At 46.3% G+C, this 288,358-nt stretch overlaps 2 protein-coding genes across 3 annotated transcripts; both read left to right on the plus strand.

The window, feature by feature from the left end:
• The first annotated feature begins 22,681 nt into the window (after window positions 1-22,681).
• Window positions 22,682-97,196, plus strand: LOC146822353 (uncharacterized). 2 transcript variants are annotated; one of them, XR_014963261.1, is made up of 3 exons: window positions 22,682-22,793; window positions 77,778-77,998; window positions 97,090-97,196. XR_014963261.1 is itself a non-coding variant. In XM_085613438.1 (2 exons), exon 2 carries the CDS (start codon window positions 62,791-62,793, stop codon window positions 65,446-65,448), a length of 2,658 nt encoding a protein of 885 aa, XP_085469564.1. In that variant the 5' UTR covers window positions 22,702-22,793; window positions 62,374-62,790; the 3' UTR covers window positions 65,449-67,051. The 2 variants fall into 2 exon arrangements, 1 of the variants encoding a protein (XP_085469564.1); XM_085613438.1 differs by lacking the exons at window positions 77,778-77,998; window positions 97,090-97,196 and adding an exon at window positions 62,374-67,051 and having other exon boundaries at window positions 22,702-22,793.
• LOC146822354 (uncharacterized) lies at window positions 77,864-238,165 on the plus strand. The gene is made up of 2 exons (XM_085613449.1): window positions 77,864-77,998; window positions 234,990-238,165. The coding sequence occupies exon 2, from the start codon at window positions 235,405-235,407 to the stop codon at window positions 236,977-236,979; it is 1,575 nt and encodes a 524-aa protein (XP_085469575.1). The 5' UTR covers window positions 77,864-77,998; window positions 234,990-235,404; the 3' UTR covers window positions 236,980-238,165.
• The last annotated feature ends 50,193 nt before the right edge of the window (window positions 238,166-288,358 follow it).

Raw genomic sequence — 288,358 nt, forward strand, 5'->3', positions numbered from 1 at the left:
GTGGGGACCTACTAGCCAACGGGCTAGCGATTGCGAAGAAGCCTCGAGCAGTCACACTGGAACCTGGCCCACGGGTCACTCGTGGAGTGGAGGCCACAGATCTTCAGTGCAGTCTGTGCTCAAGGCTGGGGCTATCCGGAGCCCAAAGCAGAACTTCAAGAATGAACAGGAAGTTGATGTACCAGCAATAGTACGCTGTGCCCATGGGTCACAGTTCCTCGTCACCCACGATAGCCACGGGCCTCAGCTTTGCTGTGGACTCAGGGTAGCCTCCGGGAAGTCAGGAAATCCACCTCTGGTGATGCAGAGACTTCAGCGTCCAGCGGGAGCTTCGGAATTGCAGACCGGACAGTTGCTTCTTTGGTGCCTGCCAAGCAGGGGAGTCCTTCTTGACCCCAAGGGAGATTTCTTCCATCTTCTAGTTGAAATAGAAAGTCGAAGGTCCAGGATATATTTTGCAGAGTTTTGTCCAGGGTAATCTAAAGTCTCAAGGACTGGGTTCCCATACTTATACTAAGTTTGGGGGTTGGACATACTCTAAGGACCCACCTATGGGATGGTTTGGAAAGAGGGGTGGTTACACCCAGTTCCTTTGTCCAGTTTTGCGCCAGAGCAGGGGCAGGTGGCCCCTGCAACCGGTTTGAACTGGACTATGCACAGGGACACCAAGTGTGCCCCCAGTGCAGGACTTCAAAGCACCAGAGAGTGCTCCCGCCCAGCCCCAATACACATCTGCCTGTCTGGGGAGGTGGTTACACCTCCCTTCGACAGGAAACCTATTGTCCAGACCTCCCCTGCCGGAGTTTCGGTCAGCAGCAGGAGGCCAGACCCGTGTCTGTAGCAGAGGCATCCATTTTGTTTCCGTGCAGCCACCCCAAAGTTAGCATGTACCTTAAGGTTATAATGCACTTAAGAGTGGTCAGGCTGCACCACAAACAGCATCAGAGGAGATACTCCAAACACTGCAGAGGGGCTCTGCTCATGCGGGGGCACCCTCTCACATAAAAACCAAGGACTCTGCCTTCAGGATTTTTAAGGCCTGCTATAGGAGCGACTTATAGGTTTTATATGTGTGTGCAATGGTAGTGATATAGGTAGCCTATACCACTGTAAGGGGTGCAAGTACACCCTTACCCAGGCTGCAGTAGCAGGCCTGTGGTGCCATTTTGGAGTGCTTCCCAGGGGTTGCATAATACATGCTTCAGCCCCTGGTAGGCTTCTGAGGTACCTATGACCTAGGTACATAGTATAGCATATACTAGGGGCGTATAAGGCACTCGAGAATCCAATTAGATATGTACCTAATGTACATGCAAACCATTTTAGAGAGGAAGCAGCTAGGCTGTGGTCCTGATTAGCAGGGCCACAGCCAGACTAAGGTCGAAAAACCATGAAACACCAGCAAAAAGTGGGGGTACCCATGTGAAGCAGATTCTACTCTCCTACACTCAAGAAAAAAATAGCCTTTGTATTCTCCTAACACATTAGAATAGTAATCACATAAATACATTTTGACACCTGGTACTAGGTACTAGGTCATATCTACAAGGGATTATATACACCTGACAGGGCCAACTGGACCACTGTCAGAACCATCACAATTTAACTTAGTAATTGTAGAACTTATCATAAACATAGAACACAACCAGTAATTACTGGCAACTTCAGCATCATGCTGTAACAGAAACCACATTATGCACAGTACCACATTAGGCGAGAATTACAATCTGTGCCAACCTCACCAGCATAAACACATTATGCAGTCCTCTCATAAGTCTGAACGCATTGCGCAAACAGGTACCACCCCAAAACATCATAGCATGACATTAGGCATTAGCACATTAGGCCCAAACCTCATTAGCATAAACCCAGTATGCATTAGGTATCACCAGTATAAACACATTAGCGTAGATACAATGGGCCCAAATCATTCTTTTGGCAACACTCCTAGTACTAGACACATGACGTAATTTGGTAGAGCCGGGCGCTCTATCAATGTCACTAAACTTGCCCAGGCCAACTGGCCTTCTCAAAGGGCTTTAATGCCCTATGTCCCAATGTCAGGGCCGGCTGCCAATGCAGCAAAAGAAAGTGCGTACAAGCCTAAACTTTGCAGCTGCCCACTATTTGCTGGGCAGCTGTAGAGCAGTACGTGGATCTGGGCCCTCACTGTGCCTCTCCTTAAAATGTCCCAAAGGAAAAGAATGAGGCTGGCACTACGGTGCCTCCTGAACCCCCACTGGGGCTCCTCAACAAAATCTGCCTCCATGTTGCAGTTGCCCACTGTCAAGCGGGGCAACTGTGAACATACTAACAGAGGCCTGGGCACCCCTGGGCCCCCACGAGGCCCTTGAAAACAAATGGGGCCACGTTGGAGCTGCCCTCTAGCAGGTGGGGCCGCTCAGGAGACCAGGGCACGGGTACAGAGGGTGGGCACCGACCATGTGCCCACCCACAACCCCCCAACCACCGTAGGACTCAGCCCTCACTCATCGGGCTGAACTCCGTCTCCTCCTCTGTTGCAGCAACACGCGGGACCGGCACTCCTCTGGTCTCCTCTTGCAGCGCGGCCAGCACGATGCGGGGCTCTCTCCTCACGCATGGGAGCCCCGCTTGGATGAAGATCGGCTCTTTGACTCCTCTTCAACCGGTCCCTCTCCTGGGACCGGGACTTCCGCATGGAGCTTGCGAGGCTCCCATCACCCAAGGCAGCCTGCGGGGCTCCTCCATCAACACGGGAGCCCCGCCCGGACCAGCCGCATCCATGCCGGCGGGGTGGGCTCCCGCCTGCCTACAGCTTCTCACTCCCTTCTCCTTCAGGTGGCATGCGGGGCTCTCTCCAAGCATGGGAGCCCGCCGACGATACCGCCTCTCCTCTTCACCCGGCACAGTCCAGTGTGGGGTGGGGTCCCGCCTGGAGTCTCCCCTCACTTCTCCTTCACCAGCGGCATGCGCAGGACTTCCCTCGAGAAACCGGAAGTCCCGCCCGCCGTCAGGCACTACATTGCCTGACTTCCTCCCGGCCGCGGCGGTGAGCTATTCTCCGGCACAGATGCGGGGTAGGCACCCGCAAAGGCATTAAAATGCGGGGTAGGCACCCGCAGTGGCAATAAGAGCAGAAGCGGGGTGGGCACCCGCTAAGTATCATGCAGTTACGGCATCCATGCGGGGTGGGCACCCGCTTCCCTCTCCTCCAGCAGGGGGAATCCCCACGTTGTGATTCCCTCAGGAAGATTTCAGCCCAGCGCTGCGAAGCCCTCGTGCTCCTGCTTGGGAGAATAATTAAAATAAAGCGCTCAAAATGCACTAGAAGCACAGTCCTGCAGAAAGAAGCATCAGCAGAACGTTCCTGTAGAGATTAAGGGCAATGCAGGGCCCAGGGAGGCAAGTCCTCCTGGCAGCCCCCCTGGGCCCCAGCAGCAGCATGCCCCAGCAGGAACAGCACCGAACAAAGCACTGAACAAACTTATGGGGTCACAGCCCCTTGTTTTATGCACCCTTTTCCTTTGTCTGTGCCAGCACAGGGCTTGGGGCACCATCAGAAACTGGTTCAGGGGGGAATTGGAGCACTCTGTGGACAGGGCTCCTCTTCCCCATTGTTAGGTGGGGGCTCACCATCAGACACACCACAGGGGGGTGGAGCCAGAATTCACTAGGGAAGACACCCTCCTATTCAGAGTCAGGGGATTACCCCTCCCACCACTCTTCCTCCAGGCGTCCCATTCAGCTCACCCTGACCCTCCTGGAGCCACCCACACCTCTCAGCTCCTGTCACTCACAAGCCAGACATGCAATTCACATCAGGCAGGCAGACACATAGCACACAGAAATGCCAACTTCTGAAAGTGATACCAATGGGGATGATGGACAGAGCGCTTGAGCAAATCAAACACTCACCCCCAGTCAATTGATCTGGGTTTAATCCATCATCATTCTTTAGCTCACTCCACCACCCCGGTTCAGACATGGCCATATGCAAATCAGTCTGATCCTCTGCCTCATGGGAACAGTGCAGCCCGAACTGCCAAGCCATGTCTTGCCTGGACCGGAAAAAAGCATCCTGGGACCGGTTTCGGGTTCATAACCCTCATCAGCCAGGCTATCTTGAATCCAGTGGCAAAGTGACCAAGGGACCCATGTCTGGGCATACCCTGCCAACTTAGGGCGAACGAAGCGATACCAAAGGGGATGATGCACGGAGCGTTCGAGCAAATCAAACACTCACCCCCAGTCAACTGATCTGGGTTTAATCCATCATCATTCTTTAGCTCACTCCACCACCCCAGTTCAGACATGGCCATATGCAAATCAGTCTAACCCTGTGCCTCATGGGAACAGTCCAGCCCGAACTGCCAAGTCATGTCTTCCCTGGACCGGAAACAAGCATCCTGGGACCGGTTTTTTGGTCTTTTCAGAGACAAAGATGAAGCTAATCGACTCAGAGGTGCAGGGCCTACTTTCCGAAGGAGTCATTTGGAGGTCGGTTCTGCACTCCTGGGGTTTCCTCAGCACCCTGTTTCTGGTAGAGAAGAAGGACAAAGGTTTCCTCCCAATAATAAACCTAAAGGGCTTCAACGAGTGACTTCAAAATGGTGGGCATACACCTCCTACCTACCTATTACTACAGGACGACTGGATGGTAAATCTAGATCTCAAGGACGCGTATCTGACGGTTCCCATCTTTCCTCCTCACTGCCGGTTTCTGCAATTTGCATGGAGGGTCCAGGTGTTCGAGTGTCAATCCCTTCCATTTGGCGTATCCTTAGCACCATGGTGCTTCACGGAGCTCCTAAAACCAGTGGTGAAGGTCCTGAGGACGAAGGGCATACGACTGATCATCTAACTCGACGACATCCTCCTGATGAACCAGTCGCGCAACCGATTAGTGACGCACCTGAACATGACCATTACACTTCTGCAGGAGTTGGGGTTTGTGATCAATGCCCAGAAGTCGGAGTTAACCCCGTCGCAGCGCATGGTTTTCCTGGGATTTCTCATAGATATCAGGTCAGCCACTCTCAGCCTTCCAGGGGGGAAGATAACGCAGATACAGAAAGAACTGATCAAGGTCTTGCGGAGAGAATGAATCTCTCTCAGGCAGCGAGCAAGAATAGTTGGATTATTATCATCTTCAATCCAAGCTATCTTCCCTGGGCCGATGAGAAGACTCAGAGGCAGAGCAAAAAACACAAGAGGGGGGCTCAGAGCTTCACGTGTGCCACAAGTCCAACACACACACACACATACAGAGCAGCAAATCACAAATGCACCTCTCTCTAGTCCAAATAGCTGAGTAGTGCTAGGCCTCAGGCACCAGTGAAACCTATCTCTGGTAACACTTTGATTTATGGGATTATCTCTTTTCTAAGGTTAGATTGACGCTGGGTATAAATGACATGAGGTCCTTTTACCATCACTACTTACTTGCATCAGTCTTACCTTTGGGCCATATTTGTTTGTCTAATTAATCTTTTCCAACTATTATGCTACTATTTTCTGATATATTATATTAGTTTAATAACATCTGTATATTTACAGACAATTCTCTTTCACCTCTTATGAATATAGGTGTGCTTTTTTCTATTCGGGTAATACATTAATATAATGGCTTATGATACCAGCACCACTGAGCCAGTTATCCAGATATAATTTTTTGATTGCGCGGATTGCTATACACATATCAGGTTACTATGGATTCTTTTGTATTGATACTTTATCTATGTGTGCATACCAGTGCTTTAAATGGGCCGGTACTCACCGGTACTGAGTACCTGCACTTCTTATTTTAATCCCTTCAAGTACCGGCACTTCTCCCCCGCCAAGGAGAGTACCGGTACTATAGTCTGATGCAGTGTTCATTGCTAATTCTGCGGCGGCATGGTGGCGCTGCCTCTATGATACTCCGACAGCCAAAGTGCCCCTTAGCCCAGTGTTGAGCCGCTGTGGAACCGAAACCGTTCATCAGCAGCTCAGTTGCATTATGTCTTTGACGTGTAGGTGTCGATAATTTCACCTTGACGCTGAGCTTGACAGAGCAGTGTCCATATCATTCAGACACTGCGCTGTCAATCACATTTACACTTTGGTGTGCATTGCGCGCACCCTGGAAACCAGGCGACCAACTGAGAGCGGCAATTAAAGGAACCACGGGAGGTAAGCAGGTAAGAACGTCCCTCATCCTGCGTGAGCCTTTTGTGTGAGTGTTTGCTTGGGAGCGTTTAACGGCTTGTTTATGCGTTGGTGTGTATGGGGAAGAGGAAGATATAGAATCTGGACAGTCTAAGAAAGTGTTTTAAAGAAAGTGTGCGGGATGCTTTGTATGTGCATGTGTGCTCGGGCCTGTGTGAGTGTGTCCGCACAAGAGAATTTGAGTACTAAGTCCAATGCCAATAAATATTAATAATCAGAGACACCGTAATTATGAGTCAGGGTTGATTAAAGTTTGCAGCAAGAAAAGGCAACTTATGCTGCGTAATGAAGAATAGTTCCTGATTGTATTACTTCATTATTATGTCATTTGTGTACTTGTTAACACTGTCTGGGCATAGGGTGCACTTCAGTTTAAACATAGCAATAAGCAACAGTAAGGTGTGAAGTCAGCCTTTGGAAAGGGCCTTCCACTGCGCAGAAGCACGTGTTGGTAGGATTGAACTAACTTTTGAACTGTTAGAGGTAGAGGATGTGGCAAATGCGGCAGATCCATAATTTATGTGAAAAGGAATCGCATAATTCCTCTTTCCTGACAATAACAGTGTGGCATCAAGAAGCTGCACTAGATAAACAAGTATCGGCAAAGCCATTAGCTGTGGCCTTGGTAAGGCTGGTGCAATTGTTAAGTCAAAAAAGATTGTTGCACGAATATGCCACAAAAAAAGAAAACATGCCTCCTATATGTGGTGAGCTTAAGCATCCAAAAATGTATTTAAATAAAAAAGGATTTTCCATTGCATAAAATGTAACAGTATTGGTGCGCCCTATCAGGCATGTGACTTAGAATCATTTTTTGATTAGGGAGGGGAGGGAGTTTTATACAGCGCAAACTAGACTCCAAGGTATTAGAGCACTTTACATGAGCACCAGTTGCGTTACAGATGGACACATTGATTCTTCTGCGAGGCACGGGGAGATTCACTGATTTGCCCAGAATCACAGGATGTTGAGCGTCCTTGTCGAGACTCGAACCCGGTTCTCCAGCTTCAAGGTCAACTGTTCTAGGTTTTCGGCACCATTCTCTCCTCAACTGGTTTAGAACCCCTTTTTAGTTTTAATACACAGCACGAAAGGAGTTGTCAGCAGGGAGGGTGGCCGTTCAGCAGCCCGCCCCTGGACCATTTCTTGGTGTCACCGCTGGGAGTGGTACCTAAAAAACAGCAGGGTGCCTATCGCTTAATCCACCACCTGTCGTACCCCGAGGGGAATTCTGTGAACCACTGGCTGGACGAGGGGATTTGTTCTGTGGCATACTGCTCCCTGGACATGGCCATTGACATGGTCCGGAGAGTAGGGAAGGGGGCGTGGCTGGCGAAGGCAGAATTGAGTCCGCATTCCGCCTGCTGCCAGTGCATCCAGCTAGTCAGCACCTGCTAGGCTTCAAGTGGGCGGGGCAGTTCTTCTATGATTGCTGCATGCCAATGGGTTGCGCAGTCTCCTGCGCCTACTTCGAAGCCTTCAGCTCGTTCCTTCAGTGGGCCTTGGGGGACCTTCACGGGATCACGCAGGTGACCCACTACCTGGATGACTTCTTGTTCTTTGGCCCGGAGGGGACAGACGAGTGTGCGGTAGGCCTGAGTCGCTTTGAGGAGCTGGCAGAGTTTCTAGGAGTTCCCCTTGCCCCAGGTAAGACCGAGGGGCCGGCACAGGTCTTGACCTTTTTAGGTGTGGAGCTAGACACGGTGAAAGGTGAATCGAGGCTCCCCGCTGAGAAGGTTCAGGGCTTGTTGCAGGACATCCAGGCGCTGCTGGGCAAGGACAAAGCGACCCTAGGGGCTGTCCAGAGCCTGGTTGGCAAATTGAACTTTGCAGCCAGGGTGATTCCAGCGGGCAGGGTATTCTCAAGGAGGCTGGCAGGGGCCACGGCAAATGTAATACAGAAGCACCATTTTGTACGATTGACCGCCGGCTTGAAGGCGGATCTAGCAATGTGGGCAGAATTCCTCATTGGTTTCAATGGAACTGTGATTTGGAGGGCCCCGTGGATAGCCAGCCAGGAGCTTTGCTTGTTCTCTGATGCGTCTGGAAGGGAAGGTTTTGGCGTGATCCTGGGCGAAGAGTGGTGCGCTATGAGGTGGCCCAATGTGTGGCGTAGAAAGAGGGTGACACAGAACATTGCAGTGTTGGAACTCTTTCCTATTCTGGTAGCGCTGCACCTATGGCGGGCCACCCTAAGCAACATGAAGGTAGTCTTCTGGTCAGACAATATGGCGGTGGTGCACGCCATCAACGGCCTTACTGCCTCGTGCCCGCTAGTCCTAAGTCTGCTGAGGGAGTTAGTGAAAGAGGGTCTGCGCAGCAACATTGAGTTTAGGGTGCGGCACATCGCGGGTGTACGGAATGTGGCAGCTGACGCTCTTTCTCGCTTTCAGTGGCTCCGGTTTCGAGAGGCCTGGCCGCGGGCAAGGGCGGAGATGACACCATTCCCAGACCACCTTTGGCGCCTGCTTCAGTGGGGGAAAGACTGAGGAGGATGGGGGAGAGGTCCCTGGCGCCGGCGACGCGGAGGAAGTACGGCTCCCAGTTAGCGACGTTCAGAGCAGTAGTGGAGGCGCAGGGTGGCTTAGCCTTGGGGAGCGAGGATCAGGTAGAGACCTTTGTGGTGTGGGCCAAGGAGAACGGCAGATCCCACTCATGGACATGTGGTCACCTGGCAGCCGTGCGCCATGACGCCAAGCTAGATGGGGGTGTCGACCCAACGGGGTAATCCAAGATTAGGGCGGCCCTGAAGGGCTGGGCCAGGGAGGAGGTTAGACTACCGGACACCAGGGCACCCATTGAATTCATGGACCTACAGCTCATCCTGGACACTGTACCCCTGATTACTTTCTCCCCGTTCGAAGCAAGGCTCTTTTCAACGGCATTCTGCCTGGCATTCTTTGGCGCTTTTAGGGTTAGCGAGCTGGTGGCAAAATCAAAGGTTGACCTGTCTGGCACAGCGCTGGGTATCGCGGATGTGGCCCTTAATGTATCCCTGGAGCTCCGCATTCGCAAATCCAAGACAGACCAGGCGGGGAGAGGGAAGACAGTTGTTCTACAAGCCTTGGGGGACAACAGGTACTGCCCGGTCCACACGGTCAGGGAATACCTGGCCTTACGCCCAGCGGCCCCGGGCCCCTTCCTGATTCATGCGGATGGGTCCCCCTCACCAGGTTTCAGTTTGACCGCATTCTGGGTGCCACCCTTGACAAGGCGGGCTTATCATGGAGTGGGCGCAGATTCTCCTCGCACTCCTTCCGAATTGGCGCTGCCACTTCAGCGGCCAAAGCCGGCCTGGGCCCAGAGGGTGTGAAGGGGGTGGGGCGCTGGGAGTCCGATTGTTTTAAGAGATATGTTCGACCTTGATGCTGCATGTGCAGTTCTGAGTTTTCCCACTCTAGTTTTCCTTTCGGATGAACATATCTGAGTGTTTTTTAAACTGTGTTCTGCAGCGGGTATCCCCCCCCCCCGCGTAATTTGGTGTCCAAATAAAGATACAACTACCTAAAAGAGGCTTCATCGTTTCATTGACAGGTCACCAGGTTTGGTTGATGGGACACTCCTACATCACGAGGTTGGAACGCTGGGCAGCACACAGGAACTGGTCGCAGAATTTTGCTAACACACAGTTCGTGTGGTTGGGCTCCCCGGGGATGAAATGGAGTGAAGCACGGGGCTCAATTGAACAGCATTTGGCTGCTGGGGGATACAGCCCTCGATCATCATCTTACACCTTGGGGGAAATGACCTTGTTTCTAGGGGAAGGAGGGCCCTGCTCATGTCCATGCAAACTGACCTGCCAGCCATTAGCCAGGTTGGGGGGTCATGCGAAGTGTGGTGGTCGGAGATTGTCCCCCGCAGGATTTGGAGGGGGGCCAGGTCCCCGGCAGCAGTTGAGCGGTCACGCAGAAGGGTCAGTAGGTCCATGCAAAAATTCATGGAGCGCAGGGGCATGGGCTTCATCAGACATGCATTGATCCAAGAGAAGGTGGAGGGGTACTATGAGACTGATGGGGTACACCTGTCCAGGGTAGGGATGGACATGTTCCTGCTGGACGTGCAAGAGGCGCTAGCAAGGGCAGGGCATCAGTAGCAGCTATGGAGGGAGGGGGGCTCTGGCAGCGTCGGTAGCCTCCCCAGAGCTGTGGCGGAGTTACAGGGCAATCTGGAGGCAGAAGGGTACAGTAAGGGTACATCTGCGACAGGCGGTACAGTAAGGGTACCCCTGTCCGGCACAGTAAGGGTGCCCGAGCCAAGGTCCAGGAGCCGAAGGGGGTTCTGGGAAGACCGCGACGGCGCCCCGTTAGTCCTTCGGGCGGTTGGGTGGCCTGACCAACCGGGGGTGTGCCACAACATGATCCGCCCCTGTCAAAAGGGGCGGGAGTAGGAGACAGATCACGTGACCCAGTGGATGATCTGAAAATAAATGTGCCGCACTGCCGGGCATCGACCCACCGTGCGTGCTGGCTCACCCGGCGGGCGGAGCAGCGAGGGGCTGCTTGCCCTGGATCGCCCGTAAGATAACCCATTTATCGTCATACTTATGTTGTATGAAATAAACCTGCAGCAGTTCTTCACCCACAATGAAAGTGTCAGTGTAATCCTTGGGTGACGTCTGTGCATGCGTGTTGAGTGGAGCGGATGACGGTGTGGTCACTATGCCGCTGCCCGCGTCCCACGCAGTGGGACATCAGCAGGGCAGCTTTCTAGTGGCCGCCCGTTGCAGCCTCCCCCCCCTGTTCCGCCTCGCGAGCGAGGCCGCGCCCAGGGAGGGGAGCTCCCAATGAGTGTACCTTTAGGAGGCGGGCCGATAGGGGGGCGAGGCTAGACCCCCCTACATAGGCATCTCTCTCTTCCAGTTCCTCCTCTGCTTCCTGCGCGCCGCTCCTGCCTGGCCACGCGTATTCCCACCCTTTCCGCTTACCCTGCGTGGTGGAGACAGCGCGTTATTGGAATGTTTTAATGTTTCTCTTTTGCGTTGCAGGCGGAGTTACAGGGCGATCTGGAGGCAGAAGGGTACAGTAAGGGTACCTCTGCGACAGGCGGTACAGTAAGGGTACCCCTGTCCGGCACAGTAAGGGTGCCTGTGCCAAGGTCCAGGAGCCGAAGGGGGTTCTGGGAAGACCGCTGTGGAAATTTAGCGTGCAAACTGAACATCATCTGCGCCATCTTGCCTCTCCCCAGCGTCACACACAGCGAATGCACGGCCGCCATTTTAGACACCCCACTCTCTCCCCACTCATTGTCAATCGTCAGCGCGGTCCCCTTGGCGCTGCGAGCATCCCCCGCGCGCTGGCCACCCCCGCTCTCTCATACAGGCCATAAACCCTCTCCTTCTGCGCGACCCTGCTACGGAACCACTTCCAACCGACAACCCATACATGGTCATGCCTCTCCTTTGATAACCCCCTTCCTCTGCGCCCCATTGTCTGAACTGGTCCCAGGCCATCACCTAGCCCTGCGGATGCAGTTTACTGCCCCTACTGTAAGGGAAACACCCCACATCAAAGGGATTACAGTAGATCAAAGCCCCTACCCCCTGAGACCCGGCCAGTTGCACACACCCCGGGAATTAGCGGAATTCCCTGCTGCGCGATAGCCATCTCCCACTGCGGGTAGGGTGGGAACTTCTACTGTATCTATGTGTGGGATCGGATCTGAACCGGGGCTCCAGGGGATATTCCCCCGTACTTCAAAAGAATCTCAAGAATGTACTATGTGTAATAAAGCAATAAACCAGTGTATAAGAGACCAGGTCTCAGAGATGCGGTTAGAGCACCTCGTGACGATACCTTGCTGTCTGATCTGATGTGTTCTGCTCCGACGGAATAAAACCTTGTTTCCTGCCTTCCAGTCTCCGGCGCCTGCCTCTTTTATTGGTAAATTATCGAGTGGTATGAGAGGCGATTATCGCCGGGCAAATACTTGGAAGGTTATCGACTGAAACTGCCGCTACCATTTAACAATTGGCGTCCCAAACGTGGGGCCCATCAGCGACACGTGGATCCAGTGGGAGAGGTCCCGACGACAGAGTGAACGACTGCAACGATCGGGAGAGCTCCTGCCCAATAGACCCTCGTCTGGCAGCCGATCATCCGAACTTCACTGGTTCCGAGCAGACCTCTCTCGAGTGATCTACGGTCCTGACTGGGAACCATCAGGAGTGCCGCGGCAAATACGGAGAATAGAGGACGATCGGGCGCTGGAGGCGGAAGACGAGAAACTGTCCATGCGGTCCGGGTAAGGTCGTGAAACACGACAAAAGTGCGAAATAATTGATTGATTGTTTGAATACTAGTATTGCTCATTGATTGTTCTTTTTGAGATATTCGCTGTCTACAAACGGGGAGGAGTAGAAATACTCTCTCTCTCTCCCTTTGCAGATAGTGAAGGGTAGGTAACGCAGACTTTTGTCCCCATTGAAACCCGTCGTGCCTATCTTTATCTCCCCATTGATTGATTGATTGATTGTCCGAACACTAGTTGTTCGATATTGGTTCTTTGGAGGTATTCTCTGCTTACAAATAACGAGGAATAGAGATATTCTGTCTAGTCTTTGCAAGCAGTGAAAAGATAGGTAGTGCTGACTTTTGTCCCCGTTGAAACCCGTCATGCCTATCTTCTCCCCACTGATTGGTAGTTGGTTCTGCCCGGACCGCTTATTAGAGGTGAACCACCCGGCTCCACTGGAAGGCACCCCTAATAAGGACATGTTCACTAAATATGGACTAGTCGCCGTGGCTTATAGCAAGCTGTGGCATAAATATACCAAGAAGGAGCCCGAAAGTCAGTGGCCACTGATGGGATCCTTCGACGACCATAAGATAGAAGCGCTAGAAATAGCTCTGCGTAGCAATAAGACGACGCCTACTATGCTTGACAGTATCGGCATGTGGCGCAAAGAAGCAACGCAACGGAAAAAGAGGGAAGAAGTAAAAGCAGAAAAGGAATTACGAAAGGCAGCTCACCTTGCCGCTAAAAAGTTAGAAGAAGACATAAAGGAGAGAAGGGAAACTAAACTAAGACAGGAGCCCGAAACCTCAGGCCAGTACGCTGTTAGGACCCCTTCTTTGCTCTACCCTGTGTTGCCCTCCAAGCAGCAAACGAATGACGAATTACTGTTAGGTCCCCCGACCATTTACATGCCCCCTCCGTATGCACCCTCCCAATCAGTAGTGCAACACCCACAACCCCCGAACACGAACGAAAGCAGTACAGGGGCCTCGGCCCTCACGGCCTCCGCGCCGGCTGAGCCTCTTGTACTGAACCCAACGTCGGCTACAACGCTAGATGACCATGAGATGAGAAAGAACGATTCCACCAGAATGAATCGATTAACTAAAGATGAACGAGCAGGAATTGACAAGATAGTAGGGACGCTGGTGGAGCGAAAAGAAAGTGAGGAGTATATAACGGACGTGTATAAATCGTATGCCGACAACCGCAGACGACACTTTGTCGTACGGCTCTGTTATCACGCCCTGAATGCATATGAGGATAGGTACCACGATAAAGGTCCCGAAGGCTTAGCGGCCCTATATAGAAAGATAGACATCGGGGAAGAAAGAGAGGGCGATGTAGCGAACCTCTTCACTCGTACACTCGAGGTCTACCGACATCTTAAAGAACATGGACAAACAACCGAAACAGAAACCCCCATAGCAACTAAACCCCAGGGAGGAAGGGCCGATGCCATGATGCCCATTAAAGAAGCTGCCCCCTACTGGGTCCCCCCACGGGGTCAGGGAACACACGACGACATCAACCACCAAGATGCGAAGGGAAGGGTTGTATATAACTGGGTCTACCAGCCGTGGGACCGGCAAGATATTTTGACCTTTAGAAAGACCCTACCCGACTTGAGAAAGAACCCGACTGCCTTCTACACTGAATTAGGTACAGCCTTAGGCTCAACGATAATGACGTTAGCAGATATCGACTTGTTCTTTGGGCTATGTCTGCCGGCTGATGTGTGGAAACAAATCCGGAAAGTTGACCACGCTGAGCCGTTCGGATATACCTGGGTACAACTCGATACCATAGATAAACAGCGAGAACCAGGACAGAAACCCCCGAAAGCCATCCTAGAGCTCCCAGATAAGATTGTACAAAAGCTGAAGACTCTAATCCCTGAAAGAAAGGTAGACTGGTCGATAGTGACGGCTTGCCGCCAGAAACCCCAGGAAGACGTGTCTGAATACTTCTCCCGATTCGAGACTGTGTTTTCCGACTACAGTGGCCAAGACATGACCACCGCAACCGGACACCACCTCTTTGTCCAGAATTATGTAAAGGGTCTGTCGCCAGAAGTTTCCCAGAAACTACAGACCAGTGAGAGTAGTTGGGCAGCCTCCAAACCCGCAGCAATTCTCCAGATGGCCCAATACTACGAAAACCAGAAAAACGAGAACGATAGGGCGTCAGAGAAGAAGAAAAAGGAATTAAAGGAGAGGGTGATGATAGCACAATTGCAAGGGGTGACAATAGGAAGGGAACCCCCGAAGGAGAACTACCAACCAACCGCCCCTAGAAAGCTACCCCCTAGAGACCATGCACCTACACCCTACAACGGACGGAGGGACTTAGATGGAAATCAATGTGCGTTCTGTAGAGGGTTCGGACACTGGAAATCCCAGTGCACGGTCCTTCTGGAAATGAACAAGAATAGGGGCCCCAGAGACGCAGCATATGACCCCAGAAATAGAGAACAGGGACGAGGGCACACGAACAACACCATCAACGACAGGCCAGGCAGACCAAACACCTTTGATCGCCCCCGACAAAACCAGTGTCAGCAGTCCGACTATGAAAGCACTCATGACTTCGCATAGGACCGCCAGGGGCAAGGGAGGGATCCAGTCGAACTCCGTGTTGACCAGCAAGGTCCTTACGTCACCGCTAAGGTCTTGGGCACAAAATCTCCATTCCTGGTAGATACTGGGGCGACACGTAGTGCGTTATCTAAACGACTGATTCCTAGGGCACCCTTGTCTGGCTCACACGTAACTTCAATAGGCTTTGACGGAACGCCCTCCACTAACCCCTTATCAGCACCAATCCCCTTTGACTTGGAAGATAACACCACTGACACGACCTTTCTGCTCTCCTCCAACACCCCCGATGCTATTATGGGACTTGATTTGCTAAAACATTTTCGAGCCACTATCAGATGCTCCCCAGACGGAGTTCGAGTCATCCTACACGATAACCCAGATCTGTTCAGACCCTGTCACACTCGGCGTATGCTCTCTATAACCGATGCTGATATGTCCCTACTCGACACATTACCTTCACATCTATGGGCTAAAACCGACTCAGATGTAGGGCGCATGGTGATCGACCCGGTACACATAACCGTCCGACCGGACGCAGTGCTCCCAAAGCTTCCTCAGTATCGGATATCCCCCGAAGGCGAGAAGGCATTGGTGGAAATCATCGAGTCCCTGGTCGAGGCAGGAGTGGTAGAAGAAGTAGTGAGTAATGTTTGCAACAGCCCTATCCTACCCATTGTAAAGAAGCAAGGCGAGGGGGATGAGAAAGCCTACCGTTTCATTGTTGACTTGCGAGAGGTTAACAAAGTAGTCATACCCCAGTACCCCGTAGTCTCAGACATCACCACCATCCTCACCCTGATTCCATCCACCGCCACCATCTTTACTGTTATTGACCTCAAGAACGCATTCTTTTCCATCCCCATCCACCCAGACAGCCGCTACCTGTTCGGCTTCACCTTAAAAGCCCGTTCGTACAGATTCTGTAGGGCACCCCAAGGCTATACTGAGAGTCCCAGTATTTACAGCCAAGCCCTCAAGAGGCAACTAGATGCAGTCCAACTACCCGATGGAGTGGCATTGATACAGTACGTCGATGACATTCTTTTGGCGGCCGACACCACCCCTCTTGCCGTCGCGGCCACCATTCACCTCCTTCGCTTCCTTGCGGAGAACGGTCACAAGGTCTCCAGAAAGAAATTGCAATTCTGCCAGCCCCAAGTAACGTATCTAGGCCACCTACTATCCAAAGATGGGAGGAAACTTACCCCTGACCGAATTCAAACCATCCTAGAAACCCCTGTTCCCAAAACTCAGAAGCAAGTGCGGTCCCTAGTGGGCCTCACCTCCTTTTGTCGTCAGTGGTTGCCAAATTTCAGTCTTATCGTAAAACCTCTGCTTTCCCTACTGGCTAAAGATACCCCCTTCCCCCTCCCCTGGACACCCGAATGCCAATCCTCCTTCAAGGAATTACGAGACGCCCTCTGCTCAGCCCCAGTCCTAGGAACCCCAGACTACACTAAACCTTTCTCCCTTTACACCCACGAAAGGGAGGGATGCGCATTGTCTGTCCTAACCCAGTCCATAGGCCCTAAACAACGCCCTTGTGCCTACTTCTCTGCCACTCTCGACCCCGTAGCCAGAGCCTTGCCCGCCTGCCTTCGAGCAGTAGCCGCCGCTGCTGTCTCTATCCGACAAAGTGAGGGGATCGTGCTCTCGAACCCCCTCACTGTATTGGTGCCCCATGCTGTTGATACCCTCCTGAACCAAACCAAAACTCAACACCTGACTAGCGCACGACTGACTGGGTACGAACTGACTCTGCTTGCACCCCACATCACATTGAAACGATGCACCACTCTGAATCCAGCCACTCTACTACCTCTCCCTGACACTGACCCCAATGCGTCCCCTATACATGACTGTGTGACCCTCACCGACGAACAGACCAAGAGTAGGGTTGACCTCCGGGATACTGCCTTCCCGAACCCTGACGGAGAACTGTGGGTGGATGGCTCATGTATCAAGCTCCCCGATGGCACCACCTCAGCTGCCTATGCAGTCACCACGGCCCGAACCGTTGTTGAGACAGCCCGCATCACCCAGCGATCCGCACAGGCGGCTGAACTAATTGCCCTCACACGAGCCTGCATCCTGGCAGCAGGGACAACCGCAAACATTTACACAGACAGTCAGTATGCCTTCGGGGTAGTTCACCACTTTGGGCTCTTATGGAAAGAGAGGGGATTCTTGACCTCGCATGGCACACCCATCCTGCATGGAGATCTAGTCTCTGCCCTGACCGAAGCAGTCCTCCTCCCCACACGGCTGGCTGTGATCAAATGCCAGGCACACAAGAAGGTGACAGACATTGTAGGACAGGGAAATGCACTAGCTGACATTACTGCCCGAACCACAGCCGAGAATAGGTCCACAACCCGCATGTACGTGACCAGGTCACAAACTGAGAATTGGAAGGATGCTAGGGAAACGATTAGGGATATCCAATTAGCCAGCACACCACACGAATTAACTGAATGGGCCCGGGTAGGATTGAAGGACGATGACGGTTGTTGGCGAACTAAAGACTCGAACAAATGGTTGCTACCCGACTCATACTTGATCCCCATGCTGACCATGGCACACTCCCCCGCACACATAGGGTCTGCCCCCATGATCGAACTCATCTCCAAAGTCTGGCACAACGACAGAATACCCGACTCAGCCAAACGACTGGTCCAACAATGCCTAGTATGCCTCCAACACAACCCTGGGAAAGGAACTGCTGTACCCCGGGGAGGGTTTGGGGTCCCCAATCACCCCTTTGAAGTCCTACAAATGGACTACGTCCAGCTAGAAAGGTGCCGAGGTTTAAAGTATGTGCTCGTCGTTGTGTGTGCCTTCAGCAAGTGGGTGGAAGCCTACCCAACCCACGACAACACCGCTATGACTACTGCAAAAGTACTACTGAAGGAATTCTTCCCCCGATACGGCCTTTGTCGAATTTTGTGGAGCGACAATGGCCCCCACTTCGTAGCCGAAGTTATCCAACTCATCTTAAAAGGGTTGGGTGTAAAACAGAAGTTCCACGCGGTCTTCCATCCCCAATCTGCAGGCTTGGTTGAGCGACACAATGCCACATTGAAGCTTAAGATAGCAAAAATAGTCGCCACCACAGGGCTAAGATGGCCAGACGCTCTCCCGCTAGCATTGCTATCAATGCGTTCCACCCCCACCAAACACCACTTAACCCCCTACGAGGTCGTCTTCGGGCGGCCCATGAACCTTTGGACTGCACCAAAACCATCGTCCATCCACGACGTCCCGGACGTCCTCATGTCTGACTATTTGTATAACCTAACTAAGACATTGTCTGTTATCCATCAGCAGGTGCTGCACGCCATTCCCGATGTTTCCAGGGGCCCGGGACACGACATCCAACCCGGCGACTTCGTCTTAGTGCGTAACTTCCAACGCACCAAGAGTCTGGAGCCCCGGTGGACGGGTCCCCTGCAAGTCCTGATCACCACCCGAACAGCTCTTCGAGTGGAGGGGAAACGCAATTGGCTGCATGCACACCACTGCAAGAAGGTATCACCGACCCTGACAACCACGGACAGCATCACCGCCCAAGAAGAACTCCTGGACAAAGATCGACCATCCCTGAGCCGCTGCCCAGATACAGAGACACTCGAGTTAGTAAGATATCCTGATCCCACTGTGCCATCCAAAGAAGGGTATAACTTGCGACGAAAGGAGAGAACTTCGGCTAAGCAGACCACAAGCTAAGTGAAAATCTCAAAGCGGTAGCCTAGTCACCCCAAAGGCCACCAGGAGAGAAACCAAACAAAGTCTGTGGTTCTGCCCGCTACCGAGTCTCTTGAAGGTGATGGAAGCGCCCAACATGAAGATGATGGAAGCAACCGGACGTCCGAAGATCCACCACAGAAACCCAAAGACTGACCGAATGCACAGCTTAAAGACTATTGCACTTTTCATTACCCTTCTCTTCTGCCTTCTCCTCATGGTCGCCTTCTGGATCATGGAGGAGAGCACACCCGCTCATAAGACATTACTGGCCACCGTTCAACCTACCACCACGAAAGAACATCATCTGATCTCGCTTTCACCCCAACTCCGAGAAAGGCGTAAGGAGTTCTGGAATAACTCCTTTGTACAGTTGCTCCACCAACACAATCTTGCTACCAACGCCACTAATTGCTGGATCTGTGGACTGCTACCACATGCCACTGGACACTCTATCCCTTTTATCCCTTCACCTTTTTCTGTCCATGGCTCCTGCCTCGCCTGGCTAATCCTCCTGCAAGAAAGCTACAAGGACAATGCCACTTCCGGCAGAACCATGTCACACTTCTACCATGGGTTCTGGCTGAACAAAACTGGAAGAACTTCTGCCCTCTTCTGCCCTCTGAGATCGAACACTTCCTTTCACATGGACATCCCTGCCAAAGAACGAGTTGAAATGCAAGTGTTCAACAATCCAGCCAGACCCACCTTCTCTTACCTCCGGAAACGAACGGCCGCCACCCTAACAGTGGCCCTGTCCGTCATCAACATCACTGGGTCTGTATGCCTCGAAGGCCTGGGGGCACAGCTGGTGGGCCACAGCTCCTGCCTCATCACCCGAACATTGGACTCAGTTGACCCACCCTCCTTTGTTGCCTCCCCGAATATGTACTTCATCTGCGGTACTAAGGCCTACACCTGGCTTCCGAAAGGTTGGGGAGGCACCTGCTACATCGCCTTTGTCCTTCCTCCGACGTATGTGGCTCCAGCAAACCAACACCGACAGAAACGGGCCAAAGACATTGTTCAGGCCGACTCCACCGGAGCACAGTTCATGGACGCAGTCAAAGGCCTTGTTCCTCTCTGGGGTCCAATGGCAAACAGCCGTGCCATCCGCCACTTAACCCAGGCAGTCGAAACGGCAATGAACATTACAGCTGGCGCCCTCGCCAACAACACCGCTGAGCTTCAGGCCGTCCGCCTGGTGGCTCTCCAGAACCGCCTTGTTCTAGACGTGGTTCTAGCAGATCGTGGAGGAGCATGCCGCATCATTGGGTCCAGCTGTTGTACCTACGTACCGGATAACTCACCCTCAGTCTACAAAGCAATTGAACACCTCCACAGACTGTCCGCAGAGGTCCATCAAGAACAAGAAGAATGGTCGCTGGGGAGTTGGTTTTGGGACACTATTAAAGGTTGGGGATGGAGGCTGTTTTCATTTATCCTGATACCAATTGTGATACTATGTGGATGTTGCTTGGGGATTCAGTGTCTGCCACCTTTATGTTCGCTTTTTATGAACTGCATCTGCCCTAAGACTTTGGACTTTGAAACCGAGCGGATGAAAGCTCTGAACGAGGTGGAGGTACGGGGTATCATGGGGATAGATCCAAACTAGGCAAGCTGGCGAGATATGTTAAAAGGGAGGACTGTGGAAATTTAGCGTGCAAACTGAACATCATCTGCGCCATCTTGCCTCTCCCCAGCGTCACACACAGCGAATGCACGGCCGCCATTTTAGACACCCCACTCTCTCCCCACTCATTGTCAATCGTCAGCGCGGTCCCCTTGGCGCTGCGAGCATCCCCCGCGCGCTGGCCACCCCCGCTCTCTCATACAGGCCATAAACCCTCTCCTTCTGCGCGACCCTGCTACGGAACCACTTCCAACCGACAACCCATACATGGTCATGCCTCTCCTTTGATAACCCCCTTCCTCTGCGCCCCATTGTCTGAACTGGTCCCAGGCCATCACCTAGCCCTGCGGATGCAGTTTACTGCCCCTACTGTAAGGGAAACACCCCACATCAAAGGGATTACAGTAGATCAAAGCCCCTACCCCCTGAGACCCGGCCAGTTGCACACACCCCGGGAATTAGCGGAATTCCCTGCTGCGCGATAGCCATCTCCCACTGCGGGTAGGGTGGGAACTTCTACTGTATCTATGTGTGGGATCGGATCTGAACCGGGGCTCCAGGGGATATTCCCCCGTACTTCAAAAGAATCTCAAGAATGTACTATGTGTAATAAAGCAATAAACCAGTGTATAAGAGACCAGGTCTCAGAGATGCGGTTAGAGCACCTCGTGACGATACCTTGCTGTCTGATCTGATGTGTTCTGCTCCGACGGAATAAAACCTTGTTTCCTGCCTTCCAGTCTCCGGCGCCTGCCTCTTTTATTGGTAAATTATCGAGTGGTATGAGAGGCGATTATCGCCGGGCAAATACTTGGAAGGTTATCGACTGAAACTGCCGCTACCATTTAACACCGCGACGGCGCCCCGTTAGTCCTTCGGGCGGTTGGGGGGCCTGACCAACCGGGGGTGTGCCACAACACGCTCCGCCCCTATCAAAAGGGGCGGGAGTAGGAGACAGATCACGTGACCCAGTGGATGATCTGAAAATAAATATGTGCCGCACTGCCGGGCATCGACCCACCGTGCGTGCTGGCTCACCAGGCGGGCGGAGCAGCGAGGGGCTGCTTGCCCTGGATCGCCCGTAAGATAACCCATTTATTGTCATACTTATGTTGTATGAAATAAACCTGCAGCAGTTCTTCACCCACAATGAAAGTGTCAGTGTAATCCTTGGGTGACGTCTGTGCATGCGTGTTGAGTGGAGCGGATGACGGTGTGGTCACTATGTTCCCCTGTATTTGAGGTGGGGGCATAAAAAGATGCATCACCTGGCGTGGGGTGTGAAAGAAAAGCTCCTTCTATGGCCCCCAGCACTTGCCTTGAGGGCAGGTTAGCGCCCCGAAGGCAGAAGCGTCACAGGTAGCGCTATAGCGCTCCGGGGCCCTGCGAACAGCGGAAGTGCACAGGAGATGTGTCTTCTCCCCCCCCCCCCCGCCCGCGTCCCCGACACTTGTCACCCGTGCCTCTCCCACTCCACAATCTGGGGGGGAGGAGAAACCCCCATACTTCCTGAACCCATGGCTGCCAGAATAGGAGAGCAGCTGCAGGGATCTCTTTTAATGTATTAATTTATTCGTAATCATATAGCGCTGACATGACCCGGAGGCGCTGCAGCGCTTTACAAGAGCAATATTTGTTTAGAGGAGAAGGAAGGGGGTTCAGGTCCGAGGGACGAGGCTGCGCGGATCTGGAGGTATCGAGAGCCAGAGCCTGGACTGTGCAAGAGGGGCGGGGAGGGAGGGGTGGCGGGATGGAGCTGGGGAAAGAAAAAGTATAACAGCCGCCCCCCGCCCTAGGAATGTGTGTGAGGGGAAGAGACGAGTCTGGACTGTGCAAAGGGCGAGGGGGGGGGGGGTAGAGGAGGAGATAAAGTATAACAGACCCCCCCCCCTCCCCCAGGAATGTGTGTGAGGGGGGAGAGTCTGCAGGGGGGGCAGGCCAGGGGCCTGGCAGGAGAAGAGCTCCAGGGGTGGAGGAAAGAGTCTACGCTGCACAGTCCAAGGGGTGCAGCCAGGACAGGGGGTGCAAGCACGAAAGGGGGGCGGGGGGATTTCAGGGCAGGAAGGTACATCACATAGTTATATAGGAGGCTGCACCTCAGTTCACAAGGGGTGGGTGGCACATCTATTATGTAACTAGGGAGATGAAGGGTAGGCTCCGCCCCTTATCCCTCCGTCCTGCAAAATCTCACCATCGCTTCTGGTGGGGATGATTAGAGGGGATTCTGGGGCTGCCCCCGGCTGACCACCCCCACTGAATGACGCACGTCTAACGTCACTGGTAATGGCAGGGCGACCACACATGCACTGGATTGCAGACATAGACACTCGAATTCGTTTAAATCCGAAGTGCTGCTGTGTGAAGTGAGCGCGCCGTGTGATCTGCTGCAGGTGAGTTTTCGGTGTGGGGGGCTCGAGCCGAGGTGAGGAGGTTTTGTTCCCTCTTTCTGTTTGCGGTGTAGTTGTGGGTAAGGGCCTCAGCTGCAGACTCTGGAGATGGGAAAACAGGTTCGAGTCTCGGCGTCTGTTATACATTCTGTGATTCTGGGCAAATCCCGTGCTCGCCCGTGCCTGCAACAACAAATGGATGTATCCAGGACACAAGTCCTAAAGAACGGTGTGGGTGAGGCCCGCACCAGCCGTTGTTGGCCAGGAGGGGGACTCGTAGTCTCAGGATGCATCTGCCCTCCCAGGAGGAGTGGCCCTGCTGCTGCGCATATAACGCTTGTACCCTTCGCGCGGACTTGGCCCGACCCGTCCACGCCTGGGGCTTGGAGGAGGACGGGCCGGGCCACCCCTCTTGGCTCCTTGCTTCATACATTCCACACAGAGGCAGTGTTTTATTATTTGTGTGTATTATCCTAGGACATTGCATTTGTTTTTGGGACAACTTGGCGCTATATTTTTCACATATATCTATTGCTAGTTCTCTGCTGAGGGCTCTACGTGCTACTGCTGCAAATGGCAAAGCCCAAGTTGGGCCCGAATCTGGAAGGGGCGGTGGCCAAGAACTGCCCCCCCTTGAGGGTGTAATGTTGGTTCGGTTCACCCAGTGAAGAGAAGTAGTCAGGATGAGGTTCCAACCTTCTTTTATTGATTAGATATATTATTACACAAGAGAGCGCCGGGCATACTGCTCCGATCGCTCTAATCCGCCTCGCGCGTTCTCGCGCATGCACAGTAGCGTCCAATATGGCCGCTACACGCATTTGCATGCCTACGTAGTGCGCGTCCACTAGACCGCGACACTACATATCTCCCCCTTTTGTACCACACAAAACTAATTACATAACTGTGAGTGTTATTCCAGTTCATAGTCTTTAAACTTGGATGGTCTCACCACCGCTCGACCAACTCGGGTGCATCTTACCGGGGTAGTGTGTCCTTCTCGACCCCCTTCTACGACTGGGCTCCCCCTTCTTCCTTCTTGGGTACCTTTTCCTTTTCTGTCTCCATTCTCGCCCACTTCCCTGGTCCTTTCCTCCGTTGTTGGTCCTTCTCGTACTTTCCTCTCGCTGTTAAGGTCTTCAGGAACACTCTCTTCATTCTCTCCATTAGGAGTTTCTATTTCGTTTCTCGGGTCCTCTGGCGATGTTGCTCCTTCCTTGTCCTCGCGGGGCCACTGTAGGATTTTGTTGCATTTGGCCATACGGTCCTGGGACCACACATTTCCATTGCTGAGCAACGCCGCTCGGTGGTACACCTCTTCCACTCTTAGAGGTGGAGAGTATTTGCTATCTCCCTTTCTTTTGAGTACTGCCAACTTTACTCTGACCCACTCCCCTTTTTCTAAGGCTGTCTCTCACGTTTTTTCTGCGGTTGTCTGTGTATATCCTCTGTGCTTTCTCCAGGTTGTGTTGCACCACTGCTGGAGACCATTTGCTCGTGATTGTCTTCTCTTTCCATGCGACATTGTCTTTGGTGAAGGGTTGCCTTCCTCGTAGAATTTGAAATGGGCTGTACCCCGTGCTAGTGGGGGTGATGCGGTAGGCCCATACCGTGCTTTGTACTTTCTTTGCCCCTGGAGATGGCTGCCTGTATGGAGCCAATTATCACCCTGTTGAACCTTTCTACTTGACCGTTGCTGGCAGGGTGATATACCGACGTGAGTTTGAGTAGAATGCCATTTCTCTCTGCAAATCTGGTCCATTTGTCCGAAGTAAATTGAGGTCCGTTGTCACTAATTATGGCTCTGGGGATGCCTTCCCTGAGGAATACCGTTGTGAGAAATCGGAGTATTGTGTCAGTGTCCATTTCTTCTTGAATGTGTACCTCTGGCCACTACGAGTATTTGTCCACTATAACACATATGTACTTGGGGATTCCCTGGTTTTCAAGTACTGGCACCAAGATGTCCACTGCCACTTCTTCCCAGGGATTACTGGGGTTCGTGAACCTTCCTAGAGCAGGTCTCATTGGTTTCAGGATTTTGTCAGCTTCTTGGCATTGCACACAGTCTCTTACATGTCTCTCCACCTGTAGATCCATTCCTGGCCACCAATACGTTTGTTTGGTTCTTTCTTTAGTCTTCACGATTCCCAGGTGCCCTTCATGTATTATAGTCAAAAGATATGGTATTACATTCGCTGGTGGGACCACTCTGTTTCCTCGGTATACAAACACTCCATTTCCCACCGACAACTCGTCCCTGACCTCGTAGAATTGTCGAAGTTGAGGCGTCTGTTGTTTCCTATCGGGCCACCCTTGAACTATGCATTTCTTGATTTCTTCCAGGTCTCTATCTGCTTCATACGCGTCCCTCCATTCTCGTCTGCTTATTGCCTGTTCCGGATCTTCTGTCAAGGCTACCATCACATCATCTTTTTCTGTGCCGTTGGTGGCACTTTCCATTGCTGATGCTCTGCTGAGATAATCTGCTATCTTGTTTCTTGAGCCTGGTATGGATTCCACATCATAACGATATTCCAAGAGTTTCAGTGTCATTTTCGCTATGTGGGGTGTCGCGCTGGCATGTCCGCTTGACGTTAGTACTTTCACTAATGGTTTGTGGTCCGTTTTCAGCAGGAATCTCGTGCCCCACAGGAACTGGCGATACTTCCCCATGGCCCATACTACGGCCAACATCTCTTTCTCTATCACGCTGAACTTTTGTTCTGAATTCGTTAGTGACCTGGACGCGAAGCTGATCGTCTCCTTCTTGCCGTCTTGTCTCTATTGCATGAGCACTGCTCCTAACCCTTTTTCGCTGGCGTCCGTCATCAATATCGATTTTCCTAGGGGATCGTACCCTTGTAGCGGGATAGCCTGGCAGATTTCTCGTTTAACTATGTCAAACTCTTCTTGTGTGTCTTCCGTCCATGCAAAAGCTGTTTTCTCCCTCGTGAGCTGCCTCCTGTGGTGCGTTTTCGTGGCAAAGTGCTGGACGAACTTGCTGTAGTATTCCACCATCTCTAGGAAGGATCTTACTTCTTCCTTGGTGGTGGGCGGAGGAGCATCGCAGATGGCTGTCACGTTCACTTTTTTTGGTGTTATTCCCTTGTCTCCGATTTCATGCCCCAGGTAGGTGACTGATGACATGCCAAAATGGCACTTCTCCCACTCTGCTGTTAGTCCGTTTTCCTCCAGGATCCTAAGTACCATATCCAGCTTCTCGTCGTGGTCTTCTTGTTCCTTCCCCATCACTAGGATGTCGTCTTGGAAGTATTGTACTCCCTCTATGTCTCTGAACAGACGGGCCATTAGCTTTTGAAAAACTGCTGCTGCTGATGCCAGACCAAAGGGCATGCGGCAGAACTGAGAGCACCCAAATGGAGTTATGAACGACGTCAGTTTCTTGCTTGTGGGGTGCAGGACTACCTGGTGATACGCCGACTTTAGATCGATGGTGGAGAACAATTTCACTCCTTTTGTTCGTGCCAGCATTTCCTCTATGCGTGGTAGTGGGAACTTCTCCACCACTATACATTTATTGAGTTCTCTGAGATCCACACATAAGCGCACCTTGCCCGTCGGTTTCATGGCCACCACCAATGGTGCCAACCATTCCGCGCTGTCGATGGGTTCAATAATTCCTTCTTCCTCCAGTCAGTGTAGCTCCTGTTGCATTGCCTCTCTCACTGCGATCGGTATGTTTCTCACTTTGTGTGTCACAGGGTGGGCATTCTCCTTGAGCACAATTTTGTGGGTAAATTTTCCCCAATTTCCCTATCTTGTCACCAATTATTTTCGGGTATTCGCTTCGCAGTCCCGCTGCCTTAGACCATTTTCCTTCCAACGTTACTAGCACTTGGGTGTCTCCTCCCGGATTCAGTTGCATTCCCAATTTTCCTTGGTCCATCCACCCTAGGACCGAGGGTCCTTTCTCTGCAACGTACAATTTGCACTGGGCGCTGCGTTCTTTGAATTGAAAGAGCAGTCTTCGGAATCCTACCATTGGGATAGGTTCCCCCGTGTATGTGACCGGTCGTATGTCGGGAGGTTCCAGATGTGGGCCTACTTTAGGTTCAAATTTCGCATTCCACACTGATCTTTGGACGATCGTGAAAGGGGACCCCGAATCCGCTACTATAGTGATTTCCACTCCTCCGATGTGAATGTCGCACTGGGGTTTGCGAGACCTTCTGCCGTCAATGCCTAGCACTTGGTCTTCCACGCAAAGGACGTCGTCGTCTTCCTCTTGACCCTCTTCTTCCTCTCCTAGGTCTTGTGCCACGTATTTCACTGCGCGCTGTTTCCACTTCCTTCGACACACCTTCTCATAGTGGCCTATCAGGCCGCAGAACACGCACTTTGCTCTGAAGGCGGGACATCGTTTGTCATGTGCTGGATGGTTCGGGCTCCCACACCTGTAGCACTTCGACGTTCCTTCTTTGTCTTGTTTCCACGTTTGTCCTGGTTTTCCTTTCCCTTTGTGCGTTCCCTTGTTTTCTCCTGGCGTCGGTTTTCCTCTTCCGTATTGGTCGGCGTCCTCCACCTTGTTTATCGTGGGTCTCGGGACTTGTTCTCTCTTCGCTGCGTCTGCGCAGCGCTTGGTTCGTTCTGCCCTTTTTACGATGGCTATCACGTCTTTTAGCGTCGCATCTCCACTTGCCCACAATTTATCCTGCACCGTCTTGCTTGTTGTGTGCATTACTATTTGGTCCTTTATAAATTCGTCGTGTAGAGCTCCGAATTTACACGTTATCGCTAGCTTCCTTAGTGCTGCGACGTAGTCGTCTATCGTTTCCCCCGCTTCTTGTTTCCTCATCTGGAAATTGTAGCGGTCGATAGATGTGCATACTGCGGGGCGATAGTGGTTGTCTAAGTCTTCGATGGCGTGTTTGAACACATCATCGTCTGCTGCTGGTCGGGTGACCGCTGTTAAGTTTTGGAATACTCGTATGCCTTCTGGTCCCAGATTATGTAAGAGTATCCTCTTCCTCCGGCTGCTGGAAAACGCCTCTTCATTCTCGTCTTCCAATGCTTCGAGGTAATTTTTGAAATATTCTCTCCAGTCTTCCCATTTCATTTGAGGCTCCCCTGGCCTTGGTAGGAATGGGACTGGTGTTAGTGCTGACGCCTGTGCGCACATTTTGGCTCGCTCCCTGTTCTCTCCTGCCTGTTTTCTAGGACTGCCTGGCGCTTCCGTCCCTTCTCCTCTTCTTCGGGTCGTCCGGGCCTCTTCAGTGCCTTCTGCGCTGTTCCTCCCTGATTCCGCCAGGGCCTCCTCTATGTCCTGCTCCGGTCTGCTTGCTTACGCTTCCTTGCGAGTGGTCGGCACCCTTGCTTTCCTCGTGCCTCCCTCTGGCTTCCGTCTGCCACTGCCGCTCTCTCTCGTGGTGTCCTATTGTCTCTCCTGTGACCACCTGGTGTACCTGCTTCAGTAGGGCGTCGTCCCCTCCGGCTCTCCTGCTGGTGGGGGTCTCTCCTCCTCTGGGTGTCCTGCAGGGTCGATTCATCCCACCCTCGTCGCCACTGTAATGTTGGTTTGGTTCCCCCAGTGAAGAGAAGTAGTCAGGATGAGGTTCCAACCTTCTTTTATTGATTCGATATATTATTACACAAGAGAGCGCCGGTCATACTGCTCCGATCGCTCTAACCCGCCTCGCGCGTTCTCGCGCATGCGCAGTAGCATCCAATATGGCCGCTACACGCATTTGCGTGCCTACGTAGTGCGCGTCCACTAGACCGCGACACTACAGAGGGGTACATGGAAAAGGCAGTGGCTGTTCCTGACAAAGAAACCCTCCTTGTAGAAGGACGTCTGTAGACCCCGGGTCTCCCGGTGGAAGAAGTATGCACCCTGCCCAAGTCGGGACCCCCATCCTAGTCAGGGTAGGTCACAGCACAACCCAAACTATCCTGCGCTCACCCCCTGGTAGCTTGGCACAGCCCAGGCAGGCTTGACTTAGAAGGCAGTGTATAAAGTATGTGTGCAATGTGTCATACAACAACACAGTAAATACACCACAAAAGCAGACCCCACACCAGGCTGGAAAAATAGAGAATCTTTATCTGTGCAAAATGAAACCAAATGACAGAAATCCAGGCAGGATATCACGAGGGATGCTTCTGTACCGGCAAGCGTCAAAAACAATACTCTAGCACCAATGATCTCCTCTTAGTGCGTCACAATCATCCTTTACTCCTGAGCAAAAATAGAACAAGTGTGCTTCGGGACTCGGTGCGTCCCTTCATTTCAGTACCTTCGGGGCGAGATAGGCAGGTTACACCCGGGACCCACGCTGTCGCAGGCGAGGGCACAGTCTCCCGGTCTGCCTGAAAGCTGGGCCGAGTTGCCCACGGTGGTAGGGGTCTCCAGGCCCACTGCAGGACGGTATGTGGAGGGAAGTGAAGCACCGCGCTCACTTCTCCCACTTGCCAGCACCACAGACACGCCTGGGCGGTGCAGGGGTTTAAGATGAAGCATGAGGTCTTTGATATCCCTGAGACCTCGAAGAGACCAGGGGGCAAGCCGACAACCCCTTGGAGATCACTTTTGGGGAGAAGGCACAGTCCAACACCCCTTAAACAGAGTCAGGGAGCAACAGGGCAACAAACAGGAGAGGGTCCCGTGGAGTCCTTTGGGCAGCACCGCAGTTCTTCTGACAGAATTTCAGTCCAAGATCCAGAAGTGCCTAATTTTGGTGGGGGATGGTCAGAGGCCCAGTACTTATACCACACTGTGCCTTTGATGTGGGGGAACTTCAAAGAGTGGTTTTGAAGTGCACCAGTATCTCTTTCAAACCAGTCCTGTCTGCTAGGCTATCTGTGGGGGTCATCAGCCCTTTGTGTGACGTCAGGACATTACTCTCTGATGTGCCACTGTGAGCCCCTTCCTCTTGGCTGCCAAGGCACGGCCATCAGAATGTAGATGGGATCTCAGCCACACCTGGCCTTCCTGTGTTTGAGGCTGTCTTGGGGAATGCACAAAGGGGAACTGTCACCCGGTCCAGACGTGTGTTAGCAACAGGCTACAGGACCACTGAGTAAAGTTAAGAGCAGAGAAATAACCACTTTCCAAAAAGGGAATTTCTACCAAAGTAGTGTTAAATATACCCAGACCAGCAAGGAGGATTCATGACTACTATTCCAACCACACCAAACATGAGAAAGCTACTCCTCTGGGATCAGGAACTATCACCTAACTGCACATCAGGGGATTCCCAATGCTAGTCTCAGTCGCCTCGCTGGACATTCCTCTGGTCTAGTAAAAGCAGCAGGGTCAGTCCCTGGTTGCACTTCTAGACGCAACCTTCCTCCAGCTGTGTGTCCCTACATTGCTATTCTTTCAGATGTTCCAGTGTTATGACCTAGTGCAAGTGAGTCCACCCTCACCTCTGTACACTGGATTAAGGAGATTACCAGACTCCGTGGATGCCTCTTCTCGGAAATCCTGATGGCCAGGAGGATGGGCTGGATTGGGAACATGCATAAGGAATTCAAGGGGGATTGTGTCATCGTCACCCCTAGGAATGACCAGGGAATTAATTGCGTGACCAAAGCTGGGCAATTCTCACAGAGGTAAAATAAAAGTCCTGCCCCTGGATTAACACCACGTGCCCCACCCCCTTGTCAACATCACAATTCTCTGTCCCTGTTTTTAACCGCTTTACTCTCCTGGGTGATTTATCTGAAAAGAACTGACTCAGTCCCCCAGTGTACATGACCCCTCATCTACCCTGGTGTCTAGTCGGGCCTGACCCTTCTCACGGCCCACTCCATCATACCTCCTACTTTGGACACCACCATTGTCCCTAAATTTATCCGGACGCCCCCCCCTCCTCCCTCCCCCCAATGTGCCAATTCTCTCTACACATGGGGAAATGATTTGGAACATTAGGGGCCTTGTAAGCATATCAGATTGTGAAGAATGGGGACACTACACATGATTACTGTATCATTTTTTTCCAGGAGGCTTGGGCCACGGAGGTCATTAATATGGATGGATGGATGATATTCCCACTCAGTCCCGGGAGGGCAGAGGCGGGTGTAACTTCGAGGTTGAAAGTCACCCTGGAGTCTAGCATTACCCCAGCCCCCACAGGCAGCCTCCTATTCCAAGCTTTTTTATCCTTGTAGTTTAATAGCATGAGTATTGGTTTAATTCATTTTTACAATGGCTACTTTGACCTAGACCAGGTTGCTAATCTAAACAAATTGTCAAGAGTGTATCTCGGGCCTGGAGGGCCAGTGCGCATCTTTGTACAATGGTTTTGATATTATATTAGGTGGCGATTTTAATGTTAAATTAGGGCCAACCCTGATGGAAAATGTCGAACCCATGTTTGAATGTTTTAGTATTGGGATTGACGGGCGACCCAGGGTGAAGGAGGGCCGGGCTCTTTTTTCAGCTTACCACAATATTCAGTCTCTCTGATATCACCAAACGTCAAGATGCACATTATACGGATTCGTGAGGGGGCGGAGATACTCAGTGATAGATTATATTTTTGTTAGTGAAGAGTTGTGTGCTTGGGTCTCTGGGGCCATAATTAACGGAAGCCTCCATAGCGATCATAACCCTCTGAGCTTTGGATTACGAACCCCCAGGAGAGGTGTGGGCTCTAAGATCTGGACTGCCCAAACCCCTGAAGTCAACATCCAGGGGTTACATTTGGCATGGAGAAATGTGGATATGGATTCCCTCTTAAGAAAAATGTGCTCTGATCACCTCCCTGCACTACTTACCTATCTGGTACAGCCCTAGAGTTACCACGTAGTGCTTACAACATCTGTTGAATTGGGATCAGTGGTTAGTAGCCTGCTGATGAAACCTGGCAAACTCAGGCCAGACGGGCCCCAGTGGTTTGATCACTCGTGCAGAAAGGCCTCTAAGCGACTCCAAACCAAGAGACGCACTTACAGTGCACCAATGCCGAAAGGATTGTAGGCTTGCACCAAGGGTTAGACGTGAACGTCTCCGAGATGAGTCCTGGCGTGAGATGGTGGTGGCACCGATGCCGAAAGGATTGTAGGCTTGCACCAAGGGTTAGACGTGAAGGTCTCCGAGATGAGTCCTGGTGTGAGATGCTGGTGGCACGCAGGCTGAAAGGCACCAGAGCCTCTTGGGCAGCAATAGGTAATATTAAAACTGTGGGGGTGAAGTCCAGTCCGGTCCTTACCATTATTAATCAGGAGGCGTGGGGCTGTCGTTTTCAAGCAGTCTATGGATCCTCAAATGAAATTCTGGTGGACGAGGGGGAGGTGGGTTTCCCTTTGTCAGTGGAGTTTTCTGTAGAAGAAGTAAGTGAGGCAATCATTAGAAGTCCGTGTAAGAAGACGTGGCCCAGATTGGGTCCCTATGGACTTATATAAATCTGCCCCAGGCCTCTGGGCCCCTCTACGGTTCAAAGCGCTCTGTAAGACACGTTTCCCTCAATCATGGCACTCTGCTGTAATTGTCCCGGTTTTCAAACATGTCAACCCTCAATCCCCAGAATGCTCTCATCCGAGATTGTTGCCGGATTCTGCTGTTAAGCTGGTGGGGAGAGTGGTCTTGACACACCTGTTGGACTGGGTGGGCGAGGCCGGCATCCTGTCGGGGCGCAGTGTGGTGTGGGGCGGGGCACAATGGAGCAATGTTTAAACTTACACCTGCAGGTTGTATAGTTGGCGGGCCCTAGGTCCACATACTAGCGTAAATGACCACGCTGATACAGTTGGGTATGGTGCAGAACTGGCCCAGGGCACGTGCGCCCTGCCCCTTTTATTAACAGGGTCCCCCGACTGGTGACGCCTGTGGTGGGTGGGTGTAGAGTGTGGGTTACATCACAGGCAGAATCAATCAATCAATCAATCAGTGACACTTATAGAGCGCGCTACATACCCGTAGGGTCTCAAGGCGCTGGGGGAGGGGGGGTGCCGCTACTGCTCGAACAGCCAGGTCTTCAGCTTCTTCCTGAAGGAGAGGTGGTCTTGGGTCAGGCGCAGGTCGGCCGGGAGGGAGTTCCAGGTCTTGGCGGCCAGGTAGGAGAAGGACCTTCCTCCTGTAGTCGCTCTTCGGATGCGGGGGACGGCGGCGAGGGCGTGGTTGGCTGATCGGAGGTGGCGTTTGGGAGCGTAGAAGTTGATCCGGCTGTTGAGGTAGCTCGGGCCTTGGTCGTGTAGGGCTTAGTGTGCGTGGGTGAGGAGGCGGAAGGTGATTCTTTTGTTGACGGGGAGCCAGTGAAGGTCTCTCAGATGTCCGGAGATGTGGCTGGTTCGTGGGATGTCGAGGATGAGTCTGGCTGAGGCGTTCTGGATCCGCTGGAGTCTCTTCTGGAGCTTGGCGGTGGTACCGGCGTAGAGGGCGTTGCCGTAGTCCAGTCGGCTGGTGACGAGGGCCTGGGTGACGGTCTTCCTGGTCTCGGTGGGGATCCACCAGAAGATCTTCCGTAGCATGCGTAGGATGTTGAAGCACGCCGAGGAGACGTTGTTGACTTGCCTGGTCATGGAGAGGGAGGAGTCCAGGATGAAGCCCAGGTTGCGTGCATGGTCTGTCGGTTTGGGTGCGGTGCCCAGGGCGGGAGGCCACCAGGAGTCGTCCCAGGCGGAGGGTGAAGAGCCCAGGATGAGGACCTCCATCTTGTCAGAGTTCAGTTTCAGGCGGCTGGTCGTCATCCACTCGGCTACCTCTTTCATCCCTTCGTGTAGGTTGGCTCTGGCGGTGGCGGGGTCGTTGGTCAGGGAGAGGATCAGCTGGGTGTCGTCGGCGTAGGAGATTATGCTGAGCTTGTGTTGGCGTGCGATGGCCGCGAGGGGGCTCATGTAGACGTTGAAGAGGGTGGGGCTCAGAGAGGATCCTTGAGGGACGCCGCAGATGACTTCGGAGGCCTCTGACTTGTACGGTGGTAGGCGGACTCTCTGAGTTCTTCCGTCGAGGAAGGAGATGATCCATTCCAGCGCCTTGTCCTGGATTCCGATGTTGCTGAGGCGCTGTACTAGGGTGCGGTGGCAGACAGTGTCGAATGCCGCGGAGAGGTCTAGGAGGATGAGGGCCGCTGTTTCTCCGTTGTCCATCAGGGCTCGGATGTCATCGGTGGCGGCGATGAGGGCGGTCTCGGTGCTGTGATTGGCTCGGAAGCCGGACTGTGAGGGGTCGAGGGATACATTCGTCTCGAGGAAGGCGGCCATCTGCCTGTTGACGGTCTTCTCGATGACTTTGGCTGGAAACGGGAGGAGCGAGATGGGGCGGTAGTTCTTGAGTTCGGTGGGGTCTGCTGTTGGTTTTTTGAGTAGAGCGCTGAGTTCGGCGTGCTTCCAGCTCTCAGGGAAGGTGGCGGTGTCGAAGGATGTGTTGATGATGTCTCGCAGGTGGGGTGCGATGACAGCGTCGGCCTTGTTGAAGACGTGGTGAGGGCAGGGGTCGGTTGGTGATCCGGAGTGGATGGAGTTCATCGTGCGGATGGTGTCTTCGGTGCTGATCGGGGTCCAGGCGTGGAGGGTGGTGGTGGGGGGTGGTTGTTCGGTCATGGTGTGCGTTGGTTGGTTGTTGAAGCTGTTGTGTATGTCCGCGATCTTGTTGTGGAAGTATGAAGCGAGGGAGTTGCAGAGGTCTTGCGATGGGGTGATGTCGTTGTTTCCTGCGCTGGGGTTGGATAGCTCTTTCACGATGTTGAAGAGTTCCTTGCTGTTGTGTGCGTTGTTGTCCAGCCGGTCCTTGAATGCAGTTTTCTTGGCGGCGCGGATCAGCTGGTGGTGCTTCCGAGTGGCCCGCTTGAGGGTGGTCCTGTTGTCCGGTGTAGGTTCCCTTCTCCAGACTTTCTCGAGGGCTCGGCAGTTCTTCTTGGAGCTCTTGAGTTCGTCGGTGAACCACGGGGCTTTCTTGCTGCCGGGTCTGCTGGGCGGGGTCCTCAGCGGGGCGAGCTCGTCCGCGCAGTTGCTGATCCACTTCGTGAGGTTGTCGGCGGCCTGGCTGGGGTTCGCTGAGCTGGCAGGAGGGTGCTGGCTCAGGGAGGTGGCGAGCTGGTCTGCTGTGATCTTGTTCCAGCTTCTGCGGGCGGCCTGTTGCTGGTGGTGGTGGGTCGTCGTTCTCTTGAAGGTGAAGTGGACGCAGCTGTGGTCCGTCCATTGAAGCTCTGTGGCGTGGCTGAAGTTGATGTCTGTGCAGGAGGAGAAGACTGCGTCGAGTGTGTGTCCGGCGAGGTGGGTGGGGGTGGACACCAGCTGCTTGAGTCCAAGATTGGCGAGGTTGTCGAGCAGGGTGCTGGTGTTGCGGTCGTTGTTGTTCTCCAGATGGAAGTTGAGGTCTCCCAGGAGGATGTAGTCAGCGGAGGGGAGGGCATGCAGGCTGACGAAGTCGGCGATGTCCTCGCTGAATGGGGTGCGTGGTCCCGGGGGTCGGTAGATCAGGGTGCCTCTGAGGGTGGTGTTCGGGTTGGTGTGGATCTGGAAATGCAGGTGTTCGGCGCTGGTCAGGGTGTCGTCGGTGCTGGTCGTGAGACGGATGGTGTTCCTGTGGATGATGGCGATGCCTCCTCCCATCTGGTTGGCGTTGCGGTCCCTCCGGACGATCTTGTAGCCCTCTGGGATGGCGATGGCGATGTCGGGAGCTGAAGAGGCGTTCATCCAGGTCTCCGTGAGGAAGGCAACGTCGGGGGCTGTGGCGTCTAGGAGGTTCCAGAGTTCGATGGCGTGTCTGTGGACGGAGCGGGTGTTGAGCAGGATGCACTTGAGGTGGGTGCTGCTGGTGTTTGACTTGGCGGGTGCTGGTGCGAGGCAGGTCCGGATGCAGGTGAATTTGCAGGCGTGGCAGCTGAAAGGTCCGTGGGTGCGTCGTGGTGTGGCTTGGTGGCATTCTGGGAGTCGGCTGGTGTTGAGTGCGATGAGGGTGGCGGCGGAGTACGTCAGGCGGGTAGGTCGCGGTCTTCGTGGGCCAGGGGTCCTGGCGCTGGGCGCGGTCCGGTCGCGGACGGGCGCAGACGGGCTTACCTTTGGCGCGCCTTCGGCGCACAATCGGCGCGCCCGCTGCGCGTGACTGCTGCGCGTGACTGCTGCGCGTGACCGCTGCGTGTTCGCACGGTCGCCATTTAAGGCGAAGTGCGCGGGTGGGCGGAGCAGCTGGGAGGCGGGAGCGGGGAGGGAACAGAAGAGAAAAGGGGCGGGGCAAATGGCGGTGGCGGGAAGCGGGAAGCGGGGAGGGAGAGCGGAGGGCGGCGAGGTAGGCGGGCAAACAGGAAGGAAACTGAAACACGGTACACAGATTACATTAAATGAAACAGGCACAAATGGAGGGCAAAATAAATGGCAAAAACAGGAAGGAAAACGATGTCACGGCACAAAAAATACAAGCACAAATGGGGGGCAAAACAATGGCGAAAACAGCAAGAGAAACGATCACACGGCACAAAAAATACAAGCACAAATGTAGGGCAAAACAAATGGCGAAAACCAATGGGGAGCGACCAAGGCGGCAGCGAGGCCGGCGGCGAGGCAGTAAGGCAGGCAATGGGGCACACGCAGCAGCTGGTGGCCGTGCGGCGCGGGGGTGTCCCACAAGTGGGTCACACTCACATGCGTCGCACGGTCACCATTTAAGGCCAAGTGCGTGGGTGGGCGGAGCAGCTGGGAGGCGGGAGCGGGGAGGGAACAGAAGAGAAAAGGGGCGGGGCAAATGGCGGGAAGCGGGAAGCGGGGAGGGAGAGCGGAGGGCGGCGAGGTAGGCGGGCAAACAGGAAGGAAACTGAAACACGGTACAGAGATTACATTAAATGAAACAGGCACAAATGGAGGGCAAAATAAATGGCAAAAACAGGAAGGAAAACGATGTCACGGCACAAAAAATACAAGCACAAATGGAGGGCAAAACAATGGCGAAAACAGCAAGAGAAACGATCACACGGCACAAAAAATACAAGCACAAATGTAGGGCAAAACAAATGGCGAAAACCAATGGGGAGCGACCAAGGCGGCAGCGAGGCCGGCGGCGAGGCAGTAAGGCAGGCAATGGGGCACACGCAGCAGCTGGTGGCCGTGCGGCGCGGGGGTGTCCCACAAGTGGGTCCAGAACAGTGATCAGCCGATCACTACATCCTCCAAAACTTTAATGAAAAGAAGCAAGCATAAGTCCAACCTGGAAGAAAACAAATAAACAACACACAGCATTAACTGAGTCTCTTCAGGCCGTCGGCCAGGCAGCACTGTGGGCTTTGGACCGCATGGTCAGGATGCTTTCATCCGGCATGGCGATGTTCCTTAGACCGGCCTGGTCTTGCTGTGTTAGTCTATGTACAGAATTTCAGTATCTGTGCATCTGGAGCTGTGGTGGAATCCACTCTGGAAGATCTCTGTGAGTGAGGCCTTTCCTTGGCAGTGTCGTGCTTGATGGTCTTCCTCGCTTCTGACTTCTGAGCAACATTGACGTGCTTCTCTCACCTGGACTCCTCTCTCACTGGAGCCTCCCGGAGGGCCTTCTGGCCAGGCCGCCATGGGACCATGTGGACTGTGCGGGCTTTGTGTAAGCCACGCGAAGGCGTTGCTGAGGAACGGCCAACAGGACTCACAGCCAAGTCGCTCGTGTAGCCGCTGAGGGTGGTGTCTCCGTCTAGATGTTCTCGCCGTCGGGTTCCGTGCCTTCCTCTGATGGTCTTCGGGTGACCAGTCTTCGACTGTGACCTCCATGCTTCCCAGGCCTGTCGTGGAGCTGCTGCCAATGGATCTCTCCCATTCGATTCCCTTCTCGCAGGAACTCCGACAAAGGCCCTTGCCCCTGGATTGCCACGTGACTGTGCGGGCCTTTGCGTAGGCCACGCTTAGGGGTCGCTGTGGTACTCGCAACAGGGCCACGGCCTAGCCTTGTGGAATCCCAATGGTGGATATTCCAATGGCCAGGTATTCTCGACTTCGGCAGGCTGTAGGTTGCTGGGGGCACACAGAAGGTTCCTGGGTGGCTCGCCTCGTTGAACTCCGGTTGTCTGGAGTGCAGGGGATTCGCTATGGTGGTGCGATGCTCCTTGGTGGTGATGTACCTGGATGATGACAAAATAGTGATTCTTTCTTCAGTTGGGCAACAGGAGGCGATCTATTGTTGGATCTGCAAAGCGTGGGGCCTGGATGCAGATCGCGCTTGCAAGCGGCTTACGCTTGGTCCTCCCGTGTAGTTGTCTCCAGTGATGTTTCTGCACCCCGGTGGCTGGCTTGTGCTGATGAACACCTTCCCCAGTGCTGGCACGAGTCTTCTGTCCTGTCGCTCTTCTCTGTTCCATCATGTGCGCCTGTGGTGGTTTTCCCTGTGGCGTTGCGCCACTGTTTCTTCTTCCTTTTCGGCGTGGCATCATGCCCCGCTCCTCTCCTCCTTCCGACCAGGTCTTTAATTGGATGTGGCATCCTTCCACCTGTCTCATGTTCGTGCCACATGGACATCTCGCTGGTCGTGTCGTTCTTGGGACGGTCTTACTTGCGCCTCGAGGCGGCGCCGTCGTGGCGCCTTCTTCATCCTTCTTTCCAGTGTGCTTGTCTGGACTGGTCACTTGTGTGATGGGCTCCTTGCCTGCTGTGCGACATGACGTCCGGTCAATATTATCAGACTTATCCTTGGTCCTAATCACGGACCTCTTCATTCTTCTTGTCGGACCTCTTGTCATGTCCCTTCTCTCTGACCTCTTCACTGGTCATTTCGCTCTCTGACCTCTGGGAGGTCGCTTCCTTCGTGACCCTCTGGTGGGTCGACTTCTTCCTTGCGACCGTCTTGCAGGTCGGCTTATTCCTTGCAACCATGCGGCAGGTCGGCTTCTTCCTTGCGACCGTCTGGCAGGTCGGCTTCTTCCTTGCGACCGTCTGGCAGGTCGGCTTCTTCCTTGCGACCGTCTGGCAGGTCGGCTTCTTCCTTGCGACCGTCTGGCAGGTCGGCTTCTTCCTTGCGACCGTCTGGCAGGTCGGCTTCATCCTTGCGACTGTCTGGCAGGTCGGCTTCATCCTTGCGACCGTCTGGCAGGTCGGCTTCATCCTTGCGACTGTCTGACTGCTCGGCTTCTTTGCGACCTTCTGGCAGGTCGGCTTGACAGGATGGGTCACACCGTGTGACCACCTGGGCCCTCTTCCTCTCAGGGCACTGGTTCTCGGGCTCTAGTCCGTACCGTCCTTGGTACCTCTTCGGCGCAGCCTTTACCCTTGCGCTCTTTCTTCTTCTGGTTGCGGTGGCGACCCTTCGCCGCTGGGCATGCATGCTGCGCACTTTCTCCGGTCCCTTCGGATATTTGCTGCTTGGGGTACAAGTCTCTCTCGCCCTGGTTCACTTGCTGATGGGTACTTGCTTACTGCCTTCTTGTATTAGCACGACAAAGTCTTGGGGGTTGTTGGTCACAGCACCGAAAACTTTTGTGCTCTCCTCTCATCACTTGTTGGGCTGCAGCAGCTGTCCTGGTGCTGCATTCCTGTATTCCTGGTGCTTTCCTGCTCATTGTCTATTCATCCTCACATGCCGTGTGATGGCTTGACACCACTCTGGCATGGCAGTTTTCCTGCGCACTCCCCACGCACTTGGGAGTCTTCACTGTCCAGTTTTGCCTTTCTTTTCTGTCTGCTAGTGCTCTTCGTCCCTGCATCATGTTGTGCCGCAAACAGCCTGTCCTGTGTTGCTGCTGGTATTTCCTTGGCACTGTTGTATTTTCTATTCTCTCTCTTTTCCCATCAAACTGCCATGATCTGCTTCTCTCTCTGGCAGTCTTTGCTGTGTCCTAGTCGTGCTGCCGTCTGTTCGTTAGCGGGTGCAGTACCGCTAATTGGCCACTAGATGGCGGTGTATCCTCATTTCTTTGCTGCCACATGGCTGCCTCTCTCCTCCATGCTGCATGGCACCTCGACTCCCCAGGACACCACAGAGAGACTTCCTCCCCAGCAATTCCCTTTTGCTACAGTTTGTCCTGATTACAGGCCACGCTGGTGCGGCTACAGGTTTTCGTGCTTCCAGTGTTCAGGTCACTGTCTCTTTGTCTGTGGGTGGGGCACCACCTCCAACGGCGCCCTCCCAACACAAGCAGCGCAGGAGGCCCTCACATCGGTCACCCGCTCCTCCCCCTCCCGGTAAGTTTTACTTCTGGTGGCATTCATGGTCGGGAGGTAGGGTGTGCTCGCCTGACACCTTGCTGCTTTTACGGGCGTTTAACTTCGGGCTCTTGATCATGAGGCGGGCCACCTCGCTGCCTTCTCCCACACGCCTGCAGGTCTGTCTTTCACAGGTCTCGCCGGGCTGCCAGGGGTCAGCGAACCAGGCTCTCCTTTCTCTCTGCAGCTTCGCTCACTTCACGCGCTGTGCGTGGGGGCTGGAGCTGGCACAGAAGACTGCTGGCTCTCTTGCAGGTGATTTCACTTCCTCGCGGGGGCAGGGGAGCGGGCAGCTACTCTGCTCTCCCTCCTCATCACGGTAGGCTCACCTTCTTCCTCAGATGCGGGGTGGGCTCCCGCGGACCTCCGGCTGGTCGGGGTCACTCTTTGCTTGGCACGGCCACGCAATACCTCACATTCCACGGGTTCATCTCCTGCCCGTTGGGTCGTCACGACCAAGGCGGGTGGTCTCCGCTCAGTTCACTCCATGCCTGGGCTTTAGCAGGCTGGTAGCAAGGGCATGCCACCGGCTCCCGGACTCGCCACCAGGACTTATTATCCCGTGTGCCGCCATGCACTTGCAGGCACACCAGGTGCAGGGTTGGCTCCCGATCACCGTCTTCGCCTTGTGGCTCTTCTCATGCCCCGCAGGCCACCATGCATGTCCTGCGCTGGCTCCCAGGGGATGCCCTCGACGCGAGCAGCACTCTCCCCCTTTCTCCAACCGCTGGGCTGCTGCACGCATGAGCACTGCCCCCTGATCGCCAGTGTAGAGTTGGCAGGCCCTAGGCCCACATATTAGCATAAATGGCCCAGGGTACGTGCGCCCGGCCTTTTTTATTCACAGGGTCACCTGACTGGTGACGCCTGTGGTGGGTGGGTGTAGAGTGTGGGTTACATCATAGGGAGAACACTAGAACAGTGATCAGCCGATCACTACACAGGTGAGTAAATACACAATTGTCAAGCAGGGCTGCTTCTGCTGGGCCGTCATGGACCTGTCATACGCCTTCGACAGCGCGGTTGTTAAATGGTAGCGGCAGTTTCAGTCGATAACCTTTCAAGTATTTGCCCGGCGGTAATCGCCTCTCATACCATTCGATAATTTACCAATGAAAGAGGCAGGCGCCGGAGACTGGAAGGCAGGAAACAAAGTTTTATTCCGTCGGAGCAGAACACATCAGATCAGACAGCAAGGTATCGTCACGAGGTGCTCTAACTGCATCTCTGAGACCTGGTCTCTTATACACAGGTTTATTGCTTTATTACACATAGTACATTCTTGAGATTCCCTTGATGTATGAGAGAACATCCCCTGAAGCCCCGGCTCAGATCCGATCCCACACATAGCTACAGTAGAAGTCCCCGCCTTACCCGCAGTAGGAGATGGCTATCGCGCAGCAGGGTATTCCGCCAATTCCCGGGGGTGTGTGTGACCGATCGGGTCTCAGGGGGTAGGGGCTTTGATCTACTGTAATCCCTTTAATGTGGGGTGTTTCCCTTACAGTAGGGGCAATAAACTGCATCCGCAGGGCTAGGTGATGGCCTGGGACCAGTTCGGACAATGGGGCGCAGAGGAAGGGGGTTATTAAAGGAGAGGCATGACCATGTATGGGATGTCGGTCGGATGTTGTTCCGTAGCAGGGTCGCGCAGAAGGAGAGGGTTTATGGCCCGTGTATGAGAGAGCGGGGGCGGCCGGCGTGCGGGGGATGCTCGCAGCGCCAGGGGAAAGCGCTGGCGATCGAGAATGAGCGGGGAGAGAGTGGGGTGCCTAAAATGGCGGCCGTGCATTCGCTGTGCGTGGCGCTGGGGAGAGGCAAGATGGCGCAGATAATGTTCAGTTTGCAAGCTAAATTTCCACAGTCCTCCCTTTTAACATATCTCGCCAGCTTGCCTAGTTCGGATCTATCCCCATAATACTCCGAACTTCCACCTCATACAGAGCTTTCATTCGCTCTGTTTCAAAGTCCAAAGTCTTAGGGCAGATGCAGTTCATAAAAAGCGAACATAAAGGTGGCAGACACTGAATCCCCAAACAACATCCACATAGTATCACAATTGGTATGAGGATAAATGAAAACAGCCTCCATCCCCAACTTTTAATAGTGTCCCAAAACCAACTCCCCAGTGACCATTCTCCTTGCTCTTGATGGACCTCTGCGGACAGTCTGTGGAGGTGTTCAATTGCTTTGTAGACTGAGGGTGAGTTATCCGGTACGTAGGTACAACAGCTGGACCCAATGATGCGGCATGCTCCTCCACGATCAGCCAGAACCACATCTAGAACGAGGCGGTTCTGAAGGGCCACTAAGCGGACGGCCTGGAGCTCGGCGGTGTTGTTGGCGAGGGCGCCAGCCGTAATGTTCATCGCCGTTTCGACTGCCTGGGTTAAGTGGCGGATGGCACGGCTGTTTGCCATTGGACCCCAGAGCGGAACGAGGCCTTTCACTGCATCCATGAACTGTGCTCCGGCGGAGTCGACTTGCACAATGTCTTTGGCCTGCTTCTGTCGGTGATGGTTTGCTGGAGCCACATATGTCGGAGGAAGGACAAAGGCGATGTAGCAGGTGCCTCCGCAACCTTTCGGAAGCCAGGTGTAGGCCTTAGTACCACAGACGAAGTACATATTCGGGGAGGCAACAAAGGAGGGTGGGTCAACTGAGTCCAATGTTCGGGTGATGAGGCAGGAGCTGTGGCCCACCAGCTGTGCCCCCAGGCCTTCGAGGCACACAAATCCAGTGATTTTGATGACGGACAGGGCCACTGTTAGGGTGGCGGCCGTCCGTTTCCGGAGGTAAGAGAAGGTGGGTCTGGCTGGGTTGTTGAACACTTGCATTTCAACTCGTTCTTTGGCAGGGATGTCCATGTGAAAGGAAGTGTTCGATCTCAGAGGGCAGAAGAGGGCAGAAGTTCTTCCAGTTTTGTTCAGCCAGAACCCATGGTAGAAGTGTGACATGGTTCTGCCGGAAGTGGCATTGTCCTTGTAGCTTTCTTGCAGGAGGATTAGCCAGGCGAGGCAGGAACCATGGACAGAAAAAGGTGAAGGGATGAAAGGGATAGAGTGTCCAGTGGCATGTGGTAGCAGTCCACAGATCCAGCAATTAGTGGCGTTGGCAGCAAGATTGTGTTGGTGGAGCAACTGCACAAAAGAGTTATTCCAGAACTCCTTACGCCTTTCTCGGAGTTGGGGTGAAAGTGAGATCAGATGGTGTTCTTTCGTGGTGGTAGGTTGAACGGTGGTCAGCAATATCTTATGCTCCTCATGGAGGAGGGTGTGCCCTCCTCCATGATCCAGAAGGTGACCACGAGAAGAAGGCAAAAGAGAAGGGTAATGAAAAGTGCAATAGTCTTTAAGCTGTGCATTCGGTCAGTCTTTGGGTTTTTGTAGTGGATCTTCGGACGTCCGGTTGCTTCCATCATCTTCATGTCGGGCGCTTCCATCACCTTCAAGAGACTCGGTAGCGGGCAGAACCACAGACTTCGCTTAGTTTCTCTCCTGGTGGCCTTTGAGGTGACTAGGCTACCGCTCTGAGATTTCTACTTAGCCTGTGGTCTGCTTAGCCGAAGTTCTCTCCTTTCGTCGCAAGTTATACCCTTCCTTGGATGGCACGGTGGGATCAGGGTATCTTACTAACTCGAGTGTCTCTGTATCTGGGCAGCGGCTCAGGGATGGTCGGTCTTTGTCCAGAAGTTCTTCTTGGGCGGTGATGTTGTCCGTGGTTGTCAGGGTCGGTGATACCTTCTTGCAGTGGTGTGCATGCAGCCAATTGCGTTTCCCCTCCACTCGAAGAGCTGTTCGGGTGGTGATCAGGACTTGCAGGGGGGCCGTCCACCGGGGCTCCAGACTCTTGGTGCGCTGGAAGTTACGCACTAAGACGAAGTCACCGGGTTGGATGTCGTGTCCGGGGCCCCTGGAAACATCGGGAATGGCGTGCAGCACCTGCTGATGGATAACAGACAACGTTTTAGTTAGGTTATACAAATAGTCAGACATGAGGACGTCCGGGACGTCGTGGATGGATGTTGGTTTTGGTGCAGTCCAAAGGTTCATGGGCCGCCCGAAGACGACCTCGTAGGGGGTTAAGTGGTGTTTGGTGGGGGTGGAACGCATTGATAGCAATGCTAGTGGGAGAGCGTATGGCCATCTTAGTCCTGTGGTGGCGACTATTTTTGCTATCTTAAGCTTCAATGTGGCATTGTGTCGCTCAACCAGGCCTGCAGATTGGGGATGGAAGACCGCATGGAATTTCTGTTTTACACCCAACCCTTTTAAGATGAGTTGGATAACTTCGGCTACGAAGTGGGGGCCGTTGTCGCTCCACAAAATTCGACAAAGGCCATATCGGGGGAAGAATTCCTTCAGTAGTACTTTTGCAGTAGTCATAGCGGTGTTGTCGTGGGTTGGATAGGCTTCCACCCATTTGCTGAAGGCACACACAACGACAAGTACGTACTTCAAACCTTGGCACCTTTCTAACTGGACATAGTCCATTTGTAGGACTTCAAAAGGGTGATTGGGGACCCCAAACCCTCCCCGGGGTACAGCAGTTCCTTTCCCAGGGTTGTGTTGGAGGCATACTAGGCATTGTTGGACCAGACGTTTGGCTGAGTCTGGGATCTTGTCGTTGTGCCAGACTTTGGAGATGAGTTCGATCATGGGGGCAGACCCTATGTGTGCGGGGGAGTGTGCCATGGTCAGCATGGGGATCAAGTATGAGTCTGGTAGCAACCATTTGTTCGAGTCTTTAGTCCACCAGCAACCATCATCGTCCTTCAATCCCACCCGTGCCCATTCAGTTAACTCATGTGGTGTACTGGCTAATTGGATGTCCCTAATCGTTTCCTAGCATCCTTCCATTTCTCAGCTTGTGACCTGGTCACGTACATACGGGTCGTGGACCTATTCTCGGCTGTGGTTCGGGTAGTAATGTCAGCTAGTGCATTTCCCTGTCCTATAATGTCTGTCACTTTCTTGTGTGCTTGGCATTTGATCACAGCCAGCCGTGTGGGGAGGAGGACCGCTTCGGTCAGGGCAGAGACTAGATCTCCATGCAGGATGGGTGTGCCATGAGAAGTCAAGAATCCCCTCTCTTTCCATAAGAGCCCAAAGTGGTGAACTACCCCGAAGGCGTACTGACTGTCTGTGTAGATGTTTGCGGTTGTCCCTGCTGCCAGGATGCAGGCTCGTGTGAGAGCAATTAGTTCCGCCGCCTGTGCGGATCGCTGTGTGATGCGGGCTGTCTCAACAACTGTTCGGGCTGTGGTGACTGCATAGGCAGCTGAGGTGGTGCCATCGGGGAGCTTGATGCATGAGCCATCCACCCACAGTTCTCCGTCAGGGTCCGGGAAGGCAGTATCTCGGAGGTCGACCCTACTCTTGGTCTGTTCGTCGGTGAGGGTCACACAGTCGTGTATAGGGGACGCATTGGGATCAGTGTCAGGGAGAGGTAGTAGAGTAGCTGGATTCAGAGTGGTGCATCGTTTCAATGTGATGTGGGGTGCAAGCAGAGTCAGTTCGTAACCGGTCAGTCGTGCGCTAGTCAGGTGTTGAGTCTTGGTTTGGTTCAGGAGGGTGTCAACCGCATGGGGTACCAATACTGTGAGGGGGTTTGAGAGTACGATCCCCTCGCTTTGCCGGATAGAGATAGCCGCAGCGGCTACTGCTCGAAGGCAAGCGGGCAAAGCTCTGGCTACAGGGTCAAGAGTGGCAGAGAAGTAGGCACAAGGGCGTTGTTTAGGGCCTATGGACTGGGTTAGGACAGACAACGCACATCCCTCCCTTTCGTGGGTGTAGAGGGAGAAAGGTTTAGTGTAGTCTGGGGTTCCTAGGACTGGGGCCGAACAGAGGGCGTCTCGTAATTCTTTGAAGGAGGATTGACATTCGGGTGTCCAGGGGAGGGGGAAGGGGACATCTTTAGCCAGCAGGGAAAGCAGAGGTTTTACGATAAGACTGAAGTTTGGCAACCATTGTCGACAAAAAGAGGTGAGGCCTACTAGGGACCGCACTTGCTTCTGAGTTTTGGGAACAGGGGTTTCTAGGATGGTCTGAATTCGGTCAGGGGTAAGTTTCCTCCCGTCCTTGGATAGTAGGTGGCCTAGATACGTTACTTGGGGCTGGCAGAATTGCAATTTCTTTCTGGAGACCTTGTGACCGTTCTCCGCAAGGAAGCGGAGGAGGTGAATGGTGGCTGTGACGGCAAGTGGAGTGGTGTCGGCCGCCAAAAGAATGTCATCGACGTACTGTATCAACACCACTCCATCGGGTAGTTGGACTGCATCTAGCTGCCTCTTGAGGGCTTGGCTATAAATACTGGGACTCTCAGTGTAGCCTTGGGGTGCCCTGCAGAATCTGTACGAACGGGCTTTTAAAGTGAAGCCGAACAGGTAGCGGCTGTCTGGGTGGATGGGGATGGAAAAGAATGCGTTTTTGAGATCAATAACAGTAAAGGTGGTGGCAGTGGATGGAATCAGGGTGAGGGTGGTGGTGATGTCTGAGACCACGGGGTACTGGGGTATGACTACTTTGTTAACCTCTCGCAAATCAACAATGAAACGGTAGGCTTTCTCATCTCCCTCGCCTTGCTTCTTTACAATGGGTAGGATAGGGCTGTTACAAACATTACTGACTACTTCTTCTACCACTCCTGCCTCGACTAGGGACTCGATGATTTCCACCAATGCCTTCTCGCCTTCGGGTGATATCCGATACTGTGGAAGCTTTGGGAGCACTGCGTCCGGTCGGACGGTTATGTGTACCGGGTCGATCACCATGCGCCCTACATCTGAGTCGGTTTTAGCCCATAGATGTGAAGGTAATGTGTCGAGTAGGGACATGTCAGCATCGGTTATAGAGAGCATACGCCGTGTGTGACAGGGTCTGGACAGATCTGGGTTATCGTGTAGGATGACTCGGACTCCGTCTGGGGAGCATCTGATGGTAGCTCGAAAATGTTTTAGCAAATCAAGTCCCATAATAGCATCGGGGGTGTTGGAGGAGAGCAGAAAGGTCGTGTCAGTGGTGTTATCTTCTAAGTCAAAGGAGATTGGTGCTGATAAGGGGTTAGTGGAGGGCGTTCCATCGAAGCCTATTGAGGTTACATGTGAGCCAGACAAGGGTGCCCTAGGGATCAGTCGTTTGGATAACGCACTACGTGTCGCCCCAGTGTCTACCAGGAATGGAGATTTTGTGCCCAAGACCTTAGCAGTGACGTAAGGACCTTGCTGGTCAACACGGAGTTCGACTGGATCCCTCCCTTGCCCCTGGCGGTCCTATGCGAAGTCATGGGTGCTTTCGTAGTCGGACTGCTGACACTGGTTTTGTCGGGGGCGATCAAAGGTGTTTGGTCTGCCTGGCCTGACGTTGATTGCGTCGTTCGTGTGCCCTCGTCCCTGTCCTCTATTTCTGGGGTCATATGCTGTGTCTCTGGGATCCCTATTTTTGTTCAGTTCCAGAAGGACCGGGCACTGGGATTTCCAGTGTCCGAACCCTCTACAGAACGCACATTGGTTCCCATCTAAGTCTCTCCGTCCGTTGTAGGGTGCAGGTGTATGGTCTCTAGGGGGTAGCTTTCTAGGGGCGGTTGGTTGGTAATTCTCTTTCGGGGGTTCCCTTCCTATGGTCACCCCTTGCAACTGTGCTATCATTACCCTCTCCTTTAGTTCCTTTTTCTTCTTCTCTGACGCCCTATCGTTCTCGTTTTTCTGGTTTTCGTAGTATTGGGCCATCTGGAGAATTGCTGCGGGTTTGGAGGCTGCCCAACTACTCTCGCTGGTCTGTAGCTTCTGGGAAACTTCTTGTGACAGACCCTTCACATAATTCTGGACAAAGAGGTGATGTCCGGTTGCAGTGGTCATGTCCTGGCCACTATAATCGGAAAACACCGTCTCGAATCGGGAGAAGTATTCAGACACATCCTCCTGGGGTTTCTGGCGGCAAGCCGTCACTATTGACCAATCTACCTTTCTTTCCGGGATTAGAGTCTTCAACTTAAGTACAATCTTGTCTGGGAGCTCTAATATGGCTTTCGGGGGTTTCTGTCCCGGTTCTCGCTGTTTATCTATGGTATCGAGTTGTACCCAGGTATATCCGAACGGCTCAGCGTGGTCAACTTTCCGGATTTGCTTCCACACATCAGCCGGCAGACATAGCCCAAAGAACAAGTCGATATCTGCTAAAGTCATTATCGTAGAACCTAAGGCTGTACCCAGTTCAGTGTAGAAGGCAGTCGGGTTCTTTCTCAAGTCGGGTAGAGTTTTTCTAAAGGTCAAAATATCTTGCCGGTCCCACGGCTGGTAGACCCAGTTATATACAACCCTTCCCTTCGCATCTTGGTGGTTGATGTCGTCATGTGTTCCCTGACCTCGTGGGGGGACCCAGTAGGGGGCAGCTTCTTTGATGGGCATCATGGCATCAGCCCTACCTTCTTGGGGCTTAGTCGCTATGGGGGTTTCTGCTTTGGTGGTCTGCCTGTGTTCTCTAAGGTGTCGATAGACCTCGAGTGTACGAGTGAAAAGGTTCGTTAAATCGCCCTCTCCTTCTTCCCCAATGTCTACCTTCCTATATAGGGTCGCTAAGCCTTCGGGACCCTTATCGCGGTACCTATCCTCATATGCATTTAGGGCATGATAACAAAGTCGTACGACAAAGTGTCGTCTGCGGCTGTCTGCATACGAGTTATATACGTCTGTTATATACTCCTCACTTTCCTTACGCTCCACTAGAGTCTCTACTATTTTGTCGATTCCTGCTCGTTCATCCTTCGTTAGTCGATTCATTCTGGTGGAATCTTTCTTTCTCATCTCAGGGTCATCCAACGTGATTGCCGACGTTGTGTTCAGTACAGGAGGCTCGGCCGGCGCGGAGGCCGTGAGGACCGAGGCCCCTGTACTGCTTTCGCTCGTGTTCGGGGGTTGTGGGTGTTGCACTACTGATTGGGAGGGTGCGTATGGAGGGGGCATGTAAATGATCGGGGGACCTAATAGTAATTCATCATTCGTTCGCTGTTTAGAGGATAACTCAGGGTAGAGCAAAGAAGGGGTCCTAACAGCGTACTGGCCTGATGTTTCGGGCTCCTGTCTTAGTTTAGTTTCCCTTCTCTCCTTTATTTCTTCTTCTAACTTTCTAGCGGCAAGGTGAGCTGCTTTTCGTAATTCCTTTTCTGCTTTTACTTCTTCCCTCTTTTTCCGTTGCGTTGCTTCTTTGCGCCACATGCCGATACTGTCAAGCATAGTAGGCGTCGTCTTATTGCTACGCAGAGCTATTTCTAGCACTTCTATCTTATGGTCATCGAAGGATCCCATCAGTGGCCACTGACTCTCGGGGTCCTTCTTGGTATATTTATGCCACAGCTTGCTATAAGCTACGGCGACTAGTCCATATTTAGTGAACATGTCCTTATTAGGGGTGCCCTCCAGTGGAGCCGGATGGTTCACCTCTAATAAGCGGTCCGGGCAGAACCAACTACCAATCAGTGGGGAGAAGATAGGCATGACGGGTTTCAACGGGGACAAAAGTCTGCACTACCTATCTTTTCACTGCTTGCAAAGACTAGACAGAATATCTCTACTCCTCGTTATTTGTAAGCAGAGAATACCTCCAAAGAACCAATATCGAACAACTAGTGTTCGGACAATCAATCAATCAATCAATGGGGAGATAAAGATAGGCATGACGGGTTTCAACGGGGACAAAAGTCAGCATTACCTACCCTTCACTATTTGCAAAGACTAGACAGACTATTTCTATTCTACGTTATTTGCAAACAGAGAATATCTCAAAGAGCACTATTCTTCAAAACAATCAATGTTCGGACAATCAATCAGTGGGGAGATAAAGATAGGCACGACGGGTTTCAACGGGGACAAAAGTCTGCGTTACCTACCCTTCACTATCTGCAAAGGGAGAGAGAGGGAGTATTTCTACTCCTCCCCGTTTGTAGACAGCGAATATCTCAAAGAGAACAATCAATGAGCACAATCAATGAGCAATACTAGTATTCCAAAGCTTCAAACAATCAATCAATTATTTCGCAATTTGTCGTGTATCACGACCTTACCCGGACCGCGTGGACAGTTTCTCGTCTTCCGCCTCCAGCGCCCGATCGTCCTCTACTCTCCGTATTTGCCGCGGCACTCCTGATGGTTCCCAGTCAGGACCGTAGATCACTCGAGAGAGGTCTGCTCGGAACCAGTGAAGTTCGGATGATCGGCTGCCAGACGAGGGTCTATTGGGCAGGAGCTCTCCCGATCGTTGCAGTCGTTAACTCTGTCGTCGGGACCTCTCCCACTGGATCCACGTGTCGCTGATGGGCCCCACGTTTGGGACGCCAATTGTTAAATGGTAGCGGCAGTTTCAGTCGATAACCTTTCAAGTATTTGCCCGGCGGTAATCGCCTCTCATACCATTCGATAATTTACCAATGAAAGAGGCAGGCGCCGGAGACTGGAAGGCAGGAAACAAAGTTTTATTCCGTCGGAGCAGAACACATCAGATCAGACAGCAAGGTATCGTCACGAGGTGCTCTAACTGCATCTCTGAGACCTGGTCTCTTATACACAGGTTTATTGCTTTATTACACATAGTACATTCTTGAGATTCCCTTGATGTATGAGAGAACATCCCCTGAAGCCCCGGCTCAGATCCGATCCCACACATAGCTACAGTAGAAGTCCCCGCCTTACCCGCAGTAGGAGATGGCTATCGCGCAGCAGGGTATTCCGCCAATTCCTGGGGGTGTGTGTGACCGGTCGGGTCTCAGGGGGTAGGGGCTTTGATCTACTGTAATCCCTTTGATGTGGGGTGTTTCCCTTACAGTAGGGGCAATAAACTGCATCCGCAGGGCTAGGTGATGGCCTGGGACCAGTTCGGACAATGGGGCGCAGAGGAAGGGGGTTATCAAAGGAGAGGCATGACCATGTATGGGATGTCGGTCGGAGGTGGTTCCGTAGCAGGGTCGCGCAGAAGGAGAGGGTTTATGGCCCGTGTATGAGAGAGCGGGGGCGGCCGGCGCGCGGGGGATGCTCGCAGCGCCAGGGGAAAGCGCTGGCGATCGAGAATGAGCGGGGAGAGAGTGGGGTGCCTAAAATGGCGGCCGTGCATTCGCTGTGCGTGGCGCTGGGGAGAGGCAAGATGGCACAGATAATGTTCAGTTTGCAAGCTAAATTTCCACACGGTGAGGTCTAAACTCTGGGAAACAGTGACTGACGTGTGGGTGGCCTGGTTCAATTTCTGAGAGCCCTTCACTACGAGCTCTCTGCCTCTTTCAGGGTTGATCCCTCTGGAGACAGACAGACGGGTATAATATGGGGCTAGCGGTACATCAGGGGTCAAGTTTTAGCCTCCCCCTTCTGTTTCTGAAGTATATAAATGGTCTAGGTACAGCTCTGTTCACTAAAATCTCAGATGCTCCCTCCATAGGCAGCAAAAAGGTCCCCGTCATTTTATACGCGGACGGTGCCATCCTGCTGTCTAGGATCCCCAATGGTTTGCATTGCTTATTCCAAGAATTTGTCATCTTGATGGGCTCCATTGAACTAGTTACTAATCGTTTTAAAACCTTTATAATGACAAGTTAAAACAGACCAAGCGGTGGGGTATTACATTACAAGGTCCCCCCATGGCTCTCACCCAGGAGGTTTCTTACCAGGGTATTGTTTTTGATGCTAATTGTAATTGGGCCCCTCTGTGGCTAAACTCCGCCAGAAATACTTAGGCTCTCTTAAGTTTGTTGTTAATTTGGCCGGACGTATCAGGAAAAAACCTGTAGCCCCTTTTCTGGAAATATATAGCAGTGTCACCTTATTTTAACTTGCGGATCAGGCATCTGGAGCTATATTAACCCCAACATTTTTCAGGGCGTACAAAATGGAGAGTTAAGGAGACGTCTTGTTCCACCTTCATCTTGCACCAGGAGCTAGGAGTGGATTATGTGGAGGGTTCTGCTATCCTGGCTCCCCCCGTTATGGTGTTCGATCTGGAGCAACCCACGTGCTGCTTTTTTAGCAGGAAAATTGATCAGGGTTGCTTATCTTGTGACAGAGGTCTGGATATTCCCCGGACTAGAGACATTAAATCCGCCTTAATGGATTTGGGTTGCTACAGCTTTTTTGTAAGCCCAAATCATTGTCCAAACACAAGGCCTGTGTTAAAACCTTGATCGAAATGAAACGGCGCAATCTCAGAGAGGAGACTGAGCTATCTAAATCTACTGCGAGGGAGTATATGGCTACACTGAATACTCCCGGCGGGGCACCGTGTATGGAGGGGACAGACTCCTCCTGGGACAGATGCTACTCACGCCCTATCCTTTGGGCTCCGCGAGGCGGCGTTTGGGTATTCCTTTGTGACAGTTTGACCAATCCAAGATCTTGGTGTGTCCATGTGATGAATCGTCACCCAGAGCCTGCTATGTATTACTTCTTTTGTACATTTTATCATGATTCTAGTAAACAGCACTTACTTCCCATCCTTAGGGAACGGGCATTCGCGGTTTGGTGCTGTCACTTGAATATCTGCGATTGGTGATTTCCCCATCGAATTGTGTCCATGTATGCTCCTTCTTAAAATGTGCTGTTAATAAGAGAAATGTAATGCTTTTTAACCAGAGGGTTGTTTTTTCCTTGGAACAGTAGTAAGTGTACAAGATTGTTGTTACCTGGATGATCCTTAAAGTGTGACACATGGGGTCTCGAGCGGGCGCGTGCACTTTAGTAGGTCAATGCAGAGGTGGGACGTAGATTGTTTTAACTAGGGGGTTGACGCCACCTTATGTGATCTGTTGGACCCTATTTGATGCCTTCTTCCCTGAATATTTTAGTTTATTGAGGTTGTTTTTTAATGTATGGCCAATGTTATTTGATACTTGTTGTTTTTGATAATGTGCTCTATTTATATTTGCTGCGCTTTTATGGCTACTTTGGTGGCCGATTAAAATATCTTAATAATAATTAAACAAAAGTGGGGGACTGAGTAAGTTATGTAGGATGCAAGTGACATCATGGCACGTGACATCATGATGTGTTACATCGCACGTGGAGTCACAGGAAGTGGCATCACAACCCATGACCTCACAGGCAGTGACATCAGATCTTAAGACCTCACACATGTCAAGCAGGTCTATCATGAGTACATATGAGCGCATTACAATATTTAACAAATACGATTTTGCGTTAGGGTTGTCCCAAAAAAGTGACACAACCTTGACGCAAAATCCGGACCTCAAGTTTTACATTTATTTTTTAAAACTCTACCAAAAGAAAATGGCAACAACGAGAGGTGTGGCAGTAAATCTATTCTGCTTAATTGGTTGCAAAGTCTGCATCATAAAATGTCTTAGGGGCTTAAGGTATCTGCTGCAGAGATTTGTGTGCCAACTAAATCTCAGGGAATAATAATAATGGTAAGATAACTCTGCTGGTTAACATATATGTTTGAGAGATCTGTGTTTGGTCTAGTCCCAGATTTGAATCAAAGTAGCGTTGTGGGTTAATATGTCTCCCGCCAAGCACATTATGTAACACGCAGGTGACAGATTTTTATTTTCCGTAAATGGGTAAGTGGGTTACTGCTTTTAACACGGAGATCCTTTTGTTACTTGCAGTTTATGAAGTGTAATCCTTCTAATATAGCACAGTGGGGTGTTAAGGACATGTGGCTCCTACACCTCGTAACCCTCACTGTCTTAAGTAATACATCTTACACATTGATAATAAATCATATGTGTGTAAATCAATGCATAATGTGTACGTGTGATGTAAAGTGCTCTGCCACCATGTATTGGGATGAGTAGTGCTATAAAAGAAATAAAACAAAACAGTGGGATTTAAATAGTTATTTGCATAAATATTGGGACAGACCGACACATCTGCCATTCATACAGCTCATGCATGTGTCTTGTTTTCAGCGTCTAAACTAAGCCAAGAGCATGCCTCTCTCAACTACCTGTGAAGTGAAGCTGTGCACCTTTGTTTCCCCTCTATTGCATTAAGATGTGAGGCTCCGGATGGCTCACAGCCAGGATACTCCCAACTAAAGGAGGCCGTTTGCCCCTTAACTTTGGCCTTTGTTATGGGCCTCCCCGCCTGCACGTTGCTGCTCGGTAAGAAAAAAGACAATGTACAGGCGCTGCTGAATGTGTCCGGGTGTCTGAAAATGATACCAGGAGATGTTTAGCACATTTCTGTGGGTCCCAACCTCTTGGCAGTGTAGACAGCATCCACCCTGTGAAAAGAGTGGGTAGACGCAGTCTACCCTTGTGTACGCTCGACTTGTGCCCTGTATGTACTTGTATATGTGGTATTTGTACAGGGCAAACATAGCCAAAAGGCCCTGGAGCTCAGTGCAGTATCAAAGGCAAAGACACAATCAGTGAGTGATTAAAGGGAAACTGAGTTCTGAGAGAGGAGGTGGACTGGTACTTTGTTGTGATGTAGGGCTCTTTAAGGAGGTGTGTCTGCAGCACTTTCCAAAAGTGGAGCAGGGTTAGGACAGTCCCAGTGGATACAAAGATGTAGCTCCAGATCCTGGGTGCATAGATTGGAAAGGCCTTTTGCTTTGGTTTTTTTTTGTTCTTACATTTCTTTGTCGCCCGTCTCATGCTGGCATGGCTTAGGGTGATCCAAGAGCCACTGGAGGTGCTGAACTTGTCAAGCAGATGAGTGCAGGTGCTGGTTGTGTGACTTTGTAGATGATGGAGCTGGTTTGAAGATCGTGGGGCAGTTCTGTTGTGTATCCTGTGACTAGTTCAAAATATTTGGTTTGAATGCATGTATTTGGGATTCAGTGGTTCAAAAAAAAATGTGAGACAGCACATAGAAAGAGAAACAGGCTGAAAAAGCACAGCTGCTAGAAAACCTAAGCACAACAAGCATTGACAATGCCAGCAGGTCTAGTTTTACAAGAATGTTGTATGGCAATATAAAGCATTATAAGTAAATAGCATGGGAATTAATGTGTACATGTATGGAAGCAAAGAACTGCTGAATAATATTGGTGCAGGTTAAAAGGTCGGGTCACAGTTGCACTGTCATGCCAGGCCTAAAAATACATGTAGGTTAATGAAGTTCGCAGAAACGGAGACACACCGGTATACCTCTTTCTCTTCCCTCTGTCTCCCCCTCTCCCCTCTGCCTCCCTTTCTCCCCTCTCTGAAGCTGAAAGTGAAAGCGACACTCAGTCCAAGTAATGGGCATTGGAACGTAGACACTAAAAGTAAGTAACAGGCAGTGAATGGACTAACGAGAGAGGTGTGGGTGCGAGAAATGGGGGACACAAGAGAGGTGCAAGAGGTGGGACATGAGAGAGGCGCTAGACAGAAGTCACAGGCACCTCTGAGTACTCACCTGTAACAGATCCTGGGTCACTCGGACCCCAGAAGTAAATAAGGCATGGTATAATACACTGCATTTCAGAAAAGCTCTCTGCTGTGAAGGCATGGCTATAAAGAGTCCAGTTCTCGCATTTAATTGTGTCAAATTCCTAGTAGTACCTTGCCCCTAGTGTTTTTAAATAAAAGCACAACTCAGCCCCTTAATCTGATTTAATCTCTGAAATGACAAAACAAGGCCTGTAATTTGCAGCTAGAGTAGGCAATTTTACTTAGTGACTCAGAAGTTTGGATATATCGCTCCTCAGCCTAAGGACAGTCAATTTATTGATCAGGCCCACTTTACTCATCAATTACTAATAATGCTGAGCTTACTCTGCATTCTTGTTAATCAGTGTCTTGAGTAATCTCATTTCTGATGACATTTAGAATCACTCAGTTCATGAGAACACCAAGTTGATGTATTATTGTTAGCACCTAGACACCATATGGTGGGAATGGGATGCACAGCTTAATTGAACTGTTTTTTTAAACATATCATCTGTATTTCTCGGGTGGCGTGCAAACTGGTGCAGAGCCAGCCCATGTTGGCAATCGATCAAAGACAACATCTTGGAGAGGGCGTCATCTCGCTCCAAGCCAATTGCACAGCTCCATAAGCGCCATGTTGGCGTTCATTGTTACTTAACTTTCATCAATTTATTCCATCTCGTTTACTCATTTTCACATCTTTATGATCTTTATTCGCCCACATGTGGACTGATATGCATTTTTCAAGTTTCTAATGTTCAAAATGTGTCCATCCGGACCTCTATACATGAACACGACTGAAGCAATGGTTCGTCAAAAGCAGTTTTTATTCATAAAAACCCAATGCATTTCAGGCTGAAACTGCCCTTCATCAGGGGTCACGGTAAACAATAGAACAATAATCAGCTTTAATTTCATGGTTTTACATTTTACATTGTTCTTCATCGCATAATTATAACCAATAAATCACATTCCCACTTAACATTGTGTTATGCTGCAGTATTCCCCCTGTAAAGCACAGTTAAAAGCTATACATAGTCCCCCTCCATTCATTTTACAGGCCCATATTATCATCTTTTAACATAGTGCTTTACTGAGGGAATACTCTTCCCAGACTCACTCTGCTGTAGGTAGCGCCTAGACCCATTGTGCTCTTCATAGCCCCTGCACTTGCTCCGCAATAGGTTGTGCCTAGACTCGCTGCTCTAGATAGCATTTCCATCTATTCTGTTCTGTTGAGGGTCATACCTTATTGTGCTCTTAATATTCCTATATCCACTCCGCTATAGATAGGGCCTAGACTGACTGTGCTGTGCAAAGCACCTACACTTGCTGTGCTATAGTTTAGCGCCTAGACCCGTTCCTGAATAGCATCTACACCTGCTCTGGGTCCTACCTTATTGTACCTTTAATATTCCTGTTTGCTCTCTGCTATAGATGGCGCCTAGATCCACTTTGCTCTGCATAGGACCCTCGCCCGCTCTGCTCGGGGTCGTAACTTGCTGTGCTCTGGATAGTCATATTGTTGCTCTGCAAAAGATAGCGCCCAGACCCACGATGATTAAAATCGCACCTACACCCACCCTGCTTGGGTTATCTGTGGTGTTGCTCCGCTCTGCATAGTGCCTAGTCCCACTGTGTTCTTTGTAGGCCCTGCAATGGTTCTGCTATAGGTAGCGCGTAGACCTGCTTCTCTAGATCGCATCTACATGTGTTCTGGTCAGGCTTATACCTTATTGTGCCTTTAATATTCCTATTTCTGCTCTACCATACATAGTGCCTATACCAGCTGTGCATACCGCATACACTTTTGTGTATTAGCACCTATACCCACAGTGAATATAGCCCAGATTCATAAACTGTTCAAACACCGACCGCGGTCAAGGGTCAGTCGAGATACTTGACTTCAGAAAGATTGCAAAATAACTGCCGCAGTAATAATAGGCTCACGGTTGCTCTGCATCATATACTCTTTAGGGTAGTAGCTTTTATTTTAAAACTATTACAATTTAAATAACATTTTAGGTCATCCTGAGCTGCAGGAGCAAACTTCTAATAAAAACCTAAATCCAAATTTAAAAAAACAAAAAAATGCACCACTTGTTCCCCCGAGGTTTGGTGTGATTCTACTGAAACCGTACAAAGACATCGACATACCTGGCTAGGACCCCTGAGCCCCACTATTAACTACAGGATAATGTTATTAGGTTCTGGGACACCCCGCACTTCCCTAATGAAGATGCACTCCTGATAGGAACTTGTGGTTTCTTGCCATGGTTTTGGGTAGTCAGGTCTTTATTGCTTTTCTGAATTCTAGATCGGTATTGCCGGTCCATATTCTCTGTGGGAGTTTGCTTCACGGGTTGTATGTCTATACGGATAAAGACCTCCCAATAATACAACATTTTTACCAGGAGAGGAGACAGTCTTGAAATGAGGGTTCTCCTCTGAGTGCAGAGGTTCAGTTTAGATTGTGAGAAGGTTGGTCCATCCCACCGAAGGCTCAGTTTGAAATGCTCCGAATCACATAATCTTCCTACTGGTTGCCAGTGTAGAGCCCCAAGTGCAGGAGTAATTACTTCAACAAATCTGCACAAAACTTTCCTATAAAAGTTCAACCATGTTGCGTTCTGCATTGCAAGTTTTGTTCAGACCCTCCAAGCGGGGTACAAACGTTGGCTTTCCTATTTTAATTCCCACAGGAACCTTTGCTCTCCTATACAGAAACAAAACTCTGAAGGATTTACAAAACACGCGGCATCAATGTAGAACTTTACTCAAGGAACTGTCTTTTCTTGGATTGGTTTAAATTGATTTAGTAGCTTCCAAGAAATGAGTGTTTAAATAACATTTTTGTTGGGTTTGTAATTGTTCACACGCAACCTGTGTTGGCAGATTTCTGTGGACTCCCCATTAAAATAACTCAATCCTAATGGTTGAGGAAACAATTTTTTGTGTCGTCCATATCTGGTTCCTGATTGACTGGCTGCAACATCAACAAATCAGCCTTTGCACAGCACAGCACTGTCACCCCTAGGGGTATCGGGGCACTGTCGGTGGAAAGTCACCATCGAAAGGCAGACAACTGAGCAGAAACGGGCATAATAGAGTGCAGAAAATGAACAGATGCGGCACAAACAGAAGGCAGCAGAGGGTCAGGGACTGCGCATAAGCTGGACAGGAGAACTGTCGCAGGGGTAGCTGGCATGAGGACCTGCTCAATGGGGTCACACTGCTGCCTCTACTAAGGAAACCTGTATGGAAGGCGGGGTCCTGGGTGGTGGGAGGAGGGAGAAAGAAAGAGGAGGGAGATGGTGGGATGAGCAGAAAAAGGCAAAATGGAATGCAGAAAAGGAGTAGCCGACACAGAAAATACACCAATTTATGTAGGATTCACTCACAGCCAAAACCACACTACAGGGCAAAATGAATTCTGAGTAATTCATTTTAATTACATGTGTTCTGTAAATGCAATGGTTTTAATAAATCATGCATAAAATATTACCTTATCTTATCAATGGGGCCACGCAGCAGCCTCCATTTAATAAGTCCTGACAGAAGGAGGGAAACAGCGAGAAGTGGGAAGAAAAGAGCAGAAAAAGGCAAAATAGAGTGCAGAAAAGGAGCAGCAGAAAAACAAGAAGAAAAGGCAGAAAAACAAGCTAGGAGGCACAAACAGAAGGTAGCAGACTGTGGGCAAGCTGAATAGGAGAACTGTCACAGGGGCAGCTGGCACGAGGACCTGCTCAATGGGGTCACGCTGCTGCCTCCATTAAGCAGATTCTGGAGGGAGGGTGGGGTGCTGCGTGGTGGGAGGAGGAAGACGCCCAGAGGAGGAAGACAGCGGGAAGAAAAGAGCAGAAAAAGGCAATATAGAGTGCAGAAAAGGAGGAGCAGACGCAGAAAAAACCAGCAGAACAGGCAGGAAAAAATTAGCATTCAAGGTAGAAAAACTAGGAGAAAAAGAACAGAAAAAGGCAAATAGAGTGCGGAAAAATGAGCAGAGGAGGCACAAACAGAAGGCAGCAAAGGGTAGCAGACTGCAGGCAAGCTGGACAGGAGAACTGTCGTAGGGGGAGATGGCACAAGGACCCGCTCCAACATAAGAAAAATGTTGCTGCTGTCATTATAGGCCTCAGCCACTAACTCCCCAAATCCTATAAATGAAAGGCACACTAACTCCAGACCCCCAGGCCATGCTGAGGGACCCGAATGGTTCTACTTCAAAGAACTAACTCTTTAAAATGTATATTTTGTTGTGGAATTAGCAAACCCCTCTGCATTAATAGCACTCTTCAGCATGATTAATGAGTTATGCTAATGTGCAGCAAGAGGTCATTGACCTTTTCTGGACCTCCTTCTGGTTTGTGAACCCCATGGGAGGTTTGACAAGGGACCAAGACCCTGCAAGAGTTCCCAAATGGTTGACTACAGTCCACAAACCTCAGCAACATTTTAAAAGAACTCCAGGCATTCACTGAAAAAGAAAGTTTAAAGTGAAGTTATAATTTGCGTTTGGGTATAAGATCTTAACATATGCTTATAAAAAAATTGAAGTTGAAGGCTACCTTCTGTCTTGGTGGAGGACGACTAAATGCCTGAAACCCTGACAGACAGTAGCTCCACCTATATAGAGATGACAGCTGACCAGCGGGAAGCTCTCTATGTTGAAGGGAACCACCATCAACACGGTTTCCTTCACTATGCAAAAAGTTTCATAGTTTGCGGTCGTTGGTTTTGGCGGCTATCCACTAAACATATAATAATGTTTGTTTTTCAAAAACAAATTCCAGATGTAGTTATTGACTGACTGTCTCTCCTTTTTCATTTACATCGTCCCTCCCAATCGGACAAGCCTGAAGCCATGTTTCATTGTCACTCTAGTGGATGGCACAATAAATGCTGCAGTCCAGGCCTGAAGCCACGTTTCGTTGTCACTCTAGTAGATGACACTATAAATGCTGCAGTCCAAGCCAACAGATCTGGCGTTGGCCACCAGCCTTTTGACTTTGGCATTTTTTGATTTGTTCTGTCATGGTTTTTGCAAAACGTTATTGTTGGGGAAGCAGCTGGGCCCTCATCAATCTAAAAAACATTGAGTAAAGGAATAAATACTAAAAAGTGAATGACACAGCAGACTTATGGATGAAGCCTGTCTGAAAGAGACCAAACATAGCTATGTATTACACATACATTTGGTGAAATAAAAAAAATTACAAACGAACACCCAACCTAAAAAAGCCAATAGATTTGGCGTTTGCTGCCAGCCTCTTGCCTTTGCTAATGCTTTCTTTTTTTTAAACCTTAATTACAAATAGATATGGTTGAAAAATAGCTAAATGGTGACTTGCAAAATAGATAGAGCGGCTCACAAAGACAGGTGGACACGGTTGGATAGATAGATTAAAAGAGATAACCTTGCAGATAGAGATAGATAGATACACTTCAAAAGATAGATTTGCAAGGATAGATTTACAAAGATAGAGAGATTTGCAAAGATAGGAGTTGCATCGATAGAGGGACAAACAGGTAGATAGAGGGACAGTTGGTATGTTGATCGGCAGGTAGATAGATGGGTAGATTGACACACACAGAGGTAGATAGATAAGATTGCAAAGCGAGACCGGATAGTGCAGATTCAATTAGAAATATAATAGTTAAATATATAAGCACAGCAAACGAGTACTGAAAGCAAACTAGCAAGACAGACAAACAGAACACACATACAAAGTTGGTTTACAAGAATAGCTGTATTCCTCAATTAAAATACATACAGGAGGGCAGGTATAAATGCATTTATTTGCGTACATTCTAAAAAGTAAATTACTTTATAAAGAATAGATGCAAATGGACCACTCCTGGTATACTGTGACGTAGCATCAATCAAATAAACACAGACATCTACAAAAGAAATTTCAACATCATTAGCAGGAACTGATACACTGGAATGTGTCCTGTGATGTGAAGAGTTGGTAGAAAGCTTTAAACACTCAGGCAACACTAACATAATTAAGAACAAATGAAAACACTGGCACTGAAGGAAACTACTTCCTTGTAAAAGAGTAAAATCCAGTCACTCAAAGTGAAGTTAGCCAGTAACTGAAGTAGGAAGACCCACTGCCCGAAGCTGCATTCTTTAGTGGGCAGAATTAAAATGTGAATGGCACAACAACTGACCCATGGATGGAGAGCTGGAAGCCCCTTTAACCCCTTCAGCGCTGCGCGGATTTCCGCGCAGTGCTGAAGGTTCTGAGCGCGGGCGGGGCCATGACGGAACGGCTCCGTCATAAGCACAGCCCAACCGACGTGCATGACGGAACCGTTCCGTCATAAGCGTCGAAGGGGTTAAGTAAGCATGTTACGCATGTAATTTCTAATAAATAAAGAATTTGGTTAACACCAGACCAAAAACGGGAAATGGTGCATGTGTCATTCTTTAGGTGTGCAAATTTGTAGAGAAACATCTGCATGCCTACAGAATGATGCAACAGTAGCCACATCATTGCAACTTTTGTTTTTCTTTCTTGATGTGGTGTAGCATTGGGAAAGCCTTTATATCTAAAAGGTGACACTTATTGACTTTGCCAATGTGTGTTTGAAATGGTTGTAAACCTCCTGTTCCTTGTGTAGGTCTGGTCAGAGCCTTGGATCTCTGGAGTTACACTATGTAGAAGATGCTCAGATTACCTGGGTCCTATTCCCAGGCTCTCTGATAGTATAAAGGACTACCTTGCATCAGTTGCTTATGTTTCCCATTGTTCTTGTGATGCTCTCTGTTGCATGGTCCATTCACTGGAAAAGTCTCCATCTTTTGTTATTTTTTAGGCCATGATATTAGTAAGAATTCCCTAGATAAGAAGGGAGGCATCTGGTCACTATGGATTTAACAATGTAGTGTGTCATGGGGAGAGGGGCTCACTCACTGAACAGTAACCTTCTCTGGTGTCTTGGTCACTCCTTGAGTCCAAACTCTTCTATAATGGGATCACTGTGCCCTTACTCTGCCTACTGCATCTTTACCTTGAAAGTATAATCTCGAATTTCTTTAGCACATTTGTCTATATGGACAATTAAATGTCGCAATGAGTTCCAATAGATGTTTGTGAGTGACTCTGCAATTCAGCTTATTCATGACTTATTTTTCTTAATCTAACAGGTGAAATAAATGCAGTAATAAATGAAAAAGTTCAAGGCTTTAAACATCACTTGTGTAGGCAGCCATGTAAAAACAGTAGGTCTCGAAATCTCTTCCCTTGAAGGCTAAAGCCTCACCAAAGTCTTACTACAGCAGAAAAACCAAACTGCCCAATGAGGTCTGTACTTGGCTATTTGGTATCAGATAATTTACAAAGAAGACATAACACACTGACCTACTAAAGCAAGTCTGATGAGGTGCTTATTACGAAGAAGAGCTTACCTGGTATCAGAAAGAAGACACAAGTGAGAAATTGTATAAATATCTACAATTTGACAACACATTTATTAGACAGAGAAAGAACAAGTGTGACATCATCAGTGTCATACTGGAGAAAAACCATATAGATGGACTGACTGTGGAAAAGTGTTCTTTGCAATGCAAGACCTAATGCAGCATCAGAGTGTTCACATAGAGGAGAAACCACATAAATGTATAGAATGTAATAAAGTGTTCAGAACGAAGGGGAACCTAAAACAGCATCAAAAAATTCACAAGGGTGAGAAACCCTATAAATGTACAGAATGTGACAAAGCATTTATTAACAATGGACACCTAACTCAGCATCAGAAAGTCCATACCGGGGAGAAACGGTATAAATGCAATAAATGTGATAAAGTATTTAAAACAAATAGACAGCTAAAACGACATCAGAAAATCCACACTGGGGAGAAACCATATCAATGTACAGTGTGTGACAAAGCATTTATAACAAATTCAGAGCTGAAGCAACATCAAAAAGTCCACACTGAGGATAAACAATATAAATGTACTGAATGTGATAAAGTGTTCAGGTGGAAGAATAATCTAAAGCTCCATAGGCAAACCCACACTGGGGAGAACCCACATGAACGTACAGAATGTAATAAAGTATCACAAAGCAACACAAACCTAAAGCAGCATCAACAAATTTACACTGGGGAGAAACTGTATAAATGCACAGAATGTGAAAAAGCATTTATAACAAATGGAGTGTTAAAGCAACATCAAAAAGTCCACACTGGGGAGAAACCATATAAATGTACTGAATGTGACAAGGCATTTATTAGAAAGTCATATCTAATGCAACATCAAAAAGTCCACACCGGGAAGAAACCCTATGAATGTACAGTATGTGACAAAGCATTTATAACAAATGGAGAGCTAAAACGACATCAGAAAATCCACACTGGAGAGAGACCATATCAATGTACAGAATGTGACAAAGCATTTATAACAAATGGAGAGCTGAAGCAACATCAGAAAATCCACACTGGGGAGAAACCATATCAATGTACAGAATGTGACAAAGCATTTATTACAAATGGAGAGCTAAAACAACATCTGAAAGTCCACACTATAGAGAAACCATATCAATGTACAGAATGTAATAAAGTGTTCCGAAGGAAGAAGAATCTAAAACAGCATCAAAAATTCCACACTGGTGAGAAACCCTATAAATGTACTGGATGCAACAAGGCATATATTACCAACGCACACCTAGCGCAACATCAGAAAGTCCACGCAGGAGAGAAACCATTTCAATGTACTGAATGTGACAAGGCATTTATTACAAATGGTGGTCTGAAACGACATGAAAAAGTCCACACTGGAGAGAGACTATTCAACTGCACTGATTGCGAGAAGGCATTTATTAGAAAGTCACATCTAGCAGAACATCAGAAAGTCCACACAGGAGAGAAACCCTATGAATGTACAGAATGTGAGAAGTCATTTATTAGAAAGTCCCATCTAATGCGACATCAGAAAGTCCACACCAGGGAGAAACCGTATGAATGTACTGAATGTGACACGGCACTTATTACTCATGGACATCTAACAATACATCAGAAAATCCATGCTGGGGAGAAACCGTATAAATGTACTGAATGTGACAAGGGATTTATTGCAAAGTTAAGTTTAATACACCACCTGAAAATTCACACAGGAGAAAAACCGTATAAATGTACTGAATGTGAAAAGGGATTTATTACAAGGCAAAGGTTAATAGTACATCAGAGAGTCCATACAAGGGAGGAACTGTATAAATGTACAGAATGCACCATGGCATTTATTACAAGGAAGAGGTTAGTAGTACATCAGAAAGTTCATACCAGGGAGAAACCCTATGAATGTACAGAATGTAATAAAGTGTTCCAAAGGAAGAAGTATCTAAAACAGCATAAAAAAATCCACGCTGGTGTTAAACCGTATAAATGTACTGAATGCAACAAGGCATATTTTACCAATGGACAGCTAATGCTACATCAGAAAGTCCACACAGGAGAGAAACCATATCAATGTCCTGAATGTGACCAAGCATTCATAACAAATGGAAAGCTGAGGCGACATCAAAATGTCCACACTGGAGAGAGACCATTCAACTGCACTGATTGCGAGAAGGCATTTATTATAAAGTCACAGCTAACACAACATCGGAAAATCCACACTGGAGAGAAACCCTATGAATGTACAGAATGTGAGAAGGCATTTATTAGAAGGTCACATCTAATGCAACATCAGAAAGTCCACACCGGGGAGAAGCCATATGAATGCACTGAATGTGACAAGGCATTTATTACTCATGGAAACCTAATGCAGCATCAGAAAATCCACACTGGGGAGAAACCGTATAAATGCACTGAATGTGGTAAGGGATTTATTGAAAAGCAAAAATTAATACACCACCTGAAAGTTCACACAGGAGAGAAACCATATGAATGTTCGGAATGTGACAAGGCATTTATTACAAGGCAAAGGTTACTAGTACATCAGAGAGTCCACACAGGGGAGAAACCGTATGAATGTAGTGAATGCAACAAGGCATTCATCACAAGGCAAAGGTTAATAGTACATCAGATAGTCCACACTGGGGAAAAACCATATGAATGTAAAGAATGTGACAAAACATTTATTACAAAGCAAAATTTAACACGACATCTGAAAGCTCACACTGGGGAGAAACCATTCAACTGCACTGAATGTGAGAAGACTTTTATCAGAAAGTCACAATTAATGCAACATCAAAGTGTCCACATAGGGAGAGAAACCTTATGAATGTACAGAATGTGACATGGGAACTATTAAAAGGCCATTGTTAATGCTACATCGGAAAGTCCATACTGGGGAGAAACCCTATGAATGTCCTGAATGGAACTGAGCATGTATTGCAAAGGACAGTTTAATGCAACATCATTAAGTTCACAAAGGTGAGAAACCATATTGATATTAGAATGTAAGAAAGTGTTCAGAAGGAAGACTAGCCTAAAGCAGCATCAACAAATCCACCCTGGGGAGAAGCTGAATAAATGTACTGAATGTGACAATTCTTTTATTTGCAGGGTACAGCTGACACGGTAACAATAAATTAACACAGAGGAAAAAGTCATGATGTTAGAAAATGCATATCACTGCACTCAGTGTGGCAAACGCAAAGCTAATGCAACATCAGAAAGTCATTACTAGTAGGACACCTGTCCTATACACAGGAGCAACACCATAGTAGGTCTCAAAATTCACTCACCCACTCACTACTGCGAGTCATATTTTATCAGGTCAGGCTATTTTTAGTATCTAATGGTCCGTTCTGGTGAGTGAACTTAAGCTGAAAGGAACAGGTGTTCTGTTCCTTCAGAAAATGAATGAACAATAAAGATGCCTTTAAATCTTGTTTTTATCTTGAAAGATTTGCTGTCTGTTGAAGGACAGAGGTCAAATATTAGTTTGTCTTTTTACTAATGGCTGCTTATCTTGGAAAATGGTGTTTACTTTTCTTTCTCCTACTACAGTTGGAGTTTTTTAGTCAATGGAGCTGTTGATTAATCATTGGGAAACAAAAAGGCTGTAGTATGTCAGTTTTCTTTCTAACAAAATGTAAATAGCTTGCAAATTTATAGTTCAAAAATGTCAGGAACTATTATAGCAAATTTTATTAAAATTCTAAAGTGTGATGCAAACAAACATTTAATTGCAAAATAAATCAGAACACTTTACTTGGTGATGTGCAAGTTACAAATATTTGCAGAAACTCAATTTAAAAACATTGTTTGTACACTCTATAGTGATATGAGTAAAACCACATATCAGTGGGAAATTTTGTGGCCATTTCAATAGAAAATCGGCTTACTGTAAATGGCTGTGTGCTACCACTTCAGGCTTTCGTTATGTATTTATTAAAAGTGATAGTTTTTAAATATGATTTGAGAAACATTCCTGCCCATGCCATAATGACAATGCTGTTAATGAACAAAGAGGCAAATCAGGGGTCATGTATATCCTATATGTGGCTATATTTCTATTATATATGGAGCAAATGTTTAGTCTATTAAAACAAATAAAATAGTTTGTTGTACAACAGACATGCTGAACTCATATATTTGACTGTGCTCTCACATTTAACAATGAAGAAATTGGTGGCTCAGTGAATTAAAATATTTTCCTCGGATCACATAATTTGAAAGCAGTTTCTGGGTCAAGAGCATTACAATTATTTAAGTAGATTATTTAAGTCAACAGACCTGCAGGTCTGGTAAAATGTTTATGATTTTTCGAATGTGACAAATCCATCATTACTAAGGGAAAATTAATGCAGCATCTGAAAATCCACACTGGGAAGTAACTGAAGCAATAAATGTGACCAGTTGCTGATCAGATAATCTGTATTGGCAGAAACAACTTTTTCTTGTAAAATGTTTTTTCACAGGTTGAACCTAATGTGTCAACATGCATTCCTGGTAGAAAGTGTATTTGCCTTCAGTGTGACAAGACATTCATTACAAAGGAATAGCTAACACTTGATCAGAAATTATACACTGGGGAGAAGCCATGTGCATAATATAAATGTGAAGAGCATTTCCTACCACAAGCTCTCTGATGAGGCATCCAAATGGCCACCTGGCTTTAAAATGTACTGACTCTGAAGTCCTTTTGTGGAAACAGCCTGAGTTCCTATGTCACAAAATCGACAACTGCACACAGATATAAGGGGATAAAATACCTAAACAAAATGTGGAACAAAGGAACAGAAATAGTGTCAGTGATTGCAGGTGCTGAAGGATTGGTCAAGAAAATGTCCTAGGACAACTTAGATCTTTCCCACAGAAGTGACAATATGAAAATTCCAGAGAGCATCAAACTTCAACAGAATGCAAATGTTACAGAAAGCAACATCTGGATTTCTTTCCCTGTTCCCAGCCTACGGTGGCATAAGGACTAGTTTAGCTACCTTGTGATAAGACATGTCTCTGCCTATTTACGCAGTTTTGTCAAATTGTTCTGCACGGCCTTCTAGGGCTCAAGTCACAGTTTTGGGCACATTTGTGATAATAATATTCAGAGTTTGTTATCTAGGATGTTATGCTCATGCTGTTTATTATTGACATTTTGTTTCTTTCACTAATAGTAATGCCCAAGAGAGGACAAGTGGAGTTTTGGGTTCGGTTGGAAGTCAGATGCTACTGGCCTTATAGGTTTACAGCCCCCAAAGTACATATGCATCAGGTTTATGGTCTCATGCGGGACAGGAGCTGTCACAATTTGCACAGGCATTGCAGGACAGTTTGCTTGCAACCTTCGAATAAGAGGCTTCTACTTACAGCAGTGATTACAATCTCCTCTCTCATATATAGGCCACAATTTTATTCTTTCTACTTTTGTAGTGTATTTTTAACATGCTGATCTGTAATAAATAAATATCTACTGAAAGTGTCACGAACACTCACCGGACCTCTGCCCCCTCGACCTCCCTCATGGAAGACGCGGGCCGTTGGTATCGGTCCGCGAACCAGTTCCGCGAGATGCGGGTCAAATGGGGGACTACCGCAGCTGCCACGGAACTTCAAATCCTATCAGCCTATGGGCCGGCGACGCGCGCGCACAGGAAGTGACGCGGCGCAAGAGCCAGGAACCCATTTAGCCCGGTAAGCGAGGAGATACGCTCGCAGATTATCCTGGAGCCTGACCTGAACCTCGTCGCTGAATCGTGGTGTTCCCCGGGTGCGGTAAGGGTGTCAGTGACACCACCAAGAGTCCTTTCGTGCACACGTTCGTGCTTTCTTCGAACTGGTAAACTGTAACTGCCAAACCAAACTACTTGTTCGAGAGACTTTGTCAGGGAAATACTTATCCTACCTGAGTGAGTGCGTGGAGCGCTCGGAAACTAGTGACATTTACCAGGTGGTATGACTTAATACCACGCTGTGGATTTCATTGCTCAACATTGTTCTGCCTTATCAGATGTCAAAGCTCAACGCCTAATGTTATACGTGAAGCCTACCATGTACCGCTGATATGTGTGTGTGTGTTTGTGTTGTCTTCTAGCTGGGGGTTTGTAGAGTGGCCGCTAGGCTGCAGCATAAGACCTTCTTTCCCCAGTGAGGCCTACCAGCACACCCTTTCTGGTGGGTACATGTTTTATGCCCTATAAAAGAAACTAAGGTATATTCATCTGCTGTACAAACAAGGGGGGGTTTATGTGTTGTTTGTTTATCAACAGTTGTGCCCTTTGGGTAACGTATACAGACCTGAGGCATCCCTGAGCACCCTGCATCTAGCTGGCCTTGAAGAGGCTTTGACAAATCTTAATCGCCCTTCTTCTGGCAAAGCTAGCTTTGGTTCTTTTCCTTTACAGGTAGACCTAATCGTTTATGAGAGACAAGTGGGTGATATTGTTGTTTACGGTAAAGGCGGTATTGCTAACAGACCCTGTGCTTCCTTTACAGATCTCCCTCCCCGCTGTTCCCTTCCTTTCCTTCCCCCCGATTGATCCCCTTAAGCTTCTGTGCCTTTACGGCAACTCGGAATTAGGGTTGTCAATAGGGGGGCCCCCATTGAGCAACAAACCGATCCTGAGAGGCCTTCGCGGGACCTGACAGAAAGTGCTGACTGCAATCCTAGATGTTTGAACACAGTAAACGTTCTTATACTGTACATTGGATATAGGTATTTACGTTTCTAAAGTGCTCTCAAGTCCATTCAGGCTATGCCTGCGCAATAGAAAAAACACATAAATAAATTTGTTTGCCTGAATAGGGAAAGACAAACAAAGGTTTTATCTCCCCACAAGCCTTGTTTCAAAAGGATAAACTCTGTGGCCACCATTGGGCGGGAGGGAGGGGATGTTGATGAGAATCATACAGAGGATTTATGCTAGAGACCCCCTTGGTTTCTTCCAGTGTGAGTAAATGGCATAGTATCCCCCTTGGTGTCTTGCATTGATGTGGATGAAATTCATTCAATCCCGATCCTTTCTATAATTATTTATACATTTTTTTTCCGAGTGCTTTATAAAATGCAAACATGACCCGAAAAAATCCGAGCACAGTACATAGGAAAAGATAGTGCTGGTTACATATATAAGCTTAGTACAACTTATAGCACATCAACACAACCTGAGAGAGACATTGTATACATTTGATCAACTTTATGTCCCCATACCTAGATGGAGGTGGTCTATGATGTCATTGTTGATTATGTTGACGGGATAACACATCCAATGATGTGTCCTGTTTACAATCGTGACTCATGGTCACTAACTAGCTTGACAAAGCTCTTTCCTGTTCCAGAGCCTACTATAATGCACTGTCATGACAAATGCAACAGAGCTGTACCACACTTTCACTGTCCTGGTCTCCGACTGGACTCCCACCTAGTAACAATGAAAAAAACCCATAATATTACTGAACTGAATGGGCCCATCTGGTGGACAGATGGTGGCAATTGATAGGCCATTATATCACCATCCTGAAGACATTGATATTTGGATAGAGACTCTGCACACAACATCGTCTTTCTCCGATTGCAGCCCGGCCACCAAGAAACTCCCTTGACCAATGCCGGTGCTGCTCACATGCAGCATGAGAGCAGTGCTCTGATTGGAGGGAGCAGCCTCACTCGGTGCTTCACAGCGCTCTGGAGGCCTGCACTTGCTCTAACCCAGCTGTCTTATGACCGCTGGGTTAGAGATATTTAAAGTGAGCATGTGTGGCTGGCAGTCGCAAGATGGTTGGCCAAAAAGACATGTACAATTTAAACAGTGCATTCACATCCCTCCCTGCTAAAGTCACTCAACTGGCCCCACCCTTCCTGACGCTCTGTTCGGGATGGGGGATGAAAAATAAAATGCTAATGAATTACCATTTTATATTCCATCTCTGGGGTCGTTTAAGTAGGGGGCTGTTCCTCCGCTCCAGAGGAGGAGGTACCCCTGCTTTCTTACCTTTAAGATTGTAAAAGAGGAAGGCACTCAGACAGTGTCAGTATTCCTGCCACAGCTCACCTCTCATGACTATCACAATATACCAGCATGACTCATATCATTCCTTCCAACACTTATGAATGAACAAACGTCTTGTACCCTGGCTTTTGACCATATTACATGCTGTTGGTAATTGCTAGATACAGCTGGTGTTCTCCTGTTTGTTTCAAAAGGCTTTATTTCTTTCACAAATGATTTACCATGCATATGCAAGGTCAGGTTTCAGGCGGCACAGAAATATCCAGAAAACCCACCAGAATAAGCATCACGCAATCAGCATAGATGATCTCAACTGGAACCTTCTTGAAGGCAGGCCTCATCAAACTAATCCCTTGCAACAGTTCCTTGCAATAAGCATTTAGAATGCGACCTTTGTGAACAGTCTAAACCACCTAGAAGACAGCCTCATCAAATTAATCATATGGCCTGTTCCTTGCTATAAGCAATTGAATGCGACCTTTGTGAACATTCTAAAACATCTTATAGAAGAGAGCCTCATCAAATTAATCATCTGCACCTATTCCTTTCTATGTGCAATTAGAATGCAACATTTGTGAATGTTCTAAAGCAGTCTTATTTAAAGGCCAGCCACACTCCTCCCTTCACTTAGTCTCTTCCCCTGCCACTTACCTGTTTCCCAGTTTCCAGGACTCTGTCTTGCCAGCTCACTTGATCCTCCCGCTTCGACCTCACTATAAAGAACGTCCTGAATGAATCTTGCACCTGGATGGAAAAAAGAACTAGCAGAAAAGGAGAGACGCACTAACAGATTTGATTTTATTACGCGCTGAGCTCAATCACATCGTGCTGCAAACAAAGGTACACAGTGTTTTTGTTCAACTTGTACATACTGTTGACAGGGCTCTGCCAGAGAGGAGTTTGGTATGGTTAACCCCATCCAAATTTGCTTGTGGGTTTTATGCTGAAATCAATCTCACTAGTTTCAAAAATTTTGATAAAGGAGACTCTATGGACAATCCAAATGAAAACAACAACAACAAAACTAAAGGTTTGGTTGAGATTTGAAAAGCTTTCGTGAGGTGATACCTTAAGAGACAGAGTTAATACTAGACTAAAGCCTTATTATTTGTTTATTTATAGGTACCATATCTGCTGGTACCATTGATCCGACTGGTGTGAATGCCTGCTGCAGTGTTACTGTTGAGTAGACAAGTCACAGCATCTTTGATTCTACACGCTTTCTCCATCCCTACCCTCTACCCCCTGAAATTTGCCATCAGAGCAGTGTCTTCTCCTATAATCTGAGGGCAAGTCTCAGAGGATTCGGGAATTAGCGTTGCCACCCCATTGGAATCATCTGGGATCCAGGTAGGTGGCTAGTGACAGAAGCCTAAGCCACACACCTAACATTTATTTCAAGCGGTGCTATGACCAATCAAGACCAACTATTCACAGACAATCTAGCACGTGCCTTATCATGGGACCTCAATGACGCTAACAATCAGTCTGAGTTAATGCAGCAGTTGCAATTAGATCTAAATAGGTTAAAAGCAGAAAATGCAACACTTAAGGAAGAGTTGAAACAATAAAGGACACATTTCACACAATGGAGGGATACTAAACCCATGGATAGTCTCCCAGTTTTGACCCAGCCTGTGTTTGGAAGAATCATTTCAGAGAGGGGCATTTACAAGTACTGACCAGAATCTGCATGTACAAGTCTCTACATCCAGTTCTGTGCACTTAGCAGCTCCAGATGCTTTCATGGCGACAGTACTAAATTTGCACCTATATGAGTCAATGGCAATTACATTTCCTATGCAAACCTTAGGCTTTCCTCAATGACGCTGCTAAAGTAGGGTTATTTGGGAGGTGTATCTGCTAACTGGACAATTCCTTTATTAGAAAGAAATGATCCCCTGTTGTACAACTATTCTGTTTTTAAGGCTGCCATGACTAAGGTATTTGCAAAACATGTTTTTATTAGGGGTGGGCGGAATATGCGTAATTGCGTTACGCAAATCTCCGCGAAACGGTAAAAAAATCTCCGCGAACACGCAGAAATTCCGCGAACACGCGGAATTGCTTGTTCGCGATGCTTTTTCCTGTTCACAATTGCTGTTTGCGTGCTCGGGGAGAAATATCTCGCGAACACGCATTTTGAGAACGCAAACAAGCAAAGATTTCGCGAAATCGCGGAAAGCAGGCTTTTGAGCAATTTCGCGTTCTCCGCGGAACGCGAAATTACGCAAATTCCGCAAATTCCGCGAGTGGAACGGAATTTACCGCCCTGGCCTAGTTTTTATCCAAGCAAGTGACAATGAGCAATTTTCTTTGTTTACAGCCTTTTTTTTTTTTTTTACACCTGCGATAAGATTCTAACAACCTGCTGACTTATATCACTACTTTCAAAGGGCTGGTGGCAGAAACGTGCTGGCCAGAAGAGAAAAGAACATCTTTATTCTATCGAGAGTTAAGAGATGACCTTAAAGATTCCCTCTCATGCTTCGTTGATTGCTCGATGATTTTGCAGAATTTATTAATCTTTTGGTTAAGCTAGATCACCGATTGGGCGAGCGAAAGGGTGACTGATCTCGCAGTGACACCAGAGTAATTGTTCTGAAAACCAAGAAGGAGTCAGACAGTTAGACTCTTGATACTGAACCTATGCAGATAGGAAGTATAAGTGGTCCACTATCCAATGAGGAAAAGGAAAGTCACCACAAATCAAGCCTATGTCTTCATCGTGGCAAAGCTGGTCATTTCGCTAGGAAATGTTCTGCAAAGCCAAAAAAGACTAAGACTGCAGCTAGTGTAGAGGTCAATCAAGAACAGGGAAAACTAGGCCCTCTACCAGAAGGGAGATAGTCTTGTTGACAGAAGCCGTACAGAACTCACAATACTGACCAGTGTATGAACGCGAATTCTGCGGCATCTGACTTTCCGAGTCACACTAATCCTATCGCCACAGCAGAGGCACATAATATCCATGCCTATTGACTCAGGGGCCACAGGCAATTTTTTCCATCGAACCCTAGCTGTTATGCTCAGACTCACAAAGTTCCCAAAGAAAAACCTGAGCCTGAATGAGCAGTAGATGGTTCAGAGTTGACTTCTGGACTAGTTTGTTTTCAGACAAAGGTTCTAACCTTAGTGTGCAATAATGGGCATACTGAATGAATCATCTTTGATCTAATAGACACTCCTACCTTTGGGGTAATTTTGGAAGTACCTTGGCTAGAACACTATAATCTAAAAATCAATTGGGTATACCGCACCGTAACCTTGGACTCTCCATTCTGCACTACGACCTGCTACCATGAGGCTCCAGATGTGTGAATACCTTGCATTGTGTCTTGGTCCAAGAAACAGAAAACCTTAAACTACCCAAAGAATGTAAGGACTTTCAAGATCTTTTTGACCCTGTGAAAAGCAACCGAACTGCCCCCACACAGAGCCTTTGATTGCTGCATAGATCTCTTCTTTGTACCTAAGAAGAATGGGGAGTTGAGAGCTTATGTGGATTATAGAGTGGTCAATAAGGTGACTATTAAGAATCGCTATCCTCTCCAGTTAATTCCGGTACTACTTGAACAGGTCAGAAATTCCACCATTTACATGAAACTCGATTTACAAGGAGCTTACCACTTAATCACTGTACTCGAAGGCGATGAATGGAAAACCGCCTTTAGGACTAAGTTTGTGCTGTTTGAGTATACGGTTATGTCTTTCGGGTCATATAATGCTCAGGCAGCATTTCAATATTTCATTAACAAGGTCTTGATGGAGTTTTTGGATGTGTGCAATTGTCTACATAGACATTCTGATTTATTCAGACTCAGAACAAGAACATGTACAGCATGTACACGCCATCTTGCAGTGCCTTAGTTAAAAAGCTCTCTTTGCTAAATTCAAATGTTCCTTCCATGTACAGTCAGTAGAGTTTCTGGGTATCACGTATCTTCGACAGGCATCACTAGGGATCCCAGGTAGAAGCCATTCCCAATTGGACAACTCCAACAAATGTCAAGGAAATTCAACAGTTACTTGGCTGTGCCAATTTTTATCGTTGTTTCATCCCACACTCTTCAAAAATAGTGGCACCCATAACATAGCTGCTAAAAAAGGGCCAATCATTTGCGTGGTCTCCAGAAGCCAATCAGGCGTTGCAACTGTTAAAAGCTAAATTCACCACCGCACCCATTCTTCAGCATCCCAATCCAGAACAGCCCTTTTACGTCGAAGCTGATGCTTCGCAGGTAGCCGTAGGAGGAATTTTATCTCAAAAGAAACCAGGAACTGGCCACATGCATACCATAGCTTTTTATTCTCAAAAACGTCTACTTGCGGAGCAAAATTATACGCTTGCTGAAAGAGAACTTCTGGCCATCAAACTGGTGTTCACTGAATGGACATACTGTCACAATATTCCCAGATTATAAAAATTTACAATACTTTAACTCTGTTAGGGCTCTCACCCCCTGTCAAATGAGATGGCTGCATTTCTTTAGTGGGTTCGATTTCATCATCACCTATCACCCAGGGACCAAGCAATTACAGTCTGAGGTTCTTTCTAGACTGGGGTATGCTCACTCTTCTCATTCCACATCAGACTCCCCTACTATCCTTCCACCAGGAAAGATAGTTGCAGCCAGAATGGGCGGCACCGTTATGGCGGCCATGCATGAAGAATATCAAAAACGAAAAGCCGAAGAATGGATCAAAACACCTAACCATACCGTCACAGACTAGCTGTTCCCTCATGCTCACAAACGGAACATCCCTATAGAATTAAGACGCCAGGTAAGTCAATGGAATAGCAACACAGCATTAGCAGGACAACCAAATATAATGAAAATCCTAAGGAATTTTCCAATAAAATCTGGTGAAACAACATGCGGAAGGATATACATGAATATGTATCTGGTTGAAACAAGAACACTCAGACTACACCTGCAGGCTTATTACAGCCTCTACCTATACCCCCAGTTCCTTGGTACACCATTAGTCTGGATTTTATTACCAACCTTCCAGCAAGCAATACCTTCACTACCATTCTAGTAGTTGTTGACATGTTATCAAAAATGGCACATTTCAACCCCCTCAAAAAGATACCCACCGCCGCAGAATTTACTCAAATATTAATTTATCATATAATAAGACTGCATGGTCTATCAGCTAAAATCATCTCAGATCATGGAGTTCAGTTCACATCTAAATTTTGGAGGATAAGTTCGGAAGAGAGTAGCCTTGTCATATGCCTTCCACCCACACACCGAAGGGCAAACTGAACGATTTAACCAATCCCTAGAAACTACACTAACATGCTTACTATCCATGTACACAGGACAATGGGATCAGGCCTATCCCTTAGCTGAATTCACTTATAATAACAGCACCCACTCAGCCTCAAACTACACACCCTTTTTCTTCATGTCAGAACAACATCCTTGGGCACTTCCCATTGATATATCATGAGTTTCTACTATGCTACCTTCAGTCACAGAAAGATCAGAACAACAGCATGAAATTCAAAAACGTGCTAGAACAAGTTTAGCAAAAGCCAAATAGGTCATAAAGGCACAAGATGACAAGCGTAGAACCCCTGCATGTATACACAAGGAGGGAGACAGGGTATGTTATCAACATGACACCTACAACAAGAAGGCCTGAGGAAACAATGACCAAAGTTTTGGGTTCTAACGACATTATCAAGATAATTAATCCAGTCACCATCATGCTATGGCTTGCACCTGAATACACTATCCACCCAGTGTTTCACATTTCACTGATGAAGCCATACCAAATCACCACATGAAAAGATACCCCACCCCAGCCATTCTGATTAATGGCCAACAAGAGTGCGAAGTTCACTGTATCCTGGATTCTAAACGATCTCAGGGAAAAGTACATTACCGTATAAATTGGAAATGTTATGACCCTTCAGAGCGTTCCTGGGAACCATCCTCCTGGTTCATGCCCCCTGTCTGTGGTGAGACGATTTCATGTCCTCCACCCCACCAAACCACGACTTGTAAGACTGCCTTTGGGAGGGGTGACTGTCAGGTTTCCTGCCACAGCTCACCTCTCGACTATCACAGTATACGACATGACTCATATCATTCCTTCCAACACTTATAAATGAACAAACTTCTTGTACCCTGACGTTGGACAATATTACATGCTGTTGGTAATAGCTAGCTACAGCTGGTTTTTCCTGGTTTGTTTGAAAAGGCTTAATAGCTTTTACAAATATTTTACAATGCACATCCAAGGTCAGGTTTCAGGTGCCATGGAAACATCCAGAAAATCCACCAGAATAAGCATCAAGCAACCGGCATAGATTACCCCAAAGTGAACCTTCTGTAAGACACCCATCAGCATATTTATCCCCTGTACCTGTTCCTTGATCTAAGCAATTAGAATTCAACCTTTGTGAGCATTCTAAAACACCTTCTAGAGGACAGCCTCATCATATTAATCATCTGCTCCTGTTCCTTGCTATAAGCAATTAGAACGCAACCTTTATTAACATTCTAAAACACTTTGATAAGACAGCCTCATCAAATTAATCATCTGCACCTGTTTCTTGCTATAAACAATTAGAATGTGACCTTTATGAACATTCTAAAGCAGTCTTATTAAAAGACCGTCCACACTCCTCCCCTTCACTTAGCCTCTTCTCCTGCCACTTACATGTTTTCCGGCTCCCGGGACTCTGTTTTGCCAGCTCCCTTGATCCTCCCGCTTCAACCTCACTGCAAAGAACGTCCTTCATTAATCTCACACCTGGATGGAAAAAAGAACAAGAGAAAAAGGAGAGACGCATTAACATATTTAATTTTACTACACACTGAGCTCAGTCACATCGTGCTGCTAACAAATGTACTCAGTGTTTTTGTTCAACTTGTATATACTATTGGCCGGGCTCTGCTAGAGAGGAGTTGGGCGAAGCTACCCCATCCAAATTTGCTTGTGGGTTTGAGGCTGAAATCCTATTCACTACAGTTTCCAAAAAGTTTGATTAAAGGAGCCTCTATGGAAAATCTAAATGAAAACAAAACTAGACTAAAACTAAAGGTTGGTTGAGATTTGAAAAGCTTTCGTGAGGTGATACCTTAAGCAATAGAGTTAATACTAGACTAAAGCCTTATTCTTTTTTTGTTTATAGGACCATATTTGCCGGTACCCTTCATCAGACTGGTGTGAACGTCTGCTGCATTGTTGCTGTTGAGTAGACGAGCTACAGCATCTTTGAGTCTACACGTTCTCTCCATCCCAACCCCTGGGATTTGCCATCGGAGCAGTATCTCCTCATGTTAACCTGAGGGCAAGTCTTGGAAGGATTCAGGAACTAGAGTCGTAGCCCCATTGGAATCATCTGGAATCCAGGTAGGTGGCTTATGACAGACAGTGTTAGAGTAAGATAAGGTCTACCCAGCCCACAGTTCACCAGCTACTAAGACTAAAATAACCAACCACAGTCTCAAGACAAGTTACGTCTCTCATTGATTTTGAAGAAGGACAGGCTTCTAACACTGCAGTTATAACTAACACTGTGGAGCATCACATGAGTCTGAGCAACAATGTGATTGATGCCAATCGAGCCACTGAGGCTGGACCGTAATGCTCTGGCAAAGTTATTCATGAAATTTATTTGAGTAGGGGTTTGTTGGGAAAGCTGTTTGGATGACTTTGATTAGAACACAGGTAGCAGAGGGGTTTGATGTCAAAAATACTTCTAATCTGACAGATAAGCATAGAGGAAAGAGAGTTGAAACTACAGACACAACACATATGATTAGGGCAAGCCCCGAATGTAAGATTAAGCTGCCCACCTAGAATGTGAGAGGGGTGAATGACCACCACAAGGCTCGACTGATGATCGCGTACCTCAATAGACTTAAAGTGGATGTTGCAGTAATTCAGGAGACGCGTTCTGCTTCTGTGATTGTTAATCATTTTGCCAAACGATGTAGCTCGTACCTCCATTTCTCTCCCCAGTCCTCCTTTGCTAGGTAAGTGTGATATTGGTTGAACAAGGCTTGTGATACAGTCCTCTGGACATGTTCTGTTATGGAGGTGGCCGGTGTGTTGTTGTGTTCAATAAGCATGGTCCCAAACTCGACAACCCAATTTTTGTAAACTAAAGCTAGAGACAGGCTTGTGACCTCTTCCACTCGCTATGTAATATGTGGAGAATACTTTAATGCTGCAAGCTGATTTGGATAGCACTGGCAGCAGGTCCAGCCGACACACCCAAGTGTGCACTGTGATGAATGCCCCAAATCCAGAGTGTATACATTCCATTCCATAGTACACGGAATATCTTCCAGGATCGTTTACTGGTTAGGATCTAGAGATTAGATGGGTTCGGGGGAAACTATAACACATTTACCTAGGATTTTGTCTCATCATTCTCCGATTCTGATGACTTTGACCTTCGCCAACTATGTGGGGATACATAGAATGTAGTGGCTGCAGTCATTTGAGCTGTCAGACCCAGTCTTTAAACAGAAACCCGCCAAGGGATTTTATCCCACTTCACAGTAATCCAGGTCGCGGTTGCCTCTGTGGCTACACTGTGGGAAACATTTTGACCCAATATTAGAGAAGAATGCATATCTAAAGTCACTTGATATTAAGATCGGCGAGAAATAGAATGTTACACCTAGAGCAAGAAATATAATCGCTAGAATGAGAATTTGTGAGTACTTCAGCCCAACAAACACAGAGCTATATTAAACCTAAAAAGGCTGAATCTCTGTGACGCAGTGGACAGTGAAGTTAAATTCTTAGATAAGCAAACTACTGCTCAGTGGTGCGGCGAGGGGTGGGGGAGGCACTTGTGCGGTACACTTTCTGATTTGACCAATATGGTTGACTTCAGACATAGTTGCACTAGAAGCCCAGGATGGTGCATATATTGAAATTAGATTTTTATACAGAACTTTACACTGCCACGACGAATATTCCTGTCCAGGGTATATGCACATATCTGGAAAGGACGACCCTGGTATGAATTGAACTGTCCAAAAGAAGACACTGTGCAACCCTATCACTTCTCAAGAGATTAAGTCTGCAATAAAATCAATGGGAAATGTTTTAGCCCCAGGTGGTGACAAGCTCCCGTTGAGTTTTATGAAGAATATGCAACAGAACTTTCTTCATTTCTACTAGAAGTGTACAATGAGGCTTGAGACAGGTACCCTACTCCCAACCATGTGGGAAGCCATTGTGATTACATTACTAAAACCTGGCAAGCCACCGCATAGGTGTGATCATCCCACCCATTGTCACTAAAAGATGTTGACAACAAAATGCTGGCTAAAATTGTTGTAAACAGGTTACTTCCCCTTTCTTTTGCCTTGACTAGTCGTACCAGAACAGTCAGGGTTCATTCCAGGGGGATTAACAACCTGAGCACACATTTTTCAGTTACTTGCCAAATCGACACAAACATTGAGGCAGTATCAGTGTTTTTAGACACAACCAAAGCTTTTGATTCTGTAGAATGGCCCTTCTTACTCACACTAATAGAAAGTGTTAGACCTAACACCTTGGCGTGAGTTTCCCTTCCACTTTTTGCTGATGTGCCTCATGTGTTTTGTTGGTGTTAGCTGCTCAGGGCACTGTGCCACTGCCGATCAGTGCCACAGTGCAAGTGCTCCCTATGAAAAGTGTATACATTGATTGGTGTCCATGTTTGGCTTATTTCGTTTACTATCAGCCCCTAGTAAAGTGCACCAGGAGTGCCAGGGCTTGTAAATGCAAATGCTGCTGGTGGGCTTGCAGCACCGGTTGTGCCCCCCACAGAAGCGGCCTAGCAAAATGTGTCTAAGGTCTGCCATTGCAGATCCTGCGTGCAGTCTGGTACTGTCATGCTGACTGCGCAAGTGCACCTACTTGCCAGTCCCCAAACCTTCCCTTAACTACATATTAGTCACCCCTCTGGTAGGCCCAAGGGCAGGGTGCATTGTAGGCATAAGGTAGGACATGCCCTGATGTGTGTGGCATGTCCTAATAGTGAATTACAGCCATTTTCGTTTTTCACTATTGAAGGCTACCTGCTCTCCATAGGCCAGAATGGGCTGCTGGAATTATTACACTCTATAATCCCAGCGGACTCAGAGAGCATGGTAGAAAGTCAAGTTTAGTATGCCTGAACTCAGAATAATAAAATACTTCTTTTAGTAAAGTTTATTTTAATATCCTGTGATTGTAAATACTACTTTTAGGAAGTTAGTATTTACTTGCTTAGCCATTTCAGTCCGCCTCTGCTTTGTGTGTGTGTGTGCTGCCTAGTTTCAGTGAGGGGCAGCGCTGGGGAATTCCAGGAGACAGGCTGGCTGCCAGGTGCTGGGTAGAGAGATTACACCAGGATGGGTGGGAGGAGTACACCTTGACTCTGAATAGACCTGTGCTCTGCCACCACAATGCTGGCTCCGCCCCCTGTGGAGCGGCTGATGTCTCTGCCCTGTGCACTGAAAGGAAAGAGCAGAGTCACCACAACAAAGTGCTCCAAAACTGGACTGAGCCAGGCACAAGCCCCCTGGCGACAAAGAACAAAAGAAACTGTGTATTAAAGGAGGAGCCCTGCTCCTAAGAAATCAGATCCTGTTTACGCCAAGAAGAAACTCTGCCTGAAGAGGAGGACCTTGTCTCTAAGCCTGAGAGACTGGCCTGTGGTGAGTGCCTTGCTGCAAGAAGGAGAGGAAAAGACTGAGAAAGACTTTTGAATCAACTTGTGCTGTGTGAACAATGTCCAAGGGCTTGCTGGTGAACTTGCCCCCTGAACTGCGCCCCAGGAACAGTGGGCGCTACCCCTCCCAAGAGGAAAAGGAAGCTGCTGCTAGTGAATTGCCCTCCTGACTCCAGAGAACCTGTGCGCCCAATCCTGCCGAGCACCGCGACCTCTGCCCGACTGTGCTGCTGTGAGCACCGTGACGGCCTGCCCTGACTGGCCTGATCAAAGTAAACTGCTGCCCCCTCGAGCCGGAGCTCGCGCCGTAAGACAGGCTTGTCTCCTTTGAGCACCGAGGCTCTGTGGCCCCCGAGCCGTAGAGCCCATCGCAAGGACTGACGCCCACCGGTTCGCCATCACTGGACGACGTTGCAGCGCTGCGCGCTGAATTCACCCCCGAGCCGCCCATCCTTCCTCCCCCCTCGAGGCGAGCTGTGGAAGTCCCGAGGCGCCCCCCCCAAGCACCGTGGTCCTCTGCAAGTGAAGACTGCACCGCGACGTGGGACGGCCCCCCAGCGACTGCCGAGGCCGCCGCAAACTTTCCCTCAAGAACTAAGGTACTGTGCGCCTCAAACTCCCCGGTACGACTCGTACCTTCGACTGTGCGGTCCGGACTGGCTTCCCCGTACGCTGATCCCCGCGGGAAGCGTGAGCTATTGCAAAGGAAGCAGCCCTGAGTGTACGGCGCGTATGGGCACCTGTACGACCCGTACCTTCGTCTGTACGGTCCGTACGGCCCCGTCCGCGTACGCCTATTCACGCGGGAAGCGTGAGTTATCGCAGGGAAGTGTTCCGAGGAGTGTACGGTCCGTACGAAGAGTGGTACGACGCGTACCAACACCCGTACGACACGTACGGACGACGTTTCTACATGCACAGGCCCCAAGAAGGTGTATATTGCCCCCAAAGTGTGCCTTGTAAAGAACTGTGGCCTCTAAGAACCTACCAAGTAACTGGAATCCTATTTAAAACTTAAGAAGACTGTATTTGAAAGCCAACCTGAAGAGTTTATATAAAGCATTATATTTTTACAAATACAGTCTGGTTTCTCTGTGTGGTGGGTTGGTGATTGTTGTGGGATACCTTAAATGCTTAACCTTATGCTCTCTGGAATCTAGCTGACTGCTCGCGCCACGTTACCTAGAGGGGGAGCAGGGGTTATTTTTCACGAGTAATCCTTTGCCCTGACTTAGAGGAATGGATCCCTGCTTGTCGCAAGCGCCCTGGAGCCTACCGGGGAACAGATAGCCGAACTGGAGGACCTGCCAGAGCTGACCCATTGGCAGCAAGAAGGAGGCCCCTCCAGGGAGGAATTCTGCAGGGAGCAGAAAGAATGCCCCTCTCTCGTGGGTATGCGGCAGCAGGCTGCAGCCCAGGCCAATGGTGATCAGTCCGGTACACATTTCATCTACTGGGAGAATGACCTCCTATCCTCAGAGCCTAAGGTTGCTGAACCTGGGTGAGCCCGTGCGCTGGTGGTACCCCAGAAGTTCCGAGCCTTCCTACTGGGGCTGGCTCACGATGTGCCATTAGCAGGGCATTTGGGTCAGGACAAGACCTATGAGAGGCTTGTCACCCACTTTTATTGTCCTCAAATGCACAAGAGCTCAGATGCTCATTGTAGGACCTGCCAGACTTGCCAGGCAAGTGGTAAGAGTGGAAGGAAGCAAAAGGCTCCACTCCAACCTTTCTCTGTGGTCAGTACCCCATTCCAGCGAGTGGGGATTGACATTGTGGGGCCACTGGACTCCAAGACAGCCATGGGCAACAGGTTCATCCTGGTCTTGGTGGACCATGCCACCCGGTACCCTGAAGCCATCCCTCTGAGGACAGTGACGGCCCCCGTGGTGGGACGGGCACTGATGGGAATTTTCTCACGAGTAGGATTCCCTCTAGAAGTGGTGTCTGACAGCGGCACCAATTTAATATCGAAATATATGAAATCCCTTTGGCAAGAGTGTGGTGTAACCTACAAGTTCACCACCCCTTACCATCCCCAAGGAAACGGGTTGGTTGAGAGATTCAACCGAACCCTGAAGGGCATGATTATGGTTCTTGAGGAATCCATGAGGCGTAAGTGGGACGTCCTCTTACCATGCCTTCTCTTTGCGTACCGTGAGGTGCCACAGAAGTCTCTAGGGTTCAGTCCCTTTGAGCTTCTGTATGGCCACCCAGTACGAGGACCTCTTAGTCTGGTCAAGGAAGGCTGGGAGCAATCTCCCAGGAAACCTCCCCAGAATGTATATAGTTACATGCTGGCCTTCAGGAACCAGACTGCGCCCCATCCTGCAGAGCACCGCGACCTCTGCCCGACTGTGCTGCTGTGAGCACCGTGACGGCCTGCCCTGACTGGCCTGATCAAAGTAAACTGCTGCCCCCTCGAGCCGGAGCTCGCACCGTAAGACAGGCTTGTTTCCTCTGAGCACCGAGGCTCTGTGGCCCCCGAGCCGTAGAACCCATCGCAAGGTCTGACGCCCACTGGTTCGCCATCACTGGACGACGTTGCAGCGCTGCGTGCTGAATTCACCCCCGAGCCGCCCCTCCTTCCTCCCCCCTAGAGGCGAGCTGTGGAAGTCCCGAGGCACCCCCCCAAGCACCGTGGTCCTCTGTAAGTAAAGACTGCACCGCGACGTGGGACGACCCCCCCAGTGACTGCCGAGGCCGCTGCGAACTTTCCCTCAAGAACTAAGGTACTGTGCGCCTCAAACTCCCTGGTGCGACTCGTACCTTCGACTGTGCGGTCCGGACTGGCTTCCCCGTATGCTGATCCCCGCGGGAAGCGTGACCTATTGCAAAGGAAGCAGCCCTGAGTGTACGGCGCGTACGGACACCTGTACGACCCGTACCTTTGTCTGTACGGTCCGTACGGCCCCGTCCGCCTATTCACGCGGGAAGCATGAGTTATCGCAGGGAGGCGTCCTGAGGAGTGTACGGTCCGTACGAAGAGTGGTATGACGCGTACCCACACCCGTACGGACGATGCTTCAACGCGCACAGGCCCCAAGAAGGTGTATATTGCCCCCAAAGTGTGCCTTGTAAAGAACTGTGGCCTCTAAGAACCTACCAAGTAACTGGAATCCTATTTAAAACTTAAGAAGACTGTATTTGAAAGCCAGCTGAAGAGTCTATATAAAGCATTATATTTTTACAAATACAGTCTGGTGTCTCTGTGTGGTGGGTTGGTGATTGTTGTGGGATACCTTAAATGCTTAACCTCATACCCTCTGGAATCTAGCCTGACTGCTCGCGCCACGTTACCTAGAGGGTGAGCAGGGGTTATTTTTCATGAGTAATCCTTTGCCCTGACTTAGAGGAAAGGGTCCCTGCTTTGTGCAAGTGCATACCGACGCCAACCAGAGACCCCGGATTCTAACAGAAAGGATGGGAGTGGGCATAGTTGTGCTCAAATGGGTCACTCTACTATACACCACCCGAAGGCAAGAATAAAGGTCAACAATTTATTGTCTTCTCCAATATCGATACATAGGAGCACCAGGCAAGGCTTTTCCTTTCTCTTCTATTCTTTTTGCCCTACCTGCGGAGCCACTCGCCAGCCTTCATCCACCACCACAGAGGCTTAAAATTAATGTGCACAGTGTCGTTCTCTCGATGTATGCAGACAGCATTCTGCTAGTGCTCAAGGATTCTGCGTCTAATCTTCATCCTATAATTACTGAAATAACTACATTAGAGGAATGGTCTGGATTAAAAATCAATTTGTCTAAGTCAGCAATGATGCCCCTAACCAGGTGGACAATTACCCCTGAGATGCAGGTACCGCTGAGGTGGCAATTGGAACCTGTAAAATACCTGGGAGTTGGGCATTATTAGGATTTGTCCACAATAAATAGTGAAAACTATGGGAAGTGCGTGACCAAAGTACTAAACGGATAGATGGATCAAAGTGCTGATATCAGTGACAGGGGAATTGCCTTATGAAGATGGTGCTGCACCCTAAACTGTTACATCTATTTCAGAATATCCAGATCCCACTAAATAAAGCTGAATCAGGATATTCTCAGTTAATAAAATCGCTATGGGGAGGTGGGCAGCCCGGAATAGCGTGGAGCAAGATGCACTTGCCATATAAGCATGGGGGATTCGAGCTCCCAACTTTGAATTATATCACTATAAGATACTATAGGAAGGAGTTACTCCAGAAAATGACAGATGGCCCAGTATATTGGGATCCCTTCACTTTGGTTATTGTGATCCCTAGCCTGGCAAAGCTGTTTACACAAATGTACAGTTGTTGTATGGATAAAGTGCTGATGTATGCATGATGGCACTGCTAGGATATGTAAAGGATGTCTCCAAGTCGTCCTGAAAACTTACTGCCATTGTCCATTTATGTGCTGAGAACAGGGTTACTATCAACTGGAGGAAGAGAGGGGTTCTGAACTGGCTTAGAAATATTTAGGGGCCTTTACAAAATTACTTGCCAGCCTTCCTGTGCAGCTCTAGATCTGTATATGTAACATCAACCTGAATTGTAGGAAGATGTACGTGTCTGTTGATTGCTTGTTTATGTAATGTAACTCTGATTATAAGAAAAATTAACCCTCTTGCTGTCAAACTGACCAAAAAACTGTAAATTGTGTGAACTGAGATTGTACACCTTATGCATATTTCCCTACCATTAAAAACCTGTGTCCAAATGTCACTGCATGATTTTAAAGTGGACTCTAACTTGTTACCTTGATTAATATTTTTAAAAGAGCAAAATATTTTTTTTAAAGCATTACAAAATCAATTCTCTTGAACATGATGTGCACAACATCTATGATTCAAAGATCTCCCAAGAAGTTGCAGTTATTGATAAACTGGAAAGGGTACTCTGCTAGTGAAGAATTTTGGGAAGATACGTCTACTGTTCATGCTTCAGACTTGGTCTGTCAGTTTTTCAGACAAACACAGATAAACCAGGAGACGGGTATACTGTCATGCCTGCCTCTCAATGACCCTCAAGACTGCGACCGTGAGTGCCTCAGAGACTCGTGAGTCCTGTGGTACTTACCTGCGTTGCAAGAACTTCCAGAAGTGTGCTTTTCCATTTGTGAAGGGACACTCATTTCTAGTGTGTCATCTGTCAGCATTCCTGCAACATCTGGGCCCTGAATATTGCCGCTCTTTTGGGGTTACTTGGCGTCCATGTCTTTTTCTTTTCAGTTGACCTTTCAGGAAGTGATGCAGAGTATTTTTCTGTGCTCCTATCCAAGATGGCTATTTTTCTATCTTTTCCTTCAGACTAGCCTATTCCAAGATGGTGAGGAGAGTATTGTGATTTAGCTTTCTGTCTGGGAAGCATATAAACAGCCAAGACCTGAACGAAGGCATGCCGCAACCCTTTCAGATTTCTTTCATCACATACTTCTCCCCTTCTGTACCTGGCTTGTCTCCTTCCTCCAAATCCTGGTTTGTCAGCACAGTGCTTCTCCTGTTGATGATCGAACTCCTTTCTCCTGGGATTCCTGATTCCACCGGATTCAGCACCAGTGACTAGTGAAGGTCTTTTGTCCTTGCAGCTTTTTCCTTCTTGGGGGCTCATTCTGGAAGGCACCAGTTGTCCAGTGAGACTGCTTTCCTTGGACAGCATGTGGCTACTGGAAAGGGTTGCTCAGATCTCACCCAACACTGGTGGAAGAATAACTCGAGGATACAGTGTCAGACTCCAGCCCTTGACACATTGTCTGTTCTAGGCTGTTGTACACATACAGGCATTGCGTAGAGTGGTATTCCACACAGGAGAGTCATCTGCTTTCTAGACAATTCACAACAGAGACCCAAAGAGGTGTGCGGTTTCAGCACCTGACTGTCCTTAGCCCATCAAAGTTATAATCAGGGGCAAATGGCAATGAGCAGGCATCACCAAAGGGATTCCTCACCTTTCACAACAGAGTCTGCAGTCCCACCCCTCACTCCTACCATCCACCAAATGGCAGTCCTCGGGAAGACTAATGAGCAGCTCCTTACTTACTAAAGGGGCTCAAGGAATAACTAAAGAAGCCCTGTCTCTGCTCCCCTCATTTCAGTGTCAAGAGCTTTGTTGTGGTCGGAGGCTAGGGTCTTCATACAAGAGTCATGCAGGTCAGAGGTGTCTTCTTTATTTCACGTTAGGTTCTTATGTTAAAGGAACAACAGGCGGGTCCCATTCTCCCTGCAACAGCCCCATCGCCTGGCATCCACTCAATACCACTGTAAAGAAATGCCTCTTTGTGTTAGGTCACCCCCAAGAATTTGGACTGATGCTGCTGGTTTTATTGACGCTGAGAGAGCACTGAGGCCTGCTAACCAGACCCCATTGCCAGTGCCCTGACCCCAGAATGTGTAAATTGAATTGTCGTGTACCGAATTGGTATAAGCTGACTTACCTGTAAATCCCTACTATATGGTACCCACAGCAGGTAAGTTAGAAGGTCACCCCTAGAGATTGCAGCACTGGTTGTGCCACACTGGATGTGATGCAAGTAAAACTAGTCTCCCAGTCCACCACTGCAAACTGGAGGAGTGGTTTTAAACTGCTGGCCTGAGCCATGTCTCCTGCTATACTGTGCAAGTCAGCTCTATGTCATGCCAAGAGAGCCCTACGGCAGGGTGCAGCATATTTCATGGGTACAACATGTATTTGAGATATTCTGACACTAAACAGTGCAGAGTTACACGCTCACCCTCCAGTTTTGCTAAATCTGAAATGGTGTGACCATAGTTTATACTCAAAAGTATCAAACAGCTTATTAACAAATTAATGTAACCAGTTGTGGTCTGCAACTTTTACAAAGCTGCCACTGTTTTGCTTTTAATCCTCCTTGACCTTACTGGCTGCACATCCGGTCTTGTTGCTGAGTCAGCTTTCTGCTCTCCGGGGGGAGACATGTTAACGACTCCCAGGAAAGGATACAGTAGGGGCGGGCACTGGGAGGAGGTGTTATCTTTCTCCTGAAGAAAGTCACATGGGTGTTGGCCCAAAAACCGAGCTTAAAAGGAGAAGCGACTTTGAATGGTGTTAGAAATTGAGGTCTCTAGTTGGCAGAGAAATGCAACCTCTCCTGACAGGGACCACAATCCTAGTAAGGGTAAGCCAGATACACACCCTAAATTAACCTGGTAGTTTGACACAGAGCAGTCTGGCTTAACTTAAGAGGCAATGTTCAAAGTATTTGGGAAACACTTATTACAGTACAACAGTGAAAACACCACACTAAAATAATCCACACCCGGTTAAAAAAGTAGAGCTTGATTTATTGAACAAAACAAGACCAAAATCCAATTCATAGATCCGGAGTTCTGAAATTTTCAAGGTTTAGGTAAAACTAGCGCATAAAGCGCATAGCGCCAACTGTGCTTTTCTGGTCAGCCCGGACCCGGACAAGGTCATAATTTGAGGCCGACAGGCTACAGGGACCCACTTAGGCTGCTAAACTCAATTCCTTAAATCCTGGTGCATGGTCGGTGCAGCGTTTATTTGCTTTGGTTCTGATGAGGTCCACAGAAGGCAGAGCACCTTAGGCCCACTTCCAACAGTCCAGTGGCACCACTTGGCAGGGTAGGACTCAGAGCTGGTAGAGTCCAGGTGGTGGATGGAGACTTGCAGGCAGTCTTTGTCCCTGAGACTGCAGAACAGGAGGCAAGCAGTCAAGCCCTTTGAGTCACCTAGGTTCAAGTGGTGAATGTCCAGTCCTTCTCACCAAGCAGCAGGCAGGGCAGCACAGCAGAAAAGCATTGTTGATAGAGTAGCATTCCCACAGAGTAGCAGTCCTTCAGCAGCAGAGCAGTTGTCCTTCCTGGCAGAATATCCACAGGCCCAGATGTGTGCTGACTTGGTGGGTCAGAGAGCCCTATTTTTATAACCTGGTGCCTTGCTCACAGAAGGTGGGAGAAGTTTCTGGAAAAGTCCTTGAAGTTCTGGGATTTTCCTGCCGAACCTGCCCTGGCTCCAAGCTGGTTGCACTGTCAATATAGGCTCATTTAGCCAATTGTGAGGAGTCAGGGCACGGCTTGTTCAGGTGCAAGTGGGGCTGTGCTTAGTTCCACCCCCTCCCCTTCATTTAGGCTCCACTATTCCCACTAACTGTCAGCTACACCCAGTCATGAGACCCAAGACAGGCTGCAGGCCCAAAGAGCAACGGGCAGGAAAATGCCAGTAGTCTAAAAGAGGCATTTTCAAACTTGTAATAATAAAATCAACTTTACCGTTTGTACTGCTCGATTTTCCCGGCCTTTTTGTGTTAAAGGGTGACTAGTGTGACTTCAGTCTCTTACCATCCAAGTCTAAGGGTTAGAGTAGTGAATGGAGCCTATTTACTAGGCACTTCGACATGATTCTGTGCTCTTCCCCATAGATCAGGGCTTGCACACATATCCCAGGGGATAGATTCGTTAGTATTAGGGATAACCTGTCCTGTAGTGAGGGTATTTCATGGAGCCGTGCTGAATTCAGGCCTGGTAGGCCTCAAACGGGAGAGACTCCATCTTTCTTTCTGCTCCGGCAGCTTGGGATTCTTCTAGGTCAAGAGTTATGTTTTAGTTATGAGGTGTTGTTCGCTTGGAGAGAACCGGTTCAGGCCGGCCCTTATCGAAGGATTGTATTTTTCTTCATGCCAAAGACACTACATCAGGCCGGCCGGCTGGGAACGTGTCCTTGGTACGGGGAGGTACAAGAATTTGGTGGGCGGCAGGTTACGGGCCGGAATTTTCCATGAGGAAATGCACCTCTATATTAGTGAAAGTCTGAGGCAGATACTGGCACTTTCTTCAGTCCGTAGGCGGCATCTAGCCGTTAGCAGTAAAGCTACTACTTATTCCAGGGAAGACAGATGACAAACTTGAAGGCGGAGAAAAACCGAGAGACAGATACTCTTCTAGCAGAATAGCCAGAGAGGAGAGAGTAGCCGATGAGGAAGAGGTCCCAGTGACTCGGAGAAGGGAGAAGGGAACAGATCCGTGACTGCGGAGGTGTGACTTCCAGGCGAGCCGAGGCACAGACGAGAAGGGAACCTAGATGACCATTGAGTGCAGGCTACACACGACTAAGGTGATGTTGACCCCTTTCTTATTAGAGTGTACAACCTAATCTTTCACTTTTCTTTGCAGGTTATGTGTTACATAGTAATGTTATGTGATTGCGTATGTAATGAGTAATAAAGTACCCAGTTTGTAGTGAATCAACATGTGCTGCGTGTTCTTGTATAAGAGGGTAGCCTATTCTTCTAGTCAGCTGTGACTTGACATGGACAGATGTTAACCCTGATCAGGTAAGTGGTAACTGAATAAGGGAGAGAGGAGCCCCTCGAACCAGAGAACAGGTTGTGCTCAAACTGGCAGTTCTTGTGTGATCTGATAAATAGTTGTATGTTATGGTAATCATAGGATGAACTTGTGCTGAGGCTGCCGTCTGGGTAGGAAGTCCTGGGTCCGTTTGGGACCGCGAGGCTGAGGCTGCCGTCTGGGTAGGAAGTCCTGGGTCCGTTTGGGATCGGGAGGCTGAGGCTGCCGTCTGGGTAGGAAGTCCTGGGTCCGTCTGGGATCGCGAGGCTGAGGCTGCCGTCTGGGTAGGAAGTCCTGGGTCCGTCTGGGATCGCGAGGCTGAGGCTGCCGTCTGGGTAGGAAGTCCTGGGTCCGTCTGGGATCGCGAGGCTGAGGCTGCCGTCTGGGTAGGAAGTCCTGGGTCCGTCTGGGATCGCGAGGCTGAGGCTGCCGTCTGGGTAGGAAGTCCTGGGTCCGTCTGGGATCGCGAGGCTGAGGCTGCCGTCTGGGTAGGAAGTCCTGGGTCCGTCTGGGATCGCGAGGCTGAGGCTGCCGTCTGGGTAGGAAGTCCTGGGTCCGTTTGGGACCGTGAGGTTGAGGCTGCCGTCTGGGTAAGAAGTCCTGGGTCCGTCTGGGATCGCGAGGCTGAGGCTGCCGTCTGGGTAGGAAGTCCTGGGTCCGTTTGGGATCGCGAGGCCGCCACTTGTGTATTATAAGATATATATATATATATAGTAGGAATTCCCTGTCCTTAGGTGGTATATACATGTGGTTACTTACTGTGAATAGGCCCTAGGGACGGGGTAACGTTCTGGCTGGGTTAGAGAGGCTCTGCTGAGCGGGTTCTATCTGATCCGAAGACCCAAGCAGAACATTTGGCGTCACGAACCGTTTTCGAAACCTGTGTGCGTCGTGTTATATCGTGTTTGCTTTCGGCGTGTGCGTGGTTTTGTTTGTATATTCTTTGTGGTATACTTGTGTGTCTAGCTTTTCTTCTTCTTTCTTTTCTTTTTCTTTCTTTTCTTCTTTCTTTTTCACTATGTTTTCTAGAAAATCTAAATCTACTTTTAAGTTGCCCGTTGATATTCCCGGATGGGATTCAACGCCTTATGAAGCCTTAGCCCGTGAGTGGGCTGATTCTACTGGTTTGAGTGAGAATTGGAATTCTTCTTTGGAGCTGGCGGAGCCGGCTAATGTGATTACTTGTTTACAGAAGGCACCCGTCTCGAAGGGTGAGGAGATTCCCATTTTGGGGCGCAGAGGTTGGATTGTTCTGTCTGCGTACAGGATTCTGCATGAGAGGTTGTTGAAGTTACAGATATCTCTTAAGGATGTGGAAGCGCACTTTGTTGAGATTCAGAATTCTCATACTTTGTTGCGGTGTCAAAATAAGTTGCTTGCTGACAAACTTGAGACGTACCAAACTATTGCCGAGAGGGCGGCTGTGCGAATTGCTCGTTATAAATACAAGAATCGGCGTGGTCGGGTTTCGACGCGAAAGGTGCGTCTGGTCGTGGCGAAAGCCGGACTGGATTGGAATCCTGATGAATGGGATGGTAATATCTGGAACTCGAGTGATTCTCCTTCCTCGGGTGAGGAGTCTGCCAAGCGCGAGTCCTCTCGCTCCGGCCGTGATTGTAGGTCTGCTTCTTGCGCCTCTGATGGTGCACCCCGTGATTGCGCTCGTCCTTCGAGCGGGGTCGATGCTTCTTCCACTGATTGTTCCTCTACGTGTACTGGTCGAGCTCCTTGTGATGCTCGTCCCGCGGTCTCGGTGCATCCAGTTTTTCGTCGGAAGTTGCAGCAGTCTCCCGCTGCTCCGCAGGGTGTTTCTTTAGACTCTTTAGAGGACTTTACTCAACAAGAAATTAGTGATATTTTGCAGCGATTTCGGCAGCGAGCTGGTGAGACCTTGCTCACATGGATGGTGCGCCTTTATGAACTGGGCGCTGCTGGCATTATGTTAGATAATGGCGATTGTTTGAAGTTTTGTTCCTTGAGTTCGGATTCTACTGTACAGGATCATTTTCGTAACTATAATGGTGGTGGTCAAATTTCTTTACTTCAATTGGCGACTGAGGGTTGTAATCAAAAGTATCCGACTGAGTCTGATTGGCCTGTGAATGACAAACCGTGGTATACTTTGCGCGACGCTGCACAACGTCTCAAAGAGGAGGTGATGAAAACGGCAATTTTTCTGGGTACTGCTGACAGATTGCTTGATGGTTTGTTGACATCTTCTGTGCGGAATCGTATCATTCGTTCTTCCCCTGTTGCCTATAAGCAGGTCATGATGACTTTATTGATTAATCAGACTGGTAACGTGTTATCTACGGTACTGGAATCGGTACGCCAACTCGGTGAGTTGGGTGAGTGGTTTAAACCTGAACGTCAGTCCCGGCCTGACACTCGTACTCCTGGTGACAATAAACTTACTAGACGTGATATCTTTTCTGGTCTTCTGGCCGATGGTGTGCGGAGGGAGGACATTGACGGTGAGACTACTGCTCGTTTGTGGGAGTTGTTTCGCAAACGTGGCTTGGATCGGAAGGAGGGTGCCCGGCGTGTTCGGACGACTGAATGTGATCGTGGTGGTTCTGACGGTAGCGGTGATGATGACCGCCGTGGGCGCTCTGTTCGTCGTGATGATCGACGTTATGTACGTGATATGTCCCCCCGTCGTGAGAGAGACGGAGAGAGAGAGGAGGTAAGAGAAAGGGGGAGAAATGATTATGTTTACAGCAGACGTAGAGATGATAGGGATCAATCCCCTGAGTTGAGGAGGAGAGAGGATCGTCATAGTTTGGCCGATCGAAACCCGCAGTACAATGCAGAAGACACAAATCCATTTCGTACTGGGAATGGATATGAACAGGAGGTACCGATACCTAAGAAACGTGACAGTCTTTATCCTGATTTATCCTGGTACACAGAATGCAGTAAGCATGACTAGGAAATAGGTCAAGCTCCAGTACACAGATGGGCTCACAGAGATAATAGACCCTATGTAGATATTGAAATTTATTGGAGACATCGTAATATCCAAAGGGCCCGAGCATTGGTAGATACAGGAGCGGAGGCCACTCTTATTCATGGAAAATCAAAGAAGTTTACAGGTCAGCCTTTTACAATTACCGGATTAGGTGGAAAGGAAACTCCTGCAGTTCAAACTTTACTTGAAATGAGAATAGGTAGAATCCCTAGAAAAGAATACTCTGTACTAGTGGTGCCACTCTTAGAATTCATAATTGGAATTGATATTTTGAAAGGAATGACTTTGCATTTAGATGATGGATGTTACCAATTTGGAACTACGCATTATATATCGTCTAGGCCTATACGGGTTGGTCGTTTAAGAATGCCCCCCATAAAAGTTCCTCAGGCGACAAAAGTGGTTTGTCAGAAGCAGTATCGTATTCCAGGTGGTCATGAGGAGATTAGTACCACTATTCAGGAGTTGGTGGATGCAGGTGTTATAACCCCAGTTACTTCTGCTTGGAATAATCCTGTTTGGCCTGTACGTAAGAGTGATAATTCTTGGCGCATGACTGTTGATTATCGAGAATTGAACAAACACACACCCTCTTTGACTGTTGCAGTACCGGATGTCATTACTTTAATTGAAAGAATCCAAAAACATCCAGGTACATGGTATGCGTCCATTGATATTGCTAATGCTTTCTTTTCGATTCCGATTGCCCCTGAGTGTCAGGAACAGTTCAGTTTTACGTGGAATGGGCGTCAGATGACGTTTAGAAGTCTTCCTCAGGGCTATGTGCATAGTCCTACGATATGTCACCGGCTGGTGGCAGAGCATTTGGCTGAGGTACCGGTTCATCCACAAATTCAGATGTGTCATTATATTGATGATGTTTTGATCCAAGGCGAAACACAAGAGGAAGTTCAGACCCAATTGGACAGAGTCATTGAGTGCCTGCGTGAGAAAGGTTGGGAAATCAACCCAGATAAATTACAAGGCCCGTCCCAGGCTGTAAAATTTTTGGGTATTAATTGGCATGAAGGGCACCGTGAAGTGATCCCTCAGGTTAAACAGAAAATTCTTGATTTTGCAGTTCCGAGGAATAGGAAAGAAGCCCAAAGCTTCATTGGTTTGTTTGGTTTTTGGCGTCAGCATATTCCTCATTTGAGTCAAATATTAGCCCCCTTGTACCGTGTCACTCGTAAAAAGAATGCATTTGAATGGGATAAACCACAGCAAGATGCGTTCAACCTAGCAAAAGAGGCAATTCAGCATGCTTTGGATTTATGGCCTGTATGTGATGGTGATGTGGATTTGAATGTGTCTGTACAGGGCCTTTATGCGAATTGGAGTTTGTGGCAGAAGCAAGGCAGGAGTAGAGTACCGTTAGGTTTCTAGACCAAAAAGTTACCTGATGCTGGTGAGCGTTATACACCTTTTGAAAAACAGTTACTTGCATGTTATTGGGCTCTGGTGGATACCGAGCAATTGACTTTGGGACATGATATAGTTTTACGACCTGAAATTCCTATCATGCAGTGGGTTATGAGTTCGCCGAAAACTCACCGAATTGGACATGCTCAAGAGGCAAGTGTGATTAAATGGAAATGGTATATACAAGACAGGGCGCGTGTGGGACAAAAAGGAGTTGCATCTTTACATGAGCAGGTGGCGCGAGCGCCATCGACTGAGACTGAGAGTGAATGTTCCGTACCTTTAGTACAGGAGTCTCCTGTCAAGTGGGGTAGACCTTTTGATGATTTGTCCGCAGAGGACAGAAACCATGTCTGGTTTACGGATGGTTCAGCAAGGTTCATAGGGACGAAACGGCACTGGAAGGCAGTGTCCTATAATCCGATCACACAAAAACTGCTGAGCACAACTGGTGAAGGTAAGAGCAGTCAATTTGCTGAACTTTATGCTGTTTATCAAGTTTTGAAACAAGAGTTACCTGGCACATGTCATATTTTCACCGATTCTTGGTCTACTGCCAATGGACTGGCAGTTTGGTTACCGACTTGGCATTCCCATAATTGGAAATTGCATTCAAAAGAATTGTGGGGAAAAGAATTATGGCAGGAGATTTGGGAGATGCTCCCACAGAGTACTGTTACAATCTTCCATGTGGATGCTCACACCCCGATAGATTCTCTTGACAAATTTTTTCATAACATTGCAGATGAGAAATCTAAAATTGCTGAGGCAGTGGTGGACAGGCAAGATTCTGATATTGCGGGATTGGCGAAATGGGCCCACCAGAAGGCAGGACATTTTGGAGAGAAAGCCACTAGCAGGTGGGCTGCTGATCGAGGAATTTATATTCCCCTAGATTTAATCAAAAATGTTATTTTACATTGTCCCGTTTGTCAGCATATCAGACAGCGCAAAGTGCCCCAAATTGTTAAAGGTCATTTACATCGCGGGAAACTGCCCGCTCAAATTTGGCAGATTGATTACACCGGTCCACTTCCTATGAGTAGGAATTGTCAATATGTTTGCACTATTGTTGACACGTACAGTGGCCTGTTGGTGGCCCTTCCCTGTAAGCAAGCTACCCAATTGAATACCATTAAAACCTTGGAATTGATTATGATGTATTATGGTGTGCCATTCCAAATTCAATCTGATAATGCATCCCATTTTCGTGGAAGATTGGTACAGGAATTCTGTGTGGAAAACAATATTGAATGGGTGTTCCATATACCGTATTATCCACAGGCCTCGGGTCTTGTGGAGAGGTTGAATGGCTTGCTGAAGGACCAACTGCGCAAATTAACAGATGACAAGTATAAGAATTGGCGAGACTTTTTGCCCCAAGCGCTATTGATTTTGAATAACCGTCCTTTTCTCAATGCTGAATCTCCACTTATGCGTTTGTTTCCTCCGAACGTTAATGCTCAACCTAATGAAATCAGAGAGACTGTGATGTACTGGGAAATTACTCCCGGAGCTTTGGCTCCATGTAGAGCGACCCCAGGGTCGGCAGGTTTAGACTTGCATGCCATGGATGACACCGTTATAAAAAGTAAAGATCGGGTCATCATTGCCACCGGTGTTGGTGTTCATATACCAGCCGGGAATTTCGGATTAATCGCCCCTAGATCGGGCTGGCTGTAAAAGGCATTCAGGTGCTTGGAGGAATCATTGACAGTGATTATCAGGGAGAGATTAAGGTGCTCCTGCTGAATAGCAGTGAGGTTGACTTACTGATACATCAAACTGACCGAGTGGCTCAATTGCTAATAATGCCTGTTTTCAGTGGTGCGATGACAAAAGGCACTGCCCCAACGTTGCTAACTGTACGAGGCCAGAAAGGTTTTGGCTCCACAGATAACCCTGGGGCCAGGGTTTGGATGCAGTCGCCTAAGAATCCCCCTGAACAAGCAGAGGTCATTGCCACCGGTCACGACAATACCATTTTAGTTATGAGACCAGGGAAAGATAGCTGGGAAGCGGTCCCGGCTGACAAATGTTACTTACGAGAATGAATAATGCCTGTATTTGATTCTCTTTCAGATCATTCTTTGGACTGTTGCTGCAGGATGTGTCGGCGTCGGACTATTTTTGGGTTGGTTCGACGAGAGAGGAGGTATCCCGTCAACCCGGGATGATTTACGCACCCGAGTGTCGCGCTCCTTTGCTGCGTGGGATTCGTCATCGAACTTTTGGACCTTACTGGCAAAAAGGGTGACTGATGCCCCTCACTTCTGTTTGACACCGATGAGATCTGTGCACGACATCTTGGCAACCTGTCTGGTTGCTGTCCCTGCTTCGCTAGAAACTTTGACTCATATTTTCAATATTTCAAAGGCTCGCCCCAATGTTCTTCTGGGCGATTTTGCTACCCATATGTATTGCCCCTTGTGTACTGAAATACCAGACCAGATACCCCCCATCCAGTCCCAAATAGTTACCTATAATATCACACAAGGAGATTTGTGTTTTTTCCTTACGTGTAATCCTAGTGCAATTTCTGAATGTCTGCGTCTAAAATTGAAAGGTGCTACTTCCTTTACCCTTCATGAGCGAACTTTGTGCTTTCAAAGGACACCGAAAACCTGTGCTTCTGTCCAGAACAATATGACTTGCAAGAGTTTGGTAGTTACCCCCAGTCATTATCGCACGATGTTACTACCTGCCAGTTGGCTTTTCTCATGTGGTAATACTTCCTGGCCATATGTCCCCGCAAATATTTCTGGAGGCCCTTGTGCCATTACGAGACTCAGTTTACTGATGTTCTCGTCACATCCGAATGCCAATTCTCGTGTTATTCGAGATGCAGTGATGTTACAGGAGGATTGTGACTCGTCTTTGCATTTATATTCCAAGTCTGAATACCTTAGCCTGGCTATTTCAATTATTGGTGTTCCTGCTTTGGCAGTTTATAATGCCAAATCTATTGGGAAAATGGCCTGCTGGATGGTGAAATCCATTAATCATACTTCTACAGTCCTGTCGGACATGCTATTAGATGCCCAGGGTGAACGAAGGGCTATCTTGCAAAATCGAGCGGCCATTGATTATCTTTTGCTTAAACATGGACACGATTGTTCTGATTTTTAGGGTCTTTGTTGTTTTAACTTGTCTGATCATACACAATCCATTCGCGCTCATATTGACAAGTTACATTACTTGACGGAAGAAGTTAGAAAACACATTGACCAGGGCTGGTTTGACTGGCTCTTTAATTGGTTACCTGATTTACATATGTTACGTCAAATATTAGGAGGTATTCTGATTACTATTGCTGTTTTGATTTCTATCTGTTGCTTTATTCAGTGTATTCCTTCACTACTTCAATTCTGCACACTTGGTACTAGACATAGATCAGTTAGTTTTGTTTCATATTATTCTTCCACCGATGTTAGTTCTGTTTAATGAATGTATAATAGACTGAAGTCAAGGGTGAAATGTACTGCTCGATTTTCCCGGCCTTTTTGTGTTAAAGGGTGACTAGTGTGACTTCAGTCTCTTACCATCCAAGTCTAAGGGTTAGAGTAGTGAATGGAGCCTATTTACTAGGCACTTCGACATGATTCTGTGCTCTTCCCCATAGATCAGGGCTTGCACACATATCCTAGGGGATAGATTTGTTAGTATTAGGGATAACCTGTCCTGTAGTGAGGGTATTTCATGGAGCCGTGCTGAATTCAGGCCTGGTAGGCCTCAAACGGGAGAGACTCCATCTTTCTTTCTGCTCCGGCAGCTTGGGATTCTTCTAGGTCAAGAGTTATGTTTTAGTTATGAGGTGTTATTCGCTTGGAGAGAACCGGTTCAGGCCGGCCCTTATCGAAGGATTGTATTTTTCTTCATGCCAAAGACACTACATCAGGCCGGCCGGCTGGGAACGTGTCCTTGGTACGGGGAGGTACAAGAATTTGGTGGGCGGCAGGTTACGGGCCGGAATTTTCCATGAGGAAATGCACCTCTATATTAGTGAAAGTCTGAGGCAGATACTGGCACTTACTTCAGTCCGTAGGCGGCATCTAGCCGTTAGCAGTAAAGCTACTACTTATTCCAGGGAAGACAGATGACAAACTTGAAGGCGGAGAAAAACCGAGAGACAGATACTCTTCTAGCAGAATAGCCAGAGAGGAGAGAGTAGCCGATGAGGAAGAGGTCCCAGTGACTCGGAGAAGGGAGAAGGGAACAGATCCGCGACTGCGGAGGTGTGACTTCCAGGCGAGCCGAGGCACAGACGAGAAGGGAACCTAGATGACCATTGAGTGCAGGCTACACACGACTAAGGTGATGTCGACCCCTTTCTTATTAGAGTGTACATCCTAATCTTTCACTTTTCTTTGCAGGTTATGTGTTACATAGTAATGTTATGTGATTGCGTATGTAATGAGTAATAAAGTACCCAGTTTGTAGTGAATCAACATGTGCTGCGTGTTCTTGTATAAGAGGGTAGCCTATTCTTCTAGTCAGCTGTGACTTGACATGAACAGATGTTAACCCTGATCAGGTAAGTGGTAACTGAATAAGGGAGAGAGGAGCCCCTCGAACCAGAGAACAGGTTGTGCTCAAACTGGCAGTTCTTGTGTGATAGTTGTATGTTATGGTAATCATAGGATGAACTTGTGCTGAGGCTGCCGTCTGGGTAGGAAGTCCTGGGTCCGTTTGGGACCGCGAGGCTGAGGCTGCCGTCTGGGTAGGAAGTCCTGGGTCCGTTTGGGATCGCGAGGCTGAGGCTGCCGTCTGGGTAGGAAGTCCTGGGTCCGTCTGGGATCGCGAGGCTGAGGCTGCCGTCTGGGTAGGAAGTCCTGGGTCCGTCTGGGATCGCGAGGCTGAGGCTGCCGTCTGGGTAGGAAGTCCTGGGTCCGTCTGGGATCGCGAGGCTGAGGCTGCCGTCTGGGTAGGAAGTCCTGGGTCCGTCTGGGATCGCGAGGCTGAGGCTGCCGCCTGGGTAGGAAGTCCTGGGTCCGTCTGGGATCGCGAGGCTGAGGCTGCCGTCTGGGTAGGAAGTCCTGGGTCCGTCTGGGATCGCGAGGCTGAGGCTGCCGTCTGGGTAGGAAGTCCTGGGTCCGTTTGGGACCGTGAGGTTGAGGCTGCCGTCTGGGTAGGAAGTCCTGGGTCCGTCTGGGATCGCGAGGCTGAGGCTGCCGTCTGGGTAGGAAGTCCTGGGTCCGTTTGGGATCGCGAGGCCGCCACTTGTGTATTATAAGATATATATATATATAGTAGGAATTCCCTGTCCTTAGGTGGTATATACATGTGGTTACTTACTGTGAATAGGCCCTAGGGAGGGGGTAACGTTCTGGCTGGGTTAGAGAGGCTCTGCTGAGCGGGTTCTATCTGATCCGAAGACCCAAGCAGAACACCGTTAAAGAGTGTTTATCATTACAAGTTCCTAGGTAACAAAGATGATATATATTCCTCTTCTCATTTAGGAATGACAGTTTATTAAATGCAATAAGGAATTTCCAATGTTAACTTATGTAAGTGGTAGGCATCAAAATAATGAAAAACAAATTTTGGGGGGTTCACTACCAGGACATGTAAATCTTAAAGGCACATGTCCTACCTCTTAATTGCGCAGCACCCTGCCCTATGGGCTACCTAAGGCCTACCTTAAGGTGACCTATATTTAATAAAAGGGGAGTTTAAGGCATGGCAAGAGGTTTTAAATGCCAATTTGACATGGCAGTGAAATTGTACATACAGGCTCTGCAGGCAGGCCTGAGACATCTTTGAAGGACTTGCCCGCCTAACTGTACATGACAAAGTAAATCGCAATACAGGGACTTAGCATGGTCCGCTGGTGAAGTAATACTAACAAAGTGTATGGTGCTGTTCTAAGAGATGTTATGTCCCTTTATAGCTTGGTAAGTCATATGTCCTTAGTGGGCATATGTATCGGTCAACATGTTTTGTGCTTTTGTGGTCTCAGTAGGAGATCCAGAGCGCTTCGTCAGGACCATGAAAGGTGTAATTGTATCAACAGTGGCCACAAGCTATAAAGGGACATAACATCCCTTAGAACAGCACCATACACATTATTTTTACTGATGACAGAGGATCACCTTAATAATAAAACTACTCTCTTCCCCTCCAGCCATTTTTTAATGCACACTTATAGGACTTAACTGCCACTTACACTCACGCACCCATACGGCTTCATCAAAAGATCTCCGATAAAGAGACTCTTCGGGATACCCGTAGGGCATTGCAGCGCCGGCCCAACGAGGAACACAGCCCAATGATGAAGCATGACATCCTTCGGGGTGTGTGAGGGCATCAATATGAAGACACACGGTCCCCCATAGATAGAGTAGCACTAGACTGGAGCATTTCTCACTGTCTACTTCCAAACCTTTTTCTATAGGAACAGTGACTCCCTTATGGTATAAGTCTCATTTTGGGAGCAAGGGTCACTGGACCTCCGCAACTAGCTCCTTGTGTCCACCCTATTTTATAAATAGGACATGTGCACTTTAGCACTGGTTAGCAGTGGTAAAGAGCCCAGAGTTCTAAACCCAACAAAAATGAGTTCAGCAAAAAGAGGAGGAGAGAGGCAAAAGGTTTGAGGGAAACCCTGCAGAAAGGGCCATTTCTAACAATGGACAAAAGGAAAACACTTGGGAGAGGGGCTGCTTTATTGTCTGGGTAGACAGGTTGGCACTAGGGACTGGAAAGGGGAAACCAGTTGCCAAACTGATTTTCCAGGGGTGTGTAGTCCCCTGGTAGCCACACCTCTGGGTTGGGCTAACACGTTCTGGGTGCCAAGAGAGTTCTGCCTTATTGGGACAACATCCTACCCTGAGGGCATTTTCTGAAAATAAATAGTACACTCCTGGCACACTGAACTCGTATCTTGACTGGACAGGATGAAGGCTTGCCCTGCTGCTCTAAGTTTCCAGCAAAGAGAGTCTGTGTTGGTGCAGACTGTACTTGCTGTACCTGCTGCACTTGGTGGCTATTCGAAGAACATGGGACAACCCTGTAACCCTGGGACCTGGGTAACACAGTAGTAAAGGAAACAATGGTCCATGAAGAGTGAAGTATGAACCTCAGCTTCCTCAGTAACTAGTAAATAACTATCAATTGATTGATGCTATAAAAAGTACAGGTTTATTCAATTGTTTAACATTTACAGTCACAAAAAAAAGAACGTATTAGGTTCTATTACTTAAGGCATTTGAAATTGGAATAGTGTCCCCAAATGATGCAGTGGTAACTAGACTTCACCAGGCCCAAGAAAACCGAGGGAAGCCAACCCTCTGTGGCTAGGATCACCTCACCAGCCCGTATACCGAAGAGCAGCTGCAGGAAGACCTCAGTCAACTACGTCTCAACCACAGTATCTTTGAGCATCTTCAGCAACCTGTATCCTTAGCATTAGGACCACTTCCATAGGAATCTATAGCAAGAAGGATAAAGTGACTGGCACTGCCTAAAGACTGCTTCTTCTATGGCGGTAACTGCTTCTGAGAGCCTTGCTGGTTCCCCTGACTTGCTCCCCACCGGAGTTAGTTGCCCAAAGTAAGTCTAACTGACCGCATTACAACGAGTCCAACTTTTTGATGTAAAAAATTCGAAGTGCTAATTTCGCTAAATTTGCCAATGCTTGTTTGAGTGAAATGTTCTGATTTATTATACCTTGCAACCTCCAGTTCTTCAGAACCCTCTGGAGGATGTTTTTCATTGTGGTGTCTACAAATGTATAAAAATCTGCTTTATTTTTACACATTGGTGTCAGATTTCCTGAGTGTCTCAGTTATTTCTTCTTCCATTGTTTTGGTACTTTTTTTTAATCTTTACTTGTTTTTCTTCGTCTAAGTCTTGCTGCTCAGAGCCACAGCTACCCAGGCCTGAGCTAACGTGTAATGAACGAAACCTACTGGTACTAAAAGGGTTGGTAAGTGTATTACATGATGAGGTCGCGCAATCACACCATTTAATGCACCCCATTTCTAACAACCACACACCAACATTCTATTACATCCTTTATTCTCAGCATTCCAGACACCAGCTCAGGCATAAAGGAATGGGGGCAAAGGATACGACACACATTCCAGACACCAGCTCCGTCATACAGGGAATGGGAGCACAGGATATGACACACATTTCAGACACCAGCTCAGACATACAGGGAATGGAAGAACACACAATACAACAGACATTCCAGACACAGGCTCAGACATACAGGAAATGGGACCACAGCATACAACACACATTCCAGACACTGGTTTAGACATACAGGGAATGGGAGAACAGGACATAGCACACATTCCAGACACCGGCTCAGAAGCGCAGGGATTGAGAGCACAAGATACAGCACTCATTTCAGACGCCGAAAATGCCCCTTTTTGCATGGTAACCTTATAACTTCTTGCCCTAAGTGGGATGGGTATGCCCAGATTTGTTGCTCACTGTGCCACTGGATTCAAGCTAGCCTGGCTTATGCGGGGTGTTACCCTGAAATTGGTCCCAGAATGCTTGTTTCCAGTCCAGGGAGGACCCCGTTTGGCAGTTCAGGATTGACTGTTCCCTTGAGAAACAGGGTCAAGAGTGATTTGCATATGGCTGGGTCCAAACTGGTGTGGCGTAGTGAGCAAAAGAATGATGGATTTAACCCAGATCTCTTGACTGGGGGTGAATGTTTGATTCATTCAGCATTCTGTCCATCATTTGTTGCTGCAGACACATGATGCCAACTTGGCAGAGTGTGTCCTGAATTCCCAGGGCCTGTGTTATTTCCCAAAACTCTACCTTTGTTTCCACAATTGGCATACCTCTGGGACACACGTAGGTCCCTTATAAAAAATACCCCTGGTACCAAGGGCCTTGTCACCAGCGAGGGCCTCTGAGGGCTGCAGCATGTATTATGCCACCCTCGGAGACCACTCACCTTAACATCCACACACTGCCATTGCAGGCTGCGTGTTTTTGAAGACTCGATATGGCACACATCCCTGTGTGCCATGCCCACATACCACTGCCTGTGGCATAGTTAAGTCACTCCTCAAGCAGGCCTCACAGCCCTAAGGGTGCACTATACCACAGGTAAGGGCATAGCTGCATGAGCAATATGCCCCTACAGTGTCTGTGCCATTCACAAACATTGTAAGTGTTGTGAAGCCTTTTTGAGTACATGTGCTGGGAATTTGTCAGCACAAACGCCACTGCTCCATGATGGCTTTACTGAAGACTGAGAAGTTTGGCACCAAACTCCTCAGCACATTAAACCCACACTGATGCCAGTGTTGGATTTAATGTAAAATGCACACAGAGGGCATCTTAGAAATGAAAAACAACCAGCGCTGGTGTGGTTCCCGTGTGGCTACCTGCCATCTGCCACTACCCAACAGGTTTCTGAACACCTGGTTTGGGCGCCCACTGATCCCTGGGTCTTGGAACAATGTACATCCTGGGCAGATGTGTCAGGCCTCTTCCCCCAGGATGGGCAGGATCCATGAAGGAGAAGCTTCAAAGGCCTACTGCCTTTGTTAGCTTACCCCAGCCTCTGCTGCTATCAGCAACTGGCTCCCACCGGTTCTGACCCCCACTTTGGGCAAGAGAGTCAGTGGGAAAACCTAGAAATCTCAATCCCCTCCATCTTGAAGATGAAGAGACTCCCCCAATCAGGACGAGGCATATGCCCCTCTTCCCCTGGAGGTGGCAGGGAAGGGACACATTGGTCTCTACCTGCATGCCTCTGTATCACCCCTAAATATAGTATTTAGAGCCTCCCCTGAACCTTGCTCCCTAGATTCGATGACCTAGTAAGATGTAGGATCAAAGAGCTGTGCAGCAGTGGAAAAGACGACGACTGACTTGACTCCAGCTCTACCGGCCTGTCTCCTCCTCCTCCTCCAATGACCCTGCTTGCAGAAACTGGCGTGGCTGGCAGCCAGCAACCTCAAGAACCCCAGAGGACCTGTGGTGTCTTTGAGAAAGACTTGTGGCTCCAGTGGACACCGGATTTGTCCAGAAAATAAGCCAACACCAGTCTCTGGATCCTGGCGGATCTGCTATACTGCACCCCTGTGCACCTGGCACCCACGACCTGAGTTTGAGTGACTCACCTATCCTGTGAAGTCTCCCCAGTACTCTGACCTTGTCTGCATCACTGGCTGACCTCTCTAGGACCCCCCCCACCCTTGAAGCCTGCAGCCTCTGATCGAAAGGTCCCCGCGACCAGATCCAGCTAAGGAAACCCAACACCAAAAGGCACTCTGCATCCTCTGCCCCCACAACTTTGGGGAGCCCAGCCGACGGTGCCCAGGTGTTCCCCAGGTTTGAAACTTACCTGCCCGGCCAAAACTGACAACCTCCATTGAAATGCATTGGGCACCCAGAGCTGATTTGCACCCTTCACCCAGCCGCCCTTATACCGCTGGTGTTGTCGCTTTGGTGCTGCTTTGTTGTGGCCGCCCTTTGCTCACCTGAACCCCTGGGGCAGTTGCCCTAAGATTGGGTGTACCTACCTGCAAACCGTGCCTCTTCGAGGTAACCCCCTATTCCATTAGATAACATTGGGCTCAGGGACCTCTGCACCCTGCTGCCCCAGTGTCGTTGGGGGTGCAGTACCTACCTGGTCTTATACCTTGTGCTGTGTTGTTCCAAACCCCTGAAGGCAGTCAATACGATGCTTATCTTAGATGTAGGAAATATGACTGTGTATTTGACGATGTCCTTGAATTAAAACGATTAATAATCGGGTACAACATTGCGATTTTTGAACAAGGAGGTATATAGCACCTCGGAATATATAAGTTTACTTGAGATGATACGTGCTTAACAACAAGGATAGACATCGTATTGACTGGATGGGTTTTTGTTCTGATTGAGCTGAAAATCTTTGTTTTATGGCATGATTATTATTATTATTTTTCAACATTTGTCCCAACAGTGTGTGACTACAGGGGGTCGCCCTCTTCTCCACTGCCAGTTTTAGCGTCTGACTCAATAAACTCGGTAAGAAGTGATTCGGAGCGTACCGAGTGAGACGGTTAAAAATAACATTTGGTATAATAGAAATCATGTATTTAAGTGGGGACAGGAATCCCCTGAAATATTTTAATGGGCCTGATTGACAGTGGATGTTTGCACAGATTCCTTGCACGCTTCTATTTGTTTTGCACAATATGCAATTGGCACCTGATGTGTGGTTCACATAAATTATGTGATACACATCAGTAGGAGAGCCATTGTTGCCCTGTTCCGTTGTGGGTATAGTGCCACTCTTGATTTTTTGGAACATTGAAGTCGCACCTATTGGGTTGTTTGTGGACGTATATCTTCTGGGGAGGGCACACTGAGTACATTTGTGGATATATGTGATGTTGGTGAAGTTTGACAGTGGGTTTTATTATATTATATATATTTTTTCTTCTTTTTTTCTTTTCTCCACAGTTCAAATTGAAGAGTTAAGTTACCAACAATTACAAATCTCCAGGTGGAGTAATAACCCAAATTGGGGTAGTTTATAAGGGGTAGTTAGAATAAGAGCATTGGGATCCTTTTAGTCCTGATGAAGGCCGGATAATGATGATATAACCGGCTGAAACATGTCGACCTCTATGCAGACGGGGGGGGGGGGGGTGGTGAGTACGTTATCAACTCACACCACCATCATCCGTAAATCTTTTTAGCTCTGACTAGGGAATCTATGAATAAAATTATTATACAGATATCTCTAAGTTAGTTTTAATATTATAAGTTTCTGCACTTCTATAGGATCTTTTCTTTTTCCTGTGTGTCTTCATCATTGTTGTATTGTTTACCCCTCCCTATTGCTCCGTCTCTAGCGTTGGTCTGCGCAGAGACGTTAGTAGCAGCCCTATGATGAAGCATGCCACAACTTGTTGTGGGTGAGGGCAGTTTTAACAAATGTGGTGTGCTCCCCCGTTTTATGCTATCATTTCTTGCCTGAGTTTTTACAACAAATGCTTAACACTACCCTCCTGCTATGTCTGACTACTCAGCCACAGTACCAACAAGTATTTACAATGCAACGGTCTCGGCATTGTTAAAGTTAGAGCTATTGGCATTGCTCATGTCATTATTTTTGTTTATGTTTTTGTTTTTAAAACATTTAAAGAAACGGCATTGTTATTTACAATGTCAATAGATTAACCCCTTCGCTGTGGCGCGAATTCCGCCGCAGCGCTGGGGGGGTTTGGGGGCAGTGCGGTGGCGCTGTGCTCATGACGGGACCGCGCCGTCATGAGTCATGGGCGAGCTGTGCTCATGACGGCGTGGTTCCGTCATGACTCCGCCCACTGCGCTAATCGCCCGCACAGGCGGGGAATTAGCGCCGCGTGGGCGGAGCGGCCGCCAACTGCCGCAGCATGACGGAACCACGCCGTCATAAGCACACGCCGCCCGTGGCTCATGACGGTGTGGTCCCGTCATGAGCGCACAAGGGGTTAATCACTCTCAAATGCGAGACCTATTGCATTGCCACCCACACACACAGAGCCACCCTCACACACAGAGCCACCCACACACACAGAGCCACACACACAGAGCCACCTACACAGAGCCACCTACACAGAGCCACCTACACAGAGCAACCCTCACACAAATAGAGCCACCCACACAGAGCCACCTACACACACAGAGTTACCCACACACAGACAGCCACCCACGCATAGAGCCACCTACAAAAAAAGCCACCCACACAGAGCCACACACAGGCACAATATAAATATTTTACTATTCGTATGCAAAATGTTGAAATTGTATTTTGATAGGTAGGATGTGGTGGAAAAAAGGAAAAACATTTAAAATAAAGATAATCCCGTTGTATGATACTTCCTACGCGGTCACGAATTAAGAACCCCATAGGATTTGAAAGTTCATCAAATTAAATAAAAAATCGATTCTACTCGTGCAGGCATGTGTACATGGTATTGTGTCCATTCGAATATTACAAACATGGTAACTAAATAACCAGAATTATTGCAAAATCAATATAACCCCCCAAAAAATCGCTTTGAGAAAATGACCCTTTGTTGTGTGTTAACGCATCGCATATATGATTAAAGTCGGGATAATCCCTGAAAATGTAGAGTGGAGAGACTAAATAAGAGTCAAGTGACAGAGAGGGTCAGTGAAAGAGTAGAGAGGCCCGGTGAGAGGGTCGGAGGAGAGCAGAGAAGTAGATTGTTAGAAAGGCCATGTAAAGGAGCAGAGAGGCCAAGTGATAGTGCCTGGGGAGAGCAGAGAAGCACATTGACAGAGAGGCCATGTCACGGAGCAGAGAGGCCAAGAGATAGAGTCTGAGCAGAGAAGTAGATTGTTAGAGGGGCCATGTAATGGAGGAGAGAGGCCAAGTGATAGGGCGTGGGGAGAGCAGAGAAGCACATTGACATAGAGGCCAAGAGATGGGTATGGTAAGGGTCTGAGGAGAGCAGAGAAGAACACTGACAGAGAAAGGCAGCGACGGATTCGGATTCGGGGGCGTGTTTTTCTCTTCTCTCCTCTTGCCATTGGCTGGAGGAGAAAATGAGAAAAGTAGCCAAAAAACACGCCCCCGAATCCGAAAAGGACGGGGCCTGATCAGAGAGACAAACCTCTTCCCCAATGGCTGGCCAGCATTCAAGAGGCCAGCCAATGGAGAAGAGGGGAGAAGAGGGGCAGATTCAAGCCCCTCTTCTCCAAAACATTAAATCTCTCGACTTCCGGTTCTGCCTTCGGCAGACCGGATGGTCCCGAGACCTAAAAATGATAGTAGGTATTATCTACTTTAGCCTCTGCTATACCTCTGGGGATCCACTGGACTCTGTGCACACTATACCTTACTTTGGTATAGTATATACAGAGCCAGCTTCCTACACAGGCTCAGACATACAGGAAATAGGAGCACACACAATACGACACACATTTCAGACACCGCCTCAGACGTACAGGGAATGGGAGCACAATTACTAACTAGCTATGGTAGTATGTATATTGCAGGTTTACAGGGCGCCACAAGGAGAATAACACAAATTACAATTATTAAGAAAAAACACAATATCTTGGTAACGGTGCTGAAAGGGTGAGAAGAAACCACCTAACTCCTCAAAACTTTGTGACCAAGGCCAACAGATATATTCAAATTTAACAACAACTCCCTAGCACACGTTCAAGCAGTAAAGGCAAACAAGTAGGCACAAAATATTGTAGACATATTTGAGTTTCCTTGATTATTTAATCCAGTATTTCTTCAGGCTGAAAGCATTTTTTCTTTAGGACAAAAGCAGCCGACACATGTTTCGTCGCACAAAGGGCAATATCCGGCGACTTTTTCAAGGCCGTAATAGATAAATAAACCAATGTATCTCCTTACAACATCGGGATTACATAAGTAAACATTTGTGAATAACAAGAAAAACACGTCAGTGAGGCCAGCACACGAGTGTCAGAAATAAACCTTCTGTTATATCCAAATGATCTCAATGAGGACAAAAAAGGGGTCCTGCGTAGAGATGGAGAATACCTGAAAGTAAAGCCAAAAAGGGAGTGGTAGCACATGTGATATGTAATGTTCATAAGAAGAGACCTATATGGGATAAAACGCATCTGTGCAGAGTAGAGGACACCAAGCCAGAAAAGGAAATTATGGCTATCCAAGTCTGCCAGAAAGAAAAATAATGCTACCAGCAAGAAGTATAGTCAAAGGATCAAGCATGCAAATGTGCTGTTATCCAAATAAGCAGTGTACATTCGTGTGTCAAGTGTTGCCCATGTTATCAATGTGGGGCAAGATAGGTGTCACAAGTACCTCTGTCTTTTCGTGTAGAGGATTCTGTAAATCAAATAAAAGAAAATGTATCAGAAATGACTATAAGAAAAGGCCAAAGTCTTATAACGCATGGTGCCCGAATCGTAGGGTAAAAGTTACCTACATTAGATGTGGTTGTAATTCCGTCCCACGAGGGATAAAATTCTGCTAAAAGTAAATCCAATGTCCAAACTGTCTGGAAAACCATAAACAACATGTTAAATGCACCTGGGAGAGAGAATAATCAAACTAAGAACTGGTGCATCAATTGAATAAAAAAACGCTGCAATTGAATAAGTAAATCAAACAATCTAATGTAACCTCAAAGCTCTGGAGCTAGCAAAGATGCAGCTGAAGATAATCATATAGTGGATCAGTAATATCATCTTCAAAACATCAAGAAAAAGTTAATAGCAGGAGCCTCAATGATGAGTCTATCGCGGACCTGGAATCAAGAAGCCCAACTCTTCGCGGAGGAAAGGTACTTAAAAAAGTTAAAAACAGTGATCCGCACTAAATAAATGAAAAGATTGTCCCAAATAGGCACACTCAACCTCTGAATCATAACTCGTCTGCCAAGCACATTCAGAGAAAATCGCACTCAAATATATTCAATGTCACACAATCGCAATACAGAGTCTAAACAAAATGCAACATGACTCGCAGTATATGTTTGAAAAGGAGTGGCGTATTAAATAGGAGCACATAAAAGTCCCTGAATATCAAGAAGCAGTACTGAGAATCAGTGTCTAGCAGCGCCAACAAGAACACGCAACAGAGCTATATTAACTATATCTCCCCACAGACGTTAAAATCCAAGCCTGTAAGTATTATGAAACTAAGCACCAACGACTTAAATAAGAGGCACGCGTCTGTGTCTGTACCAGAATCAGATAAGACTAAATGCCAAAAGAGGCACTCTTCACGAAGAAACACGCTTACCTCCTGTACGATGCAAGCAGAAATAACGGCGGAACAAGTACATGTGTCAAACCGGGAATGGGAGCACAGGCTATGACACAAATTCCAGACATCAGCTCAGACGTACAGTGAAAAGGAGCGAAGGATACAACACACAGTCCAGACACCAGCTCAGTCATACAGGGAATGGGAGCACAGGATACGACACACATTCCAGACACCAGCTCAGACATACAGGGAATGGACTTGCACACAATACGACAGACATTCCAGACACAGGCTCAGACATACAGGAAATGGGATCATGGTATACAACACACATTCCAGACACTGACTCAGACATACAGTGAAAAGGAGAAAAGGATACAACACACATTCCAGACACCAGCTCAGTCATACAGGGAATGGGAGCACAGGATACGACACACATTCCAGACACTGACTCAGACGTAGAGGGAATTTGAGCACACACAACTCAACACACATTCCAGACACCAGATCAGGCATACAGGGAATGGAGGCACACACAATACAACAGGCAATCCAGACACAGGTTCAGACATACAGGAAATGGGGGCATCGTATAAAACACACATTCCAGAAACCGACTCAGTCATAAAGGGAATGGGAGCACAGGATATGACACACATTCCAGACACCGACTCAGACGTACGGGGAATTGAACCACACACGACACAACACACATTCCAGACACGAGCTCAGACATATAGGGAATGGAAAAAAAGGATGGAACACACATTCCAGACTATGGATCAGACATACAGGAGAGCACACAATACGACACACATTCCAGACACCAGCTCAGATGTACAGGGAATGGGAGCACAGGATGCAACACAAATTCCAGACACCAGCTCAGACGTACAGTGAAAAGGAGTAAAGGATACAACACACATTCCAGACACCAGCTCAGGCATACAGGGAATGGAAAAACACACAATACAACATACATTCCAGACACAGGCTCAGATATACAGGAAATGGGAGCATAGTATACAACACACATTCCAGACACTGACTCAGACATACAGGGAATTGGAGCATTCACAACATAACACACATTCCAGACACTAGCTCAGACATATAGGGACTGGGAGAACAGGATACAACACACATTCCAGACACCGGATCAGACATACAGGGAATGGGAGCACACACAATACGACACACATTCCAGACACCAGATCAGATACACTGGGAATGGGAGCACAGGATACAACACACATTCCAGACACCAGATGAGACATACAAGGAATGGGCGCACAGGATTCGACACACATTCCAGACACCAGCTCAGACATACAGGGAATGAGAGCAGAGGATACAACACACATTCCAGACACCGGATCAGACATACAGGGAATGGGAGCACAGGATACGATACTCATTACAGACACCGGATTAGATATGCAGGGAATGGGAGCACAGAATATGACAGACCTCGCTTCATTACAGACAAAACAAAAAACAACTACTGCATTGCACAGAAAGAACTGGAAGGATAATTCACAATCACTAAATCTCCAACATGTCCCGCTTACACATTCACCCAACACCAACCTCTTAAACTCTCCAGTACCCACAAAGACACTCAATGACAACAAATGGCATTTACAGAAAATATGTGAAAGGCCAAGACATGAGACTTAACACACCTTATGCCAAACAAAGGAACAAGACAGCAACTAGGCTGTGACTGCCTGGCATGTCCAGTTAGGGCTACATTGTCTCTCGAACTGAGCCTATCTCCTTGCTACCACTGCAGACAACACACCAACACTCTACTGCATCATTCAGTCTCAGTATTTCACTCTTAACTTTGAAGACACCAGTTTAGGCACATAGGGAAAGGCAGCGACATGATCCTACAGTCTCCTCACTCCAGATACAGTCACGTGAACAATACACGTCTACTGTCTTGGCACAAAGTCCTCACAATTCTATCTTGTGTAAGACCATGAGACTTCAAGATGAATACCTCTGAAGGAAGCAGGTCTACACCAACAGGGTTATAAATAAATATGATTTATTGCAGCATACAAACCTGGCGTCGATCCACTCCAAGGAGCCAGGAACAACTGACTCTCTTGGAGTGCTCTCTGCCTTACATTCTAGAAGCCTACACGTTACATCATAACACACCCCTCTCCTTTCTCTAACAATTAATTATATACTTTTATGTTTTAAAAGGTACTTTTAAGAATATGCTAAACCAAAATGACAAAAGAAAGGAAAGGAAAGGTAAAAAGGGAAGAATGCGGAACAATTAAAACAGAACAAAAATACTGGAATAAAGCACCTAGATGAGGTGCCTTAAAGAGAGTTCACGTTCTTGCATATCTACTACGTAAGAGGGAGGCCTGTGAACTGTGACCTCCACAGAGTCTCTTGAACATCCAGCACCTCTCTGTGTGACATTGTGACCCACATCTCTTTGATCTACATTGATCTCTTCGTCTCGCATCATCATGGTGCCAGAACATCCTTGTTCTTACTCACTACTCACATACTCTCCCCCTTCTGGTACAAAGCCATGTTCCCCAAATTCTCCTCCTTTCTCCTCCTTCTACAACCACAAAAAACCTCCCCACACCTACAACTCGAAAAGGACCTCTGAATTTGGATAGTCCTCCTTTCACCCTTCCAGATCTTATCCTGACCCTATCGCCCACTCTAAATTTGACACTCCTTGGCTCCATGTGACTATCACTTCCTGAAGCAGCCCGCTCTTTTGATCATGCGGGTGCCAATTTAGTTCTTGGGGAACATCCTCGCATTTGTTGGAATGGCCATCTCTGTGTGGCACTATGAACAGTAGTGCAATACACCCATACCATAACAGCCATGAGTTTCCTTAGACAACCCCCATTGGTCAATGCTAGTTGAATGGTGCTTTTGACTAATCTATTGGCTTTCTCATCAATACCATTGCCTTTGGGATTATAAAGAGACGTGCAAGAGTTTCTGATACCACACTATTCTAAGATGTTTATCATTTCATTGGAGGTCAATTGAGTGCCATTATCTGTAAGCAATACATATGGGACCCCTTCTTATTCAAATATCTCCTTTAATATTGCTATGGTGGTTTTGGTGGTCACGCCTTTCATAAATTTCACAATTAACCACCTAGAATTAATTTCCACCACTACTATAGCAAATCTCATTTCCAACGGCAACTCAGCCATGGGGTCTAAAAAATCCAAACATATGGTGTACCATGGTACACCAGGATCGTCAATATGACCTCCTACACTCTGACTGCTAACTCTCAATCTCTTTTCACGTTCTTTGCTCAGGTTGCAGTTTTCTACCCATCTTTTGACATGATCATCAGGTCCCAGCCACCAGAATTCCTTCTTCAGTCTCCTACTCATCATACTTTGGCCTAAATGGCCTTCATGCGCCAATTTAAATATACAAAATCTCAACCCTAAAGGCGGTACAAAGGTGATCGCCTCTCATGATGATGGCCTGGACACTTACAGGCAAATCCTCCAACACCTACAAGACTGGCCTGGCCGGGGTTAAAACGGTACTATCCCTCACATCCCCTTTATGAATCATAATAGTGACCTCTTTTAACACTGCATCAGATGTCATCTCTTCCTCCCATTCCAACCTAGTGAAAGAACCTATTCCACGCTGTACTACATCTTGAACAGAAGCCACTGCTTCTTCAGTATCCAAGCTTTTCACAGCTGGTCCATTTACTGTTTCCCAATCCAATGACATTCTTGACAGACAATCAGCCTGCACGTTCTTCCATCCATGTACAAATTCTACAGTAGACAAATATTCTTGCACTCTTGCGGCTAACCTGGCCATTCTTGCTGACCCTTTACCAGCTCCACCAGGGGACAAAATTTTAATCAAAGGCTTGTAATCAGTCCTCAACACGAAACTCACTCCAACCACAAATACACCTGCAAGTATTCGGCGCCCCAGGCTGCTGTTACGGCCTCTCAATCAATTACAGAGTAGTTCCTCTCTGCTTGTATCAGGGTGCATGACACAAATGCCACTGTTCTTTCCTTCTTATCATGTTCTGAGATAATAGCCCTCCAATGCCAGTCGCGCTAGCATCTACAGTGAGAACTGACTTTACCTTGATGTTAAATGTAGCAAGAATCCCTGCTTCACATATCTCTTTCTTGATGCACTCAGAACACCTCTGCTGTTCTTTTTCCCACACAAACTTGCTCCTCTTATGCAAAAGTTTCCTCAAACTTTCTGTCTTGTCTGAAAACGTTTCTACAAGCTTAGAGTAAGACCTAGAAATGATTTCAAGTGGTCTTTATCATTAGGACAAGGAGCAGATCTTATGGCTTCTAACAGACATTGTTTGGGCTTCATCCCACCTCTAGGTATAGTGTAGTCTAGGTATTAATTTTGCTCTGTCAGGAATATGCATTTATACCGGCTCACAGTCACACCAGACTCTTTCAACCTTCTCAACACCTGTCTCAAGATAGTGTTGTTCCACTATTTTCCCTGCAATTAATATGGTGTCTTGAAAGCAGTTGGACATTCTCTATTCCATCAAATAAACTTGCCATCATCTGCTGAAATACACTTGCAGCCGATGATATGCCAAACTGCATGCTAGTGAATTGAAATGTGCCTTCTGTGGTAATAAATAATGCCAGTGCCTTTGAATCTTTATGCAGCCTCATCTGATGATAAGCACTTCTCAAATCTAGTTTATAGAAGTACTTAACACCTCTGACAGAGAAGAACAGTTCATTAATATTGAGGAGAGGGAATGTGTCAGTTACAATATCTTGATTTAAAGATCTTAAATCAACACAGAACCTCAGGTGGCCATCAGCTTTTTGAGTAATAACAACAAGAGAAATCCAAGGTGAAGCCTTTCCCGGTTCTATTACCCCTCCCTTCAACTTATCACTCAATAGTTCCTTAACTACATCTTTCACTGAAATCAGCACTCTCCTAAGGTTTTACTACATAGGAATTGTATTTTCTTTTAGAATGATCTTGTATACATATCCTTTTAAACACCTAAGATTTTAATCAAAAACCTTTTGTGCACCATGCAGAATATCTCTCAATTGAATGTCTGCCACCATCATAACTTGATTGGGCGATCTCGGATTGATCATGATATTGAAGTCGTATTGGTGCATCTATCCCAGTATGGGAGGACCGTCACTTGACCCATATACTTAGCCATACTGAATGAGCCCTAACATGTATCCCAAGATATTTATGAATTCACCCTGGAAAATCCCCAGAGTTGATGTCTTTAGGTTGTAGTGAAACACCCTTCTAAAGTTTTTTAAACAATACTTTAGGAATTATAGTGTACACAAACCCTGAATCTATCATGAGTCCAACACCACAGCCACATACCTCAAACCTCGCCATGGGCCTCCTCATCTGCTTTGTCGCTTTTGCCCCTTCTGTTATCTCTCTCACCACCAATATCCTATCTCCATATTTGTGTTCCTATCCCCCTGAATGACATTCACTCTAGATTGGCCTAGAGACCAGCTAGCTCACAGTGCCACCGTAAGCCCCCCTAACCTCACCAAGAAGCAAATGGTTTCTGGCAACCACTGATCATGACAACCCTGACCCCTCAGGGGTCGTGGAAACAGATCAGAACCTTTCGCTCAGTCACTCGTGCTTATTTGTACCCCGAGAAATATGCAGAATACACAGTGGGACGTTTTTGATGTATTTATTGAACCAACATTATTCTTGTATAGAAGGTATGTGCTGCGATAATCAGTAGACAGAAGCAGACACAGTGATGTTGAGCACCAAAAGAGTAAATAGTAGAAAAAGCTCTCCCACGGGACTAAAACAGTGCATATATGCAAGCATATAAACAAGGCAGTAATCCGGCGTACTCCTAATATGCAAACCCTATTCTAAGTGTACGTAGAGTTTATGTAGGTGTAGAGACATGAATCTCTCCTAGGGATGATCCAACCCCTGGGAGAGAATGAAGGACCCCATCTTGGTCACGAACTGGACACCCCTCACAAGATTTGAGGCCGCTGCTTGGTGAAGTCTCAGCATGCAGGGACCCTCGGTGTCAGCTGAAGTGCCTCCTCTGCTTATCTTTCGGGATGCTCATTATTTATAGAAAGCAGCCTTGCGATGTATGCGTTAGATTAGCGATGTTATGGATATGTAGATAGGTCTGTCTCCTGTGGATGAAGATAGAACGTCATTTGTACATAGTGTGTAAAGAGGCCTAGTACGTGATGTTTGAGGCATTGTGATAATGTTTTGCGAAGCTAGATGTGTAAACAAAGTGGTTTCAGAGAAGCTAATCCAACATTGTTAGAAACGGGGTAGCGTGGTGCGGAGCGGGTAGGCTAAACTCAGAGGCATTGTGTAAAGCATCTGCGCAGCACACACAGGCGACACACCAGACACAATACTAAAAGAGGCTCCACACCAGATTAGGTGAAAAATAACTTGTGTATTGTGAAAAACACACTAGAATGCAATCACAGTTGTGAACACGGCGCCAACTGGCACCAGGTAGCCATTTACAAAGGGGACTATTTACAGGGCAGGGCCAATCGGGCCGCTGCCAGAACCATCATGAGTCCACGAGTAAATGGAAGCATCAGTAATAAACGTAAAGCAGCCAGTACCTCCTGGCAGGATCATGCGCTTAGCCACAGTGCAAATAGCCTTAGGCCTACACATAGAGCATCATCACATTAGCATGCAAACACTGGGATAAAGCATGAGCAACACCTTAGGGCTAATCACATTACCGTTGGCAGTACTTCATACCATCAGCAGTACATGTCTACCATCCAGGCCATGCACTGAGCAACCTTCTGATAAGCATAAATCACTTTAGGCATTTATCAGGGTGGGCCTAAACATGGAGTATAAACCTCATTAGCCTGAAAACATCATCAGCACGAAGGCATTATGCCTAAACATAAAACCAGCCATGTAGGAATTAGGGAAAAAGCATTATCATAAATCAATGCATTAGTCATAGACATAAACGTCATCACATTAGAAGGAGGCATGAATCCCATGACATGAGGCATACTTGCATGGGGCATCTCCATAGGCGTAAAAACACATTATGCAGAACACCAACAATATAAGCCTTGGGGGGGGGGGGGGGGGGAGGACATCAGGTATCAACCTTACGTTTTGAAACACATTACGCAAAGCATTAGCCTGCAGCCACCTTATGCAGCAAAACAGATGAGGCATAAATGCAATATCATTAGTGTAAAGACACGTTAGGCATACATCATGGCATTAGGCATCATCAAATTAGCATAAGAACATGCACATCATGGCAGGATTACACTGCGCGTAGAAATGCATTAGGCCTCAAGTCAGAAGGGCGAACCTCATACATGCACACACGTGGCAAAGATTGTCACCACTCCCTGGAAGTAGCTGTCTCTCATGTGAGCAGTATAGATAAAGTGCTCTCCTGATGCAGGAGTAAAGTTGCAGCGCTAAATCCAGGAATGCAGGACTAAGAGTCCTGGGGGCTGGACAACAGATGTAGCACTTGACCGCCAACCCACCTCAGGCAGGCGACACAAAGCACATAGCAATGGAGTCCATTTTAAAAGTGACATTTCCTTCACTCGTGAAAATAAACCTCTGCACACCATTGTGCAGATTTTATTATTTTCATTCCACACCACACATGGCCTCTACATTTTCTACCATAGGGGGGTTCCTAGGGTAAGCCTATGTAAGGCAGAAAGCACACACACTTGGCACTGCTAACCAGCGCCAAAGGGTCCAACATCCTGAATCCACCAATTCTATATTAGGGGAAAAAAACTAGGGGGAAGGCAAAAAGTTCCGGGATGACCCTGCAAGCAGGGCCAAGTCCAACAAACATTTTCATGCATGAAAATATATGCAAAAGTTCACAGTAGAAATGTTATTGTGAAAAAGTGGACAATGTAAGAAATGAGCAGCTTTGCTACATGGGCCGAACCCCGGCACATAACACCCACTCCGCATACTAAGGGTCGATATATAAAAGCCAACAGGCCATAATTAATGCTAAAAAAGGTCTAAACCTACTTTTAAGATCCTCTAAAGGCAAGCTTCCCTTTAAGATATTCATAAAAGCTGTTGAAAGTCGTTATACATATTTGAAATCCCAAGCACACAGAAAGCCATGGTAGCTAGAAAAGTAAAGCAAAAATCTTTTGATCCCTTTTTTTTTTTTTTTTTTTCAAACGGGCCAAATGGTTCCCACCACATGGAAAAGCCAATTGTTTATGTGTTCTGAGTGGCAAATGCAATATTACTGTTGCACACAACCGCAGACGACGGTCCCAAAGGCGCGCTCCAAGGCAGGTTTATGGAGCAAAGGTGATTCCATCCAATTCCCACAGCAGCCACCGAGAGAGTGACTGTGTCCTGTAAGCGTATAGTTGAGCCGGTGTCCATTTCACTCGGAGCCAAAGCATCCAGGGTGCTCGAAGAATGTATTTATCAGCAAAGGAATATGCTGGGGACAACGATATCCGTGGGCCTTTAAGGGGTCCATCAGTACTTCAATGTCCAGTGGTGTAACTGAGTGTGATCCTAGGCATTGATCTAAAACGCATTCCTGGATGCGGCGCAGGCAGCAGAATACAGGTTAACGCATTGAAGCCAAACAGGCCTGAAGGACAAAATCCAGTTCTCATTTAGTCTCGAAGCCAACGTGTGCCAAAGCAGCGTACCATGCACTCGCGGCACCACGGCACAAGCAATGCTGCCTACATTCTGGGTTGAACTGGGACGTCGATTAAGGAGCAGAAAAATTGTAATCAGGATTTCTGCCACAAACAGCAGGACAAGCGGGAGTCCACCAAAAGCGCTTCCCAACACAGAGTGTATGAAAGATGGTAGAACTCCAAAAATCGTCTGAAAGGTGCTAACCAGTCCAGAGCAGATACATTTAAAAAGGTGCACTATTCCTTTTGTATCCGACATATTAAAGATATGGTGAACCAGCTCCTGAAGATGCAGAGGGGAGTTAGTATGGAGTAGCGTCTGTATTTCACACGAGGTCCGCGCAACCTGGAGATGAGACGTCTCTGTTTGAAGTTAAGGCTACATTCTTTTGAAAAAGCATGGCTTGGAGTTTGATCAGATAATGGAATTGTACGCTGGAAAACATTTATCAAAGGCCATAGCATTGCCTCCCTAACTGTGCAGGCAGGTGGAAACAAGACTTGCTTGCAACAAGTGACTATGGAATTAACAGATCCTCCAGGATTTTGCAATTTGCTAAAAAATTGCGAAATTGGCATTTTTGTAAAAATGCAGCGATTTTTACAAAACTGCCTGCGAATTTTGGAAAATGTGACCACTCAGTAAATTCATATCAGCACGCTTATTGTCACAAAATTGCTTCTCGTCCTCGCGATTATTACATTTCAGTCCTCCATGGCAGAATTTTACACTTCCCCAGTAGCTACTTTACTCTTTACACCACACCCTCCTGTTCAATTCCATGCAGTTTGAGCTACTACGCCCGAGCCCGCACTGCCCTCCCCTGTCCCCTTTCCCTCTCTGTAGACCCCCTTTCACTCAATTTGCATTTGTTATGCGTAGTTTTCTCATCATTCGTTTCAGCCCATTTGCCAGGCTATCCATCCTCCCTCCATCCCACCCCTTAAACCGTGCCCCTTCTGCCACGGATAGGCCATCCGCAGCTTCAAAGACACTGTGTGCAGGACTCTAGTCTGTCCCTGCTACAGGCTCCAACTGATATTCAGACGTCCGCTCGTGTATTTTGACAGGCTGCGGACTGTAGTGCATCTTAAATTTCCTCTCTACTCTCTATTTCACAGATCCGCATTTAGGAGTCGCGTGTCTGCCCGTGCTTGCTTTGCCTCATGTTAGTACGGAAGCAGTCTCTTCCCCCCTTCCACCTGCGGATCACGGTCCAGAAAGATTCTCCGTCTTCCGTGTCCCTGGATCCTTCAGATGAGGGCACAGTAGTCGGTTCGAACACTTCTCCAAGACTTCCAGGGACAATACAGATTTGCATCTGCATAAGGGAGTGTATCACGGTTTACCATATTCGAATTACCATTAGTATCACCTGTCCCAGACTTCCATGGATTTTACATACGACAGAGTGTACTACAATCTGAGCAATGCATTTCACACCAGATAACTTCCATTTGGAGTTTGAAAAACCACGAATACTGCCCACACGAGTCAAAGCAGGTCCTTATTATAGACTCATAGTCACACAACTCAATATTGCAAAGCTGACATATCAATGCAGGCTGTTGTAAGGGAGATTTCTCGCTCCATCATCCAAGAAATATCTCTGAAAAGGGTATTAATGTCTTCTTATTCCCAACTCAAGATGTGATACTGCCCACAACATGGGCAATAACCGCAACTTGTCCAAGAAATGTTTCAGATTAAGACGCATTATTAATCTCAGCCCCTTCTCTCAGAATCCTGGGATATTACAGATTTGGACACATGCGACAACTTAAACCATCATCCAGGCAGGGTCGAACTGGGGCAGTAAGTAGACCCGGACACCAAAATGAAAGTGGTCCCCATTAGCGAAGAAGATAGCTGACAAAGTGGTAACATCAGAGAAATCAACAGGTCATGAGGTCGTCCCATAACTAAACAAGCATTTGCAATGCAATAGGTCTCGCATTTACGCGAGTTTGAGCTATTGACATTGCAAATGACAAAGCCTTTTTTTTTGTTTTCGTTCTTTAAACCTAAATAAAAGGCATTGTCAATGCCAATAGCTTAAACTCGTGTAAATGCAAGACCTATTGCATTGCAAATGCTTGTTATCCTCGGTCTCTGATGTGACATTGCGTCTTTGTCATTGTTCACTGTTATCCTTTATTAAGGGACTTGTTGCAATCTGTGGAAATTTGACTTGTTCAATGACTGAGCTCAATAAAAAGACTTTCAATATTAACAGCTTTTCTCCATGTTTTCGTTTATATAGCTGAGATTTGTGCACAATTCACCAAGGGGGGACCGTGAAGGACTAAAGGTACCACCAGTTGTTAATTAAAGCACCTATAATCTGCAAAAACATGGTATGAAGCGCTATAAGAAAGAACGTTGCTGATATTATTAATATGTGCTGAGAGAGCTCCACGCACAAATTATGAGTTTGCTTTACCTCCTCGGGAACCAGGTGTCCGAGTTAAACTGATTGTTGTCTCGTGAAAGTGTGTGGGGGTGCCCCACACACAGCTGGGAGACCTGACACACTCCTGCAGGACATTCTCATACACGAGGGAGGTCTGACACCACAGAGAGGAGGGCGGGGCACTGGTCACGCTGAGTGCTGGCGGAAGTTAGAGTGGCATAGGTTCATGGGCATTCTTGGGGTTCGAGGCACTGCATGCAGCACTTTTTATATTTACACGCATAAATATTGTACACCATGGCATTCGCCCTGTAAATAAACATGGCTGGGACCAAATAAGGCCTATTGGGTTGAGTGAGTGATAAAGGGAATGGCCACGTCACTAGTTGATGTTGCTATATAAATACAGGTTGAAAGCACGAAGAACAAGTACGCCTGTGGTGTGAAGAAGCAATCAGTGGCGAAAAAAGGTGCTCCCACGCCACTAGCATAACGCACTGAAGTCATACCGCAGAGCTTTATGGATTTCTATTTGTGTAGCTGAAAGAATGGCTCAGTGAGCTGAATGCTCTAAAGGTCGGACTTCGGACCTTGAAAAAGCAGACACTATATTCCATTTTTCTAAGGTGGATAAATACAGTTCCATAAATAGGGTAATTATGGCATCTTTTATTTACAGCGCTTAGGAATGGGAGAAGCCTTGTATTTAATGTTGCGTTTATCATGAAAATTAGTTTTTGGTAGCTGAGCGCGGTGCAAATCAGCAAAGATAAGCATTATCAAAGCTTTACCAATGCCCCAATAGTGACATCTCAGTGCATGCATGGTGCAACAAGGATCACAGATGCAGTACTAGATCTCAGTGGATTTCTGAGTATTGAGTGGACCTGTCACTCTCTCAGGAATGGAATTGTAGCGGGTGGTGCTAATCAACACACATAACTAAAACACATGTTGCACTGGAAACATGATAGTTGGCACGGTCCTGCAGACTAGAGGCTTTGAGGGTTAATGTGCCTGCTGCAAAGCTCTGCGCGGAACCTGTGATTCTAGTATCCATAACCTAATAAGAGAGTACAGTGGAACTAATGTTTTCTGATTAATTTCTCATACAACGTGTGCTCACACGTTCCTATCCCGGAAAGTATTTTTTTTTTTTTTTTTTTATTAAAAAACCTTTATTGACATTTCAACCAAATACAAGTATGGGCCTACAACCCCCGGGGCCGGCCGCTAAGCAGTTTGAATAACAGAAAGCAAATTTTAATCACATGCAGCACCTCGGGGAGCAGATTCTCCATGCTAGTATACCCTTGGTCACTGAACAGCACTAGTAGGAAACCAGGATATAAAAGGTTTTCATTTTATAATAGAGAATGGAAGGATCAGGTGCCAAACAATTACCCAGCAGCGAAAAATGGCAGGCAGAATAGTAAACGTCAACAATAAACAGCAGTCAATCAAGTCAATGGCGCTAAAGCAGGAGGTTCAGGATGTGGAGGAATATCACGAGCAATTGCGCCTGCAGTCCCCTGCCCTAAGACTCAGGAAACACCATGGAAATTGAGGCACAGATGGAAAAACAGTGATTGACAGCGAAGTAATCCTACCGTACTGACCCCAGAAAAGAAAAGACAAAGAAGAATAAGAGACGAAAAAGGAGGCCATAGAAACAAAATAAAAACTAAAAAATCCCCTCCCCTAACCCCCCACCCTGCACCCCTGCCAATGACTACGGCTCCCCCCCCCAGCAGTGTGCCTGTCGCCCCAGAACCAGACCCGAAATATAGAAGAAACAGAGAAGAAGGAGAAAGAAAGGAAACCCCACCTAACGGGGAAATGGAGAGATTATTAATAAACTGGAGGAGGGCCTTCAAACATGCCCCCGGCTTCTCCCTCCCGCACAATACATTCCTCCCCAGGGTAAACAGTAAACAACAAAAATCGACCATGTCAATGAGAAATGGGGAGCATTATTCACCTACTACACTATTAGTTATGCCGTGAGAGCACGCATCCCCCGTGCCCGCCCGCCTATGAAATGACAACCTCTGAAGGATCAGCCTTATCCTTGGCCTCTCTTTGCGAATCCACCAATGCATACCCCTCGACCCATTGCCATGTCTAATGTGACGAGGAAGAGGAGCGTCCAAAGAAGACCAGAAAGCGACACACACATGTAGTGTGGACGTCGCTGAGTACCAACACAGTCATCCTCATGGAGGACCATCTTTCCCGGTACTGCCCCAGGACATGCGTTGCACACAAGGTCCAGGAAGGAGGAATCAGCCAGAGCAGGCGACCGTTTCTTAAAGATTGTCTGGGGCGCCGGAGGCCGCGCCTGGGACAAAGTCACCACCTTCTGCTCAAATCTAAAACCTCCGGAACAGACCAAACCTACAGCCAGCCGACCACACGCTGCCACATTGTCCGAAGTTTCCAGCTTTCCCTTAGTCACCGGGGCGGCCACGACACTTTCCTCCTGTGTGAAGTGAAACAAATCCTTGTGTACCTGGGGACAAGCAGATCGCAACTGTTCCGACGCTGACGCGATACCATCAAGCTTTCTCCCCAATACCCGGACGCCGTGAACCAGGATGGAATGAAGGGCACCGAGAGCTTCGAGGAGGTCACCGTACCCCAGCACAGCTCCCCGCGCCCGCTCCGCTACGCTCCTCTTCGCCACACACTCCCGATCTTGCTGAGACCCAGTATTCAGGATGATAGACTCCATCCTATCAAAATGGCCGCAGGGTAGTTCCACCCCAGGTTGGGACCGGGACTCAGGCACAAGCGCGTCCAGTTCCATGTCACTGCAAACAGGGTTCCGGGGGCAGGCAAAATATGTGTCCAGTGTGTGGTCACTGATAACAGCCATCCTCACCCTGGATCAACACCCGCGAAAATTCGGGAGTAGCCCGCGAAAATCGGGACGAGTTACAGGCAGCGTCCGGGCAGCTCACTGGCGAGGGCTCAGGCAAGTACCGAAGAATCGTGGAATTGCCACCTCGGGCATGCACTCGTTCCGCTACGCTCAGTGGCAGGAATGACCACAGCGAAATTCAGGCCAATATTCGCACCGCTCCGGTATTCCGACTCCACCCAGTCACCAATGGCCGCTGTTGTTGAACTGCTACCCGGCCATGTTGTCCACCCGAGGTCCCGGTTCCAGGGTTGCACAGGCCGCAAACTTCAAATGAACATTTCTCCGGCGGCATCGCCGCCAGAAACTTCAGAATCACACGATCGGTTGCCGCTCTCAACCACCTACACGGGCATGTAGCGCAGGCGAAGGATCTCATGCAGGATATCTGTGCGGGATGTGGAGGTTCACGGAGCCGGGAGCCTACGCTGCCGTCCCGATCGCCATCTTGGCTCCTCCCCCCGGAAAGTATTTTTTTAATATATTTTATTGAAATTCATCATTACAACACATCAGCAGCAATAATTTAAAAATCATTTGGTATAAAGACTATCTGGATGTGTTCCTTTATCCAATGGTTATGTAATACTTTTATGGCTGTGTACAAACCATATTTACATTTAACGGATTTCTTGTACGGCATACCAATTAATTCTTCTGCGCCGATAACATGAGTAGTAATTAACACTCAATATTACACTATAAAAGAATTCTGTTTTATTGCGTGGTTTATAAATGCCCTTTTTCAACATTTATATGGTGTTATACAAATAGTTTTGCATGCCATTTTGTGGGTTCGTTTATTTGAGCAGCACATGTAAAAGGAAAATATTAATATCACATTCAAACTAGGGTTGTTCGAAACTGCATTCTTTTTACTCACGAATTTTCATGAAATTGCATGAAAACGTTGAAAACTTTTAAGTGAAATGTGATTTGCTGGTATCATGAGTCAATTTTTTATCCCCCCATCACGTTGAATAAAGAAAATCTTACAAGCTACTGGCAGGACACTATTTCGAAAAGAAAATGTCTTTTAGCAAAACAATTCCTGTGCAAACCGGGCGGGGTGGGGAGATAATGAGCTCAGGATTGCAGCATGTCCGAGCCCCAGGGGCGGAGCGGACTGCTGTTAAAAACAGAATTAAGTAAAGCCCGTGAAATGTAAGCATGAACAACATGGGCAGGACGGAGATGTGGAGCTGTAACAGCATGTGCCATTTGTGAGTTTGTGCTGCTGCAACAGGGGGAGGGACGGACTCTGAGGAGAGTGAGCAGAGGAGGAAAGAGCAACAGAGAACCAGTCTGCCAAGTAGGTGCGAATGTTAAAGTGAAAGTAATCATTTTGCGGGCGCTTTGATGTTCGCAGTGGCCGCGCGGCTCACTGAGAACATCAAAGCGCCCGCGAAATGTACACGCAGGCTGCCAAATGGTGCGCGCGCCCGGCGCACATGCACTGTAGTTGGGGGCCTGAAAAGCACTCGTTTGCACTTCCAAATCCCCGTTTTCTATAGCTCTCGCCAGTGCAGCGCTAAAGCGCTGGCTCAGGCGAGACCTAAAAAGAACCACACACTTATCTGTCAGATCATCCTGTCTGGCACTGCCCGATTGCCCTAGAGGACAGTCGACAATTCACCCAGGCAGATCTTTGAGGTGTCAGATCAGACCCTCCTCCATTTCGCGATTTCGCTATTCACAAAAAAATCATGAAATCAGCTGACTTGCGCGATGGCCACGATATTAACAATATTGTCTGTGATATTTACAAAAATGTGTCTAACGAGAGACAGCAAAACAAACAATGCCCTTTTATTGGCTGCGTACACACGCCACTACATGCCGCCATCCAGCCGTCTAATATCTGCTTCCTCCTGGCCAAGATGGGAGAGGCGCAGGGTTGGGTTAGACACGCACAGACCCACCAGCAACACGGAGGTGGTGGTGGGCGCTGGCTCTTTAAAACTCAGTAGTCCCTCCAAGCTCGTTTGGGTTCAGCAGCACGGACCCTGCAGCCTGCCATTTGAATCTCAGTTTTTGGCAATTATGAACCTGCAAAACGTTGCAGTTCGGCTGAAGGCTCACGTAAGAGTGTCACAGCAGTGCGCATGCTCCACTCCTGTGATTTCCAGTACCCAGCGATTACCAGGTAAATCCCAAGGAATGGGGAATAACAAAAGTGTGGACACAGGTTTACTGAGCAGACATCTGCATGTAATCCCTTATTCCGCAGGGTTTAACTCCATCCGGGTAAATGGAAAGGGGGGGCGTTGTGGTTATGTGGTAAGGAGTGTGTCAGAGGGCAGCTCAGGCTTTTGCCAGAGAGAGGGGGTGGCGAGGGCAATCTTCCCTCCCTGCGTGCCATAGGAGATTCTACAGGGGTTAAACTGCGCTTGAGACCGTACCCCCTACCCGACCCTTAAGCAATATTACTGCTCGTATTTTCTGGCCATTAAAATATAAAGAGGCTGTGAGCTCTGGTGCAAGCATGGAAAAGGGCCTCTTTCACTGCTGTAGAGGTGGTAAAATACAGCACTGTAGGGATTCAATAGGCCCTCAGGTCTTTGGGCCCCAGAGCCACTGCACCTGCTGCACCAATGGTAACTACAGCCGTGTGGGAACACGAAGACAGTCATGATCAGGCAGAGCGGTATCCCATCTGGGGATACCACTATCCCTAATTGGAGCCATCAGGCAGACAACAGCTCATATTAGTGTTTCAGAATCAGGCAGCATGCTTCAATGCGCGCTGGCACTTTATGTGGCACAACAGCTAGCCTCCCAAAGCATTCTGGTAGTTGTAGTGCTTAGTGTTCTCAGCCAAACAAGAGAGCCGCCCAATCCCACTGCCCTAATATCGGTCACCACATACCTCAGCTATACTCAACACAAAGGCGTATAACTGGGTCTCATGGGGGGTGATGGTACCTTTACTCGGGTATACAGGGCACATGCTGCATCGCCATTTAGATTGCTGGGTTGCTCCTTAACTACACCGTATTCATATGATGCACTAATAGCACTCCGAAGTATGCCCCAGGTGTTTTGCTGCATCGGGTACAGTGCAGATGTGGCAGTCTCACTATGCAGACACTTTAAACATGCCTATTCCACATTGGAATACTCTGCTAAATCAGTTTACATTGATTTAAGGCTGGAAAAGAATGATTACGAGTAAAATAAAGTGGCGCAATAATGCCGCTAAATTTCTGTTTTTGTGTCGCTAAATTTGCGAATCTATGCCACAATATCCTGGGGGGTCTCAGTTAACCGTCACCAGATAAGCGATGCTGGGCTCCATTCCACAGCAGCCTTGATCATTCAGCTTCAAATAGATCCGATTCCAGAGCAGCTTGAAAATCAGAAGAATCACAGCAGCCGGGAACCCTTCAGATAACAGTACAAAATTGCAACCGAAGCATTGCATGTCCCATGAAGAGAAATGTCCTTGCAAACTGGGACCCGCTTAGAGCATCCTCACAGTTGGAACCACTAAGGAAAATGTCTACGTCCACATTCCTGCATGCATATAAACCTGAATTGTAACTCCCAGTACTCATGCAACCTTCCCCTAGCACTTCATATCTGCCTACCTGTTGGTATTGGAGACAATATTGGAATGGAAAGTAGTGACCGAAAGGGTGATGTAACCATGGATTATCCAGTCTGTGGATCGTGTCTCTGCCACGGTGAAAGGTAATTGGTCTAACTTTTCAATGTGCAACATGGTATACATCGCATCTCTGCATGACATTACTTTCTGTCTTTCCATCAGATCGTATGCAGAAAACAGATTCGTACTATGGATGTAACGCCATTGCTCGTGGCCAGAACATAGTGTTTGCAACGTTCAGCTCAGAGTTACAATGGACTTTAATTGTGACTGTCCATGCTGTAAAATACACATGCCTTGCTGTATAATGTCAATCACAGAAGACCCTATGTTGCCCAGTGAATACATTCTGGATGATAAAGTGGTCATACCGTTGTCAACCACAGCCAAAGCCTTTTCCAAATTAACCCTGGCGATCTTGCACAATCTCTCAGCAGCTTTGCATTGAGACATTTTCCATAGCTCATAGTATATTCCGTACAAGAAGTGCCCTTGACCTAATTGAAAATTCCTGAGATCCATGTCATCAATTGGAAGGGACAAGTGTTGCTTCACCTAAGAGAGTGTTGAGGTTTTTAGCCAATCAAGGTACAACTTCCCAACACCATGTGATGTCACCCCCTCAGAGTGTTCTGTTTGAACATATCGCTGCTCAGGTCTATTAATTCAAAACCCTTTAGTGTTAACCAGGAATCTAGATTGACACCCATTTTTATCCATAGGCCAAACCAACCATCCCTTCCAATTGGGCACTGATGAATTAAAAGAAGCATTACGTATCATTACGTATCACGTGTCTAGCGTATCCTCACTAGAGTGTGTTAGATGCTGCCTATTCTTGAAGCGTGAGTATGGTAAAACAGATGGCCTAGCTTGTTAGTGCTTATTCTCACCTTGTGACCCAGGGCAGTTTACACTGCGTGCGAAGACCTATGATGTTAGCATGAGATCTCGGGGCTGTTGAGCCCTCAACATTCCTTTCTCTGGCCCCGGGAGGGGTAAGGCAAGACACACGCGCACACCGCCGGGCACAAGGCGGTTATATGTGTGGTGGGTTAGCGGCTCGTGCAACTATTGGGGGCACATACACTCAGAGAGCCTAGTCCTAGGAAGGGGGGGGGGGGAAATGAGGGGATTTGAGAGGAGGGGCTCGGGTGTGGAGAGGCCCGTTACTGTGATTGGTGATGCAGGCCCACATTGTGTCTTTGTTAAAACGTGCGGTGTCGCTTGTGCACAAGGGTGGCTGGGGGAGGGGGTGTTTACTCTTGGCACAGCAACATCTGCGGCTCCGGATCAGTCGAAAAGCCAGGTCTTGAGGCTCTTCCTGAAGGTGTACAGTTGTAGTTGTTTCAAAAGGAAGAAATATTATACAATAAGTGCTACTTGGTTGGTATATTATTAATAGGGCTCCCGGTTTTATGGTATTTATTTTTTTGCCATTTCCGTCTGTATTTATCCATATTTATTTTTCAGGCTTTTTTTCTGTATTTATCCACATTTATTTAAATTGACAATGCACACATGCGCTCAGTTGTTATTGGTCAACACTATACATTCATCTGAAAACTTTGCCATTTGTAAAATGTTCCAAATATGATTAAAAGTGCTATCACAAGCCATTTTTCTCAGAGCCTTGCAGTTTCTGTCATCGGCAGAGTGCCACATCCTCTCCCCCACTGAACACCATACTGCCCCACTGAGAGAAACTCACACTGCTTTCAGCTGCAACCCAATTGTGCCTCACCAGCGCTAAAGCTGTCTCTGGCCATCACTATGAGGATTGATGTTTTGTGTGTGCAGAAGAGAACAAGCATTTGCAATGCAGTAGGTCTCGCATTTACGCTAGTTTAAGCTATTGGCATTGCAAATGACAATGCCTTTTATTTATCTGTTTTAAAAACCAAAGCATAAATAAACGGCAGTCATTTACAATGCCAATAGCTTAAACTAGGGTAAATGCGAGACTTATTGCATTGAAAATGCTTGTTTATTACTCCTTTGACTGCCCATAGCATGTTCCAGGGGGACTGGCAAGCTTCTTGTAACACTACTTGAATCGAAAATGTGGTGCGTCTTGGCTGTTACAAGTCTGTTGCTAAAGATTTGCCATGCCCTGTGACGTAAGAAGATGCACCGTTCCCCAGCGTGCTGTCAAGGGACAGGCTAGTACAGGACAGCATTGTGCCCTATGTCCGAAATGATTAATGCCACCCTGGAAAATGAACGAAGAGTCCATTTAAACTGCGTTCATGCTGCTGCAGGGGCTCCTAATGCAACAGCAGCGAGACCCCCAAGGATGTTGTGATGTAATGTGTAGAAAAATAAGTTTTAAAAAAGATGCAAAATAACTCTTATCATGTGGTGCAAGTAACAAAACAGTTCATCTGCTCCACTTTTGATCCACGTAGACAGTGCAATCAATGTTACGATTCTAAAGGGAAACAAGGCGCAGAGCCTATAAGGGATATAGGAACTACACTACACGCTGGTGCGTCATATTTAATATGGGGAAAAGTGACGTACGAGCGGCGCAAGGAGCTTGTAAATAAACCCCAATCTGTGATCTCCGTTGAAGGCCTGGAGGCAGGCAGGACACAGCTCATGTTGGGTCATTAGACTCCTGCTTCGGGAGAAAGGAAGATTGCTGTTGGGTAGAACTTAACCCCCACTCTTTGTTCCTGTTTAAAAGATTTAAGCCTATTGGCTTGAATTCTAATGATACAAACGTGCAGAGCTGTGTTAAGTGTGATGATTCGGTTTTTGTTGAATACACGCCCGGCACTGCAGGTTGACTCACACAGTGCACGTCGCGCGTGACACGCTTTAGAAGCATTTTCGTTCGAGCGCGTGTACCAACATACCAGAGTTGACCGGATCCAGTGTACTTCAGGATGCGGACACCATTAAACTTTGGCCAAAACAAATTACCAGACGCAGGAATTATCGAGCATAGACACAGCAGCACGAGCCTTCAGTATGGGAATTGTTTATTTGTGTCTTAACAATATTAATGCTTTGTTGTTGTACTGTGGCTGCAGCTGACTGCAAAATCCGGATGTAACAGAGAGTGACAGTTTTCATGTTGTATCAGGTTAATAATCCACAAAGATCCATACGTATAGATGTCAGATGCTGCGTTAGCTAAGCTTTGTCCCCTATGGACATCACCACAGTCGGCACCTGCCACTCAACAGGTTGTGCGGGCAATGCAGTACCAGTCATTATTATACCGCAGTCTGGCCTCATTCCTTCCTCTCCCTGGGCGGAATTCTTACAATGGACATCCGAATGGTTGGTGACAGCGCGCATTGTAATGAAATGACGCACTGGAAAATCATTTGTAATTATTTAATGCACATGCACTCTGTGTTGTTTAATGAAACATTTAATTTCGCTTCATGCAGCCTGCCTGTTGGAATGCAACAAACATTTTAAGATAATATGAAAGCGTTTAAAAAATAAAATGGCACGGTGTGTGACGTACATAGTTAATTGTTAAAACGCAATTTTTTCAAGTGATTTTCCACATACAGAACGTCGTGTAAACTTTAGAACAAAAACCTTCCCCAATATATTTTCATACATGGGTATTGTAAAAAATAATTTATGTAACTACTGTACAGTGACGGTCAAGAGGGTAAGCCTACATCAGACTTTCTATAGTGTAGTACAGGGCGTCATATTATTTACATTGCTAATCCGTGCACCTCACAAAACGAGTCCTAGTGCTGTAATCGTGCTCACAACATGGTGCAAGACCCACAACTCACACAACAATGGTGTTAATAGAGGCTCCGAATCTGACTCTGGCAGGGGCTCTAAAAGGGGTGAAATAACAACAAAGCCTCATTAACAAGTAAATGGTCTTTCAAAGACCTGTGAAGTACTCTGGTGCGGTTGGCAGCTCTGTGTTCGCTGGGGAAGCTGTCTCAGCACGGGCGGACAACTCTTAACCCTCTAAGGAGGGGGAGACACCAGACGGCAGCACAGCAAAATGTACTAGTATTTTCCCGTTTTTATATATAAATACAGATAAAGTAAAACGTGTTTTCCGTCTGTATTTATATGTAAAAATCCGTAAAAACGGAAAACCGGGAGCGCTAATTGTTAACCCCTGTCATTTTCTGTTCCATTAGGCCGTGGGAACAGGGCTGGAAGTAATTCATATGCAGGGACGGGACTCTTCTTTTGTTTTGTGGTTTTATGTAGACGGAACTCGACCTAAAGTGATTAGGGACCTACACATGAGCACAAGATCACATTCATTTTTTTAATTAATATATTTTTCTTTAGGCACAGGAAGAATGAGGTGATCTTCCCAGAATCACAGGATGTTGAGCCGATACCAAGACTTGAACCTGGTTCCCCAGTTCCAAAGTAGGCACCTCTGGCCATAACGCCACATCCACTCCCTTAGATGCAATATAACAAAATGGATTTTGTGAAGCAGGTAGCTCTCCTAACTGGATTTATGGTTAGAAGAGTACATCTAAGTCGCCTGACTGCACACTGATATCCCAAAGTTACTGTGTCAGAATGCTGTGAAGTGGTTGGCAAGACTTGTTTGATACTAAACAAATGGACTGAATATAGCTCAAAGCAGGAAGAGAAAGAGCCTCCAAACAATGTGTCCAAACTTTACCTGGAGCCAGGAGCCTTGGAACAGATATATCTTCTCCTTTTGATGGTCTGTTTTATAGGTCTCGGCCTGGCGTGAGCAGTGCATGCACTGCTCTCCCATGCAAGGGCTTCTTCGAATCATTACAGATTCCGAAGCTTTCAGAGGCGGACTTGAAGCCCCGCCCATCTTTTTAATTCGCTGGCGTCATCCTCCATGCAAAACGCAGGCTCACGATTGAAAAGGAGGCTTCTTAGTCCATCCTTGTTACTGCCCTGTCCACTTTTGGCCCCGCCCACGGGGATTGGATCTCTCACTTGCGGCATTACACAGTCTCCTTCATTAGCTGGGACGCTACTCTTTCTTGGTCATTGTGAGCGCGGGCCGGCTGGGTCAAGCTTGTTTTTCATGGTGTCCGTGCGCGAGGGGTTGCGCGTTAGGTAAGCATATTTTCTTAATGATTTGCTGTAATATATGGATTTCGTTGTCTTTATTTGATTAATATTCTATCCTGAATGTACAAGAGTGTGTGCAGAACGGTAGTGCCAGAAAATAAGTACTGACGTGTCCTCCGGGTCTGCTGTCCTGAAGTAATTCCTGCTGCGAATAATGCGTTTCAGTCTGTCTTGTACCCAAGGAGGCTTGAGCCACCGATGCAGAGTAGCACAGTTATCTGTTAGATAAAACAGATGGCCTAGCTTGTTAGTGCTTATTCTCACCTTGTGACCCAGGGCAGTTTACACTGCGTGCGAAGACCTATGATGTTAGCATGAGATCTCGGGGCTGTTGAGCCCTCAACATTCCTTTCTCTGGCCCCGGGAGGGGTAAGGCAAGACACATGCGCACACCGCCGGGCACAAGGCGGTTATATGTGTGGTGGGTTAGCGGCTCGTGCAACTATTGGGGGCACATACACTCAGAGAGCCTAGTCCTAGGAAGGGGGGGGGGGGGGAAATGAGGGGATTTGAGAGGAGGGGCTCGGGTGTGGAGAGGCCCGTTACTGTGATTGGTGATGCAGGCCCACATTGTGTCTTTGTTAAAACGTGCGGTGTCGCTTGTGCACAAGGGTGGCTGGGGGAGGGGGTGTTCACTCTTGGCACAGCAACATCTGCGGCTACCGAATTGATGATTGCACTGCCTTTGAGGGTATGGATTGGGCCTCTGTCTAGTCTGCTGTTCAAATGGCTTGTTGTTTACGTTTATGTAGGTAGCTGGACCTTTTCCTCCTGCTTGCATCACCTCACACGCCCTAGCGCACATTGCCCCTTTTGGAAGTCGCGGATGTCGATCAAAATGATCTGATAGCTTCTGATGGGCCTTTCGCAATTCTGCTCCGATAGTTTTTAGTGACACAGCCTTGGCTTAGTCCTCCAGCTTCGCTTTGTCAAACAAAGTTGAATGTTTTCCAGCTCATGACAGGCCGTTTATTATGTTGCAGTCACTTCAAACAAACTGTTGTTCAGTCATTGCCTTTGTCCTCGATCTGATAGTGTTGAACTCTCATCCAGCCGATATGGGGCGGTCTGTCATGGACTGACTGCTAGGCAAATATTTACTACTTCACAATAACAGAGGCTGCAGTACACAGGCGGTTCAGGAAATTACGTTTAACTTCAATTGCTGAAAACTTGTTTATGGTGAATCAAGCTGATGTAATTTCACCAAACTTGCCTGATTAAGAGTTTGGTGTTATTTGCTTTTAAATGACTGGTTCTTACTTTATTTAAAAGGATTAAGATTCAGTTTCAATCTTTAACCTCTTCAGTGCCCATGATGAGATAGTCTCGTCATGGAGCACGGTTGCGCTGTGCCCATGACGAGACTATCTCGTCATGAACCCCACCCACTAGTGCAACGCCCGGCAGAGGAGGGGGAAAGGGCGTGGCACTGAAGGGGTTAACGTGACATTTATATACGCCCAAACTCGGACTTAATACGCAAGCCACGTCCGGCTCGTATGTATTGCATTCAGTTACTACAATGCACATGGATAGAGTGATACACAGTGTTGCTCTATTTTGTTTTAACTACTCGTTCGAGGTAAGTGCTACAGATTGCACCCTTCCTTTACAAAGCTTTACCTCGATAACTTTGTTTCCGCCTTATGTAAGCTTGTTCTGTTTACCAAGTAATTCGAAAGTAGATTTTTTTTGGGGGGGCGTCATTTCAGACAACCTGCACCGCTGGCGTCTTCATACCAGGTTTCCAATACAATTAGAAACTGTAGTTGGGAGTTTTTGCTATAGAATTAACACCTCTTCAGACCGACTCTGGCCTAGAAAACGTCCTTCTTTCCGCCGCCCTGCTTTCTTACTGTTTCGAATTACAGAGACATGTAAAATGAACAGTAAGTGCATTTTAATGAGTGGATAGAAGGGGCTCCACATGCTGGGCCCTTAGCCCAGGATAGAAGGGGCCCCACATGCTGGGCCCTTAGCCCAGGATTGAAGGGGCCCCACACGCTGGGCCCTTAGCCCAGGATAAAAGGGGCCCCCACACGCATGGCCCTTAGCCCAGGATTGAAAGGGTCCCACATGCTGGGCCCTTAGCCCAGGATAGAAAGGGCACCCACACGCATGGCCCTTAGCCCGGGATAGAAGGGGCCCCACACGCTGGGCCCTTAGACCAGGATTGAAGGGGCCCCACACGCTGGGCCTTTAGCCCAGGATAGAAGGGCCCCCCACACGCAAGGCCCTTAGCCCATGATAGAAAGGGCCTCACACGCTGGGCCCTTAGCCCAGGATAGAAGGGGCCCCCACACACATGGCCCTTAGCCTGGGATAGAAGGTGCCCCACATGCTGGGCCCTTAGCTCAGGATTGAAGGGGCCCCACACGCTGGACCTTTAGCCCAGGATAGAAGGGGCCCCCACATGCAAGGCCCTTAGCCCAGGATAGAAAGGGCCCCACATAATGGGCCCTTAGCCTAGGATAGAACAGCCCCACAGGCTGGGCCCTTAGCCCAGGATAGAAGGGGCCCCACACGCTGGGCCCTTAGCCCAGAATTGAAGGGGCCCCACAGGCAGAGGCCCTTAGCCCAGGATATAAGGGGCCCCACATGCTGGGCCCTAGCCTGGGATAGAAGGAGCCCCACACGCTGGGCCCTAGCCTGGGATAGAAGGGGCCCCACATGCTGGGCCCTTAGCCCAGGATTGAAGGAGCCCCACATGCTGGGCCCTTAGCCCAGGATAGAAGGGCCCCCACACGCATGACCCTTAGCCCAGGATAGAAGGGGCCCCACATGCTGGGCCCTTAGCCTGTGATAGAAGGGGCCCCACACGCTGTGCCCTTAGCCCAGGATAGAAGGGGCCCCACAGGCAGAGGCCCTAAGCCTGGGATAGAAGGGGCCCCACATGCTGGGCCCTTAGCCCAGGATATAAGGGGCCCCACACGCGGGGTCCTTAGCCCAGGAGCGAAGAGGGTCAACACGATGGGCCCTTAGCCCAGGATAGAAGGGACCTCACAGGCTGGGCCCTTAGCCCAGGTCAGGATAGAAGGGGCCCCACATGCTGGGCCCTTAGCCCAGGATAGAAGCGGCCCCACATGCTGGGCCTGCTCTGGCCGGTCATTGTCACCCTATACAGAGTGACCATGGCCAGTCAACAGTGTGTGCTAAGTGGGGGGGCGGCCCCAAACCTGGAAGATACGGCTTCCGTCTGTCCTCAGGAGTCTGTCCTTGGGCCCTGGCGAATAACCGCCTTCTAACCCCGACCCTGGCTGGGGGCAGGTTAGCAAAAACAACAGTTGATGGACAGAATGCAGAACAATGTCATACATTCACCCCAGTACAGAGATCTGGGCCTAAATCCATCATTTTTTTGCTCACCATGCCATTCCAGTTTGAACCCAGCCATATGCAAATCAGTCTTGACCCTGTGCCTCATGGGAACAGTCCAGCCCGAACTGCCACGCCAGGTCCTCCCTGGACTGGAAACAAGCATCCTAGGACCGGTTTCGGCCTGGATAGTTTGATTCCAGTGGCTTGGAGAGCACGGGACCCACGTCTGGGCATACCCGTCCCACTCGGGGTGACAAATGCAAAACAAGCATTGGCATAGCCAATAGGTCTCGCTTTTGGGACCTTCTAAGTATTTAGTTATGCAGCACAATATCCTTGGTGCAACCACATCAACTGTTGCGTGGCTAAACACTTATAAGGTCCCAAAGGCGAGACCCATTGGCTATGCCAATGCTTGGTGTGGTTGTGTGTGTGGTTGTGTGTGTGAGGTTGTGTGTGTGTGGTTGTGTGTGTGTGGTTGTGTGTGTGTGGTTGTATGTGTGGTTGTGTGTGTGTGGTTGTGTGTGTGTGTGTGGTTGTGTGTGTGGTTGGTTGTGTGTGTGTGGTTGGTTGTGTGTGTGTGGTTGTGTGTGTGTGTGGTTGTGTGTGGGTGTGTGTGTGGTTGTGTGTGTGTGGTTGTGGGTGTGGTTGTGTGGTTGTGTGTGTGGCTGTGTGTGTGGTTGTGTTTGTATGTGTGGTTGTGTGTGGTTGTGTGTGTGTGTGGTTGTGGTTGTGTGTGGTTGTGGTTGTGTGTGTGGTTGTGGGTGTGGTTGTGTGTGTGTGTGGTTTTGGTTGTGTGGGTGGTTGTGTGTGTGGTTGTGTGTTGGGTTGTGTGTGGTTGTGTGTGTGGTGTGTGTGGGTGTGTGTGGTTGTGTGTGTGTGTGGTTGTGTGTGTGGTTGTGCGTGTGGTTGTGGGTGTGTGTGTGATTGTGGTTGTGTGTGTGGTTGTGGTTGTGTGTGTGACAGTAATACTAAAAGCATCTCAAAATAAAGGAACACAAACATCGAGTTTGGAGAAAGAGAAAGCGCGTTGTAAGTCAAACGGGCGCAGCAAAGCATTAATACAACAACAAAACAAACAAGATCACTTAGCGAAGACTGAGTGCTGATAATGGATACACACAGCCCATCATCTTAAGAGTTCGATTGCTACCAATGTGCACTCAAACCTGCCCCCTCCTTGTGAGTTGCACCCCATATTTCATGAGTTGTAACTGCTGCACCCACCATAGCACTTTGAGATCTAAAGCGCTACATAGGTCTAATCGATTAACCAGTCGCCAACATGCTGTGCTTTTAAAGAGAATGCGCCAAAAGATTCCAGCTTCCTCATCATGTCCTCATGAAAGCGGCAACGAAAGGACTCCCTGAATGGTGCAACGGACATGAAGCAGCCGCTGCGATCAGAAATAAACACTGTGAACGTTGTCCAGTTTCACAGTAACATTTCCTTAATGTTCTTTAAGTCACAAAACAGTAATACTAAAAACATCTCAAAATAAAGAAACACAAACATCGAGTTTGTCGAAAGAGAAAGCACATTGTAAGTCAAACGGGCGCAGCAAAGCATTAACACAACATGTTCTTAGATGTTTGATGTTCTTTGAACGAGAACATCAAAGGGGCGCTGCGAAAGTGTTCGCGGGCGAAAGTGAAAGTGATCGCTGACGCTTAATGAGCATGACCAGGTTTGCCAGCCTCTGCTCCTAAGCATGCGCCCGCGCACATGCACTGTAGCTCTAGGCTGGCCATCGTATCATTTTTTGAGCCTTCACAAAAAGTCTCGCCCGACCAGCGCATGTGCTGGGTCAGGCGAGACCTAAACAACAGTTGATGGACAGAATGCAGAACAATGTCATACATTCACCCCAGCAGGTTAGCGCCTCGAAGGCAGAGCCGTCACAGGTAGCGCTATAACGCTCCAGGGGCCCTGCGAACAGCGGAAGAGCACAGGAGATGTGTCTTTTCCCAACGCTCCATTCACTTGTCCCCCTTGCTCCCCACCCCCACTTCACAAACTGGGAGAGGGGTATATTAACCCCCACACTTCCTGAGCCCATGAGAATAGGTGAACAGCTGCAGGGATCTCTTTTCTATTTATTCATTTATGCATAATCCTATAGCGCTGACATTACCCGAAGGCGCTGCAGCGCTTTAAAATAGCAATATTTGTTTAGAGGAGAAGGAAAGAGTTTCAGGTCCGTGGGACGAGGCTGCGCGGATCTGGAGGGCACGAGAGCCAGTCTGGACTGTGCTAAGGGTGGGGTTAGGTAGGTGGGGTTGGGGAAAGAAAAGTATAACAACACCCCGCCCAGCAGGAATTTGTGGTAGGAGGAGAGTTTGCAGGGGGGTGGGGCAGGACAGAGACTGGAAGGGATGGGGGAGCAAGCACCAGGTATGTATGGGGGGGCGGCTGTTCAGGGCAGGAAGGTACTTCACATATTGATATAGGAAGCTGCAGGACAGACCGCCAGGGAGACAAAAGCTTAGCACTCCCTCATCGTGGCTTCGGGTGAGGGTGATTGGAGGTTGACCCAGCTGACCACCCCCACTGGATGACGCACTTCTGATGTCACTGGTTAAGGCCGGGGTGGGGGCGACCACTTAAGCCCTTGATGCCACCCATACGCGAGTTATTTTCACCCCAAAGTGATTTGTGAAGTGAGGGCGCCATGTGATCCGCTGCAGGTGAGTTGTCAGTGTGAGGGTTGGCTGGAACAGAACGTGAATGTATCCAGGACATTAACCTAAAGAAAGAAGTGTGAAACGCCCGCACCAGCCGTTGTTGGCCGAGAGAGGGACTCGTGGTTTGAGATGTCATCAGTGATGTCATGAGTGATGTCACTGACCATGTCATGAGTGATGTAATATGTGACGTCATCAGCAGTGCATTGCGGGCGCGCGAGTTATAGTTAGCTGAACTAACTATAACGGGGGAATTTCAATGGTTTTGTACAAGTGAAAAGTCCAGCTAACTATAACACCCCTGAAACCTATGGTTTTTTCAGTGAATTTCTGAGGTTTTTTGAATGCTAATTCCTAACTATAACGTGCCTGAAACCTATGGTTTTTTCTGTGAATTTCAAAGGTTTTTTGAATGCTAATTTCTAACTATGCCTACAGAGATAGGACATGTGAAGAAAGAAGAAAAAATGCCCAGAAAGAAAAAAAAGAAGTGCAGAAAGAAGCAACAGAAGTCCTCAAAGACGAAGAAAAGTGAAGGAAGAAGGATAACGTGCAGAAAGAACAAAAAGAAGAGCAGAAAGAATCCTTGTTGCAAAATCATCCTGTACCCTCAACTTTTTCAGACGGATACTGGTGGTAACTGAGTCTGACTAACCAGTCCTAGAGCCAGTGCTATGTTAACAGACACTTAGAATACAGTGAAAACACCTACATACACTAGGGAACATTATGCGTTGGGGTCTCCCTGTGATTAGTATGACCTCCTCTGTAAGCCCCTAGTATATAATAGGGCAGGGGGATTAAAACTACCTCTTAAAACAAGCCACAGGGCGTTTTTGCACACGTTAACTCAGGCCCCGTCCCCTCCCTTCACCACTGTGTAAACACGCCCTGTGTCCGTTTTTAGTTGGGAGATTACGTTCATTAGAATCCTGAGGGTCCCTAGGGTTCAACTAGACCACTAGGTACCTCCAGTATGTGCCACAGAGCTGCGTTGCAGAGAGGTGTAAAAAGTGGCACAGCCTGGACCACCTCTCTGCAATGCAGCTCAGTGGCGCTTACTGGAAGCACTTGGTGGGCTAGTTAGCCCCCAGAGGCCCTCAGTATTGAAGGAAAATGATATCCCCAATTTAAAACGTGCCATAGTGCGTGTTTGCACACGTCACCTCAGGCCCCGTCCCCTCCCTTCACCACTGTGTAAAAGCGCCCTGTGGCTGTTCTAAGTTGAGAGATTAAGTCCCCTTGAATCCTAAGGGTCCCTAGGGTCAAACTAGACCACTAGGTACCTCCAGTAAGCGCCACAGAGCAGCGTTGCAGAGAGGTGTAAAAAGGGGCTTGGCCTCAGAACACCTGTCTGCAGCGCAGCTCCCTGGCGCATACTGGAGATGCCTGTTGGGCTAGTTGGCCCTCAAGGACCCTCAGTATTGAAGAGGAATTAATTCCCCAACTTACAACTCGCCAGGGGGCGCGTTTGCAGAGTGCTGCAAGGAGGGGGCGTGGCCTCTGGCACGATGCCAGTCTTTTATTTATTCTAATTTATTGGCCCTGATGACCCCATCCCCCAGGGCCTGTCTCCTAATTATATTTTTTTGACCCCAATCCCCAGGGCCGGCCACTGTTTTTTATTATTTAAAAAAAATATATATTTATAGACACACCTAGGACATGCTGGACAAACCGTACGTACCTATCACCATGACGATTTGAGTGATATTCATTAAAAGGCGACTATGCATACAATGAATCCACGTGGAATGTATTTACAACACTAGTGAAGCTCTGACATGTCTGATGCCCTACCGTGCCTAATCCCGGTAGACACCCTTGTCGTTTATTTATACAAACATGGGTATCTATTGACGGGCACATTTAATACACATGCACACCAAGCCATTCAAAGGGGATTCAACAAAAATTCGACCAAAACTATGTAAGAAACCCCCCTCACGGTTAATAAAACACACATCCACTGCCGGATGTGTAATACTTTTTTTTTTACTCTCTGGAAAGGGGACGAACATCACTTGAGAGTCACAGCGCGCTCCTGGCAGAGCCCAATGCTGTGTTACACCCATCATTGCCTGCCGAGTGCCACACACCTCTGTGTTGTATTCCACCAGCTAGTGCATATGCTATGACACTCTCTAGCCCATGTGCACTGTAACACCACCCCGTGAATATGTCATGCCACACTTGTCTTCGCACGGGTTATATTGCCCCATCTAACGTGCCTTCCTCGATGCCTATGTTATAACGCACAGTGCTATGCCATACATATTACAATCTGGGATCCATATCTTTGTCACAGTGCATATGCAACGTTACACTCCCCAGCACATATTTTATATTACAACTTTAGAGACTAGTTAGGTTACACAACACTGCCCTGTGCATATTACACTCCAAGGCGCACATCGCATAGCACGCGCTAGTGCCTGTGCTATCTCGCGCTCTCCAATGAATCTGTCATTGCGCACAATGTATTGCATATTATATTTCACGCCCGGTTCATCTTATTGTCTTTGCATTTGTCACCCCGAGTGGGAAGGGTATGCTCAGACGTGAGTCCCGTGCTCTCCATGCCACTGGAATCAAGCTATCCTGGCTGATGAGGGCTGAAAGCCCGAAACCGGTCCTAGGATGCTTGTTTCCAGTCCAGGGAGGACCTGGCTTGGCAGTTCGGGCTGGACTGTTCCCATGGGGCACAGGGTCAAGACTGATTTGCATATGGCTGGGTTCAAACTGGAATGGCATGGTGAGCAAAAAAACTATGGATTTAGGCCCAGATCTCTGTACTGGGGTGAATGTATGACATTGTTCTGCATTCTGTCCATCAATTGTTGTTTTTGCATTTGTCACCCCGAGTGGGAAGGGTATGCTCAGACGTGAGTCCCGTGCTCTCCATGCCACTGGAATCAAGCTACCCTGGCTGATGAGGGCTGAAAGCCCGAAACCGGTCCTAGGATGCTTGTTTCCAGTCCAGGGAGGACCTGGCTTGGCAGTTCGGGCTGGACTGTTCCCATGGGGCACAGGGTAAAGACTGATTTGCATATGGCTGGGTTCAAACTGGAATGGCATGGTGAGCAAAAAAACTATGGATTTAGGCCCAGATCTCTGTACTGGGGTGAATGTATGACATTGTTCTGCATTCTGTCCATCAATTGTTGTTTTTGCATTTGTCACCCGGAGTGGGAAGGGTATGCTCAGACGTGAGTCCCGTGCTCTCCATGCCACTGGAATCAAGCTATCCTGGCTGATGAGGGCTGAAAGCCCGAAACCGGTCCTAGGATGCTTGTTTCCAGTCCAGGGAGGACCTGGCTTGGCAGTTCGGGCTGGACTGTTCCCATGGGGCACAGGGTCAAGACTGATTTGCATATGGCTGGGTTCAAACTGGAATGGCATGGTGAGCAAAAAAACGATGGATTTAGGCCCAGATCTCTGTACTGGGGTGAATGTATGACATTGTTCTGCATTCTGTCCATCAATTGTTGTTTTTGCATAGTTTATACCATACACTATATCTAGTTTTCATTTTCAATCGTGCTCTCAGGACTATGTTCTATATAACACTGTGTTCACCTACCCTTTTCACGGGCATTACATTTTGCGATAGGGGGTGGAGGGTCAGGGGGTGTTTCTGCCAAGTGAGCCCGGAGTCACAGTCACAAACGTCCTCTTCTTCCTGAATAAAAGTGAGATTATGCTGCATACTTGTTCATATTTTAAGTAGTTCGCACAGACACACGTTTTAAAAACAATAAAGTTCCTAATACCCGCCTTCTCTGAACAGTTAGCTTGCTGCCCCATCCCCCTCCTCCCTATCTTCTGTTGTGTGAATCCATGGACTAGCCTCCTCCCTCCTGCCATGCATGGTCTGATGTGCTGCCACTGCCCTCAATTTAGTATGATGTACCAGTCCCCTCCTCCTGCCCTCCATTGCCCAATTCTCTGCCCCATCATTGACCTCCTTCTTAAACTCTGTGCTTAGCTTGCTGCCCCTATTCTCCTTCCCCCTGCCCTCCGATGTCTTTGTGCATGCCCCTGCTCCATCCTTTTTGCCCACCATGTTCCATGGACCTGCCACTCCTATCTACTCTGAGTGTTCTGTTGGGCTGCCACTCCCCTCCCACCTGCCTAGCATTGTCAGATGACTGTAACATGTCCCTGCCACCTCCACCCTGCCTGTCCACATGCCATGCCCCTATCCTCTTCCTCCTGTCCTACATGGTCCATTGTACTGCCACACCCTTCTGCCCTTCCTGGTCTGTTGTGCTGCAACTGCTCCTCCTGCCTGCCCCGTGCGGTCTGTTGTGAGGCCCCTTCCCCAGAACTTTCTTGTCTGTGCACAGGTCCTGACCCTCCCTTCTATCCTCCATCGTCCTTTGTGCATGCCCCTGCACCCTCCTTCTTGCCCATCATAGCCATTGTGCTGCCACTAACCCTCCCACTTGCCATGCATGGTCTTCTGTGCTGCCATGGCCCCTCCCACCTTCCCTGTGTGGTCAGTTAGCTGCCCCTGACCCCCTCCCACCTTCCCTCCATGGTCTGTGTGTATGCCATCACAGTCTCACTGTTGCACTTCATGGTGTGTCTTGCTTCTAGTGCCCATCCTGCCTGACCTCCATGGCTATCTTGCTGCTCCTGCCCTGCCCCCTTGCCCCCAGCCCTCTGTTTACATGTGCAGACCCCTACTCCCTCCCTCCTAGCTTGTCTGTTCCATTGTAATGCCCCTGATCCGTCCCTCCTGCCCTTTATGGTCTGTTATGCTGCAGCTTTCTCTCCTGTCTGTCCATTATGGTCAGCTAGCTACCATTGCCTCTTGCCCCTCTGTTCTCTGTTGTCCATGTGCATGGTCCTGTCCCCTCCCTCTTGATTTCTATGGATTGTTGTGCTGCACTCCCGTCCCGCATGCCCTGTGTGGTGTATTGTGCTGCTGCAAACCCTGATGCCTGCCCTGCAGGGTCAGTTTGGTGCACCTCTCCATGTCCCTCCTGTCCTCTGTTATCCAAGTCCATGTCCCTACCCCATTTCCTTCCATGATCCAATGTACCATACTTGCGAACATTTTGAACTTGGTAAGAGGGAGATTTTGAAAAAAAACTGGGGTATTGATTTTCCCCTTTGAGTTACATTGGAAAAGAGGAGATTGTAGACAGGAGACAGATCAAATAAAGCCCATTTGAGCTTAAAAACATTGGACGTTTCCTGGCTGAATCGGGTCTGTTGGCATGCATGGTTGTACTACCATTGCCTCTTCCTTCTGCCCACAATGGTCTATTACATTGCCACAGCCTCTTTTGCAAGTCCTGTATTGTTGGTTTGTTGCCCCTGCCCCCCTTTCCACTGCCCTCCATAGTCTGTTGTGCTGCCACGGCCCTTCCTGCCTGCTCAGTGTGGTTAAATTGTTGCCTTTGCACCCTCCTACCTGCCTTCAATTTTCAGAGTCCGTGCCCCTGGCCTCTGCCTCTCAACAGTATCCTAATGAACAACTAGATTGCTAACATTCTATATTTATTACAAAAGTGTGGAACGCCTGACGTCATCTTGATGTAATCAAAACTGTAATACCTACAGCATTTGCTTTAGAAATTACATATATGAGAGGGTCTTATTGGCATCAAAATTATGGTTAGTGCTCTAAAAGACTAAAATAAGGACATATTTTCTGAGTTTTCAAATAGCGACAAAGCACTTTTAAATTATTTGTTATCTTTATGTTTTTTTATCCAGTTGACCACTTGATTAAATGTTGCACTTAGGGGAGAGGATGTAATGTTACTTCCAGAACTGTAGACTTTGCAACTGGGGAACCAGGTTGGAGTTTCTGCTTCAGCTCGACATTCTGTGATTCTGGTCAAATCACTTAGTCTCCCCATGTCTACAACCAAAATGAATTTGTTCTTGTCTGATGTAACCAATGCTCATGTAAAGCACTCCAATACCTGACAAGTCTGCACTATATAACACTGCAAAAACACAAAATAATAAGTGTTTTGCACACTTCTGTCATTGGGCTATATTTGGGCTACATCTGGGTGATTTTGGGCTACATTTGGGCTCTTTTGTCTCCGGTGGCCATCTTGGGAGATTTATTTGTTATGAAGTTTCCTAATTTCCTCATGTACTGCAGTCTCCTCAGTAGGAAATGCATTCAGTTTTTTACTTTGATTCCATCATGAAGGTATTCAGATATGTCACACATTTGCCATAAATTCTGAAAGTTAGCACTCTAGTTGCTCATTAGATCACTGTAGTAAAACTACTGTTCACCATGGAAGTCTGCTCCTGGTATTAAAAGTGCATGCTTCAGTCTCCATGTCAGAATTTTTTAATGAAATAGAAGAGGATTTGAGAAGTCACTCAAAATGTGCCCTCATTTTCTCCAGCATTAATCATAATTTCTATGGCAAAATGAACCCCCTCATTGTGTTCCTTTTTAAATTAAATGTTTTAAGTGTTACCAGTTTATTACAATCAAGATGGCTTCAGGTGTGCCATACTTATGTCATAATGAAGACAGTAAGCGCTCTAGTTGTTTTTAAGAACACTCTGGGACATTCTGTCATTGGGCTATACTTGGGCTACATCTGGTTGATATTTGGGCTCTTTTGTCTCTGGTGGCCATCTTGGGAGACTTATTTGTTATGAAGTTTCCTAATTTCCTCATTTACTGCAGTCTCCTCAGTAGGAAATACTTTCAGATTTTTACTTTGATTCCATCAAGAAGGCATTCAGATGTGTCACACATTTGCCATAAATTCAGAATGTTAGCACTCTTTTTGCTCATTGGATCACTGTAGTAAAGCTACTGCTCACCAGGGAAAACTGCTGCTGGTATTGAAAGTGCATGTTTCAGTCTGCATGTCAGAATTTTTTAATGAAATAAAAGAGGATTTCAGAAGTCAAAATGTGCCCTAGTTTTTCTTTCTGCAGCACTAATCATACTTGTTATGGAAAAATGAACCCCCTCATTTTGTTCCTTTTTAAATTAAATGTTTTAAGAGTTACCACTTTAATCCAAGCAAGATGGCTTCAGGTGTGCCATATGTTTATCATAAGTAGGAATGTTAGCGCTCTAGTTGTTCTTTGGAACACCCTGGAAGCTGCAGTAGAACACAAAGGAATCAACTGACAGTCTCTGCCCTTGCTGGATGTACATGTTTTACTGAGAATGTCAGACTTCATTCTCACATGACTGAGAAAGATAATGTGAATTTACAGAAAATAAGCTCTCAGTTTAGCTTATAGATCACCTTCCAAACCTCTGTGGGAAAAGCATGAGAAAATATTTTTCTCTCAATCATGATATCCCAGCAGAAGGCTTTTTCACATGGTGAAATCACCTTAGAACATACCACAATTCCTAAAATGAGTATGGTACCATCAACAAATGATTTATAATGTAACTAAAGTCTTAAAACCTTCTATTAACTGCAATGCTTTTTAATGAGGTGCTATCATGTATATTGGTCCCAAGATGGCTGCCAACACTTCTTGGATGAAGTGCTGACAGCCAATCAGATCTCAGGATGAGATGTGTGGTTAGGCTCCGCCCACATATATATATGATTTTACTTTTGATTTTCTCAGGAACTACTGAACAGATTGACACCAGACCTGCAAAAGGCACTTCCCTAAGTGGAGGACTACCTCTCTGCCAAATTTCAAGTAATTCTGTTCAGCCGTTCGGGCTGTACCTTGGACTAAAGGTCCCTATGGAAAATTGCATGGGGAAAATGCGTTTTGGGACCCTCCTTTTTTCTCAGCCCCGCTTGACGAATCCCCCCGAGACTTTCAGGGTAGGAGCGGAGCGGAGCGCCCCACCTATTTTGAAAATTTCGCGAGGATTCGTCAACCGGCGCCAAAGTTATTCCAAATAGAATGTTGCGGATTTCCTATGGAAACACGGTCCTAACTATAACTATCTACTGGCGACCGCCAGTAGATAATATATTATGACTGTTAACTGTGAACAATAAAGAAAATCGCACAATTGAAGAGGAGTTCGTGCTCTCTTGTTTTCTCCACCAGGAAGTGAACGAGTGAACCGCTATCGAGTTTGATATATATATCATGTTTTTAATTGTTGGAAAGGCCTTAACAGATCCACTTGGATTATTCAACTTTGAAATAAAACTTCCAGTCCCATAATCCTCTTTGTCACGGCGTTTTTTTCTGCCGGCCCACATGTCTGCAGCTCCTTATTGGAACTAAGTCTCCGGCGAGTGCTTCCCGCAAAAGGCAAACCTCGTTTTTCATGTATTCCGGCCTGCCAGGTCGAGGGAGAGCACCACCGCAATACCCCTGCGGGTCCGGTGCTGTTTACTGGGACAGCTGTTTCCGTGAGCTGGTGATGGCCTGATAATGGGGAGTTGTGTTGCACTCGAACTTTGAACAAGAACTCATGTTTTTAATTGTTGGAAAGGCCTTAACAGATCCACTTGGATTATTCAACTTTGAAATAAAACTTCCAGTCCCATAATCCTCTTTGTCACGGCGTTTTTTTCTGCCGGCCCACATGGGCGTGACTTACTTTAAATTTGGGGATGTACTGGAGGCCTATGTTTTGACCCACCAACCGACAATTTGCCATGGAAGAAGGGCGGTGTTGGCCCGAAACGCGTCGCAAGTGACTGTCGCATGTTTGAGGTGTCTGCAGCTCCTTATTGGAACTAAGTCTCCGGCGAGTGCTTCCCGCAAAAGGCAAACCTCGTTTTTCATGTATTCCGGCCTGCCAGGTCGAGGGAGAGCACCACCGCAATACCCCTGCGGGTCCGGTGCTGTTTACTGGGACAGCTGTTTCCGTGAGCTGGTGATGGCCTGATAATGGGGAGTTGTGTTGCACTCGAACTTTGAACAAGAACTCATGTTTTTAATTGTTGGAAAGGCCTTAACAGATCCACTTGGATTATTCAACTTTGAAATAAAACTTCCAGTCCCATAATCCTCTTTGTCACGGCGTTTTTTTCTGCCGGCCCACATGGGCGTGACTTACTTTAAATTTGGGGATGTACTGGAGGCCTATGTTTTGACCCACCAACCGACAGTTTGCCATGGAAGAAGGGCGGTGTTGGCCCGAAACGCGTCGCAAGTGACTGTCGCATGTTTGAGGTGTCTGCAGCTCCTTATTGGAACTAAGTCTCCGGCGAGTGCTTCCCGCAAAAGGCAAACCTCGTTTTTCATGTATTCCGGCCTGCCAGGTCGAGGGAGAGCACCACCGCAATACCCCTGCGGGTCCGGTGCTGTTTACTGGGACAGCTGTTTCCGTGAGCTGGTGATGGCCTGATAATGGGGAGTTGTGTTGCACTCGAACTTTGAACAAGAACTCATGTTTTTAATTGTTGGAAAGGCCTTAACAGATCCACTTGGATTATTCAACTTTGAAATAAAACTTCCAGTCCCATAATCCTCTTTGTCACGGCGTTTTTTTCTGCCGGCCCACATGGGCGTGACTTACTTTAAATTTGGGGATGTACTGGAGGCCTATGTTTTGACCCACCAACCGACAGTTTGCCATGGAAGAAGGGCGGTGTTGGCCCGAAACGCGTCGCAAGTGACTGTCGCATGTTTGAGGTGTCTGCAGCTCCTTATTGGAACTAAGTCTCCGGCGAGTGCTTCCCGCAAAAGGCAAACCTCGTTTTTCATGTATTCCGGCCTGCCAGGTCGAGGGAGAGCACCACCGCAATACCCCTGCGGGTCCGGTGCTGTTTACTGGGACAGCTGTTTCCGTGAGCTGGTGATGGCCTGATAATGGGGAGTTGTGTTGCACTCGAACTTTGAACAAGAACTCATGTTTTTAATTGTTGGAAAGGCCTTAACAGATCCACTTGGATTATTCAACTTTGAAATAAAACTTCCAGTCCCATAATCCTCTTTGTCACGGCGTTTTTTTCTGCCGGCCCACATGGGCGTGACTTACTTTAAATTTGGGGATGTACTGGAGGCCTATGTTTTGACCCACCAACCGACAGTTTGCCATGGAAGAAGGGCGGTGTTGGCCCGAAACGCGTCGCAAGTGACTGTCGCATGTTTGAGGTGTCTGCAGCTCCTTATTGGAACTAAGTCTCCGGCGAGTGCTTCCCGCAAAAGGCAAACCTCGTTTTTCATGTATTCCGGCCTGCCAGGTCGAGGGAGAGCACCACCGCAATACCCCTGCGGGTCCGGTGCTGTTTACTGGGACAGCTGTTTCCGTGAGCTGGTGATGGCCTGATAATGGGGAGTTGTGTTGCACTCGAACTTTGAACAAGAACTCATGTTTTTAATTGTTGGAAAGGCCTTAACAGATCCACTTGGATTATTCAACTTTGAAATAAAACTTCCAGTCCCATAATCCTCTTTGTCACGGCGTTTTTTTCTGCCGGCCCACATGGGCGTGACTTACTTTAAATTTGGGGATGTACTGGAGGCCTATGTTTTGACCCACCAACCGACAGTTTGCCATGGAAGAAGGGCGGTGTTGGCCCGAAACGCGTCGCAAGTGACTGTCGCATGTTTGAGGTGTCTGCAGCTCCTTATTGGAACTAAGTCTCCGGCGAGTGCTTCCCGCAAAAGGCAAACCTCGTTTTTCATGTATTCCGGCCTGCCAGGTCGAGGGAGAGCACCACCGCAATACCCCTGCGGGTCCGGTGCTGTTTACTGGGACAGCTGTTTCCGTGAGCTGGTGATGGCCTGATAATGGGGAGTTGTGTTGCACTCGAACTTTGAACAAGAACTCATGTTTTTAATTGTTGGAAAGGCCTTAACAGATCCACTTGGATTATTCAACTTTGAAATAAAACTTCCAGTCCCATAATCCTCTTTGTCACGGCGTTTTTTTCTGCCGGCCCACATGGGCGTGACTTACTTTAAATTTGGGGATGTACTGGAGGCCTATGTTTTGACCCACCAACCGACAGTTTGCCATGGAAGAAGGGCGGTGTTGGCCCGAAACGCGTCGCAAGTGACTGTCGCATGTTTGAGGTGTCTGCAGCTCCTTATTGGAACTAAGTCTCCGGCGAGTGCTTCCCGCAAAAGGCAAACCTCGTTTTTCATATATATATATATATATATATATATTCACAGAAAAAAACATAGGTTTCAGGCACGTTATAGTTAGGAATTAGCATTTAAAAAACCTCAGAAATTCACTGAAAAAACCATAGGTTTCAGGGGTGTTATAGTTAGCTGGACTTTTCACTTGTACAAAACCATTGAAATTCCCCCGTTATAGTTAGTTCAGCTAACTATAACTCGCGCGCCCGCAATGCACTGCTGATGACGTCACATATTACATCACTCATGACATGGTCAGTGACATCACTCATGACATCACTGATGACATCTCAAATGACATCACTGATGACATCATCCAGTGAATGTGTGTTTTTCTGAAAATTAAATATGTTTTATATATGTATATCTCAAGGTCGATGGAAGAATAAATGGGTATATAAGTGTCTAAATGGATGATTTGTTTTTGAAAAATTGATTGTGTAACTGACTGATTAAGTGTATCATAGTGAATACATGGCTTAGTGAGTAATGTTTAAATATGTAAATATCTGTATCAGTCTCTCACTTGGTGTATAAGTGGCTGCATGGGTTGGTGAGTAGCTACATGGGTGTCTATATAGGTTATTAGTTGGTTTTTTGAGTATCAGTCTGAGTGTCTGCATGGTTCGGTGGGGGGTATTACGTAGTGCATAGGTGCATGAATGAGTGACTCACTCTTTGTATATGTTGAAGACAGCATGTGTGCAGGACTGTATGGGTGGATGAGTGTGTGTATGGGTGTGTTAGTGAGTGAATGACTGTCTCAATAGTGTCTTTATGAGTAACTACATATGTTTTAAACTAGTATATGTGACTATTGGTTTATATAAGTGAGTATATGTGAGAGTGAGAGATTGAAAGAGTTCCTGTATGAATAAGTATGTGTTTCTATAAGTGATTGTTTAAAAGACTAAGTATGTGTAAGTTTCCGTAGAAGTAAGTGTGGTGGTGTGTGTATAACTGTATATGCAAATAAATGTATGTTTGATTCTTTATTAGCATGAGTGACTATGTGTGTGAGTAACTCTATGGATGAGTGGCATTGTGTAACAGGATGTATAGGTGTATGAGTACATATGATGAGTGAATACATGTATGAGTGACTGTATAGGACTGTTGGTGAATGAGTGGATGTGTATGTGGATCTTAGAATTACTGAAGAGGTTGTTGTAACTGGTATTGGTATGTCCATTGTTTTGAAAAGTTTAGTCTCTATTTTTGAATGTGTGTATCAAAGGTTATATTAGGGTGAGAGGAGGTCTGCCACTCTATCACAAGGATGATGTCATCAGTGATGTCATCAGTGATGTCATTTGAGATGTCATCAGTGATGTCATGAGTGATGTCACTGACCATGTCATGAGTGATGTAATATGTGACGTCATCAGCAGTGCATTGCGGGCGCGCGAGTTATAGTTAGTTGAACTAACTATAACGGGGGAATTTCAATGGTTTTGTACAAGTGAAAAGTCCAGCTAACTATAACACCCCTGAAACCTATGTTTTTTTCAGTGAATTTCGGAGGTTTTTTAAATGCTAATTCCTAACTATAACGTGCCTGAAACCTATGGTTTTTTCTGTGAATTTCAAAGGTTTTTTAAAGGCTAATTTCTAACTATGCCTACAGAGATAGGACATGTGAAGAAAGAAGAAAAAATGCACAGAAAGAAAAAAAAGAAGTGCAGAAAGAAGCAACAGAAGTCCTCAGACGAAGAAAAGTGCAGGAAGAAGGATAACGTGCAGAAAGAACAAAAAGAAGAGCAGAAAGAAGCCTTGTTGCAAAATCATCCTGTACCCTCAACTTTTTCAGACGGATACTGGTGGTAACTGAGTCTGACTAACCAGTCCTAGAGCCAGTGCTATGTTAAAAGACACTTAGAATACAGTGATAACACCTACATACACTAGGGAACATTATGCGTTGGGGTCCCCCTGTGATTAGCATGACCTCCTCTGTAAGCCCCTAGTATATAATAGGGCAGGGGGATTAAAACTACCTCTTAAAACAGGCCACAGGGCGTTTTTGCACACGTTAAGTCAGGCCCCGTCCCCTCCCTTCACCACTGTGTAAACACGCCCTGTGTCCGTTTTTAGTTGGGAGATTAAGTTCATTTGAATCCTGAGGGTCCCTAGGGTCCAACTAGCCCACTAGGTACCTCCAGTAAGTGCCACAAAGCTGCGTTGCAGAGAGGTGTAAAAAGTGGCACGGCCTGGACCACCTCTCTGCAATGCAGCTCAGTGGCGCTTACTGGAAGCACTTGGTGGGCTAGTTAGCCCCCAGGGGCCCTCAGTATTGAAGGAAAATGATATCCCCAATTTAAAACGTGCCATAGTGCGTGTTTGCACACGTCACCTCAGGCCCCGTCCCCTCCCTTCACCACTGTGTAAACGCGCCCTGTGGCTGTTCTAAGTTGAGAGATTAAGTCCCCTTGAATCCTAAGGGTCCCTAGGGTCAAACTAGACCACTAGGTAACTCCAGTAAGCGCCACAGAGCTGCATTGCAGAGAGGTGTAAAAAGGGGCTTGGCCTCAGAACATCTGTCTGCAGCGCAGCTCCCTGGTGCATACTGGAGATGCCTGTTGGGCTACTTGGCCCTCAGGGACCCTCAGTATTGAAGAGGAATTAATTCCCCAACTTACAACTCGCCAGGGGGCGCGTTTGCAGAGTGCTGCAAGGAGGGGGCGTGGCCTCCGGCACGATGCCAGTCTTTTATTTATTTTAACTTTTTAAGAAGGGGGGCTGTGTGGTTCCCCTTCTTATTCTAATTTATTGGCCCTGATGACCCCATCCCCCAGGGCCTGTCTCCTAATTATATTTTTTTGACCCCAATCCCCAGGGCCGGCCACTGTTTTTTATTATTTTAAAAAAATATATATTTATAGACACACCTAGGACATGCTGGACAAACCGTACGTACCTATCACCATGACGATTTGCGTGATATTCATTAAAAGGCGACTATGCATACAATGAATCCACGTGGAATGTATTTACACCACTAGTGAAGCTCTGACATGTCTGATGCCCTACCGTGCCTAATCCCGGTAGACACCCTTGTCGTTTATTTATACAAACATGGGTAGCTATTGACGGGCACATTTAATACACATGCACACCAAGCCATTCAAAGGGGATTCGACAAAAATTCGACCAAAACTATGCAAGAAACCCCCCTCACGGTTAATAAAACACACATCCACTGCCGGATGTGTAATACTTTTTATTTTAATCTCTGGAAAGGGGACGAACATCACTTGAGAGTCACAGCGCGATCCTGGCAGAGCCCAATGCTGCGTTACACCCACCATTGCCTGCTGAGTGCCACACACCTCTGTGTTGTATTCCACTAGCTAGTGCATATGCTATGACTCTCTCTAGCCCATGTGCACTGTAACACCACCCCGTGAATATGTCATGCCACACTTGTCTTCGCACAGGTTATATTGCCCCATCTAATGTGCCTTCCTCGATGCCTATGTTATAACGCACAGTGCTATGCCATACATATTACAATCTGGGATCCATATCTTTGTCACAGTGCATATGCAACGTTACACTCCCCAGCACATATTTTATATTACAACTTTAGAGACTAGTTAGGCTAAACAACACTGCCCTGTGCATATTACACTCCAAGGCGCATATCGCATAGCACGCGCTAGTGCCTGTGCTATCTCGCGCTCTCCAATGAATCTGTCATTGCGCACAATGTATTGCATATTATATTTCACGCCCGGTTCATCTTATATCACACTTTTTGGTGCATAGTTTATACCATACACTATATCTAGTTTTCATTTTCAATTGTGCTCTCAGGACTATGTTCTATATAACACTGTGTTCACCTACCCTTTTCACGGGCATTACATTTTGCGATAGGGGGTGGAGGGTCAGGGGGTGTTTCTGCCAAGTGAGCCCGGAGTCACAGTCACAAACGTCCTCTTCTTCCTGAATAAAAGTGAGATTATGCTGCATACTTGTTCATATTTTAAGTAGTTCGCACAGACACACATTTTAAAAACAATAAAGTTCCTAATACCCGCCTTCTCTGAACAGTTAGCTTGCTGCCCCATCCCCCTCCTCCCTATCCTCTGTTGTGTGAATCCATGGACTAGCCTCCTCCCTCCTGCCATGCATGGTCTGATGTGCTGCCACTGCCCTCAATTTAGTATGATGTACCAGTCCAATCCTCCTGCCCTCCATTGCCCAATTCTATGCCCCATCATTGACCTCCTGCTTAAACTCTGTGCTTAGCTTGCTGCCCCTATTCTCCTTCCCCCTGCCCTCCGATGTCTTTGTGTATGCCCCTGCTCCATCCTTTTTGCCCACCATGTTCCATGGACCTGCCACTCCTATCTACTCTGAGTGTTCTGTTGAGCTGCCACTCCCCTCCCACCTGCCTAGCATTGTCAGATGACTGTAACCTGTCCCTGCCACCTCCACCCTGCCTGTCCACATGCCATGCCCCTATCCTCTTCCTCCTGTCCTACATGGTCCATTGTACTGCCACACCCTTCTGCCCTCCCTGGTCTGTTGTGCTGCAACTGCTCCTCCTGCCTGCCCCATGCAGTCTGTTGTGAGGCCCCTTCCCCTGAACTTTCTTGTCTGTGCACAGGTCCTGACCCTCCCTTCTATCCTCCATCGTCCTTTGTGCATGCCCCTGCACCCTCCTTCTTGCCCATCATAGCCATTGTGCTACCACTAACCCTCCCACTTGCCATGCATGGTCTTCTGTGCTGCCATGGCTCCTCCCACCTTCCCTGTGTGGTCAGTTAGCTGCCCCTGAACCCCTCCCACCTTCCCTCCATGGTCTGTGTGTATGCCATCACAGTCTCACTGTTGCTCTTCATGGTGTGTCTTGCTTCTAGTGCCCATCCTGCCTGACCTCGATGGCTATCTTGCTGCTCCTGCCCTGCCCCCTTGCCCCCAGCCCTCTGTGTACATGTGCAGACCCCTACTCCCTCCCTCCTGGCTTGTCTGTTCCATTGTAATGCCCCTGATCAATCCCTCCTGCCCTTTATGGTCTGTTATGCTGCAGCTTTCTCTCCTGTCTGTCCATTATGGTCCTGCATCTTGCCCCTCTGTTCTCTGTTGTCCATGTGCATGGTCCTGTCCCCTCCCTCTTGCTTTCTATGGATTGCTGTGCTGCACTCCCGTCCCGCATGCCCTGTGTGGTGTATTGTGCTGCTGCAAACCCTGATGCCTGCCCTGCAGGGTCAGTTTGATGCACCTCTCCTTGTCCCTCCTGTCCTCTGTTATCCAAGTCCATGTCCCTACCCCATTTCCTTCCATGATCCAATGTACCATACTTGCGAACATTTTGAACTTGGTAAGAGGGAGATTTTGAAAAAAAACTGGGGTATTGATTTTCCCCTTTGAGTTACATTGAAAAAGAGGAGATTGTAGACAGGAGACAGATAAAATAAAGCCCATTTGAGCTTAAAAACATTGGAAGTTTCCTGGCTGAATCTGGTCTGTTGGCATGTATGGTTGTACTACCATTGCCTCTTCCTTCTGCCCACAATGGTCTATTACATTGCCACAGCCTCTCTTGCAAGTCCTGTATTGTTGCTTTGTTGCCCCTGCCCCCCTTTCCACTGCCCTCCATAGTCTGTTGTGCTGCCACGGCCTTCACTGCCTGCTCAGTGTGGTTAAATTGTTGCCTTTGCACCCTCCTACCTGCCTTCAATTTTCAGAGTCCGTGCCCCTGGCCTCTGCCTCTCAACAGTATCCTAATGAACAACTAGATTGCTAACATTCTATATTTATTACAAAAGTGTGGAACGCCTGACGTCATCTTGATGTAATCAAAACTGTAATACCTAGAGCATTTCCTTTAGAAATTACATATATGAGAGGGTCTTATTGGCATCAAAATTATGGTTAGTGCTCTAAATGACTAAAATAAGGACATATTTTCTGAGTTTTCAAATAGCGAGAAAGCACTTTTAAATTATTTGTTACCTTTATGTTTTTTTATCCAGTTGACCACTTGATTAAATGTTGCACTTAGGGGAGAGGATGTGATGTTACTTCCAGAACTGTAGACTTTGCAACTGGGGAACCAGGTTGGAGTTTCTGCTTCAGCTCGACATTCTGTGATTCTGGTCAAATCACTTAGTCTCCCCATGTCTACAACCAAAATGAATTTGTTCTTGTCTGATGTAACCAATGCTCATGTAAAGCACTCCAATACCTGACAAGTCTGCACTATATAACACTGCAAAAACACAAAATAATAAGTGTTTTGCACACTTCTGTCATTGGGCTATATTTGGGCTACATCTGGGTGATTTTGGGCTACATTTGGGCTCTTTTGTCTCCGGTGGCCATCTTGGGAGATTTATTTGTTATGAAGTTTCCTAATTTCCTCATGTACTGCAGTCTCCTCAGTAGGAAATGCATTCAGTTTTTTACTTTGATTCCATCATGAAGGTATTCAGATATGTCACACATTTGCCATAAATTCTGAAAGTTAGCACTCTAGTTGCTCATTAGATCACTGTAGTAAAACTACTGTTCACCATGGAAGTCTGCTCCTGGTATTAAAAGTGCATGTTTCAGTCTGCATGTCAGATTTTTAATGAAATAGAAGAGGATTTGAGAAGTCACTCAAAATGTGCCCTCATTTTCTTCAGCATTAATCATAATTTCTATGGCAAAATGAACCCCCTCATTGTGTTCCTTTTTAAATTAAATGTTTTAAGTGTTATCAGTTTATTCCAATCAAGATGGCTTCAGGTGTGCCATACTTTTGTCATAATGAAGACAGTAAGCGCTCTAGTTGTTTTTAAGAACACTCTGGGACATTCTGTCATTGGGCTATACTTGGGCTACATCTGGGTGATATTTGGGCTCTTTTGTCTCTGGTGGCCATCTTGGGAGACTTATTTGTTATGAAGTTTCCTAATTTCCTCATTTACTGCAGTCTCCTCTTTAGGAAATACTTTCAGTTTTTTACTTTGATTCCAAAGGCATTCAGATGTGTCACACATTTGCCATAAATTCAGAATGTTAGCACTCTTTTTGCTCATTAGATCACTGTAGTAAAGCTACTGCTCACCAGGGAAAACTGCTGCTGGTATTGAAAGTGCATGTTTCAGTCTGCATGTCAGAATTTTTTAATGAAATAGAAGAGGATTTGAGAAGTCACTCAAAATGTGCCCTCATTTTTCTTTCTGCAGCACTAATCATACTTTTTATGGAAAAATGAACCCCCTCATTTTGTTCCTTTTTAAATTAAATGTTTTAAGAGTTACCACTTTAATCCAAGCAAGATGGCTTCAGGTGTGCCATACGTTTATCATAAGTAGGACTGTTAGCGCTCTAGTTGTTCTTTGGAACACTCTGGGAAGCTGCAGTAGAACACAAAGGAATCAACTGACAGTCTCTGCCCTTGTTGGATGTACATGTTTTACTGAGAATGGCAGACTTCATTCTCACATGACTGAGAAAGATAATGTGAATTTACAGAAAATAAGCTCTCAGTTTAGCTTATAGATCACCTTCCAAACCTAAAGTCTTAAAACCTTCTATTAACTGCAATGCTTTTTAATGAGGTGCTATCATGTATATTGGTCCCAAGATGGCTGCCAACACTTCTTGGATGAAGTGCTGACAGCCAATCAGATCTCAGGATGAGATGTGTGGTTAGGCTCCGCCCACATATATATATGATTTTACTTTTGATTTTCTCAGGAACTACTGAACAGATTGACACCAGACCTGCAAAAGGCACATCCCTGTCCTGAGGACTACCTCTCTGCCAAATTTCAAGTAATTCTGTTCAGCCGTTCGGGCTGTACCATGGACTAAAGGTCCCTATGGAAAATTGCATGGGGAAAATGCGTTTTGGGACCCCCCTTTTATCTCAGCCCCCGCTTGACGAATCCCCCCGGGACTTTCAGGGTAGGAGTGGAGCGGAGCGCCCCACCTATTTTGAAAATTTTGCGAGGATTCGTCAACCGGCGCCAAAGTTATTCCAAATAGAATGTTACGGATTTCCTATGGAAACACGGTCCTAACTATAACTATCTACTGGCGACCGCCAGTAGATAATATATATATATATATATATATATATATATATATATATTGATGAAAATTCCACCGCAATTGATCAAAGGAACACTCGCACTCCAAAGTCCGGTATTTCAATAAAGTTTTATTGGCTACGCGTTTCGAGCAGACGCTCTTCTTCACTGGCCACAAAAAGTATAACACTCGTCCTCCATTTAAAACATGAATAAACATAGAAAATGGACCAAGTGTGGCTCGCTGTTCGAGCAGTGTAATAGACAGAAGACTTCAAAGCCCTCAAAATGAGGAAGAACGAAATCCTTAAGGTTTACAAACGCAAGTGCGTAAACAAAAGAGTGTAAGTAATAACAAAAAAGCCAAGTGGCTCTGAACTGAGAGAGATAACAAATATACTCTTCACAGGCAATTGTTTCCATATGAACACTCTAGTAAACACTGGTCATGTGACCATTGAACACATGGTCCCATCAAATAAAAGTTTTTTGTGAGTGAAAAACAAAATCACTAACAATTGTTTACTACGAGAAAATGAATGTAGCAGAGGAGAACCGGGGGCACTGATCGGACACCATTGTCCTAGGAGTATAAAATAAGTCACACAACCAAACTAACTAATCAGGATACATTTCCATAAATTGTTCATCCAATATGTACATAAAGTTCCTCATCTTCATTGAGACCAAAGGGATTCTTCGACTCAAGAAGAATAATGTACTGTGACTCCAGGATTCTCAGTTGTTTTTGACGAACTCCCCCTCTGGGGTTGGCCGGCACCCTGTCAATACCAAAGAATGAAAAGCAGTTAGCATCCTTACTGTGATGTTTCAACCAATGCCTAGCTGTTGAGTAGTTCAAATCAACATTTCTGATAGCCCTTAGGTGCTCCAAAATACGTTTTTTTACAGGAAAGATCGTACTTCCTACATAGAATTTGGAGCATGGGCACCTGATGACATACACACAGAAATCAGAATTACAGTTAATGAACTTCTTAATGGCACCACTCTTCCCTGTGGGTAAGGGATAAGTCTTAACATTTTTACTAGTAGTGCAGGCCTTGCATTTCCCACATTTGAAAAAGCCTTTTTGTTGTTGAATCCATGTCAGCTTTTTACTTGCTCCCAAATAGCTTCTTACCAGCATGTCCTGTAAGGAACGTGCTTTGCGATAAGTAACTTGAGGATAGAGATTGACACTTGTACCCACCACTGGGTCACTTCTGACCAAATGCCAATGTTTACTGAGCGTGTGGTTGACTGCTTTTGCCGCCACATTGAATGTGGTAATCATTCTAATGGTGTTACATTTTTCTTCCAAGACAGGTCTCTTAATTAATAGCGTGGTTCTTTTTTGTTTGGCTACTTTATCCTGAGCAGTCAAAAGGACATCCTCAGGGTAACCCCTCTCCCGGAACCTTTGCAACATTATCTCCTGCTCTTTCTCAAAGCTGCCCTCAGAGCTACAATTACGTTTGGCCCTCAAAAGTTCCCCGTAGGGGATACTCCACTTCAATCTAGATGGGTGGTGGCTTCTAGCATGTAAAATGCTGTTCCCAGCAGTCGACTTCCTGTAAAGGCTAGTAGTCAAAACGCCTTCCTCAATCTTAACACGTACATCTAGGAAGTCCATCCAAGTTAGCAACTTCTGTGGACGGAGATGAATGAACTTTTGACGAAAAATATCGTCTTTTACACGAGGTATATTGACGATATTTTTCTGATATGGGGTGGATCAAGGTCTGATCTTGATAAACTTTTTGAAACTTTTAACAACAATAGTGTTAACCTCCGTTTCACACACAAAGTTGCCCAGGATGAGATGGACTTCCTAGATGTACGTGTTAAGATTGAGGAAGGCGTTTTGACTACTAGCCTTTACAGATAAAAAAACATAAAGATAACAAATAATTTAAAAGTGCTTTGTCGCTATTTGAAAACTCATATATGTAATTTCTAAAGGAAATGCTCTAGGTATTACAGTTTTGATTACATCAAGATGATGTCAGGCGTTCCACACTTTTGTAATAAATATAGAATGTTAGCAATCTAGTTGTTCATTAGGATACTGTTGAGGGGCAGAGGCCAGGGGCACGGACTCTGAAAATTGAAGGCAGGTAGGAGGGTGCAAAGGCAACAATTTAACCACACTGAGCAGGCAGGAAGGGCCGTGGAAGCACAACAGACTATGGAGGGCAGTGGAAAGGGGGGCAGGGGCAACAAACCAACAATACAGGACTTGCAAGAGAGGCTGTTGGAGGGAAGATCTATAACGGGTCAAGGAAGCTAGGGGCGGTCCCCAGATCCCCGGGAGCCACCACAGAACTGAGCAGGAGAGTGAGTCAGGGACAAAAGGGGCACCTTAATTTGAGCCGGGGTGCCTAGGAACGCTTGCTCCAAAAATGAAGAAAACAGACATATGAGACATGGAATTGGAGGCAGAATACAATGGCAGTTTAATGAGAAGATGCAACTTCAAAGAAACCGCAGAATAGAGACATAAAGTACAAAATACAGAATCCAGATAATCATACAGCTGTCATAATATTCTCTGTATCTCAATTAATGTACTGACAGAGAGAGAGAGAAAACACATCTATAAATGCATCATGAGAAACAAGTTACACCAAGGAAAATGTTACCTAGGAACACTCACGTTTACTCTTAGAGCAAGCATTCCTGCAATTACAATACAAAATCTTTTAAATGCAAAAGTAAAGAGAACAATGGTTAAACATAACATGACATTTCATATAGGTAAAATAGAATAAGATACTTCAAGCAAAGCAGAGCAAGACATTTTAAGCAAAGGAAGACAAGAGCTCCCAGCTCTTGGGGAAAACTTGCACTGCCTGTTAACCTAGATACAGACGGCGAGGTAGTCCGTCGATATCTGTGGGTGCTCCCTTTTTATATCATTTTGTGGGCTCCTTTGCACGCTACATCTACCTACGTATGCTACCCAAAAGCTTCGTCTGCAGATTTTACCAGACATTTCGTCATTTACCCACTTAATGCTGACAATGGACTGGGTGAAAAGGTCAGTCTCTCAGGCCAATCGCTTATCGTAAGTTCCATAGAGCAAGCAGAAAATAATGGGTATTGTACGGGAATTCAATATATTCATGTATAAAATCTCCTCAGTTCTCCTAACTTGACGCTCTGCGGTTGCCACTTCCTTAAAAGCGGGAAACCTGCCCAGGAAGCAAGTACCAGTCCAGGATGCAGCCTACTGTATGTCGACAGCTTCAGGGGGATGTTGAACTTTGATACCGAGCACGGAGCACTCGGGTAGGGTGGGGGCTACTAGTTTGGATCAGAAGGCCTCGCAGACCTGCCTTCAGACTGCTATACACTAACATTGCAGAGCTATGGTCAATTTAACAAAGAGGCCTACATATTGAACAGAAGGGCCTACACAGGGGTTTTATGCTGGCTGAGTGGTAAGGATGTCTCAGGATAATTATATAGCAACACAGGACCCGCTGGTCAATTTAATACGGCCTACAAATGCAGCTGGCAGGGCAAGGACAAGGGTCTCATACTTCAGGTGTGGACAGAACGGGCCAGGGGCCCCCTGTGATACAAAATCTACCCTCCTTCAAGGCTGTGGCAATGTAATAGACCATTGTGGGCAGAAGGAAGAGGCAATGGTAGTACAACCATACATGCCAACAGACCCGATTCAGCCAGGAAACGTCCAATGTTTTTAAGCTCAAATGGGCTTTATTTGATCTGTCTCCTGTCTACAATATCCTCTTTTTCAATGTAACTCAAAGGGGAAAATCAATACCCCAGTTTTTTTTCAAAATCTCCCTCTTACCAAGTTCAAAATGTTCGCAAGTATGGTACATTGGATCATGGAAGGAAATGGGATAGGGACATGGACTTGGATAACAGAGGACAGGAGGGACATGGAGAGGTGCACCAAACTGACCCTGCAGGGCAGGCATCAGGGTTTGCAGCAGCACAATACACCACACAGGGCATGCAGGACGGGAGTGCAGCACAACAATCCATAGAAAGCAAGAGGGAGGGGACAGGACCATGCACATGGACAACAGAGAACAGAGGGGCAAGAGGCAATGGTAGCTAGCTGACCATAATGGACAGACAGGAGAGAAAGCTGCAGCATAACAGACCATAAAGGGCAGGAGGGACGGATCAGGGGCATTACAATGGAACAGACAAGCCAGGAGGGAGGGAGTAGGGCTGGGGGCAAGGGGGCAGGGCAGGAGCAGCAAGATAGCCATGGAGGTCAGGCAGGATGGGCACTAGAAGCAAGACACCATGAAGAGCAACAGTGAGACTGTGATGGCATACACACAGACCATGGAGGGAAGGTGGGAGGGGGTCAGGGGCAGCTAACTGACCACACAGGGAAGGTGGGCGGGGCCATGGCAGCACAGAAGACCATGCATGGCAAGTGGGAGGGTTAGTGGCAGCACAATGGCTATGATGGGCAAGAAGGAGGGTGGAGGGGCATGCACAAAGGACGATGGAGGATAGAAGGGAGGGTCAGGACCTGTGCACAGACAAGAAAGTTCAGGGGAAGGGACTTCACAACAGACCACACGGGGCAGGCAGGAGGAGCAGTTGCAGCACAACAGACCAGGGAGGGCAGAAGGGTGTGGCAGTACAATGGACCATGTAGGACAGGAGGAAGAGGATAGGGGCATGGCATGTGGACAGGCAGGGTGGAGGTGGCAGGGACAGGTTACAGTCATCTGACAATGCTAGGCAGGTGGGAGGGGAGTGGCAGCTCAACAGAACACTCAGAGTAGATAGGAGTGGCAGGTCCATGGGACATGGTGGGCAAAAAGGATGGAGCAGGGGCATGCACAAAGACATCGGAGGGCAGGGGGAAGGAGAATAGGGGCAGCAAGCTAAGCACAGAGTTTAAGCAGGAGGTCAATGATGGGGCATAGAATTGGGCAATGGAGGGCAGGAGGAGTGGACTGGTACATCATACTAAATTGAGGGCAGTGGCAGCACATCAGACCATGCATGGCAGGAGGGAAGAGGCTAGTCCATGGATTCACACAACAGAGGATAGGGAGGAAGGGGATGGGGCAGCAAGCTAACTGTTCAGAGAAGGCGGGTATTAGGAACTTTATTGTTTTTAAAACATTGTGTCTGTGCGAACTACTTAAAATATGAACAAGTATGCAGCATAATCTCACTTTTATTCAGGAAGAAGAGGACGTTTGTGACTGTGACTCCGGGCTCACTTGGCAGAAACACCCCCTGACCCTCCACCCCCTATCGCAAAATGTAATGCCCGTGAAAAGGGTCGGTGAACACAGTGTTATATAGAACATAGTCCTGAGAGCACGATTGAAAATGAAAACTAGATATAGTGTATGGTATAAACTATGCACCAAAAAGTGTGATATAAGATGAACTGGGCGTGAAATATAATATGCAATACATTGTGCGCAATGACAAATTCATTGGAGAGCGCGAGATAGCACAGGCACTAGCGCGTGCTATGCGATATGCGCCTTGGAGTGTAATATGCACAGGGCAGTGTTGTGTAACCTAACTAGTCTCTAAAGTTGTAATATAAAATATGTGCTGGGGAGTGTAACGTTGCATGTGCACTGTGACAAAGATATGGATCCCAGATTGTAATATGTATGGCATAGCACTGTGCGTTATAACATAGGCATCGAGAAAGGCACGTTAGATGGGGCAATATAACCCGTGCGAAGACAAGTGTGGCATGACATATTCACGGGGTGGTGTTACAGTGCACATGGGCTAGAGAGTGTCATAGCATATGCACTAGCTAGTGGAATACAACACAGAGGTGTGTGGCACTCGGCAGGCAATGGTGGGTGTAACACAGCATTGGGCTCTGTCAGGAGCACGCTGTGACTCTCAAGTGATGTTCGTCCCCTTTCCAGAGAGTAAAATAAAAAGTATTACACATCCGGCAGTGGATGTGTGTTTTATTAACCGTGAGGGGGGTTTCTTGCATAGTTTTGGTCGAATTTTTGTCGAATCCCCTTTGAATGGCTTGGTGTGCATGTGTATTAAATGTGCCCGTCAATAGCTACCCATGTTTGTATAAATAAACGACAAGGGTGTCTACCAGGATTAGGCACGGTAGGGCATCAGACATGTCAGAGCTTCACTAGTGGTGTAAATACATTCCACGTGGATTCATTGCATGCATAGTCGCCTTTTAATGAATATCACGCAAATCGTCATGGTGATAGGTACGTACGGTTTGTCCAGCATGTCCTAGGTGTGTCTATAAATATATATTTTTTAAAAATAATAAAAAACAGTGGCCGGCCCTGGGGGATGGGGTCATCAGGGCCAATAAATTAGAATAAGAAGGGGAACCAAACAGCCCCCCTTCTTAAAAAACTAAAATAAATAAAAGACTGGCATCGTGCCGGAGGCCATGCCCCCTCCGTGCAGCACTCTGCAAACGCGCCCCCAACAGGCATCTCCAGTATGCGCCAGGGAGCTGCGCTGCAGCCAGGTGTTCTGAGGCCAAGCCCCTTTTTACACCTCTCTGCAACGCAGCTCTGTGGCCCTTACTGGAGGTACCTAGTGGTCTAGTTTGACCCTAGGGACCCTTAGGATTCAAGGGGACTTAATCTCTCAACTTAGAACAGCCACAGGGCGCTTTTACACAGTGGTGAAGGGAGGGGACGGGGCCTGAGGTGACGTGTGCAAACACGCACTATGGCACGTTTTAAATTGGGGATATAATTTCCCTTCAATACTGAGGGCCCCTGGGGGCTAACTAGCCCACCAAGTGCTTCCAGTAAGCGCCACTGAGCTGCATTGCAGAGAGGTGGTCCAGGCCGTGCCACTTTTTACACCTCTCTGCAACGCAGCTCTGTGGCACTTACTGGAGGTACCTAGTGGGCTAGTTGGACCCTAGGGACCCTCAGGATTCAAATGAACTTAATCTCCCAACTAAAAATGGACACAGGGCGTGTTTACACAGTGGTGAATGGAGGGGACGGGGCCTGAGTTAACGTGTGCAAAAACACCCTGTGGCCTGTTTTAAGAGGTAGTTTTAATCCCCATGCCCTATTATATACTAGGGGCTTACAGAGGAGGTCATGCTAATCACAGGGGGACCCCAACGCATAATGTTCCCTAGTGTATGTAGGTGTTTTCACTGTATTCTAAGTGTCTTTTAACATAGCACTGGCTCTAGGACTGGTTAGTCAGACTCAGTTACCACCAGTATCCGTCTGAAAAAGTTGAGGGTACAGGATGATTTTGCAACAAGGCTTCTTTCTGCTCTTCTTTTTGTTCTTTCTGCACGTTATCCTTCTTCCTGCACTTATCTTCGTATTTGAGGACTTCTGTTGCTTCTTTCTGCACTTCTTTTGTTTCTTTCTGTGCATTTTTTCTTCTTTCTTCACATGTCCTATCTCTGTAGGCATAGTTAGAAATTAGCATTTAAAAAACCTTTGAAATTCACAGAAAAAACCATAGGTTTCAGGCACGTTATAGTTAGGAATTAGCATTTAAAAAACCTCAGAAATTCACTGAAAAAACCATAGGTTTCAGGGGTGTTATAGTTAGCTGGACTTTTCACTTGTACAAAACCATTGAAATTCCCCCGTTATAGTTAGTTCAGCTAACTATAACTCGCGCGCCCGCAATGCACTGCTGATGACGTCACATATTACATCACTCATGACATGGTCAGTGACATCACTCATGACATCACTGATGACATCTCAAATGACATCACTGATGACATCACTGATGACATCATCCTTGTGATAGAGTGGCAGACCTCCTCTCACCCTAATATAACCTTTGATACACACATTAAAAAATAGAGACTAAAATTTTCAAAACAATGGACATACCAATACCAGTTACAACAACCTCTTCAGTAATTCTAAGATCCACATACACATCCACTCATTCACCAACAGTCCTATACAGTCACTCATACATGTACTCACTCATCATATGTACTCATACATCTATACATCCTGTTACACAATGCCACTCATCCATAGAGTTACTCACAGACATAGTCACTCATGCTAATAAAGAATCAAACATACATTTACTTGCATATACAGTTATACACACACCACCATACTTACTTCTACGGAAACTTACACATACTTAGTCTTTTAAACAATCACTTATAGAAACACATACTTATTCATACAGGAACTCTTTCAATCTCTCACTCTCACATATACTCACATATATACACCAATAGTCACATATACTAGTTTAAAACATATGTAGTTACTCATAAAGACACTATTGAGACAGTCATTCACTCACTAACACACCCATACACACACTCATCCACCCATACAGTCCTGCACACATGCTGTGTTCAACACATACAAACAGTGAGTCACTCATTCATGCACCTATGCACTACGTAATACCCCCCACCGAACCATGCAGACACTCAGACTGATACTCAAAAAAACAACTAATAACCTATATAGACACCCATGTAGCTACTCACCAACCCATGCAGCCACTTATACACAAAGTGAGAGACTGATACAGATATTTACATATTTAAACATTACTCACTAAGCCATGTATTCACTATGATACACTTAATCAGTCAGTTACACAATCAATTTTTCAAAAACAAATCATCCATTTAGACACTTATATACCCATTTATTCTTCCATCGACCTTGAAATATACATATATAAAACATATTTAATTTTCAGAAAAACACACATTCACTGGATGATGTCATCAGTAATGTCATCAGTGATGTCATTTGAGATGTCATCAGTGATGTCATGAGTGATGTCACTGACCATGTCATGAGTGATGTAATATGTGACGTCATCAGCAGTGCATTGCGGGCGCGCGAGTTATAGTTAGCTGAACTAACTATAACGGGGGAATTTCAATGGTTTTGTACAAGTGAAAAGTCCAGCTAACTATAACACCCCTGAAACCTATGGTTTTTTCAGTGAATATATATATATTCAAACAAATCCTTCCTGCGGAAGAAGTAGGTCGCACACCAACAGCTTTCCAATTATTTTTCTTTATTTTCAGAAATCCATAATTTCGCAAAACCAATAAGTTGACCAACGCGTTTCGGTAGACCCCGCTACCTTGCTCACGGTCGTCGTTTTTACTAGTGTTAAAGCAAAATGTTTTAAATAAAGATATTTGAAGGAAGTCCTTTGACACCAATATCCTGTTCCCACCCTTTTGGTTTCCCACAGGTTTATGGGTCTTGTAGTTCATGTTGGGACAATCCAAAAACCGATGCATTGTAACATTTCAATTTGTTAATTGTTATCCAACTATTTACTGTTGCCAGTTGGGCGATGTTACTCGTTATTGTAACAGATTTATTTGCAACAAGTCTTTGACATGTCTCCAATGCGCAATTCACTTTGTTGACAAGCCCTCCAGTGGGCCGTCTACGTATTTTCTGTCCCAATATTCAATTGTTCTGTTTCAATCTTTGTGATTGTTGCCCTCCAATGGGCCGTTGGAATGTGATTTTTTATATATGCTGTGGGAGAGTAATGTTCATAAATGAATGTACAGTTCTTCCGATTGGTTTAATCCATATGGGGTCATGGACCGCAAGTTCAAAATATGACACGATTCTTTTTGGCGTAGTGTTTTTTCCCTGTTTCCACCACGAGAGCTCATCGGTACCGCTTCAATGCCATAAAACCTTAGTAGTTTCCAGTTAGCATTGTGGTGTATTTCCATGTGCTTGGCTATGGCATTGTTCCTGTCTCTGTTTTTGGTCGCTCGTACATGTTCCAATATACGTTTTTTTAATTCACAGATAGTGGATCCAACATATCTTAAAGGGCAAGGACATTCTACCACATAAACTATGTATTGACTCTTACAAGTTATCAAAGTTGTGATTTGCCAGTTTTTGTTATTCGCCATTCTCACATCTTTAGTCGGCTTTGCAATTTCGCAGACTTTGCAGTTGTAACACTTGGTGAAGCCTGTTGTTTGTAACCAGGATTCTTTTGAATGTTTGGCGATAAAGTGGCTATGTGTTAGGCGGTCCTTCAAACTTCTTGCCCTTCTAAATGTGATCACTGGGTGGCCACCCATTTTTTCTCCCATCATGCTGTCCATTGTTAGAATCTTCCAATTCTTCTTCAAGATATAAATAATGTCTTTTGCTTCTTGACTGTAATCTGTGATCAGTCTTATGGGCTCATCCATGTTATCCGATTTTTGCTGTTTTGGAATTAAGCATTCCGCTCTTGTTTTTTGGTTGGCTCTGTTCCAGCTTGTGATTAGGCTTTTCTTAGGATATTTTCTCTGTATGAATCTTTGTACTGTGTTGCCACTGTGCTTCAGCCAATCTGCATCTTCACTGCAGATTCTTCGCAGTCGAAGAAATTCTCCATAGGGTATACTGGAGATTGTTGATGGTTGGTGGAAACTGGTTGCTTCAAGAGTCGTGTTTGTCGCAGTACTTTTACGATGTAACGTTGTTGCCAGGCGATTCTCTTTTACAAAGATTTCCATGTCTAAAAAGACCACTCGTTCTTTGCTGAGACTATGTGTGAATCTCAGATTGGGTGTGCTGTTATTAAGGATTGTAAAGTACTCCTGAAACTTCTCCTCGTTGCCATTCCATACAATTAAAAGGTCATCTATAAACCGAACCCATGTAACAATGTGTTTGGTATATCGATGATGTTTCAGGTTCCAGGCAATTTCTTGTTCCCACCACCCCATTACCAGACATGCATAACTGGGGCTGAAAGAAAAACCCATTGCTGCACCGTTACGTTGACGGTATAGATTGTCACCAAACGTGAAAACATTATTTTGCAAGCAACATTCCATCATGTCCAATAACATTATGTTGTGTTCTTTGTAGTGAATATTTCTGTTTTTTAGAAACCAGTCACAAGCCTTCAAACCTTGAGTGTTGTCAATCGTGGTGTATAGAGCTACCACATCCATGGTAATGAGGCAAAAAGAATTGGACCACGTTATATCTTGTAGGATTCTCAGACAATCTGAAGTATCTTTAATGTATGATTTTAAATTTTTAACATATGGCAAGATGAAGTAATCAATGAAGTTGGCCACTGGTTCCATGAGCGAGCCTTTGGCCGACAAGATGGGTCTCCCTGGTGGTTTCTTGGGATCCTTATGTATTTTGGGAAGAAAATACATGGTTGCAATCACAGGAAAATCTACCGTGAGATATTTATATTCTTCTTCATCGAGCAAACACGACCGTTTGTACTGTCAAAAGGCAGCACCAGCCCCGCTAAGGTTCCGCGGTGGTGCTAGTCCGTGACCGGGCAGGCCACATTAAATTGGAAGAAAGAGTTCGCCCCTAGGTGGACTTGCATTCCCAAGACACAGCCCTCACTCTTCTCTGCCGCTCGATGCGTTTCGGGCTAGCGCCCTTCCTCATGAGCAGCCTGTATTTCAATGACGGCCATCAAATTATTTCCATCAAACAGCAGTTCATAGCAAAACAAGGCATTATGGGACTGGTAGTGTGAATAAGGTTCCGCGGTGGTGCTAGTCCGTGACCGGACTAGCACCACCGCGGAACCTTAGCGGGGCTGCCTTTTGACAGTACGAACGGCGCAGGAGGTGCTTTGAATATGATGCAGGCGGTGATACGGGACTCTTTGTTTCCCCTTGGAGAACTTTTCATGTTTCATTGACGGCGGCGGCCCATGTGGGTTGTAATTCACACTACCAGTCCCATAATGCCTTGTTTTGCTATGAACTGCTGTTTGATGGAAATAAAAGAGGGGATGTACTGGTAATGTTGCGTTGGCCGTCATTGAAATACAGGCTGCTCATGAGGAAGGGCGCTAGCCCGAAATGCGTCGAGCGGCAGAGAAGAGTGAGGGCTGTGTCTTGGGAAACTGCCTGCATGGTGAGCGGATGCCTTCTTGTGAGTGCAAGTCCACCTAGGGGCGAACTCTTTCTTCCAATTTAATGTGGCCTGCCCAGTCACGGACTAGCACCACCGCAGAACCTTAGTGGGGCTGGTGCTGCCTTTTGACAGTACGAACGGCGCAGGAGGTGCTTTGAATATGATGCAGGCGGCGATACGGGACACTTTGTTTCCCCTTGGAGAACTTTTCATGTTTCATTGACGGCGGCGGCCCACGTGGGTTGTAATTCACACTACCAGTCCCATAATGACTTGTTTTGCTATGAACTGCTGTTTGATGGAAATAAAAGAGGGGATGTACTGGTAATGTTGCGTTGGCCGTCATTGAAATACAGGCTGCTCATGAGGAAGGGCGCTAGCCTGAAACGCGTCGAGCGGCAGAGAAGAGTGAGGGCTGTGTCTTGGGAAACTGCCTGCATGGTGAGCGGATGCCTTCTTGTGAGTGCAAGTCCACCTAGGGGCGAACTCTTTCTTCCAATTTAATGTGGCCTGCCCAGTCACGGACTAGCACCACCGCGGAACCTTAGCGGGGCTGGTGCTGCCTTTTGATAGTACGAACCGCGCAGGAGGTGCTTTGAATATGATGCAGGCGGCGATACGGGACACTTTGTTTCCCCTTGGAGAACTTTTCATGTTTCATTGACGGCGGCGGCCCACGTGGGTTGTAATTCACACTACCAGTCCCATAATGCCTTGTTTTACTATGAACTGTTGTTTGATGGAAATAAAAGAGGGGATGTACTGGTAATGTTGCGTTGGCCGTCATTGAAATACAGGCTGCTCATGAGGAAGGGCGCTAGCCCGAAACGCGTCGAGCGGCAGAGAAGAGTGAGGGCTGTGCCTTGGGAAACTGCCTGCATGGTGAGCGGATGCCTTCTTGTGAGTGCAAGTCCACCTAGGGGCGAACTTTTTCTTCCAATATATATATATATATATATATATATATATATATATATCCACCAAAAATCCCTCCAGCCAGAAAGAAAACGGGATGCACTCTTTACAACCTTTTATGCGCTTCATTTTCTTTATAAATTCACTGCATGGGGTACAGGCAATGGCTGATCTACGCGTTTCGGTATTCCTGATACCTTGCTCACGATCAACTGTTTGTTTGATCCCGCCCTCTTTAAGTTCAATTGAAATTACATCATTTCCTGGCGGTTTTCAAACACCCCTTTGCATTCTGGAGAATGTAGTTTTGAAAACATTGTTTCTTTGTATTATGTCCGTCTTTCTTATTTATTTACACTCTAATGTTTTGTTTTTAGTAAGAAAAGTTCAATCGACATTATCCTTCATGAACGCTTGTCTTTTCTCTTTATCTCCTCTGGTGGAGTTTCATCTTATGCACGATGAGTCTTTTTGGATCATTAGTTTCCATTTTTTCAATTTACTCTTCGATGTAATCATCCCTTGACTGCATTTTCTTACATTTTACAGTTTTTATGTTTATTCCTTCTTTTTTATAGATGTATGTAGAGCTCTTCTGACTGATTAAGGCCGTTCGGATATAATGTGCGTAATTTTAAGATATACCGTGACTCCTTCTGTCGCAATTGCCTTTCTCGATCTCCCCCACGTTCTTTCTTTGGAATGGTCTCAATTCCATAGTATTTCAATTTTTTCCAGTCTCCTTGATGGGCTTGTTCCATGTGTTTTGCCACCGCATTTGATTTGTCCTTATGTATTGTGGCTCTTATGTGTTCCAGTATTCTTTTTTTCAATTCAAAGATGGTACTCCCCACATACTTCAATGGGCAGGGACATTCCAACACATAAATCACATATTGTGTTTTGCACGTTATTAATTGGCGAATCTCCCAGATCTTATTGTTTGCCATCTTAATATTTTTTGTCTGTTGGGCAATCTGACAGGCTTTACACATGTGACATTTTATGAAACCCTTTGTCTTCAGCCATGTGGATTCCTTTTCTTTTCCTTTGAAATGGCTATGAATTAGATGGTCCTTCAAATTCTTCGCTCTCCTGTATGTTACCGTCGGATGCTTTCCCACTATTTCCTTAACAGTAGGATCCAACTGTAGTATCTTCCAGTTTTTTCTCAAGATACTCACTATTTGTTTACTTTCCAATGAGTAATCCATTATTAACCGGATGGTCTCAGATTCTGTTTTCTTTGATTTCCTGGATAGACAATCCTCTCTCGTTTTGCTGTTTCCCAACATTTTTTTACTGTATTGGTGTTATATTTTCTTTTTTTGAATCTTTCCATTGTATTTTGACCGTGTATCCGCCATTCCTCTTCTTCACTGCATATTCGCCGAATTCTCAAGAACTCCCCATAAGGGATACTTGAGATTAGGGTTTTTTGGTGGAAGCTTGTCGCCTCCAGGGTGGCATTGGTTGCTGTACTTTTTCTGTGTAAAGTTGTTTGTATATGGCCATTTTTGATGTATATTTCCGTATCAAGGAATACCACTCTTTCATTACTGATCTCATATGTGAATTTTATGTTTGTTTTGCTGTTATTTAATAACTCGAAGTATTCCTTGAATTCCATTTCCGTGCCATCCCAGATGATGAATAGGTCATCAATGAACCGTTTCCAACTGACGACCTTATTCACCATTCTGTCATTACTTTCACACCATGCAACCTCTTTCTCCCAATATCCCATCGCTAAACAGGCATAACTGGGACTAAAAGAAAATCCCATTGCAGTCCCATTGCTCTGGCGATACACCTCATCTCCGAAAACAAAGATATTTTTGTTCAAGCATATTGATAACATATCAAGGAGCATTTTGTTATGTTCACTGTATTTGATGTTCCGTTCCTTCAAAAAATAGTCACATGCCTCAAGGCCCATTTCATTTTCAATGTTTGTATATAAGGATATGACATCCATTGTGACTAGCTGGTATGTGTCCTGCCAGGGAGTGTTTTGCAGTAGTCTTAACAAGTCTGTTGTGTCCTGTATATAGGAGCTGAGTTGGGTTACGTAGGGGTTTAAGAAGAAGTCAATGTAGTTTGCCATTGGTTCTAACAATGAACCTTTCGCTGACAGGATAGGTCTGCCCGGTGGTTTTTTGTGATCCTTATGGAGTTTTGGCAAGAAATAAATTGTGGCTATGATTGGATGGGGTAATGTTAGATATTTGCATTCTTCTTCATTTATTAGTTCTCGTCCCGCCCATTCTTGAAGCTTTTTATCAACTTTTTCTTTTATTTCTAAGGTAGGATTCTTTTTCAATTTTTCATAGTAATTTGTGTTTCTTAGCTGGCGGTGTGCTTCCGCTACATATGCTGTTTTGTCCATTATTACTATGTTTCCCCCCTTGTCTGCCATTTTGATTTCAATCTGATCATCCATTGTCAAATTCCGTAGGGCTTCCCGTTCCATCTTGGTTAAATTGTCGGTAAATGCTGGTCTCTTTATTTTGTATAGGTCTTGAATAACCGCTTCTTGAAACACATCTATTTTGTTACCTGGTGTTAATTGAGGATAAAATTTGGACTTCGATTTCATCCCACTTAGACCTGCTCCTCCTTGTGTAACTGCCATGCTTAATGGGATTTCTTCTCCCTCCATTACATCCAAATTTAATAGTGTCAAGAAACCTTCTGTATCCTTTACTTGTACACTAGTTGTTTTTTCTTCCGATGTTTTAATTTTTCCATAATGTTTTTTTTCTCCAAAAAATTTGGCCAGTTTGATCTTACGAATGTATAGGTACAAATCGATTCTTACTTGTGCTAAGTCCATTTTACTTGTAGGGCAGAAATGTATCCCCCTTTTTAGTAGCAGAACAGTGAACAGAAACGAGGAGCATGCGCAGGAAGAACAAGTAAAGAATGAATTACAAGTAGTGAACTTATCCAAAAGACCCATTTCAGATACAGAGACCTATACAAAATAAAGAGACCAGCATTTACCGACAATTTAACCAAGATGGAACGGGAAGCCCTACGGAATTTGACAATGGATGATCAGATTGAAATCAAAATGGCAGACAAGGGGGGAAACATAGTAATAATGGACAAAACAGCATATGTAGCGGAAGCACACCGCCAGCTAAGAAACACAAATTACTATGAAAAATTGAAAAAGAATCCTACCTTAGAAATAAAAGAAAAAGTTGATAAAAAGCTTCAAGAATGGGCGGGACGAGAACTAATAAATGAAGAAGAATGCAAATATCTAACAGTACCCCATCCAATCATAGCCACAATTTATTTCTTGCCAAAACTCCATAAGGATCACAAAAAACCACCGGGCAGACCTATCCTGTCAGCGAAAGGTTCATTGTTAGAACCAATGGCAAACTACATTGACTTCTTCTTAAACCCCTACGTAACCCAACTCAGCTCCTATATACAGGACACAACAGACTTGTTAAGACTACTGCAAAACACTCCCTGGCAGGACACATACCAGCTAGTCACAATGGATGTCATATCCTTATATACAAACATTGAAAATGAAATGGGCCTTGAGGCATGTGACTATTTTTTGAAGGAACGGAACATCAAATACAGTGAACATAACAAAATGCTCCTTGATATGTTATCAATATGCTTGAACAAAAATATCTTTGTTTTCGGAGATGAGGTGTATCGCCAGAGCAATGGGACTGCAATGGGATTTTCTTTTAGTCCCAGTTATGCCTGTTTAGCGATGGGATATTGGGAGAAAGAGGTTGCATGGTGTGAAAGTAATGACAGAATGGTGAATAAGGTCGTCAGTTGGAAACGGTTCATTGATGACCTATTCATCATCTGGGATGGCACGGAAATGGAATTCAAGGAATACTTCGAGTTATTAAATAACAGCAAAACAAACATAAAATTCACATATGAGATCAGTAATGAAAGAGTGGTATTCCTTGATACGGAAATATACATCAAAAATGGCCATATACAAACAACTTTACACAGAAAAAGTACAGCAACCAATGCCACCCTGGAGGCGACAAGCTTCCACCAAAAAACCCTAATCTCAAGTATCCCTTATGGGGAGTTCTTGAGAATTCGGCGAATATGCAGTGGAGAAGAGGAATGGCGGATACACGGTCAAAATACAATGGAAAGATTCAAAAAAAGAAAATATAACACCAATACAGTAAAAAAATGTTGGGAAACAGCAAACAGCAAAACGAGAGAGGATTGTCTATCCAGGAAATCAAAGAAAACAGAATCTGAGACCATCCGGTTAATAATGGATTACTCATTGGAAAGTAAACAAATAGTGAGTATCTTGAGAAAAAACTGGAAGATACTACAGTTGGATCCTACTGTTAAGGAAATAGTGGGAAAGCATCCGACGGTAACATACAGGAGAGCGAAGAATTTGAAGGACCATCTAATTCATAGCCATTTCAAAGGAAAAGAAAAGGAATCCACATGGCTGAAGACAAAGGGTTTCATAAAATGTCACATGTGTAAAGCCTGTCAGATTGCCCAACAGACAAAAAATATTAAGATGGCAAACAATAAGATCTGGGAGATTCGCCAATTAATAACGTGCAAAACACAATATGTGATTTATGTGTTGGAATGTCCCTGCCCATTGAAGTATGTGGGGAGTACCATCTTTGAATTGAAAAAAAGAATACTGGAACACATAAGAGCCACAATACATAAGGACAAATCAAATGCGGTGGCAAAACACATGGAACAAGCCCATCAAAGAGACTGGAAAAAATTGAAATACTATGGAATTGAGACCATTCCAAAGAAAGAACGTGGGGGAGATCGAGAAAGGCAATTGCGACAGAAGGAGTCACGGTATATCTTAAAATTACGCACATTATATCCGAACGGCCTTAATCAGTCAGAAGAGCTCTACATACATCTATAAAAAAGAAGGAATAAACATAAAAACTGTAAAATGTAAGAAAATGCAGTCAAGGGATGATTACATCGAAGAGTAAATTGAAAAAATGGAAACTAATGATCCAAAAAGACTCATCGTGCATAAGATGAAACTCCACCAGAGGAGATAAAGAGAAAAGACAAGCGTTCATGAAGGATAATGTCGATTGAACTTTTCTTACTAAAAACAAAACATTAGAGTGTAAATAAATAAGAAAGACGGACATAATACAAAGAAACTATGTTTTCAAAACTACATTCTCCAGAATGCAAAGGGGTGTTTGAAAACCGCCAGGAAATGATGTAATTTCAATTGAACTTAAAGAGGGCGGGATCAAACAAACAGTTGATCGTGAGCAAGGTATCAGGAATACCGAAACGCGTAGATCAGCCATTGCCTGTACCCCATGCAGTGAATTTATAAAGAAAATAAAGCGCATAAAAGGTTGTAAAGAGTGCATCCCGTTTTCTTTCCGGCTGGAGGGATTTTTGGTGGATTTAAAGCGGTGTGGTTCAACCGCAGGGATTTGCACCCACGAGGAGCGCTGCAATTACCCGGTAACTGGGAACCAGTGGAGTGTATATATATATATATATATATATATATATATATATTCACTGAAAAAACCATGGGTTTCACACACGTTATAGTTAGGACTTAGCATTTAAAAAACCTTAGAAATTCAGTGAAAAAACCATAGGTTTCACACACGTTATAGTTAGGAATTAGCATTTAAAAAACCTTAGAAATTCAGTGAAAAAAACCATAGGTTTCACACATGTTATAGTTAACTGGACATTTTACTCGTAAAAAACCATTGAAATTGCCCCGTTATAGTTAGTTCAGCTAACTATAACTCGCGCGCCCGCAATGCACTGCTGATGACGTCACATATTACATCACTCATGACATGGTCAGTGACATCACTCATGACATCACTGATGACATCTCAAATGACATCACTGATGACATCACTGATGACATCATCCAGTGAATGTGTGTTTTTCTGAAAATTAAATATGTTTTATATATGTATATCTCAAGGTCGATGGAAGAATAAATGGGTATATAAGTGTCTAAATGGATGAATTGTTTTTGAAAAATTGATTGTATTACTGACTGATTAAGTGTATCTTAGTGAATACATGGCTTAGTGAGTAATGTTTAAATATGTAAATATCTGTATCAGTCTCTCACTTTGTGTATAAGTGGCTGCATGGGTTGGTGTGTAGCTACATGAGTGTCTAAATAGGTTATTAGTTGGTTTTTTGAGTATCAGTATGAGTGTGAGTGTCTGGTTCGGTGAGGGGTATTACGTAGTGCATGGGTGCATGAATGAGTGACTCATTGTTTGTATGTGTTGAAGACAGCATGTGTGCAGGACTGTATGGGTGGATGAGTGTATGTATGGGTGTGTTAGTGAGTGAATGACTGTCTCAATAGTGTCTTTATGTGTAACTACATATGTTTTAAACTAGTATATGTGACTATTGGTGTATATATGTGAGTATATGTGAGAGTGAGAGATTGAAAGAGTTCCTGTATGAATAAGTATGTGTTTCTATAAGTGATTGTTTAAAAGACTAAGTATGTGTAAGTTTCCGTAGAAGTAAGTGTGGTGGTGTGTGTATAACTGTATATGCAAGTAAATGTATGTTTGATTCTTTATTAGCATGACTAACTATGTGTGTGAGTACCTCTATGGATGAGTGGCATTGTGTAACAGGATGTATACGTGTATGAGTACATATGATGAGTGAGTACATGTATGAGTGACTGTATAGGACTGTTGGTGAATGAGTGGATGTGTATTTGGATCTTAGAATTACTGTATAGGTTGTTGTAACTGGTATTGGTATGTCCATTGTTTTTAAAATTTTAATTTCTATTTTTGATTGTGTGTATCAAAGGTTATATTAGGGGAAGAGGAGGTCTGCCACTCTATCACAAGGATGATGTCATCAGTGATGTCATCAGTGATGTCATTTGAGATGTCATCAGTGATGTCATGAGTGATGTCACTGACCATGTCATGAGTGATGTAATATGTGACGTCATCAGCAGTGCATTGCAGGCGCGCGAGTTATAGTTAGCTGAACTAACTATAACGGGGCAATTTCAATGGTTTTTTACGAGTAAAATGTCCAGTTAACTATAACATGTGTGAAACCTATGGTTTTTTTCACTGAATTTCTAAGGTTTTTTAAATGCTAATTCCTAACTATAACGTGTGTGAAACCTATGGTTTTTTCACTGAATTTCTAAGGTTTTTTAAATGCTAAGTCCTAACTATAACGTGTGTGAAACCCATGGTTTTTTCAGTGAATTTGCAAGGTTTTTTAAATGCTAATTTTGTTTTTTTTCTTCTTTTTTTTTAAACATATTTTTATTTTAATTTTCTATCCTTTTTTAAAGACTATGGTTAAATTTTTAAAATTCTATAATATGTTTTTTTTAATATATTTTATAAAATAAACATGTAAAATTTATTAGCAATACATTTTTTCCTTTTTTTTTATTTTTTTTTTAGTACGCGTACCGTAAGCTTACGGTAAGCATAAGGTTTACGCAACGTCCGTAATTTATCTACGCTGTTTGCGTATAGTTACGCAATTTGCGTAGCCGCGCGTCCTCCGCGTGGGACGCGTACGCGTGTACGCTACACGCGCACGTTACGCGGAAGTGTCGGGTAGTGACTGTTATGCGCATGCGCGCAAGCGTGTGTCTATTTTACGCGCATGCGCACTTTTGCCGTAAGCGTACCGTAAGCGTACCGTAAGCGTACGGTAGGTCATGTGATCATGAAACACAACTTTTGATTGGTTGAAACTACTTTCAGTTCTAGAACTCTCCTACACCACACCCATTCCCCTCATTTCTGCTTGTGATCCCTTGGGAGAAGGAGCTGGTTTGTCTTTGGGATACGATGGCAGAACAGCAGAGCTCTTCTGAGAGTGAGGCTAGCACTAGCAGCACTGTCTTGAGGCAGAGATCGAGGAAACAAAAGCCCTCTTATGTATGGGATTATTTTACTTTTCCTGAAGGCCAGCAAAAGGTGAATGCACCCTTAGTAACTTGCAGGCTGTGTCAGCGTGTACTTTCTAGAGGTAATCCTGACAGGAAGTATTCCTTTGGGAATCACACCATGAAGAGACACCTCCAGGATGTACACAGAAGGACACATGGTCATCTTTTTGGAGGTAACTCTTCAGAAAGACAAGCAAGTACATCCACAGCAGCTCAGCCTGGACCATCATCTGCAGGGCTGACTCCTTCTTCTGCAGGTCAGGTGAGCCCTTCATCTGTGGGGGGAGCATCTCCTTCTGCTGGCCCTCTGGAAATTAACCCTCATTTTCTGAGGGTTGATATTCGATGTGCCTCTTGTCATGATCTAATTTGTCATAGGGAGACCAGTGTTTCCCTAGTGAACAACAAAATAGATCAGCACACTTGTCACAGAGACTAATTTTTCCATGCTTTCTTTCCTCTGTCCCTGCATGAACACAACGGTTCTTTTAAGAGCCAACCTTATCTTTCATCTTTTTTTTACATATGTTTTTAAAAACTTTTTTTTTTTTTTTTACCGTACGCGTACGGTGCGCGTACTTTTTTTTTATTTTTTAAAAAAAACACTAAAAATCAATTATCACATTACAAGGTCCTTGAGAGACTACAATTATTATTATTGACTTACCATACTCACTCAAAAAAATATTTATTCATTTGTTTTTTTTAAAAATAGTTTTAAAAATCGTTCTAGTTTTCGAAAATTTTCTATATCAATCTGAAAAAAAAGAAAAAAGTATTAATATTTTTAAAACAATTTATAATACAGTACACATATTTACATTTTTTTCCAAAAAATATTTTTGCCTTATTTTTGCTGTTTTCAGAATATATTGCATTTCACTATAAATTGTGAAAGCAATTGCATTCATCATTTTACAGCGGGCAAAAAAAAATAACAATCACAAAGATTGTAATAAAAAAGCCCAGAATCTCTTTTTACTTAAACTTAACATTATAGAAATGCATAATATTCTAAAAAAATATCATCTAATACCAATAGTTATTTCTTTAAAATACCGTCTGATATGTTTGTTTCAGAAGTATAATCACAATATTATATCTCAAATAACTCCAAAATACATCTGATTCCATTTCCTTTAGGCAAAATAGTAATTTTAAATTTTTTTTTTGAATAAATTTCAAACGGTAATCCAATAAAATTCTAAAGTTTAATTTGTCCAGATCTCACCGATTCTCTGTAACATTTTGGTTCACGAAAATTTTTTGAATAATTTATTAAGTCCACAATAGAATTGGTTACTTTTCCGCATGGCCAAATAGTAATTTTTAAAATCTTTTTTGAAAAAATTTCCAATGGCAGTCCAATAACATTCCAAAATTTAAATTGTGCAGATGTTACCGATTATCTCTAAATTATTGGTTTTTCAAAGTTTCATTTAAAATTAAAAAAGTCCACATTACAATTGGTTATCTTTCCATTAGGCCAAATGATAATTTAAAAAATCTTTTTTCTATAAAATTGCAATGGTAATCCAGTAAAATGGTAAAATTATTTTGTCGAGATCTTGCCAAATCTGTCTAAAATTTAGGTTTCAGGAAGATTAGATAGGAATTTGCTAAATCAAAAGGCAAACGTTGCTTGAAAATCAATTGGGAATCATTACACAGTGTCCAGCCTTTTTCACATTTAAGATAAACTGTGTAATGTCCAGAAGTAACAGTAGGTCCATCATGGAAAATTATTGCAACAGTTACAAAAGTTTTTCCTGAAATTGATAATTGCTGTCCTGTAAACTTCTTTATTAAAGTATCCAATTTTTAACCATCAGCTCTACATCGTTGCATCATTAAAATTACATACTGTCCGTATTCCTTTAAAATTAATGTTGAAAACATGTCAGATTTACACTCACCACATTTCATGCTATGATTAGCATCTTTAACTAATTTTGCAAAAGTAACTGTTTTACTCTCTGGCAATGTCAAATAAATAAACCTTTCATTATCAACATTAGAGCCACATATATTATAACAATTTTCACAACTATGTTCCCATTTATAAGAGAGACCAAAAAAAATTTCAATGGGAACTCCTTCTTCTTCCACTACCTGAAGAAAATACAACAAGAATTCCTGTGCGTCTTGCTGTACATTTTGAGAAAACTGTGTTCGTCCTGAACATACATCTAAATGTTTTCTAATTTCAGTAGCACTTTCTATTTGAGTTTTATCTTTACTTAGCTTTTGAAAAAGGAGAGTCAGCTCTGAACAGAATCTTTTTCCCTGATTTACTATTATCTGCTCTTGCAAACTTTCCAGATAAAATGCAACATTCAGCACTACATTTGCGTAGCAGTTGACACCAGAGCTATTTTCAAAATGACATCCTACAACCTGTTCTTCATTTTCCTTTTTCTTTTTGCTTACAATTACATCACTCCTCTTTTTTTTCCTCTTCTCTACATCTTCATTACAGATATTCTCATTTTTTCTTTTACGAGAAACTACACGTTTCTCTAACACAGGATACTGACCTAAATGAGGAGCATAGCTTCTTCTTAATCTATTATTCTCCTTTACACAGTTTGTATCAGCACTAACTTTTGAGTCATCAAAGTCTATCATGAATAAACCTGATAATGTTTTCACTCGTGACAAAGCAACATATGCCATACCCTCTTTGAACACAGTTGAACCAATGTTCACAAATGCACAATCTACAGTCAATCCTTGAGACTTGTGAATAGTTACAGCATATGCTAGAGAAAACGGAAACTGCTTCCTACGTACATATAAGTCTTTCACAAGCATGAAACGAACTGTACAACGACAAATATCTTTAACTTCTTCTAACTGATCAAATTTTATTTTTAAACATTCAACTCCTTCTTTTTTCTGATAATTAATAAAACCCACAACTCTTCCCATCGCTCCATTAACTAAACCTTTTTCAACATCCAAATTTCTTCTTAAAAATACTCTACAGTTCATGCAAACATATAGATTTTTTTCTAATCCAGCTGTTTTGGAGATGTTCTTCTCTAGTGAGTCCAATTTATTTTTCATTTTGCCTGTTACTGTGACAGTAATTCTTCCATCCTCAATTTTGTCCACTGCTTCCAATTTCCTGATCTCTTCCTTTTCCAATTTCAAAAGCTCCTCATTGAATATTGAGCATTCACGTAGAGTTGGCATTAAGCAGATGACACTTTTGTTTTCTGCAATGTTCTTGTATATCTTCTCTGCAACTATTTCTTCCTTTGTAAATAAATTATGTAGCAGCCGACTCTGTAATGCTTTTTTGCCAACTTCTGTGAGTAGTCCAATCCTGATATCTTTCAGAATACTTCCATATTCTTCATCGTTTGCTTGCCTCATATTAGTAGTAAGTTCCTTGTACTCAAAGAAGGACCAAATATTTGTATTTCCGATGCTTCCCAATGACTTCTTCGTGTCTTCATGTGTGACAGTATTAAACACTGGTTGTCCTTTAACTGGAGTAAGTTGCAAAAGATCTCCAAAAACTATGACGTGTTTTCCACCAAATAACATGTCATAGTCTGTCTTCAAAATTTGCTGCATTCTTAAATGCACAAAGGCAAGCATTAAGTTTGATACCATGCTCACCTCATCAATAATGAGAACTTGCATCTTCTTCAATACTCTTGAAACTTCCAAGGATGCTTCTCCAGTTAGCTTGTTGAATTGTATTTTGTTCTCATGCTCCACTGGTAACATTAGCAAACAATGTAAAGTGATTCCTTTTATGTTATATGCTGCTAACCCAGTTGGAGCAGTAACCACACAAGACAAAGTAGAATCCGTTTTTTGCTTTAGGTAGCTTCTGATGACTTTTATTAGGAAACTTTTTCCAGTTCCAGCTTGTCCGCTTACATACATCCTGATTGGATGAAATGATGTGCATGAGCACTCTTTTTTTCATGTAGAAATCCGTGATCAATTTTGTTTTTGATCTCTTCATAAATTTGTTGCTGCTCTTGATTCAGTTGTCTTTCCAAATTTTCTAAGTCTATAAATTCTTCTTGAGCTTGATTCATAGCCGTTTCCACTTCATTCATGGCTATTGATGCTTCATTTTCAACGATTGGTTGTCTTAGGGGATCTTGACTGAGTGTTCCTGAACTTTGGCTGTCCTGAGAACTATCTCTAGCTATTTCTGCTGCAATTGTAGTTTCCTGTTCAATTTCTTCATTTAACATTTGCAGATAAGTTGAGAATGTACTGCATTGTATGCTGTCTTTGCAAGCATTAAAAGAATCTTCATAGCTCTGGAATTCTCCCAGTAGTTCATCCTCTGTACGCCATGGTTTAAACAACTGTAAAAGAGCCAAGTAGTAAAATTCCTTCTTGTCAGTAGTGTCGCAACTCAGCTTCCGGTGATTTATCAAACTTCCTTTTGTTTGCTTCACCAAACATCCTTCTTCACCAACGACTTTATATTTTCCATTGTTGATGTCTTCTGCAGCTTTCCGTGAATAAATGTAGTTCTGCAGCACTTCATAGAGACACATGTTCTCCAGATGATGACTTCTCTTGGGATAATATGTGTCCAACATGTTTGATTTCAAAATATCTGTACTTTCTGGGTCATTCTCGGCCAAATATTCAATTTCTCCTACAGATTTCAGTACCCGATTTCTCATTGCTGCAAGGCCTAAACTTGCCCAAATTATTCTTCTTGACTTCGAGTAGAGACTTGCAGAAGATAACCTATCTGAACATTCGTAGGATCCAATTTCTCGATGCGATAACATCTTCAAACTGAAACTGTACAGCTTCTTACTGACAGTCTTCTCGTGAGAAATCTCTTCCCACATTTCCTTCAATTCTGTTTTTTCTGATTTTGTAATGTAAGGCGTTACATATCGAGCAACAGCAATGGAATTGTCAGCAACATACTGTAAATCCATGTTAGCGTTCCACATGGATAAAATGACTGGGTTGTAGTCATTTATATTTTTTGATTCTTCTTTTCTTTTAAGGTTGTAGGTATTCTTAGGTGATTTTCTTGTGATAGTATGTCTCACAGCTGACATAAAACTGTTTACTCTTCCATTTGAAAGAACAGGTCTAGGAAATCCAAATCGACATTTAGTGTAGTATTTTTCTTTGTTCTTGTATTTCCGTCGACAGTATTTTCCACACCGATGACTTTGGAAACGTAAAACTTGCTCCTTTAACTTGTTCTCTTCTGTGCTTTTTGGTATAGCACATGTTGCATATTCTTCAATGTAAGATAACACTGCTTCATCAGTATCTGTTCCAAACTTTGGGGCACCCTTGATCCACAACAGCATATGAATATGAGGAGCACCTCTTGCCTGGTACTCTTTTCTCCAAAAGAAATCCACTACTTCTCCAAGGGGTGGATTTTTTTTATTGCAGATGAAGGACATCATAGCCTCAAATCTATGATTGAAATATCTGCAAACATTAACCGGATCCAATGAGCACAGTTCTCCTGCTGTCTTGTATTCGATGTTTTTAATGTTTGAATTGGCCTCTCGTAGAAAATCCAGTAAATCATCCCAAGCGTACTCGGCACAGCTTAGGGTAAGGAACCATGTTGGTGTTCCTAAATTCCGTAACATGCATTTTAGTTCACCATGGCGTCTGTACCAATATTCATTTGTCCCACGCTGACAAGCCATCAGATTGATCAGTTGTGTTTCCAAATGATCATCTCGGTGCTGCACTTTCTCCATAAAATCCTTAGCAGACACATTTTGTAAATGTACTCCACTTTTTAAAATGTGATTTACTGCATAAGACAGTGCAGACAAGTCGCTTTCAAATAAAAGATGGAACAAATAAGGAATACTTTGTCGAAATCTGGGATCTTCAGCATATAGTCTTGTAGTCCGATACTCAGAAGCTGGAATCTGTTCTGGACGTTCATCGTATCGTCCTCCTTTTCCTTTAGGAAACAGCTGGGGAAAACATCGAGCTTCCAAGCTCTCCTCCCATACACTCACGGGAGTTCCTTTTGCTTTCTTCATCTGAAAGAGATCAATATTGTCTCCCATAACTTCTTTCGAATGAAGAGGATGTATGCTAAAATGTTCATAAATTTCTTCTTCCTTTGACTTGTCCACTTTTTCAATTTGTCCAGTTGGTGTTTCTGTGTCTTCTTGTAAATCTTCTTCTTCTTCTTCTTCTATATAAATTGATTCATACCATTTGTTATTCTTTTTCAAATACAAATTTGCTCTTTGTACTTTCCGCACATCTACCAGCTCCTGCCAAATCTTCTTATTCTTTGTAGGTACACCATTAACCAGAATAATTAATGGTTCAGTTTCCAAAGTATCCGCATCAATAGTTTCCATATTTTTTTTCAAATCCAAGGGCAAATACACCACTCTACCTTTTAAACCTCTCAGTAAATCTGAAGGAGGTAATTTACCAGTTTTCGGCTCCATACGTACTATGGTCTGGAACGGATGAACACATTGAATGAGTATAGACTCATATGTATTTAATTCAGAAAGTTCAGCAGGAATAGCATCCAATTCTAAATTATTATGTACAGCTCTGGTCGGCATTCTATTTTCCTCTAAATTGTTGTAACAGTATTTACAAATACGCTGATCTTCACCCAATTCAAAACAATTTTCTAGAAATATATATGTGGCAAAATCCTTCCACTTATAATTATCTTCATTTTCACTCTTTCTGTAGAGATCAACATTCCTAGTTTGTTTTCTATAATGAGTTCTGCGGCAACAAATACAAGTAAAATTTGGTCTTTCATTAGAGACTATTGCAAATTTTGTTATGTGATCATTAAATGTGTTACTTACAGAGGGTTCTACATTCTCTTCCACTTCTTCCTCATTTACTGTGTCCTTCTCTGCACTGTTTTGTTCAGGACCAAAGTAACAAAACTGAATTTCATCAACAACCTTCTCTACATCTGATACCGTTCCTCGGAACAGAGCCCTATTCAATTCATTTAACTTTATTGCTGGACTTTTGGCAAAATACAACCGTCTCACAAACTTTCTCATTTCAGTATGATGAACAGCCAGCATCCTAAAATGATGGAAAACACTATTGCACACTTTTCTAGATAGACAAGCCAGAGAATGACCCTGCAAACCAGTATTCTCTCTCACTCTGCATGGATCCAGACTTTGAAGCACCTTAATCTTCTGTTTTACACTTTTTTTACTATATTCTCTTAGAAACTCTCGAAATTTGTCAATAGATTCCTGACGCACAGTGCAAATACTACTACAATTCCAAGTGTACACTGGGGCTTTAGGACGTCTCCCCATTGCCTCATCTGCCATCACTTGTACCTCATCTCTTGGAACCATTATCTCCTTCTCCATTATGCAACCATTTTTTACTTCGTATGAACGACCTCTGGTGTCAACTGCATGCAGCAAACTATTACTTTGAAAATAGCTCTCTTCATTAAAAAAAGGTTCACTACTTGAACTATGCATCCACTTTCCTAAAAACACTTTACAAAAGTTTGTTCTGTTCACTACTCTTTTCCTTTTGCTATGTGATTTCAGTACATTAACCATTTTGTCTAATGTACGCATCCTATTCAAAATTAAAATGAATAGTTTCCTTTTTAATTCTAATGCCTTTGCTGCAATGGCTTCAATTTCTTTTTTTCTCTTAAAAAACTTAGCCTTTTGCTTATATTTCTTCACATCCTTTATCAAATTGGACATAACTCTTCTCTGAAACATTTTTCTACGTATCTCTTTAAACGCTGTTTTTCTGTTTAAGTTTAACTTTTTAGTTGCAGAAGGTATATTTGCATTAACTAAATTCTCAATTTTTTCTTGTCCTTTTTGTTTGAAATCATTCTTTCCTGTACAGACATTTTGTACATTTTTCCTTTTTTTGAATATATTCCTTAGAAAATCTTTTTTTTGCTTACCAGAAGATTTTTTCTTCCTTCCAACATCAGCATCTTGTACTAACTTTGATCCTCTAGTTGTCTTCAAATATAGTTTTTTTTTTTGCGTTTTTTGAACTCTGGATTTTGTAGGCATCTTTAATTTTGTTCACTGCTCTTCAGCAATACCTGAAAAAAACTAAAAAAAAATTCCTTTATTTTATTTAAATATATTACTACATTTCTTTTCACAATAGTCACAAAACGAAATTTCTTTGCCAATTTGAATGCACACTAACTGCTCTTTTTTTTGGGCAAGTGAAAATCACTTTTACAAACTGTCACATTATGAAACCACTTTTCAGATTTTTTAAAAAGCCCATGTCCAGACTGCTACACTCCAGCAAGGGCAACCAGCCTTAGTGATGCTGAATGTATTTGCATTACAGACTGAAACCTGAAAACCCCACTCGCTTGTAAATACTGTGCATGATTATACATGGCAAGCACATGGGTGTGTGCTAAGAGTCTGCTTCTTCCCCCAAAAAATCGCTCCCCCTTTCCATCTAATGCAACTGTGAAATCACCAGAGCAATACGCAATAAATCTCTGCCTATAATTCCTCTCTGCACACAGAGTCATGTTTTCACATTAGTCCCAAAACGAAATTTCTTTGCCAATTTGAAAGCACACTTACTGCTCTTTTTTTTTTGGGCAAGTGAAAATCACTTTTACAGACTGACACATTATGAAACCACTTTTTTCGATTTTCTTAAATGCACATGTCCAAACTTCTTTTTCAGACCACCTCCATGTGTAACCTGGGTGGCTGCCTACACTCCAGCAAGGGCAACCAGCCTTAGTGATGCTGAATGTATTTGCATTACAGACTGAAACCTGAAAACCCCACTCGCTTGTAAATACTGTGCATGATTATACATGGCAAGCACATGGGTGTGTGCTAAGAGTCTGCTTCTTCCCCCAAAAAATCGCTCCCCCTTTCCATCTAATGCAACTGTGAAATCACCAGAGCAATACGCAATAAATCTCTGCCTATAATTCCTCTCTGCACACAGAGTCATGTTTTCACATTAGTCCCAAAACGAAATTTCTTTGCCAATTTGAAAGCACACTTACAGCTCTTTTTTTTTTGGGCAAGTGAAAATCACTTTTACAGACTGACACATTATGAAACCACTTTTTTGATTTTCTTAAATGCACATGTCCAAACTTCTTTTTCAGACCACCTCCATGTGTAACCTGGGTGGCTGCCTACACTCCAGCAAGGGCAACCAGCCTTAGTGATGCTGAATGTATTTGCATTACAGACTGAAACCTGAAAACCCCACTCGCTTGTAAATACTGTGCATGATTATACATGGCAAGCACATGGGTGTGTGCTAAGAGTCTGCTTCTTCCCCCAAAAAATCGCTCCCCCTTTCCATCTAATGCAACTGTGAAATCACCAGAGCAATACGCAATAAATCTCTGCCTATAATTCCTCTCTGCACACAGAGTCATGTTTTCACATTAGTCCCAAAACGAAATTTCTTTGCCAATTTGAAAGCACACTTACTGCTCTTTTTTTTTTGGGCAAGTGAAAATCACTTTTACAGACTGACACATTATGAAACCACTTTTTTCGATTTTCTTAAATGCACATGTCCAAACTTCTTTTTCAGACCACCTCCATGTGTAACCTGGGTGGCTGCCTACACTCCAGCAAGGGCAACCAGCCTTAGTGATGCTGAATGTATTTGCATTACAGACTGAAACCTGAAAACCCCACTCGCTTGTAAATACTGTGCATGATTATACATGGAAAGGAGCTGGGTGTGTGCTAAGAGTCTGCTTCTTCCCCCAAAAAATCGCTCCCCCTTTCCATCTAATGCAACTGTGAAATCACCAGAGCAATACGCAATAAATCTCTGCCTATAATTCCTCTCTGCACACAGAGTCATGTTTTCACATTAGTCCCAAAACGAAATTTCTTTGCCAATTTGAAAGCACACTTACTGCTCTTTTTTTTTTGGGCAAGTGAAAATCACTTTTACAGACTGACACATTATGAAACCACTTTTTTCGATTTTCTTAAATGCACATGTCCAAACTTCTTTTTCAGACCACCTCCATGTGTAACCTGGGTGGCTGCCTACACTCCAGCAAGGGCAACCAGCCTTAGTGATGCTGAATGTATTTGCATTACAGACTGAAACCTGAAAACCCCACTCGCTTGTAAATACTGTGCATGATTATACATGGCAAGCACATGGGTGTGTGCTAAGAGTCTGCTTCTTCCCCCAAAAAATCGCTCCCCCTTTCCATCTAATGCAACTGTGAAATCACCAGAGCAATACGCAATAAATCTCTGCCTATAATTCCTCTCTGCACACAGAGTCATGTTTTCACATTAGTCCCAAAACGAAATTTCTTTGCCAATTTGAAAGCACACTTACTGCTCTTTTTTTTTTGGGCAAGTGAAAATCACTTGTACAGACTGACACATTATGAAACCACTTTTTTCGATTTTCTTAAATGCACATGTCCAAACTTCTTTTTCAGACCACCTCCATGTGTAACCTGGGTGGCTGCCTACACTCCAGCAAGGGCAACCAGCCTTAGTGATGCTGAATGTATTTGCATTACAGACTGAAACCTGAAAACCCCACTCGCTTGTAAATACTGTGCATGATTATACATGGCAAGCACATGGGTGTGTGCTAAGAGTCTGCTTCTTCCCCCAAAAAATCGCTCCCCCTTTCCATCTAATGCAACTGTGAAATCACCAGAGCAATACGCAATAAATCTCTGCCTATAATTCCTCTCTGCACACAGAGTCATGTTTTCACATTAGTCCCAAAACGAAATTTCTTTGCCAATTTGAAAGCACACTTACTGCTCTTTTTTTTTGGGGCAAGTGAAAATCACTTTTACAGACTGTCACATTATGAAACCACTTTTTTCGATTTTCTTAAATGCACATGTCCAAACTTCTTTTTCAGACCACCTCCATGTGTAACCTGGGTGGCTGCCTACACTCCAGCAAGGGCAACCAGCCTTAGTGATGCTGAATGTATTTGCATTACTGAGTCCAACCTCAAACCCTTAAACTATTCTTTTTTTTTCCAGTACACCTTAATTTATTGTGAAAACATACTCCATATTATTTTACATGTTCCTCACATTTAAATTTCTCCCAAAACAGAAAATGATAAACGCAACTACAACAAAAAGAATTTCCATTTCTATTATTCATTTCTTAATTTACCATATACATCTCCTCTCAAACTCTAAACTCACCTTTAAAATTAGTTAGTTGTGAAAGAAATGTGACACTCAAACAGCAGATTATCAGAGCCAGGATCTCTGTTGTGTTCACCTCTCTCCTCTCAGCAGAACCAGATAATGGCAAACTTTCCCTCTATTTTTCCACACATATACATGTAAGTTTCAAATCTCAGTGCTTCCCCCTTTTTTTCAAATGTAATCACACATTCCTATTGGTTGAAAACCAACCCTTTTCCAAAAGTACCCTGCCCCCAACTTGACTTCTGCCTAGTACCCTTCCCCCAACTTAACTTCTGCCTGCTACCATAGCAACAGCTCATGGAACACTGCTGTGTGGAGTTAGGTCAGAAGTTCGCCACACAATGTTTCAATTCCACAGAGCAAGAGTGCTTGACTTTTCAAACCTAACAGCAAATCCATAGTACTGTTCTTTGGTAACACATTTTTTTGTACCAATACAAAACATGCTTCTATTAGTTTACACATACAGCCTAGTTTTTATTCTAGAATGGTATGAAACAGCCAATCAGTTCTTTTTGTTTTGAAAAAAATATGTATGCCTCCATTTCCAAACTGTCTTTCTTTTCATATTGCCATTCTACTGAAAGACACCTCCTGAGTGCATCCAGTTCTCCTTTGAAGATGTTCACAGTGTGGATTGTAGGGCACAGCTATGTCTTCTGGAGTGAAAAGTTTGCAGAGAAAACAGATATGGTGAGAGACCTTGCTTTGCCAAATGTAGACATTAAATGGATTGGTCAGAGAGGGTTAAAGTGGCACCAATTGATGCCATTGGTGAAATCCTTCATGCAAATCCAACACCCTGACCTCATAATAGTGCACTGTGGTGGCAATGACCTAGGCACTTTGACTGGGGTAGGTCTGGAAATGCTTATGAAGGACACCTTTGCACAACTGTTTTCACTTTTCCCTAAAACTGCCTTTGTGTTTTCCAACATATGCCAAAGGCAAAAATGGAACTGGTCCAATCATTTCTGTCCGCAGATTGACAAAGCAAGAAAGCACGTCAACAAATCTGTTTCTGCTTTCCTCCGTGACTATGGTATGGGTGCCATTTACCACAACAACTTGCGTTTTGACATGCAAGACATTTATAGAGGAGATGGTGTGCACTTCAATGATAAAGGGAACAGAGTCTTCCTCTTGAACCTTAGACTCTGCATCGGTACTTACTTGTAGGTACCACTAAAAAATCATTTCATAAACACAACGGCTCTTTTTAGAGCCCCCTAATATCTAAACACTTAAATCTGAATTTCATTTATTTTTTTATTTTTTTTTCTACCGTACGCTTACCGTAAGCTTACCGTACGCGTACCCCGTGATTTTTTAAAAAAATCAATAAATGTTTTCTTTGTACTTTACAGTCCTTCTTTGACCCCCTCACAAATGTAAGGGGGTCTGTAACTCTCCTCATTGCCCCCTTTTCTTGTTTTCACTCTTTTTTTCTGAGTGAAACACACAAAATGGCGGCCGCCGCTTCCTGGTTTCGGCCGATTCGAATGTTTACTAAGATCTAACAGCCAATCAGAATCGCGCTCGCGCACGCCACCGTACGCGTACCGTAAGCTTACCGTAAGCGTACGGTAAGCGTACCGTAAGCGGGCTCAGATATATATATTGATTTAAAGGCTATTTTCTCAGAATCTACTGAACAGATTTACACCAAACCTACAAAAGGCACTTCCTTGACATAGGGACTACCTCTCTGCCAAATTTCTAGTAATTCTGTTCAGCCGTTCGGGCTGTAGCTCGTTCTAAAGGTCCTATGGAAAAATGCATGGGGAAAACGCGTTTTGGGACCCCCCTTTTATCTCAACCCCCCCTTGACGTATCCCCCCGAGACTTTCAGGGTAGGAGCGTAGCGTAGCGCCCCACCTATTTTGAGAAATTCGCGAGGATTCATCGACCGGCGCCAAAGTTATTCAAAATAGAATGTTGCGGATTTCCTATGGAAAAGGGGTCCTAACTATAACTACCTACTGGCGACCGCCAGTAGGTAATATATATATATATATATATATATATATATATATATCTAGTAGTCGTCAAAATCAGATACTGCTGTTTGTAGAACACTCCTCCCCGTAAATCACTCCCCCTACATTCAGCACAGTTGACTGAAATATAAATAATGTTTGATTTATTTAAAAAAAAATCTTTCGTATTTAAAGACATTCTTTATTGAAGCCCAATGCAACTGCACCTGCGGCACTAATTATAGCTGCAGCCCTGAGTAGCACGGCAACCCCTCTGCCTCTTTCACACATTCTCCTCCAAGCCTGGCTATCACCCCAATTTTAAAACAGGCTCTGTCCCTTTCAGAAAACATGAGCTCCCATGTGTTTCCCACTTCTTTGCAGCAATGGTGCTCTCAGCCCTAATGCTATCCAGGATGCCTCTATTCTAAAGTAAGACTGTCATAATTGTGATGGAGGGGGCCCTTCACACTCCTGTGCAGGGCACCATTGCACCTGCCTCACTAATATGAGCTAATGACCTGTGAAGAATGACATCTCCGCTGCCCTTTGTTACCCTCCTCCCCCCATCCTCCGTTCTGCTATCTCTTTGAGGCCTTAACTAAGGTGTCTCCTCTGCATCAATGTTCTCCTCTCAGGTGCCATTAGTTCAATGCTCCTAACAACACTGGCAACCAAGGGAGCATTGAGCTCTAAGATATGAAAGGAATGATGGTAAAACAGCCATAATAGGGGTTAAGTTGGTATGTCACACCCCTTGGACCTGGTGACACTGCACCTGCAACAGAATTATACCTACTACTCTGCCCACACTACTGGGCCATTACTGCAAGGCCGAGGCCTAAAGGAGGCTGTCTGCTCCTCTCTGTAAAAAAACAGAAAGAATCAGGAAAGGTCCTAAATTTTGCCCCTCTGTTGCTTAGGACCTGTTCTCTGTGCAGCAAGTGGGGCTTGAGCCCCATTACCAACCAGGAAAATGGCTCCCCTCTCTGTCTTTTTTGCTAGTGACATTTCCATAATTGGGGTGTAGTGATTCCTCACACCATTGTCCCAGTGCCAATGCACCTGCTGCATTAATGGTAGTGATGGCGCTAAAAATAAAAAATAAATGAATCCGCATTTCTTGAAACCTGCTTCATAGCATCTCATTCAGGAAGTCGGGTAGCTGTCTCTGTCTATTTGTGAATACAAAAATTAGACCCCCACATAAGGTCCTCTTTTCAGGGTCATCTCTTTGAATCTATCCTTGGATTTTGCTCTGTTCCCTTTTTCCTGAGGCCCAAGTGGTCAGGACGATCAGGGATCAGAATATGACCCTATTGGTCTCTTTCCTACAACCCCCTCTACTCACCTGAGAGGACATCTGCATGAAAACAGAGGTTGAAATTGGCTACGTATATGGGGACCAAGGTGCTCTTAAGTTTACAAAACTGTTCCCATCTAGTGTGATAAAAACAACAATCACTGAATTGTTAATGGGGACCTGGAGTATTTGGAGGGTGCCAAAGGTGGGAGGTCAGGGGAGAGGGCTCTAAAGTTCTTTAATTTAGGGAGTCACTTGAAGTTTCATGAAGACAAACATTTATAACATTATTGAAAGATAAAATAAGGATGCTGAGTTTTAAAAAGTGTCCTTTAATGGACTTAAACATTTTTCTACACTAGGTTAGTTATTATGACTATGTATTCTTGGAAAGTACTTGTTTCCATCATATACACCAAATTATTGTATGGCATCCTCTCTTATATTTTTACAATTTTAAAATAATGACATCAATATTTTCAGTTCTTTCTGTTACTTGTTGGGACCTCAGACCACTATAAATACGTGTCAGTATTCTGCACTGTGCCAAGTTGAATTCGGTTCTGTCACTCTGGTTTCACAAAAAGACATCTGCAGTGAGTGCATTAACCAATTAGTGTTTCATAACTGAAAAAGTGCATTTCCCAACAATTAATTTCATTTTCATTATTTTTTTTATTTAAGATGTCTTTTAAGAGCTTGTGCCGTATTTTATATGCAGTTGCCGTGATTGTGAAAAAGTAAAAAAATACTTATAGAATATTTAGTTCAAATCAAATCAAATCAAAAATACTTTATTTCGAATTTAGAATATAAGTTCATAAAAGTCACAGACAAGCACAAATTTACATACACATCCAAGATAAAAGGAACAAATCACATCAATATATTTAACAGTCCATGTCCATTCTTGATTTCAAAGTGGATTTTAAAAAACGGACAATAAAATATATACAATCCATGTTTAGTAGTTGTAAAAACATTAAAGCGGGTTTATAAAATTCAGTTTCATTAAAATTGGGATCAAAAAGGATTTTCTTGGGACTGAGTAAAAAGTGCAAAAAAACATGAAATGTTCTAAATCTTGCGCCGATTGCCCGTTACAGCCGCATACTGGTAACAGCTGACCTCTAGTAGCCCCTTTTGGTCTAGCCAATAAAAAATGGAATGTATTGCATCTGAACCTGGTTAACAGAAATTTTTCATGTGAGGTAAGAGTGGCCAGCAGGTAGGGCTCAGCAGTAGGGGTCGTGATTAAGGGAAGATAGGACCGGACACTTGGTTTCATGACCTCAATCCCCTCCCTTTCTTGCATCCTATGATTCAAGAAAGCGATTTTGATTAGTGGGATATCATTCTTAAGGATTTCTTCGGGATTGGTAAATAGGGAACCCCTTCCCAGTAGGTCAAATCCCTTTTTAATATAATTAAACCAGGGGATTCGTGCCATGTTCTCTAATGCCAGGCAGTCTTTAAATATAGCTCGGGTCAGAGGAATATTCGGATTAAGCCAGCACTGTAGCCAAAAGATCATAGGGCGCAGTGTTAATTGGTCGGATATATAAGGTACTCCCAATTCTTCGTGAACCACCAAGTTCGGAGTACTTTGAGGGACACATAATAATCTTTTTAGAAATTTATTTTCCTCGACCTGTAAGGGTTTAATTACACCGCGTCCCCACAGCTCACTACCATAGCTTGCTATGGCGACACTCTTGGCTCTGTAGACCTGAAGCATGGCCCCCGTCGGTTTCTTCCCTATTTTTGAGGCAAAATTAAAAATTGCAGCATTTGCCCGGGCCATCTCCCTCTTTTTTTTATGTATCACAGCGTCCCACTTTAACTTATCATCAAATAAAACTCCTAAATATGAGAACACCCTGGTACTGGGAATTATGTCACCCCCTGTTTTAAACTAGAATGTCTTTCTAGTGCACTTACCCAGTCTCATAGTGTAAGACTTGGTGCTATTAATCTTTAGATCTAGGTTATTCATAAACTCGTAAAAGGCGTTTAGCAGGGTTTGAAGCCCAGATTCTGTCCTAGCTATTAGAACAGCATCATCCGCGTATAGCAGAACGGGAATACCCCGTTGAGCTATACGCGGGAAATCAGCACCTGTCTCTATCAGGGTGCTCTCAAGATCATTTATATAAAAGTTAAATAAAAAAGGAGCCATGATTTCCCTATCAAGAAAGGTGTAAGGCAGGGCTGCATTATGGCTCCTTTTTTATTTAACTTTTATATAAATGATCTTGAGAGCACCCTGATAGAGAATATTTAGTTGTGTTTTGACATGTTTTTTATATCGCAACCACAGGACTCGGGAACACAGTGGCTGGCATGACCTGTAAGTTAATGTCGATGCAAATATTAATAAATCCTAACATGTGAACAGATGGCAGGCACTTTTCACTGTGAAAGGTGGCGCTGCTATCCTCACCTGCTTCATGTTACTACAGACGGCCTAGAAACAAGGGAAACAAAGAGTCACATTTTCAGGCCATCATTGTTTACAAGTAATTAGTGAAGCATTTGCGCCCCCTGGGAATGCCTCCACGGACCCCCAGGGGAGCGGGCATGTTTGAAGACCTCTGAGATAAGCGCTAGCAGTAACTGAAGAATCAGAACACCAGAGCCGATGGCTGGCACGATGACGAAGGTGGCGCAGAAGGGAAATCCCGAGAGAAAGTCTCTCTTCAAAGGATTTCCCTTCCTGCTACAACGCTCACCTAGGTGACGTCACCCTTAAGCAGTGCAAACCGAAACACCAATAAAAAACCGGGACATTTCTATGTTTAAGCCGGACACAGTTTAAGAACACGGACATTTAATTAAATTGGAGAAAAGTGTCGGGACACCGGGACACTTCTCCAAAAACGGGGACCGTCCGGGGAAAACCGGGACGTCTGGTTACCCTACAGGTGGTAGAAGTATGCACCCTGCCCAAGTTGGGAACACCGTCCTAGTCAGGGTAGGTCACAACACAACCCAAACTATCCTGCGCTTGGCACAGACCAGGCAGGCTTGACTTAGAAGGCAGTGTATAAACTATGTGTGCCATGTGTCATACAACAACATAGTAAATACACCATAAAAGCAGACCCCACGCCAGGCTGGAAAAATAGAGAATCTTTATCTGTGCAAAATGAAACCAAACGACAGAAATCCAGGCAGGATATCACGAGCGATGCGATGCTTCTGTACCGGCAAGGGTAAAAAAACAATACTTTAGCACCAATGAGCTCCTCTTAGTGCGTCAAAATCATCCTTTACTCGTGAGCAAAAAAAGAAAAAGTGGGCTTCAGGACTCCTTTATCTGAATCGGGTCCTTGTTCCAGCGCGGGGACGCACTAGCTAGTGCAGCCATGCACTTTATAAATTTGATTTGAGGACTCGGTGCGTCCCTTCATTTCAGTACCTTCGGGGCGAGATAGGCAGGCTACACCCGGGACCCGCACTGTCGCGGGTGAGGCAGGCACAGTCTCTGGGTCTGCCTGAAAGGTTGGCTGAGTCGCACAGGGTGGTCGCAGTTTCCTAACAAAGGTCCCCGAAGTGGGGGGGCGAGTTCCAGGGGGGGTCCCCTTAGCACTGTACCCTTGGCTGAGCACTCCTGAGTAGGTCCGGAGGGGGGCCCCTCCATGTACTTTGCAGGTGGGCCCCCCAAAGAATTGTTAGCCACTGGGTGGTCGGGGTCTCCGGCAGCAACAGGCACGCTCAGAGTAGTACAGGGATCAGATGCAGCACTGTGCTCACTTCTCTGCTTTGCCAGCCGAAACAGGCACGCTGAGAGTAGTGCAGGGAGGAGATGCAGCACTGTGCTCACTTCTCTGCTTTGCCAGCCGAAACAGGCACGCTGAGAGTAGTGCAGGGAGGAGATGCAGCACTGTGCTCACTTCTCTGCTTTGCCAGCCGCAACAGGCACGCTGAGAGTAGTGCAGGGAGGAGATGCAGCACTGTGCTCTCTTCTCCAACTTGCTAGCAGCACAAGTGCTCAGAGCGATGCAGGGGCTGAGATGAAGCACAAGGTATTTGATGTCCCTGAGACCTCACAGAGAACAGGGGGTAAGCCGACAAGCCTTTGGAGATCACTTTTAGGGAGAAGGCAGAGTCCAACGTTCATAAAACAGTGTCAGGGGGCAGCACGTAGCATGGCAACAAACAGGAAAGAATTGGAGTCCTATGGGCAGCACCGCAGTTTTTAGGTCTCGCCTACATAGCGTGCATGCGCTGCATAGGAAAGAGACCTTTAGTAATCGGCACAGCTTTCCCTGCAAAAACGTGCACACGTTGCATTGCTTCCAATGGCAACACATGCACGTCTGGCGATTCACTTGCGGGAGCGAGCAGCTGGCGCCATATGTTATCAATTATCGCGCCTTACCGCTCGCTCCCTCAAGGGAATCACCCAGGATCCCAGCCCTGGGCCCCTCTGGTGCTTTCCTTGTAGTTCCTGTTTTGGCAGTGTGGCCTGATCTAGAGTTTGTTGCTGTTGTGTGTTTTATTTCATGGGCAGGAATGGAAGATGCAGAAAAGACATCTTTTGAAGCTGACTTATCTTCCCAAACTCAGTTTAGCAGATGCTCTGTTTGCCCTTGTGTGAGATGACCGCCTCCTTCCACTATAATCTTTTGACAGATGTTTTAGGTTCGACCTCTGATTTAAAGAGCTAATCCTTGTTATGCTTGTTACGCCATTGGACCTTTGCCGGTGCGTAAAGCCTCTTCGTTTAGACAGGTCTTCGCACTCAAACATCGTGTATGAAGTCATTTTCCGACATTCGTTCGACACTAAATTTCATTAGAAGTGTGGGTGTTTTCAAAGTTTTCACAGCCTTGCAGTTTAACCATCTTCCCTTGCCTGTGATGTTCAGTCGGTCTCCAGCTTCCTCTATCTTGCTTACATCATTACATCATACTTGGCGTCATAGCTACCACTACGCTGAGAAAAGCGCTGCACCGTCTGACCTTAGGAGGAACGGCTGGCCCTACGAGTACCATTCCACGCAGCACACTACATGCCCCGTAACTCCTTAGCTTATGGCTGACTATATGTCTGGAACCTGCCCCCACCACTGAAGGTGCCACACGTTCCGTCGTTTGCACATGTTGCGCCGATGGGTTTACGGTGCTTACAGTCTTTTGGAACAAGCATTGGTATAGCCAATAGGTCTCGCCTTCGGGGCCTTATAAGTGTTTAACCCTGCAACAGTTAATGTTGTTGCACCAAGGATATTGTGCTGCATAACTAAATACTTATAAGGTCCCAAAAGCGAGACCTATTGGCTATGCCAATGCTTGTTCTGACAGAGTTTCAGTCCAAGGTCCAGAAGGGCCTGGTTTTGGTGGGGGTATGGGGGTGGTCAGAGGCCCAGTACTTATATCCAAATGTGCCTTTGCTGGGGGAGAAACTTCAAAGAGTGGTTTTGAAGTACACCCGTACCCCTTTCAAACCAGTCCTGTCTGCCAGGGGTCATCCGCCCATTGTGTGGGGTCAGGACATTACTCTTTGATGAGCCAGTGGGAGGCCCTTCCTCTCGTCTGTCCAGGCCTCGCCACCAGAATGGAGATCGGTGCTGAGCCACACCTGGCCTTCCTTGTTTGTGGCTGTCTGAGAGAAATGCACAAAGGGGAACTGTCACCCAGACCAGACATGTATTGGAGACCCTGGTGCAGGCCCACAGAGCAAAATTAAAAGCAAGGAAATTTTTCTGAAAGGGACATTTCTATCATTGTAGTGTTAAATCTACCCTGAACAGCAAGGAGGATTCATGACTACTATACCAAACATGAGAAATCTACTCCTCTGGGATCAGGAACTGCCACCTAATAGCATATCAGTGGATTCCTAATGCTAGCTTATGAGAGGAGCAGGCCTTACAGCAGTGAACAACTAAATAGGCTGTTTGTCACTACCAGGACATGCAAAACATGCAAATACATGTCCCACCGTTTACTTATTTGGCACCCTGCCCTTTGGGTTACCCAGGCCCTTCCTTACAGGGGACTTGTATGTAATAAAAGGGGGGTTTAGGGCTGGGTTAGTAGCTGGAAACGCCAAGTCATAGTGGCAGTAGGCTGCACACACAGGCTCTGCAATGGCAGGCCTGAGGCATGGTTAAGGGGCTGTTAATGTGGGTGGCACTTAATCTACAGGTCCTGGGCACATGTAGGTCATTTTACAAGGGACTCATAAGCAAATTAAATATGCCAATTGGGTAGGAGCCGATGCTACCATGTATTAGAGGAGAGAGCACAAACACTTTAACACTGATTAGCAATAATAAAGTGCACAGAGTCCTAAAGCCAACAAAAACAGTTTCAGGAAATGGAGGGAGAGAGGCAAACAATTGGGGGAAGACAACCCCAAGGCGGTCTGGTCTTACAAGGTCTCTTCATTACCCTATCACATCCAGATGACCATTTCAGCATTACGGGGCAGGATCACGAGAACAGAACCCACTGCGCTAAACCTGATTCTCTCTCCCCTCGCCCATGTGGCTACCGAACCCTGTCATCTCTTGCAAAGCGGGAAAAAGGCCAAGCACCTAGAAAGACTCTTAAATCCATTATATCGACTCCCATCGGTCCCTCCACTATCAACCCAGCTACTTTACGATAGAGACTATTGAGAGCCAGTTTAAACAATGTGGTAACTAAATTGTAGATCTTCGTGAATCTAGGATGTCGGGGCTCTTTGAGTCCCTGGGGTGAATTGAGGACAAATTAATGACCAGGGACTCTAGACTGGACTCTTGTGGGGTTGGAAGTGGCGGGATGGGAGGATTTGGTAGTACTATTAATCAGAGGTCCTGGACTCTTGGGGGGTTGAGAGTGGCGGGAGGGGAGGATGTCCTCAGGGAGAGGGACAACAATGCATGGTCGCTAAACCCTGTGAAGAAATACCTCGGTCTCGGTAAGACACCTACAGATAGACTCTGAGGCAATGAAAAAAACTGTCCTAGTTCCCTCCTCTGGGTCCGCAAAAGTTCTAGTCAGGCGGGCTCTCTGGATACCCACCTTATTTGTTATTACCTGGTTCGTTTTTACCAATAGACTGTTCAAAGAGTCACCATATTTGTTATCTTCAAAGTGGGCCAAAGGATCGCCTTCATTATCCATTAGCCCGTAGGCAGGATTTTTCAACCTCGGGTAACAATACACATTGAATTCACCCATCCAAATTTTGTTCACAACTTTATGATGTTGCGATTGGATGGACATCAAAACATGCTTTAGTAAACACACGCTAAATGGGCCATATTTCCAGTGAAACAATTATTGTAAAAATTAACAATTAGCAAATCCCAGTCTCTACAAATCTCACAAATCAAACAATGGAACTAGGGGGAGGCGTTGTGGAATTTACACACTTTTTAGGTTTCGTCTACACAGCGGTTACATTGTGCTTGGGAAATCTATTGTTTTTAAGTCTCGCCTAGGCTGCGCTTCTGCTGTCTCGTCGAGAGATGCTGTATTCAGGAAAGATGCATGAATCTCTGCCCACTTTCTGCCCATCTTTTTTATTGGCTCCTGTTACTGTATTTTGGAAATGGTGTCTTAGTACCATCTTTTCTCATCTTGTAACCCCCCATGAGGATGAGGACACTCCCTGTTACATGTGTTGTTACTCAGTTTGTTTTAATTACTGCCTCCCAGCATTATTTTCTTGAATAGGTACAGCAGGCAGGACCCGATCTCCTTCGTGCATGCCTTTTCTCCTGTTAATTTTTAGGTCTCGCCTGACCCAGCGCATTTGCTGGTCTGGCGAGACTTATTGAGAGGGCTCCAAAAAGTGCTACCATGCCAGCATAGAGCTACAGTGCATGTGCGCGGGCCCGCGCGCCGTGATTACTTTCACGGCCGCTTTGATGTTTGAGTTAGTAAACGGCTTGAAACCGCCAGTAGAATATACGTGCAAGTCAATCAAGTATCCCTCTTACATCATCTGAGTACAAGGAATATTCTCCTATTCGTCGAGTATAAGTACATTCAGGGTGGAACACGAGTGAGTGTTCACTGTATCCGTTGGGATACAGAGCAATGCGAACGTCCTGGCGGGGCCGGTTCTCTCGATGGAGTGACACTCCCTCGAGAGACCTCATTACAGATGTTCACAGGACACTTGATTTGCGCTTTTTGACCCAGATCGAGTTCTGCCGGGTTGGAATTATCACCGGCATTCCGAACATGCAACACTGCTGCTCAACTTCTCAGCCCTGAAGAGTCGTGGATCACTTCTCCCCGACAAAACACGTGTCGGCTGGTTGCGCTTTTCCTCAAAATAAAGAAATTACGACATCACCCAAGAATTCTGTACAAATTGCTTCAAATTATATTTGCATTGCATGTTGAAATTATGTATGTGTGCACAGAATTTAGCTATACTTGTTTGCTGTAGGGTTTACCTACACACACTAAGGGGTTACGAGGGTCTCCTCTTCCTAGGTAGCACCATACGCACTATTGCAACCCATATACACTGACGTAAATTTGCGGCCCGCCATTAATTCCTTTATACCAAAACCCTCAAACCTCCCGTTTCAACTTTTGGTTGTAGGTCGTGTCGTTGCAGGGTCCCTGACTGTTTAACAGTTTTTCCTTGAACTGGAGCAAAGAAAGAGAAAGCTGTGTTGCTGCAAGAGGTTTATATATGGATGGGTCTCTATGGTTGATCGTTTGACTATGAAGGGGTTGTATTTTAAAAGTTTTGATGTGATTGGCTGTTGTATTTGTAGAGTAAATTGAAAGAAGCATAATTCTCCCCTCCCTGCCCGTAATAGAATTTAAAATTCTTGTTGCGAAGGCTAGAATTGGTTTTGCTCGGCTCGTGCCCACCATGCGGCGTTCTCGTGACACAGCGCCAAATAACTGCTACACTAACAGTGCGCCATTTGCCAAGACCGGAAGTAAAGTCATTCTGGGTCAGCTGCCAGTGAGTTTGACTCACAGACAGTTCAGCAACATGGGCAGTCCGAAGCCGTAGGCTTTATTCCCCCAGTACTGGGAGACTTGGTAAGTCAAAGATAAGGCTGGGGGGGAGGTGGACATAATGTTCCCACTCAATAGTGGTCGGAGTTTTGTCTACTGTCAGTTTTGACTCTTGCCATTAAGTTGCTCCAGGAGGAGATTAGGTCCAGCTCTGCAGCCTCATGCAGGAATCGCAGAAGGAAGGAGCTCCAGGAGGAGATCAGGTCAGCTCTGCAGCCTCGTGCAGGAATCGCAGAAGGAAGGAGCTCCAGGAGGAGATCAGGTCCAGCTCTGCAGCCTCGTGCAGGAAGCACAGAAGGAAGGAGCTCCAGGAGGAGATCAGGTCCAGCTCTGCAGCCTCGTGCAGGAAGCACAGAAGGAAGGAGCTCCAGGAGGAGATCAGGTCCAGCTCTGCAGCCTTGTGCAGGAATCGCAGAAGGAAGGAGCTCCAGGAGGAGATCAGGTCCAGCTCTGCAGCCTCGTGCAGGAAGCACAGAAGGAAGGAGCTCCAGGAGGAGATCAGGTCCAGCTCTGCAGCCTCGGACAGGTAGCACATAAGGAAGGAGCTCCCGCAGGAGATCAGGTCCAGCTGTGCAGCCTCGGACAGGAAGCGCAGAAGGAAGGAGCTCCAGGAGGAGATCAGGTCCAGCTCTGCAGCCTCGTGCAGGAAGCACAGAAGGAAGGAGCTCCAGGAGGAGATCAGGTCCAGCTCTGCAGCCTCGTGCAGGAAGCACAGAAGGAAGGAGCTCCAGGAGGAGATCAGGTCAGCTCTGCAGCCTTGTGCAGGAAGCACAGAAGGAAGGAGCTCCAGGAGGAGATCAGGTCAGCTCTGCAGCCTCGTGCAGGAATCGCAGAAGGAAAGAGCTCCAGGAGGAGATCAGGTCCAGCTCTGCAGCCTCGTGCAGGAAGCACAGAAGGAAGGAGCTCCAGGAGGAGATCAGGTCCAGCTCTGCAGCCTCGTGCAGGAAGCACAGAAGGAAGGAGCTCCAGGAGGAGATCAGGTCCAGCTCTGCAGCCTTGTGCAGGAATCGCAGAAGGAAGGAGCTCCAGGAGGAGATCAGGTCCAGCTCTGCAGCCTCGTGCAGGAAGCACAGAAGGAAGGAGCTCCAGGAGGAGATCAGGTCCAGCTCTGCAGCCTCGGACAGGTAGCACATAAGGAAGGAGCTCCCGCAGGAGATCAGGTCCAGCTGTGCAGCCTCGGACAGGAAGCGCAGAAGGAAGGAGCTCCAGGAGGAGATCAGGTCCAGCTCTGCAGCCTCGTGCAGGAAGCACAGAAGGAAGGAGCTCCAGGAGGAGATCAGGTCCAGCTCTGCAGCCTCGTGCAGGAAGCACAGAAGGAAGGAGCTCCAGGAGGAGATCAGGTCAGCTCTGCAGCCTCGTGCAGGAAGCACAGAAGGAAGGAGCTCCAGGAGGAGATCAGGTCCAGCTGTGCAGCCTCGGACAGGAAGCACAGAAGGAAGGAGCTCCAGGAGGAGATCAGGTCCAGCTCTGCAGCCTCGGACAGGAAGCGCAGAAGGAAGGAGCTCCAGGAGGAGATCAGGTCCAGCTCTGCAGCCTCGTGCAGGAAGCACAGAAGGTAGGAGCTCCAGGAGGAGATCAGGTCAGCTCTGCAGCCTCGTGCAGGAAGGACAGAAGGATGGAGCTCCAGGAGGAGATCAGGTCCAGCTCTGCAGCCTCGGACAGGAAGCGCAGAAGGAAGGAGCTCCAGGAGGAGATCAGGTCCAGCTGTGCAGCCTCGGACAGGAAACACAGAAGGAAGGAGCTCCCGCAGGAGATCAGGTCCAGCTGTGCAGCCTCGGACAGGAAGCGCAGAAGGAAGGAGCTCCAGGAGGAGATCAGGTCCAGCTCTGCAGCCTCGGACAGGAAGCACAGAAGGAAGGAGCTCCAGGAGGAGATCAGGTCCAGCTCTGCAGCCTCGGACAGGAAGCGCAGAAGGAAGGAGCTCCAGGAGGAGATCAGGTCAGCTCTGCAGCCTTGTGCAGGAAGCACAGAAGGAAGGAGCTCCAGGAGGAGATCAGGTCCAGCTCTGCAGCCTCGTGCAGGAAGCACAGAAGGAAGGAGCTCCAGGAGGAGATCAGGTCCAGCTCTGCAGCCTCGTGCAGGAAGCACAGAAGGAAGGAGCTCCAGGAGGAGATCAGGTCAGCTCTGCAGCCTTGTGCAGGAAGCACAGAAGGAAGGAGCTCCAGGAGGAGATCAGGTCAGCTCTGCAGCCTCGTGCAGGAATCGCAGAAGGAAGGAGCTCCAGGAGGAGATCAGGTCCAGCTCTGCAGCCTCGTGCAGGAAGCACAGAAGGAAGGAGCTCCAGGAGGAGATCAGGTCCAGCTCTGCAGCCTCGTGCAGGAAGCACAGAAGGAAGGAGCTCCAGGAGGAGATCAGGTCCAGCTCTGCAGCCTTGTGCAGGAATCGCAGAAGGAAGGAGCTCCGGGAGGAGATCAGGTCCAGCTCTGCAGCCTCGTGCAGGAAGCACAGAAGGAAGGAGCTCCAGGAGGAGATCAGGTCCAGCTCTGCAGCCTTGGACAGGTAGCACATAAGGAAGGAGCTCCCGCAGGAGATCAGGTCCAGCTGTGCAGCCTCGGACAGGAAGCGCAGAAGGAAGGAGCTCCAGGAGGAGATCAGGTCCAGCTCTGCAGCCTCGTGCAGGAAGCACAGAAGGAAGGAGCTCCAGGAGGAGATCAGGTCCAGCTCTGCAGCCTCGTGCAGGAAGCACAGAAGGAAGGAGCTCCAGGAGGAGATCAGGTCAGCTCTGCAGACTTGTGCAGGAAGCACAGAAGGAAGGAGCTCCAGGAGGAGATCAGGTCCAGCTGTGCAGCCTCGGACAGGAAGCACAGAAGGAAGGAGCTCCAGGAGGAGATCAGGTCCAGCTCTGCAGCCTCGGACAGGAAGCGCAGAAGGAAGGAGCTCCAGGAGGAGATCAGGTCCAGCTCTGCAGCCTCGTGCAGGAAGCACAGAAGGTAGGAGCTCCAGGAGGAGATCAGGTCAGCTCTGCAGCCTCGTGCAGGAAGGACAGAAGGAAGGAGCTCCAGGAGGAGATCAGGTCCAGCTCTGCAGCCTCGGACAGGAAGCGCAGAAGGAAGGAGCTCCAGGAGGAGATCAGGTCCAGCTGTGCAGCCTCGGACAGGAAACACAGAAGGAAGGAGCTCCCGCAGGAGATCAGGTCCAGCTGTGCAGCCTCGGACAGGAAGCGCAGAAGGAAGGAGCTCCAGGAGGAGATCAGGTCCAGCTCTGCAGCCTCGGACAGGAAGCACAGAAGGAAGAAGCTCCAGGAGGAGATCAGGTCCAGCTCTGCAGCCTCGGACAGGAAGCGCAGAAGGAAGGAGCTCCAGGAGGAGATCAGGTCAGCTCTGCAGCCTTGTGCAGGAAGCACAGAAGGAAGGAGCTCCAGGAGGAGATCAGGTCCAGCTCTGCAGCCTCGGACAGGAAGCACAGAAGGAAGGAGCTCCAGGAGGAGATCAGGTCCAGCTCTGCAGCCTCGGACAGGAAGCGCAGAAGGAAGGAGCTCCACGAGGAGATCAGGTCCAGCTCTGCAGCCTCGGACAGGTAGCACAGAAGGAAGGAGCTCCCGCAGGAGATCAGGTCCAGCTCTGCAGCCTCGTGCAGGAAGCACAGAAGGAAGGAGCTCCAGGAGGAGATCAGGTCAGCTCTGCAGCCTTGTGCAGGAAGCACAGAAGGAAGGAGCTCCAGGAGGAGATCAGGTCCAGCTCTGCAGCCTCGTGCAGGAAGGACAGAAGGAAGGAGCTCCAGGAGGAGATCAGGTCCAGCTCTGCAGCCTCGGACAGGAAGCGCAGAAGGAAGGAGCTCCAGGAGGAGATTAGGTCCAGCTGTGCAGCCTCAGACAGGAAACACAGAAGGAAGGAGCTCCCGCAGGAGATCAGGTCCAGCTGTGCAGGCTCGGACAGGAAGCGCAGAAGGAAGGAGCTCCAGGAGGAGATCAGGTCCAGCTGTGCAGCCTCGGACAGGAAGCACAGAAGGAAGGCGCTCCAGGAGGAGATCAGGTCCAGCTCTGCAGCCTCGGACAGGAAGCGCAGAAGGAAGGAACTCCAGGAGGAGATCAGGTCAGCTCTGCAGCCTTGTGCAGGAAGCACAGAAGGAAGAAGCTCCAGGAGGAGATCAGGTCCAGCTCTGCAGCCTCGGACAGGAAGCACAGAAGGAAGGAGCTCCAGGAGGAGATCAGGTCCAGCTCTGCAGCCTCGGACAGGAAGCGCAGAAGGAAGGAGCTCCAGGAGGAGATCAGGTCCACCTGTGCAGCCTCGGACAGGAAACACAGAAGGAAGGAGCTCCAGGAGGAGATCAGGTCCAGCTCTGCAGCCTCGGACAGGAAGCACAGAAGGAAGGAGCTCCAGGAGGAGATCAGGTCCAGCTCTGCAGCCTCGGACAGGTAGCACAGAAGGAAGGAGCTCCCGCAGGAGATCAGGTCCAGCTGTGCAGCCTCGGACAGGAAGCGCAGAAGGAAGGAGCTCCAGGAGGAGATCAGGTCCAGCTCTGCAGCCTTGTGCAGGAAGCACAGAAGGAAGGAGCTCCAGGAGGAGATCAGGTCAGCTCTGCAGCCTTGTGCAGGAAGCACAGAAGGAAGGAGCTCCAGGAGGAGATCAGGTCCAGCTGTGCAGCCTCGGACAGGAAGCACAGAAGGAAGGAGCTCCAGGAGGAGATCAGGTCCAGCTCTGCAGCCTCGGACAGGAAGCGCAGAAGGAAGGAGCTTCAGGAGGAGATCAGGTCAGCTCTGCAGCCTTGTGCAGGAAGCACAGAAGGAAGGAGTTCCAGGAGGAGATCAGGTCCAGCTCTGCGGCCTCGGACAGGAAGCACAGAAGGAAGGAGCTCCAGGAGCAGATCAGGTCCAGCTCTGCAGCCTCAGACAGGAAGCGCAGAAGGAAGGAGCTCCAGGAGGAGATCAGGTCCAGCTGTGCAGCCTCGGACAGGAAACACAGAAGGAAGGAGCTCCAGGAGGAGATCAGGTCCAGCTGTGCAGCCTCGGACAGGAAGCACAGAAGGAAGGAGCTCCAGGAGGAGATCAGGTCCAGCTCTGCAGCCTCGGACAGGAAGCACAGAAGGAAGGAGCTGCCGCAGGAGATCAGGTCCAGCTGTGCAGCGTCAGACAGGAAGCGCAGAAGGAAGGAGCTCCAGGAGGAGATCAGGTCCAGCTCTGCAGCCTCATGCAGGAAGCACAGAAGGAAGGAGCTCCAGGAGGAGATCATGTCCAGCTCAGCAGCCTTGTGCAGGAAGCACAGAAGGAAGGAGCTCCAGGAGGAGATCAGGTCAGCTCTGCAGCCTCGTGCAGGAAGCACAGAAGGAAGGAGCTCCAGGAGGAGATCAGGTCAGCTCTGCAGCCTTGTGCAGGAAGCACAGAAAGAAGGAGCTCCAGGAGGAGATCAGGTCCAGCTCTGCAGCCTCGGACAGGAAGCGCAGAAGGAAGGAGCTCCAGGAGGAGATCAGGTCCAGCTCTGCAGCCTCGTGCAGGAAGCACAGAAGGAAGGAGCTCCAGGAGGAGATCAGGTCAGCTCTGCAGCCTCGTGCAGGAAGGACAGAAGGAAGGAGCTCCAGGAGGAGATTAGGTCCAGCTCTGCAGCCTCGTGCAGGAAGCGCAGAAGGAAGGAGCTCTAGGAGGAGATCAGGTCCAGATCTGCAGCCTCGGACAGGAAGCGCAGAAGGAAGGAGCTCCAGGAGGAGATCAGGTCCAGCTCTGCAGCCTCGTGCAGGAAGCACAGAAGGAAGGAGCTCCAGGAGGAGATCAGGTCAGCTCTGCAGCCTCGTGCAGGAAGGGCAGAAGGAAGGAGCTCCAGGAGGAGATTAGGTCCAGCTCTGCAGCCTCATGCAGGAATCGCAGAAGGAAGGAGCTCCAGGAGGAGATCAGGTCCAGCTCTGCAGCCTCGTGCAGGAAGCACAGAAGGAAGGAGCTCCAGGAGGAGATCAGGTCCAGCTCTGCAGCCTCGGGCAGGAAGCACAGAAGGAAGGAGCTCCAGGAGGAGATCAGGTCCAGCTCTGCAGCCTCATGCAGGAAGCGCAGAAGGAAGGAGCTCCAGGAGGAGATCAGGTCCAGCTCTGCAGCCTCGGACAGGAAGCGCAGAAGGAAGGAGCTCCAGGAGGAGATCAGGTCCAGCTGTGCAGCCTCGGACAGGAAGCGCAGAAGGAAGGAGCTCCAGGAGGAGATCAGGTCCAGCTCTGCAGCCTCGTGCAGGAAGCACAGAAGGAAGGAGCTCCAGGAGGAGATCAGGTCCAGCTCTGCAGCCTCGTGCAGGAAGCACAGAAGGAAGGAGCTCCAGGAGGAGATCAGGTCAGCTCTGCAGCCTCGTGCAGGAAGCACAGAAGGAAGGAGCTCCAGGAGGAGATCAGGTCCAGCTCTGCAGCCACGTGCAGGAAGCACAGAAGGATGGAGCTCCAGGAGGAGATCAGGTCCAGCTCTGCAGCCTCGTGCAGGAAGCACAGAAGGAAGGAGCTCCAGGAGGAGATCAGGTCCAGCTCTGCAGCCTCGTGCAGGAAGCACAGAAGGAAGGAGCTCCAGGAGGAGATCAGGTCCAGCTCTGCAGCCTCGGACAGGAAGCACAGAAGGAAGGAGCTCCAGGAGGAGATCAGGTCCAGCTCTGCAGCCTCGGACAGGAAGCGCAGAAGGAAGGAGCTCCAGGAGGAGATCAGGTCCAGCTCTGCAGCCTCGTGCAGGAAGCGCAGAAGGAAGGAGCTCCAGGAGGAGATCAGGTCCAGCTCTGCAGCCTCGTGCAGGAAGCACAGAAGGAAGGAGCTCCAGGAGGAGATCAGGTCCAGCTCTGCAGCCTCGGACAGGAAGCACAGAAGGAAGGAGCTCCAGGAGGAGATCAGGTCCAGCTCTGCAGCCTCGGACAGGAAGCGCAGAAGGAAGGAGCTGCAGGAGGAGATCAGGTCCAGCTCTGCAGCCTCGTGCAGGAAGCACAGAAGGAAGGAGCTCAAGGATGAGATCAGGTCCAGCTCTGCAGCCTTGTGGCAACCAAATGGTGCTTTGCGTGTCTGTGCTTTTCATTAAGTCGAGCGTAAGCATACGACCTCTTGTATACTTTAGTATACTTCTCTTGTGGGCTTAAAGCCACCCCCCTCCTTTTGATTTGTTTGTTTGTGTTCTTTAAAAATTGTTTCTTGCTATTGGTCAGTCATGCCTGTGTCCCGCCTTTTCTCTTTCATTCCTCCCACAGGTAGGACTAACTACTGTATCATTACTCTTTGTCATGTTTATGTGTTCTCTGGGGGACTTCTTTTGTGTGGTTACCTGCTTGTGTTTGGGGAAGCTTCCCTTTTCATTTGCAGAGCATTCCTGCTCAGAGCTTAGCTTCTTTCAACATATAAGCCCCTCCTTGCCCGTCAAAGACAATGTGCAGGCGCTGCTGAATGTGTCCTGGTGTTTGAAAATTACACCGGGACATGTTTAGCATATGTCTGTGGGGCCCAACCTCTTGGCAGGGTGGACGGTGCCCACCCTGAAAAAAGAGTGTGTAGATGCCATCTACCTTCGTGTACCCCCGAATTATGCCCTGTATGTATTTATGTATGTAATATTTGTATAGGGCAAACATAGATAGAATGCTCTGGGCCCAGTGCAGGATGATAGGCAAAGATACAATCCATGAGTGATTGAAGGGCCGCTGGGTTCTGAGGCAGGAGGTGGGCTGGTACTCTGTCGTTATGTAGTGCTCTTGAACAAGTTGTTTCTTCAGCACTTTCCAAAAATTGGAGCAGGGTTAGGACAGTCCCAGTAGATACACAGATGTAAGTCCAGATCCTGGGTGCATAGATTGGAAAGGCCTTTTGCCTTGTTTTTTCCTCTTTACACTTTGTCGCCCGTCTGATGCTGGCATGGCTGAGGGTGAGCCAAGAGCCTCTGGAAGTGGGGCACTTGTCAAGCAGATGGGTGCAGGTGCTGGCTATGTGGCTTTGTAGATGATGGAGCTGGTTTTGAAGATGGTGGAGGTAGTTCTGCTGGGTACCCTTTGACGAGTTCAAATTATTTGGTTTGAATACATGTAATTCGGATTCAATGATTCAACTTAAAAATTAGCGAGAGAGCAACTAGAAAGAGAAACTGGTTTCAAAGAGCAGATAGGTCTGATTTTTCAAGAATGTTGTATGGCAACATAAAGCATAACAAGTAAATAGCCTGGGAATTAATATGTACTTGTATGGAAGCAAAGGCCTGTAGAATAATGTTGGTGCAGGTTAAAAGATCGGGTGACTTTAGCAGAAACATAGACACATACAGAGTGTCTCCCTCTGTCCCATTTTCCCCATCCCTTCCCTCCCTTCCCTCTGCTCTGTCACTCTGCCTTTCTCTGTCCCCTCTACCTCTCACTGCCCAGTCCCTCCCCTCTGTCTCCCATGCACCTCCTCTTTCTCTCTCTTCACTCCACCTCCCCTTTTGTATGTTCCATCTTTATCTTTCATCTTTACATACACTTCAGTCCCTGATTGTATCAGGTGCAATAGCTGTTGCACCTAAAAGGGGCCACTTGTGATCAGACCCTTAGCCTTAGACCCCAGCAGGGCTGTCTCAGCCTCTCATCCTTGTGAAGTGGATATTAGTAGTGGTTATGAAGGAGATATTGGGTGTGATGTCATCTTGCAGCAGATCTGATGTGATGTTTGTTTAACACACTTTTAACAATTGTGTTACTTTTTTGCTCTGGTATTAGCTTGTGTTCGTTTGTGGGTTCGCCCATGTGACAGGTATTGTGGGTGGGGGTCCATACATGTGCTAGCGTATAGTGAGTAAATGTGGAGTAAGTGTATTTTTTCCCATTAGGATGGGATGCAGTCACTGAGGAAGAAGGGTGGGTATAGGGAGGGTCCAGTTGTCAGTTTATTTAGTTTTTGATGGCTTTGATGCATTTCTGCTGCTTTCCTAACTCTTTAAACTCAGTTTTCCCATTGTTCAAATTGCTGCATCTATAACAAGACACACAACACTGTATTTCAATGTTTACTTTGTGTGTTTTTATTGCTTGTGCAGCACCAAACACACAAGAATGAGAGAAACAAAAGATGGAGGTGAGGGGAAGGAGTTGCGGGGGATCATACAAGTATCGGGATGGACCATAGTGGGAAAGGTAAAATCCTTCTTGAAACCCTTCAAGCCTGTCCCAGTATTAAGGTCCATGAGTTGTACAAGAAGAGCCAGAGAGCCCGAAGAATTGCGTTGAGTAAGCCCCAGAGGGGAGTATTCAAGGGAGGTCTAGCCGTTCCAGATGTACAAGGATAGTGCTGAGCCTCTCCATTAGCAAACGTAAATGGCTGGATATTTGACGACAGGGCTGAGCCGGTGTATAGGGTGGATAGACTGATCATGGGGACACGGAGCCCGCTGGACCTGCTATTTACAAAATGTATAGACAAACACCTCCCGAAACACACCAAAACAGTTGTGAAAGTATGGAAGATAGCCACGAAGTATCTGGGATGGGGAAAAATTATCGGGGATGACCCCACTATGGGCGGACGACCTCCCGGGAGAAGTCAGTAAGTTAGAGGGTTTTGCTAAATGGGAGCTTATAGGATTGGAAAAATTGGGAGATGTCTGGAGAGGAGGAGCATATATATAGAGTTTAAAAATCTACAAAGAGACTATGAGATGGGAAAGGGAGAATGGTTGAGATATATCCAGTTGGGACACACAGTATGGAAATATATGAGGGAAGGTGAAGCGCTGACAGAAGCATCGTCACTAGAAGATAGGGTATTGACTGAACAGACCAGGGACAAAACCATACCCCTGTTCTATAAAAAGATAGTCATTAACGCCCCAGACCCCATCTCAGCACTTTAGTCGGCATGGGAGGAAGACGTAGGCACATTTGAAGAGGAACAGTGGGTGGAAGTCTTTCAGGGTCCACGAGAGGTGGCGATTTGAGCATGGTTCCGCTTGATACAACTTAAAATACTTCATAGAGTGTACTACGCTAGGTCGGCCCTGTTCAAAACGGGACTCAGCGAAAATACGAGATGTAATAGGGGATGTGGGGAAGAGGATTCCTTCTTCCACTTATTTTGGGAATGCCCAACCCTTCAGTTGTAATGGACATAGATAGCCCAAAGAATGACAGAGGTAGTTGGTATGGAGTTGCTGGCTGACCCAAAATGGCTTCTTTTGATAATGGAGGCAAACGAGGACTGGCCACGACATACACAGCAATGGCTATCTCTGGCCACGGCGGTGGAAAAGCACAATATAGCAAAAGCATGGGGAGCGATTGCACCCCCTACATTGGAAGATTGGGAAAGAGACATGGATTGGTGCTGGCAAGCCGAAGTAACAAGCTATAAGGGTAGAGGTTGCCCCAAGAAAGGAGAGAAAATATTGGGGGCATGGCAGACATTTCGGGGTCTATAAAGGAGGAAACAAAAACAGATGATAGAAGGGACCCCTCGATTCAATAGTATTAATCATTATATTTGGTGAAGAAAATGAGGTTATGACCGAAATGACTAGAATAACTGTGGTTGTACCATTATGCTCTTTGTTGTACACATTTTGCATGTTTCAATAAAAACAAAAAGTTTAAAGAAAAAAGAGAGCCTGAGAAAGCTGTCAATAAATAGGTGAGTCGAGCATTTTCCATACTGTCACCTGCAGGTTACACCGGCCAGTCCCACTAAGATTGGTCAGGAAGTCCAGGGCCTGCTGGGGTGGTCTGTAGATAACATGCAGGTCCCTTGTGCTAATGCCAGTAGGATAGCTTGGTTGGTTTATGCACCTGCTGAACATGTGTATGGGGGAGTCTGGCTGAAATATCACATTATGGAAATTGACTTGCCTTACAAAATATTTTCAATTTTAGGTATATGGAAATGTAACATCTCACCCACAATCAAACGATGACATGAGGCTGCCTCCACTATCTTCAGCACAGGGAGTGAGAGAAGCAAAAATGTGAAGGTTTCTGGGCATGAGTGGGTAACAGAGCCATTAGGCAGACCCCCCATGAATTCTGCGGCTGTGGGTGGCAAATTTTGTGGCCAGAAAAACAAAATTTGCAGCACAAAACCTCAAAATGCAAGGTATTTTTGCGGTGTGCAAAATATGTGCCCACCACAAAAATACTGCAGACTTGTGCTTTCAGATGGCCTGCAGGGTCCGCAGGGGGCACACAAAGGTGTGAGGTGGCCTGCAGGCTAATTGCTCTGGAGGGGGCTCTGTGCATTTCAAAGGCAGGCGACAGAGAAATGTATCACCTCTGCTGCCTGCATGTTTCTCACCCCCCCTTTAATGGCTCAGTGGCAGCACAGAGCCACTAAAGAGAGGGTCACTCATTTTGTTTTTAAAAACATTTTACAAAAGTGCTGATTTTGCAATTGTTTTACAAATCGCGAAATCCTGAGGGGTCTGATTAGGTCTCAACGACTGCTGGGGCATCAGTTCTTACAGTGGGGGTTGTACCCGATGGGGAAAATGCACTACACCACTAGGTGTTCTTAGTGACCCCTGAATCAGTGCGACAGAACAGCTGTAGTGAACCAGCGAACATTCGCAGCCCCTTCTATTTCATTATTCGAAACTTAAGGGTGCAATGAATCTCTTTAAAAACTCAATTTAACAAGTGCAGGACTTTAAACCTGGTCTCGGTGGAGAGATCCTTGAGACTTTAATGTGAGCCCACTCCTGTCCGACTGTCTTTTTTTCCACTTGTTCTGGAGGGTCCCGAGCTTACCCACCTGTGTGTGATCATTTTAACTTATTTTCATTTTGTTCCTTGTAACACCTTCTGGTGTGGAAGGTGCCTGGCTCCCCTGTCTTGTTGTTTTGTGGTTTTTAACTTCTGCTCTTTGTTCCCTTGGTTTATGCACCTGCTGAACAAGTGTATCAATCAATCAGGGGGTTTTAAGCGCGCTACTCACCCGTGAGGGTCTCAAGGCGCTGGGGGGGAGAGGGCAGATCCGGTCAGTCGAAGAGCCAGGTCTTGAGGTTCTTCCTGAAGATGTGCAGGGTGGGGGCGCGTCTGATGTCAGTCGGGAGCTCGTTCCAGGTCTTGGGCACGGTGTAGTAGAAGGTTCTTCCACCTGTTCTTGCTCTGTGGGTTCGCGGGGGCTCGGAGAGGGCGAGGTTGGAGGTTTCTCTTGGGTACGTGGAAGGAGATTCTATCGTTGAGATATTGGGGTCCTGGGTTGTGGAGGCATTTGTAGGCTTGGGTGTGTATCTTGAAGGTCACTCTCTTCTCTCTTCTCGTGCATGAGGAAGTCTGGTTGAAATCACATTATGAAAATTGCTTTACCGTATAAAAATTTACTATTTGAGGTACATGGAAATACAAACATTCACCCACAATCCCATGGGTCTATTTCCACTATCCTATAGGGAGTGTGAGACGCAAACCTTTAAAATGTGAAGGGTTCTGGACATCAGTGGGTAACAGAGCCATCGGGTCTCAGTCACTGCTGGGGCATCAGCTCTTACAGTGGGGCTGATGCCCAATGGTGCCAACGCACTGCACCACTAGTTATTCTGAGTGACCCCTGAATCAGTGCAACAAAACAGGTGTAGTGAACAAGCCAACATTCACTGCTCCATCTATTTATTTTTTGAAAACATTTGGGTGCAATGAATCACTTTAAGAAACTCATTTTTACACACGCAGCACTTTAAACCTGAACAGGACAATGTAGCTGAAAGTGAAAGAGACACTTATCCCAAGTAATGGGCATGGGGACGTAGACACAAAATGTAAGTGACAGGTAGTGAACAGACCCCCCCCCCCCAAAGAGGTGTGGGTGCAAGAGATGGGGACACGAGAAAGGCGCTAGACAGAAGTCATGGGCACCTCTGAGGGTCACTTGTACTCTGCTGTGACTACCACTAACAGACTGGGGGGGGGGGATCACTCAGATCCCAGAAGCATATAAGGCATGGTGTAATACACCGCATTTAAGAAAAAGCTCTCTGCTGTGGGGCCACGGCTAGAAATGTCAAATTCTCATTAGAACCATACCACAATGGGTGGCATCATAGCAAATTATACTACATGGCACGTCACAGCCATGTGTCATTAAATAAAAGCACAAGTCAGCCCCGTAATTTGATTTAATCCCTGAAATGACAAAACAAGGCCTGTAATTTGCAGCCAGCGTAGTTCATTTTACTTGGTGACTCAGATTTTAGGATGCATCGCACTTCAGTGTAAGGTCAATAGCAGGTAGCTGGCTCTTTATATGATATACCACTAAGTGGTATTATCGCATAAAGAGTCCAGTGATTTCGCCCCCCCCCCCGACGCGTACAGGGCTCAATGTACACCCAAAGTGCCATATTTGTGGTAGTGTAGTCTAGCAGCCTTAGGCCTAACACAGAGGAGCCTAAAACATTTATTGCGCACACATGATCAATAACTGACGCATGTCTCAAAAACGAGCTCCACACAAATTTTAGAAAAATACGCTTCTTTCTAGATTTATTTTAGGACCAAGATGTACGTTAAAAGGCGAGTACATTTTTCAATAAAAATACTTTTCACTTTAAAAAGTGGATCATTTTTCCTTTCAGCAATGTTAACCTATGGGAGGTAAACAAGAATGCACTTTGGCAGGACAATACATGGCTTACAAATCCATTCTTTGTCGTTCATGCTAGGACTGCACCACTAGCGGCACAGGGGCGGCTGGGTGCAGGGGTCAAATTTGAGGTCGGGAGTCCAATGTTAACCGATAGAGACTGGGGTGATGGGAGATGCACTGTTCACAGGTAAGTAAAGCAGTGTCAGGGGTCAATCTCTGGGGGGAAGGGGTTAGGCCAGCACTAGAGGGGTCACAAGGCAGTACCAAACATACATCCTCAGCGGCACAGGGGCGGCCGGGTGCAGAGTGCCATCACAACGGCAGGTGCCCAATGCAAGCCAATGGGGTAAGATCGGTTTTGAGAAAAGGCTGCAGGATCTGCCCAAGACGCTGGACAAAGAAAGCCCACAGCTGCCCAGGTAAATACTGATGCTTGGAGACATAGGGACACCATTGGTCGAGCTCCCCAAGACCCAGGGGCTTTGTGTGCAGGGGTGTCCTTTTCCATCGGGAATGGCTTGCTGGTTGCGGTTGTGGGGGTCGTCATGCAGAGGATGAAGGCGTGGGCTTGGAGTCCTGCATTGGTCAACCCACGATGGACTCTTGCTCAGAATCGCTGGGGAACTTTCACAGGACCAGTGGGCCACTTGGACTTTGGTTGTGGGCGTCTGGTGCAGAGGTGGGTTCAGTAGGCAGTTTTGCAGTAACTCAGAGCAGAGGTTTTTTTTTTTTAGTTCTATATAGTGCAAACTCGACCTGAAGGTATCCGAGCGCTTTACGTGAGCACCATTTGCGTTACAGACAGACAAATTCATTTTGTTAAGCATGGAGAGATTGAGTGATTTGCCTAGTATCACAGGATGTTGAGCGTCCCTGCCGAGACTCAAACTAGGTTCCCCAGTTTCAAGGTTGACCACTCTAGCCATTAGGCCTCATCCTCTTGTTCTTTAAAGTTGGTTTCTTGTGGACAGGTCCGCTGTCCACGGGAGATCATGATCTTTATTGAAGACAGGCAGTGCTCTGAGGGTTTTGGAGGTCGCTGGGCAGGGGCGAAAGACAGCAGGCAGGCAGACAGGGCTGGCGCGGAGTCAGTTACTGGTCCTTCTCCGTTCTTCAGTGACCAGGCTTCATAAGTCATCAGGAATCTAACTTTAGGATCTGAGGATATCACCTAAATACTAGATTTATGGGTGTTATGGGGGAGTGACAGGTAGGGACCAATGGGTCCCTTACCTGGGGTGTCTACACCCTCTATTATACCACTCTCGTGCATTACCTAAGTAAGGGGTCCCGAGGGGGATCCTCTTCAGTCTCAATGCCCTAGGCACCAGGGTACCAATTTTACTAAGATTTTACGGGGGTAGGGTCTGAAGTTGTGCCAGTCATGGTACAGTTTTAGGGAAGAAGTTCTGGCACAGGGGACCAGGTTGGCAGGGACCCTGTGCACTTTCAATCTAAACCACATAATTTTCCAGGCAAAGGGTGGGGTGGGGGGCTAACCATGTCAAAAGAGGCACTTTCTCACACTAATCAATTTATTGATCAGGCCCACTTTACTCGTTCATTACTAATAATGCTGAGATGACTCTGCACTCCCAACGATGAGGGTCCGACAGAGACCGGACTAGCTCGCTCCTGAAGATCTAGCGGGAACCGGACTCCATGTGCACCCATTGTTGCTGCACTCCAGAGCAGCCTCTCCTCACCTGAGCTGACATGGTGCTCCGCGGCCTGTGTCTTCTGTCTCTGCTTGCCAGCCCTGGGCTGAGTGCCAAACTGTGTCTGATGCTGGCACTCCCCGGTTAGCCCCTGCATGTTTGGTTGGCCAGCGCAGCCTGCATCACTGGATCATACAGTTGGTTTAGGGCATTGCTCATCTTTGTTGTAGTTCTCGCGGATGCGCCACTGTTTGCTGAACTCCTGTGTCCCCATGGTCAAATGGGGTTCTCGCTAAGGTGACCATTAATCTATTTTAGGTTTACTCTTCTCCCCTTTGTGACAGTTGGATCACACTCTTAAGATGGTGGTCTTTACCAGTAGAATCTGACAAGGGGCTGCATACATACATGCAGTTTCACTAAAAGTAAGTTGGACTCTACCAACCATAACACTCCACTAGGGTGTGGCCATCTTGGAATTGTGTTAATCTGTTGAATTTCGCAGAAGCTGCACCAACCAGTCACCTTCCACCGAGTGGAGCTCTAGACTTTGAAGCTGTCCACTTTCCCCTAAGCAATTTCTCTCCAATTCCATCAACAATATATCTCAAACACAAAAGAATAAATAACAAAAAACAAAAAAATGACTATGGAACCTGCCCTGCCCAGATCTCCTCTGACAGGGCAATGAAATTGTGGACTATGCCGACATCCACTGCACTGGAGCTCCACCTAGGGACCAAATCATAAATCAAAACCTACTTAAATCTGTAGGAGCCATCTAACTATAGACTTCCCTACATCAACTGGCCTACTCCACTGTCACCCTATTGCCCCTAATCTTACGTTTCTCCCCTGCCTTTGAAACACAGAATCTCTATCCCTGTTGATAACTGTTAGTCAAGGACTCTACTTGAAGGCTCCCTCCACGAGACCCCCTTACCGAGGAAAATTACAAGAAATACATAACACCACCTCCAGGCCCCCACATGGCCACCCACCCTTATACTTTTCATCAACCTTAAACCCCATGGGCCACACTCTTTCTCCACCTACCCCCTAACATCTCCCCCAACTCCACCAAAACCTTTAAACACCGATTACTCAACCCCCCTCGTAATACTCACAGCAGATATCTACCACAACACTTCCAAAAGGCAAAAAAAAAAATAACCGATTTAATATTTTACACTACATGCCGGGCCAAATGAGGAAATAATCTAGCAAGCCACTTACGAATAACTTATGCCATCAACATCCCTTATGGCCAGAAATTGCTGATCTTCAACTCGCCTGCCTTCAAAGGCAATGCTACAAAACAATAAACAGAAACGGCAAAGTCATGGTACAAGCCAATGACATAATTTGCTTCAAATTGAATACATATTCCCTATCCATTTCTAGTCCCTTTAACAATCTAACTACAACCCAACCCGCTCTCCAGAGTACAACGCAGGGAATAGCACACACAAAACTCACCAGAAGCTCACACACATTGCACACCTCCGACCTACAATCCACCCTTGCATCATGTGCCCCTATACCTACTACCGCCATCCCTCATGACTCCACCTTCACCCTCAGGTCACCCCTCCCGTTCACCCCACCTCACACCACACAATACACTAACACAGAATTACCCACCCTCGAAATCCCAACCTACGCTTAACCACCACCTAAACTATAGCCATGAAAGCACAAGCATACACACCAAATACACACCCCATAGTCTGCTTAAAGGAAAATACTTGAGGCTTTACAACACACAATCCAACTGACCCACAACCTTCCAGCTTAACCAACACGCACAAGTTAACCTGCTCCTTACTGCCCCCTCTCTCTACTTTGAACCTGGTGTCCACGGTCAAATTAACTGAACGTCTAACACACATCGAAAACCAACTTGCGTCACTCTTGCCACGGAACCCTATACTCACAATTTCCAAAACTGAACGTCTAACCTGCCTTCAGAGACAACTAGACTTAGTAACACCAGGCATAAACAAAATCCTTATCAACACCAAAACCTCCTCTGTCCCCACCCAACACTCGCAACTCCCTTCTCACAACATCATCAGTGAACTCTCTCGACTGTCCAAATCCAACTGAACAGCTATTGCACCACCCCTCTCTACAACCAACCTCAGAGGCTGAAAAGAGTGAACCCTAAGAGGTCCATGAGAGAGGCATTGAATCTTGAACCGTGCGACCTTAGGACAGCCCAGACCTCCCCCACCTCTAACATCCATGTGATCATCGAACTTGGCAGAGACATCAACCCACCTAGGGTTACAAGAACACCATCACAACGCACTGAAATACCATTGGCTCCCCCTCCCAACACACTACTAGCAGCCAGGTAAACTGCATGCCCATAAAATGTAAATCAGCAATCTAACGTCGAAGACTGTTAATATCGAGGAGCGGTACCAGGAGAAGATGGCGGCTGACTGAGGAGCTCGGTCGGGAGCTCCCAGCTCTGAGAACCTTTTTTTTTTTTTTAAAAGCTTTATTTAATTTATTGAAAACAAAATGAAAAACAGCGCTAGCCGCGCACAACTTCCCACGCAGGGGGCACACAAAGCACGGGGGAGGCCGCAAGCAGCCAGAAAAATCGAGAATGTAGCACTTGAGGCCCGTCTGTCTAGAAGCCATACCAAAGCCAAAGGGACCTAATCCTGGCCCCATGGACAAAGCTGGTGGTGGAGTTCAGCTCACTCCATTCGGTAAGGCGCGGCAGAATTCAAGTCACCGGGGCCGCACATCTCATAACCAATACTACCAGCCTCCCCTCGGCATCAACGCACAACATAATAACCTCTAAACAAGAACCCCCCCCCTCCCCTCCCCCCCAGTGGTGGTAGCTCTCAGACATACTAACTACAATCTTCAGCGGGCATTCATATCTGAAACAGGTGGAGGGCTCGAAGCGAGGGCGGGGACACCGCAGCCGGCCATCCAGTGGAAAGAAAACGAACCAAGGTCCCCAACGGAAGAAGAAATTCTTAAAATTGCCCAGAAAAATATCCGCCATCCTCTCCGCACTCAACAACCTCCACAGCCTCGCATGCCACAAGGAGATCACCGGGGCCTCCCTTTTCTTCCATGCCGCCGCTAGAGTGATCTTGGCCGCTCCCACGCAAAGCCAGAGAATCTTTTTGTCCGCCCGCGTTTGGTGCTCGAGGAGAGGATCCCGAAGGCCCAGCAGCACGTGAGCCAAGGAGTCCGCGATCGGGTACCCCAGGATCTCCTTAGTGTGGGACAAGATCTCCTCCCAGTAGGGGCGGATGATCGACAATCCCACCAGATATGGCGAAAATCCCCCAGCAGACCACAGCCCCTCCAGCATCTATCCAATGTGGCAGGGAATATGCGGTGTAGTTTGGCGGGTGAGAGGTACCAGTCCAGCATGGTCTTGAGATGTGCCTCCCTCAATTCCACCGAGTGATTATGTTGGGTCATGTCTTTCCATAGATGGGTCCATTCTTCATTCGTGATGGCGCGTCCAATAAGGTCCTCCCAGAGGCCCATGTACCGTGGTCTCGGGGAAGTAATCGTGGCTAAAAGATGACTATAAATAAATGAGATGGCACCACGCATGGACGAGGAGCGGGACAGAAAGACCTCAAAGGGGGTGGGCGGCCTAGTCGCCGCTTCTCGAATGGACGGGGTCAACGCCCAATGCAACATTTGAGCGTGGCGGAACTGGTCCGACAGGGGGACCCCGTACTCTCGTCTGCAATTGGCAAATGTCAGCGGGTTATAGCCATGAAAGAGATGCGTGAGAGCAAGGCATCCCCCCTCCCTCCAGGCATCAAAGGGCCCTTCTCGCAGGGCTGGAGGGAATGCCAGGTTAAAGTGTATGGGTGTAAAGGGCGACGGGAACGTGGTCCACCGCTCATCCCCAGACACCGAATCCCAAACCTTCAGGGTGGTGCCGGTGGGTGTGCTGATGTACGCGTTCCGGGGTCTATCACCCTTAGGCCTCCACACCAGGTCCCAAATCGTTCGTCCCACCACACTTTTATCCATATGCAGCCAGTGTTTCTCCGAGAGGGGCTGAGTCCATTCCACCAAAACCCTTAATTGGGCCGCCTTGTAATAGAGGCGCAGGTCCGGTAGGCCCACCCCACCCCCTCCCCCGAGGGCGCCGGAGAGTGGCAAACGAGAATCTAGCCCGTCCCCCCTGCCACACGGAGCAAAGTATAAGAGTCTGGATGCGACGAAAAAAATCACTGTCTTAGACAATAGCAAGAGCCTGAAACAAATATAAGAACTTCGGGAGAAGTGTCATTTTTATCGCATGAATTCTTCCCAGCCAAGAGATAAATAATGGCTTCCAGCGGTGCAAATCAGCCTGGATCATGGCCAGAAGGGGGGGGAAATTGGCCGAGTACAGTTTCCCGATCGTGGGTGTCAGGCGGACCCCCAAATAAAGTAATAAAGAATGGGTTCACGGCAGAGGCGAAAGTGGGCTGAGGCGTTCAACTTCCGCGGCAGAAAGCGTGAGGTTAAGAATGTAAGATTTGTCGTAGTTCACCTTGAAGCCGGCCACCGCCTCGAAGCGTGCCAGTGCCGCCTGGACCTGGGGGAGGGAGTGCGCAGGATCCGCCAGGGAGAGCAAGACGTCATCCGCAAACAAGGAGATCTTGTGTTGCTCGCCTGTGAATGGCAAGCCCCGTATGCCCGAGTGCTCTCGGATCGTCAGTGCCAAAGGTTCAATACTTAAGGCAAAAAGCAATGGGGATAGGGGACACCCCTGTCGTGTGCCTCGTGAGTGTGAGAAAAAGGCTGAGAACCGGCCGTTAACCGTGACTTGCGACCGAGGGTCGCTGAAGTTGGCTTTGAGCATGGTCAAGAATCGGTCCGAAAAACCAAACGCAACCAAGGTACGAAACAGAAATTGCCAGTCCACCCGGTCGAACGCCTTCTCGGCATCGAGTCCGAGCAACACCGCCGGGATGTTAAAGCGATTGGCCTTCTCGATGAGGTATATCACCCTTCTAATGTTGTCGTGTGTTTGACGTCCTTTAATAAAGCCCGATTGGTCAGGGTGAATAAGCACTGGCATCAGATCCTGCAGCCAAGTCGCAAGGATAGAAGAGTATAGCTTGGCGTCGATGTTAAGCAGGGCTATTGGCCTATATGACGAGCATGCAGAGAGGTCCTTACCCGGCTTGGGGATGATTGATATGACCGCCTCCACCATTGAGGTCGAGGAAACCCCCGAGTCGGCCATAGCATAGAACAGCTGGACCAGGAAGCCACTAATATCAGCTGCGGAGGACTGGTAGAAGAGGGCCGTAAATCCGTCCGCCCCAGGCGTCTTATGGGGTTTCAGAGATTTGATGGCAGTTAACACCTCTTCTCGGGTGATTGGGGCGGAAAGCCGGTCATTCCATTCGCTCGAGACCTGAGGGAGCGGAAGCGTGCCCAGGTAATCCCTTTGGGCGACGGGGTCCCGAGCACTGCCCGAGTACAACTTCGCGTAATACTCCCTGAAGAGCTCAGCCTTAACCTCATCACGATGCTGGAGCACGCCAGCCGCGTCACGCATTCCCCCCACATACTCCCTCTCCTGTTTGCGGCGAAGTTGCTGAGCTAGGTGCTTCCCCACCTTATTCCCCTGAGCGTAGGAGAGATGGCGGAGCTTCAGGAGGGTAAATTCCGCCCTGTTGTTATAGTGGGCTCGGAGTCTACCCCTAAGTGCAGTCAGCGGCCGCAATGTTTGTCTGGAGGGTTGGGCTTTATGGACCAGCTCCAGCGCAGCGAGTTCCCTTTCCAACGTCTCACGTTCAATCCTCCTCGAGCGATTGAGAGCCGCGTTAAGGGCTAAGCAGCTACCCCTCACGGAAGCCTTGAAGGCGTCCCACGTAATGAAGACCGAAGTGTCCTTTACCGGGTTGAGTTCGAAGAAGTCCCGAATTGCTTTACGGAGCCCCGTGCATGAGGACGCATCGCGCACCAACGAGGCCGGGAAGTACCACCTACGCGGGACAGCACCCTCCGGTGTCCAGTGTAGGCCAAGCGCGAAGAGACCATGGTCAGAGAGAGGGAAGATCTTGGCTTCTCTCAGGGACCCCTGGAGAGATTGACTATAAAAAATATGATCCAGACGTGAATAAGAGCGATGCACATGCGAGAAAAAAGTGTAGTCTCGGGACAGGGGATGTAGGGAGCGCCATCCATCCAACAGACCCATTTCGTCAAACTTCCGACGCAGCTCGTCGGAGAAAAGACCCGTCTCCGCTCTTTGTTGATGCAAACTATCCAAATCTTTATCCCAGACCAAGTTGAAATCCTCCATCACGAACAGCCCCCCTTCCACAAAATCCTCTATGGTGCTCAACAACTCTAGAAGGAACCTATTTTGCCCCGCATTGGGAGCGTATAACACTGGAAATTAGCAAGTCTTACCGAGTAGTACACCCTTGACTACAATCCACCTGCCCTCCCTATCGCTCCGGACCCCCAATGGCAGAAACTGAAGTGTCGAGCGGATCAACAGAGCCACCCCCCTATGTTTGGAGGACGCCGAGGATCTATAAATAAGGGGGAATTGCTTATGTTTCAATCTGGACTCATCCTTCCGGGCCAGGTGGGTCTCCTGCAGACCAACCACATCTAGGTGATGATCTAGGATGTACTTCCAGACCTTCTGGCGTTTCTGGGGGGAGTTCAGTCCCTGCACATTCCAAGTTCCTAGGGTAACAGGCATAACTCACCCTGCACACTTCCCATCTCTACCAGCCCCCCCACTCAAAAAGCCTCATGTGCCCCGCCACCCAGTATCTGCCCCTCACCCACCCGCAGTGCCTAGAACGATAGCTTCCCTCAAGTATGCCAATAACCCTCCCCTGTCTCACCAGATGTCCCAGTCTCCTCCTCCCCCTCCCTCCTCCCAAAACCCCGCTAGACGCCACTCATACCCCACGATCTCCAACAGCCTCAGGCCACCACCACTGGTCACCCCCGACCCACCCCCCTCTTCCACCCCCCTTCCACCCCCTTCCTAAACGTGACCCAACAACAACCCAACAAAAAAAACCCCTACAGAAACACATAAACAAACAAACCCCAAAAAAGAAGAACCCCTGGACCCCAGAGATCCGCAGCGAGGGCCAGTGTTGAGACCCTCTGAGAGCAGGAATCCAGATAGCAGTCGGTGTTCCGTCCGCTCTCCAGTCCGGGGCGTCTTCCCCAAAAGTACATAGCACCCACGGTACCTGAATGGAGGGGGGGGGGTCCCTCCGACACTCAGCAGCCTCCCGTCTCCCCTCAAGCCGCCGATGAGCTGTCCTGTGGCGGCACCACCATCACATTCACCACGGAGGCCACTGCCCCATTTCTTTCTTGTTGGCTGGCCATAGGATCCGGCCTATTCTGTGTTACGGGTCGCCCCACCCTATGCCAGGAGGAGGAGCTCCGTCGGCACCGCAACGGTGATCGGCCTTCCCTCGGAGAGGGGGCCGCGCTGTCCAATCCAAGGAGATCTTTGGCAGCCTGTAGGGAACGGATCTGGACCAGTTTGTTCTGCCATCTGAAGATGAGGCGAAAGGGATGGCCCCAAGAGTATGCTACCGCTTGATCGCGTAGGAAGGACGTCACTGGTTTAAAGGAGCGTCTCTTCTGCAGCATCGATGCCGCCAGATCCTGAAACAGCTGGGGACGATGCTCTCTGAACCGCAGATCGGTAATACCCCTTGCTTTCCGAAGGATACGCTCCTTGAGTTGAAAATCCTGGACGCAGACCAGGATATCCGGAGGGGGAGCCCCCACACCCACTCTATGGACCCTGTCCATCTTGACCTCCTGAAGGCCGTCCTCGTTAAGGATCTGCAGGAAGAGGGCCTCCACGTAGCCATGCAGGTCACCCGCCTCACCATCCCAAGGTACTGCTCGAATGCGGATGTTGTCCCGGCGAGATCGGTTCTCTAGGTCCTCCGCATGAGCCTGTAGATCCAGGTCCTGCTCCGTCAGCCGTATCACATCTTGTTGGAGCTGGTGCACGTCCCCTGAATCATGCTCCTCCAGTGTCGCCACCCGCTCGCCGATGCCATCCACCTCTCTCCTCACCTCCTTGAGATCCGAGGCGAGTTGGGAGCGAAGTTCTGTGATGTCCGCCTTGATAGCGGAGAAGAGCTCCAGCATAAAGGCCTTAGTAGCCGGCGCCTCCTCATCTCGTTGCCGGGGGGAACCGCTGGGACCGGGAGGTGTCGGCGGCTGCGCCCCCCTCTGAGGTCCCTCCCTGCCGGACTTTCCCTTGCTGGACTTGTTGGACATCGCGGCCGTCACGGCAACTACGGCTCTCGGAGGTTCAGAGGTAGGTAGCGCCACCTGTCGCCTGACACAGTCTCGCCGGGGTAGCTCTCCTCTACAGTCCCGCCGGCGCTGTTAGCCTCCAAAAGTTCCGGTTCAGATGGCCCACTGTCTACCACCTCTAGGCCCTTCTTAGCAGAAGTCTACAGCCAGTCCGGGGCAGGGATGAGCACCCAGGGAACCCCTTTGTGGAGCGTCCCCCGCTCTGCCACTCCACGTCGCCAGCCGAGCAAAGATCACCCTTCTAGGCCGGAGGTTGAGGACGCACACTCTCCTGCTCCGGGTGGCGGTCCCCCTGCGCACCGAGGTGCTCTACAGGCGCTCCTAGGTGCACACATCCACTGTTCAGAGCGCTCTCACTCTCCTCGGCAGCCTTCAAGCCCTACTTCTGCCCAGCTTCAGGGTCCAGAACCATGCCAGGGGACCCGTCCCGAGGCCCCTCTGCACCATCAGTCGCCGGGATCCGGGTAGCAAAGATTGGGGCACTAGCAGGGAAAGTCCCTAGGGGGTCACCAGTGGAGGCCCCCTCAGAGTCGCTCAGGCCACGGAATCCCCGCTTCCAGTCTCCAGCCCCGTTTTCAGTCCCCGGCTGGAGCGCCTTACCGCTGTAGCTGTGGGCCTCATCGTTGCTCGCGTGTTCCGGCTGCCGAAGTGCTCCGCTCCAGATTGGGGGAAGGGCGTGGGCAGTCCAGCCTCTGTCGGGGCAAAGGCAGGCCCCCCAGCACGCGGGTCGCGTTAATCGAGGCGGAAGAGCCCCGGGAGTCACTCCGTAGAGGTCCCCGGCTTCCGGCGGGCGGCCATGCCACAGGCCTCTCTGTAGCCGGGTGGCCCTCGCTCCGCTAATTGGTCCGTCCCCAGACCACCTACAGGGCCTCCGGAGGGTCAGCGCAGGCTCTAGAGCGGCCGGTAGGGATCCGGGGGAGAGCTATACAAAGCCAGGCAATCACGGCGGCGGAGGGACTAAAAAACACGTCCTACTCCGTCGCCATCTTGGACACGCCCCCCTGGGAACCTTTTTTGAATGAAGCATGATACGACATGATATGGCCATGGATATAAAGCAGTAAAAGCGGGGATAAAACCGAAATAGGAATATGGATTGGGAGTAGGTCGAAGAAAGCGGAAAAAAAAGAAGAAAACTTACCGACGAAAGCAAAGGGGACGGCGAGACATCGAGGCAGCGAGACTGGTTGTGTCCCGCCGGCGTCCGCGGCGTGCCCTGGTCACGGCATCGGCATTGGTGGCCCGACCCTGGAGCGGGAGAGCTTGCCGGAGTGTACTGGAGGTCTCACGGTGCGGGTTTGAAGGAGGAGCGCGCTGGAGATCTCACGGCGAAGGTCCGCGGGAGTGTGGGCGGAGGCTGCCGGTGCGCAGTGCAGCAACAGGAGGGCCGCCGGAAGAGTCTCCTTCCGGGGAAAATCTGAGGTAGCGACCGAGGCAGCACACGGAAGGAGTAGAGCGCGGTGCTGCCCCATCAAGGTAATCTGCAGCAGCTCGGGCAGTCTACCTTCGGGGAGAATAACAGGTACTGACCAGAACTTTGAAAGACAGCCGGTAAGTGAACTAAACATAAATAAAGTGCCAATAGGAGTGGGGATAAGGCAGGGAGGGACCTCCCCAAGAGCAGTAGATGGGATCCTGGAGGGCACTAACCCCCCCCCCCCCCAATAACCAAAAGAGGTCTTAAGAGTGGGTACCTCGAAGGAGAGGGCTATTGCCTCAGGAGCAGGCAATTACCTGCTAAAGGGAGTACGGTCCTCAAGACTCCCCCAGCGGCTAAAAGCATGGGAGTTGGAGTCAGAAAAGTTAGCAAGGAGAAAATCCTAACACTGGCTGACGCACCATCCTTAGTGGCAAGAAACCTGAACAGAAAATATATCTCAGGTCAGCCACAAGCCCCATTATCCAGAGCAAGTCGTGCTAATCTAAGTAAAAAAGCACCGGACTTGGGCAAAATACAAAAAATCACTCCCTCTTTGAGATCCTACTTTAGGGTTCAAGATAAGGAGCCAGTTCCAGGAAGGGGAGGACTAAAGACACCGGTGAAAATTACTAGTAATAACACCACAGATTTACCTTGTCTGCTCGATTCCCCCTCGGAAGTAGCTAATGAACTAAAAATGGCAGAGAAAATTAAGGTTGGAAACACAGAGATTGGGTTGAGCAATAAATTCCAAATCCTCTCTAATCAGGAACTAGAAACCGGCGGAGAGACACCAGAGGGTGTTGTAAAAGGATTCATAGCTAAGGAGGGGTTAGGAGCCACCCCGGCCATCAGTCAAAATTCAGTAGCCTCTGTAAATCAACACTCAGACAATACATTAGAGGAAATGATGAAGGTAATGAGAGTCAATTTTGCGACTTCAGAGAGAAACCAAATAAAAATACAAGAAGCCTGTGAAGTACTCAACCAAAAAATAAATACTCTCATTGATAGAGTATCGCAGGTGGAGGTAGAAGTAGAGCTACTGAACAAAAAAACAGAGACCAATCATGAAGAGATAACCAGATTGAAAACCAAAGAGATAGAGATTAGCGAGAGGATGGAATCCCTGGAAAACCATGCTAGAAGGAATAACCTTAAAATTTTAAATGTACCTGAAGACATCGAAGGTGAAGATATAAAAGGGTTCATGATTCAGTTATTAGAAGAGAAGATTCCCTGGGCCAAATCAGCTAATCTTGCGGAAGACATCCAAAGGATACACCGAGATCCCTTCAGGAAAGGGAAGGCGAGGAAAAACCCCAGAAAAATTCTAATAAATTTCAAGACATACTCCCTGAAAGAGAGGATCCTGAGTGAGGGTCTTAAAGTTAGCTCGTTTTCCAAAGATGACTGGTCATATAGAATCAGGTCCGACCTATCTAGAACAACTCAAGATAGGCAATGGGAACTGGGTCAACATATGCCACAGCTAAGATCACTTGGTGCTACTGTCCAAATGTGCTTCCCGGCCTCCATGAGAATTATGTGGGATAACAAAATGCACAACATGAGAGACCCGAAAGAGGTTGAAGGCCTCATAGAACAAATAAAAGCACAAAGGAAAGACCACCCCTAATCCATAAGATATGGGCTATAATTATACCTCGAAAACTAATAAGATGGCAAATACTGTAAAAATCGGTGAAGGGCAGGGAGCTCAAAAGGGCAGTATATCTGCCCAGTAAAAAGAAGAAAAAGGAGGCTTCTCCAAGGGAGGGGGGCGGTTCTAGTAAAAATCTGTATAAAAAGGAAAAAAAAATTGTTTCTTTTTTTTTTTTATGAGGTGGGGAGCAAATTGGGGAGAAAACAAAATAAATAATGTCCTGAAAGTAAATGTAGGAGGAGAAGGAGTTCCTTTAAGCAGAATACAAAGGATTAAAGACAAAGATGTCGGTCACAGGTAACAAGGCTAAAGAAAAGAGGCTCAACATTCTATCTTGGAATATAAATGGGCTAAGGATAAAAGAACGGAGACTGAAGATCCTTGAATATATAAAAAATATAGACTGCAAAATAATCATACTTCAGGAAACCCATCTGGTAAAAGAAGAATGGGCACTGATTTGCAAAAATCAAAGACGGGTGGACCATTGTGTATGCACAAACCAAGATTGTAACATAAAGGGTGTAGCAATAATATTCAAAAAATCCCTGAAAGCGATAATTGAGAAAACGGAAATAGATAAAAAAGGCAGATGGGTAATTGTTAAAGCAAAAATATATAATAATTCTTACACTATAGCAGGATATTACGGTCCAAATATGGATGATCCCGAGCCCCTGCAAAAAGTATATTCATATTTAATGACAACACAAGCCCCGGTAATAGTGGGCGGAGATTTTAACATAATCTTAAATCCCAAGGAAGATCGATATCCAGTTAAAAAAAATTTAATCTACCAAAAATGAGAGAATGGGTGGGGATGTGTATACGAGATTTGGGGCTGGTAGACATCTGGAAGGAAAAGGGAAATAAAAATCACAGATTTACCTTTCAGAATAAAAGGCTAGGGCATGCATCTAGAATTGACTTTTTTCTGATAAATAGCAGCTTGGTGGACTGCACAAACAAGGTCGAACATATTCCAGAACATATTTCGGACCATTCTGCGGTGCAACTCAGCCTTAACATAAAAACCTCCCCGGGTAACCAAAGATGGACAGTGAATAGAACTATATTCGCGGATACATCCTGTATTGATAAACTGGTTGAAGACACGGATCTTTTTTTCAACTAAATAAAGATGGCACAACAAAACAGATAGCCTGGGATGCATATAACGCCTATATTAGGGGGAGGATTTTAAGCATCACAAGTTATAGAAATAAGGAGAATAAGTGCTTTATAAAACAAATTGAAAGTGATCTGGAAACATTGGATAAAGAACACACGAAAGCAAAAACTACACAAGATAAGGAAGTAGTAGAGAAAAAAAAGAAAAAAAAGGGAGTAGAGCTAGCAGATTTTCTCGATTTAAAAGTCAGAGATAGATGGGAAGCCAGCAAATTATCACAATATGAATATGGTGAAGGGTGTGGGAGAGTTCTGGCCTGGAAAGCAAAAACAGAAGCAGTACGTAACAGGGTTATCAAAATCCAGAAGGAAGTTCCACCTGGCTGCTACTCTGAAGACACGGATATCAGATGAGAGTTTAAGGATTTCTTTGATAAACTGTATATGGAAGAGCTATTTAGAACTAAAGAACAAATACAAAGCTTCCTAAACGGAATAACTATCCCAGAAACAACCCCTGAGCAAAGAACAGTCCTGAATCAGGAGATCACCAGAGAAGAAGTACTGGGTGCCATAATAAGCCTTAAAAAAGGAAAAGCTGCAGGCCCGGATGCGCTACCAAACGAACTATATTTAACCCTAAAGGAAGTCTTAATATCCCCCCTAACAGATCTCCTGAATAACATCTTTTTTGGGAAAAAAGACATTCCAACTTCATGGAATGATGCCATAGTGAGTATTTTATTAAAACCAGGAAAGGACCCCGCCAGATGTGAATCCTACCACCCTATCTCTCTCTTAAACTCAGACTATAAAATCTATACACAGATACTAGCTTAGAGATTAGGGGGTATGGCAGGGACCTTGATTCACCCAAACCAAAAACGGTTCATCAAAGGTAGGCATATCTACGAATTATCACACAAGCTAGTTAGTGCAATTGACATTGCAACTCAAAATTTTATACCATTGGCGGTGATAACATTCGACGCTGCAAAAGCGTTCGATAGGGTCAGTTGGCCCTTCCTGAACGCTACCTTATCCAAATTTAATCTCGACGATAATTTTGAGAGTGCGATTATAATCATATACAAAAATCCAACAGCTAAAGTACTGGTTAATGATGCCCTCACAGATAATATAAAGATAAAACGTGGCACAAGACAAGGTTGTCCCCTCTCCCCGCTATTATTAAATTTTTATATAGAGCCCTTAGCCTGCCTCCTGAGAAGAGAAGAGGGGATAGCACCCTTTAAATACCGAGGCTGGGAAAAGAAAGTAGCATTATACGCCGATGATCTAATGATATTTACCGGTGACTTAAATAGTTCACTTCCAACGATAGAAAAAGTTATAGACCTGTTTGGGGCAGTTTCAGGATACCATGTTAACCAACTAAAAACGGAAATCTTAGAATGGAACACAGTCTCAGGAAACCTATTAGTAAAAGAAAAAATAAAATACTTAGGAATAGAATACATAAAAGATCTTGACGGGATAGCTAGTATGAACTTTACCAGAATTCATAAAGATACAAGAAAATTTCTTAAAGCCTGGTCGGGTCTACAACTGTCCTTCTTGGGTAAATCCAACTTGATTAAAATGAATATACTACCCAAATTTACATATTTATTCAATTCTATCCCGTTAAACTTCAAGACTGAACAGTTAAAAATTTTGCAAGGGGAGATAACCAGCTTTATTTGGGCAGCTAAGGGGGTTAGGATTGGATGGAAAAAATTGAGAAGAAGTAAGGCACAAGGAGGAATCGCGAGCCCAGATATACTTGAGTATTGTAGAGCTTTCCAATTTAAGAACATAAGGAAACTCCTGGGTAAGCGGGAAACATGGCCTACTTACATGGAAGCCCTTGTTGATTCTGACCATTTCTTTTATAAATTTGGCCACCCAAAATTTTTCAAAAAGATTAAACTAAAGACCCTGAACTCAGCCGCAAGAACTTGGTACACAATAAGATTGATTCTGAAATTCCCTACTACAGCCTAAATGCTCCCATTTGGGATTCACCAGGCACCCCTGAGTGCCTAAAAGACAGCCTAGTAATCCCTATGAGAAAAGGAAATATAAACTATTGGGGACAGATAATAGAAAACAACAAAATCATAGAATGGGAGACCCTGGTATTTACAACATCATTAGCAGGAGGCAGGAACTTGTAAGAGCCTAATCTAGATCCGTTCTGGATCCTCTGGAATACGTTGCGATGGTTCGTTTAAGCAGCATGAAAGTGCAAAGAGGAAAAAATTGTTAGTCGATCACTAGTTATGATCTAATATTTGCAATTACGAAATGAACAATGGGCAACTGAAGAAAGTTACTGGAATTTATTACAACGCCAGAGCCAATTGAAGATAAACACACCTCAATACGAGAGTGTAGAAGTACAATGGAAAGAGCATGAAGCCAAATCTTTTCACTAAATTGGTACAATGCAGTATGATTAAAACCATCAACTCAAGTACAATGATGTAAGAAATTAACAAGCAGGAATCCAGATTGGCTTGCGTTGGGGGTGTATGAGTAAGAGCATCAAATGTATCCCTACTCTAACTCGAGGTTAGTCCATGTCATAAGGAATACGCATTTGGAAATCTGAAAGGTGTCATTCATGGACTCTCCCTAAGGAGCCTCTACACTGTTCGCATGGGTCATGTAGCATGAAGCTACCATCAGAGTGAGTTCTCTAAGATGTTCTCTCTCTGAGAGCAAGGAAGAAGTGGGCTGCTTTCCCTAACTCCAATGCTCAGTTTTCCAAAGGTGAAAGTCCCATAATGCTTTACTCTTATTCATTCCACCCTTGGACAGTCACACTTCCCATGAGCATACTTTTTCCTGATGCTCGATGTTCCCAGGTTTGTTACATGACGTCCTTGGTGCTTTCACCTTCTCCTCTGTGAAACTGACTCCCTTTTTTATCACCTCCAAGCCGCACACTTGTATCTTCTTCTCTCATTGCCTCACTCGCTCAAACACATACCCTACTCTGACTAAAAGAATACATTCAGCACCTTCAATATAAAACGTGAGAAAGAAAAACATTTACAGCAGCAGCACACATAAAAAACAACCATTATTTCTGAGCGAAAGGTTAATAGGAAAAATGCATTTTCATTCTAGGCCTACGACTTAGGCTAACATAAGACATTCCCTATGTTATAAAATACTATGAAAGTATACATATCCCTCAGTACTCTTAAACTAACATGATCATTTAACAAATGCCACATTGTTTAATACTTCATATCTAGTACATAGGCAATCACTACCACACAATGCAACTCTTCACGTTTACGTGTTAAGACTTGTACATCACGTTTTTACATTAGCACTTTTATTTTAGCTTGGAACATGAGATAGTGCATCACCTATTACATCAACACAATATGAAATCTTACTATTTACTCTACATGACAAGTAGATATGCATGAATATATGTGAGTGCATTTAACATATGAATATATTGCACTCCTAGAAAGATGAAAAATACGAAAACGACTCTCCTCCGCTCTATCAAACGTATAAGCTGAAATGTGTCCTGTGCTGTGAAGAGCTGGTAGAAAGTGGCCTGCTATAACATAAGGCTTAACATGAGGCTTTAAACATAAAGGCAATGCTAATGTAATTATTAAGAACGAACAATAGCACTGTCACTGAAGAGAACTACCTCCTTGTGAAAGAGTAAAATGCAGTCACTCAAGTGAAGTTAGCCAGTGGCTGAAGTAGGCAGACTCATTGCCCTATGCTGTATTCTGTAGTGAGCGGAAGCAAAGTGTGAATCACACAACAACCGACCAATGGATGAAAACCTGAAAGCTTCTTTAAGTACGTATATTATACATGTAATTTCTTTTTTTTTAAGATCTTAGTTAACACCAGACCAAAAGCGGAAAATGATGCATGTGTCATTCTGTAAGTGTGCACGTTTGTGGAGAAACATCAGCATGAGGCAAAAGAATCCACCGCATTGCACCTTTTTGTTTTTATTTTATGTTGTGCAGCATTTGGAAAGCCTATACGTGTAAAAGATGAGACTTATTGACTTTGCCAATGTGTGTTTAAAATGGTTGTGAACCTCTTGTTCCTTGTCTAGATCTGGTCAGTGCCTCGGATCGCTGGAGATGCACTATGTGGAAGATGCTCAGATTACCATTCACTGGAAAAGGCTCCATCTTGAATTATTTGTTAGGCCGTGTGATAATAGGAAGCATTCCCTGGATAAGAAGGGAGGCATCTTGTCGCTACGGATTTAACATTGTAGTGTGTAGTGGGGAGATGGTCTCACTCACTGAACATGGAACCTCCTCTTGTGTCTTGGTTAATTCTTGAGTTCACACTCCTCAATAGAAGGGGATCACGGAAGGATGTATGCCCTTACTCTGCCTATTGGATCTTTACATTGAAAGTGTGATCTAGAATTTCTTCCGCGCACTTGTCTATATGGAAAATTGAATGTCTCATTAAATGGCAATAGATTTTTGTGACTGACTCTGCATTTCAGCTTATTCAGTGTTTCTTTTTCTTAATCTAACAGGTGAAATAAATACAGTAATAAATGAAAATGGTAAAGGCATTGAGCTTCACTTGTGCAGGAAGCGATGTAAAACAGCATACCTCGAAATCTCTTCCCTGGAAGGCTAATGCCTTTTCAAAGTCTTTTTCTACAGCAGAAAATCCAAACTGCCCATTGAGGTCTGTACTTGGCTCTTAGGCATCAGGGGATATACATGAAAGACATAGCACACTGACCTACTGAATCAAGTCTGAGGTGTTCATTATGAAGGAAGAGCTTTCTGATATAAGAAAGAAGACACAGGAGAGAAACCATATGAATATCTAGAATGTGATAAAACATTTATTACGCAGAGACATAGCAAGTGTGACATCTGAACCTTTATACTGTAGAAAAGCCGTATTGATGGACTGACTGTGGAAAAGTGTTCTTTGCAATGAAAGACCTAATGCAGCATCAGAGTTCCCACATAGAGGATAAACTATATAGATGTACAGAATGTAATAAAGTGTTCAAAAGGAAGAGGACTCTAAAGCAGCATCAACAAATCCACACTGGGGAGAAACCGTATGAATGTACAGAATGCGACAAAGCGTTTATTATCAAAGGACACCTAACGCAACATCACAAAGTCCACACTGGGGAGAAACCGTATAAATGCAATGAATGTGGCAAAGCATTTAAAACAAATAGAGAGCTAAAACGACATCAGAATATCCACACTGGAGAGAAACCTTATCAATGTACGGTGTGTGACAAAGCATTTATAACAAATGGGGAGGTGAAGAAACATCAGATAGTCCACACTGGGGAGAAACCATATAAATGTACTGAGTGTGTCAAGGCATTCAATACAAAGCAACAATTAATGAACCATGAAAAAATCCACACTGGGGAGAGACCATATCAATGTACTGAGTGTGACAAAGCTTTTATTACAAAGGGAGAGTTAACAGTTCATCAGAAAATCCACATTGGGGCAAAACCATATGAATGCAGTGAATGTGATAAGGCGTTCATTGAAAAGCGACATCTAGAGCTTCACAAGAAAGTCCACACTGGGGAAAAACCCTATGAATGTACAGAATGTAATAAAGTGTTCAGATGGAAGAATAATCTAAAGCTCCATAGGAAACGCCACACTGGGAAGAAACCGTATGAATGCACTGAATGTGACAAGACATTTATTGCAAGGAAAAGTTTAATAGAGCATCAGAAATTCCACACTGGGGAGAAGCCTTTTGGATGTCCAGAATGTGATAAAGTGTTCCGAAGGAAGATGTATCTAAAACAGCATCAACAAATCCACGCTGGTGAGAAACTCTATAAATGTACTGAATGCGACAAGGCATATATTACCAATGGACAACTAACGCAACATCAGAAAGTCCACACAGGAGAGAAACCACATCAATGTGTTGAATGTGACAAGGCATTTATTACCAATGGAGGGCTGAAGCGACATCAAAAAGTCCACACTGGCGAGAGACCATTCCACTGCACTGATTGTGACAAGGCATTTTTTATAAAGTCACTTCTAACACAACATCGGAAAGTCCACATTGGAGAGAAACCCTATGAATGTACAGAATGTGAGAAGGCATTTATTAGAAAGTCACATCTAATGCGCCATCAGAAAGTCCACACTGGGGAGAAACCATATGAATGCACTGAATGCGACAAGGCATTTATTACCCATGGAAAACTAACGCAACATCAGAAAATCCATACTGGAGAGAAACCGTATAAATGCACTGAATGTGATAAGGCATTTATTGAAAAGCAAACATTAAAACACCACCTGAAAATTCACACAGGAGAGAAACCGTATGGATGTTCTGAATGTAACAAGGCATTTATTACAAGGCAAAGGTTAATAGTACATCATAGAGTTCACACTGGGGAAAAACCATATGAATGTACAGAATGTGACAAAACATTTATTGCAAAGCAAAATTTAACACACCATCTGAGAGTTCATACTGGGGAGAAACCATTCAACTGCACTTAATGTGAAAAGGCATTTATTAGAAAGTCACAATTAATGCAACATCAAAGTGTCCACATGGGGGAGAAACCATATGAATGTACGGAATGGGAACTATTAAAAGGCAATGATTAATACTACATCTGAAAGGTCACACTCGGGAGAAACCCTTTGATCGTCCTGAATGTGACAAAGTATTTAACGCAAAGCACAGTTTTATGTCACTCCAGAAAGTTCACAGAGGAGAGAAACCATATCAATGTACAGAATGCAATAAAGTGTTACACAGGAAGACCAACACAAAGCAGCATCAACAATCCCACGCTGGGGAGGAGCCAAATAAATGTACTGAATGTGACAGTTCATTTATTGACAGGGTGCAGATGATACAATAACAGTAAGTAAACAGAGAAGAGAAAGTCATGACGGTAGAGAATGCATATCACTGTCATCCTTTACAAACACAAAGCTAATGCAACATCCGAAAGTCATTACTAGTGGGACACCTGTTCTTCACACAGGAGCAATACCATGGCAGGCCTCAAAATCTACTCGCCCACTCACTACGGCGACTCAGATTTTATCTGTCCAGCCTATTTTAATGACCTGCTGGTCCTTTCTGGTGAGTGAACTTAAGCTGAAAAGGAGCAGGTGTTCTGTGCATTCAAAAAATAAATGAGCTATAAAGATGCCTTTAAATTTTGTTTATATCTTGAAACATTTGCTGTCTGTTAAAGGACAAAGGGTAAACATCAGTTTGTCTTTTCACTAATTGCTGCTTATCTCAGAAAATTATGTTTACTTTTCTTTCTCTTACTACAGGTGGAGTTTTTAGTCAAGTGCGCTGTGGAACAGTTATAGTGAAACAAAAGGCTGTCAGTTTTTTTCCTAACAACATTTAATTAGGTTGCAAATGAATAGTAAAAATATTTTAAAATATGTCAGAAATTATTAAAGCACATTTTATCAATTCAGTAGTGTGATGCACACATTTAAATAGGAGCAAAATAAATTGGAACACTTTACTTTGTGATGTGCAAATGTCAAATATTTGCAGAAACTCAATTTCCAAACATCATTATTTGTAAACTCTATTGTTTTATCAGTAAAACCACATGTCAGTGGGAACCTTTGTGGCTATTTCAATGGACAATCTGCTGATTGCAAATGACAGTGTGCTACCACTTCATGCTTTAGTTATGTATTTATTAAAAGTGATAGTTTTTAAGTATGATTTGAGTAACATTCCTGACCCCACTCTGATGACAAAGCTATTAATGAACAAAGAGGCAAGTCAGGGGTCATGTGTATCTTATATGTGGCAAGATTTGTATTATACAGAGCAAACGTTAAGTCTATTAAATCAGACAAAAGAGTTTTTTGTGCAGCAGACATTCTGAAATCTCATATTTGATGGTGCGCTCATCTGCGACAATGAAGAAAATGGTGGCCCCGAATTAAAGCATTTGCCAAGGATCACATAATTTGAAAGCAGTTTATGGGTCAAGAGCACCACAATTAGGTGGAGTGGATTATTTAAATCAACAGTCCTGCAGGTCTAGTACAATTGTTATGATTTTTCGAGGCTTGCATAGGATTATACTGAATGTGACGTAGCCATAATTACAAAGGGACTATTCATGCAACATCTGAAAATACACACTGGGAATAAGTGACGCAATAGATGTGATGAGGTGCTGATCAGATAATCCATCTAGGCAGATAAAACTTTTCTTGTAAAGCGTATTTTCACAGGAGGAACCTAATGTGTCCACGTGCATTCCAGGGAGAAACTCTATCTGTCTTCAGTGTGACAAGACATTTATTACAAAGAAACAGCTAATACTTTATACGAAATTATATACTGGGGAGAAGCCATTTGAATATTATAAACCTGGAAGAGCATTTCCTATCAAACGTTCTCTAATGAGGCATCAAAAAGGCCACCTGGGTTTAAAAAGTACTGATTGTGAAGTCTTTCATTTGAAACAGTCATCAGTTGCTGCAACAAAAAATCACCTGCTCACAGATATAGGGGATGAAATACCTGAAACAAATATGGAACAAAGGAACAGAAATAGTGACAGTCTTCATAGGTGCTAAAGAATTGATCAAGACAATGTTCCAGGATAACTTACCCCTTTCCCACAGAGGTGACAATATGCAAACTCCAGAGAGCATCAAACTTCAACAGAATGCAAATGTTATAGTAATCCCACAGCTAGATTTCTTTCCCTGTTCCCAGCCTATTGTGGTATAAGGACTTTTTGACTACCTCGTGATAAGATCTGGCTCTCCCTATTCACTCATTTATGTGAAATGTGTTCTGCAATGCCTTCTAGGATTTGTAGCCTCAGTTTTGTGCATAATTCTGTGATTATAAAATTTAGAGTTTGTTATGTAGGCTATTACGTTCATGCCGTTTATTATTGACATTTTGATTCATCCATTGACAATACTGCCCGGAGAAAACGGGTGGAGTTTTGGGTCGGGTGGAAGTCAGGAGCCACTGCCCCTAGAGGTTTGCAGCATGTGAGAAATGGGGATCTCTAGTTGGCAGCTGCTGGCGCCGAGGTCCAAATAGGGATCCTTCTTCCTAAGTCAGAGTAAGGGGGCTACACCCTTTGATAACCCCTGCTCAACCCTGTGGTCACGTAGCACGAGCAGACAGGCCTATCTCAGAGGCAGTGCGTAAAGCGTTTATGACCATACACAATAACGCAGGGATGACGCTACAAACGGATACCACAAGCAGTTATAGAAAGATAGTTATATTTATATAGACTGAACACTAGGCTTAAAAGCACTCAAGGAGCTGTGGAAATGTGGATTTTCCTGGTCAGTTATGTCCCCTATCTTGGACCCCAACGGTTCTATGTGCATGTCACAAGTACATGTATGTTCCCTCCAGTTCCAGTTATGAAGACGCAAATACATGTGCGTCCACCGTCAACATGTCCTCTGTCAGATCCGCCATGAACAGGCCGGATATTCCATTCCTAAATATGAAAGGCCACCGGCTTTATATGGTTCACTTATGCCATTTTACAGTCCAGGCAAGTAGGCCCTGATTCTGTCATCAAACTCTTCTTGCCTTCTGCCTCTGAAAGCTCCAGTCTGAGCCTGCATCTGTGACCATGAACTTTGTCTCATTCTCTGCGCGGCTCACGAAGCCTGACATCAGCCTATTCTCTGCCAAGAACTGTATTTCACCTTCGAATTATCTGCTTCCCCCTCAGCCGATGCATTCCTGCCTAGTAGTTTAAGTAAACATTCTTCCAGTTACCAAGCAAAAGGCCCGGCTTCTCTGTCCTCATGCAAGTAATTCATAGCCCTGTTACCATGGAAAGTTTCTGCCCCTTGCATCTCATATAGACACTTAGACGCTTGTGCACGCACTCACAGTCAGTATAGAATAGATTTTGTCCGAGAGCCCTTCCCTTGTGGATAACATAGTTCTTTAAACATAGGATGTTAGATATGATTTGGGATTAGGTTGACTTGACCCCCCAGACTTTTTGTCTCCACATGTAGAGCTAAATGTCAAGTCCCCTTCACCCTCTAGTTGCGCGTCAATCACACGTCATGCTGCTGCGCGCGCATCTCTGCCAAGTATTTCTGCTGACATTGCGAAATCATCTCCAGGTATCCACCCACACATGACAAATTACCCATTATCATCAAGTGGACGCCCACATGGACGCCCACCTTCACGCCTACTTACACGCCCACATGCTCTTATCTCATTCTCTCTTGCTCTTTTGCTTACGTACAATTGAGAAATGTATATATACTGTACTCTGTGAATAATGTTTTGAGAATATTGAGAATACTTTTCAGCCCCGTCCAGATCCTTTTTTGGTGATGGAGATATTCTCCCTTTGACTCGAGTTATTGGAATAAAGCCCTTTATGAATCTGATACCACAGACTCAGCCTCTTGCTTTATGCATGATCCTATTGATAATATGAAAAATTATGAGAGCGTGATATTTTATTTACCACAGAATGGCGCCCGAACAGTTTAATCTCTTTCCCCACACGCCGGAGATGAAGGTCCAGTTTTGCCCCCTTCCATAGCCGTGATGGACTTCAAGCGCGCACGTCGCGGGTTTTCCCGCCAACTCCCTCAGGCCAATGAAGGGGACAGACTGCGACCAGGCATCCATACGAGGCGGTGAGGAACGCAGATTGTCTACCCAGAGCCCACCTGCGAGAGAGCTGTGTCCGAGGTATACAGAGGCCCACCAGGTTTTCGAAGTCCCGATGTCCAGAGGGTCCGATGTCCGCAGTCGTCGAGTCCAGTCCATTCTCCGAGGCCTTCCGTTTCAAGGAGCTACCCGGTGAGTACCATCGCCGGGGAGGCGTGTTGACGCGCACATAGGTTGTGCCGGTCAAGACGGATTTGGGTACACAAATCCGGTCTGCACTGTTTAGCAGTGTATATGTACTGTTTAGCAGTATATCAAGTATTCCGAAGTATCTAGTTATTGTCAAGAATTCTGCTTGGTGATTAGTTATGCAGACTGTCATCATTGTTGGTCATTTTTAAAGGTTAAAATGTTTTATGTTCAATGTTTAATGTGTTAAAATGTCCTGCATATTGTGGTATGAATGATTGTTCATTATTGTGCCTTTTGTACCAAGTGTGTTCAAGACAAAGTGTTCAAGATTAAGTATCAGATCAGTTGTCAATATGCCGCTCTTTTCGAAATTAAGACAGATCACTACTAGAAAAGGGGTACTTGAAGAAGCAGTCCCTATTCCTCCTAGGGACACTCCAGGGCACTTTATGTATCACAAGCATGGCTTAGACGCCATATTATTCCTTGATCTATGGGTGGACTACACCAAAGAGTTACCAGAAAGTCAGAGATGGCCCGTAGCTGGGACCTGGGATGCCGAATGTATCATGAAAGTCGAAGAAGAGTTGTGGAAGAGGAAAGCTAGACAGTCACAGAAAGACGCTGTTGAATTATGGCGTAAAGAATAGCATAGACGCACAGAGTAAGCGCTCAGAAAAGAAGAGAAAAGTAGGGAGGATTCAGACAAAGCCCGAGAAAGCGTATTAGTTGAGGAAGGTATCTGAGTAAAAGCAGAACAAGTAGACAGACAACGAAACACTCTTATGAAAGAGGAAATGTAGACCAGCTTGGAAGGATGCCATTGAGTTTTTGGCGCAAGGAGTGACATAGAAGGACAGAGTAAGTGTTTCACGAAGCAGAGAGAAGTGGACTGGTGTCTGGAAAAGCCAAGGATGAGATGTTACAGGAGGAATTAGAGCTGGTAAAATGAGCGTAGGCTGACAGAAAAAGAAATACTGACGTTGCTGGTATTTATCCCGTCCTTTCAGAGGACCTAGCAAGAGTGGCCCCAGTAGAAAGACCAGTTATAATACATATAATAATTACATAGTAGCCCAAAGGTTCTTGAGCCACCCACCAAATGAACAGCGCATAGCTGGTGTTTACATGGTCCAACATTTGACTACGTTGTCAATAGGAAATTGAGAGGGGTGCAGCTAGAGAAGGAGCAACTCCTGTGATTTGATGACACCCCTAATGTACAAAGTGTTAACGGAAAAATAATTAGTGAAAAGTTTAGCTTGAAAAAAGAATTGTGGGTATTTCGAATTTGCAAATTGTTCATGAATACAGGTTTGTGTTCTTGGTGGTCCAGTGAGCCAATGTGCTGGGTCAAGTCGGTAAGATTATGACCCCCTGAGTGCAAATTGTATGTAAAAATAATTTTTCAATTGAGCGAATTATTGCAGTTTTTATGGAATTGAGTAGTCTTTTTGTCTTTGACAGCTTCAGAGTGAGGAGAAGGTGGGGGCCGTGTAGAGCAGAATGTGATACAGAAATCGGAGTCAGATTCTGACCTTGTAGCCAGTGTAGGTGGGGGCCGGTGAGAGGAGCAGAACAGCGGCACTGCTTAGAAGGCTTCTCTGACATCGCATCTGTGTAATGCCTGCAGCTGGAGAGCCTTGGGGCCAGGAGTAGGAAAAACAAAAAAAAAGATGGCTGGCAGCCCAGGCTCAGGCCGCGCTGAGGGGCTATTTTTAGCTTCTCTGATAAGACAGGGCGGCTGAGAAATGTAAGTCGAGAAAGATTCCCTTGTTCTATTCTGTGCGAAACAAGTGTCCCGTGGAAATGTCTATGGAGAAGATTTGTTTTATTTTTTAGCAATTGTTATATTGCTTCTGGCCGGAAAGTAAAATGTTGCTCTTGCTTGGAATTTTAAGGGCTATGTGCCTATATAAAAACGATTTTCAAATTCAGACATTTTTGAATTGTGGCCACAAGCTGCCACCAGTTGCATTGGATAAATGATCCAGTGGTTACGGGTCTGTGAGGAAAGATGTGAGATGCATCTTCGACTAGGACATGAGGGTACATTGTGTACAAAGATGCATAGCTCATTTTTATAAAAAAAAAAAAAAAAAAAAAAAAAAAAAAAAGAGACAGGTTCGTGTGTTCGTCATTTTTTGATTATTGTTGCTGATCCTGTGTGTCAGACTTGACGCGGTCATCATTGGGATGACCCACTGCCAGATGGGGTTGTATAGGGCAGGTAAATAAGTTATTGATTATAAGCCTGACAAATTAAGCAGGCCAGAATGTTCGCATCTGAGCTGTAGGTACTGTAATTGCGCATCGCTGCTCATTTATATATGTTAGTGTAATTGTCTATGCTTTCTGTGCCTGGTATACTGATGGCTTGGCATATGTATTTTATATATGTTTTGTTTTTGTGTTGTATTGACCAGTCTGTTTAGCGTTTAATACCAAGTTCTCCTGTGCAAGTACAGAGATAGTCGTGACGACGGCGATCTTTGCACAGCGCTTGGCTGGAACTTGTTCACAATTACTAAATTTCACAGACGTGATATTACCTTTATCATGCTGTCAAAATAGCAGACAACACGTTATCAGTGTATGTCTAATTGGTATTGGAGATGAATAAAAGAAGGAAAAGTTATGCAAGACTAAAATATGTATCACATGACTGCCTTTCTCTTATAGACAGGCAGCCTCGGTCATATGTTTCCAGATTGGACATTAAGGAACAATTATGATCTGTGCACTTGCATCTTAACTCTTGAAGGCCTGTTTTAAATAAGGACTGCCACCACAGAGTGACAAATGAGGCCCGGTATTTAGGGTAATGAGAAAATATCTGACAGGATTTCCTTTTTAAAGTTTGCTTTAGTAAGCTCATTCTTGTGAGTGGTGGCCCCAAAAGTTGACTTGTTTTTGAATTAGGCTCTTTATTGTATAGGTGGAAATTATTGCACAATGACTGATTTCTTTAGCAGATAAATTATTAATTATCAACATTAACAACTGTTCTTAAACTTGGTTTTCCGAATATTTAGGTAATTTAGCATTCCTATTAGGGCCTACTAGCATTAATATTGACTTCAGGTTGGTGTAGGTTCATGTAATAGGGACATTTGCATATGAGATGTCATTTGGCTAGCTTATGAGCTAACACAATGAGGTTTGTACATTAATTTGAAGGATTTCTCGCCGTTTCACATACGCTGTGTATCTCCTATAATTTTGCTTACGCCCAGTAGCTACACACAGGGATTAATAGTGTTGACAAGACACAGGGTTTGATAGTGTTTGACAGCAGTGAAATCTGTTTCAGATTTCCTCCTGTCAAAAAGGGGGGGAAGGAGGAGAATATTGGCTTTCTGCTGGCCCCTGAGGAGGTTCGCTTCCCGCTAGCCCCTTAAGAAATTAAGCCCCTTAGAAATTAGCCCCCTTAGAAATTAAGCCAAGGAAATAGGTATGGTGTTTTCCCCTTTTTCTCATGTTTTATTGTGATCTTTCAGGGGAATTAGTCCAAGCCCCTAATACAGCTTCTACTAAAGTCCTCCCTTGGACACAAGAACACACTGTGGCATTTGAAGAATTAAAGAGAGCTTTATGTCAAGCACCAGTTTTAGCAAACCCTGATTACAACAAATCGTTTATGTTTTTGTGACAGAGCGGGATGGAACAGCACTATCTGTCCTAACACAAGATCATGCAGGAAAACACGAGCCCTGTGCTTATCTTTCTAGTACATTAGACCCAGTAGCACAGGCTTTGCCTGCGTGCCTAAATCAGTTGCAGTAACGGCCTTAGCCATAAGACAAAGTGACTCGATTGTGCTGGGCCACCCTCTGACAGTACAAGTACCACACGCAGTAGAGGTTCTCTTGAACCGGACACAAACACAACACCTGACTGTAGCTAGACTGACGGATTATGAGCTGACGTTATTTCAACCACACATAGAGATCAGACGATGCAACATACTGAATCCCGCTACCCTTTTGCCCTCCAGTACAGAAAGCGTTTCACCACACAACTGTGTTGAAGTAATACATACCGTGACTAAACCAAGACAAGACTTGACAGATGTTGCACTCCCAGACCCCGAGCTAACACTATATGTTGACGGCTCATGCATGAGGACAGGGGCGGGAGAATTAGTGGCAGCATATGCAGTGACTGCTGATACTGTAATAATAGAGACTAAAAGAATAGACATATTGTCAGCACAAGCAGCAGAGCTCATCGCCCTGACACAAGCGTGCATAAGAGCTAAGCACCTGAGAGTAAACATTTACACCGATTTTGTGGAGAGAAAGAGGTTTCTTGACCTCTCATGGGGCCAAGATACAGCATGGCCCCCTTATTCAAGCCCTACTGGAAGCAATACATTTACCAACAGCCATAGCTATCCTAAAATGTAAAGCACATACTAGAGCCACAGATACCATTTCCCAAGGCAATGATCTGGCAGACCGAACTGCTAAACAGACAGCTCAGACCCCACTAGACATGACAAAGTTACAGGTTCAATAAGTGTCCAAAGCCATGACAGTTAGGGATCCTTCCAAGGATGTACAAGACATACAGACACATGCTACTATGGACGAATTAAAGAAATGGTCAGAACAAGGAGGGGTACTGACTGATCAGGGTTGGATGAATAAGGGCAAATCCACATGGTTTCTTCCTGATACCATGGTACAAGTGATTATAAATACCGCACATAGTCCTGCACACTTAGGAGAGAAAGCAATGATAGATAGCTTACAGAATATATGGTTCAACAAGCACCTGCGTGCAGCAGCGAAACAAAAGGTCAGAACATGTATGATCTGTTGCCAATTCAATCCAGGTAAAGGCATTCCGATGGAACAAGGTGGATTCCACCCACCTGACCACCCTTTTGAAGTGCTCCAAATGGATTATATCCAAATAAACAGATGTAGAGGTTACAAATATGTCCTGGTACTAATGAAGCAGGTGTCCCTTCTGTTAGGGTATACCTGGAAATTCCATTGTGTGCGACATCCTGAAGTAGCAGGCCTTGTAGAAAGACATAATCAGACATTAAAATTTTGCGCAGACAAAGGTATAGACTGGATGGTAGCCCTGCCGGTTGCCCTCTTTTACATGCGAATGGTAGCTCATTCTAGAACAGGCTTATCTCCCTATGAAGTGGTCTTTGGTAGACCACCAAAATATGTGGGCACTACAATGCCTAAAAGATTACTTATGTTGACAGTAACATGCTGACAGATTACCTGGCTTCCTTGATGTCTGCACTACTCTCTTGTTGTTCGCAGGTTGCTGCCGCCTTGCCTGACAACACCCAGGTCAAAGAATACTCCATCGCTCCTGGATGGAAGGCGCCAAAGTCAGTGCTCTGGACCACGGGGACGGCCGTTAAAGTCAAAAGGCGGAAAGGATGATTGCACCTTCACCACTCTTTTACAAAGGAAAAAAAAACTTTGAACTTGGATTTTGGATTTTGAACAACATTTTCTAGAGGAGAATGCCCAGAAGTTTCCACAAAGCTAAACCTTGATTCAAAAAGTCAGAACCCGTTTGATCAATTAAGTCCACTAGGTGGTGAAGCGGTTGAACATGTATTCTGGCTCGCATAAGATCTTGGACAATAACATAAAGCAAAAATAAGAGAGCTAGATAAGAAGCAAATAGATGTATAGTGACTGTAATTTTTCAATCTCTTATGTACATCACGATAATATGTATCAGCTTAATACTACATGCTATTTTTCCTCCTATTGCCTCACTTTTACACTCCTCCACTAATGATACCATAAAGCACACATTTAGTGATCTGCCATCCTATGAGCTATCATATCGACTTGCCTTACGCAACAATACCTTTATTCAGATGCTGCACCATTCACATCAGACTAGCAATGCTACAGACTGCTGGGTCTGTGGCCGACTCCCCCCCTATCAGAACTATAAGGGAGTTTTTCCCCCTTTTTCTCTATCCGTTCACACACAATGGCTCCTGTGGAGCATGGTTTAGTTTGATTAATTCCCTAGATTCGAATTCCGCAGTTTATCAAGACAACTGGGTATGGGGAAACCTGAATTTAGTTTTTGCTTAAAGTCTGCTACCCTAACAAGGCGGGACTTCCCAAAGGAACAGGAACTGATCTAGAACATGAAGTATATGGATTAGGTAATTTTACACTTAACCTCATGATCCTGAACGTTGAATCTGAAGCTACACCAATCTTGCCCGCCATGTCCGTATTCCCAGTAAAAGGGGAATTATGTATAAAAAAGAATGGCTCCATACACATGGGCCATAGTAAATGCACCACTGTAATAAAATTCAGTGATCAAGGCAAGTCTACATTTAGAGCTTCTCGTCATTCCTACTTTATATGTGGCCAGACCGCATATATACGCCTACCTCTAGATTGGGATGGTACCTGTTACATAGCATTCCTCCTACCACCTGTTTTCCTAGCTCCTCCTGATTATCATAGAAATACTCATTTAGTACACAATAGACAGCAGAGAGATCTCCCAATTGTCGATTACACTGAAACAGCATGGGAAAAATACACAGATTTCAATAAAGGTTTCTTTCCCTATATAGGTACAGTTACCAATAGTAAGCTGATACGTAGATTAACCAGAACCCTTGAAGCAGTAGTGAACGAAACTATTTCCGCCTTAGGCAATTTAACAGAAGAGCAGTCTGCTATGCGGATTGTTGTGCTTCAAAATAGTCTTGTCCTTGACGTTATCCTGGCCGATAGGGGCGGAGCTTGTAGGGTCATCGGATCAAGCTATTGCATTTTTCATACCAGAAAATTCGCCATCTGTATATAAAGCCATAACTCGCCTTCATAAGATTGTAAGCCAGATACACCAGAATCCAGGCACCTGGACTTGGTCCGGTTGGTTTTGGAGTGTATTATCTACCTTTGGATGGAGGGTCCTATCCTTCCTAGGTATTGGCCTTCTCATACTATTCAGTTGCTGCTTATGTCTACAATGTGGACCAGCGATCTGTGGTCTGTGTGCCACATCGTGCATTCCACACCAAGATTTCATTCAAGATCACGGAAGAAGAAAGAAGAACAAATGATGCTATATGAACAGATCAATGGATTGATGAAGATTGATATCTCTTGAAGGGCAAGTAGGGGACAAGGAGGGAATGTGGAAATGTGGATTTTCCTGGTCAGTTATGTCCCCTATCTTGGACCCCAACGGTTCTATGTGCATGTCACAAGTACATGTATGTTCCCTCCAGTTCCAGTTATGAAGACGCAAATACATGTGCGTCCACCGTCAACATGTCCTCTGTCAGATCCGCCATGAACAGGCCGGATATTCCATTCCTAAATATGAAAGGCCACCGGCTTTATATGGTTCACTTATGCCATTTTACAGTCCAGGCAAGTAGGCCCTGATTCTGTCATCAAACTCTTCTTGCCTTCTGCCTCTGAAAGCTCCAGTCTGAGCCTGCATCTGTGACCATGAACTTTGTCTCATTCTCTGCGCGGCTCACGAAGCCTGACATCAGCCTATTCTCTGCCAAGAACTGTATTTCACCTTCGAATTATCTGCTTCCCCCTCAGCCGATGCATTCCTGCCTAGTAGTTTAAGTAAACATTCTTCCAGTTACCAAGCAAAAGGCCCGGCTTCTCTGTCCTCATGCAAGTAATTCATAGCCCTGTTACCATGGAAAGTTTCTGCCCCTTGCATCTCATATAGACACTTAGACGCTTGTGCACACACTCACAGTCAGTATAGAATAGATTTTGTCCGAGAGCCCTTCCCTTGTGGATAACATAGTTCTTTAAACATAGGATGTTAGATATGATTTGGGATTAGGTTGACTTGACCCCCCAGACTTTTTGTCTCCACATGTAGAGCTAAATGTCAAGTCCCCTTCACCCTCTAGTTGCGCGTCAATCACACGTCATGCTGCTGCGCGCGCATCTCTGCCAAGTATTTCTGCTGACATTGCGAAATCATCTCCAGGTATCCACCCACACATGACAAATTACCCATTATCATCAAGTGGACGCCCACATGGACGCCCACCTTCACGCCTACTTACACGCCCACATGCTCTTATATCATTCTCTCTTGCTCTTTTGCTTACGTACAATTGAGAAATGTATATATACTGTACTCTGTGAATAATGTTTTGAGAATATTGAGAATACTTTTCAGCCCCGTCCAGATCCTTTTTTGGTGATGGAGATATTCTCCCTTTGACTCGAGTTATTGGAATAAAGCCCTTTATGAATCTGATACCACAGACTCAGCCTCTTGCTTTATGCATGATCCTATTGATAATATGAAAAATTATGAGAGCGTGATATTTTATTTACCACAATGCACATAATTACAGATTCACTTCAAAAGCAATAATGGCACTCAAAATGAACTTAGTATGAGGCCGGGGTCCACGCGACCCGGTGATGCACAATGTACTTGAGATTTAAAGGGGCACGGCACGCAGCCTCACAAGGAAGACGCGGTGATGACAGGTGGACTCACAGCGGCCACAGCTCCCAGCTGTAGCGGTCTGCAGCATGCACTCACGATAATCCTGAGACGGGGCGTAAAGGCTGGCACCCAGCACACACGCAGGTGATAACAAGATCCTCGAAGTGGTGACTAGCGCGGGCCCTCAGCGGCACAGCTCCTCAGCTGCAGCGGCCCACAATAGTAATAGCAATGATTCTCGTAGGACGACTAATGCGGGCACTCAGCGGCACAGCTCCTCAGCTGCAGCGGCCCACAATAGCGATTGCGATGATTCTCGTAGGATGGCAAATGCAGGCACTCAGCGGCACAGCTCCACAGCTGCAGCAGCCCACAATAACGATTGAGATGATTCTCGTAGGACAGCAAATGCGGGCACTCAGCGGCACTGCTCCTCAGCTGCAGCGGGCCACAATAGCGATAGAGATGATTCTCGTAGGACGGCAAATGTGGGCACTCAGCGGCACAGCTCCTCAGCTGCAGCGGCCCACAATAGCGATAACGATGACTTTGGTGATACAGGCAAATGCGGGCTCTCAGCGGCAACAGCTCCTCAGCTGCGGTGGCCCACAAAAGCAATGCGATGACTTGGGTAACACAGGCAAATGTGGGCCCTTAGCGGCAACAGCTCCTCAGCTGTGGCGGCCCACAATAGCGATAACGATGACTTTGGTAACACAGGCAAATGTGGGCTCTCAGCAGCGACAGCTCCTCAGATGACTTTCAGCCCGCGTTCTCCGCAGTAGAACCAGAGGCTCTGGAATTCTCAACAGAGGCCTCGCCTACAAGTAGAATCCCCCTCAAATAGGAATCCGCATGGCTGATGGGTGAAGTCTAATGTCCCTGAGACTTCACCAGGAGGCAAGCTCAAATCAAGCCCTTGGGTAGTTGCTTCAGCAAGATGGATGAAAGTTTCAAAGTCCTTTCCCTCTAGTTACACGGACAGAGGTTCGTCTTGACATCCAGAAGTAACACACCGTGTAGGTGTTTTAGCACAGATCTTTATACCCCAAAAGTCTTTGTTCTCAAAAAGTCACAAATCACTGATCCCAGCCAGAACCAGTTTGGTGTCGTCCTGGAGCACTTTGTTTACAAGGCTGCATCCTGCCTTTCAGGAAGAGGGGGTCTGCCATCAAACGCACAGTAGGAGGTGGAGCCATCATTAACCTTGCCAGGCACATCCCTGCTCAGATCAAATGGTCACCCCTCCCCATACTCAAACTGCAGATCTCTCTATTCAATCCAGGTGGGGCTCAGCCTGCCCTCACCCTCCAAAACCAGACAGCCAATACACGTAACAGCAGAGAACACTGGAAGGCTTAGGCAAGAAAATACCTACTTCCTAAAAGTGGTATTTTCAAACACAGAATATAAAAATAATCATCACTAAAAGATGAACTTTAATATTCGGAGCTCAGGCATACTAAATTCAACTTTCCTTTCATGTTCCGTGGGTCAATTAGGATTATACCAATTCATAAGTCAATTTACAATAGGGAGCATTCACACTGAGGCACTGAATGGCAGTGGCACAGTGCCCAGAGCATCTAACACCAGCAAACACAGAGGAGACAAAAGCGAAAAATTAACGGGAGACCCACGCCAATTGTGCCGGGTCTAACACCGCCCCCGAAGTCTGTGTGCATCAGGTTGATTGTTTCATGTGGGATAGGAGCTGACACAATTTGTACAGACATTGCAAGACAGTTTGCATGACAACATGTGACTAAGAGGCCTCTACTTTGAGCAGTGATTACAATCTCCTATCTCTAACGAAGGCAACCATTTTAGTATTTCTAGTTCTGTAATTGTATTTTTTAACATGCTGATAATAAACTGAACATCTGCTGAAAGTATTGACTGCAATCCTAGATGTATGAACACAGTAAACTTTCTTATACCCTACAGTGTAAATAGTTATTTACTTTTTTAAAGCACTCTAATTTCTATTCAGGCTATGCCTGTGCAATAGAAAAACAAATAAATAAATCTGTTTGCCTGAAATGGGAAAGACAAAGCAGAGGTCTTATCTCACCACAAGCCTTGTTCCAAAAGGATATACTCTGTGGCCACCATTGGGGGGGAAATGGTAGGAGGTTAATGAGGAGACCCAAACTGAGGATTTATGTTTAGAGGCTAAGGAGAGGGACTAGAGATATCAGCAATGTGTACCACTCCCGTTAGCCTCACAAACTGTGAGCACCTGGTTGATGGACCTCCCCTTAGTTTCTTCCTATGTGAGTAAATAGTGTAGTACCCTACTCCCCCTTGGTGTATTGCAATGATATGGATGTGGCAAAAATGCATTCAATTCAGGTCCTTTCTATAATTACTTATTCATTTTTATTTAGATTGTTTTATAAAATTCAAACATGGCCCAAAAGAATCCGACCACTATATATAGGAAAAAGCAGTGTTGGTTACGTATACAAGTGCAATACAACTTTTAAACCATCAACACAACGAAGACATTGTATCAATATTATCAACTTTACATACTTATTTTGAGGTGGTCCATGATGTCACTGCTGGTTGTGGTGACGGGATCACACACCCATTAATGTGTCCTGTTTACCAAGCCGACTCATGGTCACTAAGCAGCTTGACAAAGCCCTTTTCCTGTTTCCAAGCCTCCTATAATAAATGGTCATGACAAATGCAACAGCGCTGTACCACACTCCCGTCCGACCAATCTCCCACCTAGTAACAATGATAAAAACATTATGTGTGGGCCCATTGGGTGACCGAAGAGCCACAGCGGGAAGAATATGAAGATGAATTCCGAGTCCTTGAATATACAGAAGGAGCAATTGATAGGTCGTTGTTTCACCATCCTGAAGACAATGATATTTGATAGAGACTATTAAAACAAGCATTTGCAATTCACTAGATCTCACATTTGCAAGAGTTTAAGCTATTGGCATTGTAAATAACAATGCCTTTTATTTATCTGTTTTGATAAGTAACACATAAATAAAAGGCATTGTCATTTACAATGCCAATAGCTCATAGTCTTGTAAATACGAGACCTATTCAAAGAAGCAGCCGCCATTGTCCCGGCTGATCGTAAAGTGAAAGCACTCATGTCATGCTGCATGTTGCAGGAAAGCATGTCGTGCCTGCAGTAGGAGAAACTCAATAAAGAAAGTAGTGCTTACGGACTTAAAAAGAGGTACAGTGTAACAACCAAAGTAAAAAGGCCAGTCTTCATGGAAGGTTACAAATGAAGACAAGGTGGTACTAAGGAGGGACTAACAAGCCTATTAACGAATCAGAAGCCAGCATTTATGAAGGACAATGACACAAGCCAATGATGAATTTGGGAGGAGAGTGGGCGGGGCTTCCATTCCATACTCCAATACAGCATGAGGGAGGGAGTCAGTCAGACAGTGTGTGAGCTAGAAAAGGCCCCCCACAGCTCACAATTCACTAGCTACTAATCCTCGAATAACCACCCACCATCTCAAGATAAGTTACATCTCTCATCGATATGCAAGAAGGACAGGCTTCTAACACTACTGGTATATCTAACTCTGTGGAGCACCACATGAGTCTGGTCAACAATGTGACTGATGCCAGTTTAGCACCCCAAGGCTAGACTGTAAAGCTCTGGTTAGGTTACTCATGCATTGTGGGTAGGGGTTTGTTGCAAGAACAATTTGGGCAACTACTAGTAGAACACAGCTAGCACAGGGGTTTAATGTCAGAAATACTTCTGATCTAACAGATAAGCTTAGAGGAAATACAGAGTGTTGATACTGCAGACACAACACATATGACTGGGGCAAGCCCTGGATGTACGATTAGGCTGCCCACCTAGAATGTGAGAGGGGTGAATGACCACCACAAGGCCTGACTGGTGATTACATGCCTCAATAGGCCTCAGGTGGCTGTTGTATTATTTCAGGAGACGCATGCTGCTTCTGTGACTGTTAATCACTGGGCCAAATGCTGAGCTAGTACCTATATTCCTCTTCCTAATACCTTCACTAGGGAAGTGGCGATATTGGCTTAACAAGGTTTGTGGTTCAGGCCTCTGGACACGTTCTGTGATGGGATAGAGCGGGCCGGTATGTTGTTGTGCAGGGTTGCTGGGTTCAATAGGTATGGCCTCAACTTCGACGACCCCATTTTTTTAATAACTAAAGTTAAAGACTAGTTTGTGACCTCTTCCCCTTGCTCTGTAATATGTGGAGAATACTTTAATGCTGCAAGCTGATTTGGAGAGCACTGGCAGCAGGTTCAGCCGAGACACTCAAGTGTGGGAAGATCCATGGAATATTATGCACTCTACAAATTGATAGACTTGTACCATGTTGAATGTCCCAAATCCAGAGTGTATAAATTTCATTCCGTAGTACATGGAACATCTTCCAGCAATGATTACTGGTTAGGATCTAGAGATGTGATGGGCTGTTAAAGCTATAACACATTTACCTAGGACTTTGTATGATTATTCTCTGCTTCTGGTGGCTTTGACCATCGCCAGCTATGTGGGAACGAATAGAATGTAGCAGATGCACCCATCTGAGCTGCCAGACCCAGTCTTTAAACAGAAAACCTCAAGCAATTTTATTCCACCTCACAGTAAACCAGGTCTCGGTTGCCTCTGTAGCTATGCTGTGTGAAGCGTTTAAACCCATTGTTAGAGGAGAATGCATATCTAAAGTCACAGGATATTAATATAAATCAATCAGTATTTGTTAAGCGTGACTACTCACACGCGAGGTTCTCCAGGCATGGGGAGGTGGGGGAGGGGCCTGCAGATCTGGTTGGGCTGAGATTCAGTCAAAGAGCCAGGTTTTGAGATTCTTCCTGAATAGCGTTAGCGATGGGGATAGCCTGAGGTGGAGAGGCAGGGTGTTCCAGGCTTTGACGGCGAGGTAGGAAAAGGATCTTCCTCAGGTCATAACGTGGTGTCTGGTGGGTACGTGGAATGAGAGATGGTAGTTCAGGTATGCTGGTCCGGCATTAATGAGGGCTTTGTAGGCGTGAGTGAGGAGCTTGAAGGTGACGCTTTTGTTAACTGGGATCCAGTGGAGTTCTCGCAGGTGTTAGTACATGTGGCTGCGGTGCAGGATGTTGAGGACTAGTCTGGCTGGCTAGAGTAAGAATACGTGAGTACTTCAGTCCAACGAACACAAAGCTATAGTAAACCAAAAACGGCTGGATTTCTGTGACGCAGTGGACAGTGAAGTTAAATTCCTAGTACTACTACTGCTCGGTGGTGCGGCGAGGGGGCACCTGTGCAGTGCACTGCCTAGTGTAATTCGACCATCATGGTTGGCTTCAGACATAGCTGCAATAGAAACCCGGGATTGTGCATATGGCCGTCCCCCCTTGCAGGAATTTAGAGATATACTGCTACAGTGGATATTCCTACCCAGGGTATGGGTACATATCTGGATAGGATAACCCTCGCATGACTTGAACTGTCCGAAGGGAGACACTGTGCACCCCTATTCTACTCAAGATATTAAGTCTGCGATAAAATCAATGAGAAATGGTTCAGCTTCAGGTGGTGATGGGCTACTGGTACAGTTGTATAAAGAACATGCAGCAGAACTTTCCTTATTTCTACTAGAAGTGCAGAATGAGGCATGAGACCGGTATGCCACCCCAACCATGTGAGAAGTCCTTGTGATTACATTACTGAAACCTGATAAGCCAAAGCATAGGTGTGATCATCCCGCCCATTGCCACTAACAAATGATGACAATAAAATGCTTGCTAAAGTTATTGCTATCAGGTTACTTCCCCTTTTGCCTCTCCTGGTCCTGCCAGAACAGTCCGGTTTCATTCCAGGGCGATCAACCGCAGATAACCGGAGCACACTTTTTGTGGTTATTTATCAAATCGACCCAGATATTGAGGCAGTTGCAGTGTTTTTAGGCGCAGCCAAAGCGTTTGATTCCATAGAATGGCCCGTCTTGCTCACACCAATAGAAAGGATGGGAGTGGACAAAGCTGTGCTCAAATGGATAACACAACTATACACCATTCCGAAGGCAAGAATAAGGGTCAACAATTTATCATCTTCCCCAATGTCGAAACATAGGAGAACCAGGCAAGGCTGTCCCCTCGCTTCTATCTTTTTTTGCCCTAGCTGTAGAGGAACTTGCCAGCCTTCTTCCACCACCACAGAGGCCTACAATTAGGTGTGTGTAGGGTTGTTCTTTCGATGTATGCAGACAACATTCTGCTATTGCTCAAGGACTCTGTGTAATCTTCATCCTATAATTACTGAAATAACTATATTCGGGGAATGGTCTGCATTGAAATCAACTGGTCTGAGTCAGCAGTGATGCCCTTAAACAGGCGGACAACTACCCCTGAGCTGCGGTTACCGCTCAGATAGCAATTCAAACCTGTAAGACACCTGGGAGTCGGGTATTATTAGGATTTGTGCACAGTAATTACTGAAAACTATGGGACGTGCATGACCAAAGTACTAAACGGATAGCTGGATCAAAGTGCTGAAATCAGCGGTGGGGGAAGTGCATTCTGAAGATGGTGCTGCTCCCTAAACTGTTGTCCATATTTGAGAATATCCAGAACCCGGTAAATGTAGCTGGTTCTGGATATTCTCAGTCGATTAAAATCAGCATGGGAAGGTGGACAGCCCTGAATAGTGTGGAGCAAGATGCAATAGCCATACACGCATGGGGGATTAGAGCTCCCAACTTTGAAGCATATTACCTTACAGCCCAGGCACAGTTTGGCCATCACTGCTTCCACAACACTAGACAACCACCAAACCGTGGCATTGAAGTGGAACCAGCAGCCCCAGTTCCACTGCGCATCGGTCTGTGGCAGAAGGTCAGGCACCCATGTGGCGATGTCCACGCAGAAAGATGCACCTGCTGGGCATGGCACAGGCTGGCTAAAGTGGTGGGGAGGGAAAGGCCAAACTCACCAAGCTTCCTTCTGCTTCATAACTGTAGATGAGAAATAACCAACTCTGGGGTGATTAGACAGCTGAGTATTAGAAAACCTGGTGGCATTGGGGGACACCTTCAATAATAACACATTTATCGTGCTATCAGAATGCTCTGAATGTGATGCTATCACAGCTATAGTTATTCTGACATAGCAGCAACTTCGATGCTATATGAAGGAGTCATTCCAGGGAATTGCAGATGATCCATGAGCTTGGGATGTCCTCCGTTTGGTCACTGGGATCCCCAGCCCGCAAAGTTGATTACAGGAATGTACAGTTGTAGTATGGATAAACTGCATGTGTTGATTTACGCATGAAGACAAAATGGGAACCAGAATCATGCCATGAGATTGCATAAGTGAAGTGGAAATAATGCTGCCATCAGATTAAAGATATTTCACCCAGAGGCACATTTAGACGAATACAGCTAGAATATATAAACAGAGCAATTTACTTCTGGATAGTACGCTAGCCGTAGACTCCACTTGCTGGAGATCTAGAGCAACAGATGGCGTTTTCATGCACATGGCCTGGCAGTGCCCACAGATGTATGCATTCTGGCAGCAATCAAGACTATGCTGTCTGCCGAGCTCGTCACCTCCCCCATGGCGGCCCTGCTTGGATATGTAAAGGAAGTCCCCAAGTTGTTTCATAAACTTACTGCCATCGCCCTTTTATGGGCTAAGGGCAGGGCTGCTATCAATTGGAGGAGAGAGGAGTTCTGAGCTGGCTCAGAGATCCTACCACGTGCTCAGAGCAATCCAGAGCCTTCGGATCCTTGTTGCCTCACTCTTCCAGCCCTAGAGATATTTAGGGGTCTTTACAAAGGTACCTGGCAGCCTTGACTGTGCAGCACTATGTACGCTTCTGCTGTTTCCCTGTGTATGGAATCGTACTCTGATTATTCGAAATTTGAACCCTCTTGCTGGTAAACTGACCACACATCTGTAAATTGTATGAGCTGAGATTATACACTTGGTGTTATTTCTCTGCCATTGGAAACCTCTGTCATGTTACAAATGTCACTTCATAATTTTGAAGTGGACTCTAACTTGTCGCCTTCTGAAATATAAAATATAAAAAGAAAAAAGCATAAAAATCAATTCTCTTGAGCATGAGGTACAAGACATCTGCAATTCACAGATCTCATGAAAGTTGCAATTATTGACACACTGGACAGTGTGCCCTTCTAGTGAACAATCCTGGGAGGATGCTTCTACCATACATGCTCCAGGCTTGATATGTCAGTTTTTCAGAAAAACACAGATACTCTAGGAGAGGGTTATGTATGACACTGGAGACTATGGCAGTGAGTGTGTCAGAGACTCGTGGGTCCCGTGGTTCTTCCCTGCAGTGCCAGAACTTCCAGAAGTGTGCTTCTGCATATGTTTAGGTCTACTCTCGTTTCCAGTGTGTCTTCTATCAGCATTCCTGTAAGATTCGGGGCCTGAATGTTGCCACTCTTCTGCGGTTACATGGTATCCATGTCTTCTTCCCAGCTGACCTTGCAGGAAGTGAGGCGGAGTCAATTGGCTGTTATTCTTTGTTTTTTTGCCTCATGTTAGCCCATTGTAAGTTGGCAGTGGACAGCATTGTGAAATAGCCTCCTGTCTGGGGAGCATTTAAACAGCCAAGGCCTGAAGGAAGGTGTGCTGCAACTCTTTCGGATTTCTTTTGTCACATACTTTTTGCCCTTCTGTTCCTGCCTTGTCTCCGTGCTCCAAATCCTGGTTCATCAGCCCAGTGCTTCACCTGTTGATGATCGAACTCCTTTCTCCTGAGATTCCTCATTCTTACGAATTCAGCTCCAGTGACTACTGAAGGTTTTTTGTCTTCGTGGCTTTTTCCTTCTTGGGGGTTCATTCTGGAAGGCACCAGTTATCCAGGGAGACTTCTTTGTTTGGGCGTCATTGTGGCTACTGGAAATGGTCACAAAAAGAGGTTTTAAGGAGATTTAAAGACCTGCAAGGACCAGAAAAGTGAATCCTTGGGTCTGGGAACAATACTAGCCTTGCTGATGGAGGAATCGCCACCCAGGAGAGGTCCCTTCTTAGGAGGGTTTCCCTCACCCGCCAAAGGTGGCGTGCTTCATCACTGGGGAACCTTCTCCTATCGTGAGCCCTAGTCCCAAAAACACCCCTGAGCTCCTCCCTCTCAGAGAGGGGGTCATAGCCTGTATCGTGACCAGGCCTCACAATACAAGGAGGTTCCCCAATGATGAAGCATGCATCTTTGGTGGGTGAAGGAAAACTGCTTTATTTTTAGAAATTGGTGTTAGATTTCTTGAGAGCCTCATTTATTTTTTCTTCAATTGTTTTGGTGCTTTTTTGAATCTTTACATTTGTTCCTTTTCTTAAGCCTCACTACTCTGAGCAACAGCTACTCAGGATTGAGCTAACATTTAACAAACACTACCTACTGGTCCTAAAAGGGTTGTTAAGTGTATTACATGGTGAGGTCACGCAATCACACCATATAATGCACCCATCGTTCTAACAACCGCACTCTAACATTCTATTACATCATTTACTCTCAGCATTCCAGACACTATCTCAGACAACCAGGGAATGGGAGCACAGGATATGACACACCTTCCAGACACCAGCTCAGACATACTGGGAATGGGAGTAATCAATCAATCCATATTTATAAAGCGGGCAAATCACCCTGAGGGATATCCAGGCGCTGCTTGGATGGGGCTACTCAAACAGCCAGGTCTTGAAGCCACTCCTGAATTCGTCAAGGGAGGTGGAGGTTCGGAGGTGGATGGGGAGGTCGTTCCAGGCTTTGTCAGTAAGGTTATGTTATGTTAGTTGGGTATTTGTAAAGCGCACGGCTACTCCCTAGAGTGTCCCAGCGCTAAAAACGAACACGAAACCACATAACCACGAAAAAGAAAACAGACTCCGAACAGCAGATGCCAGTAAAGTGAATTAGAGTTGGAAAAGCCATGTCTTGAGCATTTTCCTAAAAGTAAATAGATCCTGAGCCTGTTGGAGGGTCAGAGGAAGGTTGTTCCATTGACGGGAGGCGACTGCCTGAAAAGAGCGGCCTCCGACCCGAGCAAGTGCAAATTTCGGAACAGGAGTCAGGAGTTGGGTAGAGGACCTGAAAGTACGTTGAGGGATATAGCGGGGGAATCAGAGCTTTAAAATGTATTCTCTTTTTGAACCGGCAGCCAATGCAGGGAGGACAATAGAAGGGAAGTATGAGTCCAGGGGGCCACCAGAAAAATGGCCCTAGCGGCCGCAATTTGAACCACCTGCAAACGGGCGATTAGGTAGCTGGGAAGGCCCAAGTACAAAGAGTTGGCATAATCCAATCGTGAAGTAACCAAAGCTTGGACTATGGTTCTTCTATGAGGGACAGAAAGCAGGGGCAGAAAGTTCTTCACCATTCTTAAAATCCCAAAGCAGGTCCCTTCTACAGATTGAATCTGGGATTTCATAGAAAGTAAGGAGTCTATTCTGACTCCAAGATTCTTAACCATGGTCACGAACGAACTGGAGGGGGACAAATCCTGCGGCCACCAGCTATGCCAGGTCTCACAGGGACGAGGGACGAAAAAAATAATCTCGGACTTATCGGGATTACCTTTCATTTGATTAGCCTTCAACCACGAAAAGACTTCTGAAAGGCAAGCATTTATTACATGGCCATCAAACTCAACACCCTTCGCGCAAGTGAACAGCAGCTGAGTATCGTCTGCATACGATTCAATCTTTGCCCCATGTTGTTCAGCAAGACGAGCAATAGGGCCATATATAGATTGAACAAGGTAGGGCTCAAAATAGAGCCCTTCGGGACCCCGACATTCAAGGGTGGGATAGCAGCTGCAAAAGGAGGGGACCATAAGGTTTGAAGACGGTTACTAAGAAAAGACCTGATCCAACTCAGGGCAGTGCCGCTAACACCACCCTCCACCAATCTTTGCACCAGTCTGTTATGGGGCACGGTGTCAAAAGCCGCGGAGAGGTCCAATAGTACCAGCACCGCGTTGCCTCCCCTGTCAAGCGTGGCTTTTATAGTCTCAGACACTTCTAATAGGGCTGATTCAGTGCTGAAATTAGCCCTAAAACCAGACTGACTAGGGTGCAAAAGATGATTAGTCTCAATATATTCAGTGAGAATAGAGTTAAAATATTTCTCCAAGACCTTTGCGAAAAAAGGAATCAGAGATATAGGACGGTAATTGCCGGCTTCCTCAGGATCAGCCGTGGTTTTTTTTAACAAAGGAATAATTCTGGCGTGTTTTCAGCAGAGAGGCATATATCCTTCCCGCAAGGCGTTGTTTAAAATCCGATTCACTATAGGATTAATTGCCTCAGCAATTACCGACAGCACCCTGGCAGGACCGGGGTCGGCCGGTGAGCCCGATTTCAAGGACGTCATGAGAGTTAGTGATTGGACCATAGAAATAGCAGAGAACTGCAAAAGGGAGAATTCAGGGATACAGCAGCACTAGAAAAATCTAGATCTGCTGTTGGATCCAATGGCTGTATTTCAAAAGAGGTCTGTATTTTTTAAATTTTATCATAAAAGAAAGAAGCCATCATATTAGTCCATTCACTGGATGGTACAAACGGGCGTCTAATGATTGTGGGAGAGGCAAAGTTTTTAACAATGCTATCGAGTTCTCTACTTTTATTGCCAGCTGGTCGATTTTTGTTGAGAAGAAAAGTTTCTTTCCCTCGCGAACCTTCCGGTAGTGATCTCTTAAAGCTGCTTTAAAAGTCAATTTGTCATGGGCCGTGTAGTTTGCTCCCATATCCTTTCTAGATGTTTACATGCAGTTTTACTTTTCCTTAACGCTTCAGTATACCAAGGGGCAGAAGCGTGATTCGTCTTGTCCGCTCGTAGGGTGGGGGGGGGGCAAGTTCTGAAGCTCTAAGGGACAACCATTGTTCCAAGGAGTGCACATCGCTTTCGAGAATCCCACAAGATGGAATGGGGTGGGATTGCAAAGCACTTTGTATCGCCTCAGGAGTGATTAGGTTAAAAGGCCTAAAACTGCTAGCACAGACATTTTCCTGGGATCTATTGAGACCCTTAGGGACTCTAAAATGTAACAGACAATGGTCCGACCAGGTAAGGGGAAGAGAAGCTTCAACATCTATCAGTGTAGAAGAAAAGATCTGATCTAAAATATGGCCCTTGTCGTGAGTAGGTGGGTGTACAAAAAGGGGTCAGATGTAGTATATCAAGGGATTCATACAGTTTGAGCACCTCAGGTGCTAAGAGATTGTCCATGTGTAAATTAAAATCACCAAGGACCAAGTAATGACTATATTTAGCAGCTAAAGGGGAGATAATGTGGCTGACTGCCTCCAAAAACTTCCCAGCAGGCCCTGGTGGACGGTAAATAACCACCCTGGCTATAGACTGATGGGCCGAGATGGTTAAAAGAAAACCCATGGACTCAGCTCCATCAATCTCAGTAAGAGCTAGCGGGATACAGCTGAGGGTACTTTTATAGATAAGGGCCACCCCCCCACCCTCCCCCCTTTGCCCCGATCTTTCCTCAAAATCTGATAGCCTGAGCGGATCGCCCCAGCGATGGTGGGATTAGAAGCCTCGGTCAGCCATGTTTCAGTTAGAAACATCATGTCGAGGCTAGAATCCCCTAATAGTTCCTGAAGTTGAAGCTCATGTTTTTTAACTGAGCGTATATTAAGCAATGACGCTAGAAGGTGCATGCCACGACCGCCCCTTTGAGTTTTGTTCTTCGCTGGAGTCGGTGTTCCACCACATAACCCAAAGGCATGGGAAGCCAACCAATTGCAGTCTTTGCAAGGGACAGCCTCTACACTCAAAGACAAGGGAAAGTGGGGCCTACAATTCATACGTCTACCGATACTGAGTAAATATTCCCTCTCATATTTAATAAGTGAGGGCTGCTCCGCAGGTGAACCAACAGCAGGTCCAGCACCGGCCGCCTCGGGGACGCTGACGGGCGCAGACGGGCTTGCCTTAGGCGCGCCCACTGCGCGCATCCGCTGCGCGCTCGCGCAACATCCCGTTTTGAAGCCAGCGTGGAAGAACAACTAGACCGCGTCCGTCCCAAAAAAATGGCGGCGTCGATAAAAGTGAGTAAAAAGATCAGGGTTCGATTCCCCCACCCACTCCAGCAGCAATAAATCAGTTGTTTCAACGAACACCCCCATGTTCTAGCACAATATACAATTTAAAATACACTAGATTAAAAGTCAAGGTGCAATCTTTAAAATTCACAGGCTAAAACTAATCAGAAAGGCAATTCAGACAAGCAGCAAGTATGTCAGGGTAACAAAGAGTCTGATTCGGAATTACGGGTTCGAGCGCGCTCGCGCAACGTCCCGTTTTGAAGCTAGCGCGGAAGAACAGCTAGACCGCGTCTGTCCCAAAAAAAGGCGGCGTCGGTAAAAGTGAGTAAAAAGATCAGGGTTCGATTCCCCCACCCACTTCAGCAGCAATAAATCAGTTGTTTCAACGAACACCCCCACGTTCTAGCACAATATACAATTTAAAATACACTAGTTCAACAAATCCCCAGCACTCGTATTAATCAAAGTTTCAAAACAGTTATGACGTGTAAGTCAGAAACAACAATAGCAATAAAATTCTTGTGCGAGGTTTAGTTTTCCTTGTTCTTTATTCTCGCTTTCAATTTGTTTCAAAATGTCTATGTCTTAAGGAATGTACAATCGTTCGAAGTACAACTCGTTTCATTTTGAAACATTTACATCTTGTTGTAAGACCTTAACTAATGGAGAGAATGAGGGAGACACAATAGATATTATAATCGAAACACAACGGCTCAAATAAGAACATTTCACTTTATTTGCGAAACTGATTCGAAAATTCATGTACGGCGCCGGTTCTCTGCACTACGAATACTTATAAGGACAAGAAGCATGCTGTCCTTCATATACTGAATATAAATTGGCCATGATACACCTGCATGCACACTGGATTCGGAGATATTGCATTTTGATTGATGACAATTAGAACCTACATTGGGAATAGGAAACAGGGCGTTGAATTAGAGCTCTCTCTTAAATTCCAAAAAAATGGGATTGTTCAGGCTAAATGATTATGAGTCCAATCGAAAGAATTTTAATATTTGGGGATCGCATATATCCCGTTTTAAGCACTAACGTAGGTACAGTCATTTGGTCCGCTTAACCCGGCTTAGTCTTGTTTCTACTTTTATTGCTATGACGCAAGACGCGTTACGTGACCCGGAAGTATATTGACCGGGGTTCACTCGTCATTTCGGAGAAATCAAGATCCACGGACAGCTGTACTCGGCTCGCTGGACACTTGTAGATGGGATTTGGAATAGACAACACAATACCGACTGAATAATTGGGTAAGATTACACTGCTTTGAAAGGTTGTGTTGACAGATAAAGTTTAGAGAATAGGGACCGCGTTTTAATTTGAAAGACTTTATTCACAGATAATGTCAGGGTTTGGAAACCTTGAGTTTCATGTGGCAAATAACGAATCAGGGAAAACTTGACAGAGATTAAGAATCCGTACGGGATTGTTTCCTTGGAACCACAATATTAAAATACGCTGAATCTTGTTGAGATCGGGTGACTGTAGTCAGCAGTTGAGGATAGACATTTGGGAGTTCACTGGGATATCTTTGGTATATAACTATGTCATAACAAGTATTAGATGTTGAGATACATTTGAGTTTATACTCCTAGCCAAGCAGGACTGATCGGCGCTTTACTTTTTTCAGCTCAGCGCAATACTTACGCTTTACTGGCTAAGGAACGAAGGAAGTTTGAATATTCAAGTCGTGGATTTGACCCCTATGTGGTCTGGAATTTTAACCACATATTAAGTAGGTTCAAATTATGGACACATTCTTAAGATAATATTATATAGCTCGCATATTAGACTACTAATTACTTGCGCTTTAATTATGTTTCCCTACACTAGAGGTACCATTTGAATAGAAAATAGGTAACTATTTTTTGACTTATGTCCTCGTCAGAAGTGGACTCACTATTATGGGCATGCGGTGTTGCTCAACACCTCGTCACCTTCACGGAAATCACAACTAGCACCCGAGCAACAGATTTTTTCACCAGTCGGGACCGTAACACGGTTTTATCAACACATCAATTGCAATTTTTACATAGTCACTTTCACGTGAGACACGACCAGCACCACAGTAAAACGATTCCATTTAGACGAGACCTGATCACGACGTTTTCTGCACGCCCTTCCGTTTCTCTCCATCTTCTTTTGGTCGCTAGCTCTATTGGATACCCAATTTTAAATAATTTTCAGATCTCTTTACTTAAGTACACTGCTTTCCATATGTTTAACTGTATGTATCTAACTTTGCGTCTATTCACTTCGGATTTGACAATAGATTCCTGTTCTTGTAATTTTGTACAACTGGTTCACTGCATGGGAACCCTCTGTGTAACAACTTAAGAGGTAATGCAAAATGCCACCCTATATGATCTATCTTTTAGAAGTGGATAATACCTTATGGTATGTATTGTCTTTTAATTCACACAGCCTTGAGGAAGTCGTGGGTTAATGTCCCTACACGACGAAACACGTGTTGGCTGTGACTAGGATGTCGCCTTGAAAATAAAGAACAAGGAAAACTAAACCTCGCACAAGAATTTTATTGCTATTGTTGTTTCTGACTTACACGTCATAACTGTTTTGAAACTTTGATTAATACGAGTGCTGGGGATTTGTTGAACTGTTACGTAGAGCTTTTGCTCTTCTGTGTAGAGTTGGTGGTTTCTCTATACCTTACAGCACCGTCAGATTAAGTGTTTGATAATTTACAAATGTGAATTTCCCTTTGAGCGCCTCGGACACCTATGATCAATACCACTATTTCTAACTAATTTAAAATACACTAGATTAAAAGTCATGGTGCAATCTTTAAAATAAGGTAAAGATAAAGTAAGGTGGGAAAAGGAACCTCTTTGGTCTCGAGTACAATGGATGCCGGTGATGGGGGCGACGACCAGGGAGGCAGACCACAGGTGGTTTTTCAGGTATTCTGGTCCCGTGTTGTGGAGGACTTTGTAGGCGTGCGTGAGCAGCTGAAGTGGCATCTCTTCTTGATGGGGAGCCAGTGCAGGCTACGGAGGTAGGAGGTGATGTGGGATCATCTGGGTAGGTCCAGGATGATTCTTGCTGCTGCGTTCTGGATTGTTTGGGGCCCCTTGAGGAGGTGGGTGGTGGTTCTGGCATAGAGGGCGTTCCTGTAGTCTAGTCAACTGGTAATGAGGACTTGTGTGACAGTTCTTCTGGCGTCGGTTGGGATCCAGCAGAAGACTTTGCTGAAAATTCTGAGGGTGTTGAAGCAGGTGAAGGCGAGTTGAGCTGTCCTCTCATGGTGTGTTCACTTTTGAGGATGATGCCGAGGTTGCGGGGTTGGGTGGTGGGGGTGGTTGGTGGCCTGAGGGCTACCAGGAGTCGTCCCATGATGAGGGGGGCCTTCCGAAGAGGAGAACTTTTGTTTTATCGGTGTTGAGTTTGAGGCAGTTGGCTCGCATCCAGTCGGCGATGTTGGTCATACCGTTCTGGACGGTTGCTCTAGGGGTGTCTGTGTCTTCGATTGGGAGAGGATGAGTTGGGTGGAGTCAATTTAGGAGATGATGTTGAGTCAGTGGCTTTGAGCGATGGATACTAGCTGAGTCATGTGGACGTTGAACAGTGTGGGGTACTGTGAGGAGCCCTGGGGTACGCTGCAGATGCTACTCTTGGGGCCAGAAATGTGTGGCGAGAGGTGGATTCTCTGAGTGCGTCCAGTATGAAAAGAGGATACTAGCTTGAGGCTGTTGCCATAGCTGCTGATGTGGTAGAGTCTCTGAGTGAGGAGGGGGTGGGAGATTGTGTCGAAGGTCTCTGACAGGTCAAGGAGGATAAGGGCTGCTGACTCACTGTAGTCAAAGATGGCTCTTACATCGTCCATGGTGGTTAAGATGGTGGTTTCTGTGCTGTGGTTAGAGACGAAGAGACAAAGCTAGATTGGGAGGGGTTGATCAAGTGGTTGGATTCCAGGTAGTTGGTGAGCTGGCAGTTGATGGCTTTCTCCAGTACCTTGGTCGGGAAGGGGAGGTGCGATATTGGCCAGTAGTTCTTTAGGTCGGTTGGGTCAGCTGTGGGTTTCTTACATCAGCATGCTTCCATGTTTCTGGGAATATAGCGGATCTGAACACTGAGTTAATGATGCTGGTGAGTAGGGGTCCGATTTCTTTGTTTCGAGTTTGAAGACATGGTGGGGGCAGGGGTCCGGAATAAATTGAGGACATGAAGGAAGTTGTGGTTTCGTTGTCGAGGGGCGCGCAGCAGTCAGGCAGTCTGGATGGTGGATGGTGGGAGGAGCAGGAAGGTCTGGTTGAGGCAGTTGGGGTTCGAAATTTAGGTAGATGTTTGCAATCTTGGTGTGGAAGTTGCAGAGAAACTAGGAGGGCTCGATGGTGCTTTAGACAGCGTCTGGAAAGGAGTATTCTCTGATGGTTTGGAATAGTTCTTTGGTGCGGTTAGTGGACTGAAGGCAGATGGTGAGTGCTGCTGTCTTTGCTTTTTGATGGTGTGGTGGTAGGATTTGAGGGCTGTCTTGAAGTCTGTGCGGTCGCCTGGATCTTTGCTGGTGCACCAACATCTCTCTAGAGGTTTGTATTTGTATTTTTCTGCTTTGAGTGTGGGTGTGAACCAGATGGCATGCTTGTCAGTTCTTCTGTTGCGTAGGGTTTTGACGAGTGTGCTGGAGTCAGTGCTTGCGGTGATCCCTGCCGATAGGTGGGTTGCAGCTTGATTGACGTTGTTGGATGTATGGAGGGTGGTCGTCCATTGGGATTCTGTGATGGTGTTCCAGCTGCAGCAGGTGGGTGGGGGGGCGGGGTGATGGTGGTCTGTCGGTTGACCGCGATGGTGAAGTGGACAATGCTGTGGTCCCTCCAGGTGAGCTCGGTTGTATGGCTGAACTTGATTTTGTCACTGGACGTGAAGATGGGGTCGAGGGTGTGGCCAGCAGTGTGCATGGGGTTGGTGATGATCTGCTAGAGGCCCAGGTTGTCCCTGGAGTCTAGCATGGTGGCCGAGTTGATGTATGTGGGATCTTCGAGATGGAAGTTGAGGTCACCGGGGAAGATGTAGTGTCTAGATTACATTGGCGAGTGGGGTGATAATTTCAGGTATGGAGTTGCAGAAGGGAAGGGTCAGGGTCCTGGTGGTCTGTAGGCGAGTGTACCTCTGATGGGTGAGTGGCTGTTGGCTTGGAATTTAGATGCTCCATGTCAGGTGAGGGGGTCATCGGAGATAGTGAGACTGATGGTCTCCTTGTGAATGATGGCAATTCAACTCCTGGGTCTGACTGGCTGGTCTCTGTGGGTCATTTTTTAGACAATTGAAGTGGCGGTGGCTATGTCGGGGTTGAGGAGTCCTTGAGCCAGGTCTCTGTGAGGAATACTAGATTGGAGCTGGTGGTTGTGAAGTGGTCCCAGAGTTTGATGGCGTGTTTGGTAAGGGAGCGGACGTTAAGTAGCAAGCATTGGCATTTGGGCTGGCGGTCCGTGGTGTTTGTGGGGGTTTGTGGTCTGTTGGGTGCAGGTGAAGCGGCAGTCAAAAACTCCTTTGGTGTCTGTGGGTAAGCGAGGCAAGCAGAGGATGCTGTGGTGCCGTGGGTCTAATTCTAGGAGGGCAGAGCTGGTGTAGAGGTGGATGGTCGGTGATCCCGGGGTTCTGGCGCAGGGTGCGGTCGGGCACAGATGGACTTGCCTTTTGCATGCCTTTGGCATTCCCGCACAACGGCCAGCATTAAGTATCCAGGGGGGTGGTCAGGGACTGAGACTTGCTGGCGGCGTAGCTGGGAGAAAATGGCAGCTGGTTGGTTGCCTGGCAAACGGATGCACTAGAAGCTGGGCGGCCTGGGATTGGAGGTCTGATCCGGCGAGGTCTCTGCTAAGGGTCTGTTCAGGTTCCCAAGAAGGTCACAAGAGAGATTGGTTCAAGCAACACAGGCTCGTGTATGCCGTGCAGCGGCCAGCATTAAGTAGCATTCGTTGGGGCCTGTGACGCACTGATATTATTACAAACAAAATCAAAAACAGCTATTCCGTTGCGTATAAAGAACTGGAATGATTATTCACAATCACTCAATCTCCAACATGTCTCACTTGCACATTCACCCAACACCAACCACTTAAACTCTCCAGTTCCCATGAAGATGCTCAATGACAACAAATGGCATTTACAGAAAATATGCGACAGGCCAAGACATGAGACTCAACACACCTTATGCCAAATAAATAAACCAGACCACTCTAATTTCTGACTACCTTTTAGGTCCAGTTAGGTCTCTTATTCTCCCTCCAACTGTGCCTATTTCCTAGCTACCACCGCAGGCCACACTCCAACATTCTACTACATCATTCAGTCTCAGTATTCCACTCTTAGCTTTCCAGACATCAGTTCAGTTTCACAGGGCACAGGATACTAAAGTCTTCTCACTCCAGATACAAGAATGTGAGCAATACACTTCTACTGTCTGTGAACAAAGTCATCACAATTATATCTTGTGCAAGCCCAAAAGCATTCAAGATGGATACCACTGGCCTCCATTTATCTGGCTCACTCACACACAGCATTCATGTGCTATACTGGGCAGTCATGCAGACACACTTACACACTCAGGATGTTAGCGTGAAGGACTGAGTAAGCACACAGAAGAGTAACTTTATGTGCGGTGCTATACTGGGCAGACATGCAGACACACTTACACACTCAGGATGTTAGCGTGAAGGATTGAGTAAGCACACAGAAGAGTAACTTTATGTGCGGTGGGCCAATTGGCCTTTAAAGGAAATATGCCTTTTCTGTGTAACCACCCTGGATCTCTCACCTTTTGCCACACCCTGAAATCTTTGCTGTCTTTAGAACTCCGTGCACAATACCCCTACTAACCATTATGCTCCCCCTGATTGGCACATTCAACTTGCCTGTAAGTCGCTAGTGTATTGTGTAGAAAATTGCATCCAAGAACTGATGCTAAATGTCATATGTGGACTGCAGCACTCATTGTGCCATCCGCCAAAGGAGCAGTAAGCATGGCTACAGACCTACGCAGTGTATTCCGACTGCTACTGTGTAAACCTGCAGTACGACCTGATGTTTTGACAGCACCGTCTGTTGTGCCATGTGTAACACTTGGAGTGCAATTCAAAGTGAAAGACCTGGATGCTAAGACCATTTTTATGGAGCCCCTGCTTGGTTGCTAAAGAACCCTGCTTTCATCCTACCAGACTTTTTCTCTAGGTTTGTTGTGGGTTCATTGCCTGATTCAAACTGGATTTTAGCAATAGATGTGGGAAGACAGTAGAGTTACCACAGTACATTCCCCAGGCACACCCCCAGCCTCAGGACCCATGTTTAGGCTAAAGACTTTCTGCATCTTGAAAATACCTTGAGACATGGCATTATGGGCCTGTTTACTGTGAGGGAAACATGAACTATTGAAAAATTGGGTAGTGTTGGCCCTGGAAGGATTTCATGTTGAATAAAAATAACAGAAGCACAGTAAATAATGGTATTTATAGATCTCAATCTGGTACGGTAATATTGGACAAGACAGAACATAAACACAACAGCATGCACCACGGTTGAGAACACGTAGTGGTGATAATCATTACCTACAGGTGGTTTTTCAGTATCAAATCCTGTTGATTGACCCAAAGGGACCTATTTGGAATGGCCTGTAACCCTAGCCCTCTTTTTAGGTCAAGTCTGCATGCACTGTCGCTTGGCAACTACCTATTTTGGGTCGAGCCAAGGCACATCAAACATGCGCTGATGCTTAGAAATGACGTATTGTATCTTTAAAAAAGCCTCTTTAAAAAGGGGCTATAAGTCCGCCCATTACTTACCATTCGTTGTCATCCTTATCACTCTTCTTTTTTGCATTCTAATTCTGCTGCAATTGCAAGGCATCACTTATTGCGTGATTTCCTTCTGTTTGTGTGAATCATGGATGAAACCCAGACTGATTTAACTTAATTAGTGTACTCCGGCTGCTCCCATGGTAATTTGAGGTCAATTTTTTGTTTTTTGTTTCTATTAAGCCTGGATGCTTAATAGAAAGCTCCTCTTGTGGACTTTGCGGAATCCGGGCATGCCACGCTCTCCGGAGGGTAGCGGAACTCTTGAATTCCACCATTCAGGTGCGAAGCAGAGTATTTTTTCCATTTGCGTTAGAGTTTTCTTTTGCTGCTCAACTACAAGCGCCAAGACTCTAGGGCCACTTGCGAGCATGTGCAAGACTTCTCACACCGCTAGCGAGCTCCCACAAGACTTTGCACTCACTCACATGGCTTCCGTCTGCAATGGCACAAATCTAGCATTCTTAGAGCCATTCGCGATCACAAATGGAGCGGTTGAGCAGCTTTTCTGCTTGAGAATGCAGCTAAGAGGCATTTGAAGTAGATTTTCTTGGTTTTTTTGTGCGAGCAGCAATTTTTAAAAACATTTATTTTTAAACCATCTGGAAGTGTCCCAGAGACTCCAACTTCCTGTTCCTGTCTAGCAGGCTCCTCCCAGTGCTTTGTCCCTTATCTGGTCACTTTTCATTTGGATTTGGAGCTGGAAAAATCACTCTCCTTGTCTGTTGTATATATACCATTGGATTTAAGGACTTTATTTTTGAGATATCACAAGTAAGTTGAAAAACTGGTGTATAAGGGTGTTGTTTGTTTGACTGGGGGCATGCACCTGGATTCATTTGTACTTTTATTTGTTTTTTTTAATTGATTGTGGTGGGTGTCCTGCAGTTTTAGTTGGGGCCTAGTTTCTTTTGTGCATGAAATGTATCTTCTTTTGTAAAGGAAAATGTTACACGATTCAGTACATTTTCCTCTCCATGTTTAGGTCGAGCCTATGGCAGAGCGCATGCGCTGCATAGGAAATTGACCTCTTGGAATCACTTCGGCTTCTGTAGAAGCTCGTGCCTGTGGTCCTCACATGCGATTGGCCTTTGGGTCTGGCTTTAGTACGCAATTGGCCAAAGGTGTGTGGAGGTCCCAGCTTCTTGTGAAATGTTTACTCCCAGAGTGTTTTGCTCTCGGAAGCCAGCAGCGCGCAGGGGCCATGTGTTTTGGGTCAGGTTTCATGCACGTCCCCTCCACCCCACCTCCACAAGAATACGCATCTCTTTATCTATCGCAGCCGCAGGGCCGCGCTTGTTTTCTTTTCATTCCGAGGCTTGTTTACTTTGTGGTAAAAGCTTGCAAGGACATAAAATAAATGAAACCATTGCACTGGTTTGCCTGGGTCAAAACTATTGGCTTAGGAAATAAATGCTCGTTTTAAATTGGTCCTCCGATCTCATCCTTGGTCTATAGCAGATTCCCAGGGGTGCTATACTGAGCCAACAACTCCTTGTACACTCCTGTTAGCATTTAATGTTAAGGGGATATCGCTGCTGAGATAAGGAGATGGGCAGATATTGCCTGCTAACGGATATTGTGCAGTGATGAAGCAAGCATTTAATAAGGGTTGCATATTTTTTATTGGGACACTAGAACTTTTGAGGGTTAACGGAGCAAACTGAAAACATTGGACTCTAAAACGAAAGCTTTTTCGTTGAAAGGGCCGGGCTATAAAATCGACCTTTGCTTTAGTGACAGGTCGCCGCTGGGTATCACCGAGAGAGTCCACGGACAAAGTCAACTTACAGGTCCACAGATTCTCATATCTCGATCCTTAGCATCAGAAACCTCAGGCACAGAGGTTGGCGCTTAAATGCACAGTGAAAGTTCACCACTGCGTCACTGCGCCAGAAGCACGTGCTGCTTCATAGTGTATTTCCGTCAAAAACTGGAGCACTGCGAGTGCAACCGGTTCAGCAGTTGGCACAAGCAGCAGTAACACGAATGGTAAAGAGTTTTCCAAGAGCTGCTTCTAACATTTAAAAGGTTACCATTCAGTACCGATCCCAGAGGAGACGTTGAGGAGGTCCTTTTCTCGTCAGTGCTGGCGGGCCTACCCGCTTTACCTCAGTATCTAAACACATACGAAGCTGCAACTCTTGCAGCGCTTGCAGACCAACTTTCCTCAAGGGTTGAAGGTATCCAAGAGAACTTTGCCTCACCCAAAAAACATTTTAATACAAATATGTGAAATAAAAGAAAACGTTTTTAAGGTAGCCAAATGTTTTAGGCGTGGGTGTCCAACGCAGGTTAGAAGTGTCTAATTTTCAGGATATCCAAATAAAAATAAAATAACTCCACAAAAATAATCTAAAGGAATCTCATTCACACAATCAGTTTTTAGGTGGTAAGATTTTAATCAAAATTGCCTTGCGACACTGCAAGCATATCTGTGTCTTTGTACAGCAGTACAAGTGCCCTGCCCCAGCTGCACACAAGTTTCAAAATGTACCCCATCAGGGGCTTGAGCTCTTCTGTTCCGAAAGGATCAGGGGGCAACCCCACTAAACAGGGTAAAAGGAGTTTTAATAACAAAACAAGTCCTTGGGCTCAAGCAGCAACACGCTCGGTCATATTCACATCACAGGACTGGGATAGATTTTAAAGCAGCATTCACAAGCAAAAGGTACAAACATGTTCGAGTACCTTACAGTGGTTCAAATTGACTCACAATCTCTTCACTCTTTACGGACTGCTCCAGTGTGGAGAAATTTTGGTGGCAAAATTAAATATGTGAGGGTTTGATATTTTAAGTAAGTAATTTATATGAACAAGGTGTTTGACAAACCATGTAATAGGATGTTGTTAATTCAGTCTCCAAGGACTCTTGCTCTCCCATAGGAAATTTGTGAAGTAATCATTAATTTATCCCCCAGAGAGTACAGTTGACTTTATACTGATAGTTACCTCCCACACTCTCGGGGTTACTGGTAAATCCGCATGCATGTTGTCGCCATCCTGAATCAAAGGCAGGTTGCCACACCGACTGTCACTTTCTCAATCAGGAATTGTTCTACCATTTGCAATGACTGAGCGGCACTATGTAGCTTCCACATTAGTTATGTGTAAAATTGCTTAAGAAGAAGTGAAATACACTACAGTACCGAGTACACTGGAAAGCAAGCAAGCAGATGAGGCCAGAGTTAAAGCGCTCATGAAGATACACGAAAATGTATCAAGAGTGCAGCAGGTGCAGCACAACCGGGCCGTAACTGGCCCACTACATCACAGTGACGGCCTTCTAACAGTGGGCAGAGTGGCCTATTTTCTTGGCCTGCATTGGGACCCATGGATCCTTGCTGAGCCACTGTGTGAAGTTTGACTCTCCAATAAGACATATCAATGTATAGCATCCATGAAACGGCCCTTGAAAAGGCCTAGCTCCATCTCTTCGCAGATGCATCGTGACGCCGACCAACAGAGTTGTTCCGGCCAACAGCTGACCATGTTGCAGCTACTGGAGGTGATCTTGGCACCAAATATGGGACTTCTTCGCTAGACGAGACTGAGTGTCATCTTATGCACGTTTTTCCTGCCGTTTTCCTTTCATTTTTAAATTGGCCCATATGCTACACATCCATTAACTGACTTGCTTCTAATTATTTGTACCTGTCCTGATGAGGACCCTCAATTCACTATGGGTCGAAACGCCATAGATAACAGTAGCAATAGGAGCTGATTAGTTCTGAATTGTGGTACCTTAACTTTTGGGATGTAAACCACACAAAACAATTACTATCATATGCACTGTTCCTTGGCTACTTCAGCAGGACATCTGCACAACATCGCGGAGAGGTCACGCCGGGGCCGTCTCGGATTGCTGTGCAGTAACAGCGAGGAAAGGCTGCTGTTATTAAATGTTCTTAATTGGTGTTTTCATTTCGCCTCCGTCAACTGGAAAATAGGAGTCTTGCATCATGTTAACGATCCCTTCCAAAGTGCCCCAAGATGGCTGAGACTACTCTAGGGGCGTGTCACACAGCAGGATGTTCTCTGCCACAGTCACTTTTGCCTCCTAGTCAAGGACTGCCAGTGCACACCCACCCAGAGAAGAAAGGCTTGAGCTGCGCACAGATCCGTGCCTGCTCTGACTGCCATCACAGGCCTGCTCGGTTTTTACTCTTTTATACATGGCACAGAGAGGAATATTTTGGACGTAATTAGAAAAGTCACTCAGAATATACCTTTTTTTCCTGCTCATGCTCCCGTCCCCTTCCCGTTGTCTGCATTTCCTTTGCTCCCACCCGCCTCCCGCTGTACTTTTGGTTCCAGTTTTCTTATTTGCTCCTGCCCCCCTTCTCGCCATGTTCACTATGCTCCCACCCCCATTCCCGCCGTGTTCACCATGCTCCCGCCCCCTCCCAATTTCTGAATTTCTTTTCCTCTATCAGCCGCCCCACACCGTGACTCTGATTGCTATTTCTGTAGAGCGGCAGGGCACCCAGGATAATGTGCAGCATTACTAACCACATATACGGTCCCAAAGGCGAGACCTATTGGCTTTGCCAATGCTTGTTTTGAATAAGTATGCAACATTGATTGATTTAATTCACTATGTGGCCTAGTCTGCCAATGGGATAGTATGCCCTGTACTATTCATGGGTGCATGAAACAACTGTTCTTGTGGTGTCTGTAGAATTGAAACATCATTTAGGCCATTGATGATATTGGATTAAAATACAAAAAGTGTATTTTGTGGTTTTTCATGTTTTTCCCAGCCATCAGCGTTTAGGTGGAGGATGTGTGTTGTGAAAATGATTAGCCCTGTTAATGTTCGTTTTTGGCATTGCTGAAGTTATGCTCTGTTCTCTGTGTTACCATACCTCTTTTGTCTGGCCACTGTATGTGTGTATGTGTGTATGGCATAGGCCACCATTTGCCTTTGTTGTTCATTATGCCATGTGGCTATGGCCATTTTGTATAGTCTGTGTCCTCCCTAGGCCTGCATGTGTTCTTTGTTTTCCAGGCCTCCTGCTTCTTGTTGTTCTGACCATGTGGCTCGCGGTCATTTTGAGTAGCCAGCCAGTGTGCTTTCCCCATAGGTCTGCAAGTCTTCTATGTTTGTGAGTGACCATGCCTCCTTGCTGGTTGTTGTTGTTCTGACCATGTAGATGACACCCATTTTGTGTAGCCAGACGGTGTGCTTTTGCCATAGTCCTGCATATCTTCTCTTTGTTCCCCATGCCTCCTTGCTTGCCATTTGACCATGTGGCTGGTGGCTATTTTGCATAGGTATCCAGTGTGCTTTTACCATAGCTTTGCATGTGCTGTTCTTCTATGAATATGTTGCTGCCATGCCTCCTTGCCTATCGGTTCACCATGTGGTCTGTCCTGTGGCCATTTTGTGTAGATAGCCAGTTTGCTTTTGCCATAGGCCTGCATGTCTTCTCTTTGTTCCCAATGCCTTTTTGCTCTGTGTTGTTGTTGTTGATGACCATGTGGCAATGGCAGGCAGCCCTTTTGTGTGTCCAGCCAGTGTGGCTCTTTGCCATATGCTTGCATGGATGGTTTAGCAATGAGATGGTTGTTTAATACATTAAAATGAATCATATTCTTGAGGATAATGTGACTTAAAAAATGTATTTACTTTTTTTCATTTTTTGTTAATCTTTGTAGGTTTTTAATCATTTTTTAAATTAATTAATTTTATTTTTAGATTGTTTTTTTACCATTTTCATAACATCTGGCATCAAGGAAGCAAACCCGTGTCTGCTATAGGTGCAAAACCACAATCATTGTGTGAGGATTATTCTATTGTCATTTGCCAGCTGCAACTCCCTGAGTGCCACATTCCACGTGTTGCACATAAAGCAAACAGTTACAGCTTTACTCTTTTGTTGTTGTTCTTCTTTCTCATCCTTCCTGAGTGTACACCATGAAAGTATATGTTGGTTGTTGGTGTAGTTTTCCATTTTACGAATAAACACTGAATACTATAGTTAATTATTTATAATAACTTGAGTAACCACACTAAATGACATTGTTTGTTTGTACTACTACTTGAACTGCAACAATGCCATGTTTCACTGATGTTTTTCTTGCTTGGTTGCTTTTAGGTTCACAAGAGAAGAGACATCACCCACAGTACTGCCAGACAGAAGGCCTGTGCACGACGTGACACGTGACTGACTACGCAACACGGTTATCTGTTCAGCATGTTGTGAAACTGAGTGCCACTGCCAACCGACAGCTTCAAGATGGCCACAAAGAAAGGTGCTGCCAAGAAAGTGGAGAAGCAGATTTCCACCACTGACGTGCCGACGTCAACCTTTTTCAGGAAAATTGTGCCTGCCACACCTGCCTCTGGCTAGCAAGCTCAGAGCAGCACTCCTCCATCAACAGCATCAACTCCGCAACCTAAGCCCAGGACCACGTCTGTCAGTGAGGCAGCCAGTGCAATCATGTCGACGCCAACAAGTAGCAATGTTGAATTGGATTTGTCCCTTTTGCAAAGTAATACACAAACGTTTCAGGAAACACAGCAAAGTGGACAACAGCAGCCGCAGCCAGCAATGGATTTGTCTGTTGGTGGAGCAGAACAGGAGTTTGAGCTTCCTTCTGAGCAAGAAGTTGAACTGCCTCTTTTAGAATCATTGGCTCTCCCACATCTCCAGCAAGGAAAAGGAAGGGCACTACAGCACCATCTTCTCCAAGCGCCACTTCTGATGATGATGGTAGGGACATGGAGTGGATCCCGACAAAGACCAGGAGACAACAGAAGAGGCAAGGGAAAAGAAAAGTTCCAGAAAGACTTAGACTTATGGAAGGGGATGAAGCGGAGGGTGACGAAGATGAGGTATTCATGGTGGAAGGTAACACAGAGGAATCTGACATTGCTATTCAACCAGCTCCGAGGGACGTGGCACATGTAGCACCTCCACCAACTCCTATATTTGCAAAGCCCCAGTTGAGACTTGCTCCAGCCCCTGCCTCACAAGAAGCAGAGAGGGAATCGACAACATGCCCTCCTACCTCCAGTACATCTTCAGGCATTGGCAATGGCCCTGTAAAAAAGTACTCCTCTCCAGTTTGGGACTTTTTTACAGTTAGCAAAGAGGGGGACCACATTGCAGTATGCACAAATGTTCGTTGAGGCAAACATCGTACACAGTATGGTGCGGGAGGCCAGGTGACCCATATGAAAAAACACCGCACAATCAAGTGGGAGGAACATCTTAAAGAAATTGCTGAATGAGGTAGTGGTGGTGGGGAGAGCCAAAGAACATCTGCTACACGTCCAATCACGGGGGAAGGTGATGATGATGAGGAAGAAGAGGGTGACATCTTCTTCACACAAAGAAGCACTGTCCCCAGCAGATTCACCCACCTCAGTGACTTCACAATGGCACAAGAAGCCTCAGAGTGAGATGATGGAGACACCATGGCATACAGTGACTGCCCCACCACCAACACGAATATTGAGTCTACCACTAGCACCTACATCTCAAAAGATGCCTGTGTGAGTGCCCCAAGAACAGAAGAAAATCCAGGCTACTATTGCTGGCATGTTTAGGCATTAGGGGCCCTACGACCGAAACCAGCCAACCGCATGTTTGTACAATGGGAAGCAGGCAAAAATGTTAGCGCTGGACGTACTCCCTTTCTCTTTTGTGGAAAGAGTGTGATTCTTAGAATTTGTGACAGCCATCTGCCCAAAATGGAAAGTACCAAGTTGGACCTATTTTGCCGGAGTGGCTGTTCCAGCGCTGGATTACGATGTGCTGCAGTTGGTTGGACAAGCTTTGCAGCAAAGTGTTGTTCACACCAACCACCTGACAACAGACATGTGGACCAGTTGTCAGGTGACTGATTACATGTGCATCACTGCACACTGGATCTCTTTTGTAGGGATAAAGCAAAAGATATCTTCTAGTCTTGGCCCTGAAGAAAGTTTTAAGAGCCTTTGGCAGCATTCAACAGTGGCCATGTTCACGATGGGCAAATCACATACAGCTGTAAACAACTTAGAGGAATTTAACAGCAAGGTATAGGAATGACTGCAACCCAGAGGTCTTAGAATGGATTTGTTGCCACAGACAATGACAGTAGCATAGTCAAGTGTGAAAAGTAACAATCCTAGGCAACTCTGGGCAAAATCAGAGATCAAGTCCTATTCGCAACACATTGATAACCATTTAGACTCAGTGTACTACACATTTAAATTAAAACCTTCATTTTATTATTAAATGAAGGTTTTAATTTAAATGTGTTGTACACTGAGTCACCATCAACCAGAACCCCGGCAACAACAGCAAAAGAAGGACTGGACCCAACCTCAGCTTTGTGTTGGTTTCACTTAGCAAGGCTCAAGTTCAATGCAGAGGTGAAGGCAAAACAGGTAGAGAAAGTGGCAGCACCAATAACCATTCACAGGATGTTCCAGGAGTATCTGGATAATCCAAAAGAGTTCTATGTGGATCAAAATCCATTAATGTATTGGGATGGGAAGATGCACCAATGGCCAGAGCTCAGCAGGCTGTCAATAAAGTATCTGGCTTGTTCTGTCACCAGTGTGTCTTCTGAATGTGTGTTCACTGCAGCTGATGCGGTTGTCACAGTAAGAATGACTAGTCCTGAAACAGCAGCCCAGGAGGAGGAAGAGGGTGATTGGTCCAAAATTTAATCAAATGTATTAGCTGACCAACTACTGGCACCTGAGTTTGAGGACAAACTCTACTTCCTGGACTAAGTATGCCAGTGCCCCCATAAAACTTTTAACATTTTCTCATTTAACTTAGTTCTTTCTTTGCAAAAAAAACAAAAACAATAGCTAAAGGATCATCATTATTTTTGTGTCAGATTTATGCTGCCCCACTTTTTTTATTAGTCACATATATATTGCTGGATTGCAGTTGGACCAGTGTGCGATGAAGAGGACTCCACGATTCCTTCATGACATTGGGGACAATGCCTGCCCCCATCATACCTATTGTCTAATGCCAATTCTTTTTTGCATCACTTAGCACTAGGAGGGCAGCCCCATTAAATGATGTATTATCCTACAAGACTGCCTGCCAAGACCAAGTTTCGATGTGTTGCCTGCATCAAAGACGATTGAATACCTATCTGAACTAGCCATGCTTGGATTGGATGAGGTAACTTCAGCTATTTCAACGGTGAGTGACTGATTGCGTGAGTGATGATTTAAGTTGATTTATGATTCATGTGGTGGCAGACACTGAGGGAGGGTGTGTGTTGAACTGTAATATGGGAAATTTCTTGAGATGGGATATTGATTTGCATTGTTTGGGGCTTGAGTGATGGTTGCTCATTTGTTTCCCTGTAGGTAATGATCAGCCCTTTCACACTTAATTTTTTTTAATTAATTGCAGGAGTGTTCTCCTTTTTTCTGGTTCTTCAGACATCAGAGCAGTCACTTTAGTTATCAAATAAAACCCTATGCCAAAAAATACTGCAATTCTGTTTCATTCTCTACCTGTTCTTCAACAGCAGTGCACTGACTGCACTTCTTGTCTATCTTGCTCGGGCCATCGTGATTCATGGTGATGATGATTGGTCTAGGATGGCGTTATTCAGAGTCAGGACTGGAGTAGTATCATGGAGGGACTCTGGGTGGGAATGGGAGCTGCAGGACTACCTCATCAATAGCTAGAAGCAAGAATTTATTGAGTATACTATCAACGTGAGTTCAAAGGTAAACCAATAGTCTGAGGCCTAGTACTCAGCTGTGTGGAATAGAGAGAGGTGTGTTTGGAAAATGCTGCTCAGTGTGTTAGAGTATCGCTTTTGCCACAAGTCCGAGTTCCCCTCTTGTTTTTTTGGTGCTGCCTCTCAGTCTTCTTGATACACTGCTCATGGAGCTTACCTTCCATCTGTCCTTCTCCTTGACACTAAATACAGTTTCTCTTTTACAGTCCACAGGCCTTCTTCTAGTCTCCTTTATGAACGAAAGTTGAAAGCTAGCTGGACTCAACAACCCTCCTACTTACCTACCGTACCAGTGCAGACAAGCCCCAAAGAGAGGACATTCCTGAAAAGAAGCAGACGCACCACCCAATGTTGCAATACAGTATAATTATTCTTTTAACATGTTAACTAAGAGAAGTGGATGGGACCACTTCCTAACATAGACGACAGAGCATTTAGATATATGGTAAATTTGGTCTCAGGGGCAGAAGGACTGTTTGCAATGCATGTATCTGTACTCTGTCATACTTATTCCTTTGTTTTGTTCTAGAAACAGATTGATGGCGAATGATGTGCTGTTGCTTATCGCCCAAATGAATGTTGGCCTTGTGTTGTAGTGTTTTTCTTTGTCAAACCTTTCCCCAAATCCCATTACCCATCCATTCATTAAACCCCTAACCCTCTCCCCCCGACCTGTGTGATTTATTGAGGTGTGGCTTGAATTACACCATTCATGACTCACACACTTGGTGGGGCGGGTGTGGTGAAATCAACAATAACTTACTGTAGAATCTTCTTAGCAGTACCCCATACCAGCCCATTACCAACCTGCACATTAAAAATGATCCTTATTTTTTTAGATATTGAATGAAGAACATCAGTCGCCAGCATCATCATCATCATTCAGACCTTGTGTTGCCTAACTGTAAACGCCTAATCTAAGCTTGTCTCCAGACATTGATTTCCATTTTTGATAACTTGAAGATTTCACTAATAATAATGCTAGCTCCAAAATTGTCAAACCTTCCTAGTATTGCTTTTTTTTCCATTTTAGGACAATCAGGCATTCTGATTGTGTCATTACGTAGTACTACTCAGGTGGTGTCAATTCTTTGTAAAGCTTTGATAAATATATAACCCACTTACTCAGTCTTTCTACTCCCATTTAGTTGCCTCTACGGTGGATAATCAATTATTCAGCTCAATCCTACAGGTGGTTCTTATCTGGGTGGAACTGGAAGTGGGACCTCAGTTGTGTTGTGATGTCTCTCCTGTTATTGATGATTGTATATTCAGGTAAGACAACAAGTATGGATGCAATTTAACTTAGTAAGAAATCAATTAGTTGCTACTGTTTTTTATCTAGATAATTCAGAACTTTGACACAATATAGGTCATCTCTCCATGGCAGCATTCCCCATAATGGTCAAGATAGTTAGAGAAGTATAATCCTAGAATCTATAACTAAGTGTTACGCTATCTCGTAAGTTACAAGCACATAAACAGGCTGTTTAATACTACTAGAAGGCATCAGTGCAATGTAAAAGTAAAATAAAATACTTCAGGCATAAATTTAGATTATAAAAAAATAGTTTCCCCTTTTATTTACAAAGCAACCCACCCTCTCCACCCAAATAACGTACCCACCCCTCTCCCAAACAAAACTGACCCAAGCCCCAGAACTCGAAATCTTCAAGAAATTCTCTGCCGTCCCACTCCCAGCTCCCTTCCCACCCGCTCCACTCAGCCCTAACAAACAACAAATCCTTCCCACCAAAACAAAAAATGTCAAAAGGGCTAAAAGAAAGCATTATGGATGATGGTCCGGCGATGGTCCATGCTCTGCTCCATCAAGGTGAGCTGGCTCTTGATAGTGTCCAGCGCTGCAGGGTAAGGCGCAGCAATAGCCTGTTACCATTCGGTGGGGGGTGGAAGCAGTTGGCTGGCGGCATCGATGGGATGGCTGGGAGGCTGGGAGGCTGAGAGGGACCTGCTGCACTGGGGCCTAGCAGCTGTGTATTTATTTCTTCTTCCTCCTTTTACAGGACCACTAGCCACCAGTATTCCTGCTGGATATGCTACATTCCCTGCAGCCGCAAAGGGCCATCTTTCTTCTACCTGTCGGTGGTCCAGCTGAACCAGCAGGAGCAGCTATATTGAGACAAACAAAAAACACAATTTGTAAATAATGCCCTGTGCAATCAATTGTTTTAAATAACTGGGTGGCACAGTAGCAGTACATTGCTGGTCCCCTATGGCCATTGGAATTTATTTTATGTGATTATGATTAGGAGAATAACAAGTCCAATTTTATGTTTTCTTTTACCCACACATGTTGCCAAACATAAAAAAGCACTGATTGTGTGGAAGAAATGAACAGGCAGAGAATAACATCGCAGGATTAAAAATACAGTGATTGGATTACTTTTTTCTAAAGGCTTATCAAGTAATTATAAACAGAGTCAGACACATTGAGTTGAAAAATAAATGACTTCTCATTGATGAGCGCAGCATTATGAACTATTATGGAGGAGTACAAGTTGTGTGTGGTGCTAAAATAATGAAGCCATACTCCTTGCTAGCCAGCGCCTCTGCTAGTTTGCTACTGTGTGCAGCTGTAGTTGACAATTATTTATTTGTAATTCAAATGGCCCTGCTCTTCGCTAAATGTATTTCTCTTTCTACCCTGTCTCCAAAGAGGCTGATGAATAATAAATAAGATACTACGTCACTCGCACACCTTATTTATGAAATGCGGATATTAATATATTATCCTGTCCGTCATAAGTAGATGTTCAGGAAAACATCTAATGGACTGCACTACAGGTAAAGGATCAACTTATATAGATTTTATTTGGCACTTTCGGCACTGTGTATCCCATATGCCAAACTTGATATCAAATCATGCACTTACTCTCACTTTACTCTGTGGCCTCGCCCGCCACCACGTATTTCCAACAAATTAATTTGCTGGGCAGTAACCAAGTAAAGGAAACTTTATTTTCTCTACTGCAGGGGGTAGGGTAGAGCTTTTTATATATACAAGAAGGGCCACTACACTGATCATCGATTCATCATCTTTTGCTTATTTAGTAATGGTTCAATTCAAAAGGGAAAAATCTGACCAAGTGTAAATCAATCTGTTATTGGAAACCATGATATTTGTTCTGGAATCACTTCATTTGGGTATCACATGATTAAATGTGACACATGCCAAGAATGGCCCATCCACCCTTTCACTTTTAAGTTACCTTTTGTTCTTTCATGTCTCCCTCAAGCCATCAAACCTAATTATGTCATGTGAGATTTTGCTGCATTGCAGATAGAAGTGGCCATAGTAATAACTCAACCACCGCTGTGGCTGGTAAAGATGGAGGTGGGGGGTTCAGCTCACAGTCATGTTTGATGATGACGAGCGACGCCATAGCAAAAGCTAGCGAGCATAGTAATTGCAAGAAATATGTGACTTACCAGTGCCCGTCCCTGCTGCTGCTTCTCCCCCTTCAACTGACCCGTCGCCGTCTCCTCCTGGAGCCAGCATCACCGATGTTCTGTGTGGCTAGAATAAAACATTACACATAATTTAGATCCCAGATATCCAACCCCAAATACAACAGCAATGTAGTGCTACAGCTCAGTTAGCACGTCCAGATATCACTCTGGGCATGTGATTGGTTGGTTAACAAAGTTAGAAAAGTCAGGTGTGGAATAAAGGTCAATACATTTTCCAGCCTACCTGCACTGTCATTGGAAATGGCCGGTGTAGTGGAACAATAAATAAATTGATCTGCAGCACACCACATTGAGGGGCTGAGCTATGGTCCATGATGACCATGGCCACTGCCACTGTGAACCCCTTCTCAACAAACATACATGCTGATTTTTATTTAAATTACTTGCTTACCTGGGCCTGCTATCTGAATCTTCACGAATCACGATAGATAGCACCAACATTCCAATATGTTATGTTATTAAGTATTTATAGCGCGCACGGATACTCTGGAGTGTCCCGGCGGGTAAGCCAATAATAGGGAGACTGAAGGATATGTAATGCAGCAGAAAGTTAATTAAAAAGCAAGGTTTTTAGCTGCTTTTTGAACAGCCTAAGGTCTTGAGTGCTGCGCAATTCAAAGGGAAAGGGCATTCCAGGCTTTAGCCGCCCTATAAGAGAGGGAGCTACCCCCCGTTCTGGCAAGGCGGTAGCGAGGAATAGATGTGAGGCATTGTTCTGCGGAGCGATGATGTCTGTGGGGCACATGGAACTCAAAGCGTCTCCTGAGGTAAGGTGGCCCAGATTTATATAAGGCACCATGGGCAAGGGTGAGCACCTTGAATAGGACACGCTGTCCCACTGGGAGCCATGCAAATCCCGAAGATGTTGTCTAGTACTGGCTCTACCCGGAACGCCCAGCAGCACTCTTGCTGCTGCATTCTGGATATCCTGCAGCTTTTTTAGCTGATAGCCTGGGAGACCAATGTATGAAGCGTAGGCGTAGTCTAAACGCAACAGGATGAGAGCACGAGTCACCATTTCTTTGGCTGGTCTAGGCAACAGTGGCAGGAATTTTCTAAGTAATTTCAATGTGCCAAAGCACACACCGGACAATTTATTAACCCCAAGATTCTACAGTTCTACCCTAAGAAGTCCACAACAATCATAAAAGGACTTACTGGGATTAGCAGAGCCCTTGGTAGCGGCGCTGGTGGTAGGCGCCGACTGACCAGGTTGCCCTGGACCCTCCGAATCATCCCTCTTCTTGCCCTTGGGTGCTGTTTAAAGAAAAGAAGATAAATAAAAATAGATTACTAATTCTTTTAATATTCTCCACAAAATATTATATGAAAAGCATTCACACTCACTCAAACAGATCACCTATAGTAATAGTTTCAACTCAATGCCTATAGACTGTCATTAAATCCATATTCCAAATCTTGTTAACAAAAACTACATTTGGATCTAATGTATTGCAGTGAATGATCTTTGATTTTATTCTATTCCCATTTCTCAAAACCTTTGATGAGCCAACAGAATCTCCCTTTTTTGCAATGCATAGATGCATACTTTACATCATCACTGTGAATTTAGTTAAATTACCTGGAGTTGTACGAGCTACATAAACAAAGTCACACGCTACTCAGTGATTCACATTAGTGACAGATGAAACAGCCTGCAATGGCTTCTTAATTAATCAGCTAAAGTGAGCACCTGGTGAATGCAATTTGGCAGCGGCACCTGCGTAACAGAAACAAGAATTTGGATCACAACAATAATATACCAGGGTAAACGTTACTAAACAGAACTTACCTCTGAGTGTGAGCAGCAGTCTATTCGGAATTTTCGGTAGCATTGTAGAACACAAACACAACAAATAATTAATGCTCACCGAGCCCTGGAATCTCGATGCGTAGCAGGTCGAGCAGGTCCTGTTCCTGGTCGAGAATGTCGGCCCAGCGGTGCACCACACACAATGGCACACCAGTGCACCGTCCCCCAGCTCCACTGACACTCCCGCAGGGAGTAACCACTACCGGACCTGCCATCTGCTGCCTGAATAGAGGGAAGGAAGTGATGCACACTAAAAAATTGTGCTGCCACCTCCTCCTCTCCAAAGATCGCCGGGGCTGCATACCTGGGCGGCGGCACTACCCGCATGGAGGCTGCCCCTCTGCCAAGAAGGGAAAGGAAGTGAAAGTAAAAATGAAAGAAAGAAGGAAAGAAGGGAAAATTAACTAAGTAAAAAAGTATAAAAAACACAAAAAATGTACACAAAAATGTTAAATACCCAAACACAAAGACTCACACTATTGTAAAAATAAAAATTAGGTGTAGAAAGTAATAAACGAGGAGGATCACAAAGATTAGGATGAGAATAAAATTTAGGCCCAGCACCATAACAGAGAGCAGAAAAACAAGATGGCCACGCCCATGTTGACAGGGCAGTGATGTTCGTGCTTATGTACGAGACACGACCCATTTTTTGAATATTATCCAACAAACTGACATCAAGTGGGATACGAACACACTTTTTTGTACCATAGATGTAACTTCTTTGTATACCTCTATCCCTCATAATCTTGGCATGGAAGCTATTGAATTTTTTCTTTTGCAATCTTCTATTTCTGAAGATCTTAAAGTTTTTCTACTTGAGTTACTTCATTTTACACTTTACCACAGCTATTTTTGTTACAACAACAGATTTTACCTGCAGTTGAATGGCACATCCATGGGCAATTGTGCAGCTCCTTGCTATGCACAACTGTTCATGCACAAGTTCGAGCTTGATCATATTTTAAATAACTCACAATGGAAACCATACATGTCACTATTTCTACGGTACATTGACGACATTTTTTTGATTTGGAGAGGTCCCGAACAACTTTTGAGAGAAGCCATCAACACCCTCAATGGGATAAATGATCGGTTGAAATTCACCTATGATATTCATAATGACACTATCAACTATTTGGATGTACTACTATACATCAAAGATGACCGCATTGAGACTACTCTTTATAGAAAGAGTACTGACAGAAATAACTTGTTACATTTTTCCAGCTTCCACCAACCCTCACTAAAAAATCATCTACCGTATTCTCAATTTCTCAGGGTGAAAAGAATTATTTCTGAACCAACACTCTTGTCACAAGAAAACAAGAACATGGAAAAACGCTTCTTTGATCGTGGGTACCCCAAAGAAATTGTATCAACCTCTCTGGAAAGGGTGAAATACAAATCCAGAACACAACTATTAAAAGACAGTAAGATCAAAAAATCCTTGACAAGATCAGTTATGGTCACCAAATTCTCCACCATGAGTTTTAACATCAAAAAAACCATTTTGAAACATTGGCCAATGTTACAAATTGAACCTGACTTTAAGAATACATTTTTGGAAAGACCAATTTTTGCATACGAAAGGGGCAAGAATTTGATGGAACTTTTACAATTTCAATCGCCTAATGATTCAATCGGTTCTCATAAGGGTACAATACCCTGCCATAACTGTGGCCATTGCAATAACATTATCCAAGGCAATTCAACTCAGCACCCTACACAGGGTTATAACATCAAGTTACATGTCACGGCAACATGTGACTCCAAAAACCTTGTTTATATGCTCAAGTGCCCGTGCGGCCTAATATACATTGGCAAGACTGAGAGAAAAATCAAGGTACGATTAACGGAGCACAAAAGTAACATCCGCAACAAGAACACCAAATCTACAATAGCGAAGCATTTTCTTGCTAAGAGTCACAACATAAGCCAATTGAGATTTTTGGTATGCGAGGTGGTACCGATTAAAGATCACAGAGACAATCGCAAGTTTCTTCTTCAGAGAGAAACGGTTTGGATCTACAAAATGAATGCCCTGGTCCCACATGGACTCAATGACCGCGTCGAACTCAGTTGTTTCTTATAATTATTGCTCTGTACAAACTAGTCCCTTGGAATATCACTTACTTGTTGTTTTCCCATGTATCTTATGCCAACAGAATATCACTTGTATTTTTTGTATTGAACTTTATTTTCATTCCTTGTCTGTTCTTATGAACTCTCCATGTTCCATTTACCTGCTTGATCCTCTCAATTTCCTTCACACTCCTAACCATCTATTTGTTTTTTATTCGTTTTTTATTCGTGTTTTTTTGTCTCAATTTTAAATAACTTTATTTTCTTGTTTCCTTCCAATCTGTTTAAACTATTAGTAAACTCTTGTTTTTGTCTTCGTATATCTTTTTGTCTTTTATTGTTTCAAAACTCCTCCAGCCTTTTTTCACCTTTTCCGTTTTAATGTCTTTAATACTTCTCTTAGCTACTTTGTCTTCCTCTTGTTACCAATTGCTTTATCATTGTATTAATATTATTATGTTAGGACTCCATTTCAACATGGCTGCCGCTAGGATTATTTATCATTTAACCCCTCTTTGCTTTCTCTTATCACGCAACGGTTATTAGCGAGTTCTTTTTCACTCTTTACTATCGACCACAGCTATTGGTGTCAGACTACACACGTAT

Source organism: Triturus cristatus, chromosome 6 (assembly GCF_964204655.1).
Source record: "Triturus cristatus chromosome 6, aTriCri1.1, whole genome shotgun sequence".
NCBI classification, from domain to species: domain Eukaryota; kingdom Metazoa; phylum Chordata; class Amphibia; order Caudata; family Salamandridae; genus Triturus; species Triturus cristatus.

What these genes read in the sequence shown, in the direction of transcription:
- LOC146822353 (XM_085613438.1), top strand. Translation starts at nt 62,791, where the DNA reads ATGCAAGACCTAATGCAGCATCAGAGTGTTCACATAGAGGAGAAACCA.
- LOC146822354 (XM_085613449.1), top strand. Translation starts at nt 235,405, where the DNA reads ATGAAAGACCTAATGCAGCATCAGAGTTCCCACATAGAGGATAAACTA.